The 261,676-nt window shown below is 41.9% G+C and overlaps 5 protein-coding genes and 4 long non-coding RNA genes across 20 annotated transcripts in view; 4 read left to right on the top strand and 5 right to left on the bottom strand.

The window, feature by feature from the left end:
- kcnq1.2 (potassium voltage-gated channel, KQT-like subfamily, member 1.2) overlaps positions 1–29,179 on the top strand; it is a 162,925-nt gene extending 133,746 nt beyond the window's left edge. The window contains exon 17 of one of the 2 annotated variants that reach the window (XM_056387391.1): positions 27,126–29,179. In XM_056387391.1, the coding sequence (XP_056243366.1) occupies positions 27,126–27,272 (147 nt within the window). In that variant the 3' untranslated portion in view covers positions 27,273–29,179. Of the gene's footprint in view, positions 1–16,019; positions 16,568–27,125 lie in introns of those variants that run through there. The other variant, XM_056387392.1, reaches the window with a different exon arrangement.
- A 10,037-nt stretch (positions 29,180–39,216) lies between these two features.
- On the bottom strand, positions 39,217–43,939 carry cdkn1bb (cyclin dependent kinase inhibitor 1Bb). The gene is made up of 3 exons (XM_056388025.1): positions 43,143–43,939; positions 42,720–42,847; positions 39,217–40,920 (listed from the first exon to the last, which is right to left on the bottom strand). Exons 1-2 carry the CDS (start codon positions 43,582–43,584, stop codon positions 42,732–42,734), a joined length of 558 nt encoding a protein of 185 aa, XP_056244000.1. The 5' UTR covers positions 43,585–43,939; the 3' UTR covers positions 39,217–40,920; positions 42,720–42,731.
- A 1,644-nt stretch (positions 43,940–45,583) lies between these two features.
- On the bottom strand, positions 45,584–53,185 carry yars2 (tyrosyl-tRNA synthetase 2, mitochondrial). Its single transcript, XM_056388024.1, has 5 exons — positions 50,828–53,185; positions 49,566–49,733; positions 47,944–48,099; positions 47,532–47,702; positions 45,584–45,974 (listed from the first exon to the last, which is right to left on the bottom strand). Exons 1-5 carry the CDS (start codon positions 51,613–51,615, stop codon positions 45,815–45,817), a joined length of 1,443 nt encoding a protein of 480 aa, XP_056243999.1. The 5' UTR covers positions 51,616–53,185; the 3' UTR covers positions 45,584–45,814.
- Positions 53,186–54,242: 1,057 nt separating this feature from the next.
- On the bottom strand, positions 54,243–86,260 carry pparab (peroxisome proliferator-activated receptor alpha b). Of its 2 annotated transcripts, none has more exons than XM_056387397.1 (7): positions 86,068–86,260; positions 73,451–73,699; positions 70,649–70,812; positions 67,529–67,667; positions 62,067–62,266; positions 58,587–59,040; positions 54,243–58,385 (listed from the first exon to the last, which is right to left on the bottom strand). In XM_056387397.1, the coding sequence occupies exons 2-7, from the start codon at positions 73,656–73,658 to the stop codon at positions 58,141–58,143; spliced, it is 1,410 nt and encodes a 469-aa protein (XP_056243372.1). In that variant the 5' UTR covers positions 73,659–73,699; positions 86,068–86,260; the 3' UTR covers positions 54,243–58,140. The 2 variants fall into 2 exon arrangements, with proteins under 2 accessions (XP_056243372.1, XP_056243373.1); XM_056387398.1 differs by lacking the exon at positions 86,068–86,260 and adding an exon at positions 77,747–77,820.
- A 6,725-nt stretch (positions 86,261–92,985) lies between these two features.
- Positions 92,986–145,602, bottom strand: LOC130175866 (uncharacterized). Of its 7 annotated transcripts, none has more exons than XR_008828796.1 (5): positions 144,750–145,602; positions 143,811–143,910; positions 109,646–109,723; positions 102,125–102,218; positions 92,986–94,897 (listed from the first exon to the last, which is right to left on the bottom strand). It is a non-coding gene; the product is annotated as an uncharacterized LOC130175866 (long non-coding RNA). The 7 variants fall into 7 exon arrangements; XR_008828790.1 differs by lacking the exons at positions 143,811–143,910; positions 144,750–145,602 and adding exons at positions 127,816–127,869; positions 133,851–135,928; XR_008828793.1 differs by lacking the exons at positions 143,811–143,910; positions 144,750–145,602 and adding exons at positions 127,816–127,869; positions 133,864–135,928.
- Positions 110,730–119,941, top strand: LOC130175867 (uncharacterized). The gene is made up of 2 exons (XR_008828797.1): positions 110,730–112,897; positions 117,342–119,941. It is a non-coding gene; the product is annotated as an uncharacterized LOC130175867 (long non-coding RNA).
- Positions 131,212–142,344, top strand: LOC130175868 (uncharacterized). Its single transcript, XR_008828798.1, has 3 exons — positions 131,212–131,342; positions 132,967–132,999; positions 140,872–142,344. It is a non-coding gene; the product is annotated as an uncharacterized LOC130175868 (long non-coding RNA).
- A 14,837-nt stretch (positions 145,603–160,439) lies between the features above and the next one.
- wnt7bb (wingless-type MMTV integration site family, member 7Bb) lies at positions 160,440–192,107 on the top strand. Of its 2 annotated transcripts, none has more exons than XM_056387912.1 (4): positions 160,440–161,060; positions 168,331–168,557; positions 185,586–185,857; positions 190,419–192,107. In XM_056387912.1, the coding sequence occupies exons 1-4, from the start codon at positions 160,990–160,992 to the stop codon at positions 190,896–190,898; spliced, it is 1,050 nt and encodes a 349-aa protein (XP_056243887.1). In that variant the 5' UTR covers positions 160,440–160,989; the 3' UTR covers positions 190,899–192,107. The 2 variants fall into 2 exon arrangements, with proteins under 2 accessions (XP_056243887.1, XP_056243886.1); XM_056387911.1 differs by lacking the exon at positions 160,440–161,060 and adding an exon at positions 163,168–163,751.
- Positions 192,108–240,127: 48,020 nt separating this feature from the next.
- LOC130176614 (uncharacterized) lies at positions 240,128–245,687 on the bottom strand. Of its 3 annotated transcripts, none has more exons than XR_008828896.1 (4): positions 245,451–245,687; positions 244,547–244,699; positions 241,203–241,403; positions 240,128–241,104 (listed from the first exon to the last, which is right to left on the bottom strand). It is a non-coding gene; the product is annotated as an uncharacterized LOC130176614 (long non-coding RNA). The 3 variants fall into 3 exon arrangements; XR_008828897.1 differs by having other exon boundaries at positions 244,547–244,655; positions 245,552–245,686; XR_008828895.1 differs by having other exon boundaries at positions 244,547–244,655; positions 245,451–245,684.
- Between the last annotated feature and the right edge of the window lie 15,989 nt (positions 245,688–261,676).

Here is a 261,676-nt window from a genome sequence, read left to right as displayed (position 1 = left end):
TTGTGGGACCGAGGCGCATATTATGGAGGTTTAGCGTAGCGAAATTTCCAAGGCCCGGGCTCCAAGGGGCCTTTGCAGTTCTCTTTTTGTGGTTTTAATGAGAACTGAAAGCATGAAAATGCAGCAGTAGAAGAAGGCCCCCCACTATAAATGAGCAGCACTCTTCTCTAGTTTGCCACAGGCTAGCTTTTGAGGTAGCGGGGGGACAATGCTTGTACACATGTGTCATTCCTCAAACTGTGTTATGGTAGCTGGTAATGTCTTTATCATAATTGTGCATGATGGAGGGGTAAAGGGGCAGTGAGACAAAAGAGCTGAAATGGTGAGCTGAATGGGCTGAATGTGGACTCCTATTATATTCCCATAAGTGCTCAATGCACACATGGTATGTGTGTTCTATATGCGCGTTTGTCTGTCTTGGTGTATTATGTCGATGCATGCGGGTTTGGGAAAGAAGAAATTTCTCTTTTAGCCAGGATATGTTGTGCGTAAATCAGACATCTTTGGAGATGTATGTCCCTAGACCATTCTTTACTGGACATCAGTGGATCTATGATGACCCCAAGGTGACATATTATTACCATTCTGTTGTTTATCATTCAGGCTGTTTGTTTAAATAAGTTATATTTTGATTTTGTGTTAAGAGGATTGAACCTGCAACCTTTAAGATGCGTGATTTGTCCTGTGACAAATACCACAAATTAAAATAAAAAAAAACGATCACATTAATAAGCAACTCCTTGCTGATTTTGACAAAAGCTGCGTTGGAAATGTTAAGGGGTCCGGGCCCGAAAAACAGCAGCTCATAACAATAATTCATTTACTGGATAGCCTCTTCCACCAGTGGACCATCTCTTCATAAAGGAAGATGGGAAAAGCAAACCCTGTGGCATTCAGACACTAAAAGAGTTTCATGCTCTTCCTATAGAAACATACAAGTCTATTTCTTGGCACACATTATGTGTCGCGTCCCTCCTCCGGTTGGCAGGTGTGAATAGGGCTGATTAAGGCCTCTCTTGGCTCTTTTGTGGCTTTGAGTGTTCGGACACCTCCTTGGCACGAGGTGTGAGGGCATGGCCGCTGGCGAGTGCCAAGTTTGTGCGCTGGTGACACGGATTCAACAGAGGAGGGCTTGTCATGCGCCAGCGTGTGACAATACAGCGTGATGTCAGGTGGGTGGTCACTCCATTGGGCCACGTCATTCCCTCCATTCTGTCAGTTTATAGTGCCTAATGATGTGGTAACGTCACATCATCCATAAACACTGACCTAACTCACAAGCAGAGTTTCCTCCCCCCCCTGTCATGTCCTTAATGTCACGCACCTGTGGATGTCTCACTGATGCCCCTTAGAGTCTGAAAATGTAGGCTGGAATTTACAGAACGTCCTCATAAAATTATACGATTATTAGAAAATTAGGTATTAGCAATAAAACAAAAAGGTTAAATTTCATTTTCCCAGGAATAGTAAAATGACAATATGAGAAGTGGGTTTGCCCACAGTGGGCCAGCTCATAAATTTCCACAACACTTTTTTCTTCTCTTCCTTCCTTTCCTCCCTCTTCCAGCTGCAGGCTGGACTTAGCATTAGCTTTTAGTGGCGCAGGGAGATGTCAGTGGCACAGCATGCTAAGACAAAGCAACCTCTGATATTAAATCACCTCATCTCCAGCTCACTGGGCCAGTTTTGGGGAAGAGGGGTTCCCAGAGTTTGGAGGGCATTTCGGGCTCCTGATTTATACCCCAGTGCTGCATAAAACAGATGAATGGCTCACAATAAGAGGAGCATCGTTAAATCTGCAGCGAGGGAGAAGAGAGGAAGGCGAGGAGAAAGATAGCAAGAGGGAAAATAAAACGGGTTAAGGAGACCCGTGGAGATACCCAATGGAGCAATGCCAGAGCTGTTATACTTTTAGTGAGCTTTAGCTTTTGTATGTGATTAAAAAGCAGGATTTGAACCACACAGATGAAGAGGAAAATGTGAATCAAATCCCCATCTGTCTGCCGTCTCCAAGCGTTCCCGTTTTTTCCTTTCAATCTTCGACAAAAGATTTTAGCCGTAATGTTTGTTGTTCCTGTAATGACCTTTGATGTTTTTGTGTGACAGCAGGAGCCCAATCTTGTCTGTTCTTAACAAACAAATGGCAAAATTGGGACCCGCCCCCTCCGCCCTCTCCTCAGTGTGGAAACCGCTCCAACAGGAAGCTCACAGCAAACATTAACGGGGCTCTGACGTTGGTTACATATTACACATCCCGTCTGTCACCAGACTTCAGCCACCTCCGCTCCTTCCCTACTCGCTCACAGTCACATTCATCCTAATTGGGCATCTCAGTCCTTCTCTGCTGCTTTGTTTCCCCCCTGCTTTCTCTTTTCTGCCCGTTTGTCTCTTCCTTTCTTCCTCCCACCCTCCCTCCCTCCCTCTCCATCACGTAAACACACACACACACACACACATTCCCCAGACTGAGCTCATCTAATCAGCATCTTATCAGCCATCTTGCGAGCGTGCCATTGTTATGACTAAAACTGTTTCTATTCCCAGAATAGGGCTGACACTGAAATAGCACATTCCCATGTAGCCGTTCAAACATTCCACCAAATACCGGTTTCAGTAACTCATCATCATCATCATCATCATCATTATCATCCTCTTCTCAGCTCATCTCTGAGCTCATCCCTCCTACGATGTTTTGCACTGAAAGACACGAGATTCTTGTGTGAAAAACAACGAGCTGTGCCAAGATGAGATTCCTGTCGGGCTGAGAAACAATACATTCTTCATACTTGAAGTGCCTGAGTCATTTTTATGTGAGATCTGTAAATGTTTGGTTTAATCTAAATGCAGATGTTTTGAAACATTTACTAGGGTATCATTTGCACTTGCCTAGGCATGACATTGAGTAGTCTGACAACTTTAGACTGGGTTTATACAACTGCCCAGTATCATTTTTGAGAGCTAGAATTTTTTTTGATTACACCTACACCTATATTTACTCTGTTTTTGTGTTTTATTCAATAAACTCAAATTTTAATTAAGCTCCCTAATTCACTAGAATTAACTCTTCTGTCTAACACCAGCTCACAGTTTCGTGTTCCTCCACTTTCCCCTATCCTTTCTCTTTCTCTTCTCCCCTCTCAATCCCACCTCTAACATGTGGCCTCTCCTTAACACTAATGGTCTCGGCTACTAGCACGAGAGAAAAACAATGAGCCGGAGTTCCAGCCGGGTTCCCCTCTCCACCCAGTGGAGCCTTTGATGGGGCCAGGGGCAGCCAGCGAATGTGGAGCCTGAAGAGCCGAGGGGGGCTCAGGGGGCAGCGAGCAGCCGTTTCTCCCCTAAACCCCGTAACTCCATCTTGGGTCATGAGCTAGAGGAGCGGCAGGCACGTGCCGCAGAAGCGCTGGAGTCCCCCTCCCCAGCCCCGCTGTTGCTTTTGGACGGTGTGGCGGTGCGAGGGCTGCTATTGAGCAGGACCCGGTGTCGAGTTCTTTAGGGGGCCTCCGAGATGAGACGGTGAGATTTTGTACAGGTGCCGATGCTAAAACGGACGCATATACACACACACACACACACACACACACACACACACACACACACACCATACATACGGATGTGATCCTCAGGAAGATTTGCACAGCTGTGTGAAGGGGACCCCTCCCTTGCCAAACGTAGCGGTAGCCCTCTGTGAAGCGCACTCCAACACACACAGATGAAGAGCGGCTGCACCTCACCGGCACACCGCTCACCAGGCAGCGCAAGAAAAACAAAGTTCAAGGGCCTGGCTCGCTCTTCTTTTACATTAATTACTTTTATGTGTTTATTCAACTCGCACTAAAAGGGAGTCTCCAGATAGATAGGTCTCACTCATTTCAATCCTGCTCTTTCATGGCTAATGATGATGTTCAGATACTTCTGTTCAGTCCTGTGGCAATCAAAAGTGTGTGTGTGTGTGTGTGTGTGTTTACGTGTGTGTTGATATCCCTTTATTCATGCGTGAATTTAGTACTCATGAGGTGTGTATGACAGTCATAAAAGGTTTGATCCTGTGGGTGTTGAGGCAGTGCTGGACTCTCCTTTGTGCAGGTAATCAGCTCAATACACATGAAGTAACTGGAAATTTCCTGCCTGTTTTTAAATGGATCTTGATCTGGGAAATGATTCGTCATCGAGAGCTGCAGCTGCACGCTTCACTTCCCCTCGCTGGGCAGAGCAGCAGCACTGGAACATCTGTCTCTCTCTCTCTCTCTCTCTCTCTCTCTCTCTCTCTCTCTCTCTCTCTCTCTCTCTCTGTCCTTCACACTCGCAGCCTTCTGTCTTCTCTCTACTTTTTCATCTGTTTTTGACTCTTATTCCCTTTTTCTCTCGGCCGTCATTACTTGATTTTGTCGGTTCTCCTCTCACTTTCTTTTAGTCGTTAAGTTCAGTTACATTATTGACAGGAACAGTGCTGCTAAGGAAGTGATAGTTCAAACGCACAAAACCCACAAACACTGATTCATTTTTCATATTTGATAGATTCATACTGTGTCACATAGATTTTTATACATGTTGGGTATAAATGCATCAGCATAAAATAAACAATAGCAATAGATTAGATAGGAATTGTGTGTTTACAAGGCACATGCGTCCTTTTCTTCTTTAAGCATTTAAAGCAATTTTTCTACAAACTTTTATGTCTTTTAAGAAGTAGATTCAAAATCTTTAAGTGGTAAAATGTTCATAGAAAACGTTCTTTATATTGATCTTTCTGCCTTCAACCTTTACATACACACAAGCACCCTCTCATCCACAAAAATGAAGAGATCAGAACCACAACACACATATCATGCCGCTCTCTATGCAGACACACACGCTCTGTCTTTGCGTTTTTGCCATTCACCACTCCGCACACCCTTCCCCTCCCCTTCCCTCCCTCCATTCAGCCCACTCCAGATGTGCAAGGACAGAGGGAGCCCAGTCATATTTAGTCAGTCAGTCACTTTCTACCCGGAGTGAAAGTGAAACACCACCTGTGTGTGTGTGTGTGTGTGTGTGTGTGTGTGTGTGTGTGTGTGTGTGTGTGTGTCTGTCTGTCTGTCTGCGCAGCGTTTCAATAGCCAGAGCCATAACCCTGTGCCTCACCGCAGGCCAGCCAGAGAGGCTCGCTGATGGCTTCCCAAGCTGGAGGACAGTGAGGTGATGCAGGGAGAGAGAGGGAGACATCTTTACACTGTAAAAAAGAAAGAACAAAAAACTCCAGGTTTTTGTCCACTGTTCGAACAGACATTTTTTCTAATAAGCCAGTGCCATGAGATATTTTGTAACTTGTTTTCAATCTACAATTAACTTACTGCACTACAAGTTTTCACTTTAAGAAAATAACACATTCAGAGCTTGATAATGGAAAGACATTATTTATTATGATGCAGATTTTTGCAGTGTATGTCCTTAGGCTTGGAATGATTTGTGCAACTAAATATTCCCAAAGTTGGAACAGATTATTTTTTATTTTTGTAGAGAGTAATGGCTATGTAAGAATTGTGTGGCATAGCTGATAATAATAATCATTTTTTTAATAAAATTAGGCAAAGAATGAAAAGAAAGATGAGAATTTGATTGAAAGAGTAAAAAAAAAAAAGGAAGCAAATTTAAATTTGAAAAATTGAGTTTGAGATGTAAAGGGTCAGAAAAGAAAGAAAAACTGAACTAAACAGGAAATGAGGAGACTGATGAGCCAAGGGAATTCAAGAGATGAAGAAAAACAGTAGGTCTCTAAAAAAACATACACATACACAGAGAGGAAGAGAGAGAGAGAGAGAGAGAGAGAGAGACAGCCTTTTCAGTGTGGAGAAAAAAGAAGTTCATCTAGAAACACAGAGATGGGAAAGGAAGCAGAAGAGAGAAAAAAAAACCCAGCACACTCCTGTTGCAGCCCCTGTGAGTATCCCTCCCTCTCCCCTCTATACTGAGCCCTTGCAGGCCCCAGCAGAGTGGTGATCCAACACCGGGCTTTATAGCCCAGAGGGACCAGGCCTGAATCTGATAGTGGGCCTCTTAACACACACATAAAGTCAGCACATCCCTGAGCCTGGTGAAAACAGTCCATATTCCTTCACCTTTACAACAATAGCCGCTTTCTCTGCGTGCCATTTGGAAGAAGGTATTCCCCGAGATTCATACTCAGAATACAAATCTAATGCGAGGAATATTTTAATAAGTCAGACTTGACCGGGGAAGTCGATGACATAACGTGCAGCAGTGCGTAAGGAGAGATAGGAACTTCCTGATGCTATCCCTCTCCGCAATCCAGGACATCTTTGCTCAGGAGAATACCAATGAGTCAAACACTTTCAGGCAGGGTTTTCCCAACTTTTCCAAATTTTCTTCTTCTCTTCTTTGTCTCAATACTTGTACGCAACGGTAGAACTAGAACACAGCTACATACACGCAAGGTTTTTTAACCTGTTATCCATCTGTTCACATATTTGAGTCGCCAGTGCAGTGTGTTGCTGGATGACGCAGCCCTGCACTGTGGCAAAACCTGAGACGGAATAAACTGGTGAAGATTTCTTTTTTTTTTATGAAGTACATGTATTGTGTCAGCGCATTTGTCTCATTGAAACAAATGAGTAACCTGGAATTTTGATAGACTGATATCAAATAACAGTCTCAGTCTCGCCTTTCACATGTTTTACTGTTGAACATTTAATTTACATTTTCTGTTCTGATTTTCCAGTTAGTTCCCCCTGTTGCCATGACAACAAAGTATTTAATTTCCCCTGTTCAAGTCTCAGTTACTGGTTAAACATGTTTAACTGAATATTGAAAGGGGAAGCTGCAAACTGTGGCAATCAGCTTTTCTTGCATTTTGCTGAGTGTAGTTGAGTGTAGTAGAAAACATCTACATGTTTCTATCCCCAGAGTGAAACCCCCCCCCCCCCAAAAAAAAAAACAAAAAAAAAAACACATGAGCTTGGTTATCTCCAGGTTGTCACTCCCATGTGTCAGAGGACATTGTCTATTTGAACAAGGGTTAAACTTTTACCGTCTGGCCCGGGGATTCACATTGGAGATCTTAAAAATCGCAAATCTTAAAAAAAAACATATTTTGGTTACGAAAGGGTAAAAAGATTTTGTTAGGTTTGCTCCTTGGCGTTGAGGTGAAGTATCTGTCTCTGCCCTGAAGAGATTCTTTCCCCTTGAAATGCAAAAGATGGCTTTGACCTTGACAATGAAATAACAGGAGGTTATATCCGTGAAAGATATTTGCCGTGGCAGAAATTATCTCCATGCTCTGGATAAGTGACATATCTTCTGTAATGACCCAAAGTAAACAGTTTTCTACTTATCGCAGGCTAGAGTTACGTCTCCAGATTGTTCTGTGTTATCACATTAGGGGAGAGTGCTGCGGTCAGCGTGCTCTCTCCGACTTGTGCTTGTGTAACAACTGTGTGAGTGCTGCTTTAGCTTTTCTATAGTATGAACCCCTCTGGAAGCACCGTTTGTTGCCGGAAAGAGGAGGTTGTGTAGGATAGCGATGCGATGACACTAAAGTAACCACAGCAGGAGCAGGGTTAAAGCATGTCATCAAATATCACTCCGTCACTGCTGTCTGCTAACTGCTGAGCTAACTCACTAACTCCACAACAAATCTCAAGAGTTTGCCACCACAAAGCCCAGGTCAAGAGGCCAGCGAGACAAACAAACCCTTGTCTGTCTTTCTGTTTGGACAAGGATTTGTTCCGGAAAAGCCTTCACTCTGTCTTCCTTCCTGATGTGTTTATTTGCACTTGGGCTCCCACCAGCACATCAGCTGTTTACAGTGTTTGAATCATTTCTATTTTATTTGTCAAAAAAAAGAGGCTGTTTTTAGCTTCTTGTTTGGACAATGTTAGTTTGTTTCTTGACCTATAAATATTTCTAGGCAGGATAGACATCCTTCCCATCACTGGAGGTCAACCAATTAGCCAAAGGAAGCCATTGGTCCTGAGGGTGTTTTTATTTGCATCACGGCCACGTTTCTTTTGCTAATAGCGGTGGTTTCATGTCTGACATCACAGGGCAGAAGAAGTGTAAAAATTTTACAGCCACTTCTATTTTCCATATATAGGCTGCTCTGCACTTTAGTTCCTCTTTTGTTTTACTTCTTCTAGATCATTTTTTGTTTTTTTTTGATTACCTGAGATATCCATAATTTCCCTCTGCAGTCATGATCAATTCAATATCAAGAAATTCCTTTCACCTCAGTCCTTTTTTTTCAGCACTTTATTTACCTAACACAGCAATACAGCTGCCACTAAGAACAGGTTCATTATTGATTAATCTGCTAATTATCTTTTCGATTAATTGATTATACATTTGATCTTTATAATGTGAAATTTGTTTTGAAAAGTATCCATCATATGTTCTCAGGCCTCCCAATCACTTATTTTGCCTGTTTGACCCGAGGTCCAAACTAATCAATAAAAATAATAATTGTTTCAGCACAATATGTTAATATCATAGACTAGTATACAAAGATGGAGGTAGCCTCCGTGACATCACCCATAGGATTCTGAGGAGCATTGTTTGCCTTTATTGATATAGGGACAGTGAGAGAGAGACAGGAAAGTTGGGGAGAGAGCAAAGGGTGGTAAGGACTGAGCCTAAGTGGTACCTGCTCTACCAGTTGAGAGCCCCCCCCCCCCCGAGGCGCAGTTTTGAAGCTGAGTGAGCTGCTCTGCTGTAACCATCACGGCAGTGCCTGACTCCGCCTAACTCCTGTCCAATCCAAAAATGGGCAAAGAGGTGGGGCGTGTGTGGAGCTGGGACTTCGGTGCTTCCTGATTTAGCATAAGCTCACCTGTCTCTCAAAGCAGCCACGCCCTCAGTTACGCATAACTTTAACCCTTAATGAAATTGAAACGGGGGAGTTATGAAAAAAATTCACCCCCGTACAGTTGTCATGAAGGGGGAAATTAGCTACAGAGATCAAAACCGTTTTTTGTGCCAGGATGTAAACATGTTTATTTCTGCTGTAAAGTTGAACATTTTAACATGGGAGTCTATGGAGATTGACTTGCCCGCTTGACTTCCCCCGCCTCAAGTGGCCATTAGAGGAACTGCAGTTTTTCGAACTTCTGTGTTGATAAAGAGCCAGTGTCATTCCCTAAAATTAAAATGCAAATAAAAAAACAGAGATTACTTTCTACTATTACTTTTCTACTGTATGTAGCTGAGCTCCTCACACAGTAATCATCTTAAATTGTGGCACTACTAGAAGATCATTTCTCTCTGGGTTCCTACACTTCTCATTTCCTGATCCTCTTTACTATAAACTGCATTAGAAATGTGTGTCATAAGGAGACAGTTTCACATTAGTTTCACAGTTGGCTAACATTGCATTTTTAGCTGAACTCTCCAAATTTATTTTCGCAAGTGCTTTTCAATCTGATTCATAGCGCTCCTATCTGCTGTGTGCACATCCACGACTACCACTGGTCTTGTAGCATCCTCCCAGGTATTTAGTTGATGGTTCACTAGTGTGCTGGCAGGAGTGGTCCGGATGTTAGGGGTTGGCTACAGAGAGGTTAATCAGGATCAGAGCTCAGACCCTCCGGCCTTGTTCAGAACCAGCAAAGCATACAGCTCTCTGTTTTCACAATACACCCTCACTGCCATTAGTGCTGTGTCACCAGACAAGGCCTTGTGTGTGTGTGTGTGTGTGTGTGTGTGTGTGTGTGTGTCTGTGTTTGTGAGCCAAAGAATTGTGCGTCTCAGGAATCAGGAACCTCTATACACACACCTACACACTTACGTATTCGGTCACATGGACTCACCCACACACACGTTTGGAGGATGAGTCTCATTAGCCACCTCCTGACTCAGGGTGTATTTTGAGGAAGTAAGGGCTGGTGGGACCCCTGCTTACTCATGCCTGGAAGTGACAAAACGTCACTGGCCTACTCAGACTTACGCTAGAAGGCTATTGTTCGACTTGTCCTCCAAATAAGGCTATGTGTGCTCACCTTGCTTCCCGTCTTGTTAGTTTTCCACCCTTTGGTGTCCTCAAGTAAATATTCAGCAAAGACACTTGGACAAGCCTGTATGGAGGGAGCAAGGAATGGGTTGTATGATAATATTTACAATGAGACAATGGAGATTTGCCGTGTCTCAGAGATATTGTTATTCAGTATTGGCATTTCTTCAATATCTCTGGTTTTAAAGATGACGTCGCGAAGGAAAACAAGACATTCTCATCTGGATAATATATATATTCATACAGACAATTTTATCTATAACTATATAGCAATGTTTTTACACTGCTATCAAAATATAAAAGATACATATGCACATGTAGTGATAGACCCCGAAGAAAATGTTTCACCAACCCATTGATTGGGATCAAGCGGTTGATCCTAAAGCATTTTCAGTTTGTCAATTTTCATGAATTTGAATTGAATATTCTCCGACAGCTGAATGGCGAATGGCATGTATGCTTTTATTGTAAAACAACAGAAAGAGTAAAAGAGTACAAAATGAATTGTATTTGACATCAACATTGACAACAGGATATACACATTTGCAGCACTTTAAGATATTAATACACAGTTTTAAGTGTTGCATGGAGGAATGGTAAAAGAAGAAAGAGCCACACTGAGGAGTTTGGATTTTTTTAAAAAAGCTGCAGGTGACAGTCTCACTGTAGTCTGTATCATCCAGCATATCTCCCACATGCCATACAAGTAAACAATGCCTTTTTATTGCACCACTCTGTTGGATGGAAAATCACTCTTGCTGTGCCTGCACCACAAAATCTGATAGTGGTTGCTCATTGCATTGCACAGCATGGGTGTCCCAACCCAGTGGAAAAAGCTATTTATGACTTGTTAGTAAAGAGTTGCTCCCTTTTTTCATATAGTGCAGTCACTAAGGCTTTAAATTGTGTTCCTTTAGTTTGGGTTGGGGAGGTGAGGTGAGGGTCTTTAATTTGATACTTTTATACTAACATATAACACACTAGTCATGATTGTGATCAAAGGTACTGCAGTAAAAAAAAAATATACAGAAGAAGAGAAAAGAGAGAAGAGTCATTATTCTGCGTTTTACCGCTGCAAGAGAAGTGATCGTTGCTTGGAAGAGATTGGTGACCACTGTTCTAACAAACCTGAGCAGTGGGTCTGATCGGGCAAAGATCTCCTCGGCCTTTCACTGCCGGTTCTGTCTGAGTCATCCTGCCTGAGGCGGCACGATAATGTGACCTCAAGTGTCGTGATGTGTGACACCGAGCGATTCCTTCTATTGCAAACCCACGATCTGTGAAGAGGAGTGGCATTCAGCCACCGTCGACCAACTTGGGTGGCTTCCCCTCCTTTCTCATCACATGTGCTCACCCGGGAGAAAATTGTACAACATCAAATTAGCCAAGTCTTCTGTTTTTTTTCCACACTAAGTGATGAACGCTCAGCAATACATGTGGAAGTTTAATTTTCCTCTTTCCTTTTTCTCGCGTTTAGCCGCAAACCTCTTTTTTTCTGTATTTACTGAGCCCAAAATAGACTCAGTTGGTGGGGGGGTGGGTTACAGCTAATGGCTCACACACTGTATAACTGTATATTTCCAGCATGTCCTGTAGTAACTGTGGCAGTAGCAGAACATGTCTCTGTATGTCTTTCACTGACAGACAGTGGGCACAGTGTGCCAAGGTGGTGTGGTTGTTAAAAATAGAAGAAGTTAATTCAGCACAGCACTTGAAAAGATTTGGCTACCTGCAGACATTTCCTGAGTAATGCCACATTTCCTCCCCTTTTCTAGATCAACAATCATCTAAATGAGGACTGTGATCTGTCCTGACTGCTTCCTTTGAAGGGGAAGGACAGTGACGGAGGAGACGGTGTGAGATGGAGAGGCAGGGAAAACAGAGAGAAAGAGAAGGGCAGGGGGTTGTGTTTGATGAAAGCCTGGCTCTTTGTTTACTACAAGCTAAAAATAATACCCAGCCTGGTTTTGCAGCAGGCATTGGGGGGGGTGGGGGGGTGGGCACATATGTGCGTCTGTCGTCCCAAACCCAACAGCTGGAGGCTCGAGGGCTGAGAGAAGGTCCCACATCGCTGTGGGGGGAACAACAGGTGGAGAAGAAGGCGTGTGGTTCTGTGTTTGTGCTGTACGTCTGTGAGTGTGTGTGCTGCCTTAAGCGTTATGTGTGTGTATGATTGGGCCTGTGTGCAAGCGTGTGCAGAAATCTGTGCATACATGTACATGAGCTTAACACACCAGTAGCTTTTCTAAAACCGGGGTGTCACACAGAGCCTGTCTCTGGTTAAACCCAGGCCTGAATTGTCTTATTCATGCTCTCTAATCTATTTAAATCCCAACTGAGGCAGCGCTATGAATCAAAATTAATGACTGTGTTGTTGATGCTGATGTTAAAGCTCTGGTATGAGTACTGTATTGGCCATTCACGGCAGCAGCTCGCTCAGTGGGCCTCTATTTTTACACGTGTGGGTGTGGGTGTGTGTGTTTGTGTGTGTGTGTGTGTGTGTGTGTGTGTGTGTTGGGGGGGGGCAGCATGTGTGTCTTTACCCACTACTTGCTTTTACCCTGATGACAAGAGGCAATTGGCCTTCTCAAATGACAGTGAATAGGTACTGTGAGAGTGATTGTACCCAGACAGCTGTGCATCTCTCTCTCTCTCTCTCTCTCTCTCTCTCTCTCTCTCTTTCTATCTCTCTCTCCCTCCCTCTCTCCTTTCGCCCCCTTCCATATATCTAAAATGAAAGTAGTTACTGATTCTATGATTAAATACCTTCCTGTTTGTGCGAGAGTCGATCAGATAAGGGTTACCACGCAGGGAATGCGAGGGCTAAATACAAGGTGAAGCTGGCGGCCAACACACTTCCCCGGGTCATTATTGGCATACCTGAGACGCTACAAACACACCGGATGGCTGCACTGAAGCAGGAAATTGCATGCGGACGACAGCGAGAGAAAGACATGAGTCAGCAGACGAACACATTTTTTAAAAGTATTTTATTGTTTTCGCTGATGATGAACACTCATCGTCAGGAATGTGCATTTCGTCCTTATATGCCGGCACAAACAAATGAGGGAGCCACTTGTGAAAACACTGCTCTGTAGCACTGGTAGCAGTCGGACACTCCTTAAATACCTTTACGATCTTACCTCTTAGTTACAAAATGTTCAAATGCTTTTTTTTCAGGTGATTATTGGTTTCAGTGATAACAGGAACTGCTTGTAGCTAATGCTGTATGACTTTATTGCTGAGACTCGGAAGAATGTGAAGGAATACAAGCAAAAACAGCCATAAAACTGCCTCATACACACCGATGTACACATTCAATTACAGTAGCAGCTTTAAGGCGGAGGTAGTGAACAGAGGATATTCAGCAGGCCACGGTGGCCGGCCAAATGGGTGGAATAGTTTCATCTGGCCTTATCAGTTTCATGTCTTGTTTTGTCTGCTGAGCCTGGCAGGCCCGCTGTCGGTCCTCAGGAAAAAATGTAGGGTCATCAAGCAGAGTTGATGGGAGTTATTATGAAATTTGGCTCTGGAATAACACCAGATTCCCCTGTCCACTTTAAATGGGAAATAGTCCGTCCACATGTCATTCCAGCAGCATTTGGTAATGCCACAAGGAAGCTGTTTCATTCACATTTTCTAACATTCTGCTTTTGCGTGATTTACAGTTAAATGAGCAAAGTCCTGAGTGCTCCTTAGACCCAGTGACCTCTCTGCAGTTCCCCCGGACACTCTGACCAATCGCGTGTCTCCAAACACTGTCACTGGCCAACCAGGCGTCTCCAGTCTGCGCAAATCATCCTCCCCAGCTTCCCCTCGACATGTGCAGACGCCATCAAAACATCACTCCTCAAAAAGCCAAACAAACATCTTTACCGAGCGAGGCTCCCTACCAACAGCGCTTCTCATGTCTGCGTCTTTGATGAGGAAAAAACACCACCATAACAGAAACAAGAGGCTGAGTGGGACGCGGAAAAGATGCTATATTTGGAAACAGACAAACGGGCGACAAGATGTCTCTTCTCTTTCTTGTTCTGTCTCTCATTGCTTTACTATGCTGTCGCCTCCTTTCCTTCTCTCTGGCTGTGTATGAGGCCAGCTGTGGCCGCATAGCATAATAAGGCTCTATCTGAAATAATGGCTTTAATGCTGGTTAAAAGTGGAAAGGGGGTTGGTTGGGGTCAGGCTGACTCCTGCGCCCAAGGATCAGCTGGCATGCCGTCGGGGGCCATGGCACCAGGCACAGGGCCACTGTCTGGGCAGGGTAGACAGCTGGCGGGGGGCGGGGCATGGGGGATTCTCTCTGTCTGGGATACACACACACACACACACATCATCTTTAATTCCTTCCACTGTACCTAGGCAACTCTTGTTTACATCGCATGTGAGTTGTATCATGTCTCTCTCTCTTGTCTAAGTATCTCGGTGGTTTACAGTTCGGAACATTTTTCAGAAAAGGAGGAGTTGTACCTGAGTGGATGCTGAGTGTGATGTAGAGACCACTGGTACTGAACATTTTGCCTATTAACACTGCTCCTCGCCACAGAGCTCAAACTTAGCATCACAAAAAAAACTGTTTTTAATTCTAAAGCATTGTAGTCCTGTCTTTGTGAAAGAAACCACAGTAACTAATAATTATTGTCTTTTAAAGGTGAGTAATCAATTATCTGACCGACACAAAATGATCAGCATCATCCACAGTCACTGGTCATAGCTTCTCAATTGTGAAGATCTCACAATTGATCACGCAGTTTAAAGACCTTCGTGAACTTTTGGTTTTCTAACGCTGACTTAATAGTAATTGAAAAAAGTAGTTGAGTAGCACGGCACCGATACTATATTTATATTTTCATATATATATCTTAAGTGTTTTAGGTTGTCATTGAACAGAATGGTCTGTGTTGTTGAGGGAAATTCTTTTCTGTGCATAAGCCACGATGCCATTAGTATCCATTTCAATAGTCGCCCTCAACCTAGACCAAAGTGCTGGCACGCCCCTTGTCATTTATAATATCAGGCTGACTGGCCTATTGATGACGAGAACAAAGCCACAGTGTGGCCGACCTACAGCAGTGGCCGTAGTAACATGGCACCTCCCCGGTGACTGACGATGCCACGCTGGCTGCCACCACAGCCTGGCACAGGAGGGGGGGTGGGTGGGGTGGGGAGAGTGTGCGTGTGTGCGTGTGTGTGTGTGTGTGTGTGTGTTTGGTTGGGGGGGGCATTTGGTGGTTGTGGCAGCTGGCAGAGAGAAGGCAAGTGGGGGGTGTGTGGGGGGGTGAGAGTTCCTCATTTATAAAGACTACCCTGTGTCAACCGCATGCGTGGCCACACCCTGGATGCAAACTCCAAATCGCTTGCCGGTGCACGTACACATGCTCACACATTCGTAAACACACACACACACACATGCTGTAGGATAAACACGCAGATATGCAGCAGCTGACAGATTACCTTTAAACACGAAAGCGCCCAAACCCTGCTCTGCTGCTGCTCCTTTTCACTCTCCCTTCATGTTTTTGTGGAGGTGCATATCAGCATTTGTGTGCACGTGTTTCTTCTTTTCTTGTCAATGGATAAGTGTGAGTAATTCAAAGTCTGTTGAGTCATTGCTGCTGTGCTGATAAAATTTAGAGCGCCGCCACGTCACTGAGCTGTTTATTAGCTCTAAGGAGACAGGGGAATGTAATCAAACTGTCCTGATTGAGTCATGTGACGGCTATTCATCTTCCCCAATTAGTGGCAACCATGAAGAAATATTGGTGTTTGCCTCATTGGATGTGTTGAAATCATTCCTAGAAGAGAAGAGGCCTTAAATAACTAGAAACTCTGCTTGTGTGTGCGCAAGTACACATTTTTGTTTGGGTGTTTGTGCGCATATGTTTGGTTTACACAGTATTTATGTATTTATATATTTGTGTGTGTTGAAACATGACAAAATTCTCAAGTGTCCACTTTTTTTTTTTTTTTTTTTTAGTCGTCTGCTGTTTATGTTTTGCTCTCTTTTATGTGCCTGTAGCCGTGTCCTGTCCTCACAAGGGCCTCCACACTGGGGACCAGTTAGGAGCAGATCATGTCCAGCTGTCTCTGAGGACAAATGGTCCATCAGGCAACTGCTTATTCCCCACCACCCTCTCCTCTCAGCCCTCCACCCTGCCTGCCTGCCTGCCTGCCTTCCTCCCTCCATCCCTCCCTCCCTCGCTCCTCACCCGCCCCAGTGTGTTTACTTGACTTTACTTACTAAAAACCATTTTGAGTGCTTTTATCGGTTCGGTCGCATGAGCTAGAGAAAGCCGTGTGTGGTGACAGCTTCCTGGAAAACAGCGTGGAGGTTGGCGTGTTTATGGATCGACGATGATTTGTTTTTATGGGTTTCACATGTAATGGAGGATAATGGACATTTGAGTTTGTGTTTTTCTCATTTGTTCAAACTTCTGGGGAACTGAATTCACACAATAAAGACACACAATCATAATCATAAGATAAAAATGTTTCCCTTTGATGATATCTTTTGTGATATTTGAATTATCTTCTGTCCAATTTTATAAATAAAACTCCTCAACAATTACAAACAAAAATAAAGATTTTTGTCTGTTCCCGGCTTTAAGAAATATATATTATTTGGCATTCATGGCATTAAATGTTCATCATGTTTTCAATTAAAATGACATATGACACATCATACCTCACCCACACCCATGTTCCTCTGAGCTGACAGCAGCTTCTTCTCTTCCCATAATTCATCTCTTTTGGCTTGTTTATGCTGAACATTTGTTTTGTTTGCCGTAACAGTTCGCCGACCCTCACATCCCTCAACGTGAAAAACGCTTAATGCACCTCCAACACAACATCAAAGCCTCTCCCTCACCCAACACTCTCTCTGGCTGTTTTGACTTAGGGCTCTTTTTTTTTTTTTTTTACCTTCTGACAACATGAAAGACCATCAGTATTTCCAACACGTACGTACGTGCATGGACACACACACACACACACACACACACACACACACACACGCACGCACGCACGCATACACCTACACGCCACATGGGGATGCACATATGCGCACGCACGCACTTTCTCTCTCTCACAGCCTCACAGTCATGTCTAAACAGAATGATCAGTAAATCAAATAAAACACCCACAGTGTTTCGGAGAGAAGGAGTGTGCTCCGAACAACGGAGAGATAAAAAGGGGGAAAAAGAGAAGGAGAGGAGGAGGAGGAGTGGACGCGGGGGGATTGTGCGTCCTCGTGAAAGTAGCCCTCAGAAACAAAAGCAGCTTTGAGTGCGCGCCCACTCAGAAGAGAGATTAGCCGGTACACACCCCCCTTAACACACCACCATCACCACCACCACCACCACCCCTGCAGAAAAGAGCTTTGGCTGCAGTTTAGCGGCACGTGGCGCAGCCCTTGATACTTATCATGTGCATCAGGTGCTCTCACTTGGTTTCCTGTTCTTTAAAACATAACCACCATTTCCCTCTTTCACTCCCCCCTTCTTCTCCTTCTCTCAGCCCAGAAGCAATCCATCCGCACCGCTCCCATCCAGCCTCACCCTTCATTTCTTCTTCCTCTCTTTCCCTCTCTCTCTCTCTCTCTCTCTTTCTATTTCTCTCTCTCTCTCTCTCTGTCCATCTCTTTCTCCTGCTTTTTACAAATACAAAGAACATATTGTATCTGCCAGCGTTAAAGTGAATCCATTCTCCTTGGCAGCGGCCCGGCCCGTGGTGAATCTGAGCCGGGCTAGTTCTGTTTTCCAGTTGGCACCGGGGCCACTGGTGGAGCGGATTGGTTGCTCGTTGGGTTGGTGAATTTGAGTCCAGCTGACACGTTGGTTTAGGATTCATTCACGCGGTCTGTCGTTGTTGTTCTCCATCTTTCTCCTTCTCTCTCAACTTGCAAGGCATGACCCCAGCTCACCTCATACGAAGCGTACACTTTGAGGGTGCTGGCTCCTAGCTTCATTTTCACAAAGCATTACTCCATACAGGAATTTGTGTAATATCATGAGCTTGAGTATGAATAAATTCTCAGAGGAAGTTTTACAAATGGGTCACATGAATATACCAGACTGGCAGTTTCACACATTTCACTGCATTAGCTGGTGGTTTTCAGCTGCTCTCTCTTTATCTGTATGGAAACCAGACTGTCGAGCCCTTTTCGAAAAACCAGAGAGGAAGAACATTTTAAGGTTAAGTTGTGGAAAGTCTTGAAAAAGTCTTGGAATTTTATATCAGGTTCACAGCAGGAAGCCTGAACTCAAAACACACAAAACTGCACACACAAAGTCGACTGTACTGTACATATGAAGCTTGAAACTACTGAAATATACAGATGACTAATAATACCTAACACACACACACACACACACACACACACACACACACACACACACACACACACACACACACACATACATACACAGCCAAAAAGCCAAAACACATTACCAGAGTTGCACACTGTTTCATGAAAGCTGATCTAAACACACAGTGACACAAACACACCAATAATGAGATGCTATCACATTTCATAATCATGGTTCAGGCCCAGAAACTGAACACAATCCTCCTCCCCTCAAAAATGAAAGAGCCCAGAAGATGAGTCAACACACTCACAAGGCAGCAAAAACAAACTGTTAAGAAAAAGGGCCACCAGAGCCTTTTGAAGTTTCCCTGACTGTCCTCCTCTCTTTCCTTTTTTTTTCTCCTCCCGTCTTTCATCCATCCATTTATCCATCCATCTCCTCCTCTGGCCTCACTTAACCACCGGCTCGCGCTCGACATAAAACAATGATACGTCTTCGCTTCTGTTTGTATTTCTCTTTTACGATGTATATCTGTGTGGTTTGATTGGTGTCTTTGATTTTACAAGGTTTCTTTGAACGTTTGCAAAGCGCTCGTGCTTGTTTTAAATGTGCTTTATAAATTTAGTGACTTCACTTTCAAAGCCAAGGCTGTTCAGTGCGCATTTATGTGTTTCCCCAGCTGAAAGTCTCCGAAGCAAATTCCACACCTCTTCTGAAGATGATAACAAAAGCTGTGTTTTATAGATGCTGGTCATTACCCAGATCTTCTGTTTGAAAACTCCAAAAATAGAAATTGAGAACTCTGTAGCAGCTCTAAGTTAAACTGTGAATAATTGAAAATGACATGCAGCAAAGTACAGCAGATTTGTGTAGGAGAATAGGAAAGTGTAAGCTCATGAAACCATCCTAAATCTTTCAAATTCAGTTACTGAGACAAGAGCTTAATTTGTAAAATATACACTGTGCATCAACTGAGCCCAGCGGCTAAGTGGTAATGATATGACTCACTGACGAGACTCTGAAAAGTCATAAACAAGCCTCATTAAATGAAGCACGATTACGCAACTGCGCCGCCTGTTCTTTACCTTGAGTTTACTTTAAAAAAAAAACTGTGACAATTAAACAGAAATTTAATACTGTTTCCAGAACAGCTGCTACATGTTTTCTCAATTTTGAATGTCAGAAGGATTCATCCAATCAGCTGCAGGAATGGTCCATGTTGATGTGTCAGTGAAGGAGAGAACTCAGTTAATTCGCAGGAAGCTGAAATGATTCCCATCCCTAACAAATTCCTACCCAGCTGGCTTTCAGAGCAGGAGGTAAAACAAATTAAAAGCATTACTGCCTAATGTCACAAACCTCTACTAACAACTTTCCATAAAAACGTAAAGGTGGTGGTGTGCAATTAAATGTCAATACTCAGGGGGTGAGTATGCTGCTCTTTACCTGAAGGTCTGAAAATAAACCTGTGTGCAGCTGTGTTGAATTTATTATTTTCAATGGTCCATTCTTTTGACAATATCAGCACAACTGCGGCCTGACCGACTTTCCTGGTTTAATGTGGTGTGTGTGTGTGTGTGTGTGTGTGTGTGTGTGTCTGTGTGTGTCTGTGTGTGTGTGTGTGTGTGTGCGTGCGTGTGTGTGTTAACCCCTGGAGACAAAAGTCACCACCGCTTTCAAATTTATTTTCCTTTTCTTTTGGCTTTTTTTTAATTTCCCTCTTCCTTGACTCTCTCTTTCTGCCCCCCCCCCCCCCCCCCCCCCCCCCCCCCATACCCCTGATCTCCATTCTCCATTCATGCAGGCCTGTCACAGTGATGATAATGATGACCTCTGTGTAATGCTAGCTTGTTATTGGCCCACCAGCGAGGCCAGTGTGTACACCCTCTGTTGCTTTTTCTGCATTGTCCATTGTGTTAAGAGAGAAACGCTGGATCGTGTGTGTTCGTGTGTGTGTGTGTGTGTGTGTGTGTGTGTGTAGGTGAAACACAAAGACCAGGCAGGGCAGTCTGGGTGAGCAGCACAGGGGATCTATGGAAAGGCAGAGAAATTCACCTGGACTGACCCTTTGCTGTTGTGGGCTATTATACTGTAGGATTTACAAGAACAGAGATGGAAAATCACTAGAAATGACGACCTCTCTAGTCTCCATGTTTTACTGGATAAGTGCACATAGTAACACATTTTGATTTATATTAATTTATCAATTTACATTTTGCTGCTTGCTGTTGCAAGTTGATAAAACACAACAGTGGCTTTAACCCGTATAAGAGAATCCAACATCTGAATGTCATTACTTAGAGCATTGATATTTTTGGTCACTTGGGGGCAGTGGAACAAGCTGTTAACACCCCCGAACACTGACCTATTATCACCTGAAAAAGTTAACATGATGAACGTGCACTTCATTTAGGGAAATGTTTTTGACAGCCTGATGAATCCAAGTTTGAAATTCACTCTTTTTAGCTCTAGTCTGGTCCCCATTTGGTGATGGGCAGGTGGTGTACAATGGGCTTATCAGAGCTTTTTTTTTTTGTTGTTGCTGAAAGCAGATGCCTGGTGCAGCTGGAAGTGGGCTGATAAAAAATGGGTTAGAGTGAAGCAAAACAATAAAGGTGAAGACCTTAAAAATAAGAAAAACATGCTAAAATGCTCTGTAGTGCTAAGCGGGACTGCTGAGTTTCTCTGTTTCTCTGTGAGTTTGTCACTATGAGAGACCCTTCCCACATTACATATATTCTTTTGAGCCATTGTTTATGCAAAAAATATCAATACACATTCCTGCCGATGGTTTTGTGCTCTTCCTCTGATTTACAGTTGGTGGTGGAAACACGGCAAGAAAGGTAGCAATGTACCAAAAGTCAGGGAAGAAGCCTCTAAACAATGCAGGTTTGCAAATATAGTTTAAAAATGGCTTTGGAGATTTTTTTATTAGGGAGGAAATGGATACATTCTCACACAATGTGCTCTTGTATGACTTTATTCATTTACAAGAAAACTCCACAGGGGACCTTTAAGTTACTGGTGTATTTAGACTGAGCTGCTGTTTTCACTGTTGCTCAAAAGTACCTGAACTCAGGGGGTTTTTGCTTTGTATTGAATAAATATGGCAAGTTTTTTTTTTTTATCACTGCACTGTAGCAGTGTGAGTTTAGATAACTCCACATAAGACATAAAAATGATTGTTCTGTTCTGCTGACTGAAGATAATTTACCAGAAGGGAAATGGACTTCAGTGTGAAAGTGAAGGACACAACAGCATTTCAAAACCTCGCTTAGTAATTCAAAAAGCACCCAGTGGGATATTAAAGAATTTCCTTTCCAATTGGAATGAACATTATGTGAGTCATGCCAGTGCTGTATGAGTAGGCACAGTCATAACAAAGGTGCGAAAGAATGACGCTTTCAAACTGTCTGGTGTTGCACAGGTTGAAGCCGGAGGCCTCCTGAGGTCACGGCGCTGGGAAAACACATTACACATTCATTAGAGCATGGAGGGACGGTGACCTGTGCTGTTGTTTTCCTCTCTCGTCTTATCTCGCTTTCTGTCCCAGCTCTGTCTCCATTGTCTCCGTGCGATTGAGAGCGTTTTCAATGACAGGAATCTTGTTTTGTTGAATAGCGCGGCCTGGTCGGACACAGATGCCAAGACATTCCAGGAGCTGGTAGTCTTTCCTTCTGGCAGCCCTGCACCTCTGTCTCCTCCACTCTACTCTCCTTGTATTTTCTTTATTTTCACTCCTCTTTCCTCCTTCTCATTCCTTAGTCCTCCTCAAGGTGACAGAGCAAGAAGGGCAGAAAATGTGTCTCTTTTTATGAGTCCCTGTGTTTTTTGTTTGCCTACACGCTGTGCGTCCGTGTGTTGTATGTCTAAAGAAAGACTCTCTACTCAGTAATCCGCCGCACTATACAGCGTATATACCAGCCTTGTTTCCCCTGCTGAATAAGACACACCACTTCACAACACCTAATTACCATTCATTACATGTCAAGGCTACCACGCACTCCCTCGTTCTACCTCATCCGGTATCTCATATCCCTCTTGCATGTCACGTCTCCATGTGTCAGTAATCATGCGATGGTAGAATTTTTGGCGTGGATCAGAGAATGCAGCGATAGCAGCCCCAAGCTTTTCTCCAGGCTTTATAACTCCCCAACAGATGGCAGTGTGAATTGCTCTATCAGCACCGGCCGGCTGGAGAGGGCCGTGTGTGAGTGAGGGATCGCTGTTCTACATGACATTCATGGTAAAGCAGACATTATTTCTCTTTCTCTCTCTTCTCTTCTCCTCTCTTTCTTTTTCTCTTCTCCTCTCTTTCTCTTTCTCTTCTCCTCTCTTCTCTCCTCTTTCTCTTTCTCTTCTCCTCTCTTTCTTTTTCTCTTCTCCTCTCTTTCTCTTTCTCTTCTCCTCTCTTCTCTCCTCTTTCTCTTTCTCTTCTCCTCTCTTTCTCTTTCTCTTCTCCTCTCTTCTCTCCTCTTTCTCCTCGAACAGACAGGGAGAGAAGTTATTGACCTCTTGACCTCTTGAATTTTCCTCTTAAATCTCTTCGCAAGTAATTTTAAAGTTGGGAAAAATCGATATTTTCAAGCTGTATATCACTATATATTTTATTTATTCACAGTTTATTCTGTGTCTCTTGTAGGCCTATATAATACGAAATATTAAATCCTGAGGTACTTAGGCAATATATTGTCTTGTGTATCATTTTATACACGTTTGACAAAAATCGCCCTGACATATGCGACATCTCTGGACACTTTTGCTTCGTCGAAATAAAGTTGTGTGCATTTAAACAATGCTTGGCCACACAACATTTGTAGTAAGTCTCCGGTAGGGTTTATAAAGCAAATCTCTATCTATGACATAATGTACTGTATGTCTGACATATGCTGTTGTCTGTTCTTGTTTTAATGCTGGCTGCTTTTATTTCCCTTATTGTTGCTGCTGGCTCAGTGTCTTAGAAAAATGTGGCCTGCGGGGATGATAAAGTTGATGGTATCTGTGTTATTTCATCTTATCACGACTCGATTCCTCATAACCTAATGTATCCAAATTGGAAAAAGCCACGTTCTCCGTTTTATTCTGAGCAACAGAATTCTGCTACACCAGCTGATGAACATGAATGATTTTGTTTACTCTGCGGGACAAACTGTCAGTTGGGCTTGCGATGACGTTTAGCCGGTGGTGTCACTCAGTTGTTTACTCTCAACAGGTCTTTATTAATTTTCCATCATTAAACCCCTCCCCTCCAGCTCTTTGGCCACAGTTAATGTCCTAACAAGGATGTGGTCCCTTGTTTACTCCTTGTTTGCTTGTTGTTTCCTCGGTGACAGACAGTGTAGCATAAACAAGAATATGTACATGATGTATGCGTGTTTGTTTGTCTGTTTGTATCCTTCTGTGTTTGTTGTGTTGTAGCAGATAACAGACAGACAGTCCCGGGGGAGGGCAGGAAGGTGGTTCAGGAAGGGTGTTCCTGTGTGAACAGGAGCTCTGTGTCCTCCCCACCGTTGTCCCCAAGCTTCATGTCTCCACCGGCCACTGCGCTGACTGGAAGTTCATGAAGTGCAGGTCAAAGATCAAACGTACTGTAGATAACTCTCTGTGAATGACATTTTTATTCAATATTGCTTTGTGTTCTCACTGCCTATCTCGCCCACTCCATATTTTAAAGATAATGATACACAATATTCATTGTTTTCACAATGTCAAATATGACTATCTTCAGCTTTTTTAACATTGTAAATTGAATGATTTGAATTGTTTGTTGGATAAAACAAGCAATTTGAGGATGTCATGTACAGCCTTGACGTGTTGTGAAGGACATTTTCACTATTTTTGGACAGTTTATAGATTAGGCTTAAATAATAAATCGATTAATATATTTATTAAACTCTTACAAATGAGATCATCGGTCTCAGTCCTGTGTCTAATGTATTCTGGAGACAGTGTATCCTCAGTGAATCCAAAACAATAGAAATAATCTTTAATTATTATATCATCTTTAATTGACCAACATCAAAAACTGAACTCACATTAAGTGACTGAACTTAATAGCAATGGACACTTGGACATGTGTCTCTCTCTCTCTCTCTCTCTCTCTCTCTCTCTCTCTCTGTGAGTGGACTCAGTCAGAGGGATCTTATCTGGGTTCAGGGAAGCCCCCGCTGCTGAAGTGTCAGGCCTGTTTGTGACTGTCCCATGTGTTGTCTGTGGTCAGAGGGAGGGTCGGGGACAGCTGGAGCATCACCTGTCACTGGATCACATGCGTTTATATGACACAGCAGTGGTGACACCCAACCCGAGCATTTACACACCACACAGAGTGGACAAATTAACAAAACGCCCTTCCTAATACAATGGCCTTACAGTAAATGACAATTTAGGGATCGTCATGTAATGCGCAGTAAAATTCATTCATTCACGTGAACCATATTCAATGAAATACAAAATAGCGCCGTTTGGTGCCAAGGTGTAAGAATCTGCAGCATCTGTTGTAAGCACTGCAAAATAATGTAATGTGGAAAAAGGGCACATCATGACAATATTGAGTACATGGGTGTATGTCAAACACAGGAGGAAAGTTTGTCAGCAAAGAGGAACAGTGGTCACAAGTAGACTCATACAACAGGATATTTGCATAACAGAATCACCACCGCCCATAAATTCACCTGATTCTTATTCACTGTCAAACAGAAAGGTGTTGCTTTTATTTTGTCCACCTAAAAAAAAATTAATAAAAAACACTAACTAAAAACTCGACATTCGCTCTCACCTGCTTTTGCTTTCCTCATTTGTAATCACGCCATCTTTTTCACCCACATCCACACTAGTGTTGGACTCTTGCGACACACAAGCTCAGCGCAATCACACAATTTCCCCTCTCTCACTGCTGCATCCCTCGCCCACATTCATGCCCAGATAGCACACACACACACACACACACGTAGGCGTAGTTGGTGGCAATAAACAAGTGTTGTGTGTGTTTGCAACACGCCTGTCTAATAATGCGTTCTCTTGTCTCTCGGTGAGTCTCCTGGGCCAACTCCTTTCACACACACACACACACAAACACACACACACACACACACACACACACACACACACACACATGCACAGCAGGAGGAATTCCTGATCCATTTTAAGCCCCAACGAGAATGTTGATAAGTCTGTAGATTACTGCCCAACATGTTTATGATAGCCTATTATTCTCTAAGCTTCATCCGGGCCCAGCGCGTGCTTCGTCTACTTAGCACAACTATTTAGGTCATGGTACAATCTCAGAGGAAAGCGCTGTGGATGGTGAAACATCAGTGAACCTCAGAGGAAAAAAAAGGTCAAAATGAAGTTATTCTTGCTCCATTATACTGTATATTCAACATTTACAACTGATGGAAAGAAAAAGTCATTCTTCCGAGCAGCCAATATACATGCATATTACCTTACACATAACCTAAAGTTTATAGTATTTAACTGTAGAGTTACACAACTCTAAAACATAGATTATGTAGTAATGAGATCTAGAAGCTTGAACCACCCGAAAAAATTTGACAACAGAGTTGTTTGCTGGCAAAGAAAAAAATCAAAACTAATAAGTTCGTCCGGACTCGTAATATTTGTCAGACATCTCGACAATGCTCACTTTTGTATAAATTATGATCGTTGGCGTGCTGTGATGTGATTTCATTCTTCTCTGTGACGCATTCTGATATTTCAGATTTATGCTTCCTATTATGGCTCATATTTCAACAACAATAATAGCTGCTAAATGTCCTGCTCCGCCATAAAAACGTCCGGGCCATCAGGCGCACACACTAAAAGACGGGGAGAGAGAGGGGCCATACCCTTAAGCCTATGAAAATGCCATTGATGTTAACTATCATACTGTGTCCTGCCAGAAATGCTGCAGTTGGGCCGGAGTTGTTCGCTATCAGTTAGTAGTAGAGACGGGAGTCTGCATCTGTCTGTTCTGCCTGGTGCGTGAGATGTTATGGCTCTTTGATGTGCTTTGCTGTTTAGGCTTTGATTTACGAAGCGCCATCTTTATCATTTTCCCTGGTTTCTTGAAGTCATTGGAGCCATCAGAGGATATTGGTTTGTGTGTGTGTGTGTGTGTGTGTGTGTGTGTGTGTGTGTGTGTTTGTGCGCTGACTAAGTATTTCTGGAGGGCTAACTAGATAAGTACAGAGGTAAAACCAAGGCCAAGGCTGTGAAGATGTAGAAAATCCCTTTGAAGTCACAAGGCTGTGTGTGTGTGCAGTGAGTCTCAGCACCTTCTTTTTTTGTGGTTGAGACAGTGCACTGTTCACGAGTGTGTCTGGGTGTGTACATATGCAGATGTCCTCATTGTATTTGAATGTCACCAGGCAGCGAGTTTACTTCCATCAGTCAGGTGGAGCCATTCATCTGTATTCACACTGTGGTTAGGCGGGCTGCACCCTGTCAGATATGTCTCTGTTGGGTAACACACCTGTGTTTACAGTTGGGGAAGTGTGTAAACAACAGCGGCCTGCATATGTGTGTGCGTGTGAGTGTGTGTCTGCCCACTCAGGGATCATATAGCTCAACAGCTTTTGTAATGAGTGGCTTCAGCAGGTAGACAGCGACTGGCAGACTAACATGTCATTATACCCTGCGCTGCTCTGTCATTGGGATGGAACTGTATTAAAGAGGCAGATGGATGTGAAACAAAAGCACAAACTCAATGACATTCTTTGTTATAGAACGCAGGTCTACGCTGTACTTATGTTCAGAGTGTTTATGCTGGAGGCACTCGGCTGACCTAACCTGTTTGTCTTTTGTCATTGTGTTAAATCCAGGTCCATCAGATGGACCAGAAAATGGATTCAGTCCTGCACATCCTGATGGAGCAGTTCCCGCCCAAGCCCGAGCTGACGTCCAAACCCTCCATCCGCAGGGTGACCATCCAGAAATGCATGGATGCCAGCATCGATGAGGGGCCCTGATGTTACAGAGACGGTCGCACCGGGTATGATGATGTCATCATCAAAGGACAACTAAAAGGGCAGGAGTATACATAGACAGCCTAGCCCCTACACGGGGGCCTGCAAAAATAATAAGGGGACTCAATCTTCTAAACCCCATTCCCTCTCTTCCTTTTACAATCCCAAATTTTCTCACAGACTTTTGACCCCTGAGAGGAGAACAACTTTTAATTGCCCACTTGGCGCTGCTCTGGGGTAAAAGAAGCGTGTGGGATTGAGGGTGTAGAAAGAAGGCTGACCGACCTCTTCCTTCTGATGATTGTCGGGCCTGTTTGCCTCTTTTTTTGTTGTCTACATGTAGCTTTCTCTTCTACACAAGCATTGTGGGCCCTCAGTCTTCCCCTGCAGCACACAGTCATTCAAGCAGCGACACGCTGCATGAATTTATTTCACTACATTAACCTCATAATCACACTACTCAGATGATGTTAATTTATGTGTGGCCTGTCACTGAGCTGCATTCCTCTACTCCAAATATTATTCCAAAGCTAACTAACCCAGTAATGAAGTCGTAATGCAATCAAAGCACTCAAGTTCCCCAAAGACACAGAGAAAAACTGAGAGTCCAGCCATGGCAGAGGCATTCCTCAAATCCTTCTGATTATCTTGGCACAATCCACACCCAGTACACAACAGGGCTATTTCCATAGCCACATATCCATCCAGCCTAACTGTACTTAGACTGCGGCGGGTGTTTGTTAGTAGTGATCAAATAACACGAGGAGGGAAAGGCAGATTATCTGTTGACTTTGCGCTGCGTTAGAGACCGGAAGGCTGGAGTAAAAGAAATGGGACTAAAGAAATGTGTCTGGGGTGGGTTGGGTGGCTAACGTGGTGCTGATTTACAGCTACGCTAGAGCTAATAAAAATAGCCAAACTGCCGAGAGAGGGCCCGGTGCTGTGTTACAGGAACACAGTCAGAAGTTATGGCACGGTTTCTGTTTGCTCTCACTGGGAGATTTCATATGTACATCGATCTCAAACTCCCTTCAGCAGCACCACTTCTCACACCGCCACCAGAACCCTGCTTAATATCCTCCACTAGCCTCGTCAGGGGGCTCACACTGCTGTGTGCAATTTGAAATAAATTTGCCCCATTAAAGCTCTGATTATTTTTTCTCTCCTGAGCTAATTAAGTGCTGAATTCCTGGTAAGGGGAGATTACTCACTGTGAGCGTCTAATGAAAAGAAACACTGGGAAATGTGCAGAATTTAAACAGTGAGCTTTGAGGAGCAGGCGCACTAATTCTGTGTGAAAGGTTGGGAAATATCAGGCTACCACCGAGAGCCCACGTTTGAAATAAGAAGACAATGCTCTCACTTTGTTCCCATGCTCATTGTATTTATCTGACAGGAGACTGAGGCGATGTAGGAAGTAGAAAATAGAAAATAACTCAACTATGTAGCTACTGTATGAAAGGCCTCCCATAATTATAGCATGCACATTCCTAAAAAGACGGATGCACACACAAAAGAGGGGTGAACAAGAGAAGTGGAAAGAGGAGAGGCTTTCTCTCTGCACTAACATATATTTTCATATTTTTGCAGTGGTTAAAAATTAGCTATTATTTATCTTCTATGAAATAAAGTGGTTGTATTTAAATTTTTCTGACAGACCTTGATACATATCTGTCTTCTCCTGTACAGTTTTATAAGAGATGTAAATAGCAACATTGCCTTATTGTACTGTATTTATTATCACGTGGAAAGATCAACCTGGAACATGTCCGCTTGTTGGAGTGATGAGAAACACAGAGACTGAGAGACTGCTCCTGTTGTACAGATGGATGGAAATGATTGTAAATGATATGCACGCACACCCTCTGCACTGTAGCTCTGCTGTAAATAATAAAAACTCCATTTCATTACGCTCTGGCCTGCTCTCTTGGCTCGGGAAGAATTTGATTACCAGCTCATCTATTCCATAATTTGCTTTCATTGGAGGGTGAAACCTGTCTTATAGTTTTTCTGAGCTGTTTGCTCAAATCGTGAGCTGAGCTGGGTCAAGGTAAGCCAATGGGCCGGAGTTTCCATCCAAATAAAATCTCCTCCGCTCCTCATTTCACTAAAATTCCTTTCACACTGCAATCACCACGAAGGGAGAGGAGAAAGAAGAAATAACACGTTCACCGCGCCTACTTTGAACTTCAATATTCCATAACCCATTGAGCGAGGCATGCAGAGGAAAAAGAGAATACGTCTCATATTACCACTCAATTATATTTGCCTTCAAAGGCCAAAAAATACTGGGGATGTCCCAAGATCAGCACGGTCCAGCGCTGAGAGAGAGAGAGAGAGGGCGAGAGAGATGGGGGGGGTTGTCCAGGGAGAGGGGTGGACAAGCAGGGGAGAAAGCAAGAGAGAGAGAGAGAAGGAAGACAGCAGGACCATTTGAGCAGGGGAAGAGAGCAAAGAGGAGCGCAAAGCCATTTTCAATTAGCCAGAGAGACTACATGGGCCGGAGGGCCGCAGTGCTCCGCTGCCTTTTGTCCTCCTCTGGTTTCTATCACTGCTGGAGGATCTGGCAGGCAGAGAGAGAGAGAGAAAGAGAGAGAGAGAGAGAGAGAGGGAGAGCGCAAAGAAGAGAGAGAAAGAGAGACCCCATGGCTACCTCCGTCTGCAGAGGCCACTCTGTGTCGCCCCGTGCTCCTCTTTCATCTCAAGGCTAGACAGAGAGAAGAGAGAGAGACTCCCCACTTCAAAAGACAGTTTGATCTCAGAAGTACACGGGAGCACAACCTAAAAGAGGATCTGAGAAAGCAGTTAAAAGGAGAATATAAGGGACACACTGTCACAGAAACTGGACAGTGAGATCTGGCAATCCCAGAGTCTGTGCGGAGGAGGAACTCATGCTAGGTCATGAAACGCTAGACTCTCTGAGGTTTGCCGATCGTCCGTGTCCTCTTTGATCCTGCCACCTTAGCCACGCTCAGAATAGAACAGAACTTCATTATACTGCTGAAAATAGGCTGGTGTGACATAGAAGCCACAAATCGCACAAACTGTGGATGTATTGTGGAACTTGTACTTCTTACACATAAAATGATGAAAATAATCAGCTGGCAAATTGCTAAAATTACATTAAAAATGCCATGACCTTAGAGTCCTGGTTGTATTTTAACAAGATACAGAAGATTTCAAGCAGCATGTGCATTTCTGTGGAATCCTGTTGGTGCCAAATGTAAATTTTCACTCACGTTATAGTCCCCAGTTTGCTTCCCCAACCCCTGAGTCTGTTCACTCTCCCCACTAGTCATTTCAACTGTCTGCTCTTTTTGCACTGGGCAGGTTCAACCAGCTTGTGTAAACTTGTCGACCCGTAATTTTATAAGATCAGGCATTGGTTAGATTTATTGTTGTTTTGGTTTGTGCATACTGAGGCGTTGTGGTCATTTTATTTCATTAAAAAAGATAATTTAAGGTGGTCCGATCGATAATTTCATATCAACAAGGGATCAAACATCAGCGTGTAATATGAGAGCGGTTACTTGTAGTGATGAACCCACAGGAAATCATCATCTGACTCTGCAGATGATAATATCTGCACTTTTCTGTGTTGGGTCACTCTCACTGCTCTCATGAGTGTCGTTTTCAGAAGCATCAGGCAGCTGTGATGAAAACTCTGCAAATCCAAATGCTCTGATAAAACCACTGTACACTAACTGACCAGCAGCAGACAGCAGACAGACAGTCGCTGGTGAACATAGTGGAGCATTGAGCAGCTAAAGAGACAGATACTGTATTTCACTCAGGAGTTGGTGCAGAGCAGACAAAGCTACATGTAGAGTGAATGTCAGACCTGTTAGCTGCACAAACACGAAGCCAAATGAATGAAGGCTCTGTGTAATCAAGCCAGTGTGGTGACAATATGTCGATGTTCAGATTACAGTAACAATAATTCAAAGAATGCATATTTACAGACCTTATATGTCGATTCTTTTATTTGATTACATCATCTTTCAAATTACTCTGACAGTATACTGTAAATTTTTTTGCGGCTATGCAGCTGAACACCAACGTTGTTAGATGTTGATATTTGGTTGGATGTAGGTTGTGACGTGAGATGAGTCAGGACAACGTTTCATGCAAACCTCAATTTGACATAAAATCTCATGCCATATAAAATACCAAAATTCTAGTCATGAGCAAAACCCAACATCGGCTAAATGTCAATTGAGTTTTGGCCTCAACCCGATCTACATTTCCAACCAAAATTTAACACGTGTCTGACGTTAGAGTCGTCAGAGTCCAACATCTTTCTGACATTACATTGACATCCAGTGCCTGCTGGGATATGTCGTGGGTGGATAATCTAAATGCTAGTTATTAGCTAACATTTGCTAAACTGTTTTTGTTGATGAATAAAACTGCTAAAAGTTTGTAAGTTGTTGTTCTGGAGGAGAGCTGACCCTGAATTGCATTTACCCTGGGGAAACCTGAGATGGATTAGATTTGTGATGTGGCCAAGAGATGCATATATGAAGAAAAGATCTCATCTGCATTTTATCTGGACCCTTGAATTGACGAGGATCCAGATAAATGTAGCCTCAGTGTGCCAAAAAAAAAAAATGTTGCACGCAATAAATAAAAAACAGCAGCCGAACCGGCTCAGCAGGGAGGCCACTGCTGGTGAGCGGGTGGTAGTTGTCACAGGCTGTGCGGCCGTGCCTGTCCACCGTGGGGGTGCTTTGGAGGCCACCTGTCTAGTGAGGCCCAGGCATGTAGAGGCCCAGCAGTGCTATATGAAAGCAGATATGAGTCAACAGGTGTGTGTGCATGTGCATGTGTGTGTATTTGTACTGAATCAACCAAGATTGTGACAAACAATGTCAGCAGCAGCTGATGCCAGGCACCCTGTCAGGAGCTGTCCCTAAATAGCTGAGGCCAGCAGTTGCCTTGAGGACAGTTGTTCTACCTCCTCGCCCTCCCCCCCACCTCTCTTTAACATAGAATATTTGACATTCCTATTTTTGGTCCTCCAGCATAAAATAGACTGTTCCACTTTTTTTCTGATTGGCTTAGTCTGAGTCAAGTTCATCATAAAACACCCAATAAACACACACCTGTGATCCCAAGTATTAATGTGCTACCAAGGAAAAAAATCCCAGCTCATACAGGAAGAATAACATTCACTTTGTGTCATAGAATTATTATTGGCTAATGAAAAAACAAGTGTGAAAGCAGCTTCACCAAGGTTACCCTTGAGCAACAGCTATTCATGTTGTGCCCAATAGCACCTCTTAGATATCAAAGTCAATGTTAAGCCATTATATTGCTTAAGTATTGACTTGGTTTCCGTTGAGTCCTTGTGGGAAATGCAGCAGTGGTAAAGTTCCTTGTTTTAAATGGCCCCATCTTGGGCTGAATGTTACCTTGGGCTCTGTTTGCGGGGCCCTCTGAGTCCCCTATCCCCAACTTTTTTTGTGCAGCCTTTCACAACAGCAACAGATACAGTATGCCCTTTGACCCCTTCTCTGTTTGGTCCAAGCAGGACGACATCGCCCCATGGGATAATAAATCAACCAGAGGCCAGGAGGTTAGATTGACCCCCTGTGACCTTTGGCCTTACGAGATTTCCCTCAACCATATGTCTGTGGCTCACCATGCCCCACCCCTCCCCATGACCAGAGGAACGCTCTGCAGCCAAGAGCAACAGCACAAACCGACCCCGTTCAGATCCAGAGAACGGTCTGAGCTGCTCAGTTTCACATCCTGGGTCCAGCCAGCCATAGAAACCCCACCCAGGGCTGGCTATGCTAAGTGTGAATGCTGCTAATGTGTTGTTACGGCTGCTGCAGATTTGCGCAGAGGTCCAGGCACACTTTGGGGGGGGGGGGGGGGTGTTGAGGTATGGGAGAGGGGGCAAAGAAAGGCTGGATGGGGGGGGGGGCTGCTTATATAGGTCAAACTATTGGGGACTTTTCCCCCAGACAGGGAGAGAATTCCAGGCTTGAAACTGGAAGGACTTCAGTGGTGTGCTGGGGTTTGGCCAGCCGAGGCAGAATGTTAGGCATGGTAGACAGCTGCACGGAGCTACTGTAAGACGGGGGGCGGGGGGGCTGTTATTGTAAAACAACGCAGAAGTGATATACTGTACAAGCTTTGAGTGTCTGCTGTTATGTTTAGGTCCTTTAAAATATTTTTAATTAGAAAAGGGAAGTGAAAATAGAACAAGGCCTAAGGATTACTTGAAAAATCGGTCATTTTGTTGTGTGCAATATGGTTTCACTATTACACACTTCTTATTACACACAAGACTAATTCTCAGAAGTCGTGTGTGAAGAATGAGGTTTCAGGGATGATGAGGAGATACAGTAAACAAAGATTTCAATGCACCCAACAACCGCTATCAAAATCAACCATCAACCTCTGTCTAGTCTGTTATTTACAGTGGTATCTTTAGACTGACGCAGGAGAGCAGTCAGTCCAGTGTGTGTAAAGCAAATGAAGAATCTTTGGATTTTATTCCTGCCTCCTCCTCTCAGCTGAATTCGCAGCAAAGCAGCTCAAAATCCCCTAAACAGCAACACCGTAATCTGCAGTGAGTGAAAATTGAAAACAGACTGAAAAATTGAATATTGGGTAGCCAATGGACCACATCTATGGTTGTCCAAAAGCAGGGGTAGGTTTCATATGGTGAAGAGTCTGCTTTTCTCATCAGGGCCCGTGTTGGAGAACATGTTCACTCATTCTTATGGCAGGAATCTTTTCAACACCAGAACTGAGGACCGTGCAGCGCAGAAGCCCCACGAGCCTCCTGATGAGGGCAGCAGAAGCAGGACCGAAAAAAAAAAACAAGAACGTTAGAAAGAGGTCTGGGTATATTCATGTGAAATGTGGGCCACTTTATTGCTCTTGAAAAGTGGAAAGTTGATGCATTTCTGGTACCAATCCAAAACAACGCTGAAGACAATTTTCCATTCATTATAACCAACAGTGTTCCCTTGTCATTGGTTTATACATCAGAGCAGGCCCGCTCGGAGGATGGGATGTAATTTGATGTATACTGTGGTCGGTGTTGTAAGATGTGTTTTGACTGACTGGAATTATTGCCACATAAACTTTTGCAAATGTTACAGAAAGTTGCATCATATTGAAATGTTTTGCATCATGTCAAATTCACATCACATCCTAACATGCCCATACTGTCATCAACATCATCTGTGTGTAAAAGCTCTTCTGCTAGTTTACACATAGTTACTGTGTATTATACATAAGAGTAGATTACACAACAGAGAAAATGTGAATGTGGTCATATTACATCATTTAAAATGAATATGTGCACATATGCTCCATACTCCAACACACACACACACAATTTGACTTTCATTGAAGCATCGTCCCTACCACAGTGAATTACTACCACTACACACACACACACACACACACACACACACACACACACACACACACACACACACACACACACACACACAAATGATTTCTCCAGCCACATCCTCTACCCTTACTGCTCCTACAATTGTATGTGGGAATCTGACCCCAAAAGGTCAAATTATTCAGGTTATGTATTTATTAATTTATTGAAATGGTTATTTGAATAATCATTTAAACAGTCAACAGGACATCTGCAGCAATTGATTTAATTAACTATCTCATCTGTCATGCAAATGAGATGTGCTTTTCACGGTTTTATATCATTGTAAGTTGAAGACGTTTGAGTTTGGACTATTTTCTGAATTAATTGATAAAAAGGAAAAAAAAGAATCAACATCTGAATTTATAATTACAAAAAATTATTAATGCAGCTATGACTTATTGGTTTATTTTTTATTTATTTTAACCATTCATTTGAACAGGTAGAGCTTATTGAGATCAGTCAGTGGTTACACATTAAGAAAAACAGTTACAAGCAGCATTCAAAGGGCTTGAGTATAATATCTTAGTAAGCACAGTATTTAAAACCGGTTTTTCCAAGTTCTGTTTGAGCATGCAGCACAGATAAAATTAGAATATCCTGTCACCTAACATTAAGATGACTGCATTTAGATGTCATCAGAGAGCAGAGATAGATTTTTTTCAGGAGAGTTTAATAGATAAATAATATACAGTGGGTAAAGCTGATTATTTATTGAATGCATTTAATGAGAGAGGACATCACAGTGAGGTTGACAGTAAGAGAGTCCTCGCCAAGAAAAACAAAAAGTCTGTCTATCTGCTCTGCACAGATGTTTCAGCTGGAAGCTCTGTCTCTGTTTCTCAGCCAAATGCATCTAAACGCATCCTTGAGCATTCCTGATGGGATTACTGGGCCAGGTACAATCCACTGGTCAGAAGAGAGAGAGAGAGATAAAGAGAGAATGAGCAAGCAGCACAGCCTGCTTGTTTTCACGTCTCGCGCTGCGTGCTTGAGCAGATTTGCCTTGATAAAAGATAAAGGCTCTTTGATAGGCTGCAGGTGCGCTGCTTTAATGAGTGTTACCACCCCCCACCCCCCACCCCTCTCTCTTCCCTGCAAAAACGCACCACAGAGGCACATCTGCACATCTGTCATTCGATGCTCTGCAGCATCTCCCTAACCTCTCCTCCCCCCTCCTCCCTGCCTGTCACTCATCCCCAGGCTCTCTCTCTCTCTCTCTCTCTCACAAACACACACATCTCTCACACTCTGCACATTACACTCCTCGCAACGTTTGAGGAACCAAAGCGACGTCAGTGCATTTGCTATTGAATGAAATAGTTTTCCTGTATTGATACAGCTTTCCTGGCTCTCTGAATACGATTGAGCTGTCCAAAAAAACATCCAAACCCCACCCACTCAGGGCATTCCATGCAGGCTAAAACTAACGCTCAGAGAAAATGGAAAAAAAAAAAAAAAAAAATTCAGTAATTCAGATGCAACTTGGCCTGTTCACAGCCTGTTCGAGAAACAGAAACAGAGGGAGAGAGATAGAGAAAGGGGGATGTGAGGTGTTTGTTTGTGGGCACTTCTTTCCCCTCATTCAGAGCCTAAGGTGCCAGGGGAATAGCTTGATGACGTGGGTTGTGGCCTGGGCAGGAAACATGGGGAGGAACTTGTGGCTTTATATTAAGTGCTGGGGCGGTTCGCAGGAAAAGATAACCTGTTTCTGTTGATATAGCAAGGAAGTGTGAATTCTTGGCACACGCGAGATGTCGCATAGAGGAACAGGCCGTCGATGCCTTTGCACATCTGATTGACTGGCTTACTGGAATTTCCTCGAGTTCGCTGTGGTTTTGTTTGGGTGGCTGCGATGGAGTGTTGGAGAGGTACAGGAATGCTTTCAGGGACATTCCTGCTGTGACAGAAAAAGGTGTTTCTTATGCAAGTGTTTCATTATAGTCCGGCCTTATCAATGACTTATCTCAGGTCATTTCTGTAGTGCTCACAAATAAACAGTTCAGATTAAGCAGACATGCTCCTGATTGTGAAACAGTCAAAAGAAAGTGATGGGCCACTTCAAGAGAAATAAGATGGAATGATTACACATATTCTGTCAAAGGGGTTATTTGAAAGTCAAATGCAAGAAATTAGATTCAAATGTGTTAAAGTTCCCATTTCTAGAATTTATCTAAATATATATAATTCATAAAGAAATTTGTCAGACTTTGACAAACGGCACAGTATTTTGCAGTCACTGTGTGTAATTATCAGTGCAGTGAGATTATACCCCCCACTGCCTGGAGAAATAAGAAAATGCCCATGTTGCACTTGAGTAATAACAGGTTTTTCACGCCGCTCACATTGCCGTACATGTGCTCGCTGTATAGTGTAGAAAATATAGTTTATTTAAAATGCTACACCTATGACAGTGGATTGGCCTTTGCAGTCACGCAGCATGCCATGCATAATACCTATTACACACACACACACACACACACACACACACTAGCAGCATCAGCATTTATGGCTGGAATTATGACACTTTCCTAAAAATGCTGACATACATATTTAGTGTAGTCTATACATTGTGAATAATATCCTGTGCATCCTATGTGCAACCTACATGTTCTCACTTACACCAACCACAATATGTCTCAACTTAGTTTTTATTTTCTCAAAAATTCTTGAAGCATTCTAATTGTAAAAACGAGCAGTGTAATTTTCATAATTACATGGGAGAAAAAAATTACATTTAAAAAGAATTTCACAAGTAAGTCATGTTTTATGATTGTAAGAAATAATTTGCATTGAGTACTGAAAGCTTATTCAAAGTAGATCACACTGTTGTGCATAAGGTTTTGCAGACTGGCTGAAACACACACTTCTTCCTCTTCTGCCTCCATCCGATTAATCAGTCAACCACACAGACACCCAGTCAGCCATTCAGCCAGTTAGTCAGCCAGCGAGCCAACTAGTCAAGCAGTCAGTCAGTCAGACACCCAAGTCAGTCAGTCAGTCAGTCAATCTGTCTGCTGTTTGGGCAGGGTGGAGGCTCGTAGACGGGCCCTTTGTCTGAGCAGAGAAGTCCCAGACACAACAGTGGCCAGCCCCGGCCCCTCACAATGGCCCTCCACACAAAGGCCCACACACTGGGACAATGGGCCGGGCTCAGAGTGGGGGTGGACGACTGAGCTGAGGTTACCCACCTGCACACTTCAGAACCGGACCCCCCCCCCCCCTTACACACACACACACACACAGCCCCCACCCATCCAGCTTTAAAGAGCTGCTGCAGGTGTCTTCCTGTGTCAGTGGCATGAGGAGGAAGCAGGGAGATGCTGTGTAAGTGAAAGCATTAATTTGAGTTTTTTTAGCAGAGGATGTGCCATGACAGAGAGACTGAGACTCATGCAGTAAAGTTACCTCAGGTCAAAGAGCAGCTAGACACAGATTAGAGCTCTGCTGCTGGCGCACATCATTCACATCACAAGAACTTTTTATCTAAAAATAAAAATTAAAACAATATGACAAGTTCATTAAAACAAAAATAGTTTTGTTTTAAAGCAGTAAAGTGACTACTCGATTGTGCTAGTGTGGTACCTTTTTTTTTTATCAGTATTATGATTTTAACTAACAGGATCTTATCAATAAATAGAAAAATAAAACCAATAATTATATAAATGTATATCAATTATAATATTATAAATATATTTTTTTAAATCCTGAATTCCTTGTTATATATTTAAATAAGAGATACAAAAATACACTTTCTATTTTGAATGCTATTTCACCATTGAGCATAGATCAATTACAAAAAAATGCTTGTTTGCTTTTTCGCCCCATTAAATTACTAAAAATAAATGTAAAAACCCTGTAAGTCACAGGAAAAAATTTAAGAATAAAACCGAACTTAAAACACACCACAAAAGACACACACATGCAAACACACTCACACACATACTCATATTCACACACAGACACACTCCTAGAAATACAGACACAACTGAGGCCAGTAAAATAGTAAAAAAAATAACTGGAGTTGCAGTATTTTACCTTTCAGTTGAGGATCGTATTCTGAGCTCAAAGCACTTACATTTTTTCCATGAAAGCCATTCCCATGATAAGTTACTGAATGTTACTGGCTGCAACAAGTGGTCTGCTTTCCCCATCCTCCTTTTCATTGGAGGAGCAAAGTGTCAATCATCAGCCCGCTCAAAACGCTGGTGGATTCATATTGGGAGTGTCACTACATTGTACCAGGATGCAGAAAAACCATCTCTGCAAATCCAACACTGTGTTTAAACACGTTAATAGTGACAGAAAATGTTGCTGCTTTTTCTGCTGTTATTTTTTTCAGGTTAGCTTGGTTGTTCTTATAGATAAAATCAGAAAAATAAGAGTGAGTGTGTGTGTGTGTGTGTGTGTGTGTGTGTGTGTGTGTGTGTGTGTGTGTGTGTGTGTGTGTGTGTGTGTGTGTGTGTGTGTGTGTGTGTGTGTGTGTGATGCAAAATTCACACCAAGTGTAAAAAGCAACCACCAGTCAGACCTATTTAATTTTCTCTTTTAATTGATTGCAACACATTTTATAACCACACATTACAAAATGCACATCAAATATTTTATCAGGCTCAGTTTGCAACCTTATTGATAAGGAGAAAAAAAAAAAAAAAAAACTACCAAAAATATGCTTTTACAAAATAAGACAATTATAATAAAGTAAATGCCACTTTGGATAACCGTAATCAAAAACCCATTTTTTTATTCTACATAAAAAAGCTTGACATAAATAAGTTAGTATAATTTCTCAGTGTTTTTACAAAATTATGTACATAGGTTCATTGCAAAGATTTACACAAATACACAGGCATGGTGACTGCATTTCTGAGAAGAGCTGTTCTCTCCCTCCACCCAGGTGTACACTGGTCTCTTTGAATATAACCCACACTTTAGGCAAATAAAGGGAAGCTTTTAGATGCTCACATTTGCATCGTCAGCAGGCTAACAACATTGGTGGAAAAAAAAAAAAAAAAAAAAAAAAAAAAAGAAAGTACAAACATCAATGGAAATTTAAGTCTAGGTTATCACAAAGTAATACAATGTGAAGTCAGCTGAGAAGCACAGGCAGTGTTGGCAACCATACTGAAGCAACCATGTATTTGGTATTGTAGGACATTCAACCCTTATATAAAAAAAAAAAAAAAAAAAAAAAAAAAAAAATCTCCTCTCTGAAGAGCAGTAAGGCTGATGAAACAATAGGAATACAGTCAAAGGAAATGATGACTTTACAACACAACTTGTGCAGCTTGTACGGTCTTTGTCCTTCAATATCTTGAGTACCTCACAACTCCAAGGGAAATCAAACACACCATTACAATGTGGCTGAGGTGTGCAGGAGTACTTGAGAAAAAAAAAAAAAAACCCATATCACATTCCAGATTTCAACTGATGCTAAAAAAGCACCTACCACAAAAATAAATAGGACTTTCTGCAAATCGCTCTAATAGAAATATATATTTTTTTTCCCTGTGTCAATTTCCTGGGGAAATGGAACCTGCACTTGGTGACACTGAAATGACCAGAGGAAGGAAAAACAAAAAAAAAACAAAAAAAAACAAAGCAGATGAGCTACATTTGTACCGTTCTTCACTGCTGAGTTAGGAAGATGACGGAGTGAAGATACACTGTTAAGAAACTGTAAGAAGCTATGATTTTTTTTTGTTTTACATGTAGCAATTAGGGACTGTGTCAAAGTCACACTGCCTTTCAAAAAAAAAATAAAAAAACAAAAATAAAAAAAACAAAAACAGCATTTTGGAAACATGTATCAAACTACACTGCAATTCTTCAAGTCAAATCAAAATTCACACCTTTTTACATAAAGGATTTGTGTTCAAATCATAATGTTATCTTATGTGCTACATATGGAGAGAAATATAATATAATATATATATTTATTTACACACAGGTAGTAAAAAAAAGGAGCAAAAAAGGAAATCAAACCTAATTGCACACTGCTACATTGACTGCTTTTAGAGGCAGTAACTTTTAATTGAGTGCCACAACTTTAGTGTTTCTATTCAGTGCTTCAACAGCGTCCTCCCCCGTCTTCAGGAGAGCTGATATGTTTCTGATGCTGTGTAGTTCCTCTTCCAAAAAAAGAAAAAAAAATGAAAAAAAAAAAAAAAAAAAAAAATTCGGCCAACACTGAGCTTTCCCCACATAAAAAAGGAGGGACGTACATCTTCGGCTCTGTGGGACAAATAAGATAAAAAGAAAAGAATAAACACAGGAGGTTAAGACACATTTTCGACACTGAGCATCCTGAAGCATGCAGAAAACTTTTTGCAAAAAGGATTAAGAGGGGCAGAGCATCTGTGCACAGTTTCACTTCACAAAAATATTGCTCTGTGTCCTTTGGTAGTTTTGACAAAAGAGCAGAGGATCAACTTGAGAGCATCGAGACTTTATCCAACAATACAGAGACACACAAACACATCGCAAATTGTCTAGTGAGTTGTTTTTCCTCCAGTGATAGTTATTGTATATAACAGCACTTTATGCAGCAAGTGTTTATTTGTTCATTGAAATGACCAAATCATACAGATAATAGCAGAAGATGAGATTTTATGTCAGCACTTGTACTGTCTCCTATTTTATAGTAATAATAATTCATCTAATTTTTAAGGTGGTTCCCATGTGGTAAACAACAACAGCTACATGGCATGTAAAAAAGTTATATTTTTCAGAGAACCATAAGCTCCTCCTGTTTCTTCTTCATCAAAACATCATCTTTTGAGTTTACTAGACATATTTACCATCCCTAAAAAGACTCAGCTGTTCTCCACAAATTAAATATATATATTAAAAGGGCATGATGTGGTGTTTATTCTCCCCAGCAGCCTTGACAGTTCCCATGCTGCCACGACAATGCAGATTTCATGCCTGCACCCCCTCCGCCGTGGCAAACAACAAGCACACTTGATTTCAGACCTGCACGGCTCTTCTGCACACTCTACACCGGCAGAGACAGATGTGTGTGTGCGTGTGTGTTGTAACATTAGTGTGCAGAGTGTGTGCAGCAGCAGCACTCTCTCACACGCACACAGAGAGAGAGAGAGAGAGAGAGAGAGAGAGAGAGAGAGAGAGAGAGAGAGAGAGAGAGAGAGAGAGAGAGAGAGAGGAGAGAGAGAGAGAGAGAGAGAGAGAGAGAGAGAGAGAGAGAGAGAGAGAGAGAGAGAGAGAGAGAGAGAGAGAGAGAGAGAGAGAGAGAGAGAGAGAGAGAGAGAGAGAGAGAGAGAGAGAGAGAGAGAGAGAGAGAGAGAGAGAGAGAGAGAGAGAGAGAGAGAGAGAGAGAGAGAGAGAGAGAGAGAGAGAGAGAGAGAGAGAGAGAGAGAGAGAGAGAGAGAGAGAGACCAGCCCCTTCCCGTCCCTGCTCCGTGCTGAGGGCAGTGGCTGCTGACGTGTTACTACTACACTGTTGTTCAGCACTTGTTGTTTACAGTTTAGTCGGAAACTCGGGCTTCGCCGTGGCGGGCAGCGGTTGTAGTAAAAGGTGTAAATGTGCAGCCACGTCCCACCCCCCTCCCCACCCCCCCGTCTTTACTCTAAACTCCTGTTTCATCGATCACAGTACATCGAAACCAGCCTGAGTGCAACTGAGAGCTTTGGTGAAGTGAACCAGCTGCGGCAATCGCTTTTACTCCCGCTACTACTATTTGTACTAGTGCTCAATGAATGGGACCAACACCTTTCAAGTGCACACACGCACATTACTAAGTATCTTGGTTGTTAAAGATGCACACTTGTTTAAATTGAAATTATGATTTTATCTAGAGTACACTTGGGTTGGAGTAAGGACACCACCTCATAGTATAACAATCAATAAGTCAAATTTACTGCAACACAACAGCTGGGAGAATGAGATTCAGTCTGTATTTTCAAAGCTGACGCTGGTAAACAATCAGCTGTAGTTACATCATGCAGAAGCCCATCATTTTTTTTTTAAATTATTTTTTAAAGTTATGTCAATTAAAAAAAAAGTTCCTTACCGTTTGTGGTCCTCACGTTTGTCTCTTGGGGCTGGTCTTTCTGGGTGTGTGTTCTGCAGAGTGGCTCAGACTTGGACAACTAACCTCATCTGAGCTGGTGTGTGACCTCTTATTTTGGGCCGAGGGGTCTGCAAAAGTAAAGTTTACCGTCAGTAAAAAACTACCGAGAGAAACAGATGGAAAAAAAATTATATCCCATTTAACTGTCATGTAGCATGTCTGCCCTAAGAGGCAAATTCTTAATTATGTTTTTTTATTTTATTTTTTTTTTAAACAGCGTATTAAAATGTATTTTCGGTGCACTGTAGCCTGGCGAGTGAAATACCACCAGTGTGATGGATGTGTACGCCCCAGCCTGGCTACCTGTTATTACACACAAATGCATTCGGGTGAAAACGGAGATAATTCTGCTTCATTTAGTACCGTGACGTGCAGGTCTTTTCCTCAGCCCGGTGCACTGCTCCGTGCACTCCATCTGCGCCTCAGACCTGTCGGTGTCATCGCTCGGAGCTACCACAACACAGTTATGATTCCCATTTAGATCCACATTGTTATTCCCAGCGGAGCAGACGCCCTTCTCCCTCCGGTGCGGCCGGTGGTAGAAATCCGGGACGTCTCTGCGATCCACTAATTCCCACTGGAGCCTGTCGTTGGCCAGCGGCGTGTGATTGGCGAAGTCGAAGCCCCACTTGGCGGAGGCAGTCTCTTCCATCTCCCGCAAATGTCCCTTTAAATCCTTCTTTAACTCTTCGTGATCCACGAAGCCGAAGAGGCTCCTGCAAGCTGACGGTTTCGGGTGATCCGACACACGGGGGTCCGTCCGCTCCAGCGTCGGGCTCCCGTTTGAAAGTCGAACATCTGACATTTTCCCCCCCGAAGAAAAGACACAATTTCTCAAACAGCCGGGAGCGTCCAGTTTTCACAAGAAAAACACACCGCTCAAAAACAACAGGTTATCTCCTCGTCGCTGAGCAAGATCCAAAACAAGCGTGAAATGACTTATGCCATGCATACGTCGAGCTGGAGACGGTAACGGCCGCGGTGTCGTGAAGCCGGCAGTGGTCTCCGCGGATCATCAAAACAAAGTGCACAGGAACTGAAGCCTCTCTGTCAATTTCGTCCCGTAGTGAGAGAAACTGCAGACAAACCTTCTCAGTACCCAATATGGCGATTGAGAGATGTACTTGGGATTGAGAGGGGAGCTTGACTTTAGGGGGGGTGGGGGGGATGATTGACACACAGAGCTATTTAAATGTGGAGAAGGCCGCTCATTGGTCAAAGCGCCTAAGCCCGCCCACTTTTTTAAGGTGGACCAGCCAGTTGCAACAGGCTGCAACATCCAGGCACGACTTCATAAAACACAAAATCCAGGTTTTTCTTCAAATCAAGACTGCTTTGGCAACAACAACATTACAAATGAAAATTGCTACTTTTAGCATGTCTCCATAACGTTTCAATTCGCTTTTGTTTAATTATTGTCTGAGTAAGCATTTTTCAAAAACAAATACATTTTATTATTTTTCTTACAATAAGGAAATATGTTGGCATTGGTTAACTCATCATTTGTTGCCATTTCAGTTACAAAATGATAAAAAAAAAAGAAGATAATTCTGGGTAGCTATGAAAGTTGCTGATAAATTTAAACATTAATTGGGGGGGGCATGTATAATGCAGTATAAATAAACAGCCCCCTAATAACAAAAATAAGACTCAACTTCAGGGTTTAGTTTGACAAATGACAATGTTTTAAATTTGCATGACCCCACTACCTCTCCTCCATTTACAGCACGCTTTTTTTCTCTTTTGTTTTTTTGACCTCAAACCACTTAGGCCTATATTTTAGACATTTACAATTCATAAAATAGATATTTGTATAAGAAATTCAAAATCAAATGAAGTGAATCAAGTCCGTGAGATTTGGAAAAATAAGTTGTGGAGTTATTTTTAAACTATCTGTTAAAATTGAATTGCTTGTAAGCATTCCACCTTAAAAGAGATGACATTTCTGAAAATACATAGGCTGAAGCTTCAAGGTGTGGGTCCTCTGCTAGAGTAGCTCTACACCCCGCAAAGTGTGAAACTATCAAATGATTAACAATAGAGGGGAAAAAAAAAAAAAAAAAAAATCTACAAAAAGAGTAAAAGTGTATCTTCATGACATGGTGTTTCCACCAATAATCTGGAGCTGAGTGGGGTAAGTCAAGGTCAGCACACACCAGACCCTGTCCTCATCTCCACCGGCCCCCAGCATAAAAAGAAGAACAGATAAAAAAGGACTAAAAAGCCACGCACATCTCCACATTCAGGAGTCTCCAAATGCAAAAGGACAAAAACCTAAAATGAAAAACCAAAGAATGACAGACAAAGGCCATGCATGCTAAAAGTTAGAAATTGTTAGTTACACCACAGTGAAAACTTTGTTATTTATGGGAAAATCTAAAGCCTTTCTTCAAAAATGATTCCCATAATGTGAATATAAAAAATATGGAATCTAAAAATAATCTTCATCCAAAAATTGTTTGTTTTTGAACTGATCTAAAACCTCTTGCTTTTCTTTTGGTACAGTTTACACTCACCACCACAGTGCAGAAAAAAAACAAAACAGCCACAGTAAAACAGATGTTGGCCTTGTGTTCACATCAAATTGAAAGAAACACGATTCGCTTAAAATAGAACAATAACCTGTTTGTGAGAAATTATGCAATTTAATTTTACTGTTAGCAATTATTTACCTATGGGGTCACAGCAGGCTAAGTGGTGCAGCTGTGGCGGCATGCAACTCCACCATTATGACTGGGGCAATGCTGCCCCCTAGTGTCTGCTTTGCAAGATGTCTGTAGTACAAAGTCAACAAGAAACAACCGTTATATCAAATGTTTTTAATATCTTAGCTTTTGATAAATGTCACATCTGTACATAAACATATTTATATGACAACCACAGGCAATCATTAAGGGTTTAGGCCACACCTAAACCTACTATGTACCAAAATATCAGTCCATCCGTGTCTCCTCACTGACCCTGCTGAGGTGTAGTCGCCTACCTTCCCCGTCAGTCCATTACAGTAACCTGGTCCCTTGTGAAAGCAAACGACCTCAGAGACTGAGCCACTTGATGATGTAGAAGTTCTTCTTGCCAACTCTGAGCAAGGTAAGTCCATTAGACAGGATGTGGAGTTTGGGGATCAGTACTTGATCTGGTTTGTCTGTCCGACTGTGGTTGATCCACACTGCTCCGTCCACAACCATCCGATACCTGCACACAAAGGTTCACACTGACAGTTAGAGCAGGGCCATCCATCTTTAAACACACACACACACACACACACACACACACACACACACACACACACACAGACACACACACACACACTGGATTGAAGCGTAGAGCCTAACTAAGCATGGACGTAAATTATGTCAATTCTAACAAGTATAAAAACTGCAGTGCATCACACATCTGACAGATCACAGTGTAAAGTGCTCACTAGAAAATAAATGGCATAAAGGATTAATCTAACCGCCAAAATTATATTATCAATCAATTTGTGGTTATTGACTAATCATGCATTGCAATACCCCATGTATGACATACTCAGAAAAATGTTACTTAATGAGGAAACATTGATGCACCTCCTTACTCTTTATTATAATGTAATTTATCCCCATCTTTCATTTTGTTATATAGTTTGGGCAAGTACTTTTGCTGCTATTCTGAGCTACTACTCAGAATCACACATCTCATTCGCTCCTTTATTTCAGAAACTACAGATTCTTACCATTTGTGATATCAACATTTTTCAAATATGTGTTTTTATTTATAAGATATATTCAATCAAAGGGAATATTCCTGAGCATTTCAAAACGTACTTTAAGGTAAACTCACAGGTCCATTCTTATTCAAACTCGTCAATCTTATGATTTTCATCTTCCCAAATTTCTCACTTGCAGAGGTCAATTTTCAATAAGATTTAGGGGTATCAAATTATGGAATGATTTTCTCCATTTGGCAAAGAACTGTATAAAATCTTAAAAAAAAGATGTTCAAAAGACCATTTAAGTTCTGTTTTTAACCATCTTTCCATGTACTACTGTCCATGTATTAATGTCTTATTTGTTTTGCTCATTTTGCACACACATTACATTCTCACATTTTTTGCTCTTATCTTATTATTGTCATTATTGCTGTTAATTTTATTATATATATTTTGAATCTATAAGTTTCTTTTGATTTGTATCGATCTAAGCTGAATATTTGGACTGTTCTTTGAACAAAAATGCAATTTGGAAACACGTCATCATGGGCTCTTGAAAGGTGATGAACAATTTGACTTTTTTTTTCTTTTTTTTTTCTTAAGATATGATGATTAAACGGGTCGATCTTTATATCATATCATATATAAATCTTGTTTGTACTTGCCCAGGCGCTGCCAGCCAAATACAGTGCAGGTGCACTGAATTCCATTTGTGGATCAGAAAGTGACAAACAATCAAATTAAAAAGTTCAACAGCAACATCTGTCTCCAGAAATAATGACACTGACACTGAAACCACAGAATATGCTGTCAACACACTCTTTGGAACTACTTTTTTTTTTTTTTTTTGGATAAATAGTCACAATGAAAACTATGTGCATGGCTACACAGAACAAAAAAGGGAAATGTCTCTGTGATTTAAGCGGACTGACCCTTTAACTTTAATTCACTAATTTACAGGTTAATATTTTTGTGTAATGTTTTCATAAATTATTTATATTAACTACTGGTAGTTTGCACCCTGGACTAGGATTTGAGGAAAGCAGGATTGGGGTGCCTACCCTCTGGGTCCCTCTGGGATTGCGTTGACTCTGCGGCAGGTGTCTATCACAGTGGTCCCCGGCTCCAGCAGCAGCTCATGGAAGGGAGCCTCCCTGAAGAGCTCCTGAAGTTCCTCGTCACTCATTTCCTCCAAGGCCTGCACGCTGCTGTGGTACAGTGCGTTGGTACATCTGCAGTGATAATATTAAATGTGACTTTTCTTCTCTAAATAGGTAAATTGTCCCCGCTGCAATGAGGTCAGAGGTCACGGGCCGTTACAGAACAGTGACCCTGGTGGAGGTTACGGGTTTGGTGTCTGACTTAAATAAAAAAAAAATAACGTGTATACCTGTAAGAAATGTTCAAGAACAATTGTATTGAATAAAAGAGGATTAAATAAAACATTCAAACACACATACAGTCCGTTCTGACCTCTTAGCACTTTCGAGGCCCTCCTTTCCATGCACCAGTTTCGTCACTTCTGCAGCCAGACGCTTATGTGCAAGGCGTTTTCCTGGATCCTCTCTCTGCTGCTCCATCAGCCTCTCCACTTCCGCCAGAGGCAGGAAGGTGAACAGCTTCAGGTACCTGTGAGAAGATGACACATCATACCTCAGCCTCCTGTTACAGTGCAGAGAGAACCTACAGTGGCATCAGAAAGTATTCAAACCCCTTAATTTTGTAAACACTTTGTGATATATATTTAAATTTAAGTGGATAAAACTGCCATTTATGCCAACCAGTCTACACACTCAATAACCCATTATGACAAACTGAAAACACATTTTTAAAATTTGCTGTAAATTTATTCAAAATAAAAAACCGAAATCTTCCATTTTTCAAAATCATTCAGACCATGCTGTGGCACTCCTCATCAATCCTGTTTGCTTTAATCTTCCTTGAAATGTGTCTAGAACTTGACTGGAGTCGCCTTGAGGCAAATTGAGTTGTTTGGCAATAATTTCAAAAGGCACACATCTGTGTGGAGAAGATCCCACAATTCAAACTACATGTCAGGACAAAAACTAAGCCATGAAGTCCAAGAACAGCAAGACCATAAAATTTTGTGGCAAGGCACAGATCAGAGTAAGGGTATACACCCATTTCTAAACCTTGGCTTCAATAATTGTGAAATGGAAGAAGTTTGGAACCAGGAGTTGACTGTCTGAGGGAGATGGGCCTTAGTCAGGGAGGTGACAAGAACCCAACAGTCACTGTAACAGAGCTATAGAAGTCCTCTGAACCCGCTGGAAGGACGACCACTTCAGCAACACTGCATCGATCAGGTCGTCATAGTAGAGTGGCTATTCGGAGGCCACTTTGAGTTAAGGGTACATAACAGCTCATTTGGTGTTTGCCAAACAGCATTTCAAACACTCTGAGACCAGAAAAAATACAATCTGGTCTGATGAGACAAAAATTAAAGTGTCTGGGCAGAACTCCAAGCACTATGTCTGGTGAACACCTAGCACCGCTCATCACCTGGCTGTAGGGAGGTCTACAGTGAAGCATGGCGGTGGCAGCATCAAGCTACGGGGACCTTCTCAGCAGTAGAGATGGGGAGACTCGTCTGAATTGAGGGAGGATGAATGCAGCCAAATACAGAGAGGTTCTTGAAGAAAACCCGCTCCAAATGCACATGACCTGAGACTGGGGCGAAGGTTCACCTTTCAACCCAACAATGACCTGAAGCATACAGCCAAGAAAACAGTGGCTCCGAGACAAGTCTATGACTGACCTTGAGCGGCCCAGGTGAAGACTGAGTTTTAAAAAAAATCTGAAAAAGAATTCTAAAATCATGTTTTCACTTTGTCATTGTGGATTATTGGCTGCAGATTGAAGAGCAAAAATTGCAAATGTATCCATTTACAATGAAATCTACAACACAATAAAGTGTGCAAATAGTGAAGTGGTCTGAATACTTTCTGAAGCCACTGTATATTTACAATATGTTGACTCAACCAGACTAAACCATCCAAACTAGGTGACGGGTCCTACAAGCACCTATATATGAGATGCTTTCAGATCTTACAAACGCCTATATCTTCACGTACCGTTCCACACTGCTGTCAGGCTGCCTGAGAAAGAACTGGTAGAGTTCAAAGGGTGATGTCTTGTCTCTGTTGAGCCACACTGCGTTGCCTGCTGTCTTCCCCAGCTTGTCCCCGACAGAGCTGGTCACCAGGGGGATGGTCAGGCCGTACACCTCCTCACCGCTCATTCTGGAGAGATACCAGGATTTCAAGTGTTACAAGTCTAGTTTGGGTATATCAAAACACACAAGTGGATTGGTTCACACTGTTGAACTGCTGGTGCCTTTTCTGCATATACATCATCATAACATGGAGTAATAATTAAACTTTAAGTAGAATCCAATAGAGATTATAAGATCATGTTGTGTTACTGTATTACAAATTTATGATGTCAAATGAAAACAAAAAATGTGCAACTAAAGTTTTTGTTTTTCATGTGACAAGTTTTGTCTGATCTGCACAATAAAACACAGTTCACCGTATGAAAAATAAAAAGGATTTAGTATATATTTGCCATACTTTGTTTAATCTCAAAAAAACATTCATTAATATTGTGATAGATAGATAAAATAGTGTCCCCCTTGGTAGCTATAATATGGCAACTGTAAGCAAAGGAATCAATCTAAATTGAGTGCTTTTAAAGGGTTGTCTTATTATTAAAAAAAAATAAAAAAATAAAAAAACCTACATTAATAGTTGCTTGGGGAATTAGAAGTATGCAGAATAGAAGCTTGGCTCTTATCAATTCACACAAGACATTTAGTTGCATTTTCTGGTGTGTGCATTTACCAGAGATGGCTGAAATAATAAATTAACAGAATTTTCAATGGGGTCTGGTACAGACGTATCTCTCCGTACAGAAGAGAGAACTTTGTTATAGCCTTTTTGAGTAGGATGGACATTTACTTGTGAATGGACTCGTGGCCAGACATCACATGTGCCAGGCTGGTTGGTGCCTCTGAGGTGAATCTTGCAACCATACAGCTGGTTCAGGTGGTAGCTGTTATGAGCTTGCGCTGTGTGAACAGCAGCTCACCTAGTAAAATAAAATGCTCCTTCAGTGGATTGGAAGTATGCAGAATTGAAGGGTGACTCCTAACAAACCACATAATATAGTTCATCACATTTTCTGCTGTGTGTAAATTTACTAAGGGTCGATGAGATGTTAAATTAACAGAATTTTCAACGAGGTTTGGAACCAAGCTCTCTCTCCATACAAAACAGCTGCTGCAGTAAGGCGTTGCACTCTTTTTTTTTTTTTTTTAAGTAGGACGGACATTTACTTGTGAATGTATTCATGGCCAGACATCAAGTTGCCCAGCTGGTCGGTGCCTCCGAGCTGAATCTTGCAGCCGTATATTTGGTTCAGGTGGTAGAAGTCATAAGCTTGGAACACCTGGTAGGTGAACTCTGTCAGGCTCATACCGTCTGCGCTCTTCAGCCTGGACTGCACGCTGTGGCGGCTGAGCATGGTGCCCATCCTGAAGTGCCTGCCGGCCTCCGACAGGAAGGCCACGACGCCCCAGTCCTTGTACCAGCTCAGGTTGTTCAGTACGGTCACAGTACCCAGCTTTCTGGAGCTGTCGTGAAATTGCAGTTCGTGGTTGGTGAAAATCCTCTGGATGCTCTCCCTGATGCTGTGGGTGTTCGCCTCCGCGGCGTCCGCGGCCATCCGCTCCCTCTCGCTCGTCTTTCCGCTCGGGTCCCCGATTTGTGCCGTGGCCCCTCCGAGCACAGCGAGGACATGATGCCCGGCGCTGCGGAAGTGCAGCAGGCCGATGATAGCGAGCAAGTTGCCCACATGGAGGCTGTCGGCCGTGGGATCAAAGCCGCAGTATACAGTCTGAGCACCGGACTGGAGCAGCTGAGGTAGCCGGTCCTGAGCTGCGTTTTCTGGGAAAGAGTCCTTCAGAACACCGCGTTTATTCAGAGAGAAGAGCAGTCCGTTATGTGCAGTGGAAGAACAGTGAAATTTACACCTGAGGCTGAGGTAAAGACTCGTTGGCCTGAGGAGAATACAGGACCCATGCCGCCATACAAAACGGCAAGTCCTTACCATGGACGCAGCCATGTTGGACAATGTGACAAGCAGACACAGGAGGCATGGATAGTGAGTTTGGAGCAGAGCGCCCTCTAGTGCACTGGTCCTCAAAGAAGAAGGTGGCCTTTTGGTTGCAGACTTTCCTAACCCCAATGAAAAAGGATGAACGGGGCAAAGCGGGCACCTGCCCTGGGGCCCTAGAACCTCAGGCAGGTATATACACTACCGTTCAAAAGTTTGGGGTCACTTAGAAATTTCCTTATTTCTGAAAGAAAAGCACTGTTTTTTCAATGAAGATAACATTAAATTAATCAGAAATACACTCTATACATTGTTAATGTGGTAAATGACTATTCTAGCTACAAACGTCTGGTTTTTAATGCAATATCTACATAGGTGTATAGAGGCCCATTTCCAGCAACCATCACTCCAGTTCTAATGGTACATTGTGTTTGCTGATTGCGTTAGAAGGCTAATGGATGATTAGAAAACCCTCGAAACCCCTTGTGCAATTATGTTAGCACAGCTTAAAACAGTTTTGCTGGTTAGAGAAGCTATAATACTGACCTTCCTTTGAGCTAGTTGAGAATCTGGAGCATCACATTTGTGGGTTCGATTAAACTCTCAAAATGGCCAGAAAAAGAGAACTTTCATGTGAAACTCGACAGTCTATTCTTGTTCTTAGAAATTAAAGCTATTCCATGCGAGAAACTGCCAAGAAACAGAAGATTTCCTACAACGGTGTTTACTACTCCCTTCAGAGAACAGCACAAACAGGCTCTAACCAGAGTAGAAAGAGAAGTGGGAGGCCCCGCTGCACAACTGAGCAAGAGGACAAGTACATTAGAGTCTCTAGTTTGAGAAATGGCCAATAAAAGGAAAAGATTAAAATGGGCAAAAGAACACAGACATTGGACAGAGGAAGATTGGAAAAAAGTGTTATGGACAGACAAATCGAAGTTTAAGGTGTTTGGATCACACAGAAGAACATTTGTGAGACGCAGAACAACTGAAAAGATGCTGGAAGAGTGCCTGACGCCATCTGTCAAGCGTGGTGGAGGTAATGTGATGGTCTGGGGTTGCTTTGGTGCTGGTGAAGTGGGAGATTTGTACAAGGTAAAAGGGATTTTGAATAAGGAAGGCTATCACTCCATTTTGCAACGCCATGCAATACCCTGTGGACAGCGCTTGATTGGAGCCAATTTCCTCCTACAACAGGACAATGACCCAAAGCACACCTCCAAACTATGCAAGATCTATTTGGGGAAGAAGCAGGCAGCTGGTATTCTATCTGTAATGGAGTGGCCACCGCAGTCACCAGATCTCAACCCCATTGAGCTGTTTTACGGAGCAGCTTGACCGTATGGTACGCAAGAAGTGCCCATCAAGCCAATCCAACTTGTGGGAGGGGCTTCTGGAAGCGTGGGGTGAAATTTCTCCAGATTACGTCAACAAATTAACAGCTAGAATCTAAAAGGTCTGCAATGCTGTAATTGCTGCAAATGGAGCATTCTTTGACGAAAGCAAAGTTTGAAGGAGAAAATTATTATTTCAAATAAAAATCAATATTTCTAACCTTGTCAATGTCTTGACTATATTTTCTATTCATTTTGCAACTCATCTGATAAATAAAAGTGTGACTTTTCATGGAAAACACAAAATTGTCTGGGTGACCCCAAACTTCTGAATGGTAGCGTGAGCACATGCCTGATTAACCCACTTTATGGGAGTTAGCTGTGGGTCCTTTTTGACACCCTGTGCCAACACCACTGTCTCTCTGTGCATTGTGTATGTATGAAGTTAAACAGATTTATATATGCAGAAGCCATACACACATTTAGCCTGGGGCCCAGGAGCAGTTTGCATCGCCCAGTTGGTAATCCAGTCATGGTCATGCAACACTAAAGCAGCTGACTATATATGACAGAACAAGGGCCTTAATATGGGTTGTGTTAAAATACCTTATTTGGAGCCCTGCCTTCAAGATGGTCCCTGTGTCAAGATTATACTTTTAAGAATATCTTATGCAAATCTGGACCCACACACCCACACAAAAAAAAAAAACACTATAGATTTGAGATATGTATAGGTGTTTGTTTATTAACATCATTATGGACTAATGTAAATCTGTTTGGGGTCTTCTTCTTGTTTGCCTTGGAAAATGTTTGAGATGCCATGCTGCACTGCCTTATGCACATATGCAATAGCCCCCCCCCTCCCACGTAATTAATTAAAATTAATTTCTGCCACTCATCAACTGACATAACAGCAATGTAATATAATTACAGGCTGTGACAGTCCTTGTTCCCTTTTAGCACAAAACAGTGGGATCTTCTGGCATCAACACTGTAGACCTGCTGTGATGACTATAAAAATAAATCACTGAACCAAAATGCAGTATGTGCACTTCACTACATTGTACAGTCAATATACTCCAGTTGCAGGATTGACTGCAGACCAATAGATGGAGCCCTTGCATCAGGTTCAGTTTACATGACGGATAACTGCATTTTAATATGTTTCTAGATGTATTTGAGTCTGTGGAAATTTTAGTCTGGCAAAGACACATCTATGGAAACAACCATAGAAACCTAGTTCAGCTGGTGCAGGAAAATGGAAATGATATTAACTTATTAAAACAAACATACGGAACATAGTGGATTTTAAAATCATTTTATTTTGAAATCCATTCAATGTCAACTTGTTTCATTGTTTAAATGACTAGATATACATTCATCAAACATTTACAGTATTTGTTACCAAGCCACAGTACACATTAACAACACATCCAAAGACAGTCTCTGTTGTCTCTTTGCATGACACTATATCCACGAAAACAAACTCCAGGAAGAAAAAAAAAAATCAATCAAATATCTAATTCTTATGACTGCTGCCCCCCTGGTAGTATATATATTTTTTTTTTCTGTCAGTTTTGGAAAATAAAATTAAGGTAATATTAATCAATATTGTTGTTGGTGTTTATGTGCTGTAAGGCAGAGCACTAATAAACTTATTCCAGAGGGAATAAGAGAGACAGATAGAGCAAGGAGGAAGAACAGTACCTTTCTATGTCCTGAGCTAGTTCACCAAAGGAAGACTAGGTTTCCCTGATACGAGTTAAAAAGTCCCTTGTCAATTCAACACAAAACAGACATTCCTAAGGGAAAGCAGACATCACAAATTTACATGACTTCTCCTCCAGGGCCTGGCTCTAGGGTTTCAACCATTTTCTGTTCAGCTTTTTGCCTTTTATTAAAGCAAATCCTTCGCTGTTACTGTCAAATGAAGCTTCAATAGCACTTTTGAGCCTCTTTCTCACTGTAGTTTCCATAGGATATTTTCCTAAATCTGCTGTGACATCATTTCCTCTCTGCGTGGCCCTAGTGTGTCGCCAACAGCTAAATCTAGCTGAGGACACCAACAGTTTACAATTCTGAAAGTGTGTGTGTGCACAAGTCAAGTTTTTTATTTATTTTTTTTATTTTTTATGAATCTCTCGTGTTGTATGGCATGGGCACACGCTAAGGCACAGATTGTTTGTGGCTAATCCCCCAAGCATACCAGGGAACACCCAAGTCCCCAGGAGTCTGCGAGCGGAAAATAAACCCCGAGCTGCGTTCAGTGAATTCTGCATGTGGGACTGACATTCTGTGCGAAGATAATAATATGTAAGAGGCAGCTTGAAGAGTTCGTAATCTACTCATGGCATAAGAAATGTTAGGTGAGTTAGTACAATATAGCAGCGAGTGAGGAGAGAAAAGTCAGACACGAAGCGTGACAAAACAGGATTATACAATAATATATACTGCATTTTCATTACTGCATCTTCTTTACTGAAATAGCATTATGAGTGCATTCACTGTGTCTATTTGACCAGAGGAGGTGTGTGAACAAAAAAAATAAAAATAAAGGTTGGTTTGTTCAACTGATAATGATGAAATTCTGTGCATATGTTAATTACCCCACTCGTTTCTTTTTTAATGTGCAACCTGAGAAGAGAGTATAAAAAGAGGAGAGCAGTATTGTATGATCAGTGCTGAGTAGCTCAACCTTTCAAATGATAAGTGTAGTTTTCATTGTATTCAGAGATCATGGAGGTCAAGTTTTATGAGCTACCATGGCCCTGCACAGCCCTTGTATGCTTCATAAGAGCATGGTTTGTCAGATAAATGAAGTACAGGGGAAATGAAACCGAACGCATATTGTAGACGTGATGGTTCTCTTTCTACAAAACAGCAAACGAACAAAAGGAATGTCCCCGATCGGATTCAGATCTACGGATATTCAGATGACCAGTTGCCTTATTAACCCTCTAATCTATTTACACTGCACTCTTCAATTGTGCCATTTCAAATAAACAATGATCTGATTTAGTCATACATATATACTTTAGTATAAAAATATGATCCAATACAATTAAAACACAATTATGTGGCATTTAAGCAAAAAAAAAAAAAAAAAAAATAGAACATACAGTACATAACTACACTTGCTGTAGAATTTCAAACATTTAAAAGTTGTTTTTTTCACCAAACAGAGGAATACAAAAGTTGATCATCATAGTACCTTGTATACCTCAAGAGTTAAAAGTTGGGGCGGGGTAGTCGGTGCGATCATTTCAGCTATGTACAGTTCACTCTATTTATACAATGGGATGTAATTATTAACACAAAGTCCATTTCTCATGACTGACTTTCAGTCAGTTCATGATGATTTTAGATTTTGGTTGGATAAGCAGATGGGAGGGGTGGGAGGGAGGGAGGGGGGCATTCTCGCTCAGATCCACATATATATTACGCAAACTATGAGACATGCATGTTTTCATCATCAGCATTCCTTTACTGTAGGTCTTCTGTGTCGCATGTTCATTTTTTCTTTCTTTTTATAAAAGGCAGTATGATAATAAAATACAGGAGTGGCATTTTCACATCATAACAGATAACGGACAAAAACATCTAAATGATGCCACATGGAAACGTATTTGGTCTTCATCCATCACTATATAATTATGTAATTGTGAAAAATGTCGTAAGTGCAGATGGCCACATGCTTGTGTTTGGTTTGACCGTTTGACCAACACAGAATCCTTTTCACTCAAATTGAGGGTTTCTGATGATGAAAAAACCTCTAATTGTCAAAGTCTTGGTTTAATCTGTGAGGCTGTAGCATTCTGATTTTCTCCTTTGAAGAAAAAAAAAATGCTTGTCATTTGCCATCTCATAAAAAAATGTGTGCATAAGACCCCTGAATCTTAACCTACTGCATGTGTTAATGGGACCGAACACAGTCCGTGAAACACAACAGAAGGCAGAAGTACTGACAGGAGAGCGAGGAGAGAGACAGCATGACTAATTGCGAGAAAAAAAATAATGAGATGTAATTTTGAGGAACAGGGCCTCAGTGAGTGAGAAATTAAGAAACAGATGAATTCATTTCCAGCAAATCCACCCTAAGTCTGCCCGTATTAAGGTCGTAATGCGGTTTATCTTGGTCTTAGCCCTTGAATACCAGGACACAAAACAGGATGGAGTGCCAAACGTCTGTGCATGTGTTTTGTGAGAAAGGCATTCAACAGAGGTCCGATATAAAATAGTGTCTCATTAACATATCACAGGCGTGTCTGTGCTTGCGGTGCGTGTACACAGTGAATCTGCGTCTGCGGTCACTTCAGTCTGCAAAAACTTCAAATTTTGCTGATTTATACTGAAGTGTAAAAAATACTACTGCCTGAATAGTTTGTGTACAAGCTGAGAAATAAGTGATGACCATCCATACCGAGTCTTGATGCTGTCTTGTTAGGAAGAGAGAAAATGTTGATCATTTCCAGTATCTTTACGAACAGAGTATGGCTTCGAAGGCTTACAGTACAAATAAATGATTACGTTCAGGAGCCTGGTGACGGTCGTGTCTCTGGGTATAAAAAGGTGAGGAAACATGCTGGAGGGCTGGTGCACGGACAACCACCCTTTCTTGGTAGCCAATTTGGCAGAAGCTGCCTTGCTTGAAAACTGTATCATTACTGTCTTAATGTTGCTGCTGCCACTGAAGTCATTTGGGTGCTGTTAACTGTGAAGGTATATGGCTCTTTGCTCTTTGACATCAGTATAAAAATGTACTCTCAAACGTACTGCTGGAGTGACGACTATGAAGTTCACTGTCTTTCTTCATGTTTGTTAAGGGTCAGGATGGGGATAAACACAGAGGTCAGACTTTAAATTAGTATTTAGTGTTTTTATCCGAGAGGTTTGGTCTGAGATTGCATACACTGGTGCCTAAGCAGGGGCTCAATCAGCTGTACATTGCAGCTTTGCATACATGACTTCTCTGCCTGGGAAGGTCCACACAATGGAGTGGAGAGCACTGTGTCAGAACAAGAGAATCACTAGCTTCTTGCTTGGGCCTCTTTTTCTGACCAAGGCTAACTCTTGCTGCATTGGGGGGAGGGGGGGGTTAAGTGGTTCAACCCTAGCTTATGGAGGACTCTTCTTCTTCTTCTGTCCCTGAAAAAAGGAGATGGTTTGCAGAGTGCCTCTCCTGGTTATTCATCCACAATCCTCAGTACATGTCTCTGTAGATCTCCTGCAGGAGCGGGTGCAGCGACGTGTCCTCTGTCTTTTTGATCTCCTGCACCAGCTGTGCGTGCTCGGTGACTAGCTGCCGGAGGTCAGCCAGTTTCTGCAGCAGCTTGGGGAAGAGGAAAACGTCGTCTGGATGATTGGCCAGCAGATGGAGCTGTAGCACCTGCACAATGCTCTCCTGCATTCGCTCGATGTGCGCCACATTCACCAGGCCTGGTCGGTCTAATTGTAGTAGAGGAAAAATAGAGTTGAGTGAGACCCTTTAACTATAATTTCCTGATAGAATAAAATATTGAAGTTTACAATTAGTTTAATTTGATGAAATTGAGTAAAAGCTTTCAAAGAGCAAAAAGAGGATGTAATATTCCATGCAGCAAATTAATAGTTTAATTATAAGCAATGTTATTTTTCCTGCACCCTCACCTCCACAGCAGATGATGGCGGCCACAAACAGAGCCAGGTCACTGTCGTCCAGCTCTAGCGCGTTAAACTTCATGGCAAACTGGAACTTTGGCTCCATCATATCACTGAAGGGACGCCGCAGGCTCTTGAGGAATTCCCGGGTGATGAAGCCCGAGCCGTACGCTACAAGGAGCCCGTCCTTGTTCATACTGGAGGCGAGCATGGCGAAGAGAGCCTCGTACACTCCATATTTCAAAAGAGTCACCTGATCGTTGAGGTCCAGGCTCGAGAACCCGGGGACGGACTTTGCAAACTCTGTGAGCTCCGTGACGGTTTCCACCGATGTGCACTGGCAGCAGTGGAAAATCCGAACCTCTGCCTCCCTGTCCTTCAGCACTCCCGCAGAGCCGACCATCTTGGCCACCAGCGTCTGCTCTGCCAGCTGGAGGGTCTCCATGTCGTGGATGACGAAAGGCTGTGGACAGTGGAGAAAGAGACACTCTCATAAGCCCTGTGTGTAAACTATGGATAAAAATGTGTTTCTAATTGAAAGGCAACACACAGTCGGTACAGTGTGTACTGTGATTTTCGCCTACATAAATAAATCTGACCTGACTTAACTACATAAATATGGAAAAAGCTGAAACAGCAATGAAAAACTCTAGTGACTGTGGTGTTTACACATAATCTTTACTGGAAGGAGAAGCTAAGCCCAGAGCCCTTATTGACACTCGAATATTTCCACAATGACAAAATTACTCTCCTTGACCCTGCAGCTATAATTATAGATGTCACTCTTAACACTCAAAACAAAAGTTTCAGGTGTAAACAAATTCTCTAGAAATAAAGAACAAAGTTCATTTGAAACGATGCCACAGTTGACAAAGTACGCCTTCATAATAAAAAAAAGTTGTGTCCAAAATGCTGATAATGTCATTGTAGAGACACAGGTGTGTAAATGTAGGCAGCTCTGAATGGCAGTGATTGATTCTAGCTAATAGGCGCTTTAAGCTGTGTCACTGTTCCAGCATCTGATGAGCAGCTACACCTGCTGCTGCTCATCATATCACAGCTCTGACTCATGAACGCTGTGCTAATTGTGGTCAACAGCAGCAAGGGAAGGTATGAGGCTCGTGACGGCGAGCTGCCTGAATTCGTGGCGCTTCTCGGTCAACACAGCATTTAATTATCAGGTAACTTGTGCCAGATTGTTTACAATACTTAATCTAAATATTTTTCGTGAAGTATTAATCTTAGTTTCAAAATGCTTTGAAGCAAAGTTGCACCAAAACTACTGACACAGACTTCCTGCACATGCACACTGTGTACCTTGAGTAAATAAGTGGAGTTTTTCTAAAGGATACACTGTGCTTCTTTTTGGGCTAACAGCCCGAATTGATGCTATGTGATCCTGCGGAAGCAAAGAAGCCCCAATCATCATCCTGTTCTTACAATAACCTCAGAAAAGACTTCAGTGAGTAGCGTGCTGAAAAGCTTTATATGATTACTCTCCTTGGCCCAGGAGCGACACCCTTATAGATGCATAAGCCATTAAGAGTTTACACTGAAAGCAGAGCTAGGAATGCTACACTGACAGTGCTACACGTTAGCTGATTATGTACTGCAACACATTTGTTAAAGCAAAGTCGATCTGTTTAGCCTTGTCAGGGCTACAGCATTTTGAGAAGCAAGAGAACTACAAGTAGCTAAAAATGACAAGATCAGAGTCTGCAGCCATGCTAGCAACTCTGTGAGGCTTTACTGAGGCACAATGATGCTTTGAACTAAATGAAAATGTCACATGCTCACAGTTACAATGCTAAGATGCTGATTTTTAACAGGTATCTTTACCATGTTCATTGGCTTTGTGTAGCATGCTAGCATTTGCTAATTAGCACTAAACACAAAGTACAGCCATTGCTAATGTGAATGTCCTTGGTTTGAAAAGGACATCACCGGAGGCTTTGCCTCTGGAGAACATTCATTTCTGTATAAAATATAAATGGCAGTCTAATAGTGTTCGGTCTGGACCAAAATGGTTGACCAACCAAATGGCTGACAGACCAACACTGCCAGTCGTAGAGCCACAGCGTTAGCATGGCTAAAAACTATTTATAGCCTCCCTCAGTTATGATTTGAATGATCAATAATGATCATTAGTCACAGTCTTAGAGAGCAAAGCTATATTTTTTAAAAGACACAATCTTTTATTTCCTAATACTCTATCAACAGTACACTGCAGCAGCAAGAGCTCGACATTTCTAGCTGTGTTTTTATTTTTTATTTCTATAAAAAGGGACAAAAAACATCCTGTCAAGGCTGTACACTGTTCAGGTGAATCATACCACCGCAAAACCAGTTGAGTCAGACAATAAAATTAGCTGCACACAAATCAGTGCCAACACAATTATGTCTGAGCGTTTCTTCCAGACATTGAGACTGATGAGTCAATCCTGATGGAAATTTCCTGTCTCAATTGCAGGAATTACCTGGATGCCTTAATAAAATGTTCACAGAGGATACACATTTTCTACAAGGACGATTAACCATTCGATAGTTTTCTATAACAACTCTCTATTTGTTACAGTGTCTAGAGCATTTTAAAACATAGGCTATATCTCCTAAATACATAAAAACAAATTTCAGAATCAAAGTTATGTAACATGTTCGAATTTGCACATCGATCTCTGCAAATGATACATTAGGATTTTCATGGGAAGTTCATTGTTGGGGCACCATGAATAAGCTTTAAAATCAAAGGTGGATCAAGCAACATGGTGTATTTCCAACTGACTGCTTCCCAGTGCCTGCAGGACCCACATGCTCCCTCTGCCCCCTCTAAAAAGACACTTATCCATTTGGAAGCTTTGATCTCCAGAAGTGGAGAAGGTCTGTGTTTGAACATGGATGTGCACTTGGACTGACCTGTTGCTCTTGACCGATTTCACACCTACACACATCCATCCATGGAATTCACAGCGACTCTGAGCTGTAGTCCCTGACCCTCCCCTTTGCTGACCCCGCCGCTCCGATGAAAACAAAGCGACAGAAGCGAGGCTGCGGGGGAATATTTTTGGTGGGATTGGGGACGGGTGATGAAAAAGAGCACAGGAATAGAGGAAAACAGAGGTGGCGGGGGATGTGATGGGCTCATACACTGGCTCTTTATATCGTTTCTGTGCAAACAGACATTTCCTTGTCCAGCTTGTGTGCTGGCTTGCACTACTGATTGAGCAAGTTATTTCTGTCATTGCCTGGCTGCACGTAATCTCTGAGGTAGTGGCTGCCAGGTCATATTGAGACATGAGTTTGATTGCAAATTTTCTGTGTGCTCAGAATGACATTAAAAATAGCTCCAATGGGGAAGGAATAAATTAAAAGTTGCAAGACAACATGAATTTGACCTGTGAGGAAACTCTGGTAATGAGGAGAGCCATGCACACGCAATCCACACACACACACACACACACACATGCAACCCACTACTCTAAATCAACGTACAGGGGTGCTGGTCTTGCCAGTGAGAATGGTTCGAGCCTTGGCCTTGTTCATGTTGAAGTTCTTGAGGTAGGCCTCGTAAATCTGCCTGGCCAGCGTCTTCTGGTCGGCTATCTGAGGGTCTTCCACCTCCCTGTCCCCCGTCACCATCTCCGCCTTCAACTTTAGCTTCTCCGACTGGGGCATCCGACCAAAACGGATGGCTGTGGACAGCAGAAAGACACTCAGATTGAGATGATAGAATTTGTGCCAGTATGAATAAAGAGACAGATAAAATCGATCATGGAAATTACTATGAATGCATTAAAAAACACTTAATATTACATGTATTATGTTTACTGTAAAAACCAAAAGGCCATGCAACAGAACATGGAGAAAACGACTGTGTAAGACCAAAGAGAGCACACATAGAGCTTAAGAACAAACCCGGTTTTGGAAAATGTAAAATACCTTGAACTCCACAAAACCAAAATTATCACTTATTCCAGATGCTGAAATCTGGAGGAATCATTTTCGAAATCTCTACAAAGACACCCCATGAAGTAAAACGACTCCAAGTCAACATATCAGCAAAGAAAAAGACATTAAATGTACCCAAAACTATTAAATCCATCCAAACAAAGCTTGTGGAGCAGAGGCAATGAAATGTTCAAAAATAGCATCACTAGAAACACAAAAAGCAGTTCTTGGACTGTTTTCCTGACACCTGGTGCCAAAGCCCCCCCCCCCGGAGTCGATGGATCTGAGGTCAGTATCCTGTTGTAGTTTAAATAAAGTATATTTCCTTGACAAGCATAATATCTTAATCTGTCTTTTCTGGCATTGAGTCTGGCACTTCTTATGAATGGACCAAAGCGCAGTTACAGGCCTTAATTTTTAAGTCAGAGAAGTTAAAACCTCATTTTAATAACATGATTTAATTCCTTTGGTTTTTACAAGAAGACGGCAGCAGAGATGTTGTGCAAAACAGAATAGAGCCTGTGCTAGACACTCGCTCTAAATCCAAAGAAAAAACAGTTTTCAACAGACTCCTCCTCTCCTAAAAGAGGCCAACAGGTCAGGAAAACACTGACCAGCTCCCCACAGAAGTTTCTTCCAAAGACGCAAAAAGTGTCGCCCTAAAATAATCTCCAAGTGTCAACGTCCCCCATGTAATAAAAACAGCACTTGAGATACTAATTCTGATCAAATCTGGGCTCAAATATTTCATTGTGAACATCTGTTCATCAGCTGGAGCAACTGGGAATCAAATCAGATGACATTAAATGCAAAGTACCCGGTCCACACATTTCCACTGGATGAGATAACATAAGAATTCAATCCCACCTACCACATTGAAACACTACAGCACATAAGGAACAACAACACTGATATCCATTGATCCATTTGCATCCATTAATTAACATTAATGGATGCTGATTTGGATTGGATCCTGCTGAACTGGAACTTACCTCTCCTCTTAAACCTATTGATTCTCTTGCACAGTCAGTAATAAAAGGGGAAAAATAATATTTTGAATCCTATTCTGGCACATTCAAAGACAGTGTGGCAGGTACTACATAAGAAATGTGTGATTTCACATTATACTCAGAAATACGCATCTATATGGAACAATGTTTGTTTCTCCTTTGTGGAGGAACATATTAGATTTTATGGATAGATGATAAATGTATGAGTTGCCCACATCACTAAGATTGTGTCTCCTTGGGGACAAAACAGTTGCTCCACATTTAGATATATTGGGATATTAAAAACTGGCCTAATCACCTGTGCACGGATGATTCTATGGTGTTGGAAGGAACCTGAAACACCTACACTAAATATGTGGAAGGTTCAAATGCTGGAAACTGCAGCGTGTCAAAAGATGTTCTGGTTCTGTAAAGAAACTTGCGGTCTGATAGATTACATTTGTTAGTCACTGTGTCCTAGTACCTATCACATTGCTATCATCACATAACTATTGTTTTGTATATATCAATTTGTCATTGTCTGTTGCACTACCTGCCTATTTGTTTTTCCCTTTTCCACTGTTGTGTTCTTATTGCTATCAAACGCAAATAAATTTTAATTATAAAAAAAAGAAAAAAAGAATTGATTAACATTTAAAAACAGGCACTGAGTTTTTTGACCCACCTAAATTCTCTATTTCAAAAGGACCTGAGAAACTTTCATGTCACTAAAGCACAAATGAAAAAGGGCACGGACACAGAATCTGTCTATTATACCTATAGAAAATTGTGAATGAACACACCAGGTTACTAGCCATTACGAGGTGTGTTGGAAGTGGGCAGCGGTTGTGTGAAGTGTGTGTCAACGCCATGCAAGAGTTGTTTTTCTACGAGAGGATGCTGGCATCTCTCAGACGGCCTGATCCCATTTGACTAATGAGATTAGAGGTGAACTGTTTTTAACCCCTCCTCACCACTCTAAAAATCTAAATAGGCACAAGCTGGTGCCATACACACACACACACACACAACACACACACCTCCCTCTAAGCAGCCAACATCCAGCTGCACTGACTGCCTGCATTTACAAGACTATAAACACATAAAAGGAGATCTGAGTTCCCTGTTTTCCAACGAGCCACCCGCTGATGAAACAAATCCAGGCGTACTGAGCGGGACTGAGCAGGGATGAGATGCGTAGCTAGCAGACAGCATGAGGGCCCATTAGATTACTGCTCACAAAGTGGATGGATCCTCTGAAGCTGGTAAAGCTCCACAGCGGTCGCCTGGGCTGGAGCCAAGTCTAATTAAGATGAGAGGAAGTGAGTGATGCTAAGCTGAGCGTAAGTCCATTTCCTAAGAGCCGGTGTGAGGGGATGACTCTGCGACTCAAGTTGGGAGTCGGGGCCTGACGGTCTGTCATCGAGTTGAATCATCTGTTTGTGTCTGTGATTCCGACCAATAAACCCGTCCTTCACTTCAGTCAGACTTATTATTGCTCTGGACCTGTTATTTTCTCACTAACTGCTGTAACACAAAATGATGTGTTTGTTTCAGTGCATGAGACGGATCATTAAGTTGCTGGATTCAAGAAATGTTCAATCACTAGTTTGTTGTGTGATAATAAAAGCACAATGCTGCTGTTGCAACAGCAAACATAAGGGGATGTTAGCATGTAGCATACTCCTGAAATGAAGTAAAGCACATGAGTGATAAAGTTTCACCCAAGGAAATTTTTTGGGAGTTAGACAAGCTTGAGAGGCCTCACCCTGCGTATACGCTTATAAATTTGAAAATTGAAGGGGGGGGGGGGTTATTGTTACTGAACAATAAATAAATAAAAGTACATTTTCTAACACTAAGCCAGAATATGTTATGCATTCATATTATAATTCCCTCTTCTAAATTCGGTTTTGGACAGATTTTATGATAATTAAATAAAACAGAGCACCTGATTGTAACTACATCTGAAACACAGCTCACTGCGCTTTATTGTAAACTACGTCATTTTAATGGTTAAAGTTCACATCAAGTTTCTATGTCGATTGATGTCTCAACATTTGTTAATACATTTAAATAGAAAAAAAAAAAAAAGACACTCCTGAACCATTTTAGTAAGGATCATCCAGAATGATCAGATTCAACTGGAATCGATTGGCAGTCGATGAAAACTGAACGACAAACCCCCAAAATTAGCAGTTCTGTGGTCCTGCGGTATCTAAGACCACCAGACCTCAAAAGATCAGGTTGCACTCGCATCTCAGATCTCCTTCCTCCCCCCTCTACGGTTACATTTAGGCCCATGAAACTCAATACACGTATACCATGAGAGGAAGTGCAGCGGACAGAAATACTGCTCCTGCTGAGCTTTAAGGCGCTATCATTATCAAAATCTAGGCTGTGTCTTAAGGAAGCATCGGAAGGGCCCTTTAAGTCAATAATCCCGAGAGACAAAATAAAGACGCTCCTCGGCCCAGCCTCTGTATCCACAAGTTCTCTGCCACCAGTATGGAATATCTGCAAAGTCTGCACAGTCTATATGTAAACCCAACGAATACACTGACCTTCTTCTGGTAGAAATACACTGACAGGACAGCAAACACGAGCACCTGCACCTTCTCCCCCCCCGACATACACATACACGCACGTCATCTCCTAAATCTATTTCAGAGCATTTTTTTTTTCTTTTAGGACATTGACCTTGGCCAAGGGTCAGCATGCCATGTTGTATGTTTACACAGAGTAAATAACATTCACCAAAATCTCATACTTTGACCTCAATATTCCTTATTCCAAACAAAGATAAGCAGCACTGACGTTCAAATCTGTCGCAAGGCATTTAAGAGAGACAGCGTTTTGTTATTGGGTGTTCACAGATGTTGAATGTGCAGATGTTTAGAGTCTAGAGTCTAAGTATCAGCCTCTAAGCATGTGTTACTTTGAACAAATAGCCACAAAACAAACAAACAAGCAAAAAAACTGAAGTGTTTGTTCAAGGAATTCAAAAGGGGGGAAGTTTCACGTTATTTTAGAGTGTTAATGGAAATTTTTAGGCCGTAATGGTATCAAAACAAGATTGTAATTTCAAAAGGCAAAAACTTGATGTAATGACATGATTCTACTCTCAACTTTATTCTTGTAACATGACCATTTTTTTAAAAACATTTTTCTTAAATATTATAATGTTATTCTCGATTTGAACAGTCAGGGCGGAGGAGTAGAAATTATTGCTGTAGAACACAATCCAGGGTTTCTGTCAGTGTCAAAATAAATAAAACAGTAAGGAAAGAATCAGTTATCAAAGATCCTATTCACATCATATGATTAATTAGTATTAATAATTATTATTTTTGACATCTTGGATTGTTTGTGTCTCTGATTGTTAATGCTCTTTCTTGGTTTTCAGGTGTATCCGCACAGTAAAGCAGACCGTCACCGCCCTCCATTGGTTTTTGCAGGTTGGAATTCACATAATCAGGAGGGTCTGTTCACCTGATTATGCGACTCACGTCTGCACCAAAAGGGTTGAGTGGGTTCAGCTGCTGCCTGATACGACTCTTGCACTGGAAAGTCTGCAGACGCACACAGAAAGATCATGTGCTACAACCACATGAGTTACAGTTCTTGTCCGTTTCTGAAGAAGGAAGCTACGAATGGATTAATGTTGAAATAGTTCAATTATGCAGAACATACACACACACACACACACAAACACACAGCTGTATAGACGCCGGGAGTAGTCTTCAGATAGTGACTTGCCTTAACATGCAACTTAACACCCAGCTGTGGTGTCAGGTTGCTTACTTGTGCTAATTATGTGCGTACGTGCCTGCTCAATCTTTCTTGGCTTCTGCACAACTGTGGTACTCTGTTAAGCAGTGTGTATATACAAGTAACAAGAACCACGACATCTCTGTGTGTATGTGTGTGTGTGTGTGTGTGCTGCTGAGTTTGAAGCACTGCCCTGCCCTGCCCTGCCCTGCCCTGCCCTGCCCTGCCCTGCCCTGTACGACTCACCGTTGTGGGACATGCCCACTGACAGGCACTTCTGGAAGCGGCAGTATTGGCACTTGTTGCGGTTCTTCTTTTGGATCTTGCAGCGGCGCTCGCACTTGTCGTACTCCAGCTTCAGACGGATGGTCCGCCGGAAAAAACCCTGGAGGAGTGAAGGTATAAGGAAAAATGTGAGAACTGCTAATATGAAGCAAAGATTTTGACAATTATTTTCATTTGTAAGAACGAGAACATACAGACCAGCTTAGTGAAACATTTCTAAAAAAACAAAATACATATGTTAATAAAACCTGAAATGTAACAGAGTTTAACAAATTCCCTTTTAATAAACTCTAAGCTGTTATGTAACCAGTTTCCAGATCCAGAAAAAAACTATTGACCAACTCTTTATTAAGAAAGACGCCATTAGAAGCAGCTATTTTTCCCCCCTGTGGGTGGTGCATGACAATATCAGATGCACAGTTTCACCATCAGTCTCTCCTCGCTTACACAACCTTGACAAAAAAGAAACATTTAAATCTGGCAAGGAAGAGCTGGACTGAGTGGCATACTTGTGGCTGGCTGGAGGGTAGAAAGTGGCCCGGGGAATTGCTTAATAACATATTCATCTCAAACTGTCACCCAGTGTGCCAAAATACACACAGACCCACACGCAGTCTGAAACACACACACACACACACACACACACCACACACACACACACACACACGGTCATAAAATACAAGATTACACAGGGTTACGCGGACATGCTACAACCATGTGAGCACATGTTAAGTAATTCAGACTGACTCTCACCCACTAACCCCCAACCTCACATGCACAGACACACACATACACACACACACACACACACACACACACACACTTACACGCGTATAAAGCAAGGCTGACATGAAGACATGAAGCCAGGACAGAATTAGAGCCCCACGTGGACTCCATGCCGATTCTGCTTGTGTCCACCGTTGTGAAGGATGAGTGTACTGACATCACAGAGGTCAGCCTCCTCCTGTTACTGTCCCATGACCAAATAACACGCAGATGATAAACTAGAAAAAAAAAACCAACTGTCCAGTGTAATAAGTCTGATTAGAGTTGAAACTGTACAATGGCAGTCGGACAAAAAATGTCCGGTGCACTCAGACTGTGGATGTGAAACTAAAAATCCTTTATCAATATATGGATACGACAACGCGTTTTGAATCACAGGGTCTTCATAAGGGCATGAGACTCGAAAGTGTGAGTCGAAATGCGTTAGCCATATATTAATAAAGGATTTTTAGTTTCACATCTACAATCGGAAGTGCCCGATTCTGACTGCCTTTGTACAGTTTCAACTCTTACAAGACTTATTACACTGGACAGTTGTTTTTTTTTTTTGTTTTTTTTAGTTTATCTGACCACTGGCATCATCCTGGAAGAGCACCTGGTTTCACAGTTTTCTCCTTTACATTCTCCACAATACCTGTTTGACCCCGTGCAGCTCTCTCCCTGTTTTAACTTCATTACCAGTAACATGCAGATGAGACTAGTTCTAGTCCCGATGAAGCAATTAACTGGGTTATTAAGTGTTAATACACATCACTTACCAATAACAAAGATTTTTCTGAACTCAAATTTTGATTGTGGCCAATTCAGTAAAGAATGTTCAAAGCTATGAAGAAACATCTACACATCCCCCCCCCCCTTTCTTTTCCATCAATCCCACTCACTCAGACATTTACTATATGGAGATACATGGGGCTCATGTTTGAACATTGCACCTGCTAAATACGTCATGCGATATTTTTCAACTTCCGCAGGTTGACAACAACGACTACAAAGCACACAATGGTAGCGTTCTCAAAAGTCGGGCGAAAGATGGCTGAATTTGTGAATGTCTGAAGCGTTTGAAATAGGAAAAGCCTTCCCCGATGTAGATCTCTGCGGATCTCATCAAGAAATGCTGACTTCAGTTTATCCAGCTAATGTTGCAAGTAAGGTCTTCACCGTTACCCTTTGGCACTTCATAGGTCACATCTGACTGATGTGTTTCTAATGACTCCCTCCTAAAAGTTAAACAAATGTACCTTGACTTTTGTGATAACCTGTTGTTTTACAGCCCCGCGACTTCCCCCTGCACAGGTCTCATAACACCGACTCTGCCCTGTGGACTGACCAAGGCTTTTGTTTAGTTGATATCGTTCTGTGTTGACACATGGATGCTCAATATCTCTGAAAGTCGAAACAAAATCATTCTACTACTGCACTTCTACTGCAGTGAGCCACAGCTCTGATGTGAATGTCTATGTAATAGCATTTTGACATGATGGAGTTTATGTATCACTTCCTGATATTCATATTCCCATTGCTATTTTGGCCGCTACATTCGGCTGAACTAAGTGGATTTACAGTTGCGGAGGTGTAAGAAAGTCTCTCCCTTCAGTGGCCCACTTTTCCTTCAGTGACTTAAAAAAAATATATAAAAAAAACACAGAATACTAACACACCAACATAGTCTCAAAAACACATGCACAAACACCTCAAGTGACACTATCTTTGTCTTTTACTGCCTCTTAAAAAACAGCCTTGGGTTGTTCTTCAACATGACTGGTAAACAATTAACTGAAAGATTATTGGGAGACCACATGTGAAGGACGAGCCTGGTATTTCTGATGCTTTTAGGAGTTATCATTAGTCACAAGACACATGGCCTCTGGATTTCTGGCCTGGCATGTCCTACTTTCTTCAGTGTTATACTTCCGAATGCGATTTATTGTCTCGAAACTAGTTAATGTTTAGTCAGAACACTGTGATTCTTGGCTTGTCTGTGCCTGAGTGTGGGGGACTTTGGAAGGAAGTACCTGATGGATCTTGACAGAAGTAGCGGCAGAGGGCAGTAGTAAATAAAACACGTTGTAGGTTGAGAAAACAGAGGCGTGATAACTTGGTGACAGATTTAATCCTCACAGTAATGTCCTCCAACAACTACATGTTCTATTGCTCAGTCACCGATTCCTTACGTTGCTCTAGTACTCGCCACCATCTGACGTGAAATCTAAAGACGCACCCACTTGATTGACCGGATCATATGTGTGTTTTTGTTTTTGTGTGTGTCTGTGTGTCTGTGTGTAATCTTCGTCTCACCTTGCAGCCCTCGCAGGCGTGGACTCCGTAGTGGTAGCCCGAGGCGCGGTCAGCACACACTCGACACTCAAGATTGAGCGATGAGGAGGAAGATGAGAACTCCTCCTGGCCGGCCGCCAGCCCGTAAACGACTGATGAGGGGCTGGATGCTGGCGTCAGGGCATCTACAAGAGACGAGCACGTGGTTGGTTAAACCAGTCATTGCACTACCGCCCCCCCCCCTACTACACATCCTAAGTGATGTTGGTAAGTAGGGCTGGTGATATTGTATATTTTTTTTATTGACAACAAATCCCATGAGAAGACCAAAAACAGAAATGAATTGATCCAACTGACGAGTATTGTTTATGTAGCAAAAAAGAGTAAGCTGTATCTACCATAGATTGACATGTCATTGTTGCTGCGGGACAACACATCAGTGAGCCACACAACCGCACTGGGTGATGCATTCCTACAGTCCCACAAACACAGCCTCGCAGCTATAAATACTCACTAGTAATACTCAAATTTGATACTGAAAATAGTCCCTAACACAAGTGCTGTTCGCCCCCATTTGAGCTACATTTGCTACAGACATAAAATCCACTTTTTCTACAGTTGTGCACGAAGCTGATCCAGGAAAGAAATATTGCTCAAGAGAAACCTTCACAGCTGTTTTTTGTGAAAAGCCTCATTTGTATGTTCTGACTTTCACCAACTAGTTTGGCCTCTCTGATATTCACAGTGTTGCCACCCACATCTGCACATTCAATTAGAATGAAACAATGGCTCTTACTTACACACACACACACACACGTTCACACACACGCACACACACACACACAGTACAACGATATCTGATTTGAAAGTGGGCGCACACTCACAGAAGCTTCAGTGCATCTGCATTCATGTCAGTGTGTACTGTATAATTTCCATTGTTGCTGCAGTCCTAATCATCCTCATGACCGTGTATTTAGAGAAAGTGCACGCTGCTAGAAGTGCGCTGTATAAAGCACCAATGTTCTTTATAAAGCCTTACAGAGGCATAGATCATAACTAACTGGACACTGTAATTCCTGCAGACTGAAGGCATCAGCATCCTTTACTCGTCGGATTGTCAAACGGCGCCTGAAACCCCTCCCCTGACACATTTCCGATGTCAGAGCTGTGGAGGCTGCTCTTGATAATTTTGTTTTTCACACAGTGTCAGTGTCTGCCAGGTGTGCCAGAGGTGAGGCAGTACGCGGGATTTAAACTTCAGCTTTCTTTTTCCATTCTTCACATCAACTAATTACAACATAATTTCAGAGTGCAACACAATAAAGCCTTTTGACGAGAGACTGTCTAAAAGCGTGCACCGGTTATATGATTCATCGCACCTCACCCACCTCTATGACGGCAGCCTTTTTTGCCATGCCCCCTGGTGTGACCATACAGAACATGGTTATTTTCACCACAATCAGTTAACAAATTGGGTCATTATTCAGAGATAACTGAAGGCCAATAAAAAGCTTCAGTCACGGCTGCCTTCATGAATGCGTCTCTACTGTGAAGTCTCATCTCCCTGCGGCAAAGACCTAGTAGAATTAAAGTACAGTTTGACCTCTTTGCCCCAACAAAAACAGTCTGTTCCATCACAGCGACTATTTTATTCAGAGATATTAGCATGCAGCGTTGGGAGTAGTATTACTGATCATCCTTAATGGAAGACAGGTCATGAGGTTCGCCATAGGTTGCCAACAGTTTTCTATTTTCACCTTGTGAAGGGGACACGGTCGATGGAACTTGCTTGGTGCACAAATAGCAAAGATGCAATGGTACTAAACGGTGGCACTAAGTCAAGCCACATGAGTTTGGTAAAGAGACGCCAGAACGCGGATAAGCAGCATTGGCAGTGGACCTGGAGCTGTGGCAAGTGCACATGTTTTGACTCAGTGCGGACAAGAAAAGCATGTCAGTGTTGCCTCTGCTCCCGTCTCTCACTGTTCGCACTTGTAAACACCTATAAATCCTAACCAGCCCTCTCACTGACTTTTCCATGACACCATCAAATGTTTCCGTGATGCCTTCTCCCAACGCTTCCCCTCTTTTTTCACTCCTCCCTTTGTCCACCTCACTCACACCCTCTATTATTCCATTAAATGTCTATCTTTCTAGACTATTCACTACTTGTTCGCTTGTTGCATAATTTGGTAGTAGCATAAATTTCCCAGATGCCCATGTGACTTCTATTCAGGAGGAAACACAGCAGCAAAGTGGATGTTTCCTGAGAGGTGGTGAATGGTGGCTGAGGAATGTGTGAATTCCTCATTGGATATGGAGCGAGGAGAAGGACTGAGGGAGGACAGAGAGGTAAAACAAGGGTTTAAGGAAAATGAGAGGTAGATAAGGCTAGAGAGGAAAAGGAGAAATGAGGAGGAAGTACAGAAAGGAATGGGGAGGAAAATGCACCAAGACACTGAGTAAGTCAGAGTCAGAGAAGGACAAATCAATCAAGATCAAGAGACTATCGCCCCAAAGGCACGAAAAAGTAGGTCAGTCAGGCAACCTGAGTAAAAAGGGGCTGTCAAAGGATTGTTGCACAAGAGGTTAAATAAACCAGAGTGTGTGTCTGAACATTCAGTTCGCGCAAATTAAGGATTAAGTGGCTAAACTGAGGGACCCCTGCTCTGACAATGACCGGGCGATTACACCGAGCCACCGTGGATACTTTAAAACTGTGAAATGACGATGCAGGAGCAAACCCCCCACCTTGTCATCTCACCATATTATTAATGAGCTAAAAGAGGTATTTCCATTCAGTGACATTCAGACCCTTTTCACCTAGGACAGTGGAACCTTCGGAGCCATTGCTGGACGACTGGTATTCAGGGACATCGAAAGAGCTGAGGGCATCGTTGTCGATGGACTGGGAGATGTCCTGGAGCTCCTCCATGCCGCCCATGAAGTCGTCATCGGCGCACAGGGGGCTGTCCAGCAACGTGTCCTCCAGGGGAGAAGGGGGATGGTAGTGGCTCTCCATGTCGACCATCGCGGTGGAGGAGCAGGCTGCCGGCACTCTCACTCATCAGACTAGAGACAGAGGACAGCGGGAGGGTGGAGGGAGACAAAAAAAAAAAAACAGAGGTCAAAGAGGTGATATAGAAACTCAGGCGGGCAGACAGAGGGAGACAAGATAATAATCCATTTCTAAGGTCACCTCTGTCAAATTCTAGAGTTGACATCCATGCCAGCAGCTCTGTGAGGCTGTATACAGCAGTGCTTGGTGCTGAATGCTAATGTCAGCTCACTAACATGACAATGTTTAGCAGGTATAATGCTCATGTTTACCATTTTAGTTTAGCATGTTAGCATGCTAACATTTTCTATTAGGCAATAGAAAAAAAAAAACTACATGTCAGTAGGCTCAAACTTATTATGTCATAACCAAAGTTTGTGGTAAATCAAAACTCTGAACTTATAATAGCGCTAAATGTAAAGTCAGCAAAAGTGTTGTGCAATAAATCCTGAGGGTGGACATTAAAGTCTGTACAAAAATGTCATGATAATTCATCTCATAGTTGTTGAGATATTTCACTCAAAGCCACAGATGTCAGCTTATGATGGTATGAGAGGACAAGTAATGGAATCTACACAGACCATTAATATCTGTACCACATTTTTTGCCAATCCATCAAGTAGATGTCGAGATATTTTACTAGATAAGTGATCATTTTGTTGGTAGCACTGGAAGAAAAGCTAGGGGATCAACAAAGTCGTTAGGAGCTTCCTTCTGGGCACCATGAATGTCTGTTCAAAAATGTTTTGGTAGTTCATTCAATAGTTATTGAAATATTTCAGTTTGGACCAAAGTGGTAGACCGTCCACAAAGCCACGCTGCTAGCATGGTGCAAAACTGATAACATCATTATCAACATCAACACCGTAGAGTAATACTGCCTTATCTCTCAGTGCGCATGATTAAACACAACACTGGCTCATACATTTAGGCCCTAATGAGTGGTGCTGATGCAACATGTGGCCATCAGGCCAGGTGAGGCACGCTGCTCTAGTGGGTCAGCAGCAGGCGACTAACGAATGAAGGACATGGAGTATCTTATGACACAACACACTCCACTCCTCTGAGCTATTCACTCCAAATACAGTAACCTTATCCTCACAGGCCTCATAGTGCTGCAGAAAGGGAAAGACAGAGGACAGAGAGAAAGAGAGCGAGGCATGTGGAGGAATGAATGTAGGTCAATGGGCTGGCTGTGATAGGAAGGCTGGGTCGAGGTTTGGCTAGAGGAGACATGACAGACTTGGCTTGTACAGTAGATGGGTGAGATTTCGCTGAATTGCACATGGGGTGGGGGTGGGGGTGGAGGAGCTACGAGCTACACATGAAAGTGCACTATGGAGTGAGTTTGCCTTTACTGCTTAGCGTAAGACTGGTTAAACAGATCGGACCTTATTTCACATATTCAAACTTCATACATCCGCATGTAAAGTGGGTCAATCTTCGGTAAGCTCTTTCCATCAGGCCCCACTAAGAACAACAAGGGGGTGGGGGTGGGGGTGGGTGTGTGTGTGTGTGTGTGTGTGTGTGTGTGTGTGGGGGGGGGGGGGGGGCTATACGGCTAGAAGATAGCAGCTGTTGGTTGTTCTCACCCTTTACATGTCTTTAGTTTAACCTTAACTTGCTCTGCACTGTGTAAGGTACAGTAGACTATTTTAGAAGACAGGCTGACTGCCTGCTCAACAAGTTTCTGCCCTCAGTGCTCCCTGTGACTCTATTCAGAGGCTCCGATGACAGAAATGAATGGTATTCTACTGAAAGCAGCTATGTGAAGTACAGATCATTTGCATATAGTTTGGCCTAGTATAGTTTTCTGTGATTCTATGTGTTATGTAATTGTTAATAATACGTTTCTAATGTCTTTTAAAAAGCTGATATGTAATGTACTGGTGGCTTGTTCATTAGCAAATGGGTGGAGGGTTGGAGCCATTGGCAGAGAGAGCACAGCAAGAAACAACCAAGTGTTTAGGTTTAATACATGCAGAGAAAAAAAGATAGATAGATAGATAGATAGATAGTCCCACCCGTTTAAAAAACGCCACCCTACGTGAAGAGAAGCCTGGCACGTGAGCAGGCCGCTTCACTGAGCTACTCACTCTACAATACACTTGTAATTCTGAATGAGAGCAGTGTTAGCTCTGCTAGGATAAAGCAAACCTGTTTAGCATTCAGCCCCTAGCTCCTGACCCTAAGGTCTTTCTTTAGAGGACATCCTGTTTCATCCACTCACTTCACTCAGCGCTGTCTCATTATAATACTACCTCAAGGCAAAAAAATAAAGAAGCTTTCTGGGCTACTGCTTGACTAACATCCGTTCTGTCTATTCAGGAAACACTCACATTAACCCAGCTGAGTTATTGTCTAGTGGTAAGATGAGTTAGATTTGTGCTTGTGAACTTAATTTTCCTGAGGTCGTTAAAAACTTATGATACATTTTTGCAGACACATATGTCCAGATATGGATCAGTCTAAAGGGGAGCATACAGTATGCCAAGGCTTTGTGTCAACACACACCATGCGTGACTTTCTATTTAAATGACATACATGACACAGGTTCCTTTCTGAACTCATGACCCCACTACCAGCAACTGTGAAGTCGTGGACCAAGCTAACCCCATGTTGCCACCAACATACAACATGAGATCGTAAACACACAGAGCGGCTTAGCTTCGGACTTCAGAGGTCTAGAGAGGATTGAGACAGAGTAAGACAGAGAGCGAGAGACACTGGAGGGAGGAGAGGAACGTCAGTCAAGCTACATTACAGAGTCATTATCAGCAAAGTGCGAGACAGAGAGAGAGAGAGCAAGCGAGGCAGAGAGAGAGAAAGAAAACAGCGGTTCCTACGGTAACAGCAAACCTTTGTCCCATAGGTCAAGACCTCTCTTGTGCTCACTCAACCGAGGCCTGCGGAGGGCACTGCGGACACTGAGTGGAAGATGAGCAAGGTTATATGTGTTTGTGTGCTTGTTAGGGGTTGGGGTTAGGGTCCAAAAGAGGAGGATGGGGGTTACACTGACAAAAGACCGCTAACCAAGAGCCGCTGGGGTCGCCATGACGATGTCATGGCAATGCTGACACACGGCTCACACTTTGAAATCAGCAACGGAGGGAGTGCGGCAGGCTTGTGAAGACAGCTACAGCCTACTACCGCTGGAATTCAATCTCTCATTGAAATCAATAAATCCCATTATGGTGTAAAAAATAGGTTAAAATGTATGTTAGCAGGTCTGTACCAGTGACCAGAGAGCCGTATGTATGAGTGGAGCATAAATAATCCATACAGTCCGACGGATTTCTGCACAGCATGGTCACCCAGCCCCCCACATTACGCTCATCCATCGCCGTCAAGACCCACATTAGACAGACAGGCCATGAAGCAGCTACTAAGCTCTGGCTGAGGCAGATAAACATGCTCTAAATGTGACCCAGGCATGTGGAAAGCCCCCTGCTCCCCTAACAGAAAAGGACATTGAACAGAGTGAAATTAGTTTACATGAGATTCCCCTAGAAAAGTGATCCACAAATCACCTGCACTGCTGAGTCGACAGTCTCAGTATAGGGACATCCATCACTCAAGAAGTACAGTGCTTGGAAGGGATCGTGTTATCTGATCCTGTGGCATATGCAGTATACATCCACACAAAACCATCTGTGTGGATGCAGCTGATTGCTGTGAGAGAATAATCACTCAGTCTCCATGACTAACTGTTGTGTGTGGGGCGTCCAGTAAAGCTTTATGCTTTCCAAATCCAACAATGATAAAGACAACAAACAGCAAAGAGCGTGATGACAAGAAAACACAGATAAAGCTGAAGGCAGACAAAGACATCAGGGTTTGTCTCATGAAAAGCTGGAAAAAAAACATGACTGAAAACACTGTAGCACAGGAGAATATGCCTTGGCAACAGAGAGATAGAAAAGAGATTGCTCATCTACTTGTCTGTTGTGTAATAATAAAACTAGTGTTGCTGCCAATCTATAAAAGAATGCCATTAAGTATGGTTAATAATATATAAAAACCCAATAATAACCCAGGAAACAAAAACACTCCCGCCCTACCTTCCTCATGCAAAAACTCAAAGTAATCCATGTAACTTTGATCCCTGACAACATGAAATCCAGCTCTATCCAAGAGTTTGTGTGATGATTGAGTGTGTTTGTGAGAGAGAGCAGACCACAGGTTAATGTTTAATCCACCCGTCCTGTGGTCTGAGTGCTGACAGGCCTGTAAGAAGAAGGGCCCCAGAGGCCATAATGGTGGTCTTAGAGTAGGAATATGGGCTGATTGGGCTGTCCCGCCCGCTCTGCTCGTCCATTTGTTTGAAGAGTTCACTCGATGAGCTCAGCCTGGACCGTGCCCGCAGTGTAAACACTCGAGTCAACCCTTATCACTCGAGGGCTGATACGCTGGCCGGCGCCCTCTTATCGTTATGGAGATTGGCCAAAGTACAGGCCTGTGGAAGTGATTGACATTGGACTTCAGCTGTAGTCTGTGACAGATGAGCCGTATGATAGCTGACGGTTCAATCACCCTGTTATCAGGTCGCTTTACTGAATACGTCGGGGTCGGTGACAGTTAAATGTACAGGACGCAGCAAATTTTGGCTTCTATTTTTAGATCTGAAGGTTCATACCTGTGCCTTTGCAAACATTAGCTATGTAACTAATGTAACATCTTTGATGACCAATTTCAAATGCATGCAGTGAAGTTTTACATTTTTACGATGCATTATTACAGAAATCCACTGGTTTTGCGACTGAATTTTGTACAAACTGATTGTTGGCTGACAGCATGTTGAACACCCACTGCTGAGCTGAGTTGAGAAATAAGAAACATTAAGTTACATAAACCTCCCGTGGACTCTGACCTCTGCATTGACAGCGTGTTCTGTGTCAAAATAATAATTAAATGTCCACTCACGCTCACAAGACAAGAGCGCGTACAGTCTGACCATAAAACCCTGCAAGGGGTTGCAATGTGACAGTGTATCACGTTACCTCAGAGGGCCTACGGTGACCTGACCCCCTCACACGGGCTGTTGAAAGCGCAGCGTTACGTGGCGGAAAGTGTGTCGGCGTGTGTGATGGGGAATGTCAAAACAACATGAAAAAACTTGTGGTGATGTCATCCACATGAGGAAAATCTTTGTGGAGTGGAAGCAATCATGACCTGTGATTGTCAGTTTTGGGGGAAACAAGCGGCGATGTGTGAAAAATCTGAATTTGGACAGACGGATGTGGGTGTGTTTACTGCATGGCACACAGACTCACGGTGTCGTGACCTCCCAAAAACTTTCCTCATAACTCTTTGGTATCTCAAATATTTTGCCTCAGGTTTGACTGTGTGAAAGCATTACAAGTATTTCTTTGGACATTTCTAAAGTATATTTAACTTGACCACTGTCATTATCTATCATAGTTTTCTTTCTGATAAAGACATGAGCTATTTTTGGCTGTTTACTTGGCTGATAAATTGAGCATTTTATACTATTAGTTCCTGATAATCTGTTCAACACATCTGTTCTTTGTTTGGCTCAGAGGAACATAACAAAGGAAGGGAAAGATAGTGAATTTGTGAGCAAGTAGTAATGATATACCAGTAATAATAATAATACCATAGTGTGTTTTTCTGCCTCGGTCATGACACAGCTGCTGTGTAACCTTGACCCTCAGTATAGCCACAGCTTAACCAGCTTCCCCAGTGCGTCAGATGTAGTCACAGCTGAACCAACGGCAGGCTCGCCCCTCTGTGTTTCCAGCTGCTGAAATCTCCAAAAAGCTAACGGCGCTGTCCTTAAGCAACACCTCCGTTCTGCTGCCAAGCGCAGGCTGCCTGGCTGCCACTTTGTACTTATTTCCAAATCAGTCACAAGGATCAAGCGGGCCACCATTACAAAACCCTCTCTGCAGTTCATCCAAACTGTACATTTCACAGTGGGGGTAACTGCCGCAATCTTTTCCAGCTGCGTTTATCACTCGGACAGATGTAGGGCTGGGGTAACAAGATAGCGAGCGGCACTTGCATACATTAAACTGAAGCGACAAAGACCATAAAGTGCCTTAATGAGTCAACTGTATTAGCTGTAGTCACCTTAGCTTACGCTATTTTATGATCTGTGCTTTGATCGTGCTGGGTTTATTATGTTTATCAAAGTTACTGATTTTTCCCTCTTTACATAATCATGTGGTGATATACAGAAACTGTGCTGGGTGGCAGAACCGTACAAAAATATAAAGAGATTGCAGTATTTAGCATTTTCCGCTCAATATGAAATGCAACACGTGGACATGGCTTTGCCTCCATAATGAATATGCAGTGCTTTTAGAGCGGAGGAAACCAAATTCTTATGCTCTGACATTTTCTAGTGACGTACAAGTTTGCTCCACACCTCAGTACGAGTGCATATTTGGGAAGTGGTCTGGTTCACATCCTCCTCCAGGAGTAAAAATATTGCATGTGCGATCAGAACAATGTACATACAGTATCATGGCTAGTGCCAAAGAGAAGGGAATGTTCAAGTGAGGCCGTGCTCCTGCACCAGCTGCTCCGTCCCCTGAGACTCTGCCAAGATACAATACCTTCATCCCCTGGCAACACGGGGACACAAGGACAGCAGACAAAGCTCTCTGTCTGTGAACTTTGACTGACCACCTTGAGTGCAATGCTGCAAAGAAATATGAAACATTTTGCACGCTTTGTCTAGATTTAGGAGGACAGTACATGTGCTGCAACATCACAGGAGGGGATTTAAATAGTATGTTTATTATGTGCAAAAATGATGGTTTACCAGTAAAATTATGTAATTGGTCAGAGGAAACCTGATCAATCAACCAATAACAATTGTGAATCACTTGATAGATATATTAAGATCTCTATCGAGCAAAAATACCAAAGCAAACTCTTGCTGGCTCCAGCTTCGTATTATACTAAATTGAATATGTTTGGGTTTTGGATTGTGGGTCCGTAAGTAAACGACTGATCAGAGCAATAATTTAATCAACAATGCCTTCCAGCTACCTTCATCTTTGCCCAAAACAATGTTTGCACTGAGGCATGCTGAAGAATTTTCCAAAACTGTTCCGAGGGAGTTTTATGCATTACTGAAAAACAATAGAGTGAGGAGTGCCAGAGTGCAGAAATCACCAAAAACTGAGATGAGAACAACATGAGGCCGGGAGCATTTCTCCTTCCCTCTGACAGCTGTGTGTATCTTGTTTCATTTTCCAGCATGACACTGGAATTGTGAGTTCCCCCTTTCTGGCTGCCAAACCAGCCTACGTGTTTGTGGGGAGGCATGCAGCTCACAGGCCTGGTGACAGAGCAACACTAATTTGCTACTGAAGTAGGATCTCTGAGTACGACAAAAGACCAAAATGTTCTTTTGGCTTCCTACACGCTGCAAAGTAAGCAGCAGTGGCAATCACAAAATCTTGTAGAGCCATTTTTATCAATTTCACCTTTAAACACTTATATAACTATATAGTATATACAGTATCATAACATGCTATATTACATAATTTGATTTAACACACCCAATTAAACTGTGCAGCTGACCTACAGTGGTCATATTGATTATGTTTGCTACTTTCCAAAGAACTGAAAGAGTGAATTTAACTTGCCCTGCCAGATATAGCAATCTTTGCCCCACCTCGACCTTTGGCATGGTCATCTGACATGTTAATAACCACCGTCAATTTCCATACTAGTGTCAAACACCTCTGTTTCACCAACTCATGCTAAAGTGACATTATATGAATAGTTCAGAGGCCTTGTTTGTTTGCTGTGCTATATATATATCAATGTCAAATGAGGCCATAAAAGATGAAGGTTTGTTAGTAATGGACTTAAAATGAGAGAGTGAACCAGGCGCAGGTCATTGATGAGGATTTCTAAAAGCCATGGCTCACGTGGATGATGATCAGGCGCCATTTACTCGAATTTCAAGCTGACAAAAAGTGTCAATCTGTGACACTCACACAAGCAGACCAGAAATGCAGGATTTTGGAGAGACAAAAGACATTCCTTCAAAAGACCAGTCAAATCCTCCTGTCAAGTCCCGTCATGGTTTAACGCACAAATTCAGCTTATATACAACATCCCACCCCGATCAATACCACAGACAATCTCCTGTCCAGAGCCGCTTACTGTAAGTCTGGCTGGAGCGCCCCAATCCTATTCAGCACAGGAGGACTTTACCATAAGAAAGGCTCAAAGGGGAATAGACCTGGCTCAGGTGAAGGTCAAACCTGGCTGACAGAGGACACACGTTGCAAAACAAACAGACCATATAAGTGACTACAAACAGCAGGAACAGCCCTTGTTCTGCTACAACCACGTTTGGACTGAAAATGGCACCACATAAAAAAAAAAAAAAAAAGAAATCTACGCTGGTGTGGGTGTGTTACTACAGGTACCAGTGAGAGGGTGAAATTTGATCCAGGAAGTCCAGTTTAAATAACACAGCTGTGACTTTGAAGGCTTATCAGACATCAAAACATTGGTCAGCTGTTTATAATATGAGGAGGGATTTTACAACTGGGGAAAGTTATCATGGTGACGATCATTTTATTATCCATCTCGATGAATGGGAAGAAAACAAAGAAAAACTTTTTCAGTTACAACATCATCTACAGACACGTCTGCATGTGTGTTGTTAAAAAGTTGACCTTTTAGCCCTCTAAAGACCCTTGTGCTGCTAACTCAGTGGCCTCAGATAAGTAAATAAGGAGATGGCAGTGTGTGAGCGCTATTTTTGGTCTGAATGCAGCCTCAAGGCGTACAACAAAATGCTTGTTGGATCCTCGAACAGTGTCCGTCCTCCCCCTGCACCTTTCCCACGTCTGATTTTTTTTTTTGGCCACTTTTTCCTGTGTTCAAATGAATCCAACCACCGTGAACCACTTTGAGGAGAGTCGGCCTGAAAGCGTTCCACATGATTCACATTTGAATGATTATCACATTTTGCCTGGCTGTACTATATTCTGGCAGGCTTCTCAGTCCGCCTTTGAGTGTATCCATCTGGAACAGCTATAAACACATTTGTCTTTAAATGTGGCTGAAAGACACTTTATACGAAGTAGTTTGTTTCAAGCAGACCCCAAACCTACAGTCCCCAGCGCAAGACCCAGCACCTGTAGGAGCTTATTTCTCTGGGGCTGCTCTCACAGGTGAGAGATGCCAGAAGAGCCCTCGAACCCGCATAGTCCATAACAAGGCAGTGGTAGCGTTCATCCCTAACGCAGAGGGTCTAAAAACAGGTGGAAGAGCCGTCTGGAATGATGCTTCATGAAAAGCTAATGCGAACGCACACAGAGCAAATGCTGGATGGATCTAAGACCGTGACTTGTCCTGACTAATTCTCTCCAAACTATGCCCAGTGTTAGCATTGCTCCTCTTGCCATCTGTGGAGAAAATAGGTCACTGGAACTAGGTTCTCGTTGCTAAACATACTTTCAGTACACCTTTGCAGAAGGCCCGACAGACACGACGGAGACAAATGATAAACTCTCGAGACTGTTCAGCTGGGGGAAGAACCTGAAAGTCCTGTTTGAGGAGCAGAGAGGAGAAAAATTTGCCTCTCTCTCTCTCTCTCTCTCCGCTCTTGTTTCTTTCCAATGTGGTCAATTCTTTATCTGGTATTTAAACATAATTATATAAAGGGTGGGGTTACAAGTTGACAGATCACAAATAAAGTAGATAAAAGTTATCAATAATGTCCATGAATGAATCAGCGCAAAATTGTTTAGCAATCTTCCCCATATCCTGCATTTGACTCCTTCCCACCCCACCCACCCACCCCACCTGGACCGCATGCACACAAATAACAGTTATATTAATGATTTTATTATAGTAATCGCTTGTTTTCCAGCATCAAATGTTTTCTTTTTTTGCCTGGTGCATGTTGGCAGCCAAGTGCTGCATGTTTGCATTGTCTATGAAGTCAAGAAACCATCGTTGTACACTGATATCATGAGAATGTCTCTGCGTCTGAAAGCCCGTCTTTCCAGGGTGTGAACGCAACCGAGCAGAAGCAGATTAAAGGTCTCAGGTGCCTGGAGACAAAACTGTCAGTGTGCCGCAGGAGAAACTAGCTACAGTAAAAACAACAGCAGTGCAACCTCCCTTAAGGCTGAATTAAAGAAGCACTCGTCTGAGCAGTGGCTCTGACGGTTTGTGTCTGGAGACATTTGTCATGCGCTGTGCACAAGAGATAAGACTATCTCGACTGCTTTGTGTTCCTCCGATTGCTATAGTTAAGTTGAGATGATGAATTACAAGCAGTGATAAGAACTGAAAGAAAATATAAAACAGGGCCACTCCCGCAAACAGAGTAAAGATCCACGTGCTTCTGAGTGAGGTCCGCCTGGAATAAAGAAAGCACAGGTGGACCTCATCACTGTGTTCAGTTAACCACAAGAAAAGCTTTTATATTTACTTCCCTGCATTTCTGAAAAAATTTAGATGTATCAGACACCCCCGGTCACCCCACCCACTTGGTATTCACCAGCAAGTACAAAAAAACAACAACCTTATTTGCAATTACTATTTGACCAGGGTTCGGTGTGCCCATTTTGATGTTATCTCTTGGAAAATTTTTAGCCTATGAAGCGATTTATTCTTCAGTCTTAAAAATATTCACCGTGATGTTTTCAATTGGCTTCACTCCGTCAACACAAAAAAAACCCCACTGCCACTCTGTGTGAGGCTGTGTCAAATCCTATGTGATTTTTAATGGACTTTTAACAACGTATGATAAGCTGAGTAAAAAATGGTTCTGACTGCAGACCTTTGATCCCAAGGTAAATGCTACGTTAATATGGAGACTGGCTTTAAGTGTTAGCAAATACAGGTAAAAGCCTCGCACACGGGACTGAGCTGAATCTCAGTGTGTTTAGAAGAGTGATTTAGCATCTGCCGTCAGATCAGTCTCACTTTTAGGACGGGGTGTCAGCAGAGAGCAGCTTTCTAATCTCAGCTAACAACGCAAGTCTCTTCTCGCCATTTAATACACAAACAAACCTTCATCACTGTGGCATCCAGTCAGTCCCAATATCAATTTACGATTAATGCCACAAAGGAAAAATAAAACATGAGGTGTCAAGCGCATTAACTGTGGAAGCCCTTCCAACATTCATGACCCCACTGAAGGAATTTTAATCTATGAAAAATACACACTGGACAGTTATAAGAGTAGACAACTGAAATTACACATAGGATCCCTCTACCTGGCGATAAAGAAAGGCTTGCATTTCTGCATTGTTCAGGAGAACGGGACATGTAAAGGATTTGGGTCAAATTTCACTTTCACAAAAACAGCGTTATTCAGAAATGAGGGTTGCAAGGCGGTGAGCTTTCTCATGACTAAAAACTAAATCACTGAGCTGCAGAACACCACGCTCACAGTGTTGTATCAGTATTAATGATAATGAATGAATGAATAATTATGTTACACACTTGCACTGGCTGTGACTTTGCCTGGCAGTCATGTGAAAGCTCTGCATGTTCCCAACAAGGAGCAGAGAAGGAGTCACTGAGGCAGAGAGAAGGGAGAAGGAGAAAGGCCTCAGGGTTACTTAAGGAGTTAGGTCATAGCACCTGCAGATACATAACCACCGCCTCACCCATTCGCTTCACGCATGTCACAGTTTGTGCTGCTTAAGTGCTGGACACAGATCATTAGCAACAATAAGCAATCTGTGATTTCAACATTTCAATCACAACTTTCCCCCATCTCTATCATGAAACAATATTTACACTGAAGAGACCGCATGCAGGTGTCATGCACGTGCCTCTAGCAGATAGAGCAACATGTCTGGACCGGATTGAAACAGTGTTTGTACATGTTTTTTTGTTTTTTTTTGACGTGCACGCTGCTTAATGTGTCACACAGCATTGACCCTTTAACTGAGCAAAGTCCTATAAGCAATCGACATCTGCTACATAACCGCTATTATAGTAACAGGGCGCGACAACAAGCAAATACATAGCCATTGTGTAAGTAACTCATAAATAAGCTCACATCTAGGGGAGATGTTGCGTATTGATGAGCAAGGGACCCTCTAGCTGCGCAGGCGTGCAAACTGAAATCATATTAGCCTATCTCCATACAATAACAATGGTCTTGCAATCCGTGAAGAATGTATTCACGAGCCCCAGGTACCTGTGAACAATCGTGTGCAGGTTTGGCGCTGCATACCGGACTCAGTCTAAAACACGCGCTGTTTCTAGGCTGCAGCCACCTCTGTGCCCCACAACAAAATTCCCTTACAGACAGTCTCTCAGCTGCTGCCGCCGCCGCCGCCGCCGCCGCCGCAGCAGCAGCAGCAGCAGCAGGAGGAGGGTGCACTTCTTGAATAAAAAGCCAAATGAAGACATCTACCTTGCAATAAACTGCCGAGTCCGAAGCCGCCATATCCTCGGTAATCTCGCAGGGATGAGAAGCGGTTGGTGCAAGATCGAGAGAGGAGCGAGGAGGGGAAAAAATAGTCCCCAACCCCGACCCACGTCCTTGTTTGTTTCCCAACAGCGCTGCCGCTGTCAAAAAAATCCCCCACCACGTCCATACAAAGCGGAGCCGTGAGATCACACCCGCAGGAAGTGACCTCATGACTGACAGCTGGCAGAGAGAAAAGGCGCACACCCCCCTGACACACCTATAGTTTCGGCGAATAGAAAGAGAGCAGCAGTTTCTCTAGAGAAAGGACGCCCCCTAACCATGGTGACAGCTGAGGGGAGCGGAAGAAGACTCTTCCTGTGAACGTGCACTGTTCAAACTAAGACCATTGAAAGAGAACAGAAAGACGCTGCAAAAACAGAGGGTTCAGTACAGGACCGAGTATGCGTGACAGACAGATGCATAATGTTGAATTAAGTGAATTCATGCTGGCAAAATTTGCATACCCGCGGAACTGTCCTCAGATGACCTTCCTCGGGTCATCCAAGTGCCTCCTTCCCTTGTGCTCCCAATTCACTTCATTTAATTTAATTCACTGAAGCTTTATTGGCATAAATTCCTGATCACACAACATGTTGCCAAAGCATAAACATAAAAAAAAAAAAAGCAAATTAAATATGACATGTCTCAATGACATGCAGTTATTTCAGAATCAGAATAGGTTTTATTGGCCAAGTGCTGCAGTGCTGCATAAAGACAACAAAGATAAACAAAAATATACAACGTAGAGCAGGCAAGTGTGCACAGTACCAGAGTGGTGGGAGATGTATTCAGTTCATTTAAGCAGAGTAGCAGCACCAAATTATAAAACTCCTCCATCACAAAGTCCTGCATTCAGAATTTGATTTTACTTGAAAGTACAGAAATATCATGAGCAACATGTACACTAAGAAAAGTAAAAGTATGACACAACACTGTATGCATGCCTCCTGTGTGTTATCATTAGGGCATGGTTATTAATGCAATAACATGTAATTGGTATTTATATGTTCTAAATTGTTGAAGTGGAGTTAAGTATGATGGACAGACTATACACAGTGTATCCAATCTGTGCATGATTATATACATATATATTCTCTGATGAACAGTTCTTCCATGTGAACAGTTTGACCACAGAGGCTTTGAATGAGCTCTTCTCTTTGAAAAGAAGGAACGACTGGAAAAGTGGGTGTCATTTTGTGCAGAATAGCATTTCTAAATTGTTCATATTTTATTACAAAATTGAACACAGTGTCACAATGATTTGAATAATAATTATAGTCTGATATGATTCCCCCCCCCCCACAAACAAAAAATACAGAGTCTTTGAATGTGCACATATATTTTGTTGTTGCGAAAGTTCAACTGCTGTATGCAAGATGTCTCCTGCTTCACTGAAAAGTCCATCCTCAGTTTGTGTGTGCACGGGAAGTTTCTGGTTTCCATACCACACTTGTGTAAGAAGCAGGATTGACCTCTGAGCTTCATGTCACAAACTCATGTCCCCTTCAGTGGATGAACGTGCAAAGGTTCTTCTGTGCAGCGAAGCTCAAACATCCAAATCAAGCAAAAGGGAAAGCGCGTGTTGCAATGTAGGGCATTAGCATATTTTTGTTTGTATACACGTCTTGTCATGTGGAAACTATAGAACTGAGATCTGAAAAGATTTTAGTTGGTCAAACAGTTCTCTGATCCAGATGCCTTGGCAGCATGAGCTGTAGTTTACGAGACCTTGACCAGCACATGGTCCTGCTAACTGTGAATAAGAAAATGATGTGCTTATCAGCAGAATCACATGGCAGCTGGAGAAAACCCTGTTCCACACTGACACTAGGCCAAGTTGTGAGGGTTTCCAGTCAGTGTTGCAATAAACTGCCTTATTAATGAAGTGGCTCCGTTTTCCAAGCTCGTGCCAGATGCTGACTGTGCTGCTCTGTGCGTGTGTGTGCGTGTGTGTGTGTGTGTGCCGATTGCAACTCTCTGCTCTCTTGTTTCCCCATCCTGCTCCCCATCACATTCTGTCTGTGTCTTTGGCAAAAGCAATGTGGGCGTCGTTTCTAAAGTGTCCTGGGACCACAGTGGATCCTTCCGAACCTCCACATTCACTCAGCACTTACATGCATCGAGGTGGAAGAAGTATTCAGATCCTTTACTTAGGTAGAAGTGGAAATCCAACGATATAGAAAACATTCATTTGAAATTTTAGCGATGGCTGTCTCATCATGTGAGCGGCATTTTAATGTTGTAACTGGTTGAGGTCAAGCAACAGCTTTTACTGTTGTATTATAACCTAGAACAAAGCGACATATGCATAATGTATAAGCTCATCATCCCTTTTGCACATAAATCTTTACTTGCCAAGTAACCATTAACTATAGATTTCATAAACTGAGGTGGAGTCCAAGGTACAATATCGCCCTCTGAGCTGTTGTGAAGTAGTGGTGAAAATGATTCAAATACAACACGTAAAGCACATCAGATTTTAGTTTTGTCCAGCTGTACTGAAGCACAGTGCTTGAGTAAATGTACTGACTTTCTTTCCACTCACTCAACAAACACACACATACTTGAGGAAGACGAATCTCTTCAGATGTACTGGATAAAGGGTTTCTGTAAAAGATGTCTTTTCAACAAATGGTGGATCAGATTCTAAAGGATCCAACTGGAGAATCTGGGTTTGAGGCCCATTTCAGCCAGAATACGCCCGGACAAAGAGTCTTGAAACCACACACTTATATCATCTCGTTCCGGAGTTAGAGGTTAGGAAAGTAAAATTTCTCCACTGGCAACGCTTCACTTAATCACAAAAGGAGATTCTTTGTAAAATCATTGTGTAAAATCCCAGTAATTGACTCGTCTATTCAAGTTCGATGTTTCACAAACATCAGTAAGAAACATTAAACTAACGATCCACAGAAGTTGGTCAAGGTGAGGTGAGACAGTTTATGTGCTTAGCACGTAAGTTCATTATTGACCTTGGAAATAGTCGTCTGACAAAACAATCCAAAATATTTCAAACTGAAGGTTGAAGCTTTCAACCATATTCCCATAAGATTTTCATCAGTGGATGGAGTTTGCTCAGTTGGAAATTGATCTGTCGTCAGACCAGCTAACTTCATCCATAAAAGTTTTATCTGTAAAAGTTTTATTATAATGTTAAACACTGAAGTTCAGTCTTGAGTTTAGAAATATCAGCTTGATGAAATAATCTCTGCAATGAAAACGGCATGCTAACGTTGAAAGCTCCAGAAAACCTGACCTGCATGTGGAAGAAGTCAGAGTATTTAATCTACAACAAAGGATCGAATTTAACAAGCTGATGATATGTAAAATCTTAGTCTGCAAAGTAAATATTAACTCCAGCTTTCAAATAAATATAGTGGAGTAAGATTTACAATATTTCCTTATGAAATTCAGCGGAGTTGAAATATAGAGCGGCCTTAAATAAGAAGTTCAGTAAAGAGCAGTAAAGTACAAGCGCCTAAACACTGTGATTAAATACAGAATTGACTAAATGTACTTTGCTACACTCCACCACTACAGCGGTGGTAGTTGCAACAGATCTCTGAGGGTCAGGCGGAAACATAGTTCAGCTCTACATTAAATATCAAATCAATCAATGCAAAATCCCGCAGTGACGGACGACACTCAAATGCACACCCACACAGATGTCAGCTCCACCGCACTGAGCTTCTCCACAGCTGCCGGTGATTTCTCCATGTGAGGAGGACATGGAGAAACATTAGACTCAGAAGATACGGCTCGTTGCAACACGACTCATGAGAGCAGACAGAAACAGAGTCCACAGTAATGAGCTACGGTCAAGACTTTCTGTCTGGACAGCAGCTGGTTTCCCAATTAATGGGGGACTCAGAATGCTTTCCACATCGATTTAATATAATGATAACTGCCCCATTCACTTACAACATGTTTGTCCCTGCACTGAACCAAGCTGTAGTAAAACAGGCCATGAAGAAACAAAAACTTGATTAAGCAATTTATGGTTATAAAAAGGACACTCATCATCATTAGAGTTTCAGTTTAGGGGAAGACTCACTGCTCCAGCGCCTGTTTTATTAACTGAAATATACTGGAAAGCATTTGCTGCGATGAAATGGAATGAACAAGAACGCAAATATGATTATGCTGGTGTTAATATTGATGCAGTGTGTTACTCTAGGGTAATTACAACGATGGTGTATGACATTGAACCCTACTATTTAGCCTACATTAGTCAAATCAAACTTTTAAACCACATCTCAGACATTTATTTTCTCAACCTACATGTTTCCAGTCACATATAAAGTGGTAGCTTTATGTAAAACAAGTCTGAGGTATATGGGGAACTTGCATGCACTGCTTTTGAAAAGGGTTGACATGTTGACCCACTGACGTACAGGAAGTGGGTCACTGTAGAGGCTCAACAGCAGACGGACCTCTGCTGCCACCTGCTGCTGAAAGACTGCGGATGGCGGTTACATCACCTGCGTCAGCTCCTCACTACAACCTGAGATATTCATTCAAGAGGCAGCAGACTGACTGCTATGAATAATGAGTTACCTACATCAAAATAAACGTTTGATTAATTACTCAATATTACTTATATACTTAATATCTGCCATGGCAAGTCAATTTTATATATGTCAATGAAAATCACAAATTTGCCTCAAATGGCTTTACAGCACCCTCTATCTGCAGACTGTTGATTTGGATTTTAAAAAAAGAGAAAAAGAAATAAAGAGAAAATAGAGATAAATAAACGTTTATAAATTGGATAGAAAATTAACCAACGACACTTTTTAATTTTTTTTTTACATTTTATCAACTCCAGGTTCTAAGAATTTGCTCATTTTACATTACAGTAAATTGAAAATCCTTATCCTCTATATCTTCTTTATCTACTGTGTACTGTTGGTTGAACCAAACGAGACATTTGATGACATCACCAGGGTTTTTATGATTCTCTGTTCCTCGACCAGATGATTTATTAACAGATTACTAATGAAAATAATCATTGTAGAAGTATATAGATACAACCATAGTTCAATTGCAATGTGGAGAAACAGAATGATGATACTACAGTGCCAAAAAATTGTATATGAAGAATATCAAATGTCCACTAGGTGGCACTTTTGCCACATCTATAACAGAATGGAAGTTATACTGGTGATCAGTTATATTAAAATAGTGTGTTTCTAGGTGCAGGAAATCTAAATATGAATATGGAATAAATACCATTGCTATAGAAACGACTCATTTCATTTCCTTGCCCTATATTTCATAACGAATGGCGCATTTTCTAATCAGCGTGGCACAGATTAACATTGCTGAATCTATTTCGATGCAGGCTTAGTGCTTCTTCATTTCAGTGAATGCACTCTGCTCGGTGGTTTATTTGAGAGGCCTGCCCACACCGAGCCTTCAATCCTATCCACTTACATTCGATCAATAATATTATTCCATTTATACAGCTATGACATCATACCAAGGCTTAGAAAAGCTCTGCTGTGAGTGCTATTCTTTTCAAATTCCTGGCAAGTTTTGATAAAACAACAGTATATTATTGAATTCTGACTGATACGTTTCAGACTGAGTCTCAAAAGCTATTCATTAGCTCCTTATTGCATGGGAAAAGAATTCCCCAGGGTGGACGTCAAAGCTTTTTGCAACGTTTTTTTTTGGTGAAGCAGTTAGGCAGGAGATGAAGGATGGAGGATGGCCTTTAGAGATGCAACCCCAGAGACAGGATACACACAGATCCATTGTCTCATCGGGCTTAATATTCAGCTCACTTTGCTCTATCACCAAGGCCAAGGCTCAAATCAGTTCAATATGGTGGCTGGCAGAGGACAGCTAACACAGTGGGTGCAGCCCACATACGAATACTCCCCAACACTGGTCTAGACACATGGGACACAGTACAGTGGTAGATTTTTTTTTTTTTCCCACGCTGCAATGTTACTGTCACATAATCCTTCTCATTGTGTCAGAAACATTTGGCGAATATGTAACTAGTTCAGCACGCCTGGTATGACTGATATGTGTGAAACTACGACATGCAAAGTGAAGGACAAAATATGTGCAAACTGAGGAGGCGTAAGTGTGCACAGTGGGCTTCGAATGTGTCTGTACATGCATATTCATAGTAAAACGCTTGTTACCTCCGACATAAAGTTGATAACCGGTTATATGACTGTAGAATGAACATACAGGGGTGAGCGAGGGCTCTCACCGTGAATGACAACCCCAAATCTGACCTTGATATGAGATACGGGGCCGCAGTCTCAGACAGTGAGGCAAGTCCGATGCCCAAGTTGGCCTGATACCGGCTGGCACTCACCTTGTCATCTATCTGAGTATGTGCGTATTTATGTGTGCTGTTGGCCGGAGAGTGATAGAGTACTGTAACCATCATCTGTTGCCATATGAATCATGCTGTAGCCCAGGAGGTGAGATTGTGCCATGGCTCCTCTTTCCATCTGCTCTGCTCTGGGGCTTTACGACATGTCTGGGGCTGCTGGCTGATCCCAGGACTGGATGGAGGTAGTCAAGTCGGGCTTTTTCACACATATTTCCAATGTTTTCTCAGCCAACAAACAATGATAAATGTGTTTGGGTATGTTCAACACAGGCTCGTAGACTGAATACACTGAGTTTGGTAGCCGATATTCACTTCTGGATTTCATTGGAAGAGAGTGACCTCGATTGTAATATAAACTGTATGTAAACTTCATCACAGAAATGACTGTGCCTTGGAAAACATTTGGCGCCAATGCAGTAGGTCAACTACAAACAAGTCTCAAAGTTTTAAACATTGAAATTGACACTCATAGGATGTAAGAACAAAACATAAGACAAACTTGATTCTGTATTTAATTTTTTTTATTATTGTTTGAGGCAGAAAATCAAAAGCAAACAGAAATTCCATTTACCTGCTGGTCCTGTCATAGCAGCAGACAGGACCCGCTGCTATGACTGGCTGTGGATGCCTATGGTCCAGCTAAGAGATGGCTTGATGACTCAACCCCCTGTTGTCTGTATGTTGAAGGATTGCTGCCCTTCAGGGAAGGCAGTAGGTTGTATAGTTATCTCCTGATTGGGCAAAATCACTACCCTGAAACCACACAACCTACTACCTCACCCCGTACGAACATCAGAAAGGTCCTACAGGTCGGCAAGCTTTGGCGTAGCTGGTACTCTAGAGCATTATGGTAGGGTGACATAGAAACACTATATTTTATTATGGTAAACAAACACATCCTCATACATTGTGACAATAAAAACAATTCATATCAAAACTGTCATGATTTGAGCTTTAATGTCTAAAACACAAACGATACAAGTAATCAGAATCAATTAGTTTGAGGAAAAGAGCAACACATCCTAAAAAAAAAAAAGAATAAGGAACTGTTAGAAACCACAGCTAAAGAAAAGGGGTGAAAATTAGATAAGAACATCTTCAGTTTTTGTGTTGATTGACCAGCAAGATATAACAACATGACATAACACATGTTTTTTTATTCACCATAAATTCTTAAAGTACAACCATGAAAAGCCTAAAAATACCTAAATTAACTATCAAATTCTGCGACTGGGTTATGTTCTTAGCAGTCAGTGGGTAAACATGCACATTCCAGTGTTGATCCAGATCCAAAAGCTCCAACAATGGCATCTGAAGACATTACAGCCACTTCAGGAAAGACAGTAAGTTGTATAGTTATCTGACAGGAAGGGTATCACCCTAAAACTATACAACCTACTACCTCACCCCAAAGGACAGTCTTTAAAAAACAAAGTCCTTTCAGGTCCCCGTTCATGCAGGTAATCCACTTTGACACACCTCACTGAATACAAAACAGCGGTTATGATTCACAGAAACACAAACACACATGCCACTCTCCTCTGGGACACCTCACCGGTGTGACTGGAGTCTGTGTGTTCAGAACACAATGTGACGACAGGGTCATCCGGTTCATGGCTCAAGCTCAAGAGGAATTCAAATGATCTAACAAGGCGCGCATGTCCCAAACAAATACTGTAGCCAAGATATTTCCATATTGAAATGCAACCAGTATATAACTTAGAGGGGGGGGGCAGTGACATCAAAAATTTGGATTTTTACTAAGAAATAGTTGAACCTCAAAACTATTAAAATGCAATGTTCCATTCATTAAATACTTTCCAAAAAACCATGCTTTGCTCAGTGTTCAGTAGGCCTGTGATCAGTGCTGAAAGATGGTGGAAAATGAGGTTGTTATCACTCAACAGATTTGGTTCCCAGCTTGCAGGTTGGGACCTTACAAGAGGCCAAGTAATGATTCAAAAGACAGAAATAATTTTGTTAATGAAACATGTCTCTGCAAATTTTGTTTTTTTGAGTCTTTAATTTTTTCTTTTTTTATTGTGAAGTACTTAGTTTTACTCTAAAAAATGATTCAAATTAAACAAACAAATCTCTCTCTGCTTGAACAGCTTGCAACTCATGCATTTTTTTTGTGCAGTTTTCTGTGCTTCAGAGAGGAGAGTGTTAACATCAGTGACCAGTGTTGAGAGTGGGCGAGCTCGAGCTATAGCTCATATCCTGGCCCACATGTGCGGAGCAGAGGGCCACAGCTGCTGCTGCCTCTGTTAATGTTTCTCACCTGCTCTGTAACACGCAGCGAAGGAGGGGTGGGGGTGGGGGTGGGGGTGGGGGTGGGGGTGGGGGGGGACGACACACTGGCCGATCGCCTCCTGCCTCCATCACGGTTTCAGCAGCATGTCAGGTAGCCTCCATCTGAAAATCCCCGAGAGGGAAAATCTGTTACTTCTGCACCAAAGGAAATGTAGAAATACTTCAGCACTGTGACTTCTACATTTGACTTCTGTGAGATGAATTGCAAACACCCCAGCGGCTGACAGTCAGTACGAGAGTGTTTTGCATTCTCAGGTGAAAGCATATTGTTTACTTGCAATTTGAGTATGTGGTTATGTGTGTTTACAGCATGCTTGTATGAAATTCTGTATGACTCATACTTGTGTGTTCTGTGAGAAATATTAGACAGTAGCGGCGTGCACAAATCCAAATACTCCAGCGATCTATCAGGTGCATGGTCGTTCCTATCTAAACAGAACAAACAGAATGCCGGTGAACGTGCTGTTTGCCAAACTATAGGCCATGATCAGGGTGCACTATGCTGATCAAGGCTTATAGCTGAGACACGTTTGTTGTTTTTGCCCACATTAAACAAGAAGACGATTCATGTGTGAGTGCAGGTGTTCTGTTTGTTCTGTGAGAAAGCCACACCATCCCACATGTTTAGCTGTCACAAGATGCTGACACAAAGTGACATCAGGTTAATCTTTGTCAGCACAAACCTCTACAGTAATATTATTCTATGTGTGAAGGCACAAATACAGCACGGCACAATACAAAAAGGTATGTCTTGAGCTGCGGGGCCCAATTGTTTCTGCTCAGTGGTGACTCTGAGGCTCTCTGCATTATTCAGCACTGCTTTACTTACACCGTAGCACTGGATGAGTGCATTTTAAGTATGCGCAGACACACACACCATTACAGGGTAAGAGACACACAGAGGAGCACACAGACACTTTGCATACAGAGACAGAGAGAAGGAAGAATACAGTATGGCAACCTACAGTATGCACACACACACACACACACACACATACGTTTACACATGCACAGGATAATGACAGAAAGAAAAAGAGCCACATAGAGGATACTGTGCAGGGAGTGTATTTACTTAGAATAGAATTCATTTCGAGCTAATTGTATTAAATTAAAATCAAACAGACCGAAACAAATTTACTATTTACATATCTTTCTTGAAAGGTGCTCGAAGCATTAGATCACTGTTTTGCAGGACATTCAAATGATGTTGCACATTAGAGAAACTTCCATCATATCCAAATCGAGCAATTTTTAATATGTTTTCATTTACATGCTTAAACACTAACTACATATGGGAAACTGTCTGCGGAGGGCATATCAGTGGTCATCTCCCAGTCTATTCTCATTGTGCAGACCTGCAAAAAGCTTAATGGTGTGGGCCCAGACTTCATAAGGTAAGGTCAAGGCACACTGTCCTCTCAGTCTGCTGACTGGACATACTTCAATCTAATATAGTAGATGGCTCTGGGGTCCTGACCAACAGAGAGGATGTCCAGGAAAGCTATTGCTTTCAAGTGCAGCCAGTTGCTATCATCCAGTGACAGGGAAATATTCACACTCGCACCCACACACACGTACTGCAGATGACCAATATGCAACGCAAGCATGCACGCGCACACACACACACACACACACACACACACACACACACACACACACACACACACACACACACACACACACACAGGCATGTACCCTTGTGCACACTTGTTTAGGGCTCTTTACACAGTTATGTAATTCAATCTAAAAACACCTCCTTTACTAAGAGCTTGTCCACCTAAAAAATTCAGCCTTCTTAAAAGTGTGCAAACTCAGCAAGCACTCCTTCACTTGAAAGCACAGCGTCTGTAACTGATACGCTGCTTTAGCCCTCCACCTCCATTAGCTGTTGAGAGGAGCCGGGGTGCAAAGTCGTGCTTACTACACTTCAGCGTCTCATAATGTCACACAAACACATATCTGCACTGTGGGGCATGCACACACAAAACACCTAAACAAATACATAGACGCACACAAGGACACAGTTTCAAATTCACACGCACACACACACACACACACACACACACACACACACACACACACACACAATGACACACAAACATGGAAAAATACCCTTTGGAGGGTATAAGGTAAAACGTGATATTCATTTACCTCATCACATTTTCACACGTCGTTTGCAGCAAAGACACGCACTGCTTAAAAAGCCACCTTAATTCAATCACACTTAAGTCTAAGTGCTACAGTGCCTATCAATCAATACCAAAGCTGACTTTCACTGCAGTGATAGTCAGATGGAGTGGAGTGCTGTAACCTTGTAACCTGATCTTTGGGGTTCTGGCGGTCTGTGGTCAGTCAGTACGGCGGGTGATTCGGAAAAAGAAGCTGGACATTTACACAATATGCATCCCCATATTCCCAATGCAAATATTTCTACTCATCTCTCACGCTGTGATTAAAAAACATTACCATTGAATCATTAGTTTAGTCTATGTGGTCCAGGTTGTAGATTCCTTTTCTTAATTTAATTTGTACCTGGATAGATCAGGATCTTTTGTGAAAAAGTCCTCGCAAAAACAAGGCTTTGTATCAAGAGACAGAGATGTGTCTGTAGCAGGGAGTATTGTAAAAATGTTAAGCGCAGAAAGTTGGCATCACATTTCTAGTGAGATTCATGGTCTTTTACTCATTCTAAAATCAGACATTATGTCATAATTTTGCCATATTTAGACAATTTCATTAAGGGGATTTTTGAGCCACTTGAACTTTGTGTTTTAGGGGGTTTTGTGGGTATTTATACCAAATAACTTGGGGAGTTTCAGGAAAAGGCACTCTTCTTCTGACTCTCCCTCAGATTTACCCATTGCCTCATAGCCGAGCCTGTGTGGATGCCTTTTGGCTCCACAAGATTATGTAAGTGCTTATGGTTGAGTTTTGCAAGTATACCCAGTATATGTGCTCAGGCCTTGTGTTTATACCTGTGTGGCTTCCTTTATATCAGGGATGTGGTATAGGTATAGGTATATGCACGCGATTGTGTGCATGCATTTTTCTTTTGTCCAACTACATGTGAGCCCTGCTACAAGTGAAGTGGTGTCTGGGCGCAAACAGGAGGAATCCAGATAGACACGGTGGAGCATTTATAAAGGGAAGCATGGCTTCTGTGCCCCCCCACAGCCCCCTCAGGGTAGCACAGCAGGCATGACCCATCTATTTATACCAGGGCTAGGGGGAGGCAGGGGGAGGAGGGGGAGGACAGGAGCGGGGGAAGAGGAGAGGCTGCATGGGCAGGTCCTGTTACACATGCCAGGGGGGATGGCTGGGGCAAGCCACAGGGGGATTCTGCTCAAAGTCAGACAGGCTGACCTCCCCGTCACCTCTGCATGAGGCAGATATTGAGCTTGTGTGAGTGTGTCTTAGGAGAGTGAGAGAAAAGGCAATTTATGGGTGCGTACGAAGGTGTTTGATGTATGTGCCTATGTGTGCACATGGGGCTACATGTTTGCATTAATGCATGCATAATGTATGCACTTGTGTATGTGTGCATGTGTGTGTGTGGTGTTTGTGTGTGCAGATCAACATGTGTATACATGTGTGATGGAGTATGCATGTACTCACGCCTATGTGCATAATATGTGTGTCTGCCTGTCAGGCTGTGAGATGAACCGGACCAAGTGACCCACCCCATCCCCCAGCAGAGCCATAAACATGCCAGGTGAAGAGGGCTGGATAAGGCAAAGTTAGCTGATCCCACTGCGGCCCCCCGGCCCCATCCTTAGAGGTAAAAAACGACCCCAATCATTGTAATGACAGGGCACGCAGCGGGGGTCACCCAGACCACTCAGCCCAACCTTGCCAGCTGCTTCTCATCTCTCACACACAGTATATAGTCACATGTACATAGAGCAACATACACACACTCGCATGCATGTGCGTGCGTGCACACAGACATGGTGAGGCTGCAGGATGCACAGCAGGGCGCAGGCCTGCAGAAAGGTCTACATGGAAATGACTTGTTTATGAAGGGTTCGCAGGTGTCTATTACAATTGCAATAAATATCATGACGCCTAAACCACAATGCCTTTTAACGGTTTCCATCATGATACTCATTAATGCTCATGGTACTCAAGCCTATAGGCTGAAAAGACTACATTCATAGCTGATGATTAAACCAAGGACACTTACCTCATTAATCATAAGAAGTTAAAACATGGATTTTTGCTTTTTTTCTTCGCCATTCCATTTTTATATCAGGAGATCTTTGCTTTAATGGCTTTCCATACTATAACCACAGGCAAAAAAATGTTCCTACAATGCAGTATTTCAATATTCATCACATAGAAATCAAATATTATCTATTGTTTTCCAAGGTATTCACAGGCATAGTCCTTGCTCCGCCATGCTAATGGGAGCTGGTGAAACGTGCACTGCCATGTGGCTGCTGGTGACCTGTAGGGCCCCTGTCTATTAGGGGAAGTCTATAGTCCTCACACGTCTGCATGCCCAGCTCTGCTCTGGCCTGCCTGCAGGGCCCCTTTCAGCTCGGGCAGTGCCCCATCGAGCTGCATCTGTCGCCAGCTATATTTAGAGGGTGGGACAAATACCTTTCTCCCTGGATATGAACTTCAGCTGACAGACAGAGGGCCAGAGTAAGCAGACAGGGATCTGTACAGTTTGTAACCTTGAAGAGCTTGTTGCCCCCAGGCTACAGCTGGCTGTAGTCAGACTCACTACAGTGCTTAGCAGTTACAGCTGAAAGCTACAGCTGTAAATACTGCACAGCTAACCACAGTTAGCATTGAAAAGCTTGGTTTGGCAGCAGTTATTAGCATCAGTGCCTATAGTTCCAGGACTGCTGCCAGCATGAAGTGGAATATACAGTAATGGACGCTGATAAAGATATTTAATACTTCTCCCTCTGTGAGTGACAGAAGAATAATGAATACATTTCTGTGGATTTGAATCACCTTCAAATAGTCCTACATTTCTGCCTATAAGCATTTGTGTGTGTGGCAGTGCCAGCGAGGCAGCCAGTGTGTGATATATGACCATGTTGCACGGCCATCTGCTCTATATAACCATAAACAAACGCAGGCAGGCCAGCTTCACAGTATCATTTCCAAGGAGTCTATGGCGGATAAATGTATTCATGCTTTAGTCTCTGGGTAGATGTTGTAGAGATATGTCCTAGAAACAGGCCACAGTCATGCAATAGCATTCATAATTCATTCCACAAACACAATATGGAGGCCACTCTGTCCCATATGCAAACACATGGCCAGATTAAGGAGTGGAGAGCCAAAGGGAACAGAGTGCATTCTGAACTGTAAGCAAAGCCATTGACTGTCTGTCTGTCTCAATGAGAGCTTGTCTGTGACAGGCCTAAATAGGCCAGGTTTTACTGCTGGAGGGACCTCTGCTATATTTTGCACCTAGAGTCTAAATCAGTTACATGCCAGCAGATACACACTGATACAGCGAGGGGTTCTTTACAACATCACTTCAGGCCATAAACAGATATAGTACCCCTATATACACTTGTGCCATTTCTCTGAGTAAGCTGTCACTAGGTTTTAGGTCAACTTTTATGTGCGTTTGTCACGTAAATATATGTTGATGTCTTCTACAATTATTTAAAAAGAAGGCACCAAATGTTGCAAGAGGTTGGCACACTGGTCAGTTTACCAGCTGAGTTGCAAACATAAGACACCCAAGCAATCAGTGTCTTTGTTAATAATTCAGGCGCTACCATGAGTGACAGTAAGCAAGTAAAACTACTTCATATGTGAGAGATTGAACAACATTTGAACTGTTTCAACATTTAAAGGCTAATTCCATTAATGGTGAATGTGGAGGGAAAAAAAATCGATGTACAACAGATGAATATTTGTTAAATTGAAATAGATCTCACTAATCTCCAAACTCGGCTACATCTGATATATTAAGTAAATGATTTCATTTCGATGGAACAGTAGAGTCAAATGACAGAAACCACAACTGGCGAAAACAACCCCTCGCTCCCCGCGGTGTATGCTAAAAACGCTGGATGATTTTGTGTGACTTTGTCAGGTAAGTTTAGCAATGGGCTGGTCAGGGGAAAAGCAGCAGCAGACGCCTACTGAAAGCTTGATATAGTATCAGTGGTCTTAGGGTCAGATGAGAGGAGGATTTTAATAACATCTGCACATGTAATCATACGCCTGGCGCATACAGGGTTCCAGAGCCGCGGGCAGCTAGCTACCGCTGCTGGAGTTTTGTAGGGTGGGGCCTGGGGTAACTGAGTGCATGTGATACAGGCGCAGTCAGGTTTGAAGCTACGGCTAGCAGTGCGCTGTGGTTAGGGTGGAGACAGGTACATAAGCAGAGGTTAAAGCTTTACCCTGGCTCTAGAGTACTGTAGGCAGGCAGGTTGTGTTACTATGGGGCCAGTCTGCTGGGGTCTGGGTGATGTGGAGGAAAGAGGGAGGACTGGATGGAGGGTGGAGGGTGGGTGGAAGGGGGTCATGCAGCTGTGGGCCCTGCCAGCACATTTGCCCCCACTGGAAAAGAACCGTTTATGGCGTCCACCCAAGGTCAGCTCTTTGAGAAGAGGAGCTGGGAAGGATCCAGAGGGGAGGCTGATTGTTTGTATGCAGTCAGTCGGTAACAATTAAAAACCTCTCCATAAGGAAAAGACATATTAAATATTCTATCATTGTACACTGGAGCACCTCTTTTCTCCAATTCTTCTTGCTCCTCCCTGTCTATTTTAATTTGCTGCTTCAACCAGCATCCGGTTGCACCCACTTTTTCTCCCCTACTTCACTCTGTCCTTCTCAGACTGCTACCTGACTACTTTGGCAGTGATTCACAAAATGGCGGCGGGGAGCTGAGAGCTGGAAGGCAGAGAGTGGAAGCCATTTTCTAACAGATCCAGGCCCTGGCACAGAGAGAGTCAAGACTTCCTATGCCTAGTGGACAATTAAGATTGCACCCCGTGTGTTTTCTGTGCATGTGCACTAAAGATTATGTTTGTTTTTTGTTTTTGTTTTTTCTTTATCTACTGCACTAACAAGCCATTGGGACCACTTGGCCTTTCAAATGGGATAAAGGCACAATATTCAGCCATTATGATTTAATCTAATGCAGGCTTGCATTATAATAGGTCTGAGAGAGAGAATGAAAATAGATGTAGACAGAGCAGATACATGCCATGCATAAAACAAAGGAAACTTATGCAGCATCTAATTACAAACTTCATCTCATTAAATGAAATGCAAGACAACACAGTGGCATTACAATACATCATTAAATAACAACATATTCAATTTACAATACATTATGGTACTTACAATGCTGCTGCGATCGCCAGTCTGTCTGTCCGTGATTTCACTTGTTGGCCAAATTGGTTGTGCCTGTGGCTGGAGTCAAAACCCATCTTACTGCCTACAAGCGGGAGAGAGAGAGAGAGAGAGAGAGACGGAGAGAGAGAGAGTGAGAATTGTAGCGTCCAAGGGAGAGACAATTTACAGCGATAGAAACAGAGAGAAAGAGAAAACAACAGAGAGAAGCAGAAACAGTGAGAGTGATCAGTTGGAGAGCCAGCAGCAACAGCAGCAGCAACAGCAGCAGCAGCAGCAGCAGCAGCAGAGGGCTGTAGGGTCTCCTCTCTGTAGCCTGTTTACTAATAAGCTCGCCCCACGGTCTTGCCTGGCCAAGGAAACTCATTAGTGGAACATGTAACACACCGCACCCTCTCTGCTGGCCTGTACACCGGCCAACTCTCACTGCCGCATGCTCACCCAACACCAACACACAAGCTCCGCCGTGGTCTTGGCCTTGCCCAGTAGCACCCACTCGCTGCATACGTGCACACATTTTGGCATGCTGTGTTACTGAAAGCCTACAGTGTCATGTGCGTGGGTGAAGTGGTGCATATGCGTGTACTTGTGAGCATAATAAGTGATTTTCTGCACATGCGGGCACAGTATGTTCACGTTCACACATGAGGGCATGTACGGACTGCGCAGAGTCAATGTACGAGGCAGCTTTTCACATGTGCCCGTGTCTTCCAGTCCGTATTTATGTATGTATGTGTGTATGTATGTGTGCGATGTGAGGACCATTGTTTGGAGGTGAAATGGGACAAAGGACAGGAGAGGTAGTTAGTCATGATTAGTCAAATCTCAGATTGCAGGAAAATAAAGAGGGTGACAGAGATAAAGAGAGACGCGACCGTCGTCCTCTAGCAGACCAAGGAGGACACTGCCAATTAAAGGCCTCCACTCGACGCGGTGGCGGCTGTTGAAGGGTGATAATTCTGTACAAGGACGCTAATTACAGCGCGGGACACAGCCTTGCCAGGGAAGGGTCTTTTATATATTGTTTCTAATGTTTGTAATTACAGTGCAGTGCCTTGGACTGCCGCCAGCACATGTTTATGGGCTCATGAGTAACCCAACTCCTCCAGCCCGTGGAGGGAGATTCATGTCCGAGCGGTGCACTCACTGCACTCTGTGTGTGAGTGTTGTTTGTGTGTATATGCATGTTGATGACTCATAAAGCCTGGAGCCTGGGTGAGTACGTGCAGAAGGGATAGTCTACATGAGTATATACCACATGAAAGGCTGTAAGTACTGTAAGAAAACACTATATATACTGCATATATATTAAAACTTATCCAACTTAAATTCTAACTTAAACTTATCTATCTAAAATATTTCCCTCTGACAATTAAAACGGAAGTTCAGCAGTACGCCTGTTAGGTAGGCTGCAGTGTAGCAGTGTAAGCAAGGAAACCTGACTATATAGACATTACTGGAGTGCTGAATCACACAGCAGAAATCAGTACTACAGAAATCAGTACTACAGAAATCAGTGGAAAATTGCAGTCAAATCAGTAAAAGAAAATGTAGGTAATGACATATCGAAGCAGATACTATATTCAATATTCGTTTTCCTGTACCAAAATGAATCACACAAAGACAGCTCGAGCCAGGGTATTTACTTTCATCACTACATGTAGCCGACATCATTCGGCTCAGGGCTGATGAACGGCAAGAAAGCGATGAAGTGGAGGTGAGGTGAGGGAAGGGATTTACAATATTTTGATAGTCAGAGAGTTGCAGGCGAGGCCTTTCAACACTTCCAACTTTACCTCCAAGTGGAACAATTTTGCTGATTCCGCAGTTTTTCTCCGACTAAATTGCCTTGGCGACAGCAGAGGCCAAAAGCTGAGGAAATATATGAGCGTTGGAAAAGAAAAGTTGAGTGGGCGCAGCTCAATGTTATCTGGAATATCGCTTTGCCTGGCAGGTACATAAAACAAGTATCTGTCCTGACGACATGTGCTCACACGTGATGCTGCAGACCACAGACTAAAGACTCTCTGAAACATACTGACACCCTGAACATCGCCTGGTCAGAGGTAAAGAAAACATATAGTTATATTTGAATAAATATTCTAAATATTAATCTGGTTGGATGAAAGAAATCTGCCTGTCGAATGTCTATATAATTCCCTTGAGAAAGTTGTTAAGACTTGCATTGTACAGGAAATGTATAAGAAAATTGTTCTTGGGCAAATAAACTTGAGGGAAAAAAACACCTTGACCTCAGCCGAAGGGCCCATGATGTAAAGCACCATGTTAACATCTACAGGAAAAGAGGGGGAGGTACGGGGGAGGAAAATCTACATCATCTGTCACCCCCGAAACTCTTACCCCGTCCAATATTATGTCATTATGACTGTGCTCACTGCCTCTGTGGAGTTGCTGTGGTTTTGTGTTTAAATTACATGTGACACTCCCGGCTGACATCCTGATTAACACAGGGAGAATAAAATGGCCCCCCAATCCTCAGTAGTCAGTGGGGTAATGCACTAATGGCTTCCATGTATGGCGAGAGAAGTGAGGAAAAGCAGGTTTACAGACTTTGCTGTGCATTTACATATGTGTGATTATGCATGTAAGTGCATCAGCATATGTGCCTGTAATTATTTGTCTTATTGAGCCTTGAACGTTTTGCTTTTGTACAATAATTTTACCACATGCACAAACAACACCAACCCCAAAAATGCATGTATCGTCGTCAGAGGGTCGTGGCTTCTTTGTTCAGCCTCTCCCCTCTCTTCTCAGGCCTTGCCTACTTCCTACTATACTGTACTGCTGATCCTGTATGAGTGCTCCACAGCCTGTAGTGGCCACTGTAGATCCACTCATGTGCTATCCCACATTCACAGTGCAGGAGGGCAACAGAGAGCCTACTACCACCTCTTACACACAGACCCGATCTGACAAGACAGTCATATACCTCGAGGAGATTTAAACACCTTTTTCTACAAACTGACAACTGCTAAATAAAACCCCGAGGCAGATGCTACTATGATTGACACAAGCACTGTAAAATGCAACCGATTGTCTCGCTGGTTTCTGCAGAATGCACTGTGACATTTAGACGTGCTAAGCTGCTGAGGAGGGATTTCAATCCAGCTCCATTTCTACAAGCAGTGACCTGCTCGAGCTAACCTGCTGCATAGTGTTAGATACTTTGCACCACTGCTTATACTCCGTCAGTAAGAACACCGGACCTAAACAGCAAAGTCGTCATATTGATACCCTACATACATATATTTTCAACCTGCATGATATCGTGTCAGATTTTATTTTCCATTTCCTTCATTTTACAAGTAAATCTACTGAGTATCCGTTTACTTGGACTTGAAACATGAGGACTTGGGAAATATGGCTGCTTCTGCTTACAGCAAAAGACTTCCACAATAAATGTATATATTTCTGGCCTAGTCATTTATGTATTGTATTGTCCTGTGATCAGGAAACACATGTTATTTTGACAAGAATGAAAAAAAAAAAAAAAAAATATATATATATATATAGATATATATATATATATATATATATATATATATATATATATATATATATAAATAAATAAATAAATATATAGAAAATAAAATGATAGTGAATCAGTGAAGACATCAAAATCCTCTAACAGGACCACATAAATGCATTTTTAGTGCAGGCAGCCCAGGCAGTCCTGTATGTCAATCATATCCCTAACCCTGACAATCCTCCAGAGAGCTTAGACATACAATATAACTTTCATTACGCCGGGTTTCTCAGTTTTTATTGTACTTAAAACAGCACACTGAAACCATTTTAGCAGGAGAAATAAAAGAGGCTTCATTATTATGGCAGAAAAATATATTTACAGTGAGTGCTCACTTGGCCCCCATTCACCACTCCAATCTGGATTTCATATTAGCCAGGAGGAAATTGGATGGAATTCACAACATCACAGCAAGCTCATAAATGAAACAAAATCACATAATCTTAAATACCAATTTATCCACTTAACAAATGAAGCAGTGTATTGGTGGCTTGCTGCTGTGTTGTACTGGTGAATGACTCATTTTCACTGTGTGTTGCACTAGTAAGAATACACTGAGCACTGGCACATGACCTAAACCACACACTCAACACTTGAAAAGTATCTGGCAGAAACACTCAGATCCAGAGACATACAGTAGTCTATACAGTACTGCTACACACACTACCACAAAAGTCTCTGACAGGAAACGTCTTATTCAAAAAGTGATCCAGAGATCAAGAACTTCTTTCATCTCCTCTTAGATTACACTTCTAAAAAATAATATTCCACCCCCTGATTGTATTGTTCCCATCTGTTAATTCCACGTGTTAATGTTGTGTGAAATAAGATTTTTAATATTAAATATACTTAATACTTGGCAGTGCCTCAGGCTGGCAGTTTGTGAGAAGAGGTTGCTCTGTTTTTCTTATCTGCATGGATAGACTTTTTATGCTTATAACGTTATTGAGAATAACAAATAATGCAATTCTGGAGCAACTGGGGTCACACGAAATTAAATAACTCCTGTAAATATTGCCCTGTGACTTTTTATACACTTGTCTGAAGGCATGATAAGATAAATATTAGGAAAAACTACGTGCTCAGAATTGTAGTTTGACAAAATAAATAAATAAATGTAAAAAAAAAGTTTATTGATACAAGTCAAACCATAATAATGTGACACGTGATAGATTTGTGATTTTGCGATCAAAGATTTAAAATAAATACATACGGTGAAAATTTGCAATGAATTCAATACTATTAAAAAATATCAATAACAAATTAAAAAAATTAAAGCAAGTGGAGGACATGAGCATGCACATGCATGTCTTACCACATACACACACACACACACACACACACACACACACACACACACACACACACACACACACAATAAAAATATACTGAGGGTGTGTTTTCGTTAGCCATTACTGTATTCTCTACACCAAAAGCAACGTTGGAAAAACATATGGATTTTTTTTGTATCATATACAGTTATTTTGTTTTACACTTCCTGGTGTATTTTCCTCAATAGAGATGTATGCTTATAGGAAGAAAAAGTACTTTTCCCTCTTTGAAACTTTATGAGAGAACTTTTAAAATTCTTAAATAATTAATTCTCTACAGAAAAAAATCAGGGAGTACATTATTTTGCAACATTTAATCTTTTGCTATCTGTGTACTTTCTATCTGTGGGCATAATATGTAAATATGAGAACTTCGTCTAAATCAAATACAAATTAAACAAAGGACATTAAAGGTAACCCATTAATTAAAATAATTTTAATATTTTAAAAGCCTGAATTATATACAATAATAATTACTTACAATTGCTGTGAAAACTGCATAAGCATTGCATTTTTCGGTTGATACCTATAAGGATTTGAAGGGTCGTCAGTTGGAATTTTTTAGCATGTTTACAAAAACATGTAGTATTTAGCAATAAGTGGTATGTTCTAAGACGAAATTTGATATAAAGTATAATTTCATTAAAAATCCAGAAATTCACATTCAAGTTCAAGGCCACAAGTTCAAGTTTGGGAACTTGGTGTTCTAGCTGTGGCCTGCAGTTTCCCTGAACTCTGTTTTTGCAGTATAACCATGAGACACTGGTACCTTTGTATATAAAATTTAGAAAAAAAAAAAAAAAAAAAGAAATATACTGACTGATAAAATGTATTAAGAGGGCACTCATGCGGCTTCAGCAGAAGAAAGACTCTGAACACACCATTTCATCAAGCCCAAGAACACACACTGAAAGAGCAAAAACAGACAGGGATATAAAAAAATATGTTCCCTGCTGTGAAAATGTTTCAATACCTGACATCCAGGCCAAAGAAAATTATTTAAATATACATACGAATATGTACATTTGATTATGTACTTGTATTTGCGTTTGTTTGTGTGTGTGTGTCTGTTTGTGCTCCATGATTGGCTTTGCTGTGTAGCTGCAGTGAAGCTGAAGTTTGCTCCACTGCACAGAATGCCTCATTGTGGGCTGTACCAGGCTGTTGGATTGGTCAGGTATACTTTTACAGAGAGAAAATACTGCAAACCCTCACCACCCTGCCATCTGCCTCTCAACATGCAACCTTTCCCTGGACTACTGCCATCCACTGCCAATAAGGCCTTAGGGGTGGAGTAGTGTGATACTCTGCCAGCCAAAACCATGTGTCCACTGCTAGTTAAGCAGAGCTTATATTCGTATGGATGACCATAATCACCTGCGTATGGGAAGGCTGAACCTGAGTCTTGAATCACCTGAAAGCTAATATCAGCTCGGTTGTGCCCTTCAAAAAAAAGTCCCCTTTCATATAAACCCTGATAAGCAGCCTAATGTCTGAGCACACCTCAGAAAACTAAAGCACGAAAGAGGCCAAAGATGGAAGATTTCCATAAATCAACTGCTAATTTCAGGTTTAAAAAAAACAGATATTTGAAAACAGTTATTACTATGTAATAAAAAATGTTATGAATCACCCTCGGGATTGTAAATTGCCTTATAAACGGCTCATATACTGATGCAACCTGTATTTTCCATTGAATTGGTAAAGTTAATGACCAAGTACCTGACAAAGAGCCGAACGAGCCAACGTAAATTATGTTTTAACTAAAGTAACTTATCTGAAGTCAGATTCATCGTTTCAACATCGTAGGTGTGGAACTGCTTTATGACTGCTCACAGAGGATTAATGCTCGTTCAGGTTTGCTCATGCATCAATAGAAGTACAAAAGCATTTTAAGAGATTCTGCAGACAACAGTTGAAACAAAATGTTACTATGCAAAGAATAAGTGTTACAAGATTCCGTGTTCAAGGATGTAAGATACACACACACACACACATACAAAAAGAAAAGAAAAAAAATCAGGAAATGATGTGATCGACATTAAAAGTAGGTGGCAAATACCTCTCAAACGACAAAGTGATGGACGCTTTTATATTTATTCTCTATTCTGTCTCCTTAAACTTTTCAGAACATTAAACCGATCAACATGATCAGTACACAACGTACTTCTCCTCATACAGTACATGCTAAGCCCGGACCGCATCACTCATATACACTCAAATACCTCCACAACCGTGGCCTTACACTCATCCACTGATTAGCAAGAAGTAGGATTATCCTGGCAGCAATCAAAGCACTATTAATGGCTTTTGTTTTTGCATTACTAAATTATAATTAGGTTTTGTGGAGAGCTGGGAAAAGTTATAGAAAAGCATTATTGAAGTTAAAGGAATCGATCTGTCGCTCTCATATGTGCTATATGTTCCTAAACTACATGAGCATGTAGGGTTTTGTATTAAGATGTATAAATGCACAACAGGGTTGAAAGAAACTTTGTGTAAGAACCTCAAGTGCATCAAATGTTTATTTGTACAGGGTGCTTGTTAAACACTGAAAGCCTAAAATGTAAACACACGGATAAACTTCCATCTAAACCACACAAGCGTACACATATTAAAACAGATATTACTCACCAATATTTCAGTGCAAAGATGGCAAACGTCTGGTCGGGATACGAAATTCGGCAGCTCTTCCCGCTTTCATCCACATCTCTGTCAAGAAGAGGAGAAAGCCATAAGCTCCCGTTTGGTAGGTTCCTTCAAGACCCAGTGATTTCCCTCAGACTGTCCCCTTCACAGCCGTGCCCCAGCCCCAGCCTGAGCCCCCCAGCCTCAGTCTCAGGTCCAGGCTCACTCCTTCTTCCAGCCACAGTCTGAGCCCCAGGCTCAGGGCTGCACGGCTCGCCTGCCACCGGCTGGCTCCAGGCCTGGCGAGGCCTGAAACAATGGGAGGCCATGAGGCTGTCTGCAAGGCTCCAGCTAAGCCCGTCTACTAGTTAACAAGTCTTTGAATGAGGAATGTTAGCAAACAGACAAACAGCATGTCTGATGCATGCAAATAGCACAACCAGTCCAGTCATAGCCTTGGCTGGGCACATGAATAATTCAGCAGTCTATATGCTGCTCTCCCACATTACTCCCTCCCTCCTCCCAAATGAAATGCCTTCACTAGAATAAGTGTGGCAAAGTATTCAAACCCCTGCTTTAACAACACCCTAGGTCACTACATCAATTTTAATACTTCATATAAACATGCAATAATCGCAAAAAGTGGCCATGTAGAGACACAACATGCAGGTCTACTTCTGACAGTTCGCCCAAACAATTTGAAATTTCACAAATACTACATTTTTTTTTCTCTTATTGCCTTTTAATGTCTTTTGTTTGCAGTTGGCACCTGTCCCAGAAAGAGCTCCGGCTCAGCACACCACTCATTCCCCTGTTAGGAGAGCGAGTCGGTGTGAAAGAGAGAGAACAAGGGTGAGTGAGAGACTCAGAGGCAGGGACAGAGAGAGAGAGACAGAGAGAGAGGGAGAGACAGAGAGAGAGAGAGAGAGAGAGAGAGAGAGAGAGAGAGAGGGAGAGAGAGAGAGAGGACATGGGAAGGAAATAGAGGGAGAGACAGAGAGTAAAGACGAAGGAGGTGCGGTACTTCACACCAGTCGCTGGCGCTAATGAAGGACGTTTCTCTCAAACACAGATGTGTACCATGCTCAAACACCGGTCACATTCTCTGCTTGTCATCCATAGTGGTCATCCAGACCACGAGCCCACCACAAGCAGGTTACCCGTCAGAAATGGCGCACCGGCACTCCAGGTGGAACAAGGCCCATCACATGGCGAAACACCACCTTCACGAATTCCCATCCAAAAAGCGAGAAACCAAATAAATACTACTAGGAACCCATCAGCGGAGAGAAAAAATATGAAGACGTGATACATTTTTAGAAAATAAAATACAGAAGAACGGAAGAAAAAGCACCAAAATCCAAAGTGATGCAAAAATCAATGCGCCAAAAGTGAGAAGAGGCCCCTAAAAAGCAACTTGTTGCCAGGTTTTGCAGAGCTGCTGTGCAGCTAGTTGGAGGCAGAGGGTTAAAATCCAGCTAGTAGTGAGTGAAAAAAAAGCTCCGTCTATGGAAGGGCGGGCTGTGGGGAGGCCCTGACTGTAGAAATAGCAGCAGACTTTTTCTTTTTTTTTTTCCCTCGCAGAGCTTAAGTCTCCCCCTTGCGTGTGGCTGGAGCAGAAAGAGGGGAGCAACCGAAACAGAGAGAGAAAAAGAAGAGAGAGAGAGAGAGAGAGAGAGAGAGAGAGAGGGGAAGAGAAGAGGAGACAGCGAGCGCACAGTGAAGGGGAGAAAAGCTCTGCTGATGATGAAATAGGAGGTGCGGCGGAGCGCGCGAACCAGTCACTTTTTCATCACATGGCCAACACGGCAAGGAACTGTATTTGCACTGGAGACGGGGGAGAAGGAGGGAGGGAGCATAAGATGGGTGGGAGACGGAGACACAGAGAGAGAGAGAGAGAAAGAGAGAGAGAGAGTGGGAGGGTGGAAAGCACTGAACGTGGGAGGGGTGGAGGAGGAAGAATGACACAGAAATCCACTCCTCCGGCAGTGCGCAGTCGCAGTGCACACACTCACACGCCATACTGGGATACACTATACAGTACCTCAGCTACTATATTAACTGGTGAAAAGAAAAGCGAGCAAAAAGGAGAGAAAACACAATCATTCAGAGTGAGTGGACTGCCCTGCTGAAGGATCCTTGAAATATGCAACACTTCTGAGAGCTGGTTGAATTATTAACCTTATCTCTTACTGCAGTGGGGCTCTTGTCGCTGCAACAGTCTTGGGAGCACACTCTGAAAGAAGCACACACTCTCGGAGTCCATTAACTCTTTAGCATGCCACAGTGACTAGCGTGAATGCACAGAATAGACCAGTCGCGCGCGCACACACACGTACACACATGCGCGCACGCACACACACTCACACACACACGTACACATACACACAGGAAAAAGATAAGCTTGCAGAGTGTTTATTTCAGTAACATGTGGCAAAGAACGCACGGCCAGGACCCTCCTCTTTGCCCCGGCTCTGTCACAAAGCAAACTGAATGCTGAAGCTGAACCCTTGCAGCTATTTTGGCACAAAGTCAAAAGGCTGATAAGCATTTTTGGGTGAGACTTTGCTGCTTTTCCTCGAGGAAAACCAGCTGCCACTTGCCGTGTGAAGCGCATTCAACAGTTCAGTGAAAATTTGGAGAAACCTCCTCAGAGATGCTGATTTGTCCGTTTTTTAAAAAGTGGGAGGGATAAAAAAAAAAAAAAAAAGGAAAGAAAGAAAATATAATCGTCTAAACAATTTGTTCTAACCGGATCCATGCACCGATTTACACGAAGAGTAAGCAAGCCAGAGAGGGAACTAGAGGGGGGAGACCTAAACAGCATGGCTGTTTCCACCATCTTAGATTGTATTGATTATTCTTTGCTGTAACGTCTGTCTCTCTCACACACGCTAGCTCTCTTTCTCTCCCTTCTGTCCCTCCCTCCCTCTTTCTGCCTCTGTTCTGCCACCTTCTGTACTCGGCGATCAGCATTTGGCTTTTTCCATTTGTGGCAGATTACTGTAACGCTATTGTACAACAACTTCCTGCCTCTTTTGGCTCTGGTTCTAAAAACTGCAAAGGCAGAGCTCGTGGCTTTAACTTTTTCCCCTCGGCCTTGAACTACAGGAGCTCTATAAGGAAATAAAAGGAGGAAGGGGATATGTAAAGTGTATCTGTTACTGAGGAACTATTTTGATTGCATTTCTGCTTTGTAAACTGCTGAGCATTAAAGAGGGGACTACATGCCTAGCAGACACAATGAGAGAAAAAAAGGTGGGGGTTAAACTTTTCTTACTTTTACTCTGTGAAAACTTTCTGTTGGTTTTGGAGGGCAACTGCATTATTAGTGGGGCTCAGGCTCACGCAGATTTGTCTAACATGGCTGCTACTGCTTCAGGCTGCACAGTTTGTGAGGGCTGCTTTCATAGCACGGCCACCACCCCGTTCCTCGCCGGCTCTCTTCCTCACTACAGCAGCTCAGAGACTGGACTCTCCACAAAAAACTATTCTCCCCTCTGTACCCCTCTTTGCTCGACAGGTTTCAAAAAAACACAGGTGGCTAAACACAGACCATGTGCGGAGAGTAAGAGGGGGGAATTCTGGCATTATTTACTCTACGTTAGTGCGGGGAAAAAAGGCTGGACTGGAATTTATTTGTTCTCTTTCCCTAAATGAGATACGAGCTCGGTTCAAGTGTCTGCATTGGCATGAGCTATAGAATCCTATTCGAAGGAGTGCAGCTGTACGTCACATCTCGCCATGCGTTTTAACCAATTGAGAAACACATGACTTCATTATGGCTTCAATGTATAAAGCTGTCATGTGTATATGTGTAGATGAGACCTTATGTGGAAATAACTTGAATGAAAAACATAAAATGTTGGAGCTACAAGCATTAACTGTAGCTGCTTTAGAGAGGCACACTTTGTGTATATATGCGTAGTGTGCACACTGCACTTCGCATGGCATAAAGTTCATTTGAGGATACAGTTTTGGTTTCAGGTTGCCTGCCAAGTCTTACCACTGTGCTCCTGTACATTGTTCCTCTGTTGCGTTTCCCAATTATTTATCACATTTTAATTTTGAAGGCATAATTTATCGTATTTTAGCAACTAACAAAGTTTTTAAAGTGACTAAATAAATCTGTTTCTGATGAAAAAAAAAAAAGAAGTTGTTTCTGAACCTTTTCAATCTTTCCTTCTTTTTACAACTACTAATGTTTTTATTTCTTTAATTTATTTTCAGACTGAATTATCAAATACAAATGTTTTTGTCGAGTTAACAGTGTCACAGAAATGTGGCTTCTCTTTGATTTACATACTTGAAACAAGCAGAGAAAAGCAACAGCTTTTTGTCTGGTGTACGTGGCTGCTGCATCTGTGTGATACAGAATCAGTCAATCAGGCCTATTGATAATACAATGTGAAACAAAATGGCAGACGGCGCCATGTTATGGATCCTGCTCGACATCATTTGACTATTAAAGGAAAAAAAACAAATACTTGTTCTCTAAACTAACCTTTTTGTAGATTTTGTAAAAAGCATTGGATATCTCTAGAAATTTATAATATTAAAATTTTTGTAAGTTTTGTATCTCATAAAAAGCACTAAAAAGCATATTAAGTTAATAAGTTAATATTGCACAGAGGAATAAATACATTTAAAAAGGTTAAATGATATAAATTGAACAGCAATATAAATGTTACACATGCATCTGTAAAATAATAACTAGATTTATTATCCCAATATTATATATGGATATCAGAGCCTTGAATAAACCTTCAGTCTCACACTGATGAAGCTCATGGCCTAATGTAGAATATGTGCTGTGGTCTGCTGCAGGCAGGAGAACACTAAACACATATTTAAGTGCCTTAAGTGACATTTGTCAGTCAAGACAAGCACTCTGTATTACAGACAGTGCAGATAATGGGACAGGGGACACATTACTGCATAAATATGCTGCTTTTCTCTTTCAGCTTTCTTTCTAGAGCTGCAGGAAACAGTGAGGAGAGCTGCAGGAATATAACATTTCAGTGGCCAGGGGATTCGCAAAGACAAACAATATTTGCACTTAGTCATTTGCAAACATCAAGGACGTATTAGGAGGTTGGGAGGGTGGAAGAGGGGGGATCTGTGCTTGGTCAGCAACCACTACTATATCAACATATACTAGATACGATATGTAGCATATAAAAACACACAGATATTCTAATGGACTTATTCAAGGGGGTAAAATCTAACCACAAAAGTATCCCCACACTACTTTATACTCTCCATGAGCAGGAGCAGAGTCTATGAGGTGGTCTTGCCTAAGCCCCGCACGTGTCTAAACAACTTCTCTATTACACTCGAGACCTCTGAGGGCACTCCCCATCGAGCGGGGAACAAAGGCCATGACCCCTGGGTCAAAAGCGTTACACGGGAGGCCAAGCGGGCCCATTGAATTTTCCATTGCTGTTTGCTTTAAGAAGGTAAAGATTACTAACACATTAACTAATGCCGATTAGGGGGTTATCCCTCATGGGACTGAGGTCCCAGGGCAGCACATCACGTCTTATTAACACAACCTGACCTTTGACCCCAGCAGTCACCTCAGGCAGCCGACTGTGACCACCACTTTCTGCTCTCTGTTTGACACACACACACACACACACACACACACACACACACACACACAGACGAGGGATAAAGAGTATCCAGGCAAGGTGCAGCACAGCTTGAAAAAAAGAATTTTTGTCTGGACAAACATAAATAAATGATACGATATTATCACTGCTCTGTACTTGCAGTGGTCATTCTCTCCTGCACCCCTGTGTAAAAATGAAGGCTGTTTGACTTGCATTAGCAAGCTGTGCATCATCTGTGTATCTCAAAATAATCGGAGCAACATTTCCAGAGGGAATAACTTCCTAATTAAACACGATTGATTCAAATAAGTTGTTTTCAAGGCCTCCGACTTTGAAGCACGTGTTCTATCGAAGTTCATAAAATGGGGGCATGTGCAATAAAGTTCTCATCACAAAATGGTGGACACAGGACATGCGCAGTATTGATGTTCCAGATATATCATATGATGATGATGATGTCCCAGATGATCATATGATGAAAGGCAAGAATGGGGTAATTTCTTCACAAACTCTTTCTGCCATGCTATTCAAACATCATCAGCTGAGAGGTAAAAGTAAAATGTTGTGATGAGCTCACTTAATCCTGCATGTCCAAAAACAGTAAGCCAATAATAACATTACTCGCTCTCCCCACCTTTGAAATGATTTGCTTGTGATCAGATCATTTGCAGTCATCGCTCCTAAAATAAAATATATCAATATCGATTTGATAGAAACAGAAGAATATTGGTGAGTTTTCCCTGTAGTGCTTTCCAAAAGGTCAAGTTCATGTTTCTACACGGAAAGTAAAAGTTTTTCCACAATTTGACTTCACATGCAAAACTTGTAGGTATAACAACTGAGCACTTATTGAAAATTCAAAAGCGGAATGACTCTGAATATTTGAAAACAGAACATCTATATTTTACAAAATGAATACATTTTGTTTGTTTCATGAAATATATATTAATTTTGAATTTGCTATTGGTTTCGAAGCTGATTAAGACAATAAACTACTGCCTGTTTATTGTCTTCTGAGTAAGTGCTGTGCTTATATATAATTTTTAAAAAAGGATAAAAGCCAAAAATTTATGCTGAGTGTGTAATGGACAAAATAGATGCAAAAATGTGCAATATTTGGGTTTAATTAGTTCCTGTAAAATACACAGCTCGTTTTTTTTTTCTTTATGTTAGCTTTATTGTAAGGTGTACGAGGGAATTTATTATTAAAAAAAGAAAAAAAATCAAGGATACTGATTTGATTTTTGCAAAAATTGAATATGTATGAAATATAAATCAAATTCTTAATAATTATTACCATAGCACAAACACAACTCTCACAGAAACATTTTAGTCAGATAAAACTTGATTTTGCTTCTCCCTGGGCAGAAACACACATTGTACTGTGGACAACTGCTTCATATGTGTGTTTTATTGACTTTCTAAAGTTTGATGTTAAATAATTACTAAACAAATCAGCCCCAGCAAAAACTATAGACACATGTTCAAATTTTGAAAGATAGACCTCTGACTAAATTATATGTTTGGACCCATTCGGATCCTGATTTGGATAAAATTAATACAATTTGTCATGATGTCTATAAATCTATTAACCGAAGGCAATACTTTTTTCCTTTAAGGAAAAATAATCCGATAATATTAGATATTTTGTGGCGGCACATTTTAAAACATGGCATATTTCAAAATCACATCATTGCTTGTAAATTCATGAATTATCGCATTTGTTTAGTTTATTTTTATTTGAAGTTAGTTCAATTGCCTTTGAGTGAAATGTTTTGCAGTGTTCCCTGCTATATTTTTCTAATATCAAAGCGCAAAACAGAGCATTGATTTCAACATGTGCCAAACGCCTATCAGTTTATCTTTGATTGGATATATTCATATTAAACATCGTCAATCAAAAATGTAAAATCAGAAGAAATCTCGAGTCATGGTATGAGCTGGGGTTCAAATAATTTTAAAGACATATACTAAAGAAACAAAATTTGTAGAAATGTTATGTCTACTGGATCAATTAATTTAAACAAGAAAATAAGAATAAAGACAGTTTGATGGCTGAAATGAACTCACCTTGCTGTTTCTCACAGGATTCTGACAGAAGAAGAAGAAAAGAGACACAGAGGGAAAAGAGCAAACGAGAGCTTCTCCTGGGAACAAGCTGGAAATTATGGACCTATTCGATATCAGACCTCAGAGTGGACAACCTATCCAAAGAGGGACGCGCCCTAACTGTAACTAACAACTACTTCTGGCAGCCCTTCCACAGCCAAACATATTGTCCTGGGTCAGGGCAGCTTTTGTATGGCAGCATCAAACTAGGGCAGCTAAGGAAAGAAATCCACATCAAACTACAGTATCATTGATAGAATAAAAATTATGATAACAACTCATTCAAGATAAATGATATATACATATATATATATATATACATATATCATAGAGCTCAGTCTATATGATATATGTGTATATATATCTATATATCTATAGATATATACACACACACACACACGCACATATATATATATAGATATATCTATATCTATAGATATATCTATATATACATATCTATAGATCATATAGACTGAGCTCTATGGTCCCTTCATTTGGTCATCAAACTTTAAAAGTTCCACTGACACATGCATACATACAGAGTGAGAAAAAGACTGGACTAGGATTTTCACACCTTGAGCCCGCTTAGACAAAAACGGGGACAAAACTGATAGTCATTATGGATTTTTTTCTAATTGAATATTATGTATTATGTGAACACTCCCACACACTTTTATTAGTCCTGTGATATTACAAGACCAAATTCAAACACTGATACACGGAGCAAGTGTGTCATTAATGAAAATGCATGAAATGAATTATGATGCAGGATCATCTAATGTTAGAAATTATAAACTTTTCCTCATAATAATTGAATAACTCCTTTTTAATAATGTCACCCTTTATTAACTGTAATTCCAAAGTTATTATGGCAATTACAAGAGCTGTTTCAATATAATAAAAAAAACCTTGTATAATGGACATTATGTGGTGTTAACTAAACCATAGTGGGAATAAAAGTTACCTAAGGCACTAACTTAACTGAGGTGCCGGGACAAATTCTCAAAAGTCAATGACGCATTATAATAAAAAAGAAAATTCTCCTTTTCTGTCCACTTGACCAGCCTGTGCTGGGCTTGTACATACCTGAACTCTCCCTTTGCAGTTTTCCCCTGAGGTCTGCTAATACCTACTTTAAACAGCCATGGCCATTTTGTTTTATTCTTCCTCTACATGAAGCCAGGAGTGCACCGGCCTGGCATTTTAGGGGCCACGTCAAAACGCCTGTGCCTGCGCCGCAGGGCCGCATGGAGTCCAGCAGTCGAGCCATACGCACTCAGCGGTTCACTGCCTCGACAAACACTTTATGTGTGCTGTTTTGTTATCGTTCACACACTCTCTCTAGTGTCCTTGCTCTACTGAGAACAGCCAAACATGCACCTAATACACTTTATCCATTTCATAAACATGGTCTCCTTCTGACGCCTTCTGCTACACAGAGCCACTGGGCCTTCAGCCCCTGAATCACTTCACAGCACTTCCTCTCTTCTGACTGCCACATAAAGTTAGCTCGGTCACAAAATAGCTTTGATCAAAGACAACAAGTGAGGCGGGAAATATTGTAGATACTCATCCAATTCCCAGTTCAGCGATGCCATTTAATGAGCTTGATAATTGCTGCTAACTTTCTGCACACTTAAAAGAAAATTTGGCATCCTTTAAAAAGGGGGGAAACAGTACTGATATTGATTTGAAAGTGACGAGGATAAAAACACTGATTAGGTAAATTCCACTTGGGCTGACTGACTGTAATTGATGTGCGTAATGTTATTAGCACAAGGATATTTATCTATGTGTGAGAAAAGCAGCACTTCACAGGACAGCTGCATAAACAGAGGTTTTATTACTCCATGGGCTATTTCTGCACATTTAGTGAGTCTTTTGATTCCTTTAAAATATTGTTTTTAAGAGCAGCAAAATAATGTGTGTTTAAGACATGCTTCAAATTTCAAAGAAAACAGATATATGTCTGAAATGTACACTGCACATATTTCTTTTAATTTCATTTTATTATATTATATTTATTAGTTCTACCCTGTATTTTACAGTGTTTGATTGTCCATATTACTTAGAGTCTGTAGGTATCGGATAGTAATGGTCATCTGAGGGCATATCGTAAAGAGGCATTAATGTAAATATGGCCCTTTATGGTGCTGTACACAGACGCTGCTCTCTGCATTTTAAATGAACAAATGAGTTCATACAGACACAGTGACTTGTTCTGTTATTGTGCATCATGTTCATGCCCATTAGATGAGCAAGTACAGGCAGTGAAGAACTTGGTGATCTGAGGTCATGCACAATATCAACCTGAACCTTTGGCGTACACAGGTGTTCTTTACTGTACTCCTCCTGTGTGTTAGCAGCTGGTTGGCTGGTGTGTTTGCTACAGAGGAGCACAGCTCTGTGCTTCTGCAGGGTATATTAGATAAACTGGGTTTCTGTGTACAGCACACAAATATGCAGTTTAAATTATTTAAACATTTTAAGTATTCATTTTTTTCCTGTTAAGTTGCCTGTTTGTATACAAAGCTGTTGGAGCTGCAATCCGTGTAAATAAAATCTAATATTATTATTATCATCAAAGTCTTTATTTCTACACTTTTATCGGAACAAACATTCCTGTTCTTCATGATTATAGCTGCAAAAACAAAACGGTGTGCGGGGTAAACATTACAGTTCATTGGTGCTGAATTCTTAATTTAATTCATTAATTTCTGTAAATCAGGTCCCTGTGTGTCTATAACAAGCATTACATACGCTAAACTGTGCTGACCACATGGTGTGTAATTCTCTGGTCCGCCCATCATCATCATCAGGCTAAAGGTGTGGACAGCACGCGGGAAGACTACGATATGACAGCCTCTGACCTCTCACACCAGCTTATAGAGGCAGAGGGTCACGCAGAGGACATGGCGGTGGAGGGAGAAGTCAATCTTATCCTTCCGTTCCGCCACAGGCCTGTGTGCAGCGACAGCAAGATGAGCTAGAGGGCTTTCCAAAATCCACACTCGTTTGGCTGGGAGCAAGGCATCAGGGCCGTGTGTGTTTCAAAGGAAACGCTGAGGAAAGCGTTTTTTGTGGCAGCACCCGTGCACTTGACAGTGTGTATTAGCCTGCCTCTGTGTCTTTGCTCCGTCCCCACCCTGACTCAATATCCCTCAACACCAATATCTGTCATCTTTAGTAGCCAAAATGGCATGGAGCCCATTTGTCTCGCAACGGTGGAGAATTCTACCTCGTCTCATCTTGATATGGTTCTAACATGTACGGACAATTTTTAGTCATTATCTCTACACATTACAAATACCTCCGGCTCTGCTAAACAGCATAGGGCCGAGGGGTTAAAAGGCAGGAGGCACTGAAACGAGAGGGAGAGAAAAGCATCAGCTCTCGGACTGCTGTCAACTGAGCCTGTGCCTCTTTAATGGTGGTTGTGGTGGTGGTGGTTGGGGGGGGTGATAACCTGGCACAAAACCAACCGCTAATGCCCCTTAAATGTCAGAGACTGCAGAAAGGAAGGGAGACAGCAAAAATGAGAACACATTCATATTTCAGTATGGCAGATGCTATAATGTGTTGATGCCTCACAGTGAGTGCACACAAGGACACCAGGAGAGCGAAAAGGAGAAGGCAGACATGAAAAAGGGGAAATGAAAAAGAGAGAAAAAAAGGACTTTGCAGCAGTGATGGAAGCAGCCCCATCTGATGGTTGTCTCTATTCGACAAAGTTCAGACTGGATCTGTCTCACTCCCTCTCTCTCTCTCTCTCTCCCTCTCTCTCTCTCTCTCTCTCCGCAGACGAAAATCTGGTGGGGTGGGGGTCGGGGGACGGGGTTGAGTCTGGTGTTGGGGGTGGGGTTGGATTGCTGGAGAGAGTGATCTTTTTTTCCAGTGGGGTGAAAGGCGGACGGTCATGTGTGCAGAGCTCATGACAAAAGGCCCTTTTATGTGCAGCGTATGCAGATAGAGGAGGCTCCTTTGTGCACAGATGGAGATCCCATGCCTGGGTCTGCCTGCGGCGGAGAGGGAAGGGAGGGAGGAGAGGAGAGAAGAGTGTTGGTGAGGGGAAGGGAGGGGTGTCTCTGGCACTGAGTGCCATCACTGTGTCTGGTGGGGGGAGGGGGCACGGAAAAGGAAAACCAAGCCGTCCTGGTTCTGCCAGGTTCATACATAGGGAGGAGGGGCCACAAGGTTTGCTAAGAGGATATGGAGACTGGTGACCCCATAGTGGGATCACAAATAGAGCCCCATCTACTGTCTAACATGTGGATCAGGGTCAAATATTATTTTCAAATAATCTTCGGTGTTTGTTTTAACCAGCTTGGGAAAACATGAATTGCCACAAGTAGTGCCAGAAAGTTTAGACAAGGACAGGAAAGCATGAAAAACCTACCTGATGTTAACTAAGGATTATTGGGTTAGAAAGGCTTAACCTACTTTTTTAATACCAAACTATCTCCCCTAACAGGTTAAACAATCAAGCATAAGCATCACTTAATCAGTTTTACCAGCTAAAAATGGTGCCAACTGATCATGTGAAAGATCGAGGTGAAAAAATTACATTTAAAACCATATTCAGCATCAATATGTTCCCTCATAGATGCCTCTGCCACTGTCTGCTACACTATTATCTTGATGCTGCTGCTTTGACCCTTATACTGTCTCTGTTTTGCCTGTCATCTATCAATCTCTGGATAAGCTAAACGCTGAAAGTGTCCACTCTATCCTGGTGCCACCTCTCTCCCCTGCGAGATGAGGTGACTCCCACTGACATCCCGTCTGCTGAGAAGACGTCACATCCTTTAAGCGGCCTCCTCCCACTGACCAGGACATCTTGACTCTCAAGCCAGACAGATTCCTATCCTGCCAGAGCACCAAGTCATATGGCCATTTTCACCAGTGGACAGATGGACAACACCCCCCACGCTGCCAGTCACGTTAACTCCACATAAGGCTGAAGCTGCTGAAACACTTGCACTGAGCTGAGAGTCGTTAACATTCAAATGTAGGAAAATGGAAGACATAAGTGCAGAGTTTGCTTACAGGGAGGTCAGTGTAGGGATGCATTAATAAACATGATTGATAGCTAATCAGTTAATGTTAGCTAGCAAGCGACCTTAGCCAAACACATTATATATAAAGAACCAAAACCTTAACAGTCAAGTTTTTCTCCCACTCCCAGTAAAGGAGCTAACATAAGCTAACTGTATTCTAATATCACCTGCCCAGCAGGATTCGTGGCAGAGAGCTCAGATATATTAATATAATAAAAAAATAAATAACCAAAGAAGCATATTTTTCTCAGGAGAACAGTGTTAAAACACAAATGAATATTAGACTTACATTCAAGGGGGAGCAAGAGAGGATTTTAAAGGGATTCCCATGATGCTTTATTATGCTAGCTATGTATAAGCAGTATTTTACTAATGCGCTAGCCACAGCACATTAGTCATGACAACATGACACTATAACTTCTCACTGCTATGAGTTTATTCAAAGGTCTTTCTGCCCCATGGTGGTCAAAAATCAAAAAACATATCAAAGAGTATTTTTGATATGTTTTCAGATTGAAAACTTAGTGCTTAGTGATTTCTAGCCATGATAGTTAATATTTTATTCAAGTAATGTAATGTAATACTCTTGATTAAGGTAACATATTTGCCTGAAGGAATTGACAATTAAAAATTTCAATAATATCTGTCAAAATAGTTTTTCACTTAATTCTAGGGGTCATTTTTAAAGGATACACAATTTAGGCTTTTATATGTCATCATGAATTACCTAGTAGGAAATACCTGTGTGTCATGCAGTAAAATGTCTGGAAATAGACATATTATCTCAACCATTAGGAAGAGTTGAGACTTCACTCAGACTTTGACACCCTAGAATGCTCTCTCTCTCTCTTTCTCTCTTGTGTTAAGTTTCAAATTCAAATTCAAAGGTGCTTTATTGGGACATGAAAGTTTTAAAAAAACAATGTTGCCGATGCATTAAAATAATTGGCAAAATACAATCAACAACACCAAGATTGATGTAGCCTATATTAATAACATAATTATTTATGTTATTTGCGTGTGTGTGTGTGTGTGTGTGTGTGTGTGTTTTTGTGTGTAGGTCATTCATTGTCCCTCAGGTTGTGGCATGTTGTTATATTGGGCAGTAAGATATGCGCTGTCTCCTTCTAATTAGGAGTTATTTTCATTTTGAACTGAATTGGTTAAATTAAATGTTCCTCATTTCACTGAACGGTTTATATTTTAGTAATAAGTGCATCTGCCTCAACCTCACCTGTCGAACAGTGACAACATGTTTTGTTGTTTTTTGGTTGCCATGATTTTTTATGTCATCCTTGTTCAATTGCCAGTTTGTGGTCACTGAGCTTCTACACTTGGTCAGGATCTGCCTCTGCTTTCTGTCTCTGACAGTTAAGATATATTCAACCTCTGTTACAATCATAATCTCTGTTTAGGGACAGATAACATTCTGATCTATGGCTTTTAGTTTCTTCTGTCCAGTGTTTCAAATAGCTTTCTTTACATTGTGTTACAACTTCCTTTACACTGATTGGTGTTTGGAAAGCAGTGTTGTTGTGGGACTGGTCAGAGTGTGTTTGAGAAGGGGAACTTAGTCTGAGCACCAACTGGCATAGGGGACTCTTTTCTGGGCTCAGCTCTTGGGATTGGAGGTCTGTGGAATGGAGGGGGGGGGGGCTGGGTTTAAGGTGCTTAAAAAATTTGAGTGCTCTCTTTTGAATGTTAACTATCAGTGGACATCTGCCTAGTTCTGCTCGATTTGGTGCAATTGTTGTTGGTGTTTTATATTTATACATGTAAAATGCAGACTTCTGAATGTACAGATTCTGCTGGGTGTTTATCCCACCATCTCTCTCTCTCTCCCTCTCTCTCACACACACACACACACACACACACACACACAAAGGCAAGCAAACCTGATGGCAAAGCCCAACAAGGTAGGCTTAGGATAATTAAAGTGATTAGGTGTTTTTGTCTGAGCACTGTCTTGGTTTGCTGGCTCTGGCCTAACCCATGCCCGGCCCGCCTGCAGTCTGCCTGCCAGGAGGCCAGGAATGAAAGGCTGGCACTTACTCCTCTCTTCTCTATCTGATCCCCTGTTGCTACCCTAGATGCCAACAAAGATATTTCTGCCCCTAGTCAACAGACAGGGAGAAGGATAGAGAGATATGGAGGCATGCTTGTCCGAGATAGAAAGTAAGGCAATAGGGCTTAAATTCATAACAGTACGTATTAGGACAGATTGTCTAAAGTTTAATTGCATCCCTTTGTGGCAAATCAGTGCTTTAAAAAGAAAATTCTCTATTCTATTTTCTATCTTCATTTAATCTTCATCTCATGACACACTCACCAGTACATGATCATATTCTCCTGGATCTGTGTGATCAGACTATTTCTTACAGAAAGCAGATGGATACGCTAGCAAAATTTGGGGAAAATAGAGACGGAGACCGGGTGAAACAAACAAAGACAAGAGGATGATGAAGATGGTGATGAAGAGGAAAACTCTCTTTGGCATGTTTCGATATCCGCCTGTCTCAATTGACCTGTAAAATCTTCGAGACTGGAACAAATGCAAATAGCGCTGACTTGCTCGCACCAAAAAATCCTGAAGGCTTTTCAAGTGAGCTCACTCTCACAATGGTGGGGTGCCCAGAGCAGGGTGAATATACGGTCTGGGCTCTGAATGGCACAATGTGTGAGAGCCAAACAGGGAACTGTGAAGTGAAGGCTCAGGACCCTCCAGGCTGCCTGCCACTGTGCTGTGCTTCGGCTGCTTCCACAGTGCAAAGCTGACCACCACCACCACCAATAACAGTCTTCGGATCGGCACTGCCAGGCTCACACTGCACTACCATGCTGCAGGGTTGTGCTCAGTATCAAAATGAAAATGAAATTCAAATTAGAAATTTAAATTAGAAACGAATAATACTCATTATTTTCATATCAAAAACTAATGTGGACATAGCCGCGAGCAAGCCACACAAACCCCCTGAAATGTAAAAATTGTGAATTTAGTGCGTATCTCCCTGTGTAGAGTCAGCCAGGAGGTAATAGGTTTAATTCCTGCAACAGCGAATGTCAAATGCCCTTGAGCAAGACGATGAAGCCTCTCTCTGCTCACTAACTTCTAGATATACTAAATGAAAAGTGGAAATTCTAACAATAGATATTGAAAACACAATTTAAGAAACATGGTATTGATTTTTTTCTCTATTTCATCAATATACAAAACACCTGTCACCACTGTGCTTTCGATCACTGTTTTTTTTTTTTGTTGCTGAGTGCTAAAGTAAAGTCATGGTTTAATCACATAACCTGGAAAATAATCGAAGTCCTGACAACAAAAAAAACAACAAAAAAAAAAACAACCACTTTACTTTATAATCATTAGTGTTAATTAACAACCCAGTTACACACCCCTTCATTAGCAGAGTTCCAACTCTGAAACCAAAACTTCTAAAAACCTGTATGAATTATTGCAGTAAATTGATATTAGTCTTTGCTGATATTGCAGTTAATCAAACAAACACATCTGAGCTCTTTTCTCTTGTTTCTCCCTTATATTCTCTCCTTATAGAATTTTAAAGCTACAGTATATTTACAGTTTAAAAAACGTGGTAATTGATTCTGCCAAAATGAGACATTTCATCAAATCAGGGCACGTCAGCAAAAACAAAATCTGAACATATCTTAAATGTTGATCCAAAAGCAAATTGACTAAAGCTCTGATTTGTTGATCTACAGTACGCTTGAACAGCCCCAGTCCCCTTGTCCATGACTGAGGAATGTTTTGGTGATATCTCTTTAAGAGAAGGCTGAGTCTACAGCTGTGAGAGCTCTCTGCTTTGTTGCTACTCTTATTTCTACTTTCAAACTTCATTTTCAGCCCTTGCAAGATTTTCAGAGCCGTTCTCTGGACGTTGGCAGGCACTTTCGCCAGCAGCCAAACTTCCCAGCATGCCTTGTGGCGGGGCCGGCTTTGTTCACAAAGTTAACTGTGAAGTTGCTCGGCTCAGCATGAGATACAGAGCCTCATTCCCTCTTAGCTAGCACAGGTTTACATGAGATACATAATATATTGTTAGGAGAATGAAATTTCCACATGCATACTGTATTTACAGCTCTTCATTTCACCGTGTTTCATTACACCAATATTGAATTTGCTTCCAAGAGAGTCCTACAGCTTTTGATGCATGACTATAATTTGAAAGCTGTGGTTAAAGTGGTAATAACTGACATATTATAATGTTTTATTATCAAACTTCGTCTTTCATCATCCCTCCAAATACTTGAATTAAACGAATGGAATTAAATACACGTCTTCAGTCACACTGCCCTCAGTCCATTCTCTGTAAAAGATGTATCATCAAAGCTACTTAATAGCCCAAAATGAGACTTATTTTCTATGATGCACAACTAAATTACATTTAATCCAAACACCATGGAAACAGTTCCAACCCTTTTGCTCCAAAGTGGATATTACATCTTCCACTGGACGACATGCAAGGGACAGCGCAGGCAGCCTGCAGCATCTGGTGGACACCTGTAAGACTGCAAGTCACTGGAGAGAAAAAGAGAGGTCTTTGTGATTCTGCTAAGTCACCAAAAATCTAGGCCAGAGTATACTGACCCTCAATGCACCAGCTAGCTCCAGAGCCTTCGGCATGGCAGCCATGTGGGGTATTTAACCCAAACGTTCGGTCACTAAATCAAAGACAACATAAATAACAACGAACAGTCAGTGAATGGCAATAAAAATGTCACCACCAATCTGGTCAGCCAGACAAGACCAGCTTCTTGGGGTGGGCAGCAAATCAAGCCCGTCCACCATTTTCAATCATTTCCAAGGTCACTGACACGGAAAGAAGGAGGAAGAACGACCTGTGCACTTTATTCTAATCTTCTCTTGTAGTTACAGTCTGATCTGGAACTAGTTGGAATGAAGGTGCGACGGGAGAGAGACTGAGAACTGCCACTGTGTAATAGCCAGGCCTCAATAAGTAGATCAGCTCGTGCAGACATTTGCACAGTGAACCATCGCTCACGTGTAATGTCAGCGTCATGTTACACAGCAGATGCGTGATGTAGAACATATATAAATGTTGAACAGAATTAAATTAGCATCTGTCAAATATACTGTAATGCAATAAAATAAATGCCTTTCATTGCATTATGTCGTAATGTTATTACAAAATAGAGCTTCTGTTATTTTGTCTATAGTGTGCACAATCAGTAATTCAATCGTTTCATCATCTCAGTTACTAAACAGATGAAACAAATCGCTCTTATACACACTACACAGCAAAGATGCTAATTTATAGGTTTTTAAAAAACTAGAATTGAATGCTCGACTCTTATATTTCACAGATGCTCAGGTTATTGGGTTCAAGTTCTGTGTATAGAATGTACTCACAGTGATTGTTTCAGGGCCTCTGTTTTCTCGCTATTCATTGATCTGCTGGGTAAACTGAAAGAAGAAATATAGTCAGTGACGGTGAAATATTTATAATTGTAGTTGGTGACAAAATCTTTAGCTCTCAAAGACAAAGAAAATGGATTCAACATGTGTTTTAGCTCAAGCACCTCAGACCGGAATCCAGTGTGCGCCATGAGCTCTTTCATTTATGAGAGCTTATCACTACAAGTGAACCAAATCACAAAGGGACAGCCACTGACACCAGAGCAATTACGTTGTACAGGTCTAATCCCTTACACAGCACTTAGGACAGTTTTAAAGGCCACCAGGGCAAACTGCAGAGCTCCTTTAACTGTTAGGGTGCAGTTTGGTCCATTTTACAGCCACTGGGGCACAGGCCTGATTGTTAAGACCAGGGAAAGTAATCCCTGGAGTCAGGCCACTAAACCTGCTCTGTCCCTGTAACCATGGCAGCAGACAGGTAGTGTCTGGGTCACAGGGCAAACATGGCCGGGCTTCAGCACTGGCCGCCAGTTAATAAAGAACTGTCCCGGTGTGAACACACACACACATACTCAAATGTGCTCGTGTGCATTCACACAAATGAGAATGTGAACACTCTCTACATGTACGCACACACGCACGTGTGCGCACACACACGCGCACACACACACACACACACACACACACACACACACACACACACACACACACACACACACACACACACACACACACACACACACACACACACACACACAGGTTCACAGGTTCAGGCGAGAGTCGGCAGTTGACCTGAGAGCTGCTGCGAGCACAGAGTGGTACTAGATTTCAGTTAATCAACAGTGCCACTAGATATTCAAGATACTTAACTTGAAGAGTCGCAGCGACAGGTGAAGGGACGGACTGATCACAGAGGCTGGACTGACGTTTCATTCAAAGGACGGTCTCTGTCATCACACCAGACTGTCTGCGTCTGTGCATTTCCTGTTTGTTTTTTTAATGTTATGGTCTCATCACTTCACTCCATTATTGCATTACATTATATATGCAGTCTAGGGAGTCATAAAATAAATCTTTCAAAAATCAGAAATATTTCAGGGAGCACATGCTGCTACCTCCGGCCCGAAAACGCTGTCATTTGAAATAAATGGTAATAAATAATTATGTGTCAGTTACGAGATCCAATTGTCCAGTTGAATTTTTTCGTCTTCATGAAATGCCCAAACGATGGTCTGGTCTGTGTTGCCCTTTTTAAAGAAACACATGATCTCCCCTGGCCCTTTCCTCCATTTACCAGCTCTCCCTCTCTCTTTTCAGTTGCTATGAGACACTCCGGCTGAAGCCAAGGCTTCCACAATTCATTACTGGAGGAACAAAAGCCAAAGCAGTGGACAAAGCAGGGCAGACCAACTCAAACCAGCTCCCACTTAACACACACATCACACCTCTGAGTGCTCTGCTGACATACAAATGGCCAATTCAAGACCTCTTCTTTCTCCTTTTTTTTTTTATTTCCATTTTTACAAAGCCGATGGAATAGATGAAGAAAACCCTTAAGATACACAGTAAGAAGTCAACAGGTTGAAGATTTGACACGTTTAAGGATCAGTGGAGGTTTCCTCTTTCATCGCAAGATATGATTATATATTATCAGCATCAAAAACATTTTGAAAGGATTACAGGTATTAAAGTATTTCTAAACGACAGCAAAAATAACATTTAATGCGTCTTTTGTGGTGTAACACACAGCTTTTTTTCTTTCTTTTTTTATGGATTTTTAGCCAAAGACTCAATAGGCTACAATGCACCATCAGTGCAACATCACCTGTCTCTGGCTTTTCACCATTTCTGCCTTGCCAAATCATGAAACATCTCTTTTCTCTCCAACCAATCACATCTCAATCTCTGGCTGTTCTCATGCAAAGAAAGGAAGGGGAAGGCCAATGAGAAATGGCCCTCCTCCTTCCACTCGTATCCTACACACACGACAATCACCGTCTGAGAAATGCCAACGGACGGGCAATCAGTCATTGTAATTAGGCTGGGTGCCATTCCCCAGCCTTCATAATTCAGGCTGGAGCTGGAGGACATAGGAAGCGAGAGCCCAGCTGCCGGCTGCCACAGCCCACCACCACTGGTTCACCCAAACCTCAACACAGGCCACTCCCTCTCCCCTCTCCCCTCTGATGGGGGAACCAGCAGAATTATAAGGGGGCTGACTGACTGCAAAATTAAAAAACTCGCCCCCCTCCATCTCCCTCCCTTCCTTCTTGTCTACATCCCAAAACCGCTCCCACTCACACTTTCTTTTCACTGCACTGCAGAGTTTTGTTCTCCAAGTGCGAGTGCAGATACCTTTTTTTTTAAAAATGGCTTTTAAAAAGAGGAAGGGTATTAATGTAAATATATTAAAAAACATCTATAACAAGTGGGCTAGTGTCATGTACCCTGCACAATTTTATTTGTAGGCGTAAAGCTTAACAGAAGGGGATTTTCCACACTGTTTCTAGGAGTGGGGAACACTGGATTTACAGTACAGACATGGCTCACTCTTTTCTCTTTGGAATTCACAGCTAAACAGGAAGCTATGGCCGTATTCTGCAGAGATTTATTTTATTTGCTTACAGGCCGCGGTTGACTCAGAAACTGGCTTTGCCTGTTGTATAGGACCTGAAGTTTTCTTGGCAGTGAAATGAAGAACTGCAAGTTCAGCCAAAATAGACAATGAAGCAGAATGGAGAAACATGCCAAATTGCTAGGGCAATTCAGTCCAGAGGCTCATTTTTCCAAAATGATTCACACTGGAAAGAAAAGCATTTCCCTGTCCTTAGATGAACTTAGTGTGCTCTCTGTCGGCTTTACAAGGAAGCAATGGGGGAGGGAGGAGAATGTGTGCACACTCGATCACTCACACACACACACACACACACACACACACACAAGCATACACATACACATGACCACGCAGCCATCACTGCAGATTCTTTGCTCACTGTGGAATTAGGTCATGCACATAAAAGCCCCAAACACAGACACAGATAAAAACATGCACTACTTTAAGAAGACGTTTTCAAAGTCACAGGGGGAAACCACACACATCAATTCTTCACAAGAAAAAAAGCCAAATGAGAAAAAGCCGAGCTGGTTAAGTGCCATTTTACATATACTGTACTCTGTGCTGTACACTAACTGCTTGCACCACAACTATGGTACAAACAGTGTTTTTTTTAGCTTATACTCAGTTTTCAGTGCAGCAGCAGCACAGTGGAGGAATGAGGGAGGACTACAGGCAAGTTTTGCATCAGTCAGCAGTGTCCTGAGGCTGGTTTATTGGCTTGTCTGGCTCAGCTGCCTGATAATGTTCACCTGTTCCTTCTTCCCACTGCAGGATGACAGTCAACAGTCTGCTGCGGCACAGCCAAGTACAAGACGCTCAAACGCGTTTGTCGTTATTTGTTCACCACCAACAAAAGACTTCAGATGCTTTAAAACAATATGCCGAAAACCAATGAACTACAGCAGTAAGTACATCGATAAGTGTCACAAAATAATACAATCTTTTTACAACAAGAAAATATTATCGTGCAGCTTGCTCATGTGCATCAGCACATCATGATATAAGCTTGTGTTGCAGGAGTGCAGCTCCCTTTGTAAATATCCACTCATTAAGTCTCAGAGTAAAATTAGATCTTGCACTAAGCAAACATTAAGCATTAGGTTACATAGAAAAGATAAAAGCCTTCTGTATGCTTTTGCCGGGAGCTTTTTATGCGCTCATAATTGTGCTGCTACCACTGACAGTAAATATTTGTGCAGCTGTTTTGTATTTCATCAGTGATATGCAGCAGATATTATATTAGATCAAAAGAACGATCAGTGAAAATGAGGAGATCGAGGAAGCACATTAAGGAACAAAACAATATGTATTCACCACAAACTACTGCATGAAAGTTATTATCACAGTGTTAGTTATTTTACTGTCAGACTAAACCATTATCTCTTCACTGTCAATCCTGAGACGCTGCTTACTCATCAGATTATACTCAGAAATCTTTTAATAGCTGCTGTAATATAATTAATGATTCACCCAATGTGCATCCAGTGAGCTCCGCACTACACACAGCTATTAACTGATGAGCTCTACAAGCAATAAAGAACTGGAGAAGAGAATACAGAACGGGATATGCACACACGCACACACACACACACGTCTGGACAGAGGCATGGACGTGTAGGCAGAATAAGCAGGCCGTATCATATTATACAAGCTCTCATGTTGTTGCAGGAAACTGAAAATCCAGGTAAATCCATAAAGACGAGGATAGAAACCAGTCAAAAGCCTTCAGAACCACACAAGGGTTAAAGGACTCTTTTCAAAAGGTGACAGAAATTTGAGCATCGCTGTGGCACTGGCTGCAAAAACTGTTTTCAGCACTGCAGGGTCCTGCATGAAGCTGAATGACAAGTGGGGGGTTGTTTCAACTTTTTAAAAGATGATTTGTCGACAAAAGCTTTGCTGTAGTTATCACCAGCTCTAATGTGCAGTTTTACTCAGAAGTTTGTTGTTCAGTTTCGCTCTGACGAAAATCCCTCACTCATCTTTAATCGACTTGAAAATGTGCAGCATAAAAGATGTTGTCATGCTGAAATGAGAGATTTCCAGCTGTTTCTGAATTCCACAGACACTGTTAAAGCAGTGTAGTCCGGTTATGCGAGGACATCGGCGAGAGGTCTTAGAAAGGTCTCATTAGATTGATTTCAGTGATAGTGTTTATGTATATTGTATATGTTTTTTGCCTCACACAGGGGTAATTTACAACAACAATAACAATGCATAACAAGCTGCAGAAAATATAAAATAAATAAGTTGCAGTTTCATTTTATAGATCAACAACTAATGTCAGAGATTTTTTTTTTGACAAGTGACTCTCTTTTTATATATATATATATATATATATACACACACTATACTTCAATTTATTGCACCTATTGATTCACACAAGATAATGCATCTCAAGGCACTAAAGTATTATCCTAACACACATTAACGTAACTTTAATGTGTACTGTGTGCTGTATTTTGACAATTATTACTTTGATGTTTTATGGTTTTAATAATTTCTTATCAAGTGTTCTTCCTCTATAGGTCGGTCTGACCTTGCAGTCTCATTTCAACTCAGTAAGTTATATTTATGTATATTTCTGAAGAGTTCCCGCACAACACCTTTTATGTACTTTTAAACTTAATGCTGCACCTTTGCCTCACTTCTTAATGATGCATGAACGTTCTGAAACACTGTACTTACAATTTTCTGTTTTCTTGACACTGCAACATCCCTCATCATCGCATTATCCGGTATCATTACAAAATTACATGTGGCTTTTAAGATTTTAAACTGATAACTATGGTGCTGAATGACTTCAATTAATCTGTGCTGTAGTTTTGTTCGTGTTTGCACTCATCAGCTGCACAAACTACACTGAATCTTCACACTATTGGGTGTGATGTAGTTAAACTAAACCTTTGTTTGTTTGTTTTTTGTTTTTCTTCTCATGACACTGAACCTTCAGTCATATGACATCTTCCAACAAGGGGCACTGTGCACAAATACAGGAAATTAACTAAAAGAACCACAACAGGAATAAACTCTCCACCACAGCACAAGTGCAACATTTAGTTTATAGTACTAGTATAAATTATAAAATCTCAAAGTCATTATCATAATATTAAATAGGATAATCTAACCTCATGTCAGTGATATGCAGAGAGATTTAACTGGCTTTTAAGCAACTTTAACACAAGTTAAAAAAAACTACCTTAAAGACAAAAATCAACGTACAGTCTCTACTGTGCACAAAGGCCACACTTCAAGTCCCACTATAAATATTCTAAGAATATGATAATGGCTCCTATAGTATAAAAACGTACATTTATTTAAGATTTTAACTTCACTTTTTGATGGGATATTCAGAATCAGTCATATGTGAAATACTTGTCGTAGGGACAAAGAAAAGTTGCAGTGGACTCACCATAACAACGCACCATGTGCTTGTTGCTTGTCAGATGAAAGTCTCCTCCTCAGCGTCCACAGTGCAACAGGCAGGAGTGGAAACCGAGGAAAAAGCTGCATGTTGAGGCTTCCTCTCCGGCTGCAGCTGCTTCGTGTTGTTTTGGCGCTTCGCAAAGTGTCCAGGAAGAAGGTCGACTGAAGAACTGCGTGCGTGTCACCGCCGCCGCCGCTGCTCTTCATTTAATTCAAACAGCCTAGAAAGTGATCCTCAGCCGAGTTATAATCTACGAGGTGGTCCGACGACTGTCGCGAGGACGGGATTATTCACATCCCAGCGAAAGCTTTTCATCTGTTTCATCCGCTGCGCAGGCTGTCCCCAATATCTCCGCACGGCTGCATGGCGAGTCTGACTCACCACACTGTGCATAAGGGCTGGACTGCAACTTATTATCACAGCCAACAAGGGTTTTGACTGGTAACGTTTGTGGGGAACCAAAATATTTATTTGGCCTCGTTTCGTTTTTGATAATTGTTTTCTGTGGGGAATTCAGGTCCTGGTGCGCATGTGGCTTCAGAGCGTTTTGCTGCTGGGGAACAATGACTGCAGAGTTTCAGCTTCATATTATGAGTCAATATTTGATGCTATGGGAACTGATCAATACCACATATCTGCTCTATTGAAGAGGTTAGGACATGACCTACAGGGCCTCATGCAGGGATGTTTTGTAGAATTTGCTCCATGAGCTGGGCCTGAAGTTCATTTACTTTGATATTTATGGTTAATGCAGAAAAATCATCACTGTCATACTTAATCAGCACAACATACTCAAAATGAAGGGGAATTTATGTAAAGCAGTAGAGGAAACATGAACCATCTGGTGATGTATATCTTAATACACACTTTAGCTGAAGAGGGATTCCAGTACATTTATTTACTTCACAGGAATTAAAAAGTCAGAAAGGTTAAATTTGGTCAGAAAAGTTTTTGGTAATGCAAAGTCACCTCATCAACTACTGCACTTGTGATAAAGGCTTATTAGTGTTACATCATGTTGTCAAACAGCTGTGGCCACCGCCCTGTGATCGATGCAAAATGTGACAGATTGCAGAGCAATTATTGTGAGCACCAGTTTTTTTTTTTTTCTTTTTTTTTTTTTGCTTTAAATCGTTCTACTTTTGAATACCTGCTGTATATTGCCAGATAGACGCCCTGGTTTGTACATGCATTGTGGAACCTGAGTGAAGGCTTTGTGTGCAGTATGCAAGCAGTTGCATTACAGCTGCAGAAAATACAGTTTATTCGTTTTCATCAAATTTGGTGAGTTGTATTGCAGGTGTTTCTGAGCGGATGTTTGGTATAAACACAATCACATTTGTGAGCTCAGCAGTCAAGCACCAAGTGTCCTCTGTGCATAGTGCACTTAAGCAGTCAAGTTACTCACTCTGCAACCCTTCAGACAGACCGAGTGGCCTTGGAGATGTTTTAATGGTGATTTGAGCTATCACTCAGAATAACTCTCACTGTATCTTAAGTTGCACCTGTTGTACAAACTGCTCTAAAATACCAGACTTGACAGACACTATACACAGGCTGCACTGACTTTTCATCCAGGGACACACAAACAACTTTTACCCAGCAACATGTTTTGCTCTGAGGCTGCAGGCAACTTAGGCCTCTTGATAGCCGCTATTAATACGAACCACCTCTCATACTGAGGTGACTCATGTTTCTGTGAAGCCTCACCGAAATTCATGATCGTTTTGATCCCGGTGCACCGCGGTGGCACAAGCAGCACAACCCTGTTGACCCCATACTGCATGGAGACAAGGGTAATGAGATTAGCCGTGCATGAGTGTGACCGTCGTTTGTGACGTGTCCTCGACAGGCTGTGCGTGCACAGCTTTCAGGCTCTGCAGTTCATGTGACAAAATCACCACAGTTAGGAGAGCGAGGATTACTGGGAGGGGTGATCGGGTTCACAGAGCGGCGTGCTCAGGGCAAGAGTTAGGCACCATGGGCTTATGCCAAAGGAAATGACGTAACACGTCAGGGATTTCTGACTGTTATCAGAATGAACTTCCTTCCACTTAATGATATTTGGTGAGTTCCATTTAAACGCAGTGGGACAAATGGTCCAGTTTCAGGCCTTTTTGTAATATTTCAGTGTTTTGTACAGTCTTCCTTTGCTGTATCGACAAATTTTACAGAATTTGTCCCAGTTTCATTGTTTTGATGTTTGCCTGATTTGTCTCTTTTGCTGTTCGGATATTCTACATTTCCTGGATGAGGGGTATGAACTTGTTGTTCTCACTGAGGGTCAGAATACGGGCATATTAGTATAGCCAACTTCTCGTGAACAGAGGGATGTGTCTACCACTTAATGCACCGTAACTCGTGGCTGCAATGCACTGTGGGGTGTTGGAGGTTTCGAGGGTTTGCCTCTAATACTGTACGGTAGATATGGCAGAATTGCTCATTCATATCGATATAAAACAGCAGATTAAAAAAGTAGCTCTTATTCTTTCATTCAGCGTAGACTAACATTAAGTGTTGTTTTCAATAAAATCAAGCTTCATTTTTGTGTGAGATCCGAAACAGTCAACAGAAAATTAAAATGCATAGATTTGATAAACAATTAATCATTAAAGTCATTTTTGTTAACCAAATATAATTCCAAATATTCTCCAGGTCCAGCTGCTTAGTTGTTTATTGAGTTTTCCAATATTTAAAGACCAAACGAATAAATAAATGATAATTATTTAAATAATAAAAATAATCATTAGTTGCACGCCTAATTGTGTGGCTGTGTGACATCAGATCTGCTGTGTTTGGCCATAAATAAGGGAGCAAGAATAACGCCTGAAGAGGATCCTGTGTGGTTGAAGCGTCAGTAATGTCCTTGTGAAGTAAAAAAACAATTGTGAACAAGAGTGACAAGTATTTTTCATTTTTCGAATTGCATGCCCAGCACCTGCAAAAAAAAAATCTGTGGGTGTGTGTGTGCAATATAATGCACCTCACAAAGAGCTATTTTAACAGCATCAAGAACTTAATGCTGTTTTTTTAATTGTAAGTTAAGTTATGGCTCTTTCAAAACAATTTGAATCTTGATGTCATGAGATGAGATTGTCAGCTCTGTTGATGGTCTGCAGAAGTGTAGTTGGCCAGAGTGTATGTTCGGACCGCTGACACGGGCTCCACACAGAAAGTCTCTGGAAGAAGTTTTTGCCCTCAACACCCACCCTGTCTGGCAGCTCCAGACACAGACTCAAGGACAAAGACACAACTATGATTCTGCCTGTTAAATCAAATCATTTCTGTCGACTTGATGTTACACTGTTCAGGAGAGACTTCTGCTCAACCTCACTGCTCTGATTAATTACATGCTGACCACTGGATCAGAGCAGTCGCATTAGATTCAGCTGTATTTAGCTTTGTTTCATCAGTGGGCATGTTTGTCAGTGTTGTGTACGTCGGGCAGAGCTTTCATGCTGCTTCATAAGGGAATTTCCTGAGGCAGCTTAAGGAGAGAAAAAGGCCACAGTTTACAGCACTTGAAGGCATGATATGGTTTTGTGTTTCCACAAGGAAGACCTCATGCCCATGTTCTGAATGCAAAAGGAATGCAAACTCCTTTTGTTTTGGTTATGTCCTGGTTTTCAGGACTTGCATAAATAATTGTGTTACTTGTTTGCTGTGCTGTACGATTTATCATAGTGTATTTTTAAAAAAGTCAAAACTGATCTGACAAGTTTTGACATATTTTTCCTCCATGCAATGATATATAGGATTTACATCACTGTATTTATTTATTTATAAAAGATAATATTTGCAAATATTATGCCAGAAGCACAAATCAATACTGACCTTGTGATAATGGGAGATTTGTTTTTCTGCCCAGGACAGCTGCTCATGGTCTCCGCCCACCCCAGCACCACACGAGTGGAAAAGCTAATTTTTTTTATTTTTGATCTAAAGTCACTCGACAATTGTGTGACGGACCCTGAATGCACAGATCCTTACCCTGTTTCTATACTCTGCTTCACACAATGAATCTCTTATGCTGCTTGATCAAGAGTCCAGACACAACATGTTTGCAAATGCAAAACCACTTGATATTTAGATTAAGGATTACGACTTACTTGTCTCATTGCCTTCTCTCAAATTCAATGGAGTTTACCATCGTCCATAAGCATGTGAATTCCAGCTATGGGGTAAAGCGATGAGGTCGCCTCTGACTGTGGTGAGATGTTTTGCTTGAATGCTCCTTGACCTAAGACTGTCTGGAGGCTCTTTGCACACTAAGCCATGCTTATTTGTAAACAGAATGCTTTGCTGAAGTTCTCCACGCTCACCCTCCACCCTCTGAATAAGGCCACTTTGCACAAAGAGACCATTCTCACTGGTGTTTGGACCTCATTTCTACTCTGTATACTCCAAATTTGTTGTGGAGGCCTTCATTTGCTTTGGATTGAGAAAATGCAACTACATTTTTTTTGCAAAAAGAATGTATTAATCAGTAAATTGAGCATTGTGCATTGGGGGTGAATGACATGAAGGCAATGTTTGATCTCAGTAGTTTTTTGGTGCCCAGACCACCAACCTGACTGACAATACACCCCCTAAAATGCTGCATGAAATCAAACAAGTCTGTAAACCAAAACTGGCAGCGGACCTCAAACTCTTGGCTGTCGCTAACTTTCTCACATTCTCCCTCGTGCTAGTCTGCTAAATTTCAGAGCTACCTCCTTAGGAAAACATGTTCATTAAATTCCCAGCAGGAGTCCCTACGTGGGCTTCACCCTGTCATTGACAGATGCATGAATGACTCAATATGCGTCTGGATTTGTAACCTGCGAGGGCTTAAGAAAAAGCCCGGGAGACAATGGCAACTGAGGCAAAGCTGCAGAGCCTTCAGTCTAAACAAAATCTCATTGTTCCTGTTTTCCACAGTTAGGGGGTTAGGCATTCCCTCAACCACCCCCCACCCCATAAGACTCCCAGAACCTCAGTCCGCTGTCCCGCCCCGGTCTCTGTACTCCACCAGCTCTGAGTGCTGTTAGTGAGGCTAGTAATTAAAGAGGGCTGCCTCTCAGTTTCTGCAGCTCCATGGGGGGAGTCCCTCCATGAAATGTACTCCTCATTCTGAGTCCAGACGGCAGCTGATGAGGGATTATCTGCTGGCAGAGGCATGGCATACTCCCCACCATAATCTTCAATTAGTTCAGTTCACGGTGATGTGTTGGGTGGACCTGCCACTACCTTTCCCACGGCTTCTTCATAAACCCCACACCAATTTCTTGAATAATGTAATGTATCACTTGGGGTTTTCATACAGAAAGTGTTAGATTGGTAGCTTGAAATGCCATCATTTTATTTTGTGAAAAATTAAGTAATTTTAGTATGTAATGTAAGTAATTAAAGTATTAAAATAGTAAGAGCCACACTTATTACACTCTGTTTATGTTAAATCTAAAAGTTGTTATTTAAGCTAATGATTTGTTTGCTTAACATTTTTCCTTTTTCCTTTTTAAAGCTATTAGGATACTTTTTTTTTTTTTAAATGACACAAAAACACATTAAAACATATTTGGCAAACAAATGTGTCTTTTTTTTTCTGTTTTCTGCAGTGGCCAATTATCTATTTGCAAAATGAATAGATCAATTGAATTAAATTTAATACATGAAAAAAGACAGGGAGAAGATTTCATTTAAATTGGGTAAAATTGCCACTTTGCTCATCAATCTACTCTAAACCATCCAGCACAATAAAGTGAAGACAGGGTTTTAGACAATTTTATACATTTATTAAAAATCTAAAGTTTAAATCTCTCATTTACATACGTATTCAGACCCTTTACTCAGGATTTGTAGAGGCCTCCTTTAGAAGCAATTGTAGCCTCTAGTCTTCCGGGGTAAGTCTCTACAAGCTTTGCACACCTGTATTTGGGCAGTTTATCCCCTTCTTCCTGGCAGATCCTCTCAAGCTCAGTCAGATTGCATGGGAAGCCTCTGTAAACTTCCTCAGGTCTCTCCACAGATGTTCCATCGGGTTTAAGCCTGGGCTTTTGCTGGGCCACTCAAGGACAGTCACAGACTTGTTGCGATGCCATCAGTGTTTTCTTGGCTGTATGCTTCAAGTTATTGCCATGCTGAAAGGTGACCTGTTGCCCTAGTCTCAGGTTGTATGCGCTCTGGACCAGGTTCAAGGACCTCTCTGTATTTGGCTGCATCCATCTTCCCTCAACTCTTACCGTTTCTCTGTCTCTAACGCAGAGATTGCCCCCATAAATTGATGCTGCCACCACCATGGTTCACCACAGGAATGTTATTAGCCAGGTGATGTGCAGTGCCAGGTGTTTACCAGACATAGTGCTTGGAGTTCTGCCAAAAGACTTCAATTTTTGTCTCATCAGCCCAGAGAATCTTTTTCCTTGTGCTCAGAGTGCATTAAATACTGTTTGGCAAACTCCAAGTGGGCTGTCAAATGCCTTTTATTCAAAGTGGCTTCTGTCTTGCCACTCTACCATTAAAGCCTGATTGATGGAGTGCTGCTGAGATGGTTGTCCCTCTGGCAGGTTCTCCCATCTCTGCAGAGGACTTCTGAAGCTCTGTTAGAGTGATTGTTGGCCCTTCTTACTTGGTTTGGTCGGACGGCCAACCCTATGAAGAGTTATGGTGGTTCCAAACTTCTTCCATTTCACAATTATTGAGGCCACTGTGCTCCTGGGAACATTCAGAGCTTTAGAAATGGTTTTATACCCTTGCCCATCTATGCCTTGCAGCAATTTTATTGTGGAAGTCAACAGCGAATTCCTCAGACTTCCTGGTTTTTACCCTGAGATTCAGTGTGAATTGTGGGACCCTATGTATATGGGTGCATGCCTTTCTACAGTGGGTCTAATCAATTAACATGGGACCCTATGTATATGGGTGCATGCCTTTCTACAGTGGGTCTAATCAATTAAATTAAACATCTATAGGAAGATTAAAGGTAGAGTATGTGATTCTAATCTAATACACTTTTTGTCCATTTCAGCCAAAATCTCCTCATGGTCCATTCGCTGTCCACTGTGTACATGTGCCAAAAAAACAATTTTGGTGTTCCAACACAGCTTTGGCTCTTTAAACGGGAAATAAACGAGTGGCTCAGAGCAACTATTCCAGCCAATCAGCAACAGGGGGTGTTCATGCTCGAACACAGGACAAGGGAAAGAAGAAGAGATGGGAAAAGTGGGAAGTAGGAGCAAAAGACTGTAGATCTGGTACATGCTAACGGATAGTGCCAATTTAAGGATCATCAGGGGAAGACGAAGGAGCAGTCTACCGTCTGTCACCATCAGACCGTATGGAGTTTTGAATGGGATTGATCGGAACTGCAGACCAGTGACGGATGGTGACGTGACGGCGGCGTATACTCCACAACTTACTTGCAATGTCAAGAAGGAGTCATGGCCAAGGAACAGCCAAAGAGGAGAAGGTCAGAGGAATACAAGTTGAAAAGGAAGTGCCATGATCAGGCAAGGGCAAAGAGCCTTGCTCGTGTGACTTTCCAATCGTGGAGAAGGAATGGTTGAACTGGGATAGAAATTCACTTATGGACTTATCTGCTGTGACTGGCCCACACCCTGAATGACAGGCACACAGAGAGGGCTGGTAAAGAGACTGACGAAGCCAGTCAAAACTTTAAAAACTTTTGTCCCGTTGGTAAAGTTTGTGATAGCTAATCCCAACTGGTTACTTAGCAAGCATGTAACGGTATCACATTTGTGTGTCTAGTAACGTAAAATTACTTGCCCACGAATGTTCGACTTATTGTCTAGTTTGAGAAAATGTGTTGTTGATGTGATGTTAGCTTTTAGAAGAGTTGTTAGTATCACTGTCTGCAGCTAGTGTGCTGTTCATTGGAAACTGTTGCGTCCTTGCAACTGTAGCGACAGTTTGTTGTCTGGTTGTTTTGCTCTGTCCGCACAATGTGCAAATGGTTTTCTAGCCATGAAAATTCAAGTTTGCCAGCACAATGGATTTATTTGGTTGGATGCATACGTTGAAATCCTATGCCAGATAATATCTCTGTCACTCTTGTTTTCTAGGCAATTAACCTCTGGTAATTTTATTCCATTGTGCTTTGAATGTTGTGTTTGTGTGCATGTCGTTTGTTGTTGTAATGACATATTATATTACACAGTTTATTTTGCTTCAGCAAAGACGATCTGGATTTCCACAATGCCGTTACCTTGACAATGTACGTCCATGAATTAGAGGGGTTGAGTTTCTGAAGGAGCACTGAAGGGAAGGGTGTATTTGTTTTGCTGCTGTTGAGTTCAAATAACAACAGTATTTCTCCGGAGTGGCTTCCTCCATCTTTAAAGCAAATAAGATGCACTTGATCACAATGTGGAGTGCCACTGCAAAGGGTCAGAATACTTTTGCAAGTAAAAAATTTAAGTTTGTTGGTTTTTTATCCATTTATGATTAAATCTACAACACAATAAAGTATGTAAAAAGTGAAGAGGTCTGAATACTTTCTGAATCCAGTATGTAATCAAGAACAAATGGAAATAGTACATGGAGAGGACATAACCAGCCTGCCAATCTATGATAATATGAGCTGATGTTACTTTGCAGCAGCCACCTTTAACTCTGAGGTGCAGCCTTATAAGAGACATGTTTTACAGTCATCAGAGCGCTGTTCCATCTCGGTTCATTTACTGATCGAACAACTGACAATTCAGGAGGTGTGTCTCAAATTACAACAGGAAACCTGCTAATTACTTTGCGTGAAAGATGTTTTCAATAGCTCAGTGTGGAGTTTTAAACCACAGATCAGTGACTGGGTGAAATATGAGTTCACAGTTCAAGTACAGCACATTTAGTTGTTTGAATCCACAATTAATGCATTCTTATATAAGAGCATAAGACTAGGATGCATATCCAGCTCATGTGTAGCAACTTATTAATTATATTTGAGCTACAAATATGAAATTATAATGTAATTTCCCACTAAATCAGCTACTGAAAATATTATCCATGCATGCTATCAGCCCAAGCTGATATCTGATAATGTCTTAACACTCTAGAGGCACTGGCTTGTAAACTCTGTAGGAGAGTATTTTCTTATAATTCTGCAGTACCCAGAACTCCTAAAACATTACCATTTTAATAATTTATCTTTCATCAGGCATCTCAAGTTCTGGGGGCTTGCATGTTAAAGTGAAACTGGGTCTGTATTAAACGAACAGCAGTGTTTGCAGAGGAACACAATATTTTGTGGATCCAGTTCCCAGTGCTTTAACATTGCTTGAGCTAATGTTGGAAAGTATTGGCTAAGATACTATATGTCACTAATAATAGTCTAATGCCAAGAGACTGTTCAACTGTAAATGTAGGGCCTTTCGGTAAATAATATGATAGGGGTCTATAACTCCATCTTGTCAGCGCGAAGGTTATTTGATCCATTCATCAAACGGCCAAGTGACAGCAAAAAAAGGTTGGACAAGGCGATGGTGAAATGAACTCCTCAGGCACTTCACCATCTCTCTTGTTAATCAGATTATTTTTCATGGGAAAACATCAACTAAATGTCTGAGAAACCTGGAAAATGCCTCATAAATGAGAAGACAAATCCCAAGTCCTGCTCAGATAACTTATTATTCTTCATATTATTCTTTAAAATATTAACAGTGACATGGATTTGTGAAATAATATTTAGCAACAAATGCATTTAACAGCTCTACCTAATGCCACAGGAGAATGTCTACCAGAATTTCCCTCAGATACCTCAATAAGTTAAAGACATTAATGGATCCAGTGGGTCCAACTCTTCCAAATGTATCAGCTCACCAGAAGATGACTTTATTATTACTCAGTTTCTAACAAAATTAAATAACCCCATCATATTTTTACCTGTTAGACGTCAGGTTGCATATGTATAAATATTTCAGTCATATTTTAATATTGATCCAGAAAAGTACTCACAGCAGCAGCAGCAGCCTATTTTCTGTTCTCCAGCGGCCCCAATGAACAGTCAGACCCCATGCAGGTCTAAGAGTGCAGTTTATGTGTCCAAGTTCAGGGCCTGGTTCGATGTGCGAAGAAAGCAGTCAACACATCAAACTGTGGAAGGATGGCCGTGGGTCTTATTTTCCTCAATCATTATCATTATCAATAATAATTATTTTTGAGGTTAACAAAACAAGTTCTCTTGTCACTGGATGATAAATTGATTTCTTTATGGCCTTGACACAACCCACACGGGCTATCATATTTTCATATGGTAATCATCTACAGTATTATCAGAGATACATCTGCAATAAAAGCCCATGTCATATAAATTTAATGTCATTACAGGAATTGGTACCTGTGGTACTCAAAAGATAGTTTATAGTATCAACACCAAACTTCTATAACATTACCATAAAAGCTGTGGAGTAGTGTTCCTCATAGTCAACAGTTTAAAATACACTGAGCTTAGAGTATGCCCTCCTTATGTCTGCTGATTATACATGATTTCATAAAATGTTTCATATATTTAGTCTTTAATCATGAGGGTGCAATTTGGTTAAGCACGTCTTTGTGATCATTACAATAAATATGGGTACTTATGTACTGATTCAGCCTCTAGGATCTTATGCTCTTCACTTGCAAAAGCAAAATATCTCAAAAATGTATAAGGAAAAGCCAAATGCCAAATTAAAAGGAAATCACTGTGATATGTGAAAAACCACAAGGCACTCCAATATCTCAGGCAAAGATCCCATACAAGAGGTCAAATTTAGTCATGACTACATCAAAAATAGGTTTAAAAGATCCAGAGCAAAGCATTCAGCTGGTGGTTTAGTCTAAGGTGCACAGCGGGTCATGTTACATTATTATAGGAGGAGTAAAAACTGCAGCAACACCCATAGGGTGACTCACATTCATGTGGAGAAGGGTCATCTCAGGTAAACTGATCACGTGGGCTCCCCTGGCACTTCAGGTCTGGCACTTCATCCTATTATTTTTGACAAAAGCTGGCCCATATGCTCTGTTCTGCAAGAAAGTCAGCCTGACACTGACACGAGGCCGGCAATGCTGGGACACAAACAAGGCTTTGGACTCCCCTCAATTTACCTGTGACCTGCTTTTTAAGGACAAGTCTGTCAGGATGGGCGCCCATGCAGCCAAGTGTTTTTGTAGATGTGTATGTGGGTCTTGTTTGTTTTCCTTTGGAGCACAGTGATAGGCTTAGATAGGCTGGCAGACGTGCCTTAACAAGATGTGGGGCAGGCCTTGATAACACACTCAGATGAACTGTCTATTTTCGGTCATGGGACTCCATGGACTAGCTCACCCCAGCCAGTGCAAATGAAAAACAGTTGGCTGCAGATTCAAATATCAAAATATAGCAGGAATCTTGTTTTGTTGCTACATTCATAGAAACACATGCAGCATGAATAAAACTGTGGCTCAAGCACATGTACACGTGTGTTCTGCATTCATTATGTGCATATATTTGTCTGTGCGGTGTGCATTGCATGTGTCAGTGCACAAGCGATTTTTGCATGTGGCATCTAATGTTTACCTCATGTGGCCCGGCCCTGTTGTTTGTCGGGACATTACTGCATCTGATCCCTGTCAGTGCTGTTGGATGGTCTCCATTTATGGGTTTTATCCCTCCGGCTGACCCAGAAGATCTTTGCCGATTCAGACTGTCTGTTGGGCCATCCCCACAGCCCTGCTGCGGTTCTCTTACTCACAGCATGTGTTATTCATCACATGTTGTCATGAGCTGTCAAAAGCAGCCATGACAAATGCTGCTTTTCTGTTTATGAAACGATCATGTTGGCCTCACACTTCAAACCACCATTATCATCCGCAGTCGAATGCCAGTGCTGTGAAAAAAAGAAAAAAGAAAAGCTGAGCGCACAACAGGAAAGGCATGAGTATAAAGAGTGGTCAGATTTGTGTATTTATCACATAACAACATACTCTTTTCCCTTATAACAAGTGACCTCAAAGAACTTAGAACATGAAGCAATCAAACGTTGGTCAATGCACAATACGATTACTGTATATCTCTTACCCCCCCACCACCACCACCACCACCACTGCTCCCGGAGATGACAAACATGCATTGTCCATGTCCATGGCCAGAACAATCACTTGCTTTGTGGTGGAACGCTCAAAGGTCAAGCGAGGTCAAGGATCTTTAAGAACTGGAGGACTGTAAAAAATGCACATATATGGGGAAAGGAAAATAGGACTCATTTACAAGAAGGCTATTAATAGAAGCATTTGCAGTGTATTTTACTGTAAACCACTTATCTCCAGTTGAAATCAAACCTCCTACTTGTGTATTTCTAATCTGTTCTCGCGTCTAAAGTTTGGTGAGCCTGTTCAGACAAAGCCGTCCCTCTGTCACAGAGCTGTGCTGAAGATATTTCGGCTGCTACACAGAGTCCCTCTCTGCGAATCTCCTTCGTTCCCTTCACCCCTCCTTCTTCACACAGGCTGAATCAGCACACTGGGCGTCCCCACCCCGGGTGTCGCTTTGCGTTGGTATCACCACAAATTTGCTTGCATCACAGACAGAGAGCTGTCTCCCCCAATGACAGAGCTCGAAGGGGAGGGGTGGGCGGGAAATGAATTTGAAACAGTCGAGATGGATCAAGAGAAAGACTCACCGACTACTAGAAAGAAAAAAAAAGTTTTGCTCAACTGAGATTTAAGGGGAAACAGGCATAATAAATCAAAAAGGGAGCTCATGGAGCTTCTCTGTAATGTTGTTTTGGCTCTCGCTCTCATTTTAACTTTTAAAAGGCATCTGTGTTCACTTTTTGCTGTGTAAAAGACCACAGAGTATTTGTCCTGATGAAATACACGGCCAAAGAGTTGATTCTAACTCTGTGTTATAATTAAACATGAAGCAAAGGAAGGAGATCAGTGTAAATTGGCGCATATGTGAATATTACTCAGTGAACTTCCATTTGACCCGTGTGATTAGAAGGGAGCTCGAGCAGAGGAGTTTAGTCGTGCAGCGAGCATTAGAGTCGAGCTGTTTCTGGCTCTGGGGTCTGCTCTGCTAAAAGGTGCAAATTGGTCTGGATCCAGCGAAGACTGATTGTGTACTTGTAGGAAATTTGGTGCACAATCAGTCAGTATAATTTACTGGGTCAGCGGATCTTGATTTTTATCTCTCCCCAAATCTTTGAAGCATTTGGAGGAAAGATAATCTAATTAGCAGCAGTATATTTTCTGGCCGTTTACTTCAGGATGCCTGCTGACACATGCAGAAAAAACAGACGGAGAAATCTTAAGTAAACAAGAGAGTATTAAATAAAACGTAATGAAAGCAGTTGTATTCCAGCTTGTCTAGCATATTAAAGGATGATTCCGGTCTATCACAACTCGGGTGGTATTTTTGGCCATTGTTTCTACCAGTACTGTCGCACACTGAGATCTGGAAAAGTTCAGCATTACTCCGATCAGGTTCTATGGGGCAAGAAACAGTTGGGTTGCAAACAAGCTTTATTTGCAGGTAAAAACTGAAATTGAGCACAGATGTAATGTCTGTAGTAATCCCTCACTGTGCGCTCTATGGTAGATCACACTGTTGTGCAAACTGGGTAACAATGTTATGTATGTCCTAATTTTCTATCAGAAATGATGGACAAGCCAAAAAATGAGGTCCAAATCGTGATATCTATTTTTAAAAAATCTTTTAAAGGGCAGGATGCAGCTGGACATGCACCATATGTTTGTAACTGTCAACAAAACCAACAATACAGTAATCCAGCTTCCAATTCTTTCTGACTTCCCTATCCTGTCTGTGGCACTCAGCCACAAGCTCGTGTGTCCCTCCTGAGGATGTAACTATAAAAAAATGGGTCATGAATATATACACTCTGGGCACTGTAGTTTTTTCAGATGTTAGTCAAACTGTAGGAAAAAATGTATTTATTGGGGACTATTTTTATCTGTGGATTCAAAATGCCAGAGAGCATTGACAGCAGCACAATGGTTTATGTGGGTTAGACTCAAAATAAACTACAGTGCCCATGTTTATCACAATGTTGTTCACTGTGGCTCGATGATGTGTTTTTAATTGTTTCTGGATAACAGTGGAGGTCTGTAGCACAGAGAAGGTAGCAGTAGTAGGATTCAGCTCATTGTTGCTTTTCATTACAATTGTTGATCATAAGAAAAATACAGAAATGAATATAAAATCACCAGACTTATCCATTAACAATGGTCAGAATTTGATTTCTCTTAACGTTGAGGTGCTCTTGAGTAAAGTCCAAAAGGCTCATGTTCCTAAGGAGGAGTGTGGTGACCACCAGTCGTACTGGGTGGGTGTACTGGCAGGTCCATAAAAAACTAATGCAGGGTGCTGACAAAAACCATGCTGCTCTGCAAGGTTTAAAAAGTTTCCTCCACGCAATCATGGACATGAATGACACTTCCTCACGAGGGAATAATCAGATCACGGAGTGCGTTTGTGATTATTATTCAGCTTTTTTACCACTACCTATATATTCCAGATTTTTAACGTCAATCCTCGCGCTATGAGAGGAGACAGCTCTGACCATTCATTCCGGTCGAGATCGGCCCAGAGATTGTATTATTAAGCAGAGTATTTACATATGTTTGATGTTTAAGTGCTTTGTGCTACATGCTAAAAAAGAGCCCCGTGCTATAATGCACTTTGACTTAGAGAAGTGAGCACGTCTATCTTTGATCAAACTCTTTTTGAATCTTAATAGGGGTACTGTTACTGTACAGCGATACGCCTTGTGGGACTGGGAGCCTGGGGTGTCCGGGCCAGACACTGTTTCAATCACACGGCGAGCTGGAATTGGAGGAGATGTGTTCCTCCGAATCCAGAAAGCCGTGTGCAATCAAGAGTCAAGAGGAATCCCCCCCCTCTTTACACACTCTCTTACACACACATACATACAGTCCACTGTAGTGTTGGCTATAGTCAGGAAGTGCTAATGAAGTTATTAATGATATTCATGTGTGCAGTGGCGTGCAAGCAGGGACCAGGCCTCCCTCAGCCAGATCTGTCTCAACTTCAGTTCATGGTGATTAATAAAGTGGGGGAGAAGAAAAGAGAGAAAGAGACTTTTTACTCTGAGCTTTGTCAAGTAAAAATGAGCAGAGACACGCCGCAGACATACAGATGATGCAGGCAAAGAGTGAAATAAAACGCTCACTTCGACAATAAGGGAATTGCTGCATATGATTAAGAGATTAGTGGTAAATCTCCTACTAATGTCCACAGTGTTGGGACAGTCCGTTATCGCGGCGCTAGTTCGGAGCCGTAAGCCACTTCTGTAAAGATGACAGCAATTAAGATGGCGGAGGGACTGGGGGTGGGGTGGGGAGGGGTTGGGGTGGGGGGGCAGTCAGACCTCAGCTCCATGCAGGCCGGATCCATTGGCTCCACTACTGGGGCTGCCTGAAGGAAGGACCTCCTTCCCGCTGCTGCCTCAATGCTTGTCCAACAACTCCCTCTGCTGGGTGTCCACATGGATCAGAGTCAAAGACCAGCTCAGTTTGATCAAGATCGCTGAAAGGTTTTATGCAAAAAGAGAGTGTGCATGTCCATGATCAGCTTGTCTTCTTTCTAGGATGCTTTTTCTGGCTTTTCTCAGTTTTTGTCTCAGTCTCGTAAAAGGAAAAAAAAAAAATCACTTCAAAATCTTTTTAATAAAAATTCTAACTTCATGCATTTCCTGTGCATGTTTTCATTTCATAGTCAACTAAGGGAGAATACAGACTGATTTCAAAGTGACACAAGCTCATTATGATGAATATTGTGTTGCATACTCTGTCTCCATCTACTGGGAGGACTCAGCTGTCACTTCCAGGTTTATTCCAGTGTCTTTCAATCAGCTGCTCAAGTTCATAGAGGTATCAAACTGTGGGTGTTTTACAAATACTTTTTATTCGCCAGAAAACACAAATTTGGGGCACTAGCTGTCCAACCGCCGTTTTTCTGATAATGTTAGCAATATTCAGGAATATTGCACTTGTCAGAACAGAAAAGTAATCCGTACAGGACTCTGCTGAAGGAAGTCCTGCACAGATCACATCACAAAGAACACGTTTTCGAACCGAACATTTCAAACATTTCACATTGAGATTACACTGTACTGACCTGATTGTTTGACATATTGCTCTAATTTATTGTACCACACACAGATGGGCTGTGATTCCCAAAGACATCATCATTCGAATGGGTTCCTGATGACAGCGGTCAAGTCTGAATTTCATACAGGAGTGCCAGGATCCAACCGCCCATTAACCACCAATATATCCCTCAATATATTTAATCGCTTGGTTATGAATGATTTATCCGTCCGACAGCTAGCGGCGCCAGCACTGTGCACGTTTGGGAGCCATTATTCTCTTCAAGCTAAATAAAGATAAAGGAAAGACAAATTTATTGCCCTTGTTTACCTTTGGTCAAAAAAAGTAGAATTGCATTGTCCACTTTTACTATCTGCCACTTTCTGTGCACTTTCTGTGCGTCTCCACCTCTGCCAGCAAGCATTTGCTACAAATTCCTCTAGATTCCAGTAAGTGGTGTCAGACAGCTTTCCTGGGCTTAACGGGAAATCTGTCTTTGGGGTGCAAGATTATAACCTCTGCAAACCGCTGGTCAATGGAAAAGTCCTAATCCACTCATAGGCCAACCACTCCCGGGTGTAATATTGGCTCCAGGAGATATGGAGGTGGCTGATTTGACCAAAAACAAATAATGTCTATGAAGAATAAAATAAATACTCTGAAGACCAGCATGTGGGGAACGGAAGAACATTTTGGTCTCTGTTTTCTTACAGTCACTTTTGGTTATGTTACAACTGAAGTCGAAGACCAGAAAATGCTGCTCTGGAAATGTGGGCCTCTAAAACTCAGCGCACCGTCCAAGATACTGAAGCGTTTACATTTGTTCATTAACTAATTACAAATGACTGTATCATCTGGGAATTCTGGGAGTCATGTCCTCATAAATGCCTTTTATACAACCATTACATTGACATTCCACAATTACAGCGGCCTCTCATCAGAAGCCGATGATGACTTTTACTCTTGCACTTGGCCTAATTGTTATAAGACTGTCCAAACAAAAGAGACGTTCTTTTAAATCTCTGAGGGAATGCATGTAGTAAAAAAGTGTGGCACCGCAGCAAAAATAAAACCAAATGGGAAGCCTTTCATGTCTCTGTAGTTTTAGTTTATAACGGGTTTTTACGCTATGACTGAAAATATCATTGTCCTGCTGGTGGCGGCTGAGGTAATGGCTCAGTGTGGAGGATGGCTCCCCTTCTGTGTGTCCACCAGCCGCTGTTGTCATCTTCACCCAAAAGCCTGACACCAGACAGAAGGAGGAACTGAGGAGGACATGAAGAAGACACAGGAAGAGGAAGAAGAAGAAGAAAGGAGGAACCCCCCCTCCGAGCGGCCACAGTCCAAGTCCAATGGAACCCTTAAGTGCCCTTTGACCTCGCTGTCAAACAACCCAGAATGCCCTCTGTTTGCAGTTCCAGTGGAGTCGAGTCTGCTGGTAGGGAGCTCTGGGTTTTTGGCAACACTGCTTGTCAATCTTCTGTCTCAGCGGAAATGTCTTCTTCCTGCTTGAGGGCAGACACCCAGACCGACAGACAGACAAACCGCAGGCAGCCCAGCGCTCTGGAGTTGAAATAGCAGTCACTTCTCACAGGAAGTCGTTGCTCACTGGGATGCTTCACTGCTCAGACACAACAAAGTGGCCTTTTACAGACACAAACACACAGGGAGAAAAGTGTGGGGTTAACCGGAGGCTAGGAGATGGATGAGAGTTGAAATAGGAGTGTGTGTCGACTGTGCTTGCAAATTGTGTGGTATTCATGCATTGGAACAGCTGGAAAGAGATGAAGCTGAAGTAAACAGTCCTAATAGAAAAATGGCCTCAGATAATGTATTCATACGGAATTCATTTCTACTTTGGAAAAAAAAAGAAAAAAGGCTGATGCAAGTCTCTGGGCGGTCTGGTCGCCCTTTGTAACACATGTGTTGGTATGCAAACTGATAGTCGGTAAACTGTCACCGATGTCACCAGGACGACGTCTTACACGTTTATTGTTCCTGACAGTTTAAGCGATTCTCACTGTGACCCTCCTGACCCAGAATAATCTAACTGTCTCTCCAGCATTTCTTCTTCGTCTTCTTTTCTGGCTGCGTCCTTACTCACTGTCCAGCCTCTACACGAACTACAAGAACCTCCCTGACCCAATTTAGATGTCAGATTACTGTTGTGGAGTCAAACAGGCAAACAAGCAGTGTGTGTGGCTGTGTAATGGATCCATCCAAACATTCCTTTGTGTATGTGAGGCCCCTGCAAGGTTCAGTGTGTGGCTGACACAACAAAGAGGACCTGTGTTTGACAAGCAGCCCGATGCCAGGCCCAGTGCGAGGCTGCCAGAGAAGCCCGGGACACTATGAACCCACCTGAGGGAGGAAGTCCAGCTCAAAGAGACAACGCAGACACACACATGCACACACACACACACACACACACACACACACACACACACACACATACAGAATCAAGAATGTATTGACATGTTAAAGCTTCATTTAATTCCATATTCTGGTCTTGTGACATATTTTGTGTCCTATCTTTGATGCTCTCAGCTTGTAACTCCTTCTCTGTGCAGATATTTACAGCTGGGATAAATAAATTAACGGGCTGTATGTTTTACAAGTATGTGTTGGATGAGATATTCTCAAATAACGATAATATGAAATAAGAAAAGATAAGAAAAGTAGTGTTTGCTGAGAGAGATAAAATAAGTGGGATTTTAATGGGACTTCTGAAGTCAAAAACAAAGCTGTATAAATTTGGGGTTTTATCTACAGAACTCTAATCTTTATGTGCCTTGTTGAGATCTGGTGTTTTACCACTTAGTGCTGGAACTGAAGGATATGTTAGTCTGGGAGAAGATAAAAACAGAAGACTTTTTAAACACAGACTGAGTTGGCGATCATCCAGAGGCCTGAGAGATGAGGAGAAAAGGCTTTTATCATGATAGAAATTGGGCTTTTCTTTCTTTTTTTCTCTTGCTACTCAGCCGTTTTAAATTCTGCACATGAAGATAAGACGTAACCTGAAATGTAGAAAGATTACTCAAGGTTCACTTACTGTTACATTTAATAACCAAGCGGACAAAGGCTCAATTTATTTTCACTTTATTGACTGCAACATGCAACAAACCCGTGTACAGCAGACCGTTGCACAGCGCCGTGCACACCACAGCCATGACAGAGCTTTCAACTGCATCTCATGGTCTTTCTCAGTGGATGGACAGGTGGTTGTGTGATTTCACCACCACATTGCCACGTGACCAGAGTTCCACGCTACTGTACTTTGATGATAACTGAGCAAACTGTGATTGACCATGTGATTGAATGAAAACCATGTGATTGACGTGGAAATGAAGAACAACTAACTAGCTATATGAAGACTATCTCCTTGTGCATGCCCTGTAAGTCACAACCACTGTTTCCCGCTATCTCTAAGCTCCACCAGCTCATTCTCGTATTCATCCATTCACAACCTGACACGCCGGCCCTAAGCCAATCTCTTACAAGCTGTCAAATATCATAAGTGTTGCCTCTCTCTGCTGTCATTCAGCTGTCAAAGCTCCACCCCTTCACCACCTCGGCTGTGGATGCCTGACCATCTCCCATCAAACCATCCAATCAGAAGTTTCCCTCTCATGAAGATGTTCCCATCCCTCATCACCACCACCAGTGTCTACGCTCCAGGGGAAGTTTCCTCTAATTGGAAGCACCTTACTCCTATGGACCAGTTCCCATGGTGATCCACTTCCTGCCTGGGTCTAAGTGCCGCAGTCTGTTCACAATAAATTGCATTTCATTTCAAATTTCTCACACTGTTTTGTTCCCTTAATTATTCTCTTTTAATTGAAGTAACATTGTTGTTGCTGCCTTCTTAATGCTGTTGATTTAATTATTTTTCATTCAGTCTAATTAAATGTTAATAAAATAAAATGTAAAGAGGTAAACGTTACAACAAAATAACAAAATGTACCAGCTGTTTAATGAGCTTTAAACTCGGGGGAGGAGAAATATTACCATTGCGTAACACAAATCTTGGCACAAGCCACGATGTGATTTGAAGGATGATTGGTCGGGCTAATTGCTCCCTTATATCAACAGCGAATCTAGCTTGAATATCACTTCACATCAGCCCTCCTGAAAAAGGCAGCACTGCAAGGAAATACTTTTGTGCCATTTCTTCATACCGCAGTCTATCAGGCCAGTATTATTAGGCCTCACTATACAGCTGCCAAGCCATCAGCGAGCAGGAGTTGAACGCCACAGATGGCCTTTACATATTACATATCCAGTGTTTGATGTCAGGATGGTATATGAAAAGACACTCTGACAGTGCCAAAACAGGAAAACCGCATTCCTATATCCAGACATATCAGGCCATTGGTATAGAAACCTCAATCTGCCAAACGCAATGCTGAAGATAAACAGCATGGATGGATTGAGGGGAATGGCATATGCAGAGACGGAGTGGACTGAGAATGGCCAAACACTTTAAAAAAAAAACCAAAAAAAAACATTTCAAACATTCAGCTGATTCACTCACTCGCAGTGATTTACGTTGGGTTCATCAGCAGAATAATGAAATTCAGAGAAAATTAAAGAGCAAGCTGATCGGACTTCAATATAATTTCATTGTAAATGTAATGTATGATGTGATTTAAGACTGTAAAAGAGATTGCTCTTTTGAAAATGCCTTTTGTAAAGACGGCCTGGAGTTAGTTTCTTATCTTTTTTTTTTTTTTTATTAACCTCTCTATAACCGAGCAGAGAAGTGAAAGCGAGGACAACAAGCTTCCTCTGGCTTTGTGAACTCGGTCTACCAGCTTCTTCCTGACAGCAGGTTTGTCTTCGTGACTGCCATTGTTAAGGAAATGAAATAGTGCATGACTAATATCTCGGTGACCCTGATTGGAATGCCAGAACATTATCAATTGCTGGAGGAGAAAACACGGAGCAAAATGTATCAGGTGCATTTCTGACATTCTACTTGATTTCTCAATGAACTTGGCCCTTGTTTTCCGAGTGTGACCTGAGGCCAAGCCTTCCCGGTTTGTGTGCGTCTTCACAAAAGCGAGCCTCAGAGTGTGCTCGAGTGGCAAGGGGACGGAAATACAGGCTGTTTGAGCTGGGTGCAGTGCAAACACAGACAGTGCACGGATCATTGTGTGAGGCAGAGCAGAGAACGAACGACCCGCTCGCACTGCAAACACTCCCAGCTGTTCAAGAGTGAGGTTAGCATGTGTGTGTGTGTGTGTGTGTGTGTGCGTGCATGTGTGGGTGAGTGCGCGTGTGCCCGTGCACTTGTGCCCGTGATATCTGCGGTCAGATACAAATATGGGGGCCACACCTTAAGTCAATGCTCTCTGTTTAGCTTTCACAGGTATGTAAACTCCAACGCCAAAGCATGCATTTGATGTATCTGCAAAGTTTACCCAAAAGGGGAGGAAAGTTAATACCTAATTCAGTTTTGCAATGTTATCTCATCCATATTCCTGCCTATTGAGGCAAAACCTGCTCACAATATTCACTAATAGCTCCCAGCCAATGAGACCAAATGTGCGCTGGAATCAAAGGTTCAAGATGCAAGTAGTAGCGGCCATGTTGGAGATACTAAGAACACCCTTAGATGTCTTAAAGTGAACCTCAAACTTACTGTTTTATGTCATTTATGCTTTATTAATGCCGTTTTTTGAACTCGAGCTGCCTTCTTGAAAATAAAACAGCAATTATACAGTTGAATTGTTGCTTCTGGACGTGGGGAACATATCATGATATTAATATTTCAGATGAAGCCCCGTCCAAAGTGCCAAATTGACATGGATTCTGTCTGTTCTCAGACCTTTTCTCATATCCTCAGGCTTATTAGAGGGCAACAGAGAGTATTGCTTGTATTTGCTCCACTGCACACAAGGTCTGGGGCCTTCGCTAGAGACACAAGCCATATGTCTGTCAGATTTTATTGTGAATGTAAATGCTTGGGTTTCATTCCCTGACCAAGGAGACTGAATGTGGTTTTTGTATTTTTTTTGTATTTTTTATTTTTTCGGAACATCAGTCTTTTTTTGTTGTTGTTTTTTGTTTTTCAGTGATGAAAATCACTTTTCCTGCATTTAGCCATCCCTGTCATCAGCTTAATGTTTCTCATCTTCTATTAAGTTAAACTGGACTGTGTCCATAAGAATTTTAAAACAGCAGTAACATGCCCTTAATGCACTCCACCATCTACTCCATGTCCATAAAACACATACACCCTTTCATGAATATCCCATTTTCATTCCAACTTGCAGAACCATCCTCAAACTGATGTGTCACAATGGCCTCTTGTCCATCTGATTTCAATTCAAGCATCTGCATACAAGTTTTAGAGAATAAAATGGCAGCATGAAGTGTGTGGCTGTATACATTATGGTGCGTTAGCATGTGTTCTATGTACAGTATCATAGTCTGGATGTGGGTACAGCCATTGATGGTATAGTGATCTCGAAGATAATATAACTTCTGTTCAAAACCCCACAGACAGCGTCAACTTCCTGCTCTGGTTTTTCAATGTATCGTCTCTGACATTTTGGAAGGAAAAGCTGAAGAGATTCGTTGAAACTCTTTTTGAAATCATATATTCAACAACTGATTACAGATCGCTGGTGAACTGGCATGTATGAAGTTTACAGACTTATTTTTCAGACTGTATTTCATTGCACGTCCCACTCATTAGTGAATATTAGCCTGTCAATCAGATGCGGCGACATAAAACCAGAAAAACAAACCGTCAGTTGTCAACATGTTGTCTTGTGGTAAATCATGCTGAAGGTGGCACTATGATCTGCTCTAGCAGAATTTATTCCTGCTGAACTATCATATAGAGTAATTATTAAGTGTTTATTATATTACTTTTGTGAAAACATACATACCCAGCTACAGTCACACACACATATACCCACGAGCCAGGTCTAGACACATGGCACAGTAGCAACAAATCCTAATCTCAGTCATTCTCAGGCCTCTCCAACTTGAAACTGGACTCTTTCCTTTCCTTTAAGCCATTTCATTCATTTTACTGAGTGTGCTCTTGAACAGAGGCTACAGCTTTGGCGTGGTGTCCCAGACTGTCAGATTTGGGTAAACTGATCCTGCCTCCCTGTTCTGTCTCGGAGCCCTGGCCTGATCAGGAAAACACCCATGACAGTTTGGCTAGCGGCCTTGCTAAGAAGTGAACCCTATTTAAAATAGCAACATTGCAAATTAGTGTTTGAAGGTTTTAACATGAGAAAAGACACTGCTCTCCCTTTGAGCTTCAGTTCAAACTTTACACAAGCTCCCAGAGTGGTATCGGACACTAGCAAGAGGGGCCAACCCTCAGAAAACCTGCTTTCCATCGAGAGGGCATGGCGCAGCATTTCAGCCCGGGCTAATCAGCCAGTAAGAAGCAGGCTGGGATACACGCGGGCCCAGCCTGGAAGATCTGTTTGCATGCGTGTGCACATGCACATGCACACAAATGAGGCACTAAGGAGCTGATATATCAGAGAGCATGGTGAGGAATTAATCAGACCACACCCTGTTTCCTTGTCCACAGCTGTGACCGAACAGGAGAGAGGAAAAGGTCAAACCGATTGGCCAGGATAGGAGGATTGGTAGGGATGGTTTAACCTTTGACCTCCCAGTTAGATGTATGAGGAGACAGCCGACATCCAGGTCCAAAAGGTCACTTTCTTTCAGCAGAGCTTAGTGAATCCTCTTCCTCTGCGGCTGCTCCCTTGACTGCTTCATGTTCTCAAGCGCAATCTGAGGGAAGTGTTAAGATCAGAGAGAAACGCAGAGTTAGAAGGAGATGGCTGATGGGGATGGAGAGGGGGACTTTGTGAGTCCATAACAGCCGTTTCCCCCCTCTTGCCTGGGGCCCAGTGTAGATGCGGTGGACCCAGCCCCAGACGCCACTCCATGGTTTGGCACGCTCTGCATTTCAGCCCTCTCACTGTTTCCAGCTGAACCAGCTCCCATGCAAACACATGGGCAACCGGTGGGTTTTCTTATTTAGTTGTCGGTCAAGAGTACTTAATAATATTCAAAAAGACAGTGCGACATATCATCCCGTGCTAGCCAAAATATGATCCCCATCTTCTTTTCTTTCTTTTTTTTTTTTCCCCCTGTCTTCCCAACATTTTCCCCTCCACAGTTTGGGAATAGAGCATGCAGATGAAAAGGAACAGATACACAATGGTGCAATCTTGAAAAAGTTTGGCTGACAGTTGTTAAAGTAATGGAGCAGACTAAGAAGAGGGCAAGTACAGAGCAAGGAGGACAGCAACTGGTTTTCAGGAGACTGGAGAGGGAAATATTTCAAATACAATGGCCTGTAATGCAGCATAAAGCACAGGCAGTGATGTGGCGTATGACTTACTCAGAGTGATATGTCCTTGCTAACCCAAATGCTCTCATCCCTGCCTCAGCTTTTTGAAGTTAAATAAACAGTGTGTCACAAGATCCTCCACATACCACCCAAGTGCAGCGTGTGTGAGAGCCTCTGTGTGTGTCCGCAGTGCGTGCGTGTCTACGGCTTGATTTGTGAGTCTGCATGCATACTTACTGTATGTGTGGACACCGAGGGGCAGATCATGTGTGCTCGCGTGCACAGGAATGTGTGCGAGCGTGCAAAAAAAAACGAGCGTGGATGTGTGTGACATGTCTGTAACGACAATGATGGGTGACAAATAACACTGACGCACACTGTCCCTGGTCTTTAATAATAAAAAAAAAGCGTTGGCGCTTTGAACATTTTAATTAAACTAAACAGGACCATCCCCACCCAGGCCTCGACGATGAGCTATGTACATTTGAAGACAAACAAGACCATCTTTTACAGGGTAGACATCAAATACATGTCTTTTTTATGTCATCCTGGGCCCGCGTGTTGACTTTCATTATTTCTAAAATCCATCTGGAATTTTGATGGGCATGTTTTGAAGGAAAAGGCCTTGAAACCACAATGCAGGGATGTCTTGAAACAAAGGTCTCTGTGGTTTTGTCTGTTTCTCGTGGTCAACAACAGCCTGGCAGTCGCTGTGCTCAGATAGCTCATGTCTGTAATTTTAGTTTATGCCATCATTATTACAACACGTTACCCATTTTTCATGCCGTTTGTTGGAAATATACTGAACTGATGGTTCGTGTGTGCTTTTAGGAAAGTGCACAAAGTCTATATAACATTTAGAGAGAAGAGGAAGAGGTTCCTTATATGTCTAACAAAGCAGACAGAGCAGTGTTTGCTGCAGAGACATTTGTTTTTCTGATGACATCTAAGTTGTGTCATTAAAAAAAGGTGGTATGGTTGAAATGACCAGTGTTGCCTTCTCGAAATGACATCACAATACATCACTTCTTCATACAATATTAGACTTCCTCCTCCCTAACTCTACAACTTTAGTGGATTTTTGATTTAAATAAAAGTAAAGAAAGAAGTGGTAAGTATATTTAACTGGGACTTATAGTGACATTTCTGGAAGAGCTCATTGACTATTTGTGAATTGAAACTTTTAAAACACATGTAAATTCTGTTGATTAGAGAAGAAAGAGTAAAAATTAAAGACCAAAGTGATCAAAGGAACTTTTTTTTTTGTTTTTCATTTTCTTCACCTTAACCCCAGAAATTTAGTGGAAAACGAGAGGTTAGTAAAATGTATTTACTGTAGTTGTCTGTCAGTCAGTCAACTCACACAATTACAATCAAATGTCAAGCAGTTGCACAAAAACACTTCAGCAAAAGCTTCTTACAAAATATCAAGAGGGTGATTTTAATTCAACGTGACGGGATGAAAAAAAATCCCTTAATTCCATTGTCTGAAGCTTCCTGTTAGTTTAATATCACACATTAATTCATTTTTAAATCTTCAGTCAGATTTTAATCTGCAGTCTTGATGTTGAAGGGACTCTCCTGCAGGAGTCCCATTATAGTGAAGAGCTTTGTCTCTCCATGTTCAGCAGTTCAGCAGTGTTTAGTTGCCACCAGAGGGAGTCATCTTAGTCAAATAATAGCTCCCAAAGGACTTGACTCTGTAGTCTGAACATCTGCTCAAAATCCACATCACCCAGACTGGAGCTCAAGTAATGGGAATATTGATGTTTTGTTTGTGTTGTTTTGCTCAGGCATTGCACTGTTAATCATAGTGAGTGACAGAGCCTCCCTGACACATCGTTATCATGACGCCAGTTCCTTATTATTGGTCATTATTAGTCATGCAAAAGTCATTTTTATTCACACACATGGAAAGCCGTTCCCCGTCTGTTTGACTTTATGGGGCTTACTGTTGTGGCTGAGCCCATCCGGGGAGCCCACACTGGTGGGGCAATACCCAATGTTGCAAGCGACAAGCACCAGCCGAGCCTGGGATACAGGCCTATAAAAGGCAATTTCACTTGGTTCTTCTTAGTTTTCTGTACAACAACTACACGTGTTGAGCGCAGTCTGGAAGCCCATCCCATTCCCTGCATATCCATGCTGGAGGAGGAGGAGGAGGAGGCGTGTAGCCCTTTTGTTACCTGTATTAGAGTACCTGGCTGTTGTAAGTCAGTAACATGGACTGAGTTGAAGGTGTCTTCAAAGGATAGAAACAGCGAACAATGAGCAAAGGTTTTAAACCAAGCGAAGCGCACAGGGCTGGCAGGGCGCTGTAGTGAGTGCAACTAGTTTTTTTTTTTTTTCTACCTGCAAGGCGCAGGAAATGGGAATTGTTAATTAGGCTCTACCGTGAAAGTAAGGACGAATAGGAGGCACTTCCTCCAAGAACTCATTCACCTTTCAAGTCCGACCCTCTCTCAAGTTTCATTTTGGAGTTCTTAGCCACCTTTCAGGTCGACATCAGCATCTCACCTGTGCCGCTGGACCATGGATTTCACACGGTCGAAGATTTCAAAGGCGCTTCAGCTTGATGTCGCGGAAAACAGGCGGTCTACGTGCATCTGGAAGGGTTAGGAAAGCTGCCAATGTGAACGGAAAAAGAGTGTGACCACTTCATGTTACAGTGCATGGCCTCTGGACAAAGTGGTAACGATCATGCACAAACCCCTCCGAAAGCGGAGTCTCTACGTGTTCCTGTGTTTTGGCATCATATACCTCAGACTTGGGTGAGTTTTTAATGTCCTGTGATTCATGCGTAGACTTTGCTGCTCACATGCGCAAACCTGAGTATCAAAGCCATTGCGACACTCTGACAAATAAACTCTTTTACAGGAAGGCACCGAATGCCCTCTGACCTCAGTTTTAAAAAACCATGTGAAAAAAAAAACAGTTTTCAGCAGGTGTATTTAAAAAAAAGAGAAAGAAAAAGAAAAGCTTTTAATCATTATACACAAAAACCTGCACCTTAATGTGTTGTGCGTAAAAGTTGCAGATCAGGTCTCATGCCAACAGACAATATGATCGATTCGTATTCGCTGTCAGATGTATTAAGTTCACCTCAGGAGACTCCTGCTCCTTTGTCGCACAAGATAATTTGAGCCGCTGTCTCTGCTCCAGATCCAGCTCACCCCTGCATACCTTCATTAATAGCGGCAGACTGAGTTGTATTTCCACATTCCATTGCCCAGACGGAGTTTTTACCTGTTTTGCAATACTTCACCTTGATGTATAAACACAGAAGGACTTCTATCCCTTCCTTCTCCGCAGGCCCTTACTGCAGCACCTCCCAAGCCTGATCAAAGGGGACCCCCCCCCCCACACACACACACACTAGAATCATGACAAATTCTGTCTCATTAAAATCATGTAGGAAGTTTTTGTTGTTTTGTATTTCTTTAGTTATGAAATGATTCATTGAAATGACTTCTAATTTTGAAGGTAACCCCCAGAAACTTACACTATAACTTAAAACTATACAATAAACTTGAAGTTATAATAAGCCCCAGGGGCCTGTTAGCTACAGGTAAGTATGCAACAATGCATACCTGGCAAATGAGGATGCAGTGGAGGGTAAACCCACCTGATCAATACATGTTACAGGAGCTTTTCAGACACTTTAACAGATTATTCATCATTAGCTGTAGGTGGCAACTTTTCATGCGCCATTTCCTTTTTTGGAGTAACTGCAACCAGTTGCCCATGAAACAATCTTAAGTTATTAACTGAAATATAAACTACCACGGGTGACACCCCATTTTCCTTGGTAAAATAAAAAAAAAAAAAAATGAGTGAGCCCACACAACAATCAGGCTCTTGTACTGATTTCATTGTATTTTCCTGCAGCAGCAGTGAATCAAAAAGAAAAGTGTCAGCCCTCCCTGCGAGAACCTCAAGTGGAGTGAAGCGTGTAACTGACTTCAAGTTCCACAGATGTTCATATCACATGACAGTAGCTCCAATATGGGGGGGGGGGGGGGTGGAGGTGGGGGAAAGTCACCTATCTCTGTGTTTACTAAGCCCGAGCATTTAGCTCATTCCTTCCATCCTTTTTTTTCTCTCCCCCCGGCTAAATCTTTCATGGTACCCTCTTCATTTACAATGGCTGGAGCCTGCAGGTGTTGAGTGAGACTCACGATGCTGAGGCGATAAAAGCCCTCAACTCACTCAGCTCTGCGACAAAATCTCCCCAAGTATTTTATTTCTCTGCACAGATCCAGGCTCGGGCAACAATGGTGCTATTTTTATATCTTCACCTTTACATAGGTTTTTTTTTTTTTTTTTAGCAGTCCTGCAATTTGAGGGAATGATTGCACAACTTCACAGCAGGGTCACAAAATGAGTATTTGAATGTTACAGGGTGGCGGCCGTCAGATACCATCAGAGCGCAGCACAGAGAAAAAATATTGTAGACGCCTATAGCGATATTATAGTCTTACCACAGGTTATAATAAGGTCATTTAGTCTTATTTGGAGACCACAACATGCGTCTCTGAGGAAATAGTATAGGAGTAGTTGCTACCAGAGGACATAATACTGTTTTAAGCAGTGTACCATATTATGAGATAAAAAATATTATTTTCATAATCACTCTCACATAGAGCCATACAGGAATATAACGACAACCGTTTCTGTCATATTATGAGGACTTTTGTGTGTTAATGTGACACCAAGTTGATTCTGAATGTCTCATCCTGCCAAAGAAATGTGCTTTTTTTTTTTTTCTTTTTTTTTTTTTGCACATGGAGCTGTGATGATGATGTGAGGCTCAAACAGCCAGCGTCTATGTTTGTTTATTTTTGGCTGGATGGTGGTGGAGGAGGAGGAGGAGGAGGAGGAGGGAGGCTGGAGGGACGGTGGGTGGGGTGGGGTGGTGGTGGTGGCGGGGGGGGTTGATGATGAATGAAACCTCCTGCACGTCCAACGGGGATCGGATCAGTGTCACCCTATTGTCCCGTTGTGGCAAAGTGGGCGGATAGCAGTGTCTCTCCCTGCCCAATGGCAGGCACGACTCTCATGAGAGTGGAGAGAGGCACTTTTCTGCCATGCAAAATCCCTAAAACCATCATCATTCCGGCTCGGGAACCCACAGTACTGTGTAACAGCCTCCGCCGCTGAGAGATGACAGAGCCAATCTCAGCGCACACACGGCCCTGGGAGCTTGGAGCTGCGTAGAGCCGCCGCACCAAAGACACGGAGACGCGCAGCACCCCTTTTTTTGATTTTGTGCGAAAAGGGACTTAAAGCCGTGAATTAAGGGAGTTTTGCTTTTTTTTTTTTTCATCCTGTCCGCGCCTTCTCAATCAGTCCGAACGTGGCCATTTGCTCAATGTCATCATGATCATCTTCTCGTCGCGCAGTGTACTGCTGTCAGTCTACTATCCACAGATCTTCCTGATCCTGACGAGTGGCAGCTACCTGTAAGTTTCAGCCAATTAACGGCTCCTTAATTAACTTCAAAGAGTGGCGCGCTCATCCTCAGCAACACAAAGACGCACGGCTTTGGTTTTGCTCCTGTGCAGCCTTCTTACCGGACTATATTTCCCTTTTCCTTTAGCCATTAAACGCCGGTTCTGAGGTGAATTTCTTTAGTTTTCCGCGTCCACAGATTGGAGATTCAGCTCAACTTGTTTATATTGTGTCATCAAACTAACGGCACAGGGAACAGGCGGAGCAGACGTGCAACTTAGTCAGTTATTTTAATTTAATTCTTGAATATGTTTCACACACTTCCCCATGTTAGACAAGCGTCAAATCTCTTAGTGAACACTCATCAGTGGAAACGTCGCCGGGAAAACGATCCACGTGGGAATAAAGTAATTATGTGAAAACCTGAACGCGCTAATGTGCCGTGTGCAGGCGGAGGAGCGTTTTCTTGTGAGTAAGCAGTGATGGTTTGTGTTAAGCTGTCGTGCTGCAAACATTTTGCAAGATCAGAAAAACAAAACGTCTGGGTAACTGCTACATGGATTCATTTTGGCCACAGAGTGGCAGAGATGTTCAAGACAATTGGATGCTGAGATTCTGTCTTCTTCCCCCCGTGAGGAGAAGTGAACACATTATAGGCAGTTTTTTTTTTTTTCTTTTACGCAAGCGTGCACCGTTAACCTGTCCTAGCGCGTGAGAGATGGTCTCTGTGCATTACCTCATCTCTGGTCAATTCTCAGTAGTTTCTATGTTATCGTTTGAAGCCACATCTTAAAAAGTATCTCCCTGCAACATGCACGTGATTGACACTATAATGCGCTGCGGCTTTGAATTAAACGAGAATTACTCTTGCAGGAGAACACTGGCTTCCCTAAAGCTTCCAAAATAATTACTCACCCATGCTCCCTCGCTCCTTCCTTTGCTGCCTGGAGACCCCAAACCTGATGCTGAAATAGATGTGGTTTCTGGTTTTCAGTTAAAAGTGGGCTCCACTTCTAAGTTTAGTGATGGCTTGCACATTAAAGCTGCACACCATTGTTTGTTTGGATTATTTAAGTATGTTTTCTATTGAGCCTTAGCCACAAAACTGAGGAGAATAATTAATATGGATACAAAATAACGCAGAGCCCCGTCCTCAAAACTGAACAACCAGTGTTTTGACATGTTCAACTGTAAAATGTGTAGAGCAGTGGGTGGCCACCTCACACTCCAGTATCAAGGAATTTCACGCTTAATGTTCCAGTGGCAATAATCTGACCATTTTCATTTTAATATCACACTGGCCTAACCAGTGTGCAACTGTGGCTGTAGTAGTTTAAAACAGATGTAAATAGGATTTTGTAATGAATTAAACAGCTTGGGTGCACGGCTCATCTTAAGCTCTCGTGTCTGTAAATTAGCAGCAAAAGGAGAAAAATTACATTCAGCACTAAAATAAAAGTTCATTTCCTGCACACTGAAAAAAAAAAAAGAAGAAGAAGAGCATTTATTCACTTGACTTAGTTAAGTTGTGTCTCAGGCATTTTTGTGAGTGCATTCCTCGGTAGAAGATGCATGCCTGGGAGCTTAATAGTGTGTCAGTTAGGTTCAAAGTGTTCCATGTGATGGAGTAGGTGGCTGTGAGCGCACTGTATGCCATGACGTAGACTATAGTTACTCTTAAAGCCGCGCTACCCTGCCATTAAAAGAATTCTGTGAGCTCCCTCGCCGCTGACACTGGTTCAGATTGAAGTTTTTCCAAAGAAAATTAACTTGTTGTCAGGTCACACGGCAGACGGCCTGTGCTCATCTGAGGTTTAATGCTGGAGGAGTTTTTTTCTTCTTTTTTCTTTATAATCGATATAACACAGACAGAAAACCCACATTTGGTCAAGAATAATCTCATATTATTAAAGAATATAAATTTAATTGTAGAGGGGAAGCTGTACGTTGTTGACTGGTGATTGATTAATATAAAAACATAATAAATTTGAATGCAAAACAGAGGTTTACCCGCAGTTCTAAGTATATACTTTACAGTGTGTGTGTGCAAGGTTCAAATGTGGCAAAAAAAAAAAAAAGAAAGTCTGTCTAACCTGTTGCTTAGAAACTTCCATAAAGACTCAGCTCATCTCTCGTGTCAATAATCAAACTCTGCAGCACTCTGTCAAACACATTCAGTCGCCTCCTATGTGTTGTATAAGCTTGATGTTTATTAACTGCTACTGCAGCGTCCGTGTAGGCCGAGTTCTGTGACATGAGTGAGTGCAGCGTGAGTTTCTGTTGATGCTCTATCTGATGGGAGATCTGTGCGACCGTGGGCGAGCCCGTCCCCGAGCCGCTGGCGTACACACAGAGTATACGCTAAGCAAACAGAATCGCATTTGTGCACTTTGATGATGCAGGGATTTAAAAGCTTAGCTCTGGAATTCTCTGTTTGGTGTCGTCTGATGGTTTGGGTTGCCCATGGTAGACTCTGTGAATTAGCAGGTGAATGACATGAGAAAAAGCCGAGAGAGGAGGTCATGACTGATTTGAAAATATCAGTGTGCTGCTGTATTAAGTTCTTGAGCAGGGCACTGAAATATCTGTGATATAAATGACTCATACATTTTATTGCCTTTGGATTGATATAAACAAATCAGCTCTATTCACCCTGAACGCTCAGAAAGTGAGTTTCTCCAGTTTGTCTTAATGAGCCTGACCTTTTGCTTTGTACAGACTGGATGTCATCGTTGCCATGAACGACCACATATACAGCAGAGGGGTCACAGAGGGTCAGAGGAGTTCAAGCCTGTTTACCAGCAGAGAGAGCAGAGAGAGTCAGAAAGCAGCCGCAGGCTTGACTGTTTACTCTGAACACTGAACGCACCTGATGAATTCCCTGTTTTCTCTGAGACGTTTTAAATTTGTTGTTGTTTTTCCATTTTAGAAGTTACCAACAGTGTCGTGGTGCAACATGAAATATCCTCTTTTGTCCCGTTAACATTTTGACCACGGTTCTCTTTTTTCAAAAAATAGCGGCAACTTTTAAAACAGGTTTTGCAAAATCAACAATGTACACACAGCGACACTTTTAGTTTTATATACCGTAGTACACTCCTCCTGACTGCAGCGAGAGTGTGTGTGCAGTCCTGAGTTTGGTAACAGATACACGTCTCGCTGCAGTTAGGATTTATTTGAACTTATGTGTTTGAAATTGAGGTTTATGTTTTTCTGTGTGTGGAGAAACTAAAGCAACCAGCGGGAGGGGAACATGATTGTCCAGGAAAGATTTCTAATCAGCGATCACATCTTTGTTCTTAGTCTTAGGGGGGTCTCTTCCCGTCCCACACCACTGTGAACTAGAGTCCACAGAGATCAGGGTCTCTCCGTTTCTCTTCCTCCCCTCGCCCATTCTTCCTTTTCACGCACTCGTACGCCGCCGCCGTCGCTATTTTTTTTTTTTTTTTTTGCTGATACACAACTCGCCTGCGTTAGTTTGCCCCGTTTGTGGTGAAGCCTTTGGAGGTCGACGTCATACTTCAAAGCCGGCGTATGCTTCTGTGCTCATTTATGGCTTCCCTGTCCCTGACATGTTTGAAAAGTATGTATCTACATGGTTTCAAGGGTTATAAACAGAGCTGTGGAGAGAGTCAGCGCTTTGTTTAGCTGTAATCTGTTTTGGCTTTCTCAGCGGTCACAAAACCATCTCTAACATGTGTTTTGATATTATCGCATGGAGTGATCAGATGTGATGAAGTCTCCCTGAGGAGAGCTGAGGAGGAGCTGTGCCATTTACTATACAGCACATTAATACTCGACCAGTGTTGAAAACCTTACATATTTTCCATGCAAACCGGTCTTAGGATGTGGCTAAAGCAAAGGCGAGTCTCTCATGAAATTTATAGGCAGCACTTTACACATTGAAAAGGTTTCAAACACATAATTACACAAATCATAAGGAATAATATTTTGTGTGACATTTGGTTAAAAAGTGAACCCTGCATCTGCATCACAAGACGCTGAGCAAGTGTACAAACTGTATTTGCGTAAGAGTCAAGTCTGGCAACTCTTCATGCCACTATGTTACCTAACAATTAACCCGAAAACCCCAACTCATTACTCAAAGTCCCACCATCCAAACCAATGCGGAATGGCGTTGTCAGTAGTCAAATAAGCATCTTGTTTTCTCTCTCTGGGCTGTTTTAGCAAGTTTCCCCCGTGTGTGTCTTTTATGCTTTATGTTGGATTAAGTTTTCAGGTTTTTCATTTACCTCTAATCCATTAAATAGCAATACTTTCATGCAGCACAGCTTTCACTTCAGTACGGAACGTGCATCAATCACTGGTTGAATTGAATCCTGTTCTGGAGAGTCTCACATAAGTGAGTCAGTCTGACCATCCTCTGGAAGCTCGAACTGAGTCTGTGTCTCTGTGTGTGTGTGTGTGTGTGTGTGTGTGTGTGTGTGTGTGTGTGTGTGAGTGTGTGCGTGTACCCATGCATGCATGTATGTGTGTTGATATGTGCACATGTGTTTGTGTCCTTATCGACGGTTGTGTACGGATGCTCACATGCACGTGTGGCGGTGTGTTTCTCTTACTGTTTTGCAGGGCCCTGTCCTCGGTGGTGGCTCTGGGTGCCAACATCATCTGCAACAAGATTCCCGGGCTGGCACCTCGCCAGCGGGCCATCTGCCAGAACCGCCCGGACGCCATCATTGTTGTGGGTGAAGGCGCCCAGATGGGCATCAATGAGTGTCAGTACCAGTTCCGATATGGACGCTGGAACTGTTCGGCGCTGGGAGAAAGGACAGTCTTCGGTCAGGAGCTGCGAGTAGGTCAGTCTGGGTTCTATCACAGAAGGGAAGCGGTCATAGCGTGTGTTGGTGTGTGTATTTGTGTATGTGTGCTCCGGTATGGCTGCCCGCCCCCCATGAGAACTTTTTTTAGGTTCCTTTTTTGAGGTTTAGCTGTTAGACTGAGGATACTTTTTGCAAAGTGATTTCATTTCTGCCACTTCTCACTTCTTTAATGAGCAAGCTACATTTAGTTTAGTTATGATTGAATTTAGCTTTATGTGCATTATCTCCATTCTATGGTTAGTTTTGAGTTAATACTTTGATTTTAGGGTTAACTTCTCCTGCTCTGCAGGACTCTCTGCTGGATAGATCATAACAAACGTAGCAGAGCTTTCTGTAAACTATTGGACATAGCCACATTTACTCGTTCCACTATTTCCATATGCCAAATAGATTGTGATTATTTAATTAAACACGTTTTAGGAATATGCACCACGTGAGCAAACAAAAAAAATAATTCATCTGAAATAGTTAAATTTTATAGTTGTAATCTGATCTTAAAAACAGAGTTTGACACAAGAGGGGTCCACAGAAGTATGTAATAATACAGGCCTCTGCTTGATTGATATTATACTTTAGTGGTGCAAATTCTCTAACAAATTTGCAATCAATCAAAATACCAAATACCAATCAACATGCAGTTAACCCAGAGTTTTGGGCTTTCTGACTGTGGGGCTCCGGGCCAGTCGCCCACTTTTCGCGGTTGATTTGCTCTTCAGATGTTATTTTATATGGAACTGAATTTCCTAAAGCTTCCCAAAATACCAAACATGTCACGCTGAACTAAAGGTACATGATGCGCAAGATGGCTGTAAAAATGGCTTCTTAGGTCTGAATAAGTCCTCAGCTTGAGCTATAAACAGCTGGAATAAACCAACACCAGAACGTACATCACATGAGACAGTGCTGTTCAGTATAGAATCATGATTTTGACTTTGAAGCTGCTCACAGGGGTAATTGAAGGGCAATTTCAGGATTCATGAGGATAAGGGTAGGAATGCTGTGTGAGTGATATGGTCATTGCTTGGAAATAACTAATATTATCAGTGATAGATCTTCACAGGTTTGTGCACCAAAAAAAAGGGATTACAACCTGGATGTTGTGCAGTTCTGTGTGATCACTGACAGTCGTTTGGTGACAATGACGAAGAAGTTGAGAATGATAATACTAGTGGCTTTCCAATTGAAAAGGAAAAAGAAGTTACATAATGCGTGTTTCGAGCCATCCTATTGTCTCTGTTTGCAGAAACAGTACAAGCAGAGTATCAAAAATGTGGTACCAGCCCCCGACCCTCTGAACCCCATGAAATATGGCTCTTCCCAAGCCAAACCCAAACTGCACACATCACACAGTCAAAACTCAAACCAGCAACACACAGTCTCTTTGACTCTCCATTGTATAACCATTTGCGTTGGCATTGCTCAAGAGGACTTCATATACTGCTGATTCCAGAACCATCTTAGTTGTCCTCATTTCAATTGACAATGTTGTATTTCTCCAGCGCGCTCTGGTTTCTGTTGATGTAGGTTCTGCAGCGAGCCTGTTGGTTAGCAGCATGCCGAGCGTCGCTGGCTATGCCAAAGTTATGGAAAAGCTACCGAAAGGCACTGGAGTCCTGATGGGGAAAACGTATGGTTGAAAAATGATATTGCAAATGAGGAGACAACTAATGGTGTTATTGCAGAGAACGCTTGTCGAACTAAAATAGCTGGACACATCTGTTGTTAATCGGGCTAAATTGGTTGTGTCCTCGCCTGGCTGGTTCATGAGAGTGTGCACATACATGCAGGAAAAGACCTAAAGCAGACAAACATTTACATTTACGATGCTTTTGTTTGAGAAACTTGGCGTTCCGCAAAACCTCTCTTGCATCGCTTTTGTTTTACAGGGACTTTTATATATTTCCTTTCATTTAGAAGATACTTTGTTGCCATTACGTTGTGGTTGGGCTGTGCATTTAATCCAGTGGCTCTGTTAACAATCACTCCTCCTAAGGAGTAGCTGAATTAGCTCCAGCTCCCTCTCCAAAAGCATTTTTACTTTGTTGTGAATGTGGCGCTTTCTTTTTGTAATGGAGCTCATGTTGTTTTCCTCAACACTCAACATCCCCCTTTCTCCTCCTTTTTGGTCTGTTCTTTCATGCCCCTTTTAAAGGGCGTACAGATTTAGGAATGATATTAAGCACTGGTTCATTGGAAGCATCTGTGTGTCTACTCTGCATTTTTTTTATTTTTTTTTAGGATTGATGTTGGTATTTTTATGCATTATAATGTTTACCCAAAAAAACTAAATTTAGTCATTCTACTTTGCACAGTTCATGTTCTCTAATGTGGCTTTGTTAGCATTGTCACTCATCTTTGTGTATTTGATGTGCATGCAAAGTCACATGTTCTATATGAGCTCAGTCAGGTTGACGCCATTCAACTCTACAGGGGGCTCGTCCACTTTTCCGGTGCGTGATGCGACGACTACTTCCCATTCAGTAATGGCGTCGGTTTGAATGAATTTCATGCTCGCCCTTTGCTCTTCTTGTTTGGTTTCCATAGTAGATCTGAGCAAATAAATGCAGCATTTGCCCGCGCTGAGCACATCACTGTTGGTGTCCAGTTCTGGTCAGAGAGCGATGACTACTGGGCCTGCCATGATTGTCCAATAATGATGGGACTTGGTGGCCTTCTCAATAAAATATCCAATGACGTCTTCTTTTAGACCAATGTGGAACTTGAGTTCCCATGGCAGATTTACAGACTTTTTTTTTTTTTAATTTTCTTTTTTTCTTATATTTGTTCTACATGATAATCACAGCAGTTCACAGATTTCTTGTCATACACACGCAGGTAATATACAGTAAAAAAGAAAGCTACACTGTACAGATTAAAGGCAAATGTTTTTACGCTTATACAATAAATCCAAAGAGGAAATCTGTCAGCAGAAGCTAAAGTTGCTTCACAGTTTTGGACTACAAGTTGTAACATTTTATGGCTCTATCTGTGAGTCCTTGAGACCGTGTAATCTTCTTTTGCTTTTCTTGGTGGCAGAAACTGTAAGAAATCGTGCCTCTTCTTGAATGAGCAAATATCCTGCACTAAGCTTTGTGCCCTTAGACACGGATGCAGCTCCTTAAAGTGAGTAAACTGATTTATTCCTCCTCTGCACAGGGGCAGAAAGGAGATTAATGTTGCATCGTTTGTGCCTCTTGACAGTGTTGGCATATTTGGTGGAACCCATGGCTGCACTGAGGCGCACACAACGGCTCTTTGTCCATGGGGTCAGTAAACTGTCCAAACAGAGGCTTTTGCACTGGTTTTGTGATCGGGATTGTGGCTTCATGGTCTTAGAAGGTTACACTAGTCCTGAAGAGGTTAGTTTTGGAGCAACAATTAACCAAAAACTTGGGCGATAAAAGCACCAGTAACAACATTTTAATGAGTTCTTTCTATCAATGACAGATTGTAACAAGAACACACACCCATTCACACGCAAATCTCATTGTGTAATAAATGTGTTATTGATAAGTTGTGGTAAAGATCAAGCCAAATGTTGAGATGAACAATAACTCATTCACTGACTAGAACATCAGTTGCACAGGAAATAAAGTTTTGTATTGAATTGAATTGAACTGGGTATTGCTTCATTCTGGAAAGAGAAGATCTTCTGAGCTTCTACGTCAGCTTGCACATGTTGGTCAGTGTTACCTCATGAGTCAGCTCCGTATTTGTTGTTTGATAAAGTTGTGAAAATAGATTACGGATGATTACAACTGCTATACGTTTTGGGACTTGACAGCGTCAGACACATAATGTGATCATTTTTGGGAAGGCACAAAGGTCTCACTGTTTTGTTTGTTTTGACCATTCTTCCTAGAGATTATTATTATATTTGGCTGATGAAGGGAGCACGTTAAGTACAGTATCAGGGAGTGTCAACAGTCGGATGATAAAAAAAAATCAGTAGTTTAATCATATTCATGATTTAATCCACTGATTTGGAGAAGGGTGAGCCCTCCTGAAATGCCCATTATAATCATCGGCACTGCCAACCTGCAAGTGTGTGCAACTGTTGTAATACAGCAGGATGTTTACAGTGGACAGTGTGGTTACAAATTTCAATAATGTGACTTCCAGATAACTGGTTTAGATAATCTGGTTAAATGTAGGAGTTGTTTTAAACCTTTTAAAGCTGTGTCTAGTGATACTGACTTGTCAACATGTCTCAACAGTGAAGTTCAGAATACATATCGTAACCAATTATTTATTTCTCAAACAATTCTTATCAATATAATTCTTGTTTAACTGTACTCACAGTGGCTGACGTGTGCAGATGTTCTGACTGCTGTGTTCAGCTTTCCCTCTGGGTTTGTACTCAGCACTGAAAAGAGACCTGTGGGTATGAGAGATATGTTGCACTTCAGTCTTACAGAGTTGCTGCTCTATTGCAAGGAGCCACTCACCATCACCGTGCTTACTTTACCAAGACAATGATCAACAATTAACAACAGTCAATAAGGCTTGTGTCAAATAGCGAAGAGTACTCTCTATAAAAGGTCTGGATAAATGGGGAGTGGCAACGCAGGTGTCCAGCTACGCATACAGCATGCAACAGCATGTTTTTTGTGAGTATCATAGCAGGGTGTGTAGTGATTCAGTTTTGACCCTTTGAGGGTGAATCCTGTGTGAAATAGAACAATTGTGAGGTATTGTAACTCTAGTTTAAGTATGTCTCTCTGACGTCACTGATCTCTCGCTATGTGCACATGCACACAGGAAACTGGTTATTGGGAGAAATCAGAATCAAAGTCAACTGAGCTGAACTGCATGTGGATGAGTTCTGCAACATCATCCTGCAACAACCTACAGATTTGTTTATGTGCAGTTCCTTAAAAGACGACTGTATTATTCTTAGAGAGTTCCACTCATTCACATTGTCACTACTCTACCAGTAATTGGTGTTTAAGCCTTTTTCTCTCAATATATTGACAGTGATTTGTTTTGTTAACAAGGAGCTACATAACTCTCAAAGTTTTGGTAGTTCTCCATAAACTTTAACCAAGTGATCAGACAAGCTGCTGGATACAGGTGTGTGCTTGGCTATTGCATTACGAGGCAGTGAGATCAAGCGCTCCACTGCTGTGGGTGGGAAGTGGACTAGTTGAAATATGACCGCGCTCTTTCAGTTTATCAGTGTCCCACCAGGTCATCGTGGGAGACCAGAGACACCACAGCTACTGCAGCTCTCACCTGCCGCTTTGACACTGTGGAAAAGTGGGCGATTTGTTTACTCTGTCTGGCTGTCGTCAGCTCGTACGCAACGTCCTGGGTTGTGATAGTTTTCCAGTGGTTGTTTCTCATGGTTGAAGATGTATCCATGTTTTCTGACCATGTCTTTATGCATTATGGAATTCTTTAGCATGGCATATGAAATCATGGAATACACCCCTTCAACAAAATGTTCCAATCCCTTCACCGAATCTGCAGATTCCCACATCATCATAATCAAGTACAGGGGAAAAGCTATTCCCGTTCTGCTCCCATTTAAGTTTTTGATTCAAATCCCCCAAATTATGAACACTAAACCTTTCCCCCTGCTCTGTGATCCAGTCTTAGTTTTGTACTGGAGATGTCGGCATTTTTTTTTCAAGAGCTAAAGATCAGCCGACCGCAAGTCTAATGCATTCTCTCTGTGCTGCCTGCTCTTGGAGGCAGTCTTTCTGTTCTGGAGCTGCTCCATGGTATTACATTTGCTTTCCAAGAGAACACACATTAATAGTTGGGTTATTGAGCATTACAGGGCCCAAGATATCTTCATTCAGCAGAGGTGATTCAGTTTCAAAGGGAGGTCATTTGATATTTATTTCACTCTTCTACTGTAAACAGAAGTGTTTTCACTGCAGAAGATAGCTACTGCTGCTGCTGGCACCTCATTCGCTGCCTGACACTCTGCTGCACACAAGACGTGAAGTTCGATGAATTGATGGAAAAACGAAAGTATCCTTATTCTTGTTGCAGTTCCATCCCTCAACGGTTTTTCTCTGTTTTGCACAGAGCGTTGGCTTGGTCATTGTGCTCTAACTGACAAATTGGAGAACAACACCATAAAGTCGCAGTGAGATTTGAAACTTGCAATTTAAGTGCATCTCTGTTTCCTCTGCAAAAGCAGATTTAGCAGTCTTCCCCCGTCTGCCCCGCTCTGGTGCTGGCATGAGTTGGTACCTTCAGTCTGTAAAAATGTGGAACGAATTATCCTGCGCTAACAGAAATGGGTGTTATTGAGTGGCTTGTTGCAGTCTATTAAGAAGCAATAATAAAATTAGAGACAGATCCATCAGTGAGTCGGGGGGGGGGGGGGGGGGGGGGGGGGGGTTCAGGATAAGAATGGCAAACGTGGTCAATCCTCCAATCATAATCCTTGGCCTGGTTTCCGGATGAATCACTGTATTTTAAATATTCCTGTCAAGACTGATCCCATGGCTGTAATTTGTTGATGCACTTTTATTATGCATATTTGAGTGCGTTCACCCACGCGTGAAGTGCATTGAAAGCCCCATGTGGTTTCTGTTACACATCTCACATAATAAGTTGATGTGTTTTAGATCCAGCGAGCGATCTTTGCCCCATGGCTCAACTTTAACACACATATTATATGAACACTTATTTTCCTGTTGCATTTATTCTATTTCTCGACCGCAGTAGATTCAGATTCACTACATATTTATACTTTTTTTTTTTCTTCTTTAATAATATTTGGACTTATATGGTGTACCGTCTGTCCTCCCTTTGGCTAACCACCTGTAATAGCGATGCCCTTCACCTAAAAGATCTGCTTATGAACACCTTACAGCTCTGTTCAAATTGCAGTGCACTTGATGTCGGCGATCGGAGCTTGAAAATGGACACCTTTCAACGGCTACACTCAGCATCAAAGGCCAACACTGGCTCCCTTGTCATGAAACGACCTGCTCTGGTTACTCTGTTTGACTTTCCAGCCAGTTTGTCACTGTCCCGATTCATGCTCCTCATCTGAAAGAGGCTTCTTGTTGTGCCGGCAGTGAAATATTACAAAAGTTCAATCAATGCTGCCTCCGGCTCATTGCACAAGAATAGATACAGCACTTGAGCAGGTGAGCTGTTTGCTGCAGAGGGAATGCTGCTGTATGTTTATTTATCATAGCAGTGACAACAGTTTATTTTTATTTGAATTTATCTGCTGTTTAAAGGAGGCTTTAAACAGCAGATTGGCTTAGGCGGTATTGCAGGCAAGACTTTATTTATTAATGTTGCTTCGAAACCAAAAGGCTTTTAAGAAAAGATGGAAGGTCTGTTTCCCTCTGTGACCTACATCATACCTCTTTCCCTTTTGCTTTCTCTTCAGTTTCATCTCTTTGGCTGTCTCTCACTCTGATTTACCTCAGATAGGCACTGATGTTGTTGCCTGAAGCTGACTAGAAAACTCTTAGGATGAGAACAAGCAAACGGGATAAGAAATGTGGTAAAATGCGGAGCCTTATGCTGAAAGGAAGTTAGAGAATAGAGGGTGTTTTCATGTCTGCATTTCCCCATCCTCCTTTATAGTATATATATCACCTCCCAGCCAGTCCCTCCCTCATCCCTCTTTCACCCCTCTCCCCTCACAAGCTCAGACAGTAGTGAAAGGCAACAGGGCGATCCACCTGCCAGGACTTTAGGGCTGCAGGGGCCAAACCAGCGTCTAGTCAGATAAAGGATGTTTAAGTCAGCAGGTTCACTGGAAACCACTTGTGTGGAAAGAACTCCCGGACAGGCACATACTTGATCAGGGAGCTGGGAAAGCGGGACTCCGCCGAGCAGAGCTCCCTCTCAGAGGAGGGGGAAAGGTCACTACAGGCAGATACAGTCAGACATAACTCAGTGTTGAGGTTGGGCTTTGTATTCCCAGTTTGAACAGTGGAGGAGGAAGCGTAAGTGCAAAGAGGATGTGGTTGATAGAAGTTTTTAACATGCCCTACCCTTTTTTTTTTTTTTATCTGAATTGATTGAAGCTTGAAAGTTTTGGAGTCTATTTCAGGTTGGATGCAGTGTGTCAGAGACAATAGATGCACTGAATTTTCCTTTTCATGTCTTAATAGTGTAAAGTGCACAGTGTACTCTTAAGCAAACAGTTTTAAAATCCAACGTACAGCTTTGCATCGTAAGTGGTGCCAATCAAGTTTTCCTAAAAAAACATTTGCCCTCTCTTCCAGGGAATTTAGGCGGCATCCTGTGATCACCGTAACTTTATAACAGTAGAGAAGGCATCACAGCATCATAGACTGCAGTGAATAAAAAACATATTCCAGACATAGAATCAGGTGGAATTAAAAAACAACAATAGTAATTAATGTTCATTGTTGATTGCTTGAGGGTTGCCATTAATTATCTTTTCCCCACATTTCACATTTCCTCTCACGCACTGCTCGACAAGCTCCAAGTCTGAGGACAACAGAACACTTACAGATCATGAATGCACTGGCGGAGCTCCTTCCCCTTCTCGGAATCAGTTGATGGTCATTTGTGGTGAAATCATATCCCCGCAGAATGCAAGTACAACATCACAGTCCAACCTAAGACTAATAATAAACGGACAAGAAAATCTATTCAAATGATTGTGTGGTTCCATTCCTGCTTTGTTTCCTCATTTTTGACAGAGTACGAGGAAATGCAAGTTGAAATATTAATTTTGAGCAGCTGAACATTTTCATCAAACCCCTTTTAAATCATTTAGTGATGCGGTCTTATAAATAGATATTCAAGTTGAATATCAGCTACAGGATAAACATTCTTTCCTTGAAAGCAAATAAGTCATTTGTGCAATGTAACTGTTGCCACCTACATTGTTAACCCGATTAGTCAAAAATTTAAAAAAGAAATAGTGGCAGATTTCTTTGCTTCTTACATTTTAAACACATCATCATTAGGGAGAAGCGTCACAGTTAAATTGTGGTTTGAAAAAACAACGTTACCCTGTTTGACGTATGAGCTTAGTCAGTTGGCAACGAGTGTTATACCCGGGACTCGTTTAATGAAGACAGTGAAAAACTCATTCTTCAAAACTAGGGGTTTTTAAAAAAGCACACAAGTGGATACTTTGACACTGGTGAACTCTCCCGAAATACCATCAATCATCTCACTGCCGCCTTGGTTTTTCCCTCTGTGGGATTTATTTCTTGTTTGGTCGTGCACCCTCTGGGCAAAAAAAAAAAAAAGTGGTTATCAGTTCATTCACCCACTTCTGTTATCCAATATAGATAAAAAATATTTTGTCCTTATCACAAAAGGACGCTAAATTGTGGCTGGTATCACAAGTAGATAAAATATCTCTGATGCATCGTAGTGCCAAACCACCACCACTAGTGAAACTGCAGATTCATTCCCAGGCAGCCAAGTACTTGATACCATGCGGATAACAGTGTGGAAATGACGCGTGCATTGTGTTATGGTGGAACGGTGGTGGATAAAAGGCCTATTTTTCAGCCCATCATCATGTGGGTTGCCGTAATCCTCTCTGCCCTCCTCCATGTGAGTCCAGAGAAAACAGAGCAGTCGTATATCTCTGTGTGTGTGTGTGTGTGTGTGTGTGTGCGTGTCAGTGTGTAGGATCTTTCCCCTAACTTTATCAGATAGGGGGAGTGTGATGCTTTGTTGTTCAACAGTGTGTGGGCTGTGGTCATCATGGCTCGGTAAAGGTCATCTCTTACTCTTCTTCTTCCAATATTTCGCCTCACATCCCCTGCCCACAACATGTGTATATATCTAGGGTGGGGCCTCTTCGTCCTACGCAACCAAACGGCGCTATCATTGCCAGGCCCCTTTTCCTTGTCCATTCATCAGCTCTGTCTCTGTCTCAGACTGTGTGGGTGTGTCGGGAGCTGGGGTCCCTCTCCTTTCCCTCACCCCTCTCTCACTCTCTCTCTCTCTCTCTCTGCCCACCCACCGTCTGTCTGCTGACGTGGCCCGGGGTCGTTTTGGGCCCTGACCCTCGGGCCCCTGTGTGTGCCTATGAGTGTGTGTGTCTGTGTGTGTGTGTGTGTGTGTGTGTGTGTCATTCGCCCCTCCCCTCCCCACAGTGATGTGTTATCGGTGGGATCTGCGTCTGTCTGTGTCTGCCAGTGCTGCTAGACGCAGGAGGAAACAGGATGCGAGAGGATCAACTGTAATCTCACAGTGCGCTTTGTTCCACACAATCCCAGGCCGATCACTGTATTCTCTACACGCAGGGCCGCCACTGGACATTTACATGTGCCAACAATCACACAGCTACTGGCCCACGTAGGTGAGAGCGCACAGAGACGGAGAGTTAGTGGGTTTGAGTCAGAGAGACACTGGTAGGAGAGAGAGGACGTTAAGAGACCTGGAGCTTCATTTGAGGGTTTGATGAGTATCAGCGAATATGGAAATGTTAGGTCTGGAGGTTTCTTTTGTAATGAAAAAGGAAACATGTCATCAGTGGCATATTTGACTCACTGATTATAGTGATGATGATAATGATATCTTCGATGATATGATGTGGGATTGATATATATCTCAGTAAATATGTTTCCATTGAAGATGAAACAAAGTCAAATGGGATTGAAATTGAGGAAAATCCTCAACACTGTCCTCACATGAACTTGATGATTACCACGTAGAGCACATACAGGCCTACATTTCCAGATCTGAGCAGGTGAGGTCCTGATTTGGTCTCATTATTAGGATGAAAGGGTGGGAAGAAGGATTTATGCTTGTTTTAGCAAGTCTCGGTATTCAGTCAAAAAGCTTTATCTCCACCTCAGGGAGATCAGGGAAGAAAAAGGATGCTTTTGAGATGTTTTCTGCCAGCCCAATTTTCTATGCCTGGGAGGCAGCTTACTTAGATTCTCAGCATTTAATACCGGCAACGTTAAATACCCTCATAATTGTTTTAGCTTTACTCCTCAAAGCCCTCCTTATTATACGAATCAAAGTCGAGACCCTACAGTGAGCGGCTATGCCAAAGCGTGTCACTTCCCCAGCTCCATGATGTGAGTACACTGAGAATGTGGAGCCTAGTTCTGGTAAAACAATATTATTTTATTGTACAGGAACACGGCTGTGCTAATTCCTCGAGCTGCAAACCTCACGGACCACAACTTTGTCTATAATTTGCTGGGAGCATATGTTCATAGCAACGGTACATAAAGCGGAACGGAAAACAGTAGTAGAGAGCACATTAGTCAGTTCAGTGATTGGTATACAAAGCTAGGGATTTTCCTCCAGCTTTCTTCCCCTTCCATGGGGCCCTGGAGACACAGTTCCAGCGCCGAGTCGGCTTTGGTTAGAGCCTGTTTTCAGTATCTTTGGTGTCATAATTTTATTGTATATGCACTGTGTGGAAAAATATCTCCTTTGATGGAACGTACATGGAGTTATCCTATTGAAAACATATATATGTATATCAGATTTCTATTTGATTCACTCCTTTGCAGAGTTATGTGTTGGTATGTTTTGGTCATATTTTGAAATTATCTTACTCTAAAAGTTTTGTTTTTCCTTTTTTTAAGAGGAAAAGGAAAAGCTTTAATGTTTTCATTTTATTTGGATGATGGAAGTGCAGCAAGGCAGAAAGAACGGGGGGGGGGGGGGGTAGAAAAACTTCAAACAGGATTTCGTTTCTTTAAACAGTGATAACTACTTTGGATATCTCCCTTTCCATTTAAAAACACAGTTATCTGCTAATTGAGTCAAAGTGGCAGGTGAGTTTAGAATCTATCTTGCCCAGTTTAGAATCTACCGTCAGTCAACATCACCCCAAGTGCAAAGACTCCTGGCCACCAGCAGGTGACACTTTTCCCTTTGTTCACTGCGGTACCATTTGTCCGTGACAGGATGTCCTTGGTGCTTAATGGATACGAAGCTCTAAAACTCCAGTGTATCGTTGTGTTGTTGAAATGTAATTTCTTATGCAATCCAATCCTCCTGTGTCCCTGGGGTGTGAGTGCATGTCCGGGATGAGGGGGCCTTTAAAAAGCTTTCCCCTTCACTGCTCCACCAACAGGCTTGGCTTGTGTGGAGAGGCCATTCAGCTGCACTGCTGGGCTCTGCCGGTCTGTGTGTGTTGTGTGCATATGTGTGTGTGTGCGTGTGTGTGTGTGTGTGTGTGTGTGTTCCTGTTGCTTGGCAAGACCCCGACCAGTATTCCAGCCTGAACTACTTCTCTCCAGCCCTTTTCATGCGCTGAATGGCTTCTCCTACCCTCTTACTCTATCCAGTCCTCCTCACCTTTGCAGTAATGAAGCTGTATCTGTGCTGCAGCGCTGTGTGTCTGCATGCTTCACTGCAGACCTTCTTATGTGCTTGTGCAACCTCAGTTGTCAGAATCAAAATCAGGTTTTGCGGCCAAGTATGCTGACGTAAAGAAGAAATTTGAGTGGTTGTCAGTAGCTTTCTTTGTGCCAGAAACTAAACATTAACACACAGCTAACAAGATTTTAGAAAAGAAGCTAAACAAGCACAATATATACACTAGCCATTCTGTATAAGTGAGTTTAGTCATAACAGAAACCACAAAGTGCAAAAGAGTATTCAGAAGGTAAGGTAAAAGATATAATGAAATAAGACATAAAAAGGTTGTTGTTTATTTGGTGTCTCACCAGCTAGAAAACGGATTCCTGCAGTTTAGCTTTCAGCCCTTTATCTTGTGACGGAACGGACGCACAAAACAACTGACCTTGGGTTGGTTTTTCAGACAGAGCAGTCTGTCTCTTGTCCAAGTCTCTTCAGTATATCTTTTCCCTTTCCTCTCTTGTCAGCAACAAAGCCTAACCATTGGCCTGTGAGCGGTGAAGAAAACGAGGCCCGTTGAGGTCAGCGGTAGTGTTACTACATCGGCTAGCTTATACCGTACCAGCTCTGCCTGTGCAGTGTCGTCAGTTGTAAATCTCCTGCGCTGTGTCATGTGAAATTTGTCTAGCGGTGTGCCTTCCTCCGGCTCTAAACACAGATTGCCATTTTAGCGGCGAGCCACTACATCCAGAGACTTCTTTTTGTGTCCCGGCCCTGGCAGATGGTCAGAAGAGCACGACGGGCATCGCAGCAGGGGCAAGTGTCCAAAGTGGTGTGGTCAGCTAATGTGAAGGCCAAGGCATACTGAGTCAGTGGCCTTCACTACATCTCCGGTTTTAGTCCCTGACGCAGAAATATAACAGGATGTTTTGTACTTGTTTATGAACTACTGTACCTGTTAGGGTGAAGCGGGGCTGATCTTCTTCTTCCCTGCTTTCTTGGATAGTGTAGCAGACACTTGCCACTAAACTCCATTAGACATCTGGTTTAATATTCCCTCATTCTTCTCTCCTGGATGTTTCCAACTTCATTGAGGTTTTTCTGGTCACTCCAATTTTCCACTGGCAGCTTGCGAGGCTATCCCAGGGTGGTTCCTCCTGGAGGGCTGTCAGGACTCTGGGGCCAGCTTCTTCAGGGCTTTCTACTGCTGTTAAGGGTGCTTTTTCTCCTCCACATTTCATCGACCACACGTCTTTTGCCTTCCTTTCCTGAGGGCACAGGAGCACAGTGATAATGCACACACAGCATCCACAAGTCAACAGCATTGTTATTGAAATAGGGAGTTTCCTGGTTGTGGTTATATTAGTATATTTGTTTTGTTCAGTACATGATCAGAGACTTTGGATCTCTCCTTTCTGTCACTTTCTCTTAAATTCTAACCTGAACATTTACTAAGATTTACTACATTTATTTGGAGTGAAAAACTTCAAATCATCACAAATCATTTTATTTTATTTGGACTAAATGCTCCAAATGGATATTTATATACCCAGCGGACACTGTATTTTAAGCGCTGAAAATCTGATTTCCGATGTCTTCTTTGGTTCATTGCACATAGTAAAAAGAGGGTCTTGATCACCACAGTTCCATGGCTTGTGTAATTGGCTTTCATTATGGCCAGGCAGAGCCTTGGCAGTGCCAGACCCACCAGGGGGTGACATCCAGTACAAGCTCCATCATCATCATTTTCCCCATGAGCAGCACAACTCAATGGGCCCAGAAATGGGCATGCATCTATGGCTCAGGGAACCACCCTTTCTCTGGAAACTGCCTTTATCCTGTTTTAAACATTACAGTGACGCTCTGTTTGAGTGTCTATGTGCAAATGTGTTTTTAACAGTGTATGTGTGTGAGGGTGGAGGGTGGTGTGTGAGTGTGTTGTGTATTTTTACTATGTGGCCGGTGACTGAGTATTTGCGTGCATGTGTTACGCGTATGAATGCACATACATTGCAAGTTGTGCGTGCTCCCCGTTTGTGCATGTGTGCGTGTGAGGTGGGGGCAGCAGAGTGTTACCACAAGCTGGTGGGGCACAGCTCTGCTGCTAAACCAGAGAAGCAAGTGGTTGTGAGTCAGTCCCCACCGGGCAAACCTGTGGCCGTGGTATTAGCTCTGCAGCAACAGTGCCAGGATAGGAAATTAACAGTGGCTTTGGGTGAAAACGTCTTTGAGAGTTCAGAAAATGCCCCTGAGACTAGAATGAGAGGTGCAAAAGTCCCTCTGAAGAAAGAGGAGGAAATGAAATGGAAAACAGCTGCAAATGACTACATATAAACAGTATATTTAGAAGCACTTCATGCAAATGACTTCTTATAGCCTGAAACAAAGTACACATAGGCAATATAAAGCCCAATAGATAAGTACATTTTACTCTTGTGCCTTTTGCAAAGCAGTCCTGGCCTTGCTCCACCTAACACTAGCAGCCTTGGCTCTAACTGACTGCACAGTCTGCTTCCATGAAATAAGGTAAAAATAAGCAAAGATTTTATGCCTAGCAACTTTCAAAATGGTGAAGAGTTTATTTGGTCAGGCAAGATGACACAGGCCATACTGTATTTTCTTCTCGTATCTGAGGCATTTTTTTGTGTTTTGTTTCCATATAATTTTCACTTTATTGTTGTACTTTGCTGCGGCAGATGTAAACGTCTCCTCCTCGTTCGGTCGTTTTAGGATATTATTTCTGTTTTTAGTGGATACGACTGCGGCTATGGCTGCAACATCTGACAGTGTATTTATTGTAGGTACTGAATGTTTACATTACATGACAGTTCATTTTGTGTTTCACTAGATTCAAATGCGCTGTAGCTCCCTTTTGCACTCAGAAGGTTTTGTGTATTTGTTTAAACTCTATTCCTATGAAAACATATTGTAAATCTGTCACATCTGACACGTTTGAGCATGTCACAGGCAAAATATAGTCCAATACCGTGCATGATCTGACAGATTCATATTCACCAGAACTCATCAAAAATTATGTTATTCTTCTTATTATTATTGCTCTTCACACCCAATTCTGCTGCCATGTGCAGTTGCTGTTTTGATTATTTTCTGCGGAGTAAAGTTTGTTGCAAAACTGATCTGACGAGCTTCGTAGCTGTGTAACTCTGAAAGATATTGAAGAAATGGTATATCAGCAAGGAGCCTTTATGACTCTGCAGTGCAGAAAAAAAGTTTACCTCGAGAGATTCCAATAATTGCAACTGAGTACATTACACAACATACATCAAAAGACTTAGGAAACATTCCTCTCCAAATGCTGAAAGGCCCCCTGAAACACTCTGCGGTTAGGCTTGTTTCTGCAGCTCGGCCCCTTCCAGATTACTGCCAGTTGAAGGGAGACTGGGGTTGTAATAACCCACAGTCTGTTTTAGACCAGGAGAGGCCTTTTAAGCCGGATCCCTCTGTGGCCATTAGGAGAGTAGTAGAGGACTCTGATATATTGAGGAAGAGAAGAAAATGGTATGCTATCATTACTGTCATCGACCTTTTGGCTAAATGTGTACCATGGTCCTTTTCATCTGAAATCCATCACTGATATTCCATGGAACTTGTACATGACAGCATGATAAGCACGTGATTTGTTTCGGTGCTTCAGTCATTTATCAAGGATAAATGTCAAACATTTCCCAGTTTCAGCTACTCGAGTGTGAGGATTCGCAGCTTTTCTCCAATTTAAATTACTGCAAATTGAATGTGTGCAAAACAAGCTACAGTATTTGAAGGCATCACATTGGGCTCTGGGAAATTTGAAGACATTATATAAACTAAATGATTAATCAGTTAACTGAAAATGTGATCAACATATTATTAAACCATTAGCTACGGTGCAAATTTGCTTACAAGACTTAATCATTCAAGTTGTGAAATATATTGTTGCTGTAGTGAGAACCTGCCTCCTCACAATATATACTTTTTCAGAACCATTAAACTGTGTTATTTTTCGCTTGATGATAGCGTTTTTTTGCATTTCATCCAGTAGCATAAGCCCAAGCAGGAGGTCACATGGTCAAATGACAGCACAGAAATAACATGAAACGGAATTTCACGCAGAAGTGCTCCAGCATAACAAATAATACACCACAGGTAAAATATCTCCTGTTTAGGTTTAGCTGATCTGGTGCAGTCTCTGCTCCTCAGAGCGTCTCCTCTGTTGTCAGTGCTCAGTGTGAGTGAGACAGAGAGACCTGCAGACCCCAGCTGTTTGCAGTGTGGGCAGCAGTACAAGGTGCTTCTGTAGAGGAATTCAGCACTTTGGACAGCACCTAGACCAGCTCTCCCCACACTGGAATTCCAACACTGCACTCTGGCAGACCGGGCCCGAGGACTTTGCGGTCGGAAATGTGACCACATTTCCACCAAGGTGCAGGAGAGAAGCTGCTTAAAAGACGGAAGGAAAAATTTGGTAGCTTATCAAGACTGAGCGGCCTCTGAATTTATGTACTGTTTATCAAGATCATATTCTCTGGGGTGGTTAGATGATGTGACTGGAATATTAAGGTTTAAGGTTTACAAAACCAAAGTAGGGTAGATAACAACATATTTACATTAGTCTTAATGCCTTATGGCAGGTGCTAAACATTTGTTTGAGGTCAAAAGGAATGCTGAGTTTTGTATTTTGTCGTGTGACCTACAAGTCATGTACGTGTAGTATCTCATCCCAGTTTTCCTGAAAAAGAGCTCTTTTCCCTTTTTCAGGCAGTCGGGAAGCAGCGTTCACCTATGCCATCACGGCGGCAGGGGTGGCCCACGCCATCACAGCGGCGTGCAGCCAGGGCAACCTGAGCCAGTGCGGCTGCGACCGGGAGAAGCAGGGGTATTACAATCAGGAGGAAGGCTGGAAGTGGGGAGGCTGCTCGGCTGACATCAAGTACGGCATCGAGTTCTCCCGTCGCTTCGTGGATGCCCGCGAGATTAAAAAGACCCCACGCCGTCTGATGAACTTGCATAACAACGAGGCGGGGAGAAAGGTAAAGAGATTTTTTTTGTTTGTTTTTTTTGGGGGGGGGAAATCAGATGCTTTGCCACAAGTATTTTCCCAGAGAGAGCAAGAGCAAAACACTTTTGAATAAAGTCTTTTTGAAAAAAAGGACAATATAATAAAATTAAGCAACTCATTCCATCTTAAAGAAATAATTACCTGATTGATCATTCAGATTTATTACAACTCAGGTTTTGGGCATCATTCCTTTCTGTTATAATAATTTTAGTCACCTAGTAAATGTGGTGACATTGCTAAAACTAATTTGGATATCCAAACTGTTTAACTTTTAACATATCATACTTGCAGTGAGGGATTATGACCAAAATTTTGGGTGTGCTCACTTTTGCTTTCATCTCCAAATACACTGGTTTAGATAATCTGGCTGAGCTGTTTAAGTTTGTTTACAACTTGGCAGGTTGTTTTACCGCCCATGCTTCTTGCCCCGACTTTGTTGCAGCAATGTTTCTGTGCTCCCAGATCTCAGCAATTACATTATTGTTATTATTATGTTTATCAGAAGCAATAAAAGTGATGGCCAAAATGAGGGAACACAGACCCAAGTTGTAATAAAATGGAAAAGAGAGCTGACAATAGATGACATGAAATAATTTTCCTCTAAAGAGGCATAACATTTTATGACTCAGTATAAACAGAGTGAGTGTGTGTGTGTGTGTGTGTGTGTGTGTGTGTGTGTGTGTGTGTGGATAGATGGATGCACAGATTTGTGTGTTAATGTGTTCCAGTGCAGAACAGCAAGCAGTCCCAGATCAAGTGCAAAACGTCATACAGTCATGTGACAGAAACTGTGACTGATCAAGTTGTTGACTGATTGATCCCTGGTTAGCCTTTCAGCAGCATGTTTATCTTCAGCCAATTACTAAGAGGGAGGCTTTTATTTCTGAGGGACCATGTTGGCAAGGTTCATTATGGACACGTTTGTTTGCTATTAGTCATCCCACAACAGTTGTGGTGGAAAGAAAAAGAGACGCAAAGAGGGTGAGAGGTAAAAAAAAAAAAAAAAAAGAGATGATGTTATGTTGACAAATGGATCTAATTAATAACTTGGGCTTTATCATTTACTGAGAAAATAGAGTCTGGCCAATGGTTGCCATATGGACCGCCATCCCTGCTTTCCAGCTCCTGTCATAGAATTATGAAATGCTGAGGACAGGGTATTATTGCAGTTCTCTGCACAATCCCAAAACATGACACTGTCATTTGACTGCGTCTATTCATGGTGTGAAAGCAGGCTTACACTGCCGGTGTTAACACAGCAGACTGATAAGGGTCTGTGCTGCACGCTAGTGCTGAGACAGAAGGAAAGTCTTTCTTTGACTGAAGGAGATTTTATAAGATACAGAGGTCTGAGCCTTCTCTGGGTTTACACATAGTTTGTTTGGCCCTGTTAGCACTTAGTCACTTGGGCGGATTGGATAGCTATCACATATCAAAAGAGCTATGTGTTAATGCATCCAAGAAGAATTCAAGATGGATTGAAATATGAACGTTCGAACCGTCTTTAGTCTTGCTCATAGTCCATAAATGCAATTCATCCGTGTTCTTGTGTAAGTTTATGGACAATTGTTAAGGAGCTCGCCGTTACTGTTGACTGTGAGATGTTGTAACTGAATTGCTACAGGTGCATTACGACCACTCTCTGGACTAGACTGCAGGCCCTGATTTGCATGTAGTGCAGGAAAACCATGATGGATCGCCATCAGATTTATGACTTGGCTAATGGAGATGCATATATGTGGCTATTCCTAAATCAAAGTGTCTTAAGTTACATGTGGATTTTATTTGGATACAAGACAATCTGGAAGTGTGAATGGGTCTCTTATTAGTAATTTAATCAGAATACACGGCTGTTTTTATGTGGGGAAAAAAAATTCCCACACTGGCAGGCTTTCTTGATTGTGAAAAATAGTTTACCTACAAGTTGGTGAGATCATCTTTCATTTTTGTAGCAGCATGTGCGATCAATTCTGCACTAAAAAGCTTTTGCAGCAATAAATTCAAGACAAATGAGCTGATAAAAATGATTGTGATGCTGATGAGGGAGGAGGTAGCCTCTGATGGGATCCAGCTGAGATTTTGTTTTCTAATCACTTATAAGAAGCATCATTGAAACAAAACAAAAATTACAATACGTTCCGTGACTCAACCGAACACAAAAGAACACCCAGTGAATCACCCTGAGATCTCTTTCATCTTGCATTGTGTGTGTGTGTGTGTGTGTGTGTGTGTGTGTGTGTTTGACAAGTGATCTGTAGATGGGAGTCTGGTCATATTGGACTAATTAGAAACAGATCAGGGGCTTTGACGGACACAGTTTAAGTAAATGTTTCCATGCATCTGTCAGACTCCTTATGCCAGGCATTCCTTGTGGGTTTTTTTTTTTTTTTTTTGTACTATACATTTTTGGAAATCCTCATTCTGAATCAACATCCGAGACGAGATTGACAGCTGACCCCAGCTTTCATGAAGTTGGGGGAGCTCATGTTTTTTCAATCAAATGTCCTCACATTGGGAAACTGTGATCACATGACACGACAGAGATACTGAACAACTCTTGTGTACGTTTCGTAAGTGTCTGATAGAAATGCAATGACTTGTGCCGCTGGCGAAGCGAGGCGCCAGGAAAAAAGCTGCACTGGAAAAATGCCCTGCCAACCGAACTTAGATCTTATACAACAAAGACACAGCACATCGTTCAAGCAAGTCGGAGGTTCCTAATTGGGTTATAGGAGTCATGTCAGGACTATTACAAACATGTTAATATGACCCATTGGAACTCCACCCCCTCTTTCCTCTGTTCCTTTGCCTTGGAGAACAGTTCAGCAGAGATGGAGAGGGTACACTTCTTATTGTGAGTTTTATTTGAGTTTTCGAAGACCCACAGGGCAAAGATTGACACTTAAATAGTGATGACAGCGCACAACATTTCCCAAATGCCCCAGGATCAGACAGCAAAGAGAAAACATTCTGCCTGTGTACCATATGTTGGAGATGACCTCAAAGAGAAATGAAAACCAAGTCTGCACAAGGGAATAACCTAAAAAAAAAAAAAAGTAAATTATTGCATTTAAGATGACTAAAAGCATCTGAATGTATAACTGTGGTATTTAAATAATACTCGAATTCGCTTTCATGCATGTGGCAACATTGTGTTGTTCTATTTATCACAATATTGTTTGAGCACTCAAACCTCGAGTCTCTTGTCCAGCTGTAAACAATTAATTGAGTTTGTCTTTGTTTGGTACTGCATGTGCAACACATTTAATGACACAATAATCTGGCTTCAAATTATCCAAGATGATTGATAGCCGTATGAGATCCATGTTTGTTTTCCTCTGTCATTGATGTGGTTTAGGGAAGGTAGACTAAATTACAGGATGGGATATTACCAGTAAGTAGAATTTTCCCTCCTTCGGGACATGAAACAGCACGTCAACCATGACTCAAATTTTCAGATATGCTTGGATTTCTCACAAAGGTCTGTTACTCCACTCCCAAGTCAGATTGGCATTGCCTGACTGTCAGACTTAAGTGTCTGTGGCATAAATGCACGGGATTTACTAGCTGAAATGCCTTATTGCCATCACAGTTTTTACACAAAAATTCAAATAAATATCTTGACATTTAGTTGATCTGACATATTTCACATTTGTTTCCACTTACAAAACAACACAACACAAAGCTAGCATTCAGCCAGCATCTGGGTAAAACTTGGTTATTCATTGATAAATTACTCAAACAATTTATCTGTCAATGTATACATGGATGTCAGAAATATAAAATGGCTAGCCTTAAATTGTTCCTACACCATTTCGAGGTAATATAGACTAATGTTAACTTGTATTTCATCTAGGAAAATGTTAGTGTCTTGGTGAGAATAAAGCGGTCGTGCCATTTTACTGGTATGTTGTTTTTGCATTTGCAGTAATGCGATACAGTACGAGCAGCAGGAAATGGGATGTTGAGTGGCAGATTGCATGTCAATAACTACAGTAGGGTTGGTTCACCCAAATTACAAAAAGACACATTTTCTTTCTTACTTCAAGTGGTATCTAGCCATACAGATATGTTTGGTTTTATTTGTTTTCGAGATACTTCATGGTTTCTGCTGCCACCTCTATTCAGTATGCAATGGAGGCAAAAAGAATATTTCTCGAGTAGAGACTAGCTCCAATGAAAACTGCTGATGGCACAGTAATAGTAGGTAGTAGTGAGGTAAGACACATTACTGTTGATTTTGTTTTAGTTAAATTTTTTTCCCCACACAAAAAAGGCCATATCCCTCCATTATATTGATTTGAGGAATAAATCTCAGAGGTGTATATCTGAAAACCTGCACGAGTGAAACCAAAACTTTCTGCATGGCTAGATAAATCAAGAGGGAAGTTCAGACACTGTATTTTCTGTAATTCGACATGGGGTCATCCTCTGTCAAGGATGATTGTTATTAGTTCATGCTTCGGAGTTCAATTTCATGTCTATATTCGTTGCAGTTCTACAAATGTTGTATTTTCTCTATCACTCCTCAGGTTCTAGAAGAAAGGATGAAGCTAGAGTGCAAGTGCCATGGCGTCTCGGGCTCCTGCACCACCAAGACCTGTTGGACTACACTTCCCAAGTTCCGCGAGATTGGCTACGTACTCAAGGACAAGTACAACGAAGCCGTGCACGTGGAGGTAGTCCGGGCTAGCCGACTGCGCCAGCCCACCCACCTCAAGGTGAAGCAGACTCAGGGCTACCGAAAGCCCATGGAGACGGACCTTGTCTACATCGAGAGGTCACCCAACTACTGCGAGGAGGACGCAGCCACAGGGAGCGTGGGCACCCAGGGACGCCTGTGCAACCGCACTTCGCCACATACAGACGGCTGCGACCTTATGTGCTGCGGCCGGGGCTACAATACACACCAGTACACCAAAGTGTGGCAGTGCAATTGTAAGTTCCAATGGTGCTGCTTCGTCAAGTGCAACACATGCAGTGAGAGGACGGAGGTGTTTACCTGCAAATAAGGACGTGAGGAACTCAGTGCCAGGAATTGAGGCGCAAAGGACTAGCTGAATGAGGAAGACCTGAGAGAGCGAGATAAATGTGTGACTTGGATCAGTGAGAGATTTTGAAATAAAGGAATGGAATTTACACTATCAGCTCTTCATGGCATCGTTTTGCACAGCAGAATCTATCTAATTGCTTTTCAGAAAGTAAATGCTAAATATCAGTAGGTAATACCCCAGAACTTTACTGTCACATAGAGGTTATGCTCATGTACTGATGTATCCACAGTGAAGTTGGGACCACAGGTAATGAATGAGGCCCTCGTGGGAACTGTGCTTTGCACTCTGGGATTTGTAACTGTTAAATTGACAAGAGACTCGTGCATGGAGAAGAGACACAGTAACCTGGGAGTTGATCAAAATGACAGCAGCTGATGATGGGTGACTGAGAGAGATATGTCAAGTCTTCATTGAAAACCTTTAAGGGTTTTGTTGTATTTTCACTAAAGGGGAAAGAAAAAGTGAATCTTGACATGAATAACCCCCCAAACTGACTGGGGCTTATGTTGGAGGTTTGCAGAAATGAAGAACATTTTGTAAGTATGGTGCGTTGGGGTGCGCCAAAATCTGAGTGGAGAACTCTGTTAAACCCTCTGCTGCCAACTGGAATATGGTGGAGTATGTTAGTTTTCCAGTCACACTGGAACTGTCTGTTCTGAACACTGAAAATAAATTGTTTATTTATGTTATAGTATCTTAAAACGAAGCACTAACGGGTAGAGATGTCTTTTTTTGTACTAAGTGTAAAGAAAAATACTTTTTAGAAACTCTGACTGAAGATGTGTGTCTATTAGAAAATGACCCCCCCCAATTCCCAAAACACCTCATCTTTTCTTAAAAAAAAGAAAGAAAAAAAAGGTTTCATTGCTACTGGTGTGATGACAACAAAAGACATCATTACAGTGTGTTTCACATTCAAACACCTTGGTTCTATTGTAGCGTAGATTGTTTGCAATCCTTTTTTCCCCGAGCAGTAACATCTATTTGGATGCCTTTGCCATTTCAGTTAAGAGACCGTAGCAAGAAAACTCGTTTAACTGCAGAGATCCTTCCTCAATTCATTAAACATGAAACTGATATGTTGCTGGATGTGTTGTCGAGTGCTGCACTGATATTTTTTATTCAGATACGACTCATGAGAACTAAATAAACTCCCATTTGACTCAGTTTGACAGTTCATTGCTAAAATATCAACTAAAGTTGAACCTTAATTCATTTCAAAATTATCTATAAAGCTGTGGTCAGTGGTGTGACTAATACAACTATACAGCCATGCATATAATAGCAGTGATAACCAAACCTATAGAAGAGATTATTATTATTATTGTTATTATTTAGCCTGATATGCTGCCAGACAAGTCTTTATCAGTTTTTTCACTTAATACAAGGCAACAACTTGGGTCTGATTCACACTCACTTGTTCTCATTAGGGTTATAGAGGAATTTTTACTCCTGATTAGATTAGCTCTGTTCTGACACAACAATAAAGGTGAATTCAGTTTATTCCAACTTGGATCTTATTTTAGTAGATTTGGATATCATTTCTATCAGTAATGACAACATTGTACTCACTAAGGTAATTGTTGAGAGCTGGGAACACAGTGATACAGCTAAATTGGATGAGGTCAAATCAAAAAGTGAGATGATGAGAAAATTGAGAAAGGTTGAAAAACAAGCCAACAGTTTAGACAGATCATCTAAACCATTCTGTTGCTAAAGAGTTCACAACAATAACAACCACAGCTGGTCAAAGTTGAATCATTCTGTCAACTGTGATGAATGTTAACATTAGACAGCCTGGACAATAATTTCACTGTTTGCCTTTGTTTTTTCTTCTTCCAAACACGTTTTGCTAACCTTTTTTAGAGATGTCTCAGCATCCTCAGATCATTGATATTAAATCGGTAAGTACAATGTGTTCATAACTGATAGGAAGGTTGGCCGGAGCTAATAAAAATTAGTTAAGTGCTGTAACTATTTCTTGATGAACAACAGTACCTCTGCAGTGACAACAAGACTCCAGAAAGTCAGTGTATCCCGATGTTGTTCTCCAAGAAGATTGTTAAAGCATTTAACTCCCTGTAAAACCATATATTTTTGTTTTTACATGCCTTTGTATGAATTGGACAAAAGTGATACATTGTGTTTAATATTAGTAAACTTTAAAGGTGTTGGTAGGTGTATTTTTTTTTAACTTTGGAGAGATTCCAGCTAGCTGTTTCACACTGCTTTCAGTTTTTATGCTAAGCTAAGCTAAGCTAATTGCCTCCTGGCTCTAGCTCTAAATGTGATGCACAGATATGAGACTGGTATCGATCCTCTCGTTTAAGTGCTGGCAAGAAAGTGAATATAAGCGTTTTCACAAAATGTTGAATTGTTCCTTTAATACATGCAGCGCGAAAGAGGCTAAATAATCGGCTATAGGCTAACACTTCCCTTTGGGCTGAGAATGTGCAGTGCTTTGGGGCACTGCAAGTTATAACCACTTTGTTTTGTTTTGTTTTTTTTTCAATATTTGCGTTGTTGCCGTCTATTCAGCTTTAATCTACAGTGCTGCATTGTTCCGAGGTCATGTGAGGTTTACAGACTATATAGGCCAGTTTATCTTTTGGTTTACATACTAATTAATAAGTTTAGAATGTATTATAACTTTTGCACATTTATGATAACCACATATTTTAGAGATCTAGAGACCGATGAGGCCGAGTCGTGCACTTCGCATGATAAGTGCTGTTTAGTTTAGTATTATCAGTTTTAACTTATTTTATTTCAGTAGAGGTGCTACTCAGATGGATCGAGCACAGTTGTCATGTAAATGGTTTTGCATATTTACTCAGTAAAAGTAACTTATTGATATAACATATCTAGCATATAGTCTCATTCTGATATTCATGTTTTTCTTCTGAAATAGATTAAAATAAATCCAATTGCAGGCATTTTAAAAGACCCTGTTTCCTTTGACAAGGAAAAAACTTGTGTGAAAAGACTGATGTGTCTTTAATGTAATGATGAATTGTATTTTGAAACATACAAGAAAGCTTATCCTTAAAGGAATCCACATTCTTCATTTTATTGCTCAATGCCTGTTGGTACAAGAATGTTCCCCTTTATGTCTCAGTGTTCAGTTGCCCATATCCACAGTTCCAACAAATATCCAAAGCTATTATTTTCATAAATTCTCTCCCTACGAAGAAAACACACACATTAAATTTGGTCATTGTGTGTGTCCAGGTTTGAAGCCAAACTTTACGGAGAAGTCTGTTATTCAAACATTCCAACCACGCTTAATATAGTAACTGGCAAATGCATTAGGAAGCATAAATCGTTAAAAATCAAAAATAAATAAATCAAGCGGTGTGCTGACTTTGACATTATTTTGTACACAGCACATGTTCGTAATATGCTGTGGTCTTGTGTCTTGATTGTGGCACGCACGGAACAGAAGTCAATTATCTCTCCCAGCATGGAAAGGAGCTTCTTCTCCATGTCTGTGTCAAGCTGAGATGTGATCAGAAACACAGAGAGGGAAGGAAAAAAGAAACACAAGAACTAACAAGGATTATGGAAAACAGTTATTTTCCATTAAAATTGAATAACATTGCCCCCCCCTCCTCCAAAAAAAAAAAAAAAATCCCTAGTAACCCTGAAAAATGTGATTATTCATCAAGTTGGAACTGGTTTTTGTTTGAGGATGAAAAGATTTTTTTTTTTTTTTTTTTTGCTAATTAATTGGGGCTGTCTGACTTGGGTGGTCACAGCCACCTGTGACACCAACAGTAACTCTTTACCTCATCACTTTGCAGGTTTATTTTCTCTGCTAGTTGGAACAGCAGATCATATCAGCGGTGTGCTCTGATCAAGCATGATGCGGTACAATTCATGACACTCAGACACAGGATAAACAGAATGAGGATTTAGGATGCAGAAAGACAGGATAACTGCCTCAACACTCGAGCCTCTCTCGCTGTCTGTGTTGGCAGAGCTGTTCGGAGTCACTAAATGGGGAGAGAGCCTTCATGCAAATGACCTGATGGATGAATAGGAAGTGGCTCAGTGTGCCTCTTGTTTTTAGACACACAAACAAGAGTGTAGTTCTTTTGTGAGGGTGTTTTTGAGATGGATGGGATGGCTTGATGAAACAAGGAGGTGCATGTGTAGCCGGAAACTGCAAGTGAAAAGAGTGGTTATTTAGAAGAGGAGCTAATTGAGAGTGGTTTGGAGAAAGAGTGGGTACACCATATAAGTAGGAGCAGCTGTCGAAGCAAGTTTGGGACTGTGTGCAAAGCATGGTAAAAGATATGGTAAAAGAGTATTTATCTCAGCAATAATTTCATGATCAATCTTTCTGGCCTTCATAATGGTGGTCTTGAATTTTTAATTGATTTTTATTGTTAATGTTGCTGATCACAGAAAATGAAAAAGCATAGGAGTTGATAGAGCTGTATTTTTTGAGGCAGGGATTTTGCAATCAAATACTTAACATAATTTACATTATTCATAAATGCCCATTTTGGACACTATCACTGTCAGTGGTTCCATCCAGCCCTTTCTATGAAGTGGCTCTGTGAAAGAGAGTCATGCTACTTCATTCATTTGCTGGACGCTCCCACTTGTCCTCCTGTATGTGAAAAGCATTGTAGGTGGGCAGCAGAGCAGAAGTAAGATGTGTTTTGTTAGTTGTCTGAAGCCCTGGGGACCGGAACCGCATAAGCTCCCCATACTATGCCCTGGATTGAGAAAAATAAATCCATTTGTTTCTGACAAACATTTTGTCATTAAAAATATGAGATAGAAAAACAGAGTCTGCTGTGTGTGCCTTCTTCTAAAGCAGCTATTGTTTGGGTGTCAGGATCATTAGTTCATTGGGATATATTCTGCAAGCTAATGCTTCTGGTCTAATTCACACTGGGAGCTACGCGCCCACTTTTCCAATTCAGGGCCCGGTTAGGAGGGAAGATGTAACAGCAAAGTAACATGACCACTGAAATCACTGGAAAGGGCGTAGCTTATGTCTGCCAAGGCCATGCATCAACTTTATGCAAATTCATCATATGATCTCACTATTCAGAGTTCACTGGCAAAACATATCAGTGCTTAGGGAAACCAGGGTAGCTTTAATTGACCCCAAAGAGGATTTGAAAGAGTTACGAGACTGCCAGTTTGCATTTATACAGATTGAAGAGGACAGACAAGACAGAAAACTGAAAAAGTTTGTGTACACAAGTGGTGGTCATTGACCTCCTCATCATCTGAAAGTTTGAAATGATATGAACCAATGAAGTAGCTGAGAACAGGTCTATCCTCCAGCGTTAATTCCTCATTCGGCTGACAAAACCTTTTATCATCTGGAGATCGCATAGATAATTGAATGGATGTTAGCCAAAGAAGCACAAAACAACTTTTAGTTTTGCATTTTTGGGGGTAGTTTACAATAAATTTGCATACCATCAGAAAAATGACATCCAATCTAGATAGTGAACAAAGTCTTTTGGGTTTTTTTTCAGAATGTCTTCAGTTTTGTGATGTGACAAACGCCCTCCCAAATTCCTTTGAATTAGCTCAATCGTTCGTCCTCCTCTTGTAGTTTGTAACTTTGGCAAAGTGAGACAAAGTGAGGAATGTTCAGATCAGAAGCTTGGCCTCTCGAAGATAAGACACGTCTACAAGAGCGGAGGGGGGGAGAGAATCAAGGATGGCAAAGAAATAAATTACCCAAATGATAGGATGAAATTAAAAATCCAGGAGTCAGAGGTCTTCTGAGCTGATGCTTGAGCTTAGCCAGACACCAAATGAGGAGAAAAAGGATTGTTGTCTTTAAGACACTGCACTTCAATTACAGACTCCTCCTCAGTTTAGGAAAGGGATGTTTAACAGTCCCATGGAAGACGGATTAAACTGGGGCAATCCTTTAAGTCTTGTTTGTTATTCCAGGATGTGAAGGCTTTGGTTAAGGTGACAGAAAAACATAGAAGTACTACTGTGCTGAAAACACCTCTTAGCAGCCGTTGTGGACAGAAATGTAAGCAGTCTTTTTGCCATGAAAGTGCCGGTTTAAAACGTAAAAAATTCTCAACAAAGCAGAAGAGCACACAATACAGCCTGACACTGTCCGCAACACAGCCTGCAGCAATTAAGAACGTATAGTCTTTTTTTTTTTCATGCGAGCGCTTGGAGTGGTGTTTTTCTGTGTTCCTTTAACTTTGTTTTGACTGCTTGTCTTAGTGAAAGACCATCATTTGGAGGTTTCTCATCATCTGTTTGATATTAGTGGTGAGGAACACATGGCCATTCAAAGGCAGAGCCCTGTGTGACATCATAGACCACAAGGCAAAGTGGGGATCGTCAAGACCCCAGACTGAGGACTCTGAGCACTACCTGACTGCCTCCATCCATCTGAGGCCGTATTGTCCAAATAATGTGCCAGCGTGGGTCTCTGCTGCTGGTGCGTGCACGGAGGTTTTTGCAGAAGTGTGTGTTGTCTCTCTCTCTCTCTCTTGCACAGACAGCAGAGATCTGAGAGGCCTTTTTCATAATATCTTCAGTGTTATATCAGAGTAAAATGCAGAGCACAATAAACTGAACTGAACTCAAACTAGCACATATTGTTTATGATGATTAAATGAAAATGAAAAAAAAAACAAAACAAGATGCAACAGAGTTTTAATTGAATGTGAATCCCCTAACCAGACACCTACAGACACACAAAAGCAACCTCTATCCTACATTTGGTTCTGACTGAACAGGTTCAAAAATGTGTGCTACAGAAACTGTAAATAACTTCAGATTCACAGATAGCAAAGTGAAAGTTTCATCTATATATATAAGCAGACAAGACATTAGCCTGGGGAGTAATGACGCCCAATTTGGCGTGCACACCTGTTTATGTTGGCCTGGGGTAGCAAGCGGTGCTTGTAAAATATGAGCGAGGTTAATACTTATGCGGTGACGCCCTCAGGCCTCACAGCTACAGTAAGGACAGCATCAGCAGTCTCAGACGATGGGATGGGTCTAACCCCAGGCGCTGCTGTATTTGTGTCTGTGTTCATGTGTGTGCAAAAGATCAGGGCAGATTTAAAGAAGAACACTAAGCATTTATTTGTCCGCTCACCTCACCTCCTGTTTTTGTCTGCATGCCACTTCTTATGTGTGTGTGTGTGTGTGTGTGTGTGTGTGTGTGTGTGTGTGTGTGTTTGTGTGTGTCTGCATCTGCCAGTGCGTGTGTGAGAAAGACACATTCCTAATGGGAAGTGGGTTTCTACGTGGAGACATTTGGCGGAGGGAGTTCGAGGACAGCCCACACGCGCTTTTGTGCTGCTCAGTGTCCAGTGGTTGGCTAGGCCACGGCTTCTCCTTGAGGTTATTTTTCCTCCTCACGTTTTGTTTTCATGAAGTGAGGTCGGGGTTCTAAAAGCAGACTCCACCTAGGGAAAACTACAAGACCCTTAAGGGCCCTTTTCTTAGCACTTCACCCCTCACCCTATATGAGATGAGGCAGAAGATGAACATTCTGGAAGAAGCAAATTACAAATTTCACAAAAATGAAAATGTATATCTTGGTAATGCATTTTCCATGGCCTGTTGCTGTTAACGTATACTGAGGTACAGTATTTCCGAGGACACAGCATGAATTTTAACAGCTAATGTCTCGGCAGTTCATCTTTTTACACCATGATTCATATTTTTTAGCAAATTGAATTTGCCACTTCAGTTTAATGCTGCAAATAATAAACTGAACTAAAATTACAAAGAATTAACTCAGTCCAAACCATAGAAACTCAGAAAGGCTCCAAGTGCTGCGCTCTAAATGATCTGTTCTGATAAAACAACATAAATATGCTACACAGCTGAGACCACAGAACTTGACACTCCACAGCTGCAATTTGGAAAATCTTGGCATTTTCAATGTTTTTGTTAACTTACACAGCACACAAATGTTGTCAACAACTTTAAAAAATCTGTCGTGATCACCTCAAGCCACTTCCCTTCACGTCTAAGCTCACTGACAAGTCTTTTGATTGAGCAGTTAGTTAGTTTCCTACTGTAAATCAACGAGTATCACTGGAGTCAGTTACTCCTTTGCTTCACTGAATACTTTAGAGTCAGTTCCAGAGGCTAGTCCAGGAATAGCCAACCCCAGTACACAGCCAGTGCCAGTGAGATTCAGTGCCAGTGTATCATCCTTCCCTGTCTAGCCTGTGGAAAGAGCAGTGGTGGAGGTGAAGAGGTTCCATGATGTGGGTCATATACATGGAAAGTTGTGCTGAATCCTTTGCTTTTCCATGGGGATGGAAGGTCACCGGAACAACACACAAACAGCTCCAGCTCAACATGTAGCTGCAAGAAACACTGGGCCCTGTTGTTCAAAGAAATTATCTGACTAAATTTAATGGCTTTTTCTGCTGTGTCAAACCCAACAACTACTCCAGATTTTAAGCGTTTCTGGCAGGTAATGATGAGCAGCCTGGTGACAAAGTTTGCTTAACACAAGTGAACTTGTCCATCTCCTGCTCAGAGAGTTGATGGCTAACTCGGTCTGTCAGCAGAGCGCACCGCACGGAAAGCAACATCAGAGAAATTGGTTGCCCAGCGCTTGTATATTTCTGTCTCCATCTGTGTCACCGGCTGGAAGTCGGCTAGTGTACATGCCTTTGAATATGTAGGGCATTGGACACCAGCTCCATGTGGTTTGGGAGAAGTTAAAGGCTGGTTGGGGCTTTAATCCGCCAACCCTCCTCCCAGTTTTTCCCCTCTTTTTCTTGTCTCTGCGGGTCCCGTTTCCCCCCACCAGCTCCCCCATCTACCACACAGGCCCGTCAGCACCCCAGCTCCTAAAGACCCTCAGCTCCTCGCCACCCCCCACCCCTACTGCCTCCACACCAACTGGGCCTTGCGTCGCCACAGTCCTGACATCCTAATGGCTGATGGATGCACCAAGGTCACACTGATGATCTAGAGAAGTCCTTTGGTCCATCATTGAGTCTTTGATCAACATACTTAACCCTTTCTTCCTAAGAACCCCCTCAGTGGATGAGAATGTGGGGAGATTGAGTTACGCAGTGCTGGGTAGCGGGCAGGCTGACATCCCTTTGGTAACACATGTCTTTGTTTAAGGCAAAGCTCTGGCACTGACAGTCCTCTTCCAAGCTCCTCTGCTTCTTTAATACTCCACCAAAGTTACCAGGGAGAAGTTCTAGAGAAGAGATCCAGCCCCTGGTTTATGAGAAAACCTGCAGTTTTAACCGAACGACCTGTGTAGTTACTCAGTCAACCATGCTGTTAAACCAACAGAAAGCATATCTTTTGGGAGACAGACTTTAAGGAGAAGATTGATACCGCTGTCATATTAAATTATATAACAGGCTAGCAGCCAGAAGACAGCTATCTTATCTTAGCATAAGGTAACACAATCCACCTACCAGCAGCTAGAGCTCTAAATCTCACTAATGATTACATTATATCTGGTTTGTTGAATCTGTAAGGAAACAAATGTGCATGTGGGGTTAAGTACTGGAACAATTTCCTAGCCTTCATTTTTATGGATTAAACAAATGACAAGTAATTAATTTGTGAGTTTTAAAAGGTGCTGGCATGTAGATTTTGTTACCTTTACAGTCTTTGTGCCTAGCTAACCAACTGCTGGCTGTAGGCTTATATTTACCAGACAGATTTTGGAGAGGTATTTACATTACTCGGCAAGAAAGTGAATAAGCACACTGTATTTCCCCAAATGTTGAACTGTTAGCACATTACTTAGCTAGCCCAAGCCTGTCTCTTTCCGATAGCGACTCACTGGAGCCTACGATCTGCCCTGAAGATGTAGGGTATTATAACCTCTTTTATTGCAAAGACAACAATGGCCGACGTTCTTGTCAAGCGACAATCACCACCACCCACTCCTGGAGACAAACCACGTTCGGTGGCAGAGAAAATGTTCAAATAGCCTCTTTAAAGCTTTTACAGCTGTTATACATCAAGGGTCCCAGTAATCCTTGAATAATACCAGTGTATTGGAGAGATGCATTTCAAATATGTACCATTAGTCAGTTTCTATCAGCAATGTGAGTAATCATTTTACTTGCAGTGCAGGTGTAAACTTGTTGAGTATGAACCACACTGGCACCAAAACAACTTAATGTTTTTTGGATGCAGAGAGCTGTGTGCTACCACAAAGTAATTTAATTCAATTTTGCTTCTAAGAAACAGGATACGGTTTTCGCTGGAAGCCAGTTCACTTGTGTCTATAATTATTTATGGTTCATCTGAATGATATTTTCAAGCCATTCTGTGAATAACTCTTTGTTTTTTTAACCAATTAACTTCTGTGGGTGGGAGATTATAATATGACTATATGAAGTGGCATATGTGTTGTAAATCTCATAGGAGGATTAAACAGCAATTATATGGTGTCATTATATGGTGTTAATCAGATCTATTGCTTTGAGTTCCGTAAACACAACAAATCAAATTTATGTTCTTGCATTAGCAAAACAAAATCTTTGTTTAATGTTGCGAAGGATTAGCAAGATAATGTCTTTACCTTGAGTTTGCTCAGTGATGATTTTCATTACCCATTCACAACATATGAAATGTGGTTTGAAAAATAGTTGCTCAGTATGTTCATTTTAGGATCACCTTACCAGTATTCGGATATGTTCTATCAATTAGCGGGCTTGGGCAGAAAGCAGAGGAAAAATTAATATGTTTCTAATTTTGAGTATCATGGTTTCTACATATGGACCTGCATATCATCCTTCCAAAGAAAACTTCTACCCTTACATTTCTCTGTTTTATTGAGCTGAATTGCAATAAAATGTAATCCACAAATACATAAACGCATTAGACCTCACTGGGAAGTGCTATTAGGTCTGTCTTGGAGCAGCCGTAAAATCCATTTTTAACTCCTGCCAGTTTGCTGGCCTCCGACCTGCAGTTACACCTCTCATCACTCGGGCCATTAAAGAATACTGCCTGCTCCCTCTATAGTTGTGATGGGGCGCGCAGACACTCACGCCGTTCCTGTCCTGTCATGTCCCAACTGTCTGCTTGGCTTTCTGTGGACTTTTCCCATGCGTGCAGGTTGGTGAGGCAACAGCAGCTGTCAGACAGTGGTTGTTGGCAGGGCGTGGTGCCTGACCAGCGGGTCTGACCAGACACTTGTGCTCCTGTGCTGAGCCACGGGCAGAAATTTGACCCCAAAGCCTGCCTCAGACTACTGGTTGACGTGCTGTGGTTGTCGGGGTCAATGACAGCATGGATGACACTCGGTGGTGTGAATGACCTGGACTTCCTGGGTGTGCTTGGGCGCATCTGGATTGGCTAATTCTGACAGAGGATGTCTGGGCAGCTTTTACATGTCTATTCATCTTTCTTTGATTAAGCTTCTATAAGCTGGCTAAGTGACTTCACAGCTAAACAAACTGTGATTTGTGACCCACAGTAATCCTGCTCTTGGGTCATATCCCTTCTTTTCTCTTTCCTAAAATATGCCACTTGAAGTTCACTCAGTAAGATCTTTAGATCTGGCTGAAGAATAAATAGTGAACACAGCTTGAAGCAGAACTGGTTTGAGAGGAGTATGAGTGATGACTGTCACTATGGAAACCTCCTCATGTTTTCAGTTTGAAGCTGACATCTTAATAGGTCCTGTTGTGTGCTGATATGTGGGGATAGTAAATGTTATAAATGTATGAGGTGAGTTATTAGGAAGTCTGTTAATTACAGGGGTGGGACAAGGTATAAATCTTGTAGATTAGAGGCTGGATGTATAAGCAAGACAATCTGCAAGCTCAACATTTGGTACTTTAGAGGCCCTGTGATGGCAATGCCGGGTAGCCGCAATGTCAAGATGTGGCATGGAAGACTCGGTTATCAGTCCAGCTGAGTCTGCATGAAACTGAAGCTGATGAATGTAGATTCATAAAATAGGTAAGGGGTGGCCATGTGCAGTTAAAAGACCAATGCAGTTCATTGTTTTCCATAAGATATTGAAATCCTGCCAGATATTGTGTGACCAGAAGCCAAATAGTTTGCATGTAAATTGAATGTGTGAATATAATGACAAAGGAACACAAATTAAGTGTTCAGCTCTATACTATTTTCAGAATGTCAACCCTGTAATGGCCATTGCAATATGTAGCTGATTAAACTGCAGAAACCACTGCAGTCACTCATTCATTCAGTAGTCTGTACTAACCCTAACCCTAACTTAAAGGATAACTGAGGTTTATTACAACTTAGCTCTTATTTTTATAGCTTTGGCCATCATTTCTATTATGATTACACTGTATTCTTGAATGGAAAATACAGGAATTGGGCCTCTCTATAGAAGCTCTCTGGAAGTCTACGTTTTACCAAAACAAGAAAAGAAGAAGAAACCATTATTTTTATTAGCACATAGTAATAAAAATATTCTATATAATATTCTATTATTGATGATAGGCTAATAATTTAATATTGAAAAAATTGCCTAAAATTCTAACTAAAAGTTTTTAGTGTCCTTGTCAGTCATAGGCCCTTAGAAACATCATAATAGATGAGTTACTCTTCAAGGTTGTGTGTGTAAACTTTTCTTACATCAACTGTAATAAAGCAATTTGGGGTTACCAGGATATGTTAACAGGGCTGAGGTCTGTGAAGTGTCGAATGGGTCACAACAGAGGTGACCTAAAATGAAAGACGAACACAAACAAACACAAACATTCCTACTGGGTGAGAGCAGGCAAGCCTGGGTAATGAGAACGGGTCAGGAGGGAGGCTGATGGCTGGAGCTGGAGAGACAGGTCTAGAGGTTGGAGTATTCATGCACAATGGGCCATGAGAGGTTCCTTTCTCCCCTGTGGCAGGCCCTTTCACAGGTTCCTCCTCCCTGAAGTCCTTAAAAAGACCCCACATGCGTCCCCACTGCCCGGTCAGTCCACTTTCCTTTCCCATCGTTCCCCAACAGCTGTTTCTGGGTGGCGTTGTGTCATTATTTGGACTCATTTACGGCCCCCTGCCTGTGAGGAGCTTGGTTTTGTTAGGGTTGTTGTGGTAGCTTGCTCACATTTGGTTTCAAATATGTTGCATGTAAGTTATTTGATGGTTTGGCTGTTGACAAGTGCTGGTTAAACTAATTTCGGTGCTCATAGAAAAAAAACAAGCCTCCAATGAGAATGAACACTTGGAGTACATTTTTCAAAAGTGACGTATTTTTTTCAGTGCTGCTGTTTCGACATTGCAGGAATGGTTTCCTTTAACCATAATATAATGTTGCTGGCACAAAACGTTTGAAAGAGATATTTCCTAATTATGACTGGGGAACATAATCTGTGATCAGATATCAAATGAAACCAACGTGGCATGTTTTTCGTGTGGAGAGCAAAACTCCGCTCTGCAATTTTGGCGAAGCAAGAGATGTCTCAGATGCTCACTGACACTCGCTCTGACTCGAAAAGACAAGGCATCATCTACCACAGTAGCTGTGACATTTTCTGGGCTTTGGATAAACAGGTGCACCACCGCGACCTTCATGGAAAGAGTCTCGTGTCTGTAACTAACCCGCTATCTCTCCCAATCCACATAAAGACCTTGTGGATTGCGCAGGAGGACACTGGTGGATGTATCACGTGAAAAAGTGATATGGCTCACTGTTATGGTTCTGTGCCAGAGGAGCTATAGGAGAGACCCGTGTGGTCAAAGTGGTGAGGAGAGGCCTCACAGTGTTGGCAGCAATGTCAGCTATACTACACCAGATGCTGCTTCCACTGTCATTCATTTGAAGCAATTGCGCATTTAAGTGTCTACCTGCTTCCATTCTATGCAGAGTGCAGTAAGCTGTCAGCACACGGTGTAAATCGGGCTGGTTATTACATCAACTCAACTTTGATTTGTTCCAAATTTATAATAGTAATATCAGAAGTCAAAACAATGAGACTCACTTACTTATTAGCCAATACAGACCTTCTGTACGGGGTAAATCAATATTATAAACGTCACAGTTTAACTATTCATTTGAAGATTGTCCAATCCTCATGCATTTTATATTTGGACACTGCTTGTGGCTTATGGAATGCTTTTAGCGGTCGATATAATTAGCTGCTGCATAAACACGTGGAATTTGTTACAAGGGTTTGAGTTATCAAAGCTGTACAACCCCCCCCCCATTTTGCATTTTTTCATTGCTTTGTTGTTGACTTTGTTTCAGGCTCTGTTTTGTGAATGAGGGTTCTGCTATGGCCTCCAGTGTGATCCGTAATCTTAATATTTTGTGATTTACAAATGTTTTTCATCACAGTGGGAAATGAGCTGTAACATTATAGAGGGGAAAAAGCTTGGAAGTTGTGCATATTTTGTGTGAAAATACGACTGTTTTGGAACACACTCAGCATACAGACGGAGAAGTGGATTATGTTGCAGAAGTGATGTGAGACTTTTTTTTTTCACAGTGAAAAGTGGTCAGTATTATTTCCACTGGAGCTGACACGAACTCAAACTTGCTAACCACAGAAAAAAAAAAGAGCAAAAGGATAAAGGATGTGTATATCATTGATTTGTTAACGATGGAGGAGAAAATAGCATGGAGTTACAACTAGGAATGCAACAATCCAATCCAATTACATGTATCGGTGGCGATGCTGGCCTTATTAAGCGGATTGGATATCGGCCACATGTCACAAATCCACATTAAATACAGTTTAAATATCTAGTATTTCTGCTATCAATTACATTAATTTGATCACAAGAATCCAATAAGTGTCTTAACAATGTCTGGCCTTATGTGCCCTGTGAGTTTGAAGCGATGAGGTATACAGATTTAACATTTGTGGAAAAGGTGTTGAGGTAGGTCTATGTTGTTGGGAATGAAGAAGCTGGATGGCTGCGTCCATAGTTCAAGTTCACACAAAATGTGCAATAAATTAATGTGTTTGCGTCACAGTTAAAGCAGACTTACAGATTATAGAGCTCCTTAGTAACAAACACCATTAACATCACACCAGAACCCAACAGATCATTACCATGGCGATAACTTACTCATTCAGTAGCGGCTGACAACTCAAACTAAATACCTCCCAAGCTTCTTTTCCATCATTGTAATAAGAAGGTCATGACTAAAGGCGGAATCAGGGCCATAGGATTTCCCTGCCTGTGTATGTAAGTGGCCACGCCAGTCATGAGGCCTGGGTCACAGCAGCCATTCTAGTCAGTGGTCACCATGGTCCAGTTGTTAATGATTGAGTGTGTTCCTTGTGCTGACACTAAGTGGTGAGTCAGGTCAAACGGCCATTCAGAGGAATTCCATCCCTGACATTCCTGCGGTTCCCTCAGGTTCACATCACGGAGGCTGCGAGGGAAAAAAGGTCAAACAATGTGATCTGGAATCTGGGAGGGAGTTTGCCACCGCTTGTTCACAGCTCCTGAGATATGAGTTAAACATGCGGAATGTTAATCTGTCAATGTGTGGTCATGGTGCGTTTTTGTAAGCGGTTGTGATTTGAATCACGAGGCCCTGCCGTACTGCCCAGGCCCTCTCCGCCTATCAGGCGTGATTAGAGGTAACCAGTTCTGACACCCTGATGGCCATGAGAGACATCCCTCGTCCACCAACAAAGCCACATGTCACACACGGCCATCTTGTTTTCTCCCAGCAGGCCTCTGGAATGTAGTTCATCCCCTTGGCCTCCTCAATAAGGCCATTCTACAAATTCAGGGTGAGAGACTATTGAATCGACTCTTCAGGGGGATGCAAAATAGCCCTCAGCATGTGAAACTATGTAGAACGAATGCATTTTAGCACCCTTTATCTGTCCCTCAATAGACTGTCTTCATTGACACGGGCATTCTGAAGCCTGTCTTGGTAAACTTGTCTCCGAAATGAAACGGTGAAACAGTGGGGAAGACATATGTGATGATCAACTCAAGCTCTAGCAATCCTAATGATACTCCTGCACTGGAAACATAAATCTCATTTAAAATTCACAAAAACAGCCAAACTTGTTTGAAATTGTTTGCAAGAAGAGCATCTGAGACCCCAAACCCTGAGCGTACCAGTCATAACCTTCTTTGGTTTCTCGTTTGAAGGAAGTGAAAAATGCATTTTTTAATCTCAGTATGCAGGGATAGATCCATGCCATGTTGGAAAAACATTTGCACCACAGCTCTGGTTTGTGGCTGGCTATTGTACAGGGAGTGGTATTTCACTTATGAAGTGATTCCGTTACAGCTGTCCCCTCAACCATCCCCCCTCTGCACGCACTCACTTACTCCCATTCAACCACACATGCATGCACACACACGCGCACACACACAAACACACACACACACACACACACACAGGCAGAGCCATTTAAACACAGTTCTCCATAAACACGTACAAATCAGTTCCAACGGGTGCTCCAGCAAAACTCAGACATGGACCCAGACCCACAGCACTCAAAAACAGGTTATTTTAGAAATGACATGATATGCCAAGTTGCACATCTGCAGTTAGATCCTGCCAAGCTGCCATGTGAAATACGATCTAATGCTGGTCTGCTTGATTCCAATGAATGACATCCTTACGCTCCTATCTGTTGAATAATGCATTTCACTTAAATCTTCATGCAGGGGGGGGGGCTCTCTGGCTGGTTGGGGGGAAACAAATCTTGAAAGGATTATTATATTTACTTTCTTTGGCGAAAGTCTGAATTGGTATGGGAGGTAGTTGTGGTTTTTGTGGTCATGTGTTTATTGTTTATGCTTTGTATTTATCCTTAATTAATGCCGAGCTGATGAGTGCTGTCACAGACACCAGCGAGCAACGGTCGGGTCTCACGCAATGTGCGGATGATTTCCTCCCCACATTCAAGGCCTTGGAGAGGAGCAAAACACTTCCTCCGGCTTGTCTCTTTGAGCCGAAGCAGGAAGACAGATGCTCTAGAAAAACACACACCAAACCAAAGACTGTCAATCTGTGTTCCCGCTACTCCTCAAATGCACGTCTTTTTTGGAAGCCGTCTCCTTGTTTTCAGCATGCACTCTGGAGCAAGAGGAAGTTCAGAGACGTGTTTTCCAGGATCGCAATAGTTACACACGTTTTCCCCAGATGAAGGCTTGGGATCCACATGCAGATCAGTCATGAGGGTCACTGCAAGGTCTCTCTGACCTCCCTGTATGTGGCTACCTCCATCCAACCAATCTCTGTCATGGGATTATTGTTTTCAAATGATCTGCTCACTGACAAATGATGTGTGACCAATTTTAAAATAATGCAACTTGTCTTCCCTGAGAAATGGAATCTGAGTTATACAGTTGGAAGTTGAATGGACATGTTATGTGGAATCAAAAGTGACTGACACTGCTTTTGATTAATGTTCCACTTATTTTAAACTGACACTTGCATTTGATAAGAGTCTTCCATATTTGTAATAGCCTAGCCTTTATGGTGCAATACATTAATAGTAATTCTAACATGGAGCTTGCTAAAGTGTCAACTGAGATACTTATAAACTTCAATACCAAAAAACTAGAATGCGCTTCCTTGCCTCAGTAAAGAAAGTAAACTTTAATGCATTTCTTGATTTGATTTTGCATACTATAAACCTTATGTCCAAGTGTTAGCAGTTGCTTCATCATACATCCAGCAGAGACAGTGCTACATTAACTTTAAGTTATCTATCTGAACATCTGATCAATGTAAACCTTTTAGCACTGTTTTGGTCTCCACCAATTCCTGAATTTGAAATCTGGATGTTTAGTTGCAAAATGCTTTACTACATTCACCAGCTAGCAGCTATCTTTGTCTCTCTGCTGTTTGGTGTTGGGGAGGTATAGAGTACATTACCCGAGCTTTTCCACCTAAAACAACTGTATTGTTGTAAAACAACATCCGTATCCGGACACTACGGTAAAACTGAACGAGAATTGTAAAGCAGTGCATCCCTTTTCACGTTATACAGTCTCTTTAAATCAATGATTGATGTTAAAAAAAATATTAATTAGTGGTGCTTTAAAAACAAACAATGTAATAGATGTTAATCATGCATAACCATACGATAATACATCAGCTGACGAAATTCAGTGCAGTCTCTCAGCAAGTGAGACTCACTCCTAGCAAAATAGTTTATTGGAGCACACTATTTAAACTGTATGTTGAACATCATACATGGTAAATAATCCTAATATAAATGTCTACAGCAATGTATCTCTATAAAGCCCAGCTGTATGTCCTGTCCTGTCCTGTCCTGTCCTGTCCTGTGTAATTCTTATTGAGTCCCAGTCTTTGTTGCTCCTGGGATTTTCCGGAATTAGATCTCTTCTGTATAGGTTACAATAAAGACGTTAAAGACCCTTGTGGCTTGCTAACTCAAGCATGGGGGACTGTTTTGTGGAGCTGTTGACTCATCCTAAATATACTCCTCTCTATTTTGGTTGAAGCGCTTAACATGTCACGGCTGCTCTCCCCTATAGAGGAAAACACCGCTATGCTTCATTTTTGCTTGGGGTCAGGATCTCCCCGAGGGAGAGAGCGGACGGGTTTCTCAACCCGCCGTATCAGCAGGACAATCCTGACATGTATAATCTTTAATGCACAGCTGCCTTTTACTACATACTACTGTTCTACCACTGAGGCCTGACAGTGCCAAGGCCTGTGGTGGCATGGGCGGTGCAGGCCTCAGAAGTTTGTTTTTGTCTCGTGGGCTCCAAAATCATATCTCACCACCTGAGGACAGGAGCGCTTGGCTCCATGATTCACTAGAGTGCGGTGGGAGAGTTGAGGAAAGAGGGTGGATCACTTCACTTTGGATTACAAGGACCACATTACTTTGCTTCGGTTTTAGGTTTAAAGAACATTTCTTTGTTTCGCTTGCACTGTATCAGAGGAAATGCGATGAGCTGAAAATCAACTGTGCTCTACTGCAATAAATTCCGATCTAATCTAATGCCTTTGTCCAGTTAACTGCAGGTAATGTACAGTCAAAGCCAGTTCAGGGCTGTCACACAAACTCTGAGAGAAACCAAGGAAGCAAACAGATCTTTAAGTAACAAGATTCATGAAATTAAATGAAAGAAGACACACAAAGAACAAATATCATGCAAACACAGTTAAGGACTCACAGCACACACAACACTACCAACAAAAGCACAATATTGAGGCTAATCTGTCATCTATTTCTAATCTGTAGAGACATCTGACTATCACAAAGTAACATATTTGTCGGTTTATTTGCTCATGTGAAGTGAATTTTAAGACGGGACTGGACCTCTGCTGGGCCATGTTGACAGCCTGATCCGTTATTGACATGTGGTGAGATGCAGAGCCTGGAAACAAATAAGTTCTACTCAGACCAGGCCAGGCCACACTAGGCCAAAGTAGACCAGGTTTGATTCAATCTAAGATGAAGAAAAAACAAACATTAGATCAAATCGTTGGCCCAAATTCTAGGGTTGAAAGATGTATGTTACTTAAAATTAAATCTCTTTCCTGTGCAAATCAAACTATGTCATCAACATGAATATAGCTTTCTTTAAGAAACGATCATAATCATAGGATCCGATGAAGCCATATAGCTTCAGCATGTTGATGAGACAATAAACCAGTTTTTATTTGCATGAGGAGGGAAGTGCATCTTTCATCACTTCTTCCACAGTGCCCAAGGCTGCTTCCTTCTCCGCTGTGCGGCCAGCACCCATTCAGCCACACAGGAAGCATCTTCCACTGCTCCCCCTCTCCCTCCTCTTCTCCTCCTCTCCCTCCTTTTTCACTCAGTCTCCTCCTCACTCGCCCATGGTGGAAACTATTAACAGGGCAGGGTTCCATGGAGCAGTGTGGCGAGGTTATCGTTCACACAGCTTTCCCTCTCCCTTTCCTTTTCTGTGTGTGTGTGTCTCTCTCTCTCTCTCTCTCCCTCTCTCAGTACAGTAATCCTCAACACACAGCCCAATATAGCGGGGGAGACTCACTGCCCTCTGTTTTTAAACCTCCACAGCCACAGGGTAACGATTTTTCCTGATACACGCGTGGTGAAAATGCGTAAGACTTGACCTTTTTTTCATGGGCCTCGGTGTGTCACAGGCAGGGGTGACATGGGAAGGAAAATGTGATGGCCAGCCGACTGTGAAACAGTTTTTTAAAGTGTCAACAGAGGAGCCATGTAAAGACCCTAAGATGAAACAGCTTGTAGTTTAGAGGAATAGTAACTTTTTGGGAAGTGTGCTTATTACTTTTCTTTACGAGAGAAAGTATCAATAGGCAAATTTCCACCATTTTTTATGTACATTTTAAATTAGTGCATTAAAGAAATTCTAGAAATTTGAAAAATAAAAATAAATTATGCATGGCTGAAGTGGAAAAATTTGGCTTACCAAAAAAGAGATAAAAAACGAATAGGGAGACAACACCTACCTACCAATGTAACGGAGAACACAATGGAGACATTCAGTTCTTACAGTTCCATCTCTGTGTGTCAGGTACAGAGTTGTGGTCAGTGCATGTTTTGGCTAGCTTAGCACACAGACTGGAGGAGGGAAACGGCTGGCTATGCTCTCTAAAGCCACATAAATAAACAAAAAAACTGCCTTCAAATCTGTCTTTACAAGTTGTGTCTTGTTTAAAAGGAGCTATTTGTAAGTTTTACTATTGCTACATAGCAACCATTAGCATTAACAGCTAGAAGAAACACTGCGACTTTGTTCCTTAAGTCGCCAAGAGCTGTCTCCAGTGGTGGAAAGCAATGCCGACTCTTGTCTCTATCACGTCTTTTCTACTACTGAAGTTAGCACGCTAACCAGCTAGCCCAGCGTATCATAACCTTTTGTCTTGTAAATGCAATGGCGGCCGGATAAACTGTGTTCGGCAGCAGAGAAAACTTACTAATAGCCCATTTAAATTGCACATGCACGTAAATAAACTATTTTCTGATGAACAGTTTATCCGTCTGCCCAGTAACACTGTTCATCGTCTCCAGTTACCGTACAGCGCGGGTTGCTAGACACGGGTGGCGCACACAGGTTTTGGTTTTGTTTCTGTAAACATTGATGGTATCAAACCACCTCACTGTGATTTCAGGAAGTTGCTGCAACCGGCTGTTTGTGGCCAAAAACAGCCTCAGCATGCAACAACCCCTGAAGCCACAAAATGCTGTTTTTATTTTTCTATTTCTGTATGAGGTACAATCAATTAATGTGTTTAGAAGCGTTGGTAGGCATATTTTTTACACTCTGTTTCTCCCTGCCACCAGTCTTTATGCTAAGCAAGGTTAAATGTGGCCTGCCTCCTGCTCCGTACTTATATCATATCATTCTTCTCATCTCTCGCAAAATTAAACATATTTCCCAAAAGTTGAGCTGTTCATTAATAGATTGAGTGTATATAATTTTAAATAGATTTGAAATTGTGTGCATGGGACTGTATTTATCTGTAGGTCCATCCTTCCCACACAACTAGAAACACACTCTCTATGACTGTAATGTACCTGGTCACACACTGTGTACTGTAGTGCAGTCCGTCCCCTCACTTCTAATCTCTCAGCCAGCCTCATCACTCTCCTTTCCTCTTCCTCCTCCTCCCCAGGCTGCTGAAAAGCTGTCATTGATGAGAACACTGTGAGGGGGTGAGAGGTGCTCGGGCCCCATGGGCTCGTGTAGCAGCTCCACTGAAAGACTCCCATTTAAACACACACACCTGTTAACAAACAGCAACAATGGGCTGCATGGCTGCCAGTTCAGTGAGCTCCGTACTCTGACCCCACTCCCACCCTTCGTACCCCTGGCGGATATTAAAGAGCTTCTATTTACCCATACTGGCACACAGCTCACAGGCCCCACAGAGGCTGGCCTGCCCAGGGTGTCCTCAATCCTCTATTGTCTGGTGATGGAGAACTAGGCGGATGGATGGCAAGGAATGCTGAGGTAAAAATGAGTGCTGGATGGGTGTTCTCTTTTAGGTCTGTACGAAATGTTGGAGAAGGTGTACAAAACATCAACTTGAGCCAAAGGTTGCCTTGGTTGTCCTCAAAGAAACTTGTGGTATAGTGAGCGGAAGTTGGTGTCACTTTTACTGCTCTGTTTGTCATATCTGGTTTGAATATGCTGATGTTTTGTAAGAAGTCTTAATGTTTTATTAAGTGTACCTCTCTGACTTTTTAGGTTTTGAACAGGGAGTCTTGGAAAAAGTGACCGTGGGCATAACTATGTAGTGGTGGCCAAAAGTTGCAACATCACTTTTTGATACTTTGCTGGCTTTTTGTCATTGCTTAGACAAATTCACCAAACACTGGCTTGTTTACTGACTAATATAGGAATCATAACAGGAGCTAAGAAAGTAGATTCAGGATGTTCCCAAGTAGTGTTGCACCCACTCATATAAAACTCAATAGTGAGCATGTTATCTCATATTCTCTTTGTGCTATTTTCAATAGGTCCTCCAAATTAAATGACAATAGATCATTCTCTCTGGATCACTTCTCTTGTCAGTGACTTCCAAAATGCGTATGACCATAACAAAATTGATTAATATGACTGTTTTCTGATCTGCCAACACGCATTAAAGCTACTTTATGTTTAGGGGAAGATGATGGTTATGGTTTAAAGAAAACAACGCAGACTGGAAGCTAATAGCAGTCTCCCATTTCAAAGTCACGGGCTATGTTGACCCAACTATCCACTCTGATCTCCTCCACAGGATGTGACGTTTTATAAAAGTCAACAGGTACAGTAAACAGTTCATTTGAGGTATTTAATCGTAACCAGTGTTTTTTGTTTTATTTTGCAGTCTAACTATTTTGATCGCAACTTATTGAAGGTCTTACTCAATATATATATTTTTTTTCTTCATATATTGTGTAGTGAGAAGGATTTTTATGGCTGTGAACATGTGGAGTTACCTCTTATTTTCCAAGACAAAAGCAAAAATTACATAAAAACTTAGAAACAGACATGTTTTTAGCCTTTTCCTATCCCTTTTATTAGTTTTTGACCTCTATGATTCACATTGGGAGGGTTCTGAACTACAGGTTAGGGTTTGGGAAAATAAGGAAAAATGACATCAACTATATGTCTGTTTTGTTCCATTAACTGTCTAAATTTTACAATCATATAAAACAAATAAGAGCTTGATAACTGACCTGAACAATGAATTGATTATCTGCAAACATTTGCCAACTCTCCCAGAATAGTGATCAAATCTGTTGAACCCATTCATAAAAAGTAACTGAACTTTGCACTAAGATTCTTTTTTTTCTTTTTTTTAAGTTTTTGAGAATTAAGAAATATGTCATTATTAAGAGCAAAAGTTTTTGCAAGGTGAACATCCTCAGACACAAAGCCAGCAGGGACCAGCCACTGCTGATGGCCACCATTCTTCAGATGGGGCCGCTCTTCAGTTCAGCTCTGACCACTCCTTTTGTGTTCACTGAGGGGGGCCGGCCATTCAACCCTATGGGACGGATAATAGCCTCGCTGGCCTGCTCCCCCTTCACTCCACTCCCCTCCACTGCTCCAGCCTCCCATAAAATTCCCCACTTTAATTGCGTTCCCTGGAAGCCAGTAGGAGAAGAGGAGGAAAAACGTAGAGGGAGGAGGGAAAAGAAAGAACTCTATAGTGGGGAGCCTGTATTCATCCCGGGCCTATGCATTGCAAACAACAAACTGCGAATCACAGTCTAGGAAGAAAGAGGCAGAACGGTCAAAAGCAGTGGAGGACTGGCCCACCAGTCTCCAATTCAGTGGGCCCTGGCTTCTTTAATAACTGATCGAGTTCACAATTAAACCCCGCTCACTGGTAATACAAGTCTCCTTAGAGGCTCAATTGCCATTGGTGGGAGACAGGGCCACTGTTGTGTCCCGGGGATTAAAGCAGGCAGGGGGAATCAAAAGCCATTTTACAATACAGTAATCAGCATGTTTTCCCTCTGAAAGGCCCTCTGCTCCCCCATTTAGAAAACACAGAGCATTACCTCCTTTCTGCTCCCTACAAAACCCATTCAGCCACCCGCTTTATTATATGGATTAATCCTATGCGTTGTTGGGAGCCCTGGAGCTCTGCAAAGCAGGGGGGGGGCGGAGGTGGAGAAGTGTCCACTCCAGACAGGTTGGTGAGGATGGGGAAACCCACGACCCACGACGAGTTGTAGACGCTCCCTCAATGGGACAGAATTAGTTAAGTAGGTAAACCCAAGGCCACTGCGGTTGATGATAGAAGATATATTAAGATAATTAAGTTATTCAGATATTTGTTGTTTGGGTTTCTCCATGATAACCATTAACACAAATATTTTGTCAATGAAAATTGTGACTAAAGTATACAGTATAAAAATCTGTTTTTAAAGCAAATGGCAACACAAAAAATAACAACAAGAAACAATTCCCATGACCAAAATCTTTTTAGTAAAGGTTGACTGCAATTAAGCAAAATGAAAAATACATCCAGTGATTAAATGATTTTTTTTCCCCCAGTAATTTATGTGCATATGGACGATACTATGCATAGAAGGAGCTGCCTTTGACTTGGATTGTGTTGCATGACTTTTTTGTGATATTGGTTTGCTGTAACACGCTGCTGCATTCCAATGTATCTGTTTTATCAATATTGTCCATTTCAGCTGTGTGGTGTAATGAAGTGTACAACTAAGCATCTGATTCATTCTGACTGGGGATTAATCTTTTTGTTCTTGTTTTCTCTATTATAATAAAGTGCAACTGTACCCATGCAATTACAGGAGATGTAGCCCAAACTGTGTGGTTATGTGTGCTGGGAGAGTGTTTTGTATATAACATCTATCTAGAATGCATGAATGACTGGTGATTAAACACGATTACCAACTGTTAGTCAACCAAACATCAACCTGACTAAAACAAAACGAAACAAAAGTGAATAAAATCAGGACCAGACTGCGGCAAGAAAAAAAAAAATAGGTGGAGACAAAATCCAAATACGGATGTCAAAATTAACACTGCTGCTGAATGACAAATTAGGATTCTTATTCAAGTGAAAGGTATTTACAAGCCTCAGTCAGGACAATTGGTATGGCGTAATGTGAAATTCATTGTCAGGAACTGAATGATGTCAGACCAAAGATTCAAGATCAAAAAGTCATTTTTATGGTCAAAACTCCATGAAGCCTAAAACAAGAAACATCTGGCTGAGAAGGGAAGGAGACAGATGTGTTGCAGCACTGAAACAACAATGCAATTTTTTTTTAATAATGCTATCAAAGAATCTATTATATGGCCTGATTTTCCGTTTGTGTCTGGGCATAATGTATTATGAAAGGCGAGATCCATGTATTACAATGGAGTGAGGAAGTATTCGATGTCGCTCTACTTCAGCTTCCTGATCAAAACCACATACATCTGATTCAGTTTATCCTGCGTCATCCACAGCCATTCACTTCATTGATCTCCATGAAAAAAAAAAAAACTGTGCATGTCAAGGATTTCACATTCTTCACTGCAATGCAAATCAAGAAACACAAGCTTTCGATTGTTAGGCATGGGGTGTTTGCAAGTGCACACCAAGGATGGAAAAATCTTACAGCGACAAACAAGCTAACATCTGTCATCTGAAACACTGCTGCTCTCAGTCACTAATGGAGAGTTACAGCACTGAACTTTTGTTAGCATTAGCTTTGTCAGTGAGTTATATCATGTCCAAAGCTTCAAATGACTGACTGTTGAAACTGAAAATGCCTCCTGGTTCCAGCAAACAGTGAAAAGTGAATGGGTGTGGAGGAGATGGAAGAACATTCGGTGTGATCTGCTAACCATGTTCACGCATGGTCAGAGTTAGTCTGGGAGTTTTGGACATTTGTGGTTGAAACCAACCAAAAAAAAAAAAAAAGAATCATAAAAATCTACTCCAGTAAGGCCCTAGGCCTGAGCTTCTTCAGTGAAGTAACTTACAGTAATAGTCCACATCTGCAAAGTCCTCAGCAGCTTCCATGTACAGTATGAATGCAGGCCAGGAGATGTACAAACACATAAAGAAGAATTTAACGTAATTTCATACGAATTAATCACCAACAATACATTCACAACCATACCATAAACCATAAATATTCATACCATCTTAATAATATACACATGATAATATCATGATGGCTGATATAAGGCCTTGTCAGTTCATCTGGTTGCCTTTTCACTGCCTTTCCAAACATATTTTAAACTATTTAAAAATACTGCTATGATTAATATTTTGTTTAACATGGTTTTCCCACATAAAAAGTGAAAAAAAAAATAATAAAAAATCTAAAACATGGACTGGAAGCACATCTACACTAACTTCCAGGACTTGGGCCCTGCCCACCGTTCTGCTTGTGGAAGGCTGACAGTGAAAAAGCATTGCGTATCTAGTTAGAGGAAACATCGGAGCGACTCAGACACGTTTGAGCCTCAGTAAGGCCCAGACTCAGATGAGGAATGTGTTGTGACCAAAATCATCAGCAGTTTCAGGTTTTTTTGCTTGCCACCCGCAAATTGACAGGATTGGTTCATTAGGCTTTATGACGTATGAAACCCTGGCTGTCTGAATCCGTTTCTTATGACTGTCATTTTATTTCTGAATTTCAATAACAGTTTTATTCTTGCTTTCTACAATATCTGCTTGATTATGACAAGTCATTTATGATTATGGTATGGTCACGGTTAAGTAACTGCAATACCTAAAGTTATGGAAAGATTGTGCTTATGGTTAATAAAAAAGGAGAACAGTGATTGTAGGTCTGTGAGTGTACGTGAATTTTGGTCTCTTGCATGGCCATCCACCACTAAAGGTCAAGATCTCTTGCCACAACTATTGTGCTGATTCACGCAATATGCCAGCTTTTCTCCGTGCATCATGGGTCTGTTTTGTGTTTCCATGATTCACACAGAAAATGAATGAAGGCAAAAATCTTGTGCAACTGCTTCTGGTCAGCATCTGCTGCTTACATGTTGTGTTAAAGCTTTGACCGAAGTAATAAAGGAGTAAAGCTGTATGCACTGATACTAATCCTCATAAAATACATATATTATACCACATACACTAATGCTTTATGCACTCCATTGGAGGCCATTAACAGTGTGTTGAAATAGCCCATTAAAGTTACCACGATGACATCAGTCTCACCCACCCAGCACATCTCTGTATGTTATCTCCTGCATCTTAAAACATCACTTTGCAGAAAAGAGAATGTAGCACAGCAGAGCACAAATCCATCTGACGCGTGGGCAGAATGGCCGAAGACAAACTTTTATCAATTTAAGACGCTCCCCCACATTCCTGACCGGCCACCCCCTTGCTCTCTGCGGAGGCCTGTTGCAATAACCTTAGTCACGACCTCCATGTTTAAATCAGAAGTGAAAAATTCGAAGGAATAAAATGGAGGTCTTCTTTAAGTGCTTTTAGGCAACGGGGAAGATGATATAAGATGGTACTGTGTCTCCAGGCCTGTTCTGTATGTGGCACGTCGTGTTTCATGATAAATTGTTACTTCACAGACATCTCATGTCTTTATTTTCCCCATGTTGGGTTGTTTCTTTCATAAGGAAGGTAGAGGGTTTAAGAGCATATGCTGTTAGAAGGAGAGAGAGACAGAGAGAGAGAGAGAGAGAGAGAGAGGAGAGAGAGAGAGAGAGAGAGAGAGAGAGGGAGGGAGGGATGGAGAGAGATGGTCAGAGGGTAAAGGGAAAGAGACTAGAAAGTGGGAGGGATGGAGGGAATAAGGAGGAGAAGAAGAGAGAGACCTTCAGAGAGTTTGGCAGCTTTCCACAGAAACCATTAAACGCAATGCGCGCGGTCATGTTTGTGTAAGCGTGTGTGTGTGTGTGTGTGTGTGTGTGTGCAGGTGTGTTTGTATGTGCTTGTGTGCTATGCTCGTCTCTCTCCCAGGTAACCACTCAGTCCGCCTGGCTGGAGGTGCAACACACTAGAAGGAGGCAGCCGAGTCTTGTAAGTCTCTCTCCCTCGGGGTGAGTTTGCTCAGTACTGTATACCTGGAGATGTAAGCGATGACATCCATATCGGCTTTCAGCAGCGCCACAACAGCCTTGATGCTAGTGCGACATAGTGTTTTTATGTAACAACCTAATCTTGATGACAAAATTGATGTAATCCCAATAAGATAAGGAAGAATATGTACAGAAGGTGCCACTCTGCCATTTCTGTTGTTAGACTTTATGACAGATGAGGAGTAATGCCTGTGATGGAAGCTGTCTCTAACTGCAGTTAAGCTCCATTTAAAACACATTCTTCATAATTCATAGTGGTAATGGACTAAAATATGAAAATAAGATCCAGGTTGACAAATACCGGACTTCTCCCTTTAAGACAAGACACCCACAAGCAAAGCTTTTTGGGATAGTGTGTGTCAGCTCAAAAACATACAAGCAGCTAATGAAATGAGTTAAAGTAGCAAGTTGTGTGTTGCTGTTCAAGTGTGGACATGTCATGAATGCTGATACTCTCCTCAGCCAAAGCGCTGGTGAGACTAAGGACTCTGTGATTAATATTCCGTGGCTGCACTTGTTAGCATGCATCATCTGGTCCTTACCTACTCTCAAACAAATACACACATACACACACCCACACAGACACTCGCGCCCAGACCCACACGCACAACCCTAACTCCCCCCCCCCCCCCTACTCTGCTGCTTGGCCTCAAGTGCTGAAGGGAGATTAGATGCTGGGGTTGGCAATGCTCCCCATTACTCTCTTGTTCGGTGGCCCAAAGGTGAAATGAAAAATAGCCCTGTGGTCCTAATCCTGAAGACACTCAACGCACTCATATTGTCCTCCTAGGGTGCACTTCTTTTGGCCTCCAGCGCTACCATGGTGACTAGCAGCTATAAAACCATTAGTGGATTTGTTGTGAAAGCAGCATGGACGCACGCATCAGAAATACAGAACACACACAATTTATGTAACCGCAACTAGACAAACATGTGGTCCCCTCTTGAACTCTTCTTATGTTTTACCATGATTACAATAATCACTCTTCTTTTAACATGTGCTGTCAAGATCAAAACATATGAGTGTACAGCAAGAAAAACACTGCGAGGTGAAGTGAAAATCCCCTCGATATGGGATCCCAATGATGAGTGGTGCTAGAAACCAGGCTCATTGCCAAGAAACCATTACTAATCCCTCAGGGCTGTTAGAGTAAGGAGTGTGTGTGCATGTTATATGAGTGCACGTATCATCCAGCATGTATGCGACTATGTCAGTGTGTGTGCGTTATTCCCAGCTCATGAATTTGCGCCCTCCCGTGACTATCTAAAAGAGTCACAGTTGTTAGTTAAACATTACAAGAGCTTCAAACACCTGGCAGGAGTGCAGCAAAATCGTGTGTGTTCTTAAGCATAGACAACATTTCCACACACATATCAACGTGTGCTAAGTTGGAGCTAAGTTGGAGGTTTTGAAACCATCTTGATTTAAAGCAACAATCAAACTGTAAAAATCCAAATAGCTCATTTAAAGCATGAGTAACTAATCAAAATTGTTTATACACAGTTAATATCATTTATGAGTTCCTTTACAACCGCTGGCACATTTATAGCCAGTGCAAAATATGCCGTGACAGCTAATGTGCGAATAAATACATATCTTTCCATCTCTTTACTCACAGTCTTGGTGACAGCCATAAAATGTGTTTTTGAAAACATAATTGTGTTTACCAATTAAAGGCTGGCTGCAGGTCCGTGAACTCTGTCCTGCAACTTAGCAAACCCAAACAAAAAACAGCCTGACGCCCTGTTGCCATGAACAAATGCAAACCTTTCCCATGCATGTCTGCATGACAGCCTTCAATATCCTCACAGAAAACACAGGAAGATGAATGAACACCCACCAGAGTATGTGCACACACACACACATGTACACACATGGATACACACCACAGCACCAGCACAGAAGAAAAGGGAATGCCAACATCAAGCTGGTGGGTATAGTCAAGTTCAAAGGTCAATATTGGACTGGCTTGTGGTTCGATTTGGCATTCGGGCACTAATTCACAACATGTTTAGTTGTTATAGTTGAAAGGCTTCACTGGGTTCTTAAGAAGTGCATAAGTCCATTTTAAGTTCTAGTTTTTAACCAAATACAGATTGCACATTAAGATCATCTGTCCCTGATTAGCTAACCATGTTTTGATCATATTCCAGTAAAATTAAGTGCAGGTGGTTAGGTTGTCTTTTGTCTTTTTATTTCCTGAAATTCAACTTTACCATTTTTTTTTTCCTGAAATAAATCTGCCTTCTCAGAAAGCAAAATATTGCTTTCTTGTTTGCCAAGAGCATTACATTTGCTTATTTGCTAATCATATGTTCAAAACAAAATACAGAGCGCATGTTGAGCTCACAGGCTCGACCGCAGGCATGACAAAGACATGAATTCACCCAACATCATAAAATGCACCTCACAAGAAGCCAAGGCAAAGGCAAACACAAATAAAATGGCGTGCAAGTCTTTGACCCCCTTTTTGGAGAGAAGTGCAACCCAATGATCTTTGAATGAACCCACTATAAAAACATCCTCATCGGGTGTGCCAGTTGAAACATTAAAAAGCAGAATTACAAGGACACCTCTCGCATCTGTCTGGCACAGCTCGAACTCAGAGTTCAACACATTTAGCTGTGTTGATTGAACCAGCTGGACTGAAATACTCTATGTTGGCATCAGTTCGCTTTGCAGCCTAGTGTCTCCTAATTGATTACCACTTATTATTCTCTCTCTCTCTCTCTCTCTCTCTCTCCCTCTCTCTCCCACACACACTAAACCACTTCCAAAGCAATACTACATATCTCATTAACCATGCCACCAAGTGTACACTTAACTGTCCAAAACCTTTTAGATCTGCCTATTTGTTACAGTGACCTAATGTTCCAGTCACTGTGCCGAGTTATTAATCACAGCAGGTAGACACAGGTTGAAAAGGAATGTACTGTCCAGTGCTTTAATGTCTGAGACCTTAAACTGACCATATTATCAATTATTGATTTATAAACAATCTCTATCAGATACCGGAAAAGAAGAATGAGGATGCTTCAGCCGAAGTGGAGGATTGATTTTACCATAATTCAAGCATTTTGTTTTTCACTTCACAGTGTTTCCGAAAAATGTTTCCAATAAACTTGAGAAATGACCAAATAAGAAAGATATAATAATAACAACTGTAAGACTTATAAAAGCAAATCAGCGGTCATAGAAGGGAAGTCAAAGCAATAATGACATGTTTCCCCAAGTGCTTGAAAATGATGACCTTTCATTTCTCTCAGTCAAAGTGGGATTACTATTTAACATTATACTTACCAAGCGAGCCTAAAGGAAACTGGAAGGGCACCCAGCGGTGCAGACCTCTGACAAGACCAATGTCAAACAACATAAGACAAACTTCGTACAAAAAAATTCAAATTCATAGTAAATGATCCAGATATGCACCCCCATCAAGTTCAGTGCAAATCCTGATGACAAATAAACAGACACAGGTGAAAATATGAACTCTTTGGCAGAAGTAATGACTCTCTGAAGTTTAGCGTTTTTCAGCAGAGCGTTAGTCCAGTCTTGAGTTGCACTGACACAATATCACTATCCCTTCATTTACAGAAAACTTCTTTTTCTATACAGTATTTGGTAACATCCAACAGAACAGAAAGTTGCCTGAAGACATTGCAGCACAATCCTGCTCATAAAAGGCTGAAGTATAACTGGTCTTCAACAAAAGAGTGACTGTAGCAAAGAGTTTCAGTGGCTTACTTTCTTCAGATCACAAAGGGATAAAAAAAAACTTTTTTTTTTTTTTTTTTTTCTCAGATTGAGGCGTTTCTTTTCAATGAAGCAAACTCACGAGAGCAGAACACCAAGAGATAAACATACTCGCACACGCAGAATCTGAGTGTGTAAGAAGAGTGTGTTTGTCTTTGTGAATGACTCTCAGTGGACGTGATGAGAGAGAAATATGGCGCGACTGCAGGTGTGCCTCCTCCCGATCCAGTGAGAGTGGATGCGCCTGACTGGCATCCATTCCAACAACACTCCTGCCTGGGACACACACTGCAGCTCCAATCAGTCACTGACACCAGCTGTTGATGGATCTATACTGTTACTATATAGCTTCCTCTTATAGCTTCCAACCGAGTGATGTAGGTCGTCTTACAACTGGGTGAATTATACTCTGTCAGTGAAAGTGCTGTGTTACCAGAATGTTCCTTTGAATGGTAGATGCGTGTGGTGAGTATGTGAGTTTTGTTTTCCATAAAGAAATCGTGGCATTAATACTAGCCCATCATTTCCTCTTCTTTTTTTGCCTGTTGTACATTTGAACCTATTTCTTCATCTAAAATCAATTCACATCGTTTCTCAGTTCATTCATATTGAAGCTGTCACTTTACAATCTAAAATTGAACATATTGTACAGTATATCTATATGTCCTTCCGATTTCTCAGCATGTTCATCTAATCTCACATTAACAGTATGTTTTTTTGGCTGCTATTTATCGTTAGCTACATTCATAGGAAAGTCACGTTAATAAGCTGCTTGTCATTACTACCTTTGTGTCCAGTGTTGAGATCCTCTGTTAGTAATTACAGCACAGCTAGTGCGCTCCACAGGGTAAGGCAAGCCACTTGACTTAGATATGCAATGATATTACTACCCCACTTACTTGTCCAGTAAGTGAATGTCAGGTACAAACTTAGACTAAACTCAACTTTGTCCTGTACACATCCATCTTGATAGTTATATTATATTTCTATGTTCAGATGAGTCTATTAAACTGGTTGGTTAGAAAGAGAAAGGTGGACTGTGACTGAGGTTATTGAAGCTAATTAGGGATGCAAACTGCACACCTTTTAAGCTAATGAGAAGTTTCTTTTGGATTTGAATGTACAAATGCCTATTAAGAATGGAGTAAATAAAAATGCTGTTTACATGTTGCCTATTTAAGTGCTAAAGTGTGTTGCAAAAGGAGAGACCGGTAGTGCAGGTGAGGGAGGAAAGAGAAGCAACAGAGCGGCGAGGAGGACAGGAGAGAGAGGGTGCAGCGGTAGGTCATGAGCGAGGAGAGCCTGGTCATTTCATTTGAAGCTATTCTGACGCACATGAATACGGGCTGGCGTCACATCCTCGTGGACACTGGCACAACAGCACCGCTGCTGAAAAAATGTTTTAGGGGAAACACTGTATGTCATGTATGTTGGCTCTTTAAGCCACACAAACATCTGTCATGACATCTGTACCGCGTCAGTCAAGGAGAGAAATAAAACAGTGCAGGTTCAGTGACTGAGTGTGCTGCCGTCTGCATAAATCATACAAAACTGGCAACATAAACCGAATATCAAACATAAGGCATGTTGCCACATGTTTAAGAATATACTGGTGAGCTAGTTCATTCATTTTATTTGGCGATGAAAATGATTTTGATTCGCACTTTCATCGTACTGAACTTCTCATTCAAAGTGACTGCAGGCTCATTATAGTGGGCTCCTTCCTCAGTAGTAACGGGTGGTCTACTATTTGCATAAGCCAACTGGCCTCAGAAGGAATTACAAACTGGAGCCAGCAGTCCTTTATTGCCGGATTCATGTCAATACCTCCGTCTTGTCAGCTTAGCTTCAGACATGCAGACCATTTAAGTGGAAGAGTGAGCCAGCATTAAGGAAGGATTATAGAATCTAAGAGGTTAAACATTGCCTGACCCGCTCCTTTTTCCGCCAGCAGGTGGACTGATCGAATGTTTACTTCATATGTGGCCGGATTTTCCTTTTTTGTGGTGAACAGTATTAATTCCAGAGACTTTTGAGAATTAGCTTTAGTTTTGAATTCAGTCACATTTCACTGAACAAACTTTGCTAATTGTACAGTAAATACTGTGGTTTATGATTGTAGTCACTAAATAGTCATATCAAGGTAACCATGCTTTGTTGTTTGACTCGTACTATTATGCAATCAAAGATTTAGGGAAAAGTGAGGGTAAAAAACTGTCAGTGCATGTTTATTGATTAAACCCTGATGAGAATAGCAATGTTGGTTTAAGAAGTCTTGAGCAATTGAAATTGTTTGTTTTTACAGCTCCCTGCTCTCTATCTAAAAAACTCTCCTTCAGATCTCAAAAACAATAAGTGTACTTTATCTCACCCTTAATTCCACTTTTTCTCTTAAACCACATGCCCCCTTCATCCCTCTCTGTGTCAATCAGTCTGTCAGGCAGTCAGTCAGACAAGCAGGCCTGTGCACTGTCTCCCAGCACGCATGGAGCCAAGGAATGGGCGAAGCGGGGTGAGTCATGCTGCAGGAGCATGCTACTGGATGTAAAACAGAACAGTTGTTTCCTGCTGAGTCAAACCCACAGCTCTTATTAAGTCATTATGCGGTAATTAGCCTGCGTGTTAGCGGATAGGTAGCGTAGCAAGAGAGCAGTAGTAGTAGTCTACTGCTGGAGTCTGTACCCATATCAGGCAGATGTAAACTCGGGTCTCCCGACAATAGTCCGTGGGCTGCTGGCTGTTATTTGATCAGGTTATTGATCCAATCTGTTCTGACTTTGACATGCAGCATGCACACTGGCTAATGCTTGTGTTTTCTTAGACTGGCAGGTTAGGTTACGGTTACAGCAGGTCATTCTGTGCTCGCATTAGTGTTTGGCTGTGAGTCCAGACCAGGTTCTGGCAGTGCATCTCGTCCACTCAGAGTGATGAAGACCCACTGTGCGCGCGTCTGTATCCTAGCAACAGACAAGCCCATAAATCAGCAGCGAGGGAAGGGAAACGCAGGACAGGCTAGAGACAGACAGAGAGGGTCTTTTCAATGTATGAGCGTTTCTCAAATAAAACCATCCCCTCTCTCCTCTTGTAGCCCTCCTCTCCTCTCTTCTCCACTTCACAGCGCAAACACCGCAGCCATTCTGTTTCCACATAGGCAAGGCAAGGCAAGCTTATTTATATAGCAAATTTCAACAAGGCAATTCAAAGTGCTTTACATAAAACATAAAAGGCGTCGAGACAAAATGTAAACGAAACACAAGCAATACAAAAAAAATATTTAGATAGAAAGAAAGAGTTACACAGAAAATAAAAAAGAAGAAATACAAGAGTAAAAGTTACAACGCAGTGTGAGAGTAATATTTGATTTAATAAAAGGCAATGACAAACAGAAAAGTCTTCAGCCTTGATTTAAAAGAGCTGAGAGTTGCAGCTGACCTGCAGTTCTGTGGGAAAACAACATAGAACAACAAGTAATCAAACAGGGCCCATGAGGCACGCAGAGGGGGCAAGTGGATGACATTCAAAATATGAGTAAAAGTTAACCAGTATCAGGAGAAACTAACAGCTTCGTTCACACTATGTAAACAGTAAGTAAGTGGTTAATTCATATAATGCCTCTGTGGAGCAGATGTCACTATGTATAAAAGCAAACAACACACATAAAATTCAGACACAAGATTTATGCACAAAACTAAACAGGTCAGCCCAAACCACTGGGTCTTGAGCTTCTTTTGTAAGGTGTCCATAGTATCTATAGATCGAAAGAGTGAGTTTTAGGGATGAAAATCTAATTACTGTATACAAATGGGAAAAAATAAAAAATGTAATCATGTTTGAAACTAAATTTCATTGTATAAGTGCAACACTGTGCCTTGTGCTCCAGACAGGGTCGACCCTGTCGCTCAGTAAACTTGACTATGTTAATGTTAATGTAAATGTTAATGTGTGTTGGACTATGTTGTTCTTATCTTTGCTGATGCAAAAATGGAGAAAAGTAGTAAACTGTGTTCAACAGATAACCTTGACATTAAACCACCTGAGAACTACTGTGAACAAGGATTTTGGATTGGACACCACGCAACTTCAAAGGAATAGTTTCTAGTTGGGTTGGAGCACAACCAACTACTGATCAGAGGAACCTCAGTGACCTATCAATGTTATATAGTTTATTCATGTAGGTGTCTGCCTGACCTGATCACAACCATTACAACGACCGGATTGTTTGTCAAGATTTCTTCAAGCAAGTGGCAAATCTGCTCCAAAGTATTTTGGCTGGTGAACGCATCATCTAATCTGTAAATTGTTACAATCAAAATATGAAATATGGTTTAAAGTGTCGTCCCCCTTTTTATAATCTCTTTTGGGGAAACACATCATTGTATGGCGGAGATTTACAAAAGTCTCCATGAACTGTGCATCAAACCTGATGCCGCTGTAACTGCTGACTATGTAAGCAGCCAAAACTACAACAATTACATTTGCCTGAAATGACACACAAAAAAAAATTCACAATATCACAAAAATGTTTTTACAGTTCATTGAGTTATAAAAGCTGATGTATCGATTATAAATGGAGACTGACTTAGCAAATAGATCATGATGTACATGAGGAATACGACTTATTTGTCATTCAAGCTTCCACTCCACTAAAGTGACAGAAAAACATCCAATCTATGCAGACTGATGAGGAGAGCATAGCGTTTCTTTAAATTGATACAAGAAACGAACACAAATGTCATATTTGTATCACGTTTCTATATGGTTTTACCCCATTTGAGGTTCAGTGCTTTTTTAATTCTGTAGTCTCACTGTGCCTTCATCTTATGCAATGGTTTAATGGCACACAACTGGCTGCCCAACAGCAGTTTGTCTTGTGCTCAACTCCTCAACTCCTGTGTAATGGTGGTGGATGAAAACACACATTGCCATTTTCTTTCCTCAATTACTATAAAAAGATTTTGCACTACATTTAAATGGAAACCTGACTACTGTTTCAAATATTTTTTATTGTGAAACATAAGCACACTTTGCAATACAGGTTGTCGAATGGACATGAAACCTGACTACTGATTTCCAAAAGTATATCCATTCATCCGTTCCCTGTCATTTCGGCTGTGTTTTGACCTAATGACCTTACCTCTCTACCTGGGAAATCCCTAACTGCGCCACCAGCAGTATCCAGCACTCTGCCTCCATTTGTGGTTAATAAGACTGGCATGCATCAAAGCCCTGGCTGGAACGAGATGTTCTGAGCTGTCATGAGCTGCTGTGAGGTGTTATGATGTGGTGTTATGATTTGCCATGACCTCGGGGGTCATTTGTCACCAACCTTAATGTGGTAGCTCTGAGTGAGTGTTGATGGTAAAAAGCTTCAAGGCCTGGAACCGAACCAGCGATGGGCCAGCCAAGGCAGCAGCTGCACGCAGCACATGCGGAGCTGATGGCAGGTAGAGCAGGTGCTCTCCTCCAGACGAGGGCTCTTATCAAGCCTTAATGACACAAAGATTATGATTGGCTAGTAAATATGACTTTATATTCATTAATATTTTCAGAGAAACTTTAATCCTGATTTGGAAAGGGGTGCCAAGGGGAAAGGTGACGAAAGCAAGAGAAAGAAAGAGCCAAGAAAAACTGATGATTAATTAAATATATGCCAGTGATCTTGTGAGATCAAAGGTGAGACTTTTAAAAAGGGGCTTTTACTGTCCCCGGGATATTTATGAACAGCTTGATTTTATTTTCTATGGCTTTGTAATTACTAGTCTGTGTAGTTCAAAAGTTGATGCCCCATTTCCCTTCCATTAAATAATAGATGATAGTCAAAATGCATGTCATTTCTGCAATGATAATTTTCCATCTTTGAAAACAAAACAAACCAAAAACATTATTAGGTCTTTAAGCCTCAATTATATACTGTATTATACGTTATCATCATCATATTTTAAATCTAGACTGTTTTTATACTAAAGGTGAGGTGTGAATTGAATATCCTACGCATGCGACAAGCAACCTTTACAGAAGAGTACAAAAATATGTGCAACAATGCCATCCCGGCCTCCACACAATCACAGTAATACTCACACACATCACAGAGCAACCACAGATTATAGGCCACTTCTTCAGTAATTGCTACTGGCCAGGCCTAAGGCATAATCTTGCAATTTCCTCTATGACGCGAAAAGCATGCAACTCCATATAGGCACCCAGCTCCACATGGATCCCCACGTTCTTTTTAAACTTGGAAAGCATACTTGTGATTCCCCAGATAAGAGATTAACCTTTACCTTCAGTGTGTGTGTTTATGTGGCATCATTTCCTTGTGGCCATGACCACCGAGCATTTCCCTTCCTCCTCCTCAGCAGACGTCATTCACCTTGTTGCATCACAGTGGTACGCCAGCTCAACCACATGACCTCACAGTGACAGATGCACCAGGAACCAGGTCCCTTCATCTCACACAAACATGTAGTATACGGCTTACAAGCTAAAACATTTGTTTTGATTGAATAGTTTGGTCAATGTTTGGCCCGTCGTCTCCTTGTGTTGCCAACCATGTGGCTCACAGCTCAGAGCTGGTGTTGGTTCATTTAGGTTAACATATGCTCGCAGACAGAAACTCAACCAAAATACTTCAGCGTTGAGGGCTATTGATACATTGATAACCTGTGTCGGTGACAACTGCTAATTAGTGGGGCACAACCTATTCTGGAAAGTGCACTACCGTTCCCCTTGATGGACAAAGAAGAAACAATCAAGTCGTCTCCACCAAGCACCTGTATTTCCAATGCAGGGCCAGTAGAGCCTGAAGAGAGAGCTTCTGACTACTACAGCCATTTGGGATGGCAACAGTGAAACCAATAAAACCAAGCTAGAGCTGCAGGGGAAGGTGTGCAGTCTCTGAATGAAGCCATGTCATCATCCAAACTGCTGAAGAAAAGTGGATGAAGTAGCACCTGCACACAAACGCAATGCTCTTTCATGTTCAAATTGGTGCTACATTTGATTGCTGTCATGTGGCTATAATGCCTTGAGGCTGGTTTGGTTTGTTGAACCAGGAACACCAATCTTCTTCCTTGTTCCAGTAACAATACTTTGTTCTCCAGAATGAACTAATCTGCATAATCATCATAAGCTGAACTACCAGCAGTTGCTGAGCCTAAAATAACTGTGCAGTCATTCCAAAACAAAGACTACAAAAAAATGTGCGGACAGAGAAAAGGAATAAAGAGATGGCTGTGATGAAATTGGAAAAAGAGATCTAATAAAAAAGGAAGTAAAGGTTGTCAGATGTGGAAGGTCAGGCATTTTCTCCCGTGTTGGTGCAGGACGCTATTGACCCCACAGATCACCATTAAGTTGCTGACATTCTGCAGACCCGTCTTCCTCTGCTTTCTGTCCCGAAATGAAGGTGTGATGGAGTGTGTTGCCCTCAACATCCTTATCAGCACAGCGATGTCTTTGCTGAGAGGCCCAAAGAGACGTTGAGGTGCAAATCTTGTCTGTTCAATGAAACTGCGTTAATTGGACTATTTAAAAATAGCACATTCAACAGGTCATGCACTGCCCTGCTTAATGATCTACTTCTTTTAACAGTACGATACCAAATAGGCCATGATATGTGGTTCTATTTTATGGACTCTGAAAGGAATGTGAACCAGTTGTATTAATCTATAAATGAGTTTTAATAGAGGAATTTTGTTTTAAAGATGTGTTTGACTTTTTATGGGGTGTTTCATAAAACTTGAGAGAGAAGGAAGAGTACAAGCTTAATTTATGAATTAATCTGCAAACACCAAACTTCAAACACTTTATTACCAAGCACACATATAACCCTTTATTGTGTGTTCTTTGTTGTATGAGGGACTTTCAATATGGTGGAATGAAGAGTCATAACAGTGCCATGTCATCACTCTATTTTTCCCCTAACAAGATCTGCAAAAGTGAAATTTGAAACTGAGCATCTATAACTATTATCCTGTCTCTGTCATTTAATGAGTCGTTCAGTGAGAGACTTTCAAAGTCAGTAAAAAGGGGAGGATGGAAAGTCTGCTGCCGGCACCATGAGAGCTAGACACGACACTGACACCTAGTGTTAGAGCAAGTAACTTGGAGAGCGTCTCACAAACTGCTCACATCAAGTTTATTAATGATGTATTACAGCAACACAAGACAGCACCTGTAAGTGATACTTCAGAACACAAGAAGAATTATTTAGGTATGAAAAACATAAACAGAGAGGTTGCAGTTCATTGTATGTTTGTGTTTCCCACGCCGGATTGTCAAAACAAACAACCGAGAAGCTTGAACCAAAATATGAATTAGCGAAGAGGTGAGTGATGCTGATACAATTGAACATGACATTATTCCCAAAACCACACGGAGACAAACACACATGCCATTATATGTCTTACACACAAAAATATGCACACACACACACACACACACACACACACACGCATACAAGTACAGTGAGCCTCTTAAAGCCAGAGCAGAGAGTGATAATTATGCGTGTAAATTCCAGGACCCCTCTGAGCAGCTCTGCTGGCTGGTGTTGAGAGCTGTGTCCTACTGGCCCTGCTGCCAATGGTAACCCACAGACAGCCAGCTGTCACAGTTTCAAGCCCCCCATCAGACACTTTCACTGCATCACTGAAGTGTTTGCATTATTCTGCATATGCAGAAATGTGAAGACATATGTGTGTATTTAGGTTGGCGTGTGTGTTGGTGTTTGTGCAGTACCGATGAGCACCCATAAACATGGATGCACACTGATGAGGAAGCACCCAGGCACGCGACTCATGTATGAGTGAGATTTCAGTGATGAGTTTCTGGAACTTTCAACCTTGTAATTTAATTCTCACCAAAGGGAAAAATTAACAAATAATTATATTTGGCAACAATAAAATAAACCCAAGATACATACATACAGTATGTTACAAAGTCTTCATCAGTGGCTGGAGATTACTCAGATTTCAATTTGCTGACGAAGGCTGAAATGGTTGAAAGTTCCAGCAGAAAACCTGTGTGTGTGTGTTCATTAGGGATTGTTTTGTCAAACTACTAATTCAAAGGTCAAGAATGAGCTTTGATTCTAAACATTCATATTGTTCATGATATTGGTAACGGCATTGAAAATAGAGTCAAGTCTTTTTAAAACACATTTTGATGGAAGGAATATGTTATAAGTTAATAAGAAGAAGACATCCATAAGTTCGGACGTTAGCCATACTAAAAATTGAACTCTATGTGAAAAATCATGAAAGGTTTCCGATATAAGCATGCTGCGCAAAACTTTTCAAATCCTTGCCCATGGTGGAATGACAGCTTTGTTGTATTTCACATATTTGACATTCTCTCTGTTTGTTTACTGTGAATAATATCAACAGGAGATCTGATGTTTGATGGAGCAGTCATGTTACTTTGTCTAATTGATTACATTTGGAAACAGAAGTTTCGTAACAGCATCTCAGTCTAATCTCCAGTCAGTGGCCGAGTTTGCAGTAAAATCCCTCATAAAAAAATTACAATGGATGAGTTACACTATATAACCGAAGCAGGCAATGAACACCCGTTCGTGCATTCATTCAAATCAATATACACCCACACTGACGAGATGGCTTAAAATGTCCGAGCTGACCTCTTCCTTCAATGATCATCCCATGAAGTCCTCCATGAGGTCAGCACGACCACCACAACCACAGAAAGAGGTTTCTACTCCCTCAGTTTCTCCCATGGGAATTACAGCAGCATGTTTTCCCTTTCTGCTGAATGTTTATTCTGGTAGGCATGGTGGTGGTGTGATATCTGAGGTGCAATGAGCCAAGACTGCCATGAACACATTCCTCTCTTTACCTGACTGATGAATGTTAAGCATGTAGGTAATAGGAGTGCTCGTGAACCACATCAAAGCCACACCTCTGGGCCACACCTCTGTGCACCTCACCTAGCTGTAGAGAAAATGCTATGTGACAAACATCAGGCTGAATTCACATATTCACATCTGCGTCTTAAAGCAGGGTGTCTGGGATGCTGAAAAGAAGAACACAATTTATTGAACACAGCTCATGTCTGGCTGGGCAGATGGCAATCACATAATGCAACTATTTTAGCATCACAGTGGCGAGCAGGAATCAGCTGGTTTAGTCTGGGAGGTGACTAAGAGGCGCAGAGTAGAGGGAATAGGGAGCTCTGTGGCGACTGGCCTGGTCTAACCTGGCCTATACCAAGCTGTCAGCAAAGAGGCAGATGAAAAACGCAGCAGAGGGGAGAAGAGGAGGGTGGGTGGTGGTCTGATTCCTGTTACATCATCTGTAGCTGACAGACTGTGTGGCAGACTTATCTGTCTGTGGTCTCGGGTGGCATTTGTCTGGACAAGCAGTGAGTCACACTTTCTGTTTACCTCAACGTGAACCCATCCCTGAAGCTCCTCATTCGCCATCCAACAGCCTCCATTCACCAGCCGCATGAGGGCCGGTAGCAGGGTGGCTTCCATCCGCGGGTTGGCATGCGATGCCAGGAATGTGCTGTGCCCACACCTTGCTAAACCATGACACCTTTCCTGTGGTGTAGGAGCTGGTTCCTTTCAAAAAGCTCTCAGCTGGAACCAGGAGAGTAATTATAGCCCTTCTACTGTAGCCGCTCTTCCTCTGGAGCAGACGTGGGTCAAACAGTGTTGAAAATACTGTTCTACTGTTTGTTTTCGCCTGCTGAGGTGCCAGATTTGTAGGATTTGCCACATAAGACAATAAATGAATCCAAGGCTGTTTAGACAAGCACAGGAAAGTGCTTGGAAGAAAGTTTATTACACTTTTCACTGACAACTTAACAGACTATCTGATTTGACCTGATGTGGCAAACCCCAGCCACCTGGTTCGCTATGACTGTTCAAATAAACACAAGTCTTTGCTAATATCTAGTCTGCTATGTAGAGGAGATTTACACAAAGTCTTCTCAGTTTGGCACTGAGACCTGTAATAGAAGAGGGAAGCTTCCACACATTTACCAGTGTTTTAGAAACTTTACCTGACATTAATACTGAAAGTTGTCCATCAGTGGCTTTTGAAAAGGATGCTGTCCTCAGCCAGAAACAAACTATTAAAATACAATGAAAGTCATGATAATATTATTGTTGGTTGCACATCATGTGAAACAAGAGGAAGCGTTTTGTCAAAATAATCTTAACACAAGGTCCCTTTATCATCAGATTTCAGCACATCTTATGGTATTCATAATAAAAATCTAGAAAGTGGCGCCTGATAAGTTTATTTTGTCAAACCACTAGAAGAAGAAAAAGTATCTCGTAACAGCACCCAGTGCCCTCCTAAGTATATACAAAAATTGTTATACGTAACAGTAATTTTGGTGCTTTGCACTTGAATCTCAATGACTGTTTCCCAGTTTGTGATTTCATTTTAAATTTGAGTTTTGGACATTTAGTTTGTATCTTGAAGAAAAAGCAGTGGGATGACAGTAGGGTTGCGTGTTCATATCCATAGTCAGATAATCCTATCGTCACAAACACAACAAGCAGCACGCGTCAGTGTTGCAAACATCGTTAATATGCAGGGGATGCTGACGTGAAACACGGTTAATTTAATTTAATTTAATTTAATACTACAATTAATACCAATAACAATAAGTTAATACTTTAATAGGAAAACAAGCCAAATGTCATCTTGACACTTGCAAATGCATAAGCTATAGGTGATTGCTCTGAAGATCGTCAATCACCAAGCTCATCATCCATCGGCACAACCCTGGATGACAGGGATGATGGTCACTCTGGGTGTAGTCAACACTGCACCTTCCACCTCCATTAAGTCACTTGAGCTTTTCCTCATATACAAAATGACTTTTCAAACTATTATGGGGAAACCCTCTGAACATATTAACTGAAACATTTCTTTTATTACTGCAATTAAAATTTTCAATTTCTTTAATAGATTAAACAAACGAGATATGAAGTGTTCATTAGTGAGCTTTATAAGTCTTAGTAGGCATTTCCTGTTATCTTCAGATGGAGTCAGGCTAGCTGGTACCCCTTGTTTCCAGTCTTTGAGCTAAGCTATGCTACCCGGCCGCTGGCCCCAACTACATGTCTACTGTACAGATATTATAATGGAACTGATTGTATTTTCTAACTCTAAGCAACAAAGCAAGTGTATTTTTTCAAAAATGTTTCCAAGTATAAGGACAAAATAAAATTAAAATATTAAAAGACAGATTACATGAGAAGTAATTTAGTTTCAATATTACATGAATGAGGCCTTTGGGAATGGAAAATGGCAGCATCTCAGCCACACACCTCTGTCCATTGCATCACTTGTATATTACCAGTCTCCCCTCCTCCCCTCCCCTGCCTGCAGCGGCTGCTTGGCAGTGGCTCCTGTGACCCCCCATGAGCAAGTTCAACATTAACCAATGATGACAACGTCCTCAAATGGTCAGGAAGCCCCATCAGTGGGACACAAACTCAGATTAGTGGCTCATCCCCGGTGAAAGGAGCCCCTGGCACCGTGCCCTGGATTCTAAATCTAAACCAGCAGTGCTCTCATGAGAATGACAGGGCTTGGACCGCCGCTGCATTAGCCCCCCTCTACCTCTGCCAAGCAACTGCCTCACCCACATCCTCTTTTGTATCTCTTTCTCCTTCAGATTGTGGCTTTTGCATTGTTTTTAAGTATCTAAATCTCCTTTTACTCAATGACATAAAAGACGTCATGAAAAATAATGCTTTAATGAGCAGTATCAAATTTGATTTATCAGAACCGGTGTTTGGAAAGTTTCCAACAACATCCAGCTCAAGCCTTGGCTCACTGGAAGCTTGTATTTTGTAACTAAAATCTGTGCAACAGTATCCCCTCATCTATCTAAGGCTATTTGCTTCTCCATCTATCTCAGCCTGCAGAGGAGGAATAGAAGCTTCTGCATCTCTGTTTACTGGTCTAAACTGGGGAAACCACAGTGCAGCTAATGAGACAATGATAGAGCCAATCAAGAAAGCAAGGCTTTGCATTTATTATAAGAAGCCCCACAAAGGCCCTGGACTCATGCCGTGGGGATGAGGCCACACTTCCAGTAGAGCAAGACTAATCATGAATGCAAATAAGCACAATGAAAGCAACGAGAGCGAGAGAGGTGCTGCGACGTCCTTTGGTAAACCTCTGGGAAACAGCACTTGGCACGTCTCAGGGGTTCTACTTATCACTCAAAGAGACTGAAACACACTAGCTGCTGAGACAATGATGTATTCCCACCAAGCAGACAGAGAGGGAGAGGGTAAATGAAACTGAGAGAACAAGAGATTAGCAGATAAAGTTTGCAAAAAGGCAGTGTAATCATCTCCGCCAATTTGTTCGTTGCAGTTCGGGGGGAACCAGATACACTCATTAGTGAAGGAATAAACTCACCAGCAGTATAGCAATATACATCATGAGGAGAGATGTCACTGGTCTTTGACAAAATGCTTTGGAGAGATGAGCAGAGTCGGAGGATGATATCTCTATGCGCTATGTGACAGCTTTATTGGGATTGATCATGTTTGAGTTGTGTGGTGAAACCTCCAGAGGGGTATCACTAACTCGAGTCTGGCAGCACAACTGATATTGCTTCATCTCATGCAAAGCTCTGAGCTCTGAGCCTGGCATTCCTCATTATTACTGGATATTGTTGTATATGCAATAATGTGCAATAGGATATATTGATAATAAAAGCCAGTAAATTGCACAAGCCTCCCACAGACACAACAAACACCATATAGACACAATAGGTCTACACACGGAGTAAGTTGGTTATCCAGATATAAAACAGAGGTCACACACACACACACACACACACACACACACACACACACAAAATGTATAATATGCATGTTTATAAACAAAATAATGTCTGTATCAAGTATAGTATGTCATTATGCTTGATTATGTGATTTAGAAATTTGTTTATGTTCAAAGAGATCAGATGCAGGTTTAAGTGGCTGTGCCATCCATAGTTGAAACTGTAAATCAATAGTTGGAGATTTAGAGAAGTACACAATGGCTCCTGGCAGGGAGCTGAACCATTCAGAGCGGAGGCTATCTGGAACGCGGAAGAGTGTGCCAGTTCACACTGAAACATAAGCAAATACTCAATGAATGAGGCGGCTTCCAGGAAAAGCCAGAGCCCAGTGGAGATAGCTGCTAATCTGAGCATGAAGCAGAAACCCAAACAGAGGGCGACCACAGGGCAGGCCACCCGAGCACGACGGCCAAATGCATCAGACACCTTTGGGTGATACCAAACCGCAGGACGCGCAAGAAGCCTGGGAGCCACGGCAAAAGCAGAGCAGCTGTAACCCACCGTTGAAATAACTGACCACACAGAGAACATCAGTGAAGAACAACCATCCAGCCGCTGACTGTAAGGAGTAAGGACCTTTATACGTTACACTTTAGACGTGCAGTAGAGGATTTACAGAGGATTCACCGACTACCACTGTTGAGCAATTTACAACTGGTTAACATTCAGGCAGTTTTTCAGTGTAAAAATAATCTCAAATGGTATTAAAATTGTTCAGGGAAAAACAGACATTATTAAAGGTTTTTTTGCCAAATGAGACAGAGCATTCAGAAAGGGAACCACATCGTATTGTGTAAGACTCTGTGGTATCATTAACATTTTGTCACTGGGTAAAAAATATGCCTGAAAGCTATGCCTGAAGAGGGTCAAGTTCACTGCTTTAGGAACCTTGAGTTGCCACTATGTTGACCAGAGAGTGACTCCTGTTACTGCAAAGACCCACAGCCCTGTCTCTGCCACTTCTCTCTTGTCACTGTGGGCCTGTCACATTGATTTTTGACTGTATCTGTAATCTTGGAGCCAAGAGCCATTCAAAAGGGAATCTGAAGAAACAACCACGATGATCTTCTCTTCAACCAACATTTTTTCTCACCTGGCCTTCTACTGCATTACTTTCTTTTGGTGAGTCTTTTGGCGAAACCACTATGGCGCTTTCATGCCAATTTTGCCTTACATAAAGTTAAAGTTTTTTTTGTTTTGTTTTTTTTACTTTTCTCATGTTCCTAGTCAGTCCTGCACCACCTGCTATTCCACACAGGCTTGAGAATTGATTCACGTTCTTCTGATAGAAAATGAACTATGGTGAATTTCTCCTTGCTCTGCACTGTGTGTGTCTTTAGAGTTCCCTCCACTGTGTCTGTCTATACTTTCCCACTGTCTCAACAAACAGTAAGTGTAAGTCTGTAACATTGCCAAATATGAGCGGACAACTCATTTTCCTTTTCTTGACTAAAATGATGGAGATGCTCAAGATTAAAGTGTTCAGTGCACCACATCTAAGTCTGTCACTTTAAGGTTTATGCAAAGAAACTATGCTTAGTATTCACAAGTGCATTACTCATGGATATTTCACAGAAGGGTTTAGTTACAGAAATGCCAAAAACCACCAGGAAGTATAGCATTATTAAAGTACTTTAACACCTACACTATAAGAGGAAGACAGAACCCAAATTTTTCTTTCATAGGAACAAAGTATACTTACCATGGGACATAATTAATTGTATCACAATTAACTATTTCTGTAACAAAAAAAATATCTATCCCAGAAGAAGTTTTCTTGCCTCGTGAGTCAAATTAACCACAGTAATTAACCATGTTAATAAACTGTTACAGTAATAATTAAAATTTAAACAGTAACACTAACCGTTTGGCACTGCTACCGTGATATACTGTGAAACCGGTAACCATTTCATCATAGGCCTTTGTACTATAATGTTGTAATGTTGCATACAAAATGGCATTACAAAGAAAAGGCTAAGACTGCAAAAACATATTCTCTGGGAACCAAAATGATTGTGGATATTCATTAGTCATTCAAGAACTGCTCCCGCAGCAAAGTCCGACAATGTCCGGGGATTCCTTTCACAGGGAAACGGACCATTACAGAGAAAGCCAAAAAGTCTTCTCACACTACTGTAATTCATATTGACAGGAAAACAATAACAGTGTGGTTGCTTCACAAACAAGTGGAAAACACGAATGTGGGCTTTCCCCATATTTTTGTTTGTGGAAAAGCTTGTTTGTCCTCAATATGTCACATTCTTCACCATCAGTGGCACAACACAGCACATGGCCTTGACCTAATGTTGTGGGTTTCCTCACAGGACTAGCCAAGAATTTTTTCGCAAACAGACATTTGCAGCGTTTCACACAAACCGATAGGTTTCTGTGAGCAGTTTACATGGAATATTAACACTGTTGTTAGAAACAGTATTTACTGAGTATTAGGATTAATTCCGAAGGATGATTTTTTGAAGCAAGCACACACGCTCGCACACATGCACACAGAAATGCATCCAAAGATACTACTGCCCACCCACAAGGACGTAAGTACCACATAAGAAAATAATACGGTAAACAGGAAACATGGGCGTAAGAATGCCAAATGCATTCTGCAGCTTCAGCTCAGCCTGTCCTCAGCACAGCAGTGTCTATTTCTGGGAAAGACTGTGAAAACAGCCAGCAGACTATCGCTGCTGAAAAGAAACAAATGTACTCCTGGTTTTGGTTTTTAAAATAAAACTGTATTATATAGTCAAATAAATGACAAGTCTAATGAGTGACAGTAGGTACGTAAATGTGATGTTTGTGAGCTCCGTAAAGACCATAAAGGAGCCCGGTTTTCAACTTTATTGTCTACAGCTGTCTAGTTGAGTCACTGGCACTGTAGATTGGCGAGTGGGCAGCGTTTTTTGCAGACCTGGCGCTCCGCCAGCTTTTGGTTCCTGTCATTATCTGTGCTTTGTGTCTCAGTGATGGCCACATGCACATAATGAATAGGCAACTCTTTTCCATTAAAATAATACCCTCATCAAGTGGGCTCCTGTCAGCAAAGTTGCATCTGTGCCCGACCAAGCTCCGAGCTTCAAGACAGCTCACAGAGTGCGGGCCAAAGGCTGGAATTTTAATTGTTTCACGGGAATCAACTAGTTAGTCATTCAAACAGGCTGGCGCAGGACAGCTTTCCATGAAAGATGATGAGCAGATAGAAAGACGGATTCAGGAAATGTTGCCGTAAATTAATCCCGGACAAACCACAGCTTTGAAAAGTTTTGCCTTGTTGAGATGAACTACAAAGGGTGGACTATAAAGAGGAGTGGACTTGAAAGAAGAGGTTAGAAGGAGAATAACGAGGGGGGGTTGGTGGCTACTTGTGAAGTTTGCCGAAGGAAAGATGCACCCTTTTGAGTCTCAGGGAGATTAGACATTTCTTCAAGTGACAAAACACCTTATTAACCTCTGCCTGACCTCTGAAGATTGACCTTTGACTTGTGACCCTGTCACCACTGCGCTTTACTGCTGTTGGGAGTCATCAGCCTTTTCATGAGCCTTTTCATTAAAACCAACGGTTGTGCCGAAATGCCAAAAGAAAGAGAGAATGTGAGGATTGTCTGGGTGTATATGCGACAGAAGACGGAGGGATAGGAGTAAGGGGGAATGCAACAGAGTGAAGATTTTAATTAGAGACACAGCACCTCTGGTAATCCACTCTCACCCTATTCATAAAAAGAACAAGGGTGGGAGGGATGGGCAGGGAGAGGATGAGACGTTTTTAACAAGAGGTCAGAGAAACTTTGGCTTAGAACATAGGCCTTTATCAAATCCACTGGCAAATCCACAGATTAGTCCATTCCATTGTTTTCAGGAAGTCCGCTCCCACCAACCCAGAATGCAGGAGGCGGATTTAGGAACTTTGCAAGAGCTCCAAGCCACTGAGCTGGATGGCAGAGTGTGCGCGTGTGTGCTTGTGTGTTCACGTGTAATTGTGTGTGCATGTGTCTGTGTCACTGTGTGTGCATGGGGGGATGACACAGTGAGGAAGGGGTTGTCAGGAAGGCTTGGGCTCAAACACGAAGCTCTGACCAAAAAATTCCAACGATCGCTCATGACTTTCTGGCCACCAAAAGCAATGCAGAGGGATGGCGGGCCGCTTTCCCACTGTGACCTCTCCATAGATAATATGTACTTTGGAAACTGTCATCCCTCATGGTTTTATTAAACCTTTTTTGATATTTACATGGCCTGCTGGGCTTTTCTCTATACAGAGTCAATTTGGGCAAAATGTGAAATTCTCCTCCTTGAATAAACACTATGCATTCTCCTCTGCAGAGTCACTTTACCACAGTCAAGGTCACTGGCATTTGATATGGAGCTATGGTCAAAACACTTGTGGACAGCAATAAAAGTCAGGAGAGGATTATGAATCAAAATATTCAATTACTACATTAAAGCCTATTCTTCTTCCCTCCTTTTCCTCTCCTTTACCTGTTACTTGTCACAGAATGTCTCCTGCACTATGCTTCCTGTGCTATTCAGCCTGGGGAAATGGGGCATTGGAGTGATGACAAGGACCAGGAATCACTGAATCTGTCTTTGCACACTCCTGCACCTATTTAAAGTAGGCGTCTTTCAACTCTGAAACCAGGATGGAAGAGAGAAAACACATTAGCAAAATAGGCAGAAAGCCGAGACACAAAAGGCAAATGATTTATTATAGCTTTCAGCAGAAATACCTGTGCAGGAGTGCAGGCCCTCAGGTGCTTTTCTGGCAGAGTATAGAGGAGGATAAGAGAGTCAGTGCTGAGAGATGTGCTGGAATGAGGAGCCTGGGAGTCTTTGGCAGCAGGTAGGCAGGGAAGATGTTGGTAGTGTACCTCACAGGTGGGGACTTTGGGGAGAGCTGAGGAACGGGTGCTTCAGCCACTGAGGGGTAGCTGGAAAACATTTTTGCCAAGGGGATCTCACTTGTTTTCTTAAACATCAGGTATTCATGACCCGCAGGCTGGTGGCTTTTGCTCATGTCTATTTTCACTGATTACTATCTTGAAAATACAAGACAACCTTGACACCTCTGGTGAATTGCATGTTTCCCATGTGGAAAACTGATCATGTAAATGAAATAAAACTAATGACTTAATTTACTCACACCACATATCGCATTAAATAACTATAACAAACAAAGACCTGAGTTGGCAAGGAATGAGTAAAGAACAAATCTGAAACTAACTGCTAGTGAATTAATATCTGACAAGTCAATTTTCGGAAAAAGCTCTGAAGTAATTGTAATATAGGAAGAAGAGGAGATTGCTAGATACTACAGTATGTTGCCGAACCAGTACCCGATGATTATGCTGATTAATGTATTAGATACCTATGATATTTGTGAATCTATTTATGACCCAGCTTATTGATGAATGTTTGCTCTGAAGTGAGTTGAGGCTGGTCAAGGCAAGGCGGGTACTTAATGGGACATAAATGATAATTATACTCCATGTAATGATGCATGAGGTATATGAAAACATGATGAGCCAATAGAAAGACAGGGTATAATGAAATAATTGTTGTGGGCATGAGCTGTGTGCTGAGATTATTACTATTTGCAACATTTTTACCCCCCTGAATTTTGATGATGCACTTGATTGATTTAGAAAGTAATCCGTATTCAGATTTACATATATCGCGGAATAATTACATACAGATTCATTAATATAGATGCAATCTAATCACAACCAACTTCACTTAAAAATGCAACCAGCCAATGAGGAGTAGGTTTTGATAAAACATGTAAACCCACTGCCTTTAACAGTACAGTACCTGCCGAGGAAATTCCTTCACAATGTGATAGCAGCATCGTTTTAAGACAGAAACAACAGTTAATGTCTTATTGTCATAAGTATTTAAGTGTGTCAACTTCTGACAATGTGTAAGATTTAGCTGAAGACAATATGGGGATCTCTGTATTGGTAGCTGTCTTAGTCTAAATCAAGCTTGACAAAAGCAGCAAAGTACACTCATCTAGCACTTCATTAGCAACATCATACTAATACTGGGTGGGGCATCAGTTATTCATGACATGGCTTCCAGAAGATGTTGGAAACATTCCTTTTTCTTGATTTTGGTTCATGTTTACATGATTGCACCACATAATTTCTGCAGATTTGTCAGCAACACATTCATGCTGCCAATCTCCTGCTCTACCACATCCCAAAGATGTTCTGTTGGATTCAGATCAGGTGACTGGGGAGGCTACTCAAGTACACTGAACTTATTGCCATGTTCATGAAACCAGTTGGAGACGAGTTTTGCTTTGTGCATATCGTGCTGAAATACTGATTGATTGGTAAGGGGGTCCAAATTGTGCCAGGATGGCTTCAAGATGGCAGCGCATGAAGACACAGCAGCCCAGAACTCTCTAGGAGGTAGTAGCTACACAACCAATATTAAGACCTACACCCAAACTAAGATTCGGAGTCTAAGAGACTGTTGTACTGGATGTGCCCCCAGAGAGTTTAACACTATTCCGAAAATGATTACTCGCTCAGCATGGTGCACAAAGACCAACGGCCCGACAGAGTGGAGACACAGGCAGAGATGTGAGAAGAAGCAAAAACATGGCAAGCAAGCAGGGATCCAGGCCAGGCTGAGAGCAACACCACATAAGCCTGGAGTACACTACCCAACATCTTTCTCACCAACGCCCGCTCTCTCTCTCGTCAACTAGCTGGACGACTTGAGGCTGCGGATTACCACCCACTAAATGGATAACTGCATTGTGGTGATAACAGAGACCTAGCTGCATGAAAAAATCCCCAACTTAGCTGTGGAGCTAGCAGGCCGAAACCTCTACCATGCAAACCGCACATCTGACTCTGGTAAGACAAGAGGAGGAGGAGCGTGTGTATACAAACAACAGTTGGTGCACAGACCCCACTGTTATTAATAGACACTGCTGCCTGGACATGGGAGTTTTTAATGCTAAAATGCAGACCCTTTTACTTAACGAGGGAATTCTGAGTAGTTTTTATCAGAGCTGTCTATGTACACCCCTGAGCTAATGCTAAGCTAGCAATGAGCAAACTACACGATGCAAACAGCAGACATAACAAAAATCGTAAGACTTGAGACACAAAGCAGGTTGGGTCAATGGACTCATGCTGCTGATGTCAAGTTCTGACGCTACCATCTTTGTGCCTCAGTAAAAATCCAAATTCATCAGACCAGGCTACGTTTTTCCAGTCTTCAGCTGTCCAGTTTTGGTGAGCCTGTGCCCACTGCAGCCTCAGATTTCTGTTCTTGGCTGACATGAGTGGAACCCAATGTGGTCTACTGCTGTTGTAGCCCATCAGCCTCGAGGTTCAACATGTTGTGCACTCTGAGATGCTTTTCTGCTCATCACGGTAGTAAAGAGTGGTTATCTGAGTTACTTTAGTCAGTCTTCGGTTTCAGAAATACCCAAACCAGTCTGTCTGGCACCGACAATAATGCCACGGTCAAATTCACTGAGATCACATGTTTCCCCATTCTAATGTTTGATTTAAATGAAATAAAACACTGTATAGATACAGACAGCGAGGACCACAGTTAAGGTTCAGAAGAGCAGTTTATAACTATAAGTAGGGATGACAGACCACAGACCGAGGTACTAAGTTTTAAATGTCGGCTTATTTATGTTGAAAATTAGTTAGTATGCACTGATACCAAATCACACATTCACAAACAAAGGAATTGTGCATTAAATCCCTTGAAACTGTTTTTAAAAAAGTGTTTTTTTTTTTTTTTTTTTTTTAAAGAAGAGAAAATTAAGTATTTCTACCTATTTTATTTCACTTTGGTTTGACTTAAACCTATTTGAGTTCAAGAGTTCATTTCAACGGAGGTTCCCTCAAATTGTTCCTAGGTTCACTCTGTGTTATCTATCGATTAGGCAAATTTAAGAGTTTAGTTCAACCATCTGGTTAATTAACTTAACCAGCAAGTTTATAATTTACAGTAACACAACACATTGCATTACCCAGTCAGCACAAGTGAGTTGCGTTCCACAGTGTGTTGCAGAAAAATACTGAAAGTTTAGTCCTACCATGATTCAGGCGAATCACTGTCCTTATCTTGGGAGTGCAGGTCAGTCTTGTAGAAGCCAGTCCAACGTAATGTTTCCAATGGGTGGTTTGCATCTTCATTCACCAACTCTGGGTGTGCAAACACCAAGTCATTCTCACAACTGAAACCTGGCCTGTTGTTCAACAGTGTAAAATACGTATAAATATCTTAGTCATACATATTTCATAATATAACTAAGCATTTGAGGAGGTCTTTCACCTCACCCTGCATTCATGTGGTGTCAAAATAATCGGAATATTGGACTAATGTGTACACCCCCACCTCTTTAAGTAGAAACAACAATTCGGAAAGTCGACCAAAATTTTGGTGCATGTCTTGCCAGTTGTTGACGTCATATATGCAGACACATAGTGAACTTTTTTTGCTTGATGAAAACATTTTTGATAGATTAGTTATAAAAGTTTTTTATTAGCAGCAACTCTGATAATAAGTAACACACAAATACTGGAAACAGCTATTAATGTGTTGTGATAACGCCGAGTGATAAAATACAGCATATCTTCTGTGTAGTGTCCATGTTACCACATTCCAACTTAACAACACATGGACACGAAGAAAGACCTTCCAACTACGGAAATGGGACAATCCGAGTAGCACGTGAATGCAGCATAAATACTGGTTAAGTGTTTGATTTACACTGAACCACGCCCTAAAATGGCGGCGCCCTTACTTTACTCTACTTACGAGGCTAAACTTGACCATGCCTGTTGTATGTGCCTTCTCAGTTCACTTTACACAAAATATAACATAAAACGTATTCACACTGTCTTAGCTTAGCTAGTGGCAAGTCGGGCTACACACCTGGCCTGAACAACAAGGAAATAGCTTGCTAACTGATAAGTTAAAATATAGATTAAACTCACCAAATCGTTGTTCAAAACGTGAACAAAGCAGTTTCCAGCATTGCAGACAGCAGGTAAACCCAATTTCAAAAATTGAAAAATAAAGTTTCCCCAAAACATACTTGTTTCGTCTTGTTTTCCTTTTGTCCTCGCTGGTTTGTGTTTACAACTTCTCCGAACGCTCCTCTCTTGCGCAACGCTCTCTTTCTCTCTCTCTCTCTTTCCAGCAGGTGGCGCTGCAGTTACACTGCTTGGCTGCACTTGTTAAAGCAACATTACACAGAGTAAAATGGCAAAATCATCAGTGTAGACTACCATTATAACTGTCAAACTTCATAACTGATGTTATTTAAGTTGCTTACATTGTATTTCTTATTTGTTTAACCTTCTATTTGTTTACGTTAATATAAACCTAGGTTACATGAACATTAACTGAAGCTCCTGGCCTGTATTTACATCATTTGCAAGGCATCTACTGCTAGCACATGATTGGCTGATTGGATAATTTGACGAATTGCAGGTGTACAGGTGTTCCTAATGAAGAGCTCAGTGACTGTAGATTCAGGAGCTGTTAACATGCTAAAGATAAGTTTAATATTGGCTAGCTGATTAGCAATAGCTAACATTAGCTCGCTAATATGCTTACCTCTGGACGAGCTGTGGTTTCAAAACAGCAGTCTTGGCAGCCATCTCTTTTAGCGCACAGCTGTCAGATGTTTGGGTTTACATGCGCGCTGTTCTGTGGAACAGATCAGGGGATTTTTGAGCAAACTGGATTACATCAAACAGTTTTTATGAGCCCCTGCAATACAAACATGTGTCACATCTGTAAACCAACTAGCTCTCCACCAGGCAGTCCAGTGACAGCTGTGAAGACAGTTTTATTTTTTTGGGGACTGGCCGAAATATAGAGGAAACTTTTTTAACTGGTGGACAGTATTACACATTGTTCAGTGTAGCCTATAAATCAACCCACTGGTGAGAATGATCTACCCAGTTCCTTAGCACTACATAGCTCCATTTTCATTCCACAGTGGCCATCTAACAAAGGTTCAGATTAGACATAGTGGGTGTATACTAACTTTACTCTGATCAAAATCCTGTCATATTTCATGTGTAATCAAATCTTTGAATATTTTTGACCCAACTTCAAAGTAGAAAGGCAGAAAAGCTACTTATAGGGCCAGAAAAAGAGGTCCTAGCATTTTTCTGAGCTCCCAACATCATCTCAGGCTTCCTCAGCAGATGGAGCTTGTTCGGTCGTCAGTGAGATATCTTTTATGTAACACTCTCTCATTGCAATCTCTCATTACACATTTCATCTTTCTCAAAAAACAAAAAAACAGAAAATAACTAAAGCCTGTCCCTGTGGTTTCCTATCCATATTGTGTGTTCAGTCCTCGTCTTGACCACTGTCTACCTGTTCCCGTACCCAAATTTGGCCTTTTCCCTCCATTTCCTCACCTTTGTGCAAACTGCTGCATAGATGACCAATGCTAATTCTATTGGTGATTCTCTTTTGGTTCAGTCGGAAATTATGTGTGGCTTGTTGAGTATTTGGAGGTTTCATTACTCTTCAAAACTGTTTCCAGCTTTTAGAACAAATGGCTTGTGATTACAGGCCGGTGACTGTAGGTAAACAAAATCACCACAAGTGACTTCCTACAAGACTTCCTTCTTTACAAGACTGGCAGACTACGTCAGCCTTTGTTTTGCAGTTAAACCCAACCAAACAGAGATGCCCACAATACAAAGTATTGGTCAGGGTGACTAAACAAACCAGGGGTGTTGTTTGAGTTTTGCCATATCGTCACGGATGCCAAGTTACTCATTTGTGATGTCTGCAGCTGCGTCTGTGTCTTGTCTTAATGTAAATTAATGTAAAATGTTCAAGCACAACAATAAACATGACATTTATTGTCTCTTGTTGTCCTCTCATGTAGTAAATGAGCCTCATGAGCTACCGTCCTTTTGTGCGACGCTTTTTGCCCATTCATAGAATCACACGTTAACATCCACTCTCAGTATTCAGTTTCACACGCATCTCACCAGTGTCAAGTCCTGCTCTAGTTCTGAACGTCATTGGCAAATTGAAGGAAAAGTAAATATTTAACTAAAACTTAAAAATAATTTTCCACCTCACTAAAAGGACCACACACACATACACACTCACACCAACACATATGCATGCATGCGTGCTGAGTGCAAAACTCTCCTCCTTCCCTCACACTCTCTCGCTCTCACGCTCTCTCTCTCACACACACACACACACACACACACATACACACACACACACACACACACACACACACATTCTTACCTTACCAACAGTCCCTATTTCTAGTCATTTTGAAAAAGAAAAAAAGCCCAAGATTTTTATTGAAGGTCTTTTATCATAAAATAACTGCAAAACTGCTTTTGTAATTTTCTTTTAAAGAATGTCAAGAGAGGACTTGCAACCCTGGTCAATGTCTGCCTGTCAAACAGGGGACCTCCATAGTCTGCAGTAACACTGTCTGTGGTGAGCACAGACTTTCATAAATGGATCATGTTGCTGTATTGTTTTTGACTTCTTGCTTTAACAAATATTCTGAAAGTATTAATGTAGTGTTGCATTCTGTTAGCACTAAAATGGCCAAAAGGAATGAATATCTATTAAAAGCATTAAAATATGTCATCCATAATGTATGCAGTGTATATTGATTCTTATTAATGTAGAAGGCAAAAGTAGTGGCTACTTCAGTACTAGCGTTTTGTGATAGTTGCAAAAATCTTCAAATGTTTTTAAATACTTTGCAACTGCTGCTTGTGGTTTTCTGTCCCACAACCCACTGATTTCTGTATCTGCTGAGGGTGGGTGGCTGGATGGCACCCAGCACAACATTGGTTGTGATGCTCCAGGTACCAAAAACAGGAAGGCTTTGAACCAGGCGCTGCACCACCACTGGCGCCTAACCCACCACGCTATCAATTGTATTGGGAGCTTCTCACTGAATGCTTTTCTTCACTTTGGGTTTTGGACTTCAGAATTCACTGATAAGTATCCTATGAATGTTGAAGCAGTCGGACATCCTGACCTATCATTATTAAGACAGTTGAGGTCCATTTGTTAGAGTCCTTAAATCTGCTCTGTACTTTTGATATCTTGGGATTGATTCTCAGGCTTTGCAGTGAATTTTGAAGTCCATCACCCAAAGTAAATATTCAAAGGCTCTAGGAAATATGGGTCACTTGTCTGACCATAGCTTCTCGTGTAAGAGAACTGCTTTTGAGATTTGAGTTCAACCCTTGTGAGGCTCAGTGCATTTTCAAGTCCAAAACCCAAAGTGAAGACTGCCAGTGAGAGAAGCTGCCAGTGTGAAGGTGGAGTGGTGGCTTTGCTGGTGACCATATCTGGAGCTACAAAACCAATCCCAGTGAGTGCGGAGGTCCAGAGAAATACAGGCTAGAGTGGCTAATATTTTGCTACAACATGAAAATGAAAAAGTTCTGCATGTACAGTATATATAAATACAAAGTGATGTGTAATTTTACCATATATAGCATGGGCCTGCACCGGCCCTGCACTGCACCTCCAAAATGGTTTTGGCTCACCGGTCCACTGTTGGTGAATGTGTAACAACGGAGAGGTTCACTCTGTATAAGCACACAGCCACACAACACACGCGCATGCACGCACGTACGCACGCACACACACACACACACCCACATGCACAGTTCTGCTTTCCTTCAAAGCCACATCCTGAATCTCCTCCCTCAGGGGAGACGATTTACACTGTGGTTGTCCTTCAGGTACACCATAAGAGCTCTGCGCTGAAGCCTCTACTCTTACCCCTGATTTCTGACTTGGCTTACAGTAAAATGGATACAGTGGAAAGAATAGAAAAGTGGAAAATCTGCATTTATGTATGAAATCATATTAGTAGCTTTGCAGAAATTTCAAACTTGCTACAGTTCAGTCAGTCATTCCTTTCAGACACAAAAACCATACTGTGATAAACACATGGGGAAATAAAGGCAAAGGGAATTACTCAGCAGGGCAGCCTATATAGTGTTCTTATATAATCTATATTCTTTGGCTGGGCTCCACATGGGTCTTGGGTGGAGGTTAATGGGGGCTTAAAGAGGGCAGTCAAGGCTAGGCCACTGGAGGAAGCAGTGGAGGGGGGTTAATCAGAGCACCACACATGATCCAGGTTAACTATACTCACTTGGCCTTTAGGATTGTGGCTGTTTAAGCGAAACACATGAAGTGAAAAGCTATGGTCCACAGCGTTGGTTGGTACCAATGTTTAAACAATTCCTGGCCATGTGAACAGTTTACTGACAATGTCAAAACCCTATCAACCCTCTGCAATACTCATTTTTTTAGTGGTTGTATTTAACTTGACATTTGCAAGAATGTGGGCAGTAATTTTACCTAATTTCAGAGACAACCAGAAGACACATGTGGCAAACTGCAGCGTGGAGCATTCAACTGTCACTGAATTTCCCCTGAATTTCAAAAACAGAACACGGTGTTGTTTCAATATAAACTATGATTTCCTGGCCACATTGTTGCAATGCAGAAAATAAGAAAAAAATGTTGCAAGCTTCAACTTAAGTCAAAGCAGCTGAACTTCACAAGGCATAGCAAAGCAGAATAAATTACTGTTAACGCATTTTGCGGTACATCCACAAACGTCTGCATGTAGGGTCAAGCTTTAGGTTGCACAGGAAAGAATATTGCCAAAGATTCATATTTGGAAACTTTGCAATTTGAGAGCAGATAATGTGTGAAATTTCAAATGTTCCCGTGGTATTCCTCAAGACCCAGAATCAATTTAAAATCTTCTTAGTCTTTTAATGTGAACCTGGCCCGTCTCTTTAACATGGCTGTTATCACACAATATTAAGTTGGTAGAATTGTTCTTCTCAAATAAGAAGTGCACGTTACATTACTTAACAAATGAAAAATGAAATGAAAAAATGATGAGAGAATACCTCAACGACATTAAAAAATATACATGTATATATACTCGATTAAGAGGGCAGCTATCTGAGTGAGGTACAGCACATTTTTGCAATTCCAAACTGGTCATTATATTCAATTCATGCTGACACCGAAACCGTTTTACCAATCATTCTGTGACAGCCTATGCAGACTATTGGCTGGCAATAAACACCACCCACCTATCGCAGGGGCCACCAATCTACAATAAATGATGCTTTAGCTTTCTGCGGCCGGCATAGTGTCAGCTTACACATCATCAGCATTCCTGAAGTCTTGCCCAGTGCAAAGGTCTATTTACACTGCCATAATAACACAATTGTTCAAATGGGCTGTATGAAATATGAAATGAAATGGGAGAGGAATGGAATCCAGTCTGATATGCTTGGTTTCAGAGAGGAAGGAATTGCCTGTCTCGCCTTGTTTACCATACGCCGGCAAAATAAATCATAATGCTGACAAATGTACATTTCTTTCCAATCTATGAGCATATAATGCCTTTGTGTGGTTTCTTGTCACAGGACACTCTGTCAGATTCAATTATGCACGTGAAAACTTTCCTCTCAGAAATAAACAATTCACAATAGAGGTAGCAATGCACTCAGAGTTAAATTGTTGCCCGTTGGGCTGCATTTAATGTTGTTTACTTTGAAATGTAGTGAATGTGTGTACATTATAGTACAATAATATGTCTAAGATTTGGCAGTTTCACTGACCTTGGACATAACACAAGGGCTGACCAGCCAGATGCCAGCGTGTCTGTGCTTCAATCTCAATATCAGAAGCCGTGAGTGGATTGCATACAACAAGAGCACAGTAAATTCCTCTGCAGTGCATTTCAGTCTTGATTACACAACTTCCCATGGTGGTAACTTGCAGGTTTGTCATGGACTCTTCGCTGCTGTAGATTCTTTAATACAGGTCTTAATAAAACATGACAAGATTAGACTCGCCTGTGGTTTCAAAACATAAACAATCACCATGAAAGCAGTAGACACCAAGGCCTCCAGATGTCCTCTCTCTACAAAGCAGGTTTCCAAGGGAGTCGATCCAACAGCACAAGGCTGGACAAGGCAGAGTTAAAAAAAAAAAAAAGTGTTTTAGTCTGTGGCATTTCTGTCAAGCAGGAGATAAAATCAGGACATTGTCTAATGGAGAGGTATGCATGGCTTTCTTGGAACAGAATAATGGATAGCCAAAACAGTTGCAAAAATAAAAACCTGATGCTTTGATTATTGGTAACCATGAGAACCAGTACTTGGAAGAATTGCTTAATGTTACATGGCGTTCTCTTTGCATTGACTGATGGCAGATGGATGCCTTAAAACATGCTGGGTTTTGAGGTTTGATTCCTGCCATGGCATACTAAAGATGTTACTATCACATTGATATCAAATGTTTCACTTAAACTTGTTCTATCACTGGCAGGTGATGGCAGTATTACAGTGTTGCTACTATGTTATGTGGTACACTGTGGGACATTCGGAACTAGCTGTGGTTTACATTTAAGCTCCATGTGTTTTCTTGCAATATTCTCCCATTGTATTGTCCTAAAAAACTTGTATAAATGTCACTCTAATCCTGCCTGCCATTACTCAACATCTTCCCATGAGGTTGAATGATTATGGATAGTTTTACAATAGGTAATGCTAAGCCAAGCAATATGTCACGTAATATACAAAACACCAATGTGCGCCAAGCAAAAACCATATTATTGTCCATCTGTGGTCAGAGCGTCGGCTTCCCATGAAACAAGGCTCCAGGGGCCAAATGTTGTTGGATTTGTGGCCAGGGCCACACTGCATTTTGGCCATCGCATGTGTCATAGATCCGCCTGGTCCCCTGATGGTGGAACAGTGTGTCCAGAGCTGGACTGAAAGGGAACGCTTCCTGAGGTCAGGGAAGTATAATACACTAGCTGGCTCTCAAATAAAACTGGTTTGTTTTTCTTAAAAGGAGGTTGAGGTTTCTGGGTTTCAGTCCATCAGCCCCACAGCACACCACACCACCTCCACTCCTCTCCATTTGTTACAATGGAGGCCTTATGGTGTGTGCATTTTGACCTTTCTTGATTTTAACACAAGGTGGTGATTGGCAGAAAGTATGTTTCATTGTGACTGGAGCACTGGTTTGGCACACCTAAATGTCAGCTGTGTATAGATTTGGTGAAGAGGGACTGTGAATATAGCGCCATTGTTGAAAATGCTTTTGACTCTGAGAAAATTACACAGAATAAACAACATGTAAAACATTCGACTTAAAAATAGCAATGACAAGGACAGCCAATTTATGAACAGCTATTGCAGAAATGTCTATCCCTCCATCTTTTTTTCTATACCATATAGAAAGGGTCATGGGGGGCATTTCATACTTTTATTTAAAAAAATTACAATTTCACAAAAATGGGCATTTAACTTCAAACATACACTGAGACAGAAAGAGACACAAAAAGTCATTTTCAATCTTCATAAATAGTACACTCAAAAAAACAGAAAACTGAGTCATCTCATTTTATAAGGTCATACATGAGAAGATGGTTTGTTTGGTTTTTTTTTCTAAGCTATATTAAAGTTAGTGGCTGGAAAAGGAAGAAGTTATGGAGAAGAAGTTGTGAGTTGCTCTCTTATCCCATCGAGAGATTACGCTCAAGTGTGAATGTACTCTGTTAACTTGGAGAAAGCACAGATCCAAAATAGTTAAAGCTCACTGGGTGTAATGGTCAGCAATGGTCAGTAATGGCCAGTGGTTTGGCAAGAACTGCTCCTCGTTACACAGCTCTTCCTGTCCACACACATACTGTATAATAAAGACTTCCTCAATAGATTGGAAACCACTCCGCTCTCACCAGGACTCTTGAGTTCTCCTTTCTCACTCTACCCCCTCTCTCATTCTTACTTTCTTTCACTCTTTCTCATTCTCTTTGTCTATCTCACTCTTTCCTTCTACATACTGACCTTCCCAGGCTGGCCTGGGTCTTTATATTTCAGGCTTTGAGGCTACATCTGAAACAAAAGCAAAATTATGGGTCTGGTTTGGCTTGAAGAGAGCGCAGTGACCCCGGCATGTGGTTTTCTTAGGCCAGACCAGAGAGAGGTGAGGTGGGGAGAAGAATTTGTGTGAATCTAGCTGTGTATTTGAAGAAAACCCTAACCGCACCAAATTTGAATGTGTCATTAGCAGGAGGGGGTGATCTAAACTTGGGCTGGCCAGTGATGGAGTCAAATCCACATACTACCGGAGACACCACGTGCTATTCCTTTTTTGTTGAGCGATTTTGGGGGGAACGTAGGGGCCATAGCCTCGAGAGTAAGCACACTACTTATCACCTCATAAATCGTCTCACCTCCTCATCACTTGTCCAAGTCATGAAGCTATTGTTGCTTGAAACTTCTATGACTTGTGTCACTTGTTGCTCTGGTTTTTCACCTTGAAGTGGACTGGTATTATCCAACTCACTATCCATCACATTTACGATATTATGTTCTTATTCAGTGAAATAATAAATGGATTATTGCAGGTGTTGCAAAAAGAGGCATTGCTTAATAGGTGCAGCATTTTTTCAGACACCTTGGTCACCTGGATCCATACTCCTAAGTGCGTGGGATGCCCTCCCATTGTTAGTATATTTAAAAAAAAAAAAAAAAAAAAAGGTGTACCAGTGACAGATAAAAAGAGAATGATGTATTTTGAGACCTTACGCAGATGGGTCACCCTACAGTAAAACAATCAGCAAATAAAGCTCACAGTTTCTTCCTGTGTCTCCTGTGAGAGTTTCCTACAGTGGGCCTGCATCGTACTGTGTGGTCTTGAACCCTATTTAGACCTAGTGGGTGACCACTGTACAATTAGGTATGCCATGTTTCACAGCAGCAGCAGAAAGTGGAATTCCTGTCAATGGAGCAGACCTTCTCATGTTTACTGCTCACATATTCTTCCCTCCATTCATGGCAGTGCACCCGGCTGGGCTTATGGTTGATTGTATCATGCAATATGAATAACACAATTATAAAACCCCACAAGACACTCCATGTTTATGTAACTGCAGATCCTCCAAGGGGAAGGACTTACTACATTGCAAGAATGAAAGTTGATGCCCCAGATGGCAATTTCAGAGCAAACATAAATATATGTTTCTTGGCTTGAATGTGTTTGACACAGCTAATTTTATGATGACACAGTTTGATGTCAGAGGAAGAAATGGGTCATCATTTTGTAGATTTTCCTGATAAAATAATAAATCTTGTATTGTTAATTTTATACAGATAATGCACAGAAAAAAACAATTTTTTTAGCACATTATTTACACTGAAATCAATGGCAATTGTGTCTAGATGTCGAAAAACAACTGCATTCAAATTTTGTTGAAATGTTCATGAATTAACTTTAAGTATTAATTCTATATTTTATCAAAAGGCAAAACTGTGTTGAACTGGACCATCCAGTGAGGATTTCATCGGGCCTTTAAGAAGACAGTGTCAGCGCCATAACTGAAAATATTCTGGTTTGCACTTTTGTGGAGAAGTGAATTGCCAAGTATTCGGCGTGTTTATAGATTTCAGTCAGTGGCTGCTGATAGATGACAGCTGAGGAGTCGGACATCCCTAAAGACAGACCAGACAATCTTGTTTTCAAGGGTTGGGCATGCGATTTGGGGGAAAAAAGGACAACAATGGAGAGAAATCACATTATGGTTTTAACCCCTTGAGCCAAATGATACCATGCTTCATTCATAATGGTGGAAAGTAGACTTGAAGCATCAAAGTGAAGGGGGAGGTTTTACACCCATGACTGTCTTGAGAAAAACCAGCAAAAAACCACAGCTCTGGAATCATATGTTAAAATCATTACAGGGTAAGACCCCTTACCACTGCAACCATGCCCTAACGAGAAATCTATCCGTGCTGCTGCTCGTTGAGTGGTGTTTTTGGGCGGTTCGGTGACAGACCCTCGTGTGAACTACCATTGCTTCATCACTCTGTAGCCCAATTGCACATCCTTGAGATTAGGCTTTAGAAGCCGCCATGGCCACTTAGCAAAGGCCAACCAAATGCGACGGCTTCTAAGAATCCACAATGCGTTCAAATTGGGCCTTCACAATCTCTTCTACAATTACCATATACCACACACACAGTCCATTTCAAAACACAGCCGGCATCCATATATTACTCTAACCATTGACTGATTGGCAATGAGCTCCTTTTCAAATAAAGAGCTCTCTTAAATCTACCTACTTTTGCGCAAGTGGTCAATCAGAAGTGGGAACCTTGACAGACTGATGAGCTCACAATATGATATATTATAGCTTACTCCTCTCTTGAAACATGCACTCTATGTTCCTTAACCAAATATCAGCAAGGAATCTCAGAGTCAGATTTGTTCTCATGAGCTTAAAACGTATTCTCAGCCTTTGCTCTCAACAAGTGGATGACTTCCTGGCAGGTCCATCTGTTGGACAGTACTGATCCAAAGGATGACTGGTGGTCAATGTCGGTACCACCCTCTTCCCACACTTAGTGGCTCGGCGAGTGGGCACAGGCCAGAACGTGCTCTGGGCAAAGGGCTGTGTGTGGTCCCTGGAGCTCCCACGATAGTCCAGTCCTGTCCAAAAGAAAGCCAATGCCAAATCCACAATGTACGTAAAAACGTAATAACATTTCCTTGAATTCTGGAAATCTTATTTTGAAGAATATACAAAAGGACATCTACCCTCGGAGAATTTACTATAAATATTTTCGTTGGTTTGTACATGTGTCAGTGTCCCTGTCAAAGTATTGTTGCTCTAGCTCTATAAAGGACACCTTTTGTGCCACCCAATTGTAAAAATTTGAAACACATTTGGTAATGTTTAATTCTAATACTAACGTAACAGAAAAAAAATGCATACATATTTATGATTGCTAATCAGTAACTGGGATGATAATATAGAACAATAGAGCAGACTATTATGATGACATATTCTGGGATGAAATGCTTTGTCCCTATAGTCATGTCTCAGAGGAGATGGCAAAGGCTGCTTCTTCATCTTGTGCGTTCCCCAGCACACAGCGGGTCTGCTCTTAATTGTGGCAGGGAGAACATCGGCAAGAGTCATTCTATTCTTCATTTTATCCCACAGACACACCAGAAAACAGCTACAGTAGTCTCTGCAAGCTACATTTTCCACGGGAAACAGCCGCAAGCTCAAAAGAGCAAAGCGCAATGTCATCACCCAGGAATCCAAGAAATACCAGAAAGTCTGAGTTTTATTACAAAAAAATCATCTGTGAGCACAAACAAATGTGGAGCACAAACATGCCTTTTAATTGAGAAGGCAGATGGTCCCATGGCGGGCGGGACAACGGCAAGCAGGGACTGTGGAAAACAGAGCATCCGCGGTGACCACGACCCTCCATTTCTGTCGCTCCAATTGGGAGACGGGGTCTGGGGTTGGAACCCACAAGACTCAAACAGAAATCACCATTGTTGCCTCAGTGAGACACACAGACAGACCATTTCACAGGAGCAAGTTGTATTGGGTTTCCGGGGGGGAATGTTGTTTATCCAGTTCATCATCATTGTTGTGTTTGTCTTCTGCTGTTTCTGTGATAGCTTTGGGAATGAAGCCACTTCCACCCCAACCTGAAATCCCGAATGCAAAGCGATATCGGCAGAACAGTCGAACATTTACAGTGAAAGAGTCTGGAAGCGATCTTTGGCGTAATCATCGTGTAAAAGCTAATTTCTCGGTAGTCACCGTAATTTGAGGAATTCCACTGGGTGAAATGTTGTAAGCAATTCGAGCGACATGTATGAAAATGTTTTATGTTGGCTGGGATTATACTGAAGCGCTCTGAGGAACTGAATCTCCCCTAAAGATGCCTTCCCTCCCTGACTGGTCATAGTAACTGGATCCTCTGTTTAATAGTTTGCTGTAGCAGGGGACTGACTGAGTGGTTTCCATTCCGTTGGGCTGTAACCGATTGTCCCAGTGACCACAACAAAGGATGAAAAAGGAAGGAGGGTGAGGGGATAGAGAATAACCCCCGGCTCAGTATGGACTGGAGAACTCTGAGATCAATGACTCAATGGCTTCCAGAATCTCCCCCTGCTTAACTACATTTTAACCCTAACCTTATCTGTAGCATCTGCTTTATCCTTACCACACAACAAGTCAAGGCTGTGTGATACATAGTTTGTATAACATCATCATACACACAGGATATGGTGTCTAACAACCGGTCTGGCTTCTCTGAACTTTACAAAGTCGGAATCAAGAAGGCTTGATCTATTTAATTCATCCAGACATGAGAGGAAACGGAGAAAGGCATCATCACAGCGGTCTACCAACAATGTAGGCCATATGTCCATTAAGTAAGCATTTTGTTCAGTTTTGTGAAGGAGATGTGTGTGCATGTGTGCGTGCGTGTGTGTGTGTGTGTGTGTGTGTGTGTGTGTTCTGCTTTGTGAAGGGTGACTGCTAAGTCAACAGACGTATGGTGTACAGAGCCAGTGTTGTTGATGAAGTGGCATTACCTTCACAGACCTGCACTTCAGGTGTCCATACTGTAGCGGGTAACCATTAACCAAACCTACTTTGTGTGTATGACCTAGAACCAATACAAGGAACATTTTGATGGATTTCCCCAACGCTCTGAAGTTACAAAGGCAGAAAACACCCTGTTGAAAAACAAAATGTGACATATTAATTATCATTGGCAATGGTACGCTACATTTAGTCACACAGAAAAGCTTCTCAAGAGTTTGCCAGATTCAAAGGCCTTCCACTCATTAATATCACAGATGACCTTTGTCTCATTGCGGTTCCTGGAAACCTAATTCACTACATAGTTATGCATGGAGTAAAATGGAGGCACTGAACAGGCAGAGATACAATGATGTTAATGGGAAAGCAGGCAAACGCATTGAGACTGTCACTAAATTAAAAATGTGTCTTTTGACGCCTTAAGTCCTTTTCCCCATGATGATGCCTCTGAACAATTGGATAATTAATTCTCTGAATCTCTGTTCTCAAAATTTTAGTGTATGCAGAGACAGCGGTTTAGGAACAATGACATACAGATGTGCTCTGGAAGATCGAGCTTTGCCGTTACCAACCCATAAAAAGTATTTCTATCAAATAGACTTTTTTTTTCTCATTGTGCTCAGGCTAAAACTATTACAGATTTTACTTTGCCTCAGCGGCTAATTTATACTTCACCTCCCTTGTCAGAACAGGATCGTTTCAGACTGAGAACACCAGCAGGCTCCTTTTTTTTTTCATATTTAAATCTACTTAACACGTTTGTGATATGATTGTGGCACTTTTAAGGCCAAAAGCTTTCTTATATTGCGTACCTGAGGTGTTAGACAGTGTATCTTTGCTAACATGAACTCAGCAGCTAAAGCTTACACACTCTGTTGAGTGATTTAGTGATGAATTACTGGGTGTGATTTCGACCACTGTAAGTGATGATTACAAATGTCAAACTGAAAAGGCGAGTCCAAAGTAAGTTCCTGATGATTACATACTTGACACCTCATATCAAAACAGAAAGTGTGTAATGGTTCCACTGACAACTCCCCGTGTTTGCAGAGTAAATCTCCTTTCTCCTGATCTGGTCACTGTCTGGTCACCGCTCCGAGACCCGGGGACATCCGAGATGGTGTGAGGTGTCCACTGAGGGGCGACAGTTGGGTGTGTGTACTCAGTCACAGACATAATAACACTTTGGCAGACACAGCAAACTCCCAGTTCATTTTCATGTGCAATGAAAGTTCACACATTTGAGGTCTGAAGGCCTCTTATGTCAGTGAAGCCCTCTGCAGACAAAGTATGAGATCATGGTCATCATCAGAGTGTATATCTACAACCCTCAAGGGCTGAGCCTCACCACTGGACACGGTTTTTTAAAAGTGCAGACAGATACTTTATGACATAGCGTTGATATGTGACCAAAATCCCCTTTATCTTTGTACTATATTTGATGGGGCAGACTATAAAATAACATACAAATCTATCATGGAAGTAAATAGACTTTCTGAAAAAGTTAAGAAAAGCATTTAAGAAAAGCATTGGGATTTCCTTTTTCAACAAACTGCCATTTTTTTTAAAAGTGTTATTTCCTATTATTGGATGTTTAAATCTCGCTGGTAGTGTGTCATGGAGAAGGGACAGTTTCCTCAATAAACAATGTGCTTTCTATGCTCATAAAGAACACATTTGTTTTAAATGTCACAACAGGCAATAAAAGTTGACTAAATATATAACAAATAAATGCCATGTTAAAATCACCCATTTGATCCCGTAAGAAAAGATGACTTTACAGTCTAAGGTCAGCGACCATTTTAGATGGCCATCACACCACAGTTATATGTGGTTGGATTTGTTTCCCTTCCCTCCCTATGATATGCATCCACTTAAGCTCTGTGGACGTCACAGTGTGTTCTGAGCTGCTTGTAACAACAGAGAGGCTGCACACTGAATTTTCATGAGTACACCCTCGGTCTATATTCCCAAATGTGATTGATCCACTGTGTACTCTGGCAACAGGTTGAGTTCAGTAGTGGTTGTAAATGGTTATGTTTAAAATCTGTAAGTTATGGAGGGGCACACTTGTGTGCTTTGTGATTTTCTTTGGGTCAAGGTGGAGCCCCTGTATAATTGGTAGACTGTCTATCACCCTCAACCTCAAAAGATTTAATTGATTTAAGGGGACGCAATAATAGAAGTCCCATATCACAAAGACTGTATAGAGCTTGTCATGAACTATAGTGTTGTGGAGCCAATCATTTATGATCCTATTTTGGGTCCCAGTAGACTTTTCCATAAAATTTACATCAGACTCCCACATTGTTTTTTGTGCAATCCAACACGTTGTTAGGCTTATGTCAAAATCTTATAGGAGTTTAATGTTGTACTATTTAGGTCCCAGTGGAATGTATTTAAAAATGATCGGCATAAATTTCAGTAAGTCCAGATTTTATTGCAAAGTCTTTCCTACTGGATACAAAGCAAAGATTCATGAGGGGTTTCTTACTGAAAAGTAAAAAAACACTGGTCTTAGGTTGGCTGTTTCTCCCATTGTAATGTAAGGTGGTGACAGTTATTCAGGGGAATACAATGTTAAAACTCTCTGCCTGTGCAGCATTGTGTTGTATGTGTCTGCCATCTATTGGACTTATAAGAAACACCACTTTGCAGATTCCCTTAAATGCACAGTAAGAGAACACTTTTTGACACAGGTGAAATATTTCTTACAAAGTGCTTATCAGTGAAGGCAGTTCATGGTAATTTGTTTGCTGTTTATTCAGATTTACAGTACCACAGATAACACATGAGCCAAGTTTGCAAATAATGGGCATCTAGACAGGACTTATCACATTCTCACATTTACAAGATATAAATTAATCCCATTATCTTGGTGAACATGAAATGCACTGCAAAGATGAGGATCTCAGTGAGACGGGAGCAAAACCACAGCAAGTTGGTAGTGCCCATTCAAAAAGAAACATTTTTGTGTTTATGGTAATGAGGACCAGTGGTTTGTAAAATAGAGGAAAAAAATAAATACCCCCAAATTTATTAAAAGAACTCACTTATATCCTATAACATGTGTTGCGGTAGGAGCTGGGGTAGGACGCCAGGAAAAAGAGGGAGTGGGTGAGTGCAGGAGTCGGCCGAGCACGTGCCTCCTGAGGTCCTCTGGTCTCTGTCTGGGATCAGCCCGCCTTCACCAACCCCTGGGCTAGACTCCCATCAGCCCCATACCCTGTCTACTCCGGGCCAGACACCACCATGACCACTTGTACTGAGAGGCCTGACCACCATTGTGCCACAGCAGAGTACACAAACAAACAGTGCAGACACACACAGGTCTGCTCCCCTGCCATTACGTCGACTCATCAAGCCCACTCGGCTTAGTCATACCAGAGGCTTCCAGTGCAAGCAGCTCCCTCTTGGCTTTGGATGGAGAATCTGGCAGAAGATATTTGCTCATTTGTCCCCACACATGTATGTGGTTTGGTAACACTGCTAGGGACTGCTGCCCCAGCCTTTCTTACAGTCCAGATTCAGAGCCAGCCAGGCTGTTCCTGGGTAATGTCCTCCCACACAGTCTGACTATATGGCTTTTTGTTGCTCATATTCAGCTGTTTACGTCCTTACAATGTGTTTTCTGTGGATTTTGGTATGCAGTATGAACCAGCCAAATATGTGGGCATTGTTTCATCTTGCAAAACCAATCAGAGCCAATTTTAAGTGTGTGTCTCTGTACTGACT

This window comes from Seriola aureovittata, chromosome 10, assembly GCF_021018895.1.
Source record: "Seriola aureovittata isolate HTS-2021-v1 ecotype China chromosome 10, ASM2101889v1, whole genome shotgun sequence".
In the NCBI taxonomy this organism is placed as follows: Eukaryota; Metazoa; Chordata; class Actinopteri; order Carangiformes; family Carangidae; genus Seriola; species Seriola aureovittata.
The sequence above is the reverse complement of the archived record's forward strand: the minus strand, read 5'-3'. Positions and strand labels throughout refer to the sequence as shown.

Coding starts and splice junctions, on each gene's coding strand:
- cdkn1bb (XM_056388025.1), bottom strand. CDS start 43,584: ATGTCAGATGTTCGACTTTCAAACGGGAGCCCGACGCTGGAGCGGACG. Junction 42,848..43,142: donor GAAAAGACCTGCACGTCACG/GTACTAAATGAA, acceptor TTACTTTTGCAG/ACCCCTCGGCCCAAAATAAG.
- yars2 (XM_056388024.1), bottom strand. CDS start 51,615: ATGGCTGCGTCCATGGTAAGGACTTGCCGTTTTGTATGGCGGCATGGG. Junction 48,100..49,565: donor CCTGACAGCAGTGTGGAACG/GTACGTGAAGAT, acceptor ATCTTCTCACAG/GTACCTGAAGCTGTTCACCT. Junction 45,975..47,531: donor ATCCCAGAGGGACCCAGAGG/GTAGGCACCCCA, acceptor CTTTGTGTGCAG/GTATCGGATGGTTGTGGACG.
- pparab (XM_056387397.1), bottom strand. CDS start 73,658: ATGGTCGACATGGAGAGCCACTACCATCCCCCTTCTCCCCTGGAGGAC. Junction 70,813..73,450: donor CGAAGGTTCCACTGTCCTAG/GTGAAAAGGGTC, acceptor CGTCTCTTGTAG/ATGCCCTGACGCCAGCATCC. Junction 67,668..70,648: donor ACGCCTGCGAGGGCTGCAAG/GTGAGACGAAGA, acceptor TCACTCCTCCAG/GGTTTTTTCCGGCGGACCAT.
- wnt7bb (XM_056387911.1), top strand. CDS start 163,669: ATGATCATCTTCTCGTCGCGCAGTGTACTGCTGTCAGTCTACTATCCA. Junction 168,558..185,585: donor CGGTCAGGAGCTGCGAGTAG/GTCAGTCTGGGT, acceptor TCCCTTTTTCAG/GCAGTCGGGAAGCAGCGTTC. Junction 185,858..190,418: donor ACAACGAGGCGGGGAGAAAG/GTAAAGAGATTT, acceptor ATCACTCCTCAG/GTTCTAGAAGAAAGGATGAA.